The sequence below is a fragment of the Oncorhynchus tshawytscha genome, linkage group LG12, assembly GCF_018296145.1.
Source record: "Oncorhynchus tshawytscha isolate Ot180627B linkage group LG12, Otsh_v2.0, whole genome shotgun sequence".
NCBI lineage: Eukaryota > Metazoa > Chordata > Actinopteri > Salmoniformes > Salmonidae > Oncorhynchus > Oncorhynchus tshawytscha.
This window is the reverse complement of record NC_056440.1, coordinates 35,510,212-35,798,569: the sequence shown is the minus strand read 5'-3', so window position 1 is coordinate 35,798,569 and position 288,358 is coordinate 35,510,212. Positions and strand designations below refer to the sequence as shown.

The following is a 288,358-nucleotide window of genomic DNA, read 5'->3' as shown; positions in this document are numbered from 1 at the left end:
GGGCAACAGTCTGGGTATCCACGATGAAGCCGGTCATCAGGGGCAACAGCGGACGTTGTACCTGACGAGACAAAGGTTCTTCTGGCATGGTCTGGAGTCTGACGTGAGAGAGTACATCAAGAGCTTCAAGGGGTGTGTGTTCAGTAAGGCCCACGAGCAAGAGACCAGACCTCCATTGTAGAACATCATCATGACTGAGCCCCTCGAGTTGGTGTGTGTGGACTTCTGGTCTGCTGAAGACTCCAACATCAAGTCCTTGGATGGTCTGGTCGTTACTGACCATTTTACTAAGATGGCCCATGCCTTGTGTTCGAACCAATCAACTAAAGCAGTGGCCCTTCAGCTGTGGAACAACATCTTCTGTGTGTTTGGTTTTCCTCGTCGTATCCACTCCGACCAAGGGACCAACTTTGAAAGTAAATTGATTGCTGAGTTTTTGAGTGCTGCAGGAGTCCAGAAGTCGCACATGACTCCCTACTATCCGATGGGGAACGGGGGAGTCGAAAGGTTCAACAGAACGCTGGGAAACATGATCAGGGCCTTACCTACGAGAGCGAAGCACAGGTGGCCCCAGAAGTCGTTGACCTTCGCCTACAACTGTACAGTCCATGAAACCGCAGGCCAAGCCCCATTCCAGTTGATGTTTGGGAGAACCTCATGTCTGCCAGTCAACATGCTGTTTGGTACCATGCTGCAAGACTCAGGTTGTAGACTATGACGAGTACATCAAGTCCCTAACGAGAGACCTGAGGGAGGCCATGGAGACAGTACAGATGTCGGCAACCAAACAGCTCAAGAGGCATGCAGGCCTCTACAACAGGAAGATCAGAGGAGCTCCTGTGGAGGTCGGTGATCGGGTACTGCTGGCGAATAAGGGTGAACTTGGAAAGAGGAAGCTGGCTGATCGTTGGGAGAACAACCTCTATATTGTTACGGAGAAGAATAGTGACATCCACATATTCAAGATAACTGGAAGCCTGGAATAATATTATTGAACGCATTAACAGAAATTACCATAACCAAAGTAACAAACATTGTAGATTAGGAATTAATGGTAAATGTACTGCTGGTGATATATGTAATGGGGAATTGATATACACTAACAATCAAACCCAAACAACTCACACAAGGAAGTTATGAAACAATGAATGTGCACAAATTGTCATGAGAGAGCGCATTCTGGAGAGAGAAGTGCATTGTGCATCTGAGCACATGGTCTATCTGACGTCTGCATTGGCCATGCAGCATTTACATTGATATGGCCTTAGCAGAAGTCAGGGCATTCATACTTGTTGCGCTTCCCGGGGCAGTGCAGAGCTGTTGCCAAGGAAGTGAGTTTGTGTTTTCTACCCCCAACCAATCATGTCAATGTGGAGCTATACAGAACCCTCTGCATTGTTACACATTGTGGGAGGCACATGGTGATGCTGTACTGAGCTTGAATTGGCCTCTGCATCCCTCTGAATGCTCTGCAATTGCATCTCATCCTCCAAATGCAGCTTCCGACCATATTTTTGTGAAAGCAGATCGATCTTTTAGTCTAGGCCTCTGCAATGGATTAGTTCCGGAGATGGCCGCATAAAACAATCTTGGCAGACCAATAGCCTAACAACCAAACAATCGACCAGTGGTGGCAGCTGCAGAAAAGTATTTGGGTGTATGAGACTTGGTGTAAAGAGTTACAGGGTGTGCTGACGAGTGGAGTCCAGTCCTTTCAGGCCGTTGGCCTAAGGTAGGACCAGATAGGTTTAAATGGTGGAATAGGGTGGTGTTTTTGTTTATGGGTGTAGAGTTAGATGGCAGCGTATTTAAAACAACAACAAAAAAAGATGTATTTATTTTTTATTATTTTTACTTAACCCCTTTTTCCATGCAAAGTATTACGGGTTCATACCCCAGTCTAGTTGGTGTCAGTAAGGCAACATTTATTGGATGCCAACCGCCGTTAAACCTGATCGAAGACTAATAACTTTGCTAGCTAAAGTCAGTTAGCTAGTGTTCGACTTCATGATGTTTAAAAACGTGTTTCGATTTGGTTGGCTAATTAGGACCGTACATGTCATCCTAACATGGGTTATCACACTGATATTATTCTTACATGACACTGGTAAATTACTCTTTGAGACGAAACAATTTAATTAGCCATTTAGCTAGCAAGCTAACGTTAGCTTGCCAGGCAAGACCGACTGGGAGACTCTGTCACATTATGACAACAATACGAGCTAGTGATAGCTTGCAGGCTAGCCAGCCTTATAACGTTAATTTAGCCAAAGTGAATACAATAGTAATTTTAACAACCTTCCACTTGTTGCTGTGTTGGATTTCTGTGGTGTTTTGGTGAATTTATACCTCGCCTGTTAAGATCTGCAAAGACAAGAGGAGAGTGGAGAGTGTATGCAGCATGTGGTGTTTTCCTTGCTGGTCCTGCTGTCAGTGATGCTGTATTTCACTCTCTCTCTGATGCACCCGGAATTTGTTCACTCTGTGTCAAGTTGAGCAATATCCTCAACCAACCACCCTTCTTATAACATGTATTCCTTTCGGCTATTACATTATCGTTGCCCTTGAATGTGTTAGTGTGCTCAGGGCTCAAGTGAAGAATTGTAGATGATACCTCAAAACCCCACTCCTTGTCTGCGTCGGTGTGGCTCCTTTTTACTAACGAGTAGGACAGCAGGTAGAATACCAATCAATTGCAGTGAGATCATTACTTGGAGAATAACTTACATATTTACATTACCACAATCTTAGATAACAGATTAAATTATATATTGGGTGTGTGTTATGTTGTTGTTAATATGTATGGCTTCTTCTCTCCCCTTGGTCTCAAGCAGCAGCCCATGCGAGCTAAGTACTGCCAGACCTGTAAACACTGTATACGGGGGTTTGACCATCACTGTCCATAGATAGAGAATTGTGTGGGTGAGAGGAACTACCGCAGGTTCATCATCATCTATCTGGCTGTGCAGCTGCTTGCTCTACTCTGGGCCCATCAGATTGCTTGGTGAGTGTGGGTGATTTAAACTGAGATGTAGTTCAAATGTTTTTGGTCCCACATACACAATGGTTCCCTTGTTGTATTATTGCTGTAAATAGAATTTGATGTACTGTTAAATGACAGATGTTTGTCTTTCAGGTCAGGTTTCCATTCAGCCGCCACTTGGAAACTGTGGCTCAGTGTGAATGGGTTTCTGCTGGCGGCGCTGTGTTGTACTTGGTGGTGGTCCTGCTCCTGGGCTGCCCCCTCTATCTGATCTCCATCATCCTTTCACTTCCGGCGCCGACAGAGATGGCCGCGTCGCTTCGCGTTCCTTGGAAACTATGCAGTTTTTTGTTTTTTTACGTGTTATTTCTTACACTAGTACCCCAGGTCATCTTAGGTTTCATTACATACAGCCGAGAAGAACTACTGAATATAAGATCAGCGTCAACTCACCATCAGTACGACCAAGAATATGTTTTTCGCGATGCGGATCCTGTGTTCTGCCTTACAAACAGGACAACGGAGTGGATCCCATGCAGCGACCCGAAAAATCGACTCAGAAAAAGAGGGAAACGAAGCGGTCTTCTGGTCAGACTCCGGAGACGGGCACATCGTGCACCTCTCCCTAGCATTCTTCTCGCCAATGTCCAGTCTCTTGACAACAAGGTTGATGAAATCCGAGCAAGGGTAGCATTCCAGAGGGACATCAGAGACTGCAACGTTCTCTGCTTCACGGAAACATGGCTAACTGGAGAGACGCAATCCGAAGCGGTGCAGCCAGCGGGTTTCTCCACGCATCGCGCCGACAGAAACAAACATCTTTCTGGTAAGAAGAGGGGCGGGGGCGTATGCCTTATGACTAACGTGACATGGTGTGATGAAAGAAACATACAGGAACTCAAATCCTTCTGTTCACCTGATTTAGAATTCCTCACAATCAAATGTAGACCGCATTATCTACCAAGAGAATTCTCTTCGATTATAATCACAGCCATATATATCCCCCCCAAGCAGACACATCGATGGCTCTGAACGAACTTTATTTAACTCTCTGCAAACTGGAAACGATTTATCCGGAGGCTGCATTCATTGTAGCTGGGGATTTTAACAAGGCTAATCTGAAAACAAGACTCCCTAAATTTTATCAGCATATCGATTGAGCAACCAGGGGTGGAAAGACCTTGGATCATTGTTACTCTAACTTCCGCGACGCATATAAGGCCCTGCCCCGCCCCCCTTTCGGAAAAGCTGACCACGACTCCATTTTGTTGATCCCTGCCTACAGACAGAAACTAAAACAAGAAGCTCCCACGCTGAGGTCTGTCCAACGCTGGTCCGACCAAGCTGACTCCACACTCCAAGACTGCTTCCATCACGTGGACTGGGAGATGTTTCGTATTGCGTCAGACAACAATATTGACGAATACGCTGATTCGGTGTGCGAGTTCATTAGAACGTGCGTTGAAGATGTCGTTCCCATAGCAACGATTAAAACATTCCCTAACCAGAAACCTTGGATTGATGGCAGCATTCGTGTGAAACTGAAGGCACGAACCACTGCTTTTAATCAGGGCAAGGTGTCTGGTAACATGGCTGAATACAAACAGTGCAGCTATTCCCTCCGCAAGGCTATCAAACAAGCTAAGCGCCAGTACAGAGACAAAGTAGAATCTCAATTCAACGGCTCAGACACAAGAGGCATGTGGCAGGGTCTACAGTCAATCACGGACTACAGGAAGAAACCCAGCCCAGTCACGGACCAGGATGTCTTGCTCCCAGGCAGACTAAATAACTTTTTTGCCCGCTTTGAGGACAATACAGTGCCACTGACACGGCCTGCAACGAAAACATGCGGTCTCTCCTTCACTGCAGCCGAAGTGAGTAAGACATTTAAACGTGTTAACCCTCGCAAGGCTGCAGGCCCAGACGGCATCCCCAGCCGCGCCCTCAGAGCATGCGCAGACCAGCTGGCCGGTGTGTTTACGGACATATTCAATCAATCCCTATACCAGTCTGCTGTTCCCACATGCTTCAAGAGGGCCACCATTGTTCCTGTTCCCAAGAAGGCTAAGGTAACTGAGCTAAACGACTACCGCCCCGTAGCACTCACATCCGTCATCATGAAGTGCTTTGAGAGACTAGTCAAGGACCATATCACCTCCACCCTACCTGACACCCTAGACCCACTCCAATTTGCTTACCGCCCAAATAGGTCCACAGACGATGCAATCTCAACCACACTGCACACTGCCCTAACCCATCTGGACAAGAGGAATACCTATGTGAGAATGCTGTTCATTGACTATAGCTAGGCATTCAACACCATAGTACCCTCCAAGCTCGTCATCAAGCTCGAGACCCTGGGTCTCGACCCCGCCCTGTGCAACTGGGTTCTGGACTTCCTGACGGGCCGTCCCCAGGTGGTGAGGGTAGGCAACAACATCTCCTCCCCGCTGATCCTCAACACTGGGGCCCCACAAGGGTGCGTTCTGAGCCCTCTGCTGTACTCCCTGTTCACCCACGACTGCGTGGCCATGCACGCCTCCAACTCAATCATCAAGTTTGCGGACGACACAACAGTGGTAGGCTTGATTACCAACAACGACGAGACGGCCTACAGGGAGGAGGTGAGGGCCCTCGGAGTGTGGTGTCAGGAAAATAACCTCACACTCAACGTCAACAAAACTAAGGAGATGATTGTGGACTTCAGGAAACAGCAGAGGGAACACCCCCCATCCACATCGATGGAACAGTAGTGGAGAGGGTAGCAAGTTTTAAGTTCCTCGGCATACACATCACAGACAAACTGAATTGGTCCACTCACACAGACAGCATCGTGAGGAAGGCGCAGCAGCGCCTCTTCAACCTCAGGAGGCTGAAGAAATTCGGCTTGTCACCAAAAGCACTCACAAACTTCTACAGATGCACAATCGAGAGCATCCTGGCGGGCTGTATCACCGCCTGGTATGGCAACTGCACCGCCCTCAACCGTAAGGCTCTCCAGAGGGTAGTGAGGTCTGCACAACGCATCACCCGGGGGCAAACTACCTGCCCTCCAGGACACCTACACCACCCGATGCTACAGGAAGGCCATAAAGATCATCAAGGACATCAACCACCCGAGCCACTGCCTGTTCACCCCGCTGTCATCCAGAAGGCGAGGTCAGTACAGGTGCATCAAAGCTGGGACCGAGAGACTGAAAAACAGCTTCTATCTCAAGGCCATCAGACTGTTAAACAGCCACCACTAACATTGAGTGGCTACTGCCAACACACTGTCAATGACACTGACTCTACTCCAGCCACTTTAATAATGGGAATTGATGGGAAATGATGTAAATATATCACTAGCCACTTTAAACAATGCTACCTTATATAATGTTACTTACCCTACATTATTCATCTCATATGCATACGTAGATACTGTACTCTATATCATCGACTGCATCCTTATGTAATACATGTATCACTAGCCACTTTAACTATGCCACTTGGTTTACATACTCATCTCATATGTATATACTGTACTCGATATCATCTACCGTATCTTGCCTATGCTGCCCCTGTACCATCACTCATTCATATATCCTTATGTACATATTCTTTATCCCCTTACACTGTGTATAAGACAGTAGTTTTTTTTTTGGAATTGTTAGTTAGATTACTTGTTCGTTATTACTGCATTGTCGGAACTAGAAGCACAAGCATTTCGCTACACTCGCATTAACATCTGCTAACCATGTGTATGTGACAAATAAAATTTGATTTTGATTTGATTTGAGAGTTCATGTCCTGCTACCAGATGCACTACAGAGGGAGCCACAATACAGTCTGACCGCTCTACAGACACCATGCCCATACCAGGCTATAGAATTAAGCCAGGGTCGTGGCACCGCTTAGAACTTCCATTCTGCAGTTCTTCATCATTTAGATTTTTAGCCAAGTTGTAGTGTAAAATAGAATTGTCTTATGGTACTGTGGACTTTTTTCATTTTTTTTAACAGTCATATTGAACAAATGATGTACTCTGTTTTTTATGTTGAAATGCTTGATCAATTCTTTGATAAAAACTTTTACACTCAATTGGAAATAATTTATTTATATTTTTGCATTTGACATGGCACCAAACACTAGTGATCACATGAATATGCATTCATTTTATCATTTACATTAATTGATGTGGTAATCCAGACACTCATACGGTAATGCATAATTATTAGCAGCAACTATTGAACTGTTTTTGTCACGCCTGTTTAAAGGAGAGGACCAAGGTGCAGCGTGGTGAGCGTACATTCTCTTTAATTAATCAAAATGACACCGACTAAACAATACCGAACAAACTGAAGCTTAATGCTATGTGCCATCAAACAAAGTTAACTTCCCACAAACACAGGTGGGGAAAAAGGGTACCTAAGTATGGTTCGCAATCAGAGACAACGATAGACAGCTGTCTCTGATTGAGAACCATACCCGGCCAAAACAAAGAAATAGAAAATCATAGAAACACAAAACAGAATGCCCACCCCAACTCACGCCCTGACCAAACCAAAATAGAGACATAAAAAGGATCTCTAAGGTCAGGGCGTGACAGTTTTAGTAGCAAGATAAATATTGTACCATCATAATCAACTGTCAAATAAATTGACTGGTAGGTAGATAAGTTAGTAGCACACCTTGCTGATAGGGAATGACTGGACCCAGGTACATTGGGAAGAAAAAGTATGTGAACCTTTAGAATTACCGGATTTCTGCACCAATTGGTCATAACATTTTATCTGACCTTCATCGAAGTCACAACAATAGACAAACACAGTCTGCTTAAACTAATAACTGTCACGCCCTGGCCTTAGTTATCTTTGTTTTCTTTATTATTTTGGATAGGTCAGGGTGTGACATGGGGGTTTTATGTGTTTTTCTTGTCTAGGGGTTTGTATGTTTATGGGGCTGTTGCATGTCTAGGTAAATTGTTTATCTATGGTTGCCTAGATTGGTTCTCAATTGGAGGCAGCTGTCTATCGTTGTCTCTGATTGGGAACCATATTTAGGCAGCCATATTCTTTGGGTATTTTGTGGGTGATTGTTTCCTGTGTCAGTGTTTGTGCCACACGGGACTGTTTTGTTGCCAGTTCACTTTATTATTTTGTATCTGTGGTCATGTTTAGTTTTTCTTATTAAAAACCATGGACACCTACCATGCTTCGTATTGGTCTGATCCTTGTTTCACTTCTTCAGAGGAAGAGGAGGAAATCTGCCATGACAATAACACACAATTATCATTTTTTATGTCTTTATTGAATACTGCGTAAACATTCACAGTGCAGGTAGGGAAAAGTATGTGAACCCTTGGATTTAATAATAGGTTGACCCTCCTTTGGCAGCAGTAACCTCAACCAAATGTTTTCTGTAGTTGCGGAAAAGACCTGCCCTATGGGCAGGAGAAAATTTGGACCAGTCTTCTTGACAAAACTGTTTCAGTTCCACAATATTCTTGGGATGTCTGGTGTGAACCGCTCACTTGAGGTCATGCCACAGCATCTCAATTGGGTTGAGGTCAGGACTGACTGGGCCACTCCAGAAGGCGTATTTTCTTCTGTTTAACGTATTCTGTTGTTGATTTACTTCTGTCTTTGTTGTTGTCCTGCTGCATCACATAACTTCTGTTGAGGTTCAATTGTCAGACAGATAGCCTTACATTCTCCTGCAAAATGTCTTGATGAACTTGGGAATTCATTTTCCCGTCTGATAGCAAGCTGTCCAGGCCCTAAGGCAGCAAAGCAGCCCCAAACCATGATGCTCCCTCCACCATAGTTTACAGTTGGCATGAGGTTTTGATGTTGGTGTGCTGTGCCTTTTCTCTCCACACATCGTGTTGTGTGTTCCATCCAAACAACACAACTTTAGTTTCATCTGTCCACAGAATATTTAGCCAGTAACGCAGTGGAACATCGAGGTGCTTCAGATGTGCAGCAATGTTTTTTTGGACAGCTGAGGCTTCTTCAATGGTGTCTTCCCATGAACACTATTCTTGTTTAGTGTTTTACGTATTGTAGACTCATCAACAGAGATGTTAGCATCTTCCAGAGATTTCTGTAAGTACTTAGCTGACACTAGGATCCTTCTTAACCTCAATGAGCATTCCGCGCTGTGCTCTTGCAGTCATCTTTGCAGGACAGCCAGTCCTAGGGAGAGTAGCAACAGTGCTGAAATTTCTCCATTTATAGCCATTTGTCTTACAGTGGACTGACTTTTAGAGAATTTTGTAACCCTTTCCAGCTTTATGCAAGGCAACAATTCTTAATCTTAGGTCTTCTGAGATCTCTTTTGTTCGAGGCATGGTTCACATCAGGCAATGCTTCTTGTGAATAGCAAACTCACATTTTATGAGTGTTTTTTATGGGGCAGGGCAGCTCTAACCAAAATCTCCAATCTCGTCTCATTGATTTGACTCCAGGTTAGTTGACTCCTGACTCCAATTATCTTTTGGTCATTAGCCTAGGGGTTTACATACTTTTTCCAACCTACACTGTGAATGTTTAAATGATGTATTCAATATAGACATGAACAATGATAATTGTTTGTGTGTTATTAGTTTAAGCAGACTGTGTTTGTCTATTGTTGTGACTTAGATGAAGATCAGATCAAATTGTATGTAAAATGTATGCAGAAATCTGTCACGACTTCCACAGAAGTCGGTTCCTCTCCTTGTTCTGGCGGTGCTCGGGGTCGAAGTCACCGGCCTTCTAGCCATCGATGCTCCACCTTTCATTTTCCATTCGTTTTTTCTTGTTTTCCCGCACACCTGGTTTACATTCTCTCATCAATCTACGTGTATATTGCCCTCTGTTCTCCCCCATGTCTGTGTGTGTAATTGTTCGTTACATTTATTGTGTGACGCGTCAGACTGTTTTTTTCCAGGTATTGTTTCAACCTGTGGTATTGTATTGTTGTTCATTATTTTTTGTGACCAGTGCGCTTTTCACTTTTGCCTTTGGCTGGAGTGTTGTGATGCTGTTGACCAGTTGCACACACAATCTGACAAAATCCAGCAAATTCCAAAGGGTTCACATACTTTTTCTTGCCACTGTATAAGAACATGCCATTTTTCATCTAAAGATGCAATTTCTTTTTTGAAAAGGACGTATTGTAACAAGAATAAACAGCCTTTTTCATTTGCTCAGTCAAGGCAGTGGGCAAGGCCTCTCACAGTGGAGCATAGAAACAGCAGCGTGTATCTTTCTGATGGGGACAGAGTGGTCCCCATGATAATAGCAAAATAAGCAAAGGCCACAAAGCATGCCAAATTCTGTCCCCATAGACCTCTCATTAAATTCCTTTATGTTTTGTAGATGGCAGCCATTTTCATTTAAGTGAAATCCATTCAAGAGAGCATTACACAGTAGTGTTCATTTTTGGATGTCACTGGGTACTATAAACAATGAAACAGTCATAGAACCAGGGCGTCAGACACATTCATGGCACAACAATACCAGGGTTGCATTCATTTATCCTGCTTATTTGGGTTTGTTGATGTTGACTTTGATGACAATCTGCCTCATCTATGTACCATTGGGGTGTCATACATTCAGTTAATGTCAGTCAAGGTTGTGCTAGGGAACTGTTCATGCAACTGTTTCATGACCTAGATGCAACCCTCTGTCTCTGACTGCTTCATCCATGCAGAGCTGAGAAGTCAGTCTGTGAAAGCATCCTGCTGCTCAGGGGAGAGGCTGCAGGACACGGGAGGAGGTGGCCAGGTCGGCTGGAGAGTCGCTGTCAGAGTTACTGACGTCCACAGACTCCTTGATTTTTGGCAGAAACGGAGGTTTACATTTTTTTGCTAGCAGTGCATCCCAGTCTATAGTCTGTTGGTCAAATAGATACAGTACATATGGGTTAAGTTACAAAATATAAGTTATTCTCCCACAAGCATCTCAAAGATACGCTTGATGCATCTACACTACCGTTCAAAAGTTTGGGGTCAATTAGAAATGTTCTTGTTTTTGAAAGAAAATCATTTTTTGTCCATTAAAATAACATCAAATTGATCAGGAATACAATGTAGACATTGTTAATGTTGTAAATGACTATTGTAGCTGGAAAGGGCAAATTATTAAATGGAATATCTACATAGGAGTACAGAGGCCCATTATCAGCAACCATCACTCCTGTGTTCCAATGGCACGTTGTGTTAGCTAATCTAAGTTTATAATTTTAAAAAGCTAATTGATCATTAGAAAACCATTTTTCAATTATGTTAGCACAGCTGAAAACTGTTGTTCTGATTAATAAAGCAATTAAAAGTGGCTTTCTTTAGACTAGTTGCATATTTGGAGCATCAGCATTTGTGGGTTCTATTATAGGCTCAAAATGGCCAGAAACAAAGAACTTTCTTTGGAAACGCATCAGTCTATTCTTGTTCTGAGAAATGAAGGCTATTCCATGCGAGAAATTGCCAAGAAACTGAAGCTCTTGTACAACGCTGTGTACTACTCCCTTCACAGAAGAGCGCAAACTGGCTCTAACCAGAATAGAAAGAGGAGTGGGAGGCCCCGGTGCACAACTGAGCAAGAGGACAAGTACATTAGCGTGTATAGTTTGAGAAACAGATACCTCACAAGTCCTCAACTGGCAGCTTCATTAAATAGTACCCGTAAAACACCAGTCTCAACGTCAACAGTGAAGACGTAACTCCGGGATGCTCTGTCTGAGGTATGATAAACCATTTTGAACAGTAGTGTATATCTAAAAGCATTGATTGAAAATGACTTGAACTAAACTAGCTTGAAAAATTGCTCGCCCTTGACTTAATTTGCGTCCCCCTCTCCGGCTCCCTGTTTTTTGTCTGTATTCCTCTTAAGAAGCTGCATGTACAGACAGGGTGAGGGTTCAAATCAAACACTGGTATCTTCATAACAAAAAACTCTTTCTGAGCTGTTTGCAAATATATACAAATATGAGAGACCCAATTAGAAGAAAAAGGGGGGTGGTTACCTTTTGAGTGATGGAGATGGAGTCTGGAGAGAGACATCCAGGACAATGAACATTAACTATGCTGTCAAGCACCTCCTCTTCATCTTCTCCTGGGAATGGAGACTGGCAAAAGATTGATAGAGGGAAGGCTTTATTCTGTTTTATGTCCAGTCATTGAAACTATATAACATTACATATTTGTGTATTTGTGGTTATTTATCTGTGTATTTGACGTTCACTATGGTGCATTAAGTTTGTTGGAACCTCTCCAGCGCGCTGACAATAAACAATAAACCATCTTAAATCAATAAACAATTGGTTTAAGATTGACTGAGTGTCCCTATGTAAGAATTTCCACAAAACCTGTCATTCATTTGAATAACATTCCATCAAAGTCTTCTAAAGGACTCTATGCACAAGACTTTACCAAAATTTGACTACCACAGTTTCCTGTTCAGTGGAGCTGGTAGAGGTGTTCACCACTTTTTCTGTCAGAGTAGGAATTTGTGGTGTTTTCTGTGCTGTTGAGATCATGTTGGGGATGCATCTTCCCTGGTCAGTGCTAGACGTTTTAGATGACTGCTCTTCACTTACGTTAAGCGAAAAGAGAAACACAGTGTTGGTCATGTATATAGTCAGGGAAATCATGCAGTGATAATGATATTACATATACCCATAACCAAATATTCTTAGAATATAACACACATAACACACAATAACTGTTTTACAGTTGATGTTCTTAATGCACACGTTGTCTGTATTGTGTTTGCATGGGCAGCACTGTGCTTTCTCTTACCCTGGCAGTAAGGGGGTTAAGAGTGGCCTTATTGGTGGAAAGTGGCAGGTTGACCACAACATCAGAGGAAGTAGACAGACTCAAAGTGGTGAAGGAACTGCATTGAGGCAGGACACTCATCATCAGATGGCCCCATGTGGCAAAGTTCCTGTTCATCTGGGCAACACTTTTCCCTGAGTGGAGGGAAAAGAACACTGAGTTCAATCCATCAACACAATATACTGTACCTATCATCAACAGTAACATGAGTAGGCCTATTCGATCTGTGACTAAAGGGTCAAAGCAGGTGACACAGAGTAACTTTCTCTTTTGAAAAAATGCACCTTTGATTGGTTTGGCGCTCAATCACAGGTTTGACTAAATTAATCTGCAAAGCCACCAGAAAATTAAGTAGTGTGTAACATATGGATATCTGATTGATAGGCCGCGCTGTGGCTATGCCATCTCATATTCGGAACTATAAACAAATCACACCTCAGTGAACAGTGTACCCTGGGGCTCCAGGCACAAACACAGAAAATGTTGTTGGTTGTCCAGGAACTCTTCCAGGCGCAGGTACTTGACTGCACACGTCACCCTCCATTCTTGCCAGAAGACCCCAATCCTCAGCTCCCAAGACTGTGGGGGTCCAAATATGAAATATATGTTTAATCTCCCAACTGAGAATTAATATGACCTTTTACCAATACAGACACATTCAGACTATGTACAACACATTCCATTGAGTTCCCAAACGACCAGGTAGGGGAAGAACAATGGCTCCTCCTGGTGTTCTGTAAAATAACTAGCTCTACTAGTCACCCTTTCCACTTCAATGAGAATATCAATTGCCCACTCTATTGAAACTACTTGCCTGCTCCAGTTGGATGCTGAAGCTTTGTCTCCAGGCCTGCTTGTTCAGGGGTTTCCAGTGGGTGCAACCCACCACTCTGTTATCCAGTTTCAACACTGCACAAATCTCCACTGCCAGACACAAAGTCAGATATTACTGTCCTGTATTTTCTTGACTTCAATAACATGTAGAAGAGCTGGTTCTACAGGGACAGTACTTGGGATATTCAAACACGACAACCACAGCTTCAACAAAGAAGTCACAAGCCCTCTGGACATTTAATACCGTACATACACAGTACACTCCCCGCAAGAGAGGAGGAGGTAGTGGATGTTCAATATAGCAATAAGGATGAGTAGGGCTAAGGTCCTTTATACAGGAACTTACAGAAGAGGTCTTCTGTGTGATCAGGTTGGCTGTCAACTTTGGAATCTGTTGGGCTATCCGGAGCAGATGATGCGCTGGTTATTTGGCCTCGTCCTGGCAAGGATTTCAGCAAGTCCTCACATCCCAGAAGCCTGACCTCAAATGTGCCTGTAAAATGTTACATTTATCAGGAGAACAGACCTTAAAAAAAATATTATCATTCTGCTTTTACCTCAGATCCATAAACATACATAAAATATCTGTAAGGTTTGAAGACAGTGGTTACCTGTTAGGGAGGACGGCTTAAGTAAGGATGAGGAGGTTGAGGAGGAAAGGGAGAAACAACTTTTCATTGTCCCGCGGGGGGAGGGGATCCTGTAGGGAGTCCCTCTTTGGTGACAGGCTCCTGGATGGCTTCCTGAGAGGACTCCCTCAGGCGGTACTCCAGAGAAAGACGCAAAAGAAGGAGTTTCTGAGGCAACTCTTACACACGGAATCGGGCCTCGTAGAGATATACTGTATGCAATTCCTCAAACACACGTAGCATAGAAACAAAAACAAGTGTTCCAATGTAAAAACCAAGAACCTGATAATGTTTTTCCAATCTTAAACAAATTTTACGAAAGGGCCGTTAGTCCCTATGAATTGATATTAATTTTGTACTATTTTCTAATAGAATAGTAAAACAAAAACAAAAAGTGTTTCTAGATATAACCAAGCTAGCCCACCTCAGCCAGGGCCAGTGGGACGTGAGATGGCAGCTCCTCAAGCTCCTTCACCACATCCCTAGCCACCTTCACCACCTCTGTCTCTCTCTGGACATAGTGTTTTAACTCTGCCACATGAATGTCCAGGGGATTGACACCCACTAGGGCACATTTTCCTGGGTCAATGGTGCATGAGAAAACAAGCATAGATTTTTTAAGGTCATATCAGAAAACATACATTGTTAATCTCCAATCAACATTAAATAACCATATACTGAGGAACTGTCTCTCTCACCGTCTCTCTAATAAGAGTACAATCTCCAGAACTTACTACTCAATCAGTGTAAAAATTCCAGAGCCATCATCCTCTAATTCATGGTCCTTCAAGCCGGATTGAGTTAACCACCAGAAGATATAGATCCAACACATAAGAACGCACCTGACCCATCCATGCGGCCCCGTTCACAGAGAATAAGACATCCCCCAGCTCACCTCTGAACATGAATAGAACTGAAGAACCGAGCATCTATGAGTGGGAGGTCTTGCGATTCAGCACAACTTGTAGTCCCTGTTGCGCCATCTATGCTCAGCAAGACACATTCAGGACAACATAGGAGTCAACCAAGAGCTTGTGAATTCCGCCGAGGAGTCATTCTACGTGGATAACTGCCTTTGAAGCATCCCCTCTGCCGATGAAGCAAGAAACATAGTGTTTTTTAAATCCCATTTTCTTCCCACATTCGTGGTATCCAGTTGGTAGTAGTTACAGTCTTGTCTCATCGCTGCAACTCCCGTATGGACTCAGAAGAGGTGAAGGTCGAGAGCCATGCGTTCTCTGAAACACAACCCATCCTAGCCGCACTGCTTCTTGACACAATGCACATCCAACCCGGAAGCCAGCCGCACCAATGTGTCGGAGGAAACACCGTACACCTGGCGACCTGGTCAGCGTGCACTGCATCCAGCCTGCCACAGGAGTCGCTAGTGCGCAATGAGACAAGGATATCCCTGCCGGCCAAACCCTCTGTAACCCGGACGAGACATTTTTGGCCTTGTCCAGGTGGAACTCCCCAGAACTTACGCACCACCATATGCTGACAATCCAAAGTCGACCAGAGACCTCCACATATTCTGTTATGCATCAGAGAGAGGATATGGCTCTGTGTTGCAGAGATTCAGAACCTTAAGGATGTAGCCAACTGGAGGTAGATGGATATCGCAAACAACCTGGCTGTTGACGTCACTCGGGGCAAGATCTTGAAAGAGCTGGTCCAACCACATCAATGGTACCAAGGCCCTGAGTTCCTCCAACAGATCAGTGGCCTTCAATGTCTGTTGCTTCCGACTGATGACAGAAAACTGAAATAATCAGCCTTCTGCGGACATGTCTGTCAGTCCTAGTCCCAGATATCAGCAAGTGATACATGGAAAGACCTCATGAAGGCAACAACTAGATCCCTACACAGCACGACCAATCCACTCTCCAGTTTACCTAGCGAAGCAGCAGACTACATAGAGAATCTCCTCCTGAAGCAAGCTCAGATGGAATAGTTTCCTGAAGAGGTCAAGGCCAACATGTCAAACCGGTCTTCTAACAGTCATCTGGGTCCCTTGTCTCCTGAGTATGATAAGGATTCAGGACTACTTCGAGTTGGCAGTAGACTATGAAGAGCAGAGCACCTAGAGATGGATGCTATGCACCCCATCATCTTGGATCTGCTGACCAAGCTACTCATTCAAGATTTCGACAAGACTCTCCTCCATCCCGGCCCAGAGAGGGTTCTGGCGGAACTGCATCATAGATACTGGATTCTGTGGGGAAGGGAAGCCATCTGGGAGTTTCAGCACACCTGTTTGCAATGCCAAAGATAGCGTGTACCTGAAGTTCCACCTGAAGTTCCACTTAGTGTGTTGTGAATTTTGTTGTATTGTAATGTTTTTAAAATTGCAGAACTGCCTTAATTTTGGCAAAAAGAATAGCTGCTGCCTTGGCTAATGGGGATCCATAGTAAATACAAATACAAATGGCAGACCTACCTCCTGCTCGTCTGCGACTGTACAAGCCACCCGTCTACTGTCCCTGAGTGGATTGTTTCGGAGCATTCAACATAAATATCGGATGACGCAATGAAAGAGATGGGGCATCGTCTACAAAAGTGTTGAGCAGCCGCTGCACCCACCTGGACCTCCTGGAGAGCCTGGATGCCAAGGCCTACCTGATGTCTCTAAGATGCTTCATTGCACATCGAGGCAAGCGTTTTGAGCTTCTTTCGGGCAATGGTATGAACTTCGTTGGAAGAGACCGACAACTGCGTTAGGCCTTCAAAGTGATGGCCCCCCACCTGAAGGAACATCTCCGATGTCGCGGAACCAGATCCCGTCACACAGCCTCCTACAGCCTCCTACTCATGGGACACTATGATGCATCTCTTCCTCGGGTTATGTATGACTCCAGTAACATCCTAGTGAAACGCCGCTGGAGATATAGCCAAGTCCTTGCCGATCACTTTTGGTCCCAGTTCGTTCGCTATTACTTGCCAAGTCTACAGGAAAGACAGAAGTGGAGTAAGGATGGGAAGAAACTTACTGTGGCTCAAGTGGTTCTCATCGTGAACACTCAGCTCCCTCGAGCTCTCTGGTCTGTCGGGAAGGTGACTCAAACTTACCCTGGAGCTGATGGACGTATTAGGACTGCTGCTATCCAGGCCAAGTGTTACACTTACCTACGACCAGTGGCCCGCCTGGTGCAGCTCCCAGCCATCCTCGATTACGATGCAGAAGAACCTGGTCACCTAGAACAGACTTTCTATCTGGTTACAATGTTGTAGCAGACAATTGGGGCGGCTGTGTAAGAAAGCCTGTCCCTTTAAGAACTCAGTGATGACATCAAAGCTATCATAAGCTGGCAGAGTGTTTAGTTCATTACCAAGTGCAGCTCGCCACCTACTGTTGTGAACACAAATCTCCGTTTTGGACATCATTTCCTTTCTGACCAATTTATTCACCACTGTGCGTGAATACAAAACTGTAAGTAAGGTATATGTTTGAATGACAAAGTTGTCAATAACGTTAGTTTAAGTATATTTGCGGCATTATTCCAGCATTATGTATCTCATTTTTATGCAAGCTATCTGGCATTGTTAGCTGGTTAGTCTGATGTTGCTAGCTCCTTGTATTTTAGTTTCAGTCATTGGGTTATTTTATCAGATGAGAGCTATATATCTTGTTTGTTATTGCTAAATGAATGTGGCTTGTCTTAGTATTGTGATGCCATTGTATTCATGTTTATTATTTTCAGACCACTTCTTGTACGGAAAAATGGACAGTTAATTGGATAATCAAAGCTGAGTTACATGGCACAGAATTGCAAACATTGTTAATCTCCAATCAATATTAAAGAACCCTAAACAAAGGGACTGTCTCTCTCACTGTCTCTTTAATAGGAGCACAATCTCCATAAATTCCAGATGCATCATCCTCTAATTCAATGTGTGTGTGTGAACGAACTAAAGCTTTCTGTCCAAGATGGCGTAGCAGTTGGACGTGTGTTTTTGTCTTGTCCCGTCCTGTCCCGTGTAAATATCGTCTTCTTCGTATATATTTCGTATGTATTTTAATCTCACTTTCCATCTACGGACTGAATATACTCTCCTGCAACCCACCTCACCCAATGTGGTATGGTTCTGCTATTTTTACAATATTGAACAGGAACCCCCATCAGAAGCTAGCCAGCTAACTAGCTAGTAGTCAGTTAGCCACTGCTAGCGGTCCTCCCCGTTAACTCAAACATCAGCCAGCCTCAACCCGGTCAATTCCTGCCAGTCTGCACAGCGCAATATCAACCCAGAGCATATCGGGCTGCTTTTTCTCTACCACATCTCCGGATTCCTACCGCAAGCTCTGAACCATTACACCGGATCACAGCAGCTAGCTAGCAGCTAGTGGCTACTCCTGGCTAACGTCTCTGTCCTGAAGCAAGCACCAGTTAGCCTGGAGCTAGCCTGGAGCTAGCCAAAGAGGTTCACCAGCCAATTCTTGGGCCACATTACGTCTTTTGCCAATTGGCCTGGACCCTTTACTGCCGACACGGAGACCCGCCGATCCATCACGACTGCTCTGCCGACGTAACCGTCCGAGGTGGTTTCAACAGGCTCTTCCGTTGTGACGTCGCCGGATGTCCATCTGCTATCCCCGACCCGCTAGCTGTCTGAATCGCCGTGTCTCCAGCTCGCCCATCGTAGCAGCGACTACGGAATTGGCTCCCTGACTCATCTAGTGCTACTCATTGGACGCTATGATCACTCGGCTACACATGCCTCTCCCTAATGTCAATATACCTTGTCTATTGCTGTTTTGGTTAGTGATTATTGTCTTATTTTACTGTAGAGCCACTAGCCCTGCCCAATGTGCCTTAGATACCCCTTTTGTTCCACACCCCACACATGTGGTGACCTCACCTGGCTTAACTGGTGCCTCTAGAGACGAAACCTCTCTCGTCGTCACTCACTGCCTAGGTTATCTCCACTGTACTCACATCCTACCCTACCCTTGTCTGTACATTATGCTTTGAATCTATTATTCCGTGCCCAGAAATCTGTTCCTGTTACTCTCTGTTCAGTACGCACTAGACAACCAGTTCTTATAGCCTTTAGCCGTACCCTTATCCTACTCCTCCTCTGTTCCTCTGGTGATGTAGAGGTTAACCCAGGCCCTGCAGCCCCCAGCACCTCTCTCAACCGTAAAAGCCTTGGTTTTATGCATGCTAACATTAGAAGCCGCCTCCCTAAGTTTGTTTTATTCACTGCTTTAGCACACTCCACCAAACCTGATGTCCTAGCCGTGTCTGAATCATGGCTTACGAAGGCCATCAAAAATCCAGAAATTTCCATCCCTAACTATAACATCTTCTGACAAGATAGAACTGCCAAAGGGGGCGGAGTTGCAATCTACTGCAGAGATATTCTGCAGAGTTCTGTCATACTATCCAGGTCTGTGCCCAAACAATTTGAGCGTCTACTTTTAAAAATCCAGCTTTCCAGAAACAAGTCTCTCACTGTTGCCGCTTGTTATAGACCCTCTTCAGCCTCCCGCCGTGTGCTGGACACCATATGTGAATTGATTGCCTCCCATCTATCTTCAGAGTTTGTACTGTTAGGTAACCTAAAATGGGATATGCTTAACACCTCGGCGGTCCTACAATCTAAGATAGATGCCCTCAATCTCACACAAATTATCAATGAACCTACCAGGTACAACCCTAAAACCGTAACCTCTTAGAAATCATCCTGACCAACTTGCCCTCTAAATACACCTCTGCTGTCTTCAACCAGGATCTCAACGATCACTGCCTCATTGCCTCATTGCCTGCGTGCGTGATGGGTCCCCGGTCAAACGACCACCCCTCACTGTTAAACGCTCCCTAAAACACTTCAGCGAGCAGGCTTTTCTAATCGACCTGGCCCGGGTATCTTGGAAGGATATTGACCTCATCCCGTTGCTCTTTAAATGTGCTTTCCTCGCCATCTTAAATAAGCATGCTCCTTTCAAAAAATGTAGAACTAAGAACAGATACAGCCCTTGGTTCAACCCAGACTTGACTGCCCTTGACCAGCACAAAAACATCCTGTGGCATTCTGCATTAGCATCGAATAGCCACCGCGATATGCAACTTTTCAGGGAAGTCAGGAACCAATATACTCAGTCAGTTAGGAAAGCTAAGGCTAGCTTTTTCAAACAGAAATTTGCATCCTGTAACACTAATTCCAAAACGTTCTGGGACACTAAAATCCATGGAGAATAAGAACACCTCCTCCCAGCTGCCCACTGCCCTGAGGCTAGGAAACTCTGTCGCCACCGATAAATCTACGATAACAAATCATTTCAATAAGCATTTTTCTACGGCTGGCCATGCTTTCCACCTGGCTACCCCTACCCTGGCCAAATCAGCTGGGCTAGATAATCTGGACCCTTTCTTTCTAAAATTATCAGATGAAATTGTTGCAACCCCTATTACTAGCCTGTTTGACCTCTCTTTTGTATCGTCTGAGATCCCCAAAGATTGGAAAGCTGCCGCGGTCATCCCCCTTTTCAAAGGGAGAGACAATCTAGACCCAAACTGTTATAGACCTATATCCATCATGCCCTGCCTTTCAAACATGTCGGAAGCTAAGTTAACAAACAGATCACTGACCATTTTAAATCCCACCGTACCTTCGCTACTATGCAATCTGGTTTCCGAGCTGGTCATGGGTGCACCTCAGCCACGCTTAAGGTCCTAAACGATATCATAACCACCATCGATAAAAGACAGTACTGTGCAGCCGTCTTCATCGACCTGGCTAAGGCTTTCGACTCTGTCAATCACAGCATTCTTATCTGCAGACTCAATAGCCTTGGTTTCTCAAATGACTGCCTTGCCTGGTTCACCAACTACTTCTCAGATAGAGTTCAGTATGTCAAACCGGAGGGCCAGTTGTCCAGAACTCTGGCAGTCTCTATGGGGGTTCCACAGGGTTCAATTCTCGGGCTGACTCTTTTCTCTGTATATACAGTGGGGAGAACAAGTATTTGTTACTCTGCCGATTTTGCAGGTTTTCCTACTTAAAAAGCATGTAGAGGTCTGTCATTTTTTATCATAGGTACACTTCAACTGTGAGAGACGGAATCTAAAACAAAAATCCAGAAAATCACATTGTATGATTTTTAAGTCATTAATTTGCATTTTATTGCATGACAGAAGTATTTGATCACCTACCAACCAGTAAGAATTCCGACTCTCACAGACCTGATAGTTTTTCTTTAAGAAGCCCTCCTGTTCTCCACTCATTACCTGTATAAAAGACACCTGTCCACACACTCAATCAAACAGACTCCAACCTCTCCACAATGGCCAAGACCAGAGAGCTGTGTTAGGACATCAGGGATAAAATTGTAGACCTGCACAAGGCTGGGATGGGCTACAGGACAATAGGCAAGCAGCTTGGTGAGAAGGCAACAACTGTTGGCGCAATTATTAGAAATTGGAATAAGTTCAAGAGGACAGTCAATCACCCTCGGTCTGGGGCTCCATGCAAGATCTCACCTCGTGGGGCATCAATGATCATGAGGAAGGTGAGGGATCAGCCCAGAACTACACGGCAGGACCTGGTCAATGACCTGAAGAGAGCTGGAACCACAGTCTCAAAGAAAACCATTAGTAACACACTACGCCGTCATGGATTAAAATCCTGCAGCGCACGCAAGGTCCCCCTGCTCAAGCCAGCGCATGTCCAGGCCCGTCTGAAGTTTGCCAATGACCATCTGGATGATCCAGAGGAGGAATGGGAGAAGGTCATGTGGTCTGATGAGATGAGCTTTTTGGTCTAAACTCCACTCGCCGTGTTTGGAGGAAGAAGAAGGATGAGTACAACCCCAAGAACACCATCCAAACCGTGAAGCATGGAGGTGGAAACATCATTCTTTGGGGATGCTTTTCTGCAAAGGGGACAGAACGACTGCACCATATTGAGGGGAGGATGGATGGGGCCATGTATCGCGAGATCTTGGCCAACAACCTCCTTCCCTCAGTAAGAGCATTGAAGATGGGTCGTGGCTGGGTCTTCCAGCATGACAATGACCCGAAACACACAGCCAGGGCAACTAAGGAGTGGCTCCGTAAGAAGCATCTCAAGGTCCTGGAGTGGCATAGCCAGTCTCCAGACCTGAACCCAACAGAAAATCTTTGCAGGGAGCTGAAAGTCCGTATTGCCCAGTAACAGCCCCGAAACCTGAAGGATCTGGAGAAGGTCTGTATGGAGGAGTGGGCCAAAATCCCTGCTGCAGTGTGTGTAAACCTGGTCAAGAACTACAGGAAACGTATGATCTCTGTAATTGCAAACAAAGGTTTCTGTACCAAATATTAAGTCCTGCTTTTCTGATGTATCAAATACTTATGTCATGCAATAAAATACAAATGAATTACTTAAAAATCATACAATGTGATTTTCTGGATTTTTGTTTTAGATTCTGTCTTTCACAGTTGAAGTATACCTATGATAAAAAATTACAGACCTCTGAATGATTTGTAAGTAGGAAAACCTGCAAAATCGGCAGTGTATCAAATACTTGTTTTACCCACTGTATTGATGATGTCACTCTTGCTGCTGGTGTTTCTCTGATCCACCTCTACGCAGACAACACCATTCTGTGCACATCTGGCCCTTCTTTGGACACTGTGTTAACAAACCTCCAAAAAAGCTTCGATGCCATACACCACTCCTTCCGTGGCCTCAAACTGCTTTTAAATGATAGTAAAACTAAATTAATGCTCTTCAACTGATTGTTGCTCTCACCCGCCCACCTGACAAGCATCACTACTCTGGACAGTTCTGACTTAGAATATGTGGAAACTACAAATACCTAGGTGTCTGGTTAGACTGTAAACTTTCCTTTCAGACTCACATTCAGCATCTTAAAACGTTTTCGTCTTTTGAGCTTCTAGTCATGAAATCTATGCAGCCTACCCAACCACTTTTTATAGCTACTGTTTACAGGCCTCCTGGGCCATATACAGCGTTCCCTGAATTCCTATCAGACTTTGTAGTCATAATATTCAAATTTTTGGTGACTTTAATATTCACGTGGAAAAGTCCACAGACCCACTCCAAAAGGGTTTCGGAGCCATCATCGACTCAGTGGGTTTTGTCCAACATGTCTCTGGACCTACTCATTGCCACAGTCATACTCTGGACCTAGTTTTGTCCCATGGAATAAATGTTGGGGATTTTTTTCCCTCATAACCCTGGACTATCAAACCACCATTTCATTACGTTTGCAATCGCAACAAATTATCTGCTCAGACCACAACCAAGGAGCATCAAATGTCGTGCCATAAATTCTCAGACAACCCAAAGATTCCTTGATGCCCTTCCAGACTCCCTCTGCCTACCCAAGGACGTCAGAGGACAAAAATCAGTTAATCACCTAACTGAGGAACTCAATTTAACCTTGCGCAATACCCGAGACGCAGTTGCACCCCTAAAAACTAAAAACATTTGTCATAAGAAACTAGCTCCCTGGTATACAGAAAATACCTGAGCTCTGAAGCAAGCTTCCAGACAATTGGAACGGAAATGGCGTCATACCAAACTGGACATCTTTCGACTAGCTTGGAAAGACAGTACCGTGCAGTATCGAAGAGCCCTCACTGCTGCTCGAGCATCCTATTTTTCCAACTTTATTGAGGAAAATAAGAACAATAAAAAAAATACAATGTATTTTTGATACTGTCGCAAACCTAACTAAAAAGCAGCATTCCCCAAGAGAGGATGGCTTTCACTTAAGCAGTAATAAATTCATGAACTTCTTTGAGGAAAAGATCATGATCATTAGAAAGCAAATTATGGACTCCTCTTTAAATCTGCGTATTCCTCCATTGCTCAGTTGTCCTGAGTCTGCACAACTCTGCCAGGACCTAGGATCAAGGGAGACACTCAAGTGTTTTAGTACTTTTTCTCTTGACACAATGATGAAAATAATCATGGCCTCTAAACCTTCAAGCTGCATACTGGACCCTATTCCAACTAAACTACTGAAAGAGCTGCATCCTGTGCTCGGCCCTCCTATGTTGAACATAATAAAAGGCTCTCTATCCATCGGATGTGTACCAAACTCACTAAAAGTGGCAGTAATTAAGCTTCTTGAAAAAGTCAAACCTTGACCCAGAAAAAAAAACTATCTGCCTATATCAAATCTTCCATTCCTCTCTAAAATGTTAGAAAAAGCTGTTGCGCTGCAACTCACTGCCTTCCTGAAGACAAACAATGTATCTGAAATGCTTCAGTCTGGTTTAAGACCCCATCATAGCACTGAGACTGCACTTGTGAAGGTGGTAAATTACCTTTTAATGGCGTCAGACCGAGGCCCTGCATCTGTCCTCGTGCTCCTAGACCTTAGTGCTGCTTTTGATACCATCGATCACCACATTCTTTTGGAGAGATTGGAAACCCAAATTGGTCTACATGGACAAGTTCTGGCCTGGTTTAGATCTTATCTGTCAGAAAGATATCAATTTGTCTCTGTGAATGGTTTGTCCTCTGACAAATCAACTGTAAATTTCGGTGTTCCTCAAGGTTCCGTTTTAGGATCACTATTGTTTTCAATATATATTTTACATCTTGGGGATGTCATTCGAAAACATAATGTTAACTTAATGTTAACTCACTGCTATGCGGATGACACACAGCTGTTCATTTCAATGAAACATGGTGAAGCCCCAAAATTGCCCTCGCTGGAAGCCTGTGTTTCAGACATAAGGAAGTGGATGGCTGCAAACTTTCTACTTTTAAACTCAGACAAAACAGAGATGCTTGTTCTAGGTCCCAAGAAACAAAGAGATCTTCTGTTGAATCTGACAATTAATCTTGATGGTTGTACAGTCGTCTCAAATAAAACTGTGAAGGACCTCGGCGTTACTCTGGACCCTGATCTCTCTTTTGACGAACATATCAAGACTTTCAAGGACAGCTTTTTTCCATCTACATAACATTGAAAAAATCAGAAACTTTCTGTCCAACAATGATGCAGAAACATGTATCCATGCTTTTGTTACTTCTAGGTTAGACTATTGCAATGCTCTACTTTCCGTCTCCCCGGATAAAGCAGTTAATAAACTTCAGTTAGTGCTAAATACGGCTGCTACAATCCTGACTAGAACCAAAAAAATTTGATCATATTACTCCAGTGCTAGCCTCTCTACACTGGCTTCCTGTTAAGGCATGAGCTGATTTCAAGGTTTTACTGCTAACCTACAAAGCATTAAATGGGCTTGCTCCTACCTATCTTTCTGATTTGGTCCTGCCGTACATACCTACACGTACGCTACGGTCACAAGACGCAGGCCTCCTAATTTTCCCTAGAATTTCTAAGAAAACAGCTGGAGGCAGGGCTTTCTCCTATAGAGCTCCATTTTTATGGAATGGCCTGCCTATCCATGTGAGAGACGCAGACTCGGTCTCAACCTTTAAGTCTTTACTGAAGACTCATCTCTTCAGTGGGTCATATGATTGAGTGTAGTCTGGCCCAGGAGTGTGAAGGTGAATGGAAAGGCTCTGGAGCAACGAACCGCCCTTGCTGTCTCTGCCTGGCCAGTTCCCCTCTCTCCACTGGGATTCTCTGCCTCTAACCCTATTACGGGGGCTGAGTTACTGGCTTATTGGTGCTCTTCCATGCCGTCCCTAGGAGGGGTGCGTCAGTTGAGTGGGTTGAGTCGCTGACGTTGTCTTCCTGTCTGGGTTGGCGCCCCCCCCTGAGATCTTTGTGGGCTATACTCAGCCTTGTCTCAGGATGGAAAGTTGGTGGTTGAAGATATCCCTCTAGTGGTGTGGGGGCTGTGCTTTGGCAAAGTGGGTGGGGTTATATCCTGCCTGTTTGGCCCTGTCCGGGGGTATCATCGGATGGGCCACAGTGGCTCCTGACCCCTCCTGTCTCAGCCTCCAGTATTTATGCAGCAGTAGTTTATGTGTCGGGGGGCTCGGGTCAGTCTGTTATATCTGGAGTATTTCTCCTGTCTTATCCGGTGTCCTGTGTGAATTTAAGTATGCTCTCTCTAATTCTCTCTCTCTTTCTTTCTTTCTTTCTTTCTTTCTTTCTTTCTTTCTTTCTCTCTCTCGGCGGACCTGAGCCCTAGGACCATGCCTCAGGACATCCTGGCATGATGACTCCTTGCTGTCCCCAGTCCACCTGGCTGTGCTGCTGCTCCAGTTTCAACTGTTCTGCCTGCGGCTATGGAACCCTGACCTGTTCACCCGACGTGCTACCTGTCCCAGAACTGCTGTTTTCAACTCTCTAGAGACAGCAGGAGGGGTAGAGATACTCTCAATGATCGGCTATGAAAGGCCAACTGACATTTACTCCTGAGGTACTGACTTGTTGCACCCTCGATAACTACTGTGATTATTATTATTTGACCATGCTGGTCATTTATGAACATTTGAACATATTGGCCATGTTCTATTATAATCTCCACAGCCAGAAGAGGACTGGCCACCCCTCATAGCCTGGTTCCTCTCTAGTTTTCTTGCTAGGTTTTGGCCTTTCTAGGGAGTTTTTCCTAGCTACCGTGCTTCTACACCTGCATTGCTTGCTGTTTGGGGTTTTAGGCTGGGTTTCTGTACAGCACTTTGATATATCAGCTGATGTAAGAAGGGCTATATAAATACATTCGATTTGATCTCCAATCCAAAATTAAATCTACAATAGGCTTCCTATTTAGCAACAAAGCCTCTTTCACTCTTGCTGCCAAACATGCCCTTGTAAAACTGACTATCCTACCGATCCTTGACTTCAGCGATGTCATTTATAAAATAGCCTCCAACACTCTGCTCAGCAAACTGGATGTAGTCTATCACAGTGCCATCCGTTTTGTCACCAAAGCCCCATATATTACCCATCACTTCGACCTGTATGCTCTCGTTGGCTGGCCCTCGCTACATATTCGTCACCAAACCCAATGGCTCCAGGTCATCTATAAGTATTTGCTTGGTAAAGCCCCACCTTATCTCAGCTCACTGGTCACCATAACAACACCCACCCGTAGCACGCGCTCCAGCAGGTATATTTCACTTGTCATCACCAAAGCCAACACTTATTTTGGCCGCCTTTCCTTCCAGTTCCTTCCAGTTCTCTTTCCTTCCAGTTCTCAGTTCTCTTTCCTTCCAGTTCTCTGCTGTTCCAATGACTGGAACGAATTGCAAAAATCACTGAAGCTGGAGTCTTATATCTCCCTCTCTAACTTTAAGCATCAGCTGTCAGAGCAGCTTACCTGTGCACAGCCAATCTGTAAATAGCACACCCAACTACCTCCTCCTCATATTGTTATTTATACTCTTGCTCTTTTGCAACCCAGTATCTCTACATGCACATCATCATCTGCACATCTATCACTCCAGTGTTAATGCTAAATTGTAATTATTTTGCCTCTATTGCCTATTTTTTGCCTAACCTCCCTACTCTTCTACATTTGCATAGAACTGTACATAGATTTTTCTATTGTGTTATTGACTGTATGTTTGTTTTTGTGTAACTCTGTGTTATTGTTTTTGTCACACTGCTTTGCTTTATCTTGGCCAGGTCGCAGTTGTAAATGAGAACTTGTTCTCAACTACTTGGTTAAATAAAGGTGAAATAAAAATAAATAAAAAACTGAAAATAACAAATATTTGTTCTGCAATAGTAGTAGCATACCGTCCCTTTGTAGCAGGGTAGGGTTGAGAGGGAAAATGCTATACAGCAAGTAAATTACTATATATATTTAGAGAAGAAACTGTTAGCTCTGATCATGTAAAAAATAATTATGTAAATACATACAAAATGTTACAAAGATGTTGATATTTTTTTGATATGGCCTATTTCAGTCATGGATCAAATCATTCTGCTGGTGTTTTCACACTTATTCACAAGTTTAAAGGTGACATTCTTGAATCCACATCTTCACAAGATGGCAGATGGGTCATAGTAACTGTTTAACTTGACAATGCTATTTTCATCATCTGTAATGTATACGGACATAACTCACTGTCACGTTCTGACCTTAGTTCTTTTGTTATGTCTTTGTTTTAGTATGGTCAGGGCGTGAGTTGGGTGGGTTGTCTATGTTCGTTTTTCTATGATTTGCTATTTCTGTGTTTGGCCTGGTATGGCTGTCAATCGTTGTCCCTGATTGAGAACCATATTTAGGTAGCCTGTTTTCTATTGTGTTTCATGGGTGATTGTTTTCTGTTTTCTGTTGTTGTGGCTGCACCAGCCAGAACTGTTTTCGGTCGTTTCTCTTTGTTATTGCCGTGTTCATTTAATAAATATGGACACATACCACGCTGCACCTTGGTCCTCACCTTCTTCCACCAACAACGGCCGTGACACTCACATGCTCCTAATAAGACCCTTTTTACTCAATTTACCAGGAAAGTGCAGGATTTAAGCAACAAATACTCTGAGGCTTGTCTAATTATTTCAGGGGATTTTAATGAAACACCTGATACATCTGCTGATCGATTCCCTCCTAGAACGATTCAAAACCCTCAACAGTAACATCATCATTACATTATGCAAGGATCTCTGTGTTGAGGATGCCTGGCGTTATTTCAACCCAGATGCTAAGGGTTATACCTGGACCAACAAAACTATGTCACGTAAATCTAGAATAGATTTATTCCTAATTTCTCCTTTTTTGTTACAATTTGTTATAGATGTAGATCATCACTTTTCTGATCATCACTTGATTTCCCTGAATTTACAAGCTACTAAAAAATCAAAAGGTACTTGAGGATATTGGAAATGAAACAACACACTTCTTAAAGATACTGCTCTCATTGAAAACATCATCATTAGCTAAAGAAATTTTTGCAAGAAAAGACTTGGGTCATGGAAGATGGGAATTCTTCAAATATAAAGTCAGAGTGGTAGCCATTAAAAGGGCCAAAGAGCTGATGCAATTAAAGAACCTCAGAGAAAAGGAGATGATGAGCAAGCTTGACAGTTTTCTAAAGAAAGATAATCTATCTGAAGAAGAGGAGTCTGTGTTCAGGTCTTTACAACTAGAATTAGAACAGACTTATACGGATCTGGCAAAGGGCGCCTTTGTAAGGTTAAGAGCAAAATGGATTGAAGAGGGGGAAAGAAACACTAGTTACTTTTTTGCACTTGAAAAGAGAAACTACAACAGAAAATCTATAACTGCACTCAAAATTAACGATGTGTTATGCAAAGATCCCATTACAATATCATAATTTATCAATTCCTTTTATGAAAACCTTTACAGCTCTCAATTTCGGGAAGACGGTTGTGAAAGCTACATTTGCCACATTCAGAATTATGTCCCTGTAATTGAGGATGATTTCCACTCAGTTTGCGATTCACCTGTGTCAATTGAAGAAATTAGAGCGGCTCTGAATTCAATGAAAAAAAGGGAAATCAGCTGGCCCTGATGGCCTGACAGTTGAATTCTATAGACAGTTTTGGGAGTTGCTAGATGACCCGATGTTCAATATGTTTCAAGATTGCATTAAAAATGGGGAAATGGTCTCCACTATGAAAGGGCCTTATTTCATTGCTTCCGAAGCCTGATAAAGACCCTTCTCTCATTGACAATTGGAGACCAATTACTTTATTAAATGTTGATTACAAATGGATTGCTCTGGTTTATGCCAAAAGATTAAAGAAAGGAATAGATACCATTATAAATGAGACTCTAACAGGATTTATGAAGGGCCTTCACATAAGCTCTAACATTTGTTTAGTCTTGGACCTTAAAAATTATTCAGATGCAATTGACTCAGATGCGGTTGTCCCATTTCTGGACTTCTGTAAAGCCTTTGACACAATTGAACATGAATTTCTCTTTAGGTCTCTTAAACTTTTTGGATTTGGTGAAAATTTTATTAAAGTAGTTTGCATGTTTTACAAATATATAAATAGTTCTGTGCTACCAAACCTTAATACTTCCAAAAGATTTAGTATCAACAGAAGTGTACAACAGGGATGCCCAATTTCGCCATTTTTATTCATTTTGGTTGTGGAACTTCTATCTCTAGATATTCTGAATAATGCAAATTTGTATGGCTTAACCATTTTTAACAAAAAAATCTAAATTTCCCAACTGGCTGATGATACTACTCTTTTCTTAAGAGACAAAGACCAGGTCTCACATGCCCTTAATGCTATAACTGCATTTTCTATTGCATCAGGATTAATGCTGAATGTTTCTAAATGTGAAATCTTATGTTTATTTGACTCTGATGATAAAGAAATAGAAAATATTCCTGTAAAGGACTGTGTTAAATATTTAGGAATACATCTGTCAAAAAAACACTTAGTCAGACAACATTTGAATTTCTCTCCTAAAATTAAGAGAACTAAAAATATATTTAATAATTGGCTACAAAGAGATCTTTCTATACTTGGCAGAGTACTTCTGTCCAAGGCAGAAGGACTGTCTCGTTTTGTGTACCCCTCATTATCGTTATGTGTAAATCCAGATACTTGTAAAGAGATCAATAAAACCTTTCTTGACTTCATCTGGAAAAATAAGTCTCACAAACTAAAAAAATCTGTCCTTTCTAACAAAAGAGCTGAAGGCGGTCTAGAAGTGTTGGCTTTGTTGACATAAATAACACTTTCAAGATAAACTGGTTGAAAAAAATGTTTGATCGATACTGATTCAATATGGCATTTCATTCCAAATAATGTGTTTGATAAATTGGGAGGTCTTAAATTTTTACTGAAATGTAATTATATTCCTGAAAGATTACCTGCTAAATTGGCTAGGTTTCACCAACAAGCTTTAATGGCCTGGAAAATATGTTTCCTGCACAATTTTTCCCCTCATAAAGTTATTTTGGGAAATAATTCAGACATAACTGTAAGGAATAAGTCATTGTTCTATCCCAGCTGGCATGAGAGGAATATTGACTTTGTTCTTGATATTTTCGACAACAAGGGTAATATTCTCACATATGAACAATTTATAACATTGAAAGAGTTCCCAATACCTTTCAGAGAGTTTATTTCTGTGATCAAAGCCATTCCCAGTGGTCTAACTACACTTATGAAAACTCATTTTAATTTTGGGAATGATCACAAAGTTTTTCCAGAACTCAGATTGGAAGGTGTGGGCTTACTTGAGAGATCTTGTTGTAATAAATATATAAAACAAATTCTTCATTCACAAAACCAACTTACACCGAGAAGACAGTTTTTCTGGAATATGCTTATTCCTGACATTGTCTGGAAAAATGCATGGTTAAGGCCTTACAAATACTGTATACAATGTTAAGGAAGTGCACTTCAAAATTTGACATAAGATATATCCATGTAATTCTATGATTTCCAAATGTGTGGCTATTGATGATATCCTCGTTTTCTGTGAAAAAGAAGGTGAGAATCTGTCTCACTTGTTCTCTGGATGTAAATTTGTGTCAGAATTTTGGGAAAACCTTGCAAAGTACTTATTTACCATTATGAACACTGCCTATGTTTTTGACATGAAGGATATAATATGTTACTATTGCAATGATAACAAAACCACTGAAATGATTGTGAATTTTTTAAATTCTTGTTGCCAAATACTTTATACACAAACAAAAATTCCAAAATTCTAAACCAAAATTACACATTTTTCTGATTGAATTTAAATATTTTATTAAAACATTAACCCTAGTGAATAACAACAAGAATAACATTTTCCTGAATCATTATAATAAGATCTTTTCAGAGTGAATATAATTGCACTTAAATTGTTTATTTATTTGTATTATTTTATTGATATTTTGAGTATTGTTAATACCTGTGTTTGGTTTGCTAGACATGTTTGATGTATTATGATTTTTTTTTTTTTTTATTAAAGAAAAAAGAAAGGAAAAATTGGGGGGAAAGAAAAAAAATGTTGATATTTTTTTCAACAAAATCCCGCCTTTTTTTAAAGTTAGTGGGTGGATTCAATTATGCTTAGCTGCGGGAGGTGTATGGCCCATGCCATGAACGGGCAACAAGGGTGAGGGAGGAGCGGCATTCTCAAATCGAACAGTAATCTGCGCCACTCGGTCATGTTGTCAACGAGGAGGTTTGTTGCATCGTCCAGAAACATACATGTATTTTACATTGCATATGTTTGCATTTTCAAACTAGTTTTCATTGTGAAAGTAGATAAAAGCGTTATCAAAAGCAATCACCTTTGCATTTGAAAACAGAATCCTACTCCCTACGTCACTTTTGTTTTGAGCCGACCTCGCCTGGGCTTTGAACTAGATGCCTGGTTCCAAAACGAATGCATTCAACTTTCACCCGGTGTAAAACACGCCTGCCCTGTCCAGATTAATCGAATCCCCTTAGTATATGCCAGCCCTGTGTGTGTGACCTCGCCTATCAGAAAGCAACACTAGAATCGAGCAAGTAGACTTGTCCTCGAGAGGCGGAGCCGGGTTGGTTCCATTTGCTGAGGCGCGTTCGTAATGAAAGGGAGCGCGTGAGTGGGCTTGCCTTGAGCTTCGTGGTGTCTGACTTACTCGTTTTTTATTGTGTAGAGGAGGGCTGCACACGTTGTAACGGTACACCGAAATCTTAGGTAGAAATAATAATCTCCTGTTCGGAGAGGACAGAAAAAAACGAATTCAGTGTTCTTTTCCGAAGTCTGTTATTCACAGCCTTCGAAAAACATGTCGGCATCGGCGGCAAAAGTGAGTAAAAAGGAGCTGAACTCAAACTATGACGGCGCGGACGAGACCTCCGGTAAGGAATGGCGGCCTCCAGTTAACCGCCATTTTCACTTTCTTTATTAGTTCTATTGAAATGTACAACTTGAATGCAAATGAGTTCACAACTAGTAATGTGTTGTCCTTGTGCTTTTCAATATGAATCTGCCTGGTTCTGGGTGCAGTCTGTGTTGTCTGCCGTGAGTGCGTAGTTCTAGGTTCTACTACGTTAGACCGGTGATGGAGGCCATGTTAGCTAACTACGTTAGCAACATTTCATAGCTAGCTAACGTTACCTAGCTAATTGTTTAATCAATGAATATCCTGTTCAGTATTTTATTTTGCAAGTCTAGTCCTTGGTACTGTAAAAGCAACTGTACAACCATTGTTATAATAGACAGTGATTTTTTGATTGAGAATTCATGTTTTCTATGTTGACTGAAACACCGTGGCCTTGTTACTTTGTTGTTGTTCATATCCGCCATAAAGCTAGCCAGCGAATGTGATATTTGAAACATGGCTAACTAGCTTAACTTATAGTTAGTGAGCCGTCGTTTTCGAGAAGTAGGCCATTGGAAGAATTATATGCGTTGATTCAACAATGCAGGGTTAGTTATAAACTAATAACTTGTGCATAGTTTCGATACAAAGCAGCTAACGTAAGTCAGTGTTGGGGAATCGAGGCACAGAGTGCAGTGTGCGGACTCCCACATTCAAACCACGCGGCCCTCGCTGTAGCCAGCAGGAAGAACCGCCGTTTACAAGCTGCTCTGAAATTGCTAGTTGCAGAGGTGTTGCTAACACTACGCGCACACATTTCAGTCATGCATGGTAAAAATCATTTGTTGATTATGATTGATGTTTTCGCCCATTTTGCACCCCTTTATTCAGACTACAAATCGTTACCAGCTCACTCCTGCAACGCTTTTGCATCCATGGACCTGAGTGAAGCTTGGGAGTTCAGGGTCAATTTCAAAACAAGAACATTAGCTCGTAACTTTTTTGTTGTTGGCTATAGCTACATCTTTGACTATTGGCAGGTAAATGTGCAGGAACTTGGTAGTTACTATTTAATGTTGACGTATATCACCAATGCACTGCACCGAGAGTCACTACAATATTTTCTGACATTATTGCATTTCTCATTACAGAAAAAGAGCAACAGGAAGCTATTGAACACATTGATGAAGTTCAAAACGAAATTGACAGGTAAGCCATTCAAGTTAGTGTATATCTGTCAGTATTAATCAAATTTGTGTTTAACTGTGTGACAATGTGATTGATATGTTTTTTTTCTGGTGTTAAAAACCCTTGGGTGGGCAGCCTAAGCAAGTTTTTTTTCAAGGTCAGTTTATGTCCAAACTGTCATTTTTTTTAGTGTATGTATATATTAGTGGTCGACCGATTTTATAATTTTTCAACGCAGATACCGATTATTGGAGGACCAAAAAGATGACACCGTAATAATGACAATTACAACAATACTGAATGAACAATGAACACTTATTTTAACTTAATATAATACGTCAATAAAATAAATTTAAACACACAGAAATACAAGCCGTAGGTCATTAATATGGTCAAATCCAGGAAACTATCATTTCGAAAACAAACCGTTTTATTATTTCAGTGAAATATGGACCCATTTCATATTTTATCGAATGGGTGGCAACCCAAAGTCTAAATATTGCTGCTACATTGCACAGCCTTCAATGTTATGTCATAATTCTGGAAAATTAATTACTGTCTTTTTTAGGAAGAAATTGTCACATATACCCTGAATATCCTTGCTCTGAATGCAAGAGAAGTGACACAATTTCCCTAGATAATATTGCCTGCTAACAGGAATTTCTTAATATGCAGGGTTTAAAAAATATACTTCTGTCTATTGATTTTAAGAAAGGCATTGATGGTTATGGTTGGGTATATTTGTGCAAAGATTGCTTTTGTTAAATCATCACCCGTTTGGCAAAGTTGAAGTAGGCTGTGATTCGATGATACATGCACTGCATTGATTATATGCAACGCTGGACAAGCTAGTTAACTACACATGGTTGATGATATTACTAGGTTGACTAGTGATTCTGTGAAGAATTATTTTTTATTTTTTTACAAGATACGTTTAATACTAGCTAGCAGCCACAATGTCCTTTTCATGCTGCACTCGCGTAACAGGTGGTCAGCCTGCCACGCGGTCTCCTCTTGGATTGCAATGTAATCGGCCATGATCAGCGTCCAAAAAGGCACATTACCGATTGTTATGAGAACTTGAAAACGGCCCTAATTAATCAGCCTTGCCGATTTTGAATAAACTCTTTCGGTATAAACTTAAATGACTGAAACCAAATATAAAGTATATAGAAAAGAGAACGGACCTATAATTCATTTAACAGTAATGATTTTGTTACGTTTGAGCAAAATGCATATAGACTTGCAGGAAATTATCTTTAAAACGACTTCACTCAGCTACATGGCAGAACATGTACAATTCCATTTACATTAGCTTTAAAACTACCCCATTTTCTCTCAGCTCCATGGCACAGTGTAAAATTTCAGGATATTTGCGTTAAAACGGCAAACATTTCTCTGCTCCACATAGTAATTTAGTTAATTTCAGGAAATTGACGTAAAATGCTTAAAAAAATTACATGTATACATCACTTTTGGGACAAAAAACACCACCGTAGCCCCTTTTGATCGAGGAAAACCCCTGATATGCATGTACAATCTTCTTCACAGACTGAATGAGCAGGCGAGTGAGGAGATATTGAAGGTAGAACAGAAATACAACAAACTCCGTCAGCCATTCTTTCAGAAGAGGTCAGAACTGATCGCCAAAATCCCCAACTTCTGGGTCACAACATTCGTCAACCATCCGCAAGGTGAGTTTCTTTAGGCGGCTGACATGGGATTTTACCACTGGAACCTAGAATGCTCAGACGTTCTGACTGTTTAAATGTTTCCTCCTACAGTTTCTGCCCTTCTTGGTGAGGAAGATGAGGAGGCACTTCACTATCTGACCAGGGTGGAGGTTACAGAGTTTGAAGATATCAAGTCAGGCTACAGAATAGATTTTGTAAGTGAAGGTTACCATCATATTGCATTCATAGGATATTGCATCAATATGCCATTTATTGGCTTAATTAAATGTATTTATTTTGTCTTCCAGTATTTTGATGAAAACCCGTACTTTGAAAACAAAGTCCTTTCCAAAGAGTTCCACCTGAACGAGAGTGGAGACCCATCATCAAAGTCAACAGAAATAAAATGGAAATCAGGAAAGGTATTTCATATCACCTCTTTTCACATGTATGGAAATATTGGAGATTCTCTAAAGGTGCAATATGCAGAAATCGCTATATTTCCTGGTTGCTAAATAATTTCAGTTCTACACAAGCAATGTGTAGAGAATACCTGTACCATCTAAACCGATGAGAAATATATATTCAGTAACCCAACATTTGCATTTTCAGCAGGTATACATTTAGACTAGCTTTCAATGAGAATGACCGATCAATAACTCACATTTCTATGTGAAATTGGTCTGGTTGCCCAAAAGGTTACATATTGCTGCTTTAAAAGTACAGCATTTGGCAGAAACAAGTAGGGCACTTACACCAATATGTTGACCAGACTTTTTTAACACTGCGTACCTGAAATATGGGGGAGGGGGATATCTCTGCAGTTGCATATAGCAAGATTCTTTTTGGATAATATACATTTTGTCATAAGTATTGATTTCAGGGGAAAGCTATATGTATAAGTCGACTGTGGGTAGCGTTAGCTGACTGTACTTGTGCCAAAACTCTGGTATTTTTGCCTCCCGGGTGGCGCAGTGGTTTAAGGCACTGCATCGTAGTGCTAGTTGTGCCACCAGAGACTCTGGGTTCAAGCCCAGGCTCTGTCGCAACCGGGAGGTCCATGGGGCGACGCACAATTGGCCTAGTGTCGTCCGGGTTAGGGAGGGTTTGGCCGGTAGGGATATCCTTGTCTCATCGCGCACTAGTGACTCCTGTGGCGAGCTGCACGCAGTGCACGCTGACCAGTTCGCCAGGTGTACGGTGTTTCCTCCAACACACTGGCTTCCGGGTTGGAAGCGCGCTGTGTTAAGAAGCAGTGCAGCTTGGTTGGGTTGTGTTTTGGAGGACGCATGACTCTCGGCCTTCGTCTCTCCCGAGCCCGTACGGGAGTTGTAGCAATGAGACAAGACAGTAACTACTAACAATTGGGCAGAAAAAGGAAAACTTTCTTCTTTTTTTTTTACTCTGGTATTTTTAATCATATAGCTAGCTTGTTCTCCATATTTTTAAATAGTGAACCAATATGTTTTTGTCACTTATTAGCCTGACTGATCAAAACTCACTTTCTCGTGCTCCCTCTTCAGCAGACATACAGTGAGCAATATGCTTGGAACATCAAATCGCAATAATATGGCAGTATTTATTCGCAATAAATTTAGTTTCAAAATGCATGTCATATCATGAAGTCCCTTGAAATTCCCAGCCCCAACCTGAATGTTGTACCTCAGTGTTCATAAATCATTTTGGTTTTCATGCCTGGTTGTTGTGGTCAGGATATTTTGCTAGACAATTTTATATATATATATATATATATATATATATATATATATATATATATACTCGCAATAACTGCTTAACACATGCATGTGACAAATACAATTTGAATTGAGCTTATATAAGCTCAATTCAAATTGTATTTGTCACATGCATGTGTTAAGCAGTTATTGCGAGTGTAGTGAAATGCTTGTGCTTCTACTTCCAACAATGCAGCAATATCTAACAAGTAATATCTAACAATTTCACAACAAATACCTAAGTTGGTTTGTTACCCCTGTGACGTCTCTGAAGGACCTGACAAAGCGCTCCAGCCAGACGCAGAATAAAGCCGGCAAGAAGAGGCAGCATGAAGAGCCAGAGAGCTTCTTCACCTGGTTCACTGATCACTCAGATGCTGGGGCAGATGAGCTGGGAGAGGTCATCAAGGATGATATCTGGCCAAACCCCCTGCAGTACTACCTGGTAAGTCTCCAACAGTGGTGTAAAAATACTTACATAGTTTTTTTTGTGGTATCTGTACTTTCCTTTGCTAGTTATATTTTTGACAACTTATACTTCACTACATTCTTAAAGAAAATAATGTACTTTTTATTCCATACATTTTCCCTGACACCCAATGCTTAACAGGACAGAAAAATGGTCCAATTTACACACTTATCAAGAACATGCCTGGTAATCCCTACTGCCTCTGTAAATTATGTGTGAGGGTTGGACTGTGCCCCTGGCTATCTGTACATTTTAAAAACAACAAAATCGTGCTGTTTGCTTTAATATATAGAATTTGAAAAGATTCATACTGAAATATATTTTAACAGTTACATTTACTTTTGATACTTAAGTAGATTTAAAACGAATACTTTTAGACTTTTATTCAAGTAGTATTTTATTGGGTGACTTTTACTAGTCATTTTTTTATGAAGGTATCTTTACTTTTACTCAAGTATGACAGTTGCATACTTTTTCCAACACTGGTCTCCCAGGCCTAGCACACCCTGTTATCGATGTTCTTTTGATTTTGAATAGGACTTGTTACCAGCTCTTTGACTTATGTCCATTGTGCAACTTTATTATTCCTTCTTTGGATGTCATCCAGGAGATTAAGTCTCCTGTGTAGATGAAGAATGTATAGTTAAAATGTTGGCTAATTTGATTGGCAGGTTCCTGACATGGATGATGAGGAAGCAGAAGGTGAAGATGATGATGACGAGGAAGGTCTTGAGGACATTGATGAGGAGGGTGATGAAGATGATGGAGAGGAAGATGAGGATGACGGAGATGATGGGGAGGTATGCCCTAGATAATTGCTTAATTGGCTATATTGAATAGTGTGATTTGTTGTTATGGTGTTGCTGATTTGTTTCCCCCCTTTATTTTGTTTAGGATGATGAAGGAGAAGATGACTAAACCGAAAAATTACATCTACCAATACCCTTTCCTATTTTCACCCAATTTGGTTATCCGCCCATATTTGGGAGCAAGATTTTGTATTTTTATTTTGTGCTTCGGTCGTCTCATTCTGAAGCCTCACTCCTGTCTGTGCCATGTTAAGTTTCTTTGTCTCATCTAAAAACCAATGGCAAATTCCTGCCTTGAATTGTATGTACCACCCCAATTCCCAAATTCATCTGAAGAAAAATAAAAATTCACAAAAAAATAGAATCAGCATGCCATCTTGAGTAGAATTAAATAGCAATTTATATATATAATTTTCTTGCAGTTAAAGGTTGTGATAAATGAATAAAAGCCATGGTGCAGTGACCTAGCGCTAGCAGACCCCTCTATAGTTTTTATAATTTTGTTCAGTTGGCGAGTAGATCCCTGCAAATAATGCCACCCCCCTTATGTGGTTAAAAGTTAACAGAAAATACCAGCTTATTCCCATCACTTGTAATGTTTGGGGTCAATGCTGGGGTAGGGTAAAGGGATATCTTGGGGTGGGTGGGCATTTTGACACCATTACTATCTTTTTTTTTATTGTTTTACAGACATCCATGAGATGTGAAAGTACATTTTTAATAAACAAAACAAAACTTTAAAAAAATGCTTGTAAATTTGGGCCCCCCACTGCTTCATGGAAAACAACCTGTTATCTCATGGAATTTACATCTAATCGCTGTTTTATTTTCCGCTGGGGGGAAATAATCATCTGTTTTAAACTTAAAGGTGTACAACTTGTTTTGTTACAATAAAACTTAATGTGTACACAAATGTGTGTGACTCTTCTAACCAACCATAGTATTCAATTGTAGTGATTTATCTTGAGCCAGCAAACTACATTGATGTTAAATGTCTGGTGGTTATGGCTAAAATGGTGTACTTGTGGTACTGGACCAGTATATTAGTGTTACTGACAGTTTCTTTTATATTTCAGAAGTGTATACGATCACAAGAAATACGACATGCTGTGTTGGTGCCACTTTGTATTATGAAAATGCAAAAGTTAATTGATAGGGCCAGGTATCCTTTTGTAACTTTGAATGCAGGCGTTGTCAATTTCTGAATGATTGGAGTCAGGAAGTGTTGATGGTACAAGGATTTAGCAATCGGTTTAGTTATCAAAGCCCCAAATGTGTGCTCCGATTCCTTAAATTGCTTCTTGGTTAGACTTTGGCCGTTACGAAACAAACAGCATAAGGTAGGTGTATGGCATTGGTGCCTTCAATTTAGAAAACCCTCACTTGGTTGCCAGACACGTTTGATGGATGAGACTAGACACATCAAAATCATATACCGAAACCTATTTAGCTCTCAACCCACCAAGGTGCGTGTGACCGCTGTCCAATATACCAGGTGAAATGTCTCCGCCGAAAGTCATGTCTGTTAGTCCGGAGGTGGTTCGAACCGCTCGACGGGCACTCTTAGTTTCCCTATAACTATTATGTGAGAGGGCGCAAGTCGACAGTGAATAAAGTTGCCAATTATTGTCCGCGGGACCTGCATAACAAGTTTATTTTTTATTTAACCTTTAACTGGAACAAGTCACCGAATCCCTCCGTAACACAGGCTTTGACGAGTATTATCACACACAAATACAGTGAAACAAGTGTTTACAGCCGACGTCCCGACGGTTGTCTCTGCTGGCCAATTTATGCAATGATTACTCTTTCATATGTGTGCAGTCATGCAGATCAGGAACTAGCGAGTTCGGACGAAACAGTTAAGAAAATAAATGGTGCTTGCTTAGGACGTTTACAACCAATTCATATAAAATTCGAAATGTATCCCTCAAATGTGGTTCGTTTGAGTACCCCATGGCCTGGAAAACTACGTCGTGTTTACAAGGATGGTCGAATGAGTTGTCGCGGTCTACAGGCAGGAGATATTTTGCGGTAATTATACGTGTTGCAGAGGATTTCCCGTTGCTAATGGCAACGTGAATTAGAACGTGGGTCCAACGAATGTTCTCCAATCACCAGACCGATATCTTTAGAGATGACCGGTTCCGATCCCGTCGCTAGAGATTTAACAGGTAAACAAATCACTCACTTTTGCCAAACCAGTTTTTATTCATAATCCGGTTATGAATAAAGAACATCTGTGAGATTTAGCTTGCTGGACATGCATGGAGTGATCATGCTCCCGGGTACTGTTATTATCTCAGGTTGTCTTGTGACTTTCTAGCAGCTAGTTGCCCTACTAGTGCAAATTATGTTGTATCGTGTGCTCCAACTCTAGATTAAGTTATTGGTTGAAAACGCGTGTACACCTGAAGAGAAGAGCTGCACTGAAAAGACGCCACAGGTTAGTAAACGTTTAGTCAATAGAGTTATAAACACTGATTCAACCTTTGAAATAAAGTGGGCCTATATCAGTTAAGCCATGACTGCCAATCAAAGAGGTGTACAACATCAAAGGGGATATTGGGCACCTCTGTGCCATGGTCCCCTGGGTGCTGGACCCAGGAAGAACCTCCACTCTGGATGAGACAAGTGGGAGGTCCTGCAAGTAAATGATTTGCTCCTCACAGATACATTTTCATCCAGTGCAATGGACATAGCTTACATTTCACATTTATTAACATACATTATTGCTCACTATTCCCAAAGATATATCACGCACGATATCATTAGATATACTACCAATATTGATTTTCATGACTCTCAGGGGCCTTCATACTGCCTGGAGCAGTTGGCTGACCTGTCTCATGAGGATGAACAAGAGCAGAGGATGCATGGCCAGCGTAAACAAATATGGAAAAAAGATTGGTAGACTCATGATGAATGTTTGATCTCTGAAGAATGAGGTATGCCAGTTGATAATATATAGTGTGTACAATTCAATGTTTGCCCCTTACACAACAAACCCTAGAAGAGGCTATCCCACTATCACAACTTACAGAGCAAAGTTCTCACTTGCAATCAGCAATATCTAGTACCCTCTTGTTTGTTGCATAAATGTGTCGTATAAAGAAAGAAACTGGGCGTGTGTGTGTGTTTCTGTCTACTGGCGCACCAGTCTGAGTATCTTGAGTGCATGCCAGCATGTCATCGACGAGCAGGAGGAGGATCTGCTGGATTCCACCAAAGACCTGGTCCTTGGAAAATGAGATAACATCTTCCTCCAACACTCCCAAAGAAAGAGGTGGGAGACTGGCCACAACAGGTGTGAAGTAATATCATGACATGAGCACTTTTAGTCATCATGCATACGTTTACACACATTCACAAGACAATGTAAAAATGTGTGAGGCAGTTTAGGACTAGCTTGGTTTTAATCTTTCCATTTCATACAGGGCTGAGTCGGGGACTCTACATGGGGAAAGAGACATGCCACTGAGGAAGCTGGTAGAAGCAGAGATTGATGGGGTGGCAGTAGTCACACGGTTGACAGCCCTGAATGAGGCTATGGGTGGTGTGAAAAAGGTGAGCTGCACTCTCTGAGAATTCTTCAGGGAGTGCCATGAACAAGAGGTACTCTCCCCTATACATGGACTTGCTTAGATTGACTAGGTGTCAGTGTCTTTGCAGGGAAATGGAAAATGACAATAAGAATTGTGGTCTTATATTTTGATTGGAAGAACAACAATGATTTAATACTGCAGATAGATTGTAGGTTCTATCATTTTAATTGTTTGCATAATTTCCAATCCCTTATTTGAAATGTTTTCCCTTTATACTTCCCCCCTTCTCTACCATCCCTACCCTAATTGGAGTAAACTAACTGACAACAATACTTTTACTGCTACTTACAGCTATTTCGGTCATATCTACAGTACATGTAGTTAAATCATTAAATATTCAGAATCTCCTCTCTCTTCAAGTGCTGGATTTTCACCCACAATAGCCAATCCACCATTCATTCAGATCTTAACTCCAACCCACCGATGTCCACAGATTAACCCATCTTTCCCAGTATAATGCCATTTTGCTATTTCCTTTTGCAATACATCCCTCCATTTTACTATGATGTCTTACTGGGGTTCCTGAACCTCCCTATTTGTAAAAATGTATACCGATATTGTCTTAAAAATAAATGTTTCACCCAAGAGTATAATGATATTTTCCATAACAATGCAGTGTGCAGGTCAATCTGAACTCTGATATTATGACATAACAACCATTCCTGGACCTGACTCCATAAGCGAGCCACCGATGGACAGTACCAGAAAATATGTTCTATTGTTTCTGTTTCCTTGTGCACAAGGCTGACTGTTCAATGCCCCATATATTGACCATTCTTAAAAAATAACATTTGTATTACTTGATAGACAGAATCATTGAGGACATCAAAGCAGAGGCAAGGCCTACTGGAGAGACTGGCGGACAAAGAAGCTGAAAAAGTGGTGTGTATCCATGACTGAATTTTCCTTTCACTCTGTGTGGTGCATATCCATTGTCATAGATGACATTTCAAATGTTGTTTCTGCTTTTCTGTCTCTCAGCATCTTGCTGCAAAACTCAACAACAAAGGAGATACAGCAGGAGGCACAAAGGAGATACAGGCCCTGCTGGACCAGCTGGAGGAGCTGAAGCAGCAGAGTGAAGAGAACAAAGAGAGTCTGAAGCAGGCAGACCAGACACAGAGGCAGAGAGCAGAGCACAGTGACGATTCAACCAGACAGCTCTCTGCAAAGCTGCTGGAGAAGGTCTGACACACACAGGTCCTCAGGCTACTCTCGGGTTGACATGTGGTGTTTGGATGGAAACAAGGGGGTTGGGTGTGATCCTGTGAATTATATTATATGGGAGGAACACATGTAGATACATTACCAAGTGGTCCAAGTGTCACACTTAACAAGTGGCCCAAGTGTCACACTGCCCTATGTATTTGTGTGCCATCATTCAGGAGACTAAGGTGGCAGAGGCTCTTTTTTCAGCTGAGAGCTGGTATTGCCACCACTCCAAAGAGGTGACTGCAAAGAGGCAGCTTGAAGTGGAAATCACTGTTCTCAACAAGTGTATCTCCTCCTACTGCTCCAGCAGGGCCTGCTGTATCTCCTTTGTGCCTCCTGCTGTATCTTCTTTGTGCCTCCTGTTGTATCTCCTTTGTTGTTGAGTTTTGCAGCAAGATGCTGAGAGCCAGTAATTGTGACTACCATGAGGCATTCAAGACATGTTTCATGTGAATGATTCATAATGGTTTGTCTTTGGAAAATTACCTTGTAATTAAAATTTTTTTAAAAAGAAGTTGTCCAGAACCTTGAAATAAGTGTATTTTGCTGGCATTTCTTCCTTTCTGATTACTGATTATGTGTTTTGTTGTCTGTCTGTGCAGCCAGGTGACTGAGATGACTGCACAGATCAACACTGTGGTGGAGAAAGGCCGTGCTGAGACGGTTGGGCTCCTGATCCGGCCGCACCGCTTCACCTCTGACAACTCCGTCAACAAACTAGAGAACCAGAGACTGAAGGTAAACATGTTTCTCTTTCAGTCATCAAGTGTAATAAACTATAGAATATCAAACCTTGATAAGGACTGAAGATGACAAACCATTCTGTAACTTTGAATGTCAGGTTATTTGTGGATCTTCTTTTTGAGACCACCCTGTCTGCTGCAGAGTAGAACCTGACACAGCCCCAGTCTGAAGCGCAGCAGCTGAAGAGTTCAGTCAAGAAGCTAGAGAGCCAGGTGGAAAACTATAAGAGCAAGGTACAGTTGATCAGCCTATCGGAGTGTCGGCTGTACTTCAATCAAGGTGTTATAATCCAGCTATAATGCTGCATGCTATCCAGTCTGTAGCTAAGATTTTGAATTGATATGTGACAATTGTGCTGCAGGTTCAGAGGGCCCGCTTAGAGTCAGAGGACTACTGCTTAAAGCTGGAGATCTCAGAGACGAATCACAGCACCCAGAAACAGCTTGAGGAGTAGGTCCGGGAGTACAGCATCCTCTCCAAGCAGCTGGAGCAGCCCCTTAAGGCCAGACAGAGACAGGTCTGTCTTACTACTGAACATCACTCAAATACCTGTGCAGTCTTTCAGTTTATGTTTCAGTGTCAAGATTTAAATTTAGCGTTAAAAAAAAAAAAAAAAAGTTCTTTATTAAGTGTCAACTTGATAATTTTGGTTGGACTTCTTCAACTTTTATGTGGATCAGAGCCTACAGCGGGCTTTATTCAAAGAGGTTCAGCCAGGCCAGGGCTCTGGACCTGGAGAGCCAGTTGGGACTCAGTAGGACAGAGCTCAGTCAGTTACGCAGAAGCAAAGAGGATGTGAGTGAGACACTTTAACCCAAAGACCTGGTTTTCTAGAGAGTTATCTATATGTGTTATACATTATACATCCAATATCTAGTAAAATATTTGTTACAACTTTGCAAACAATTGCAATGGACAGGAATACTATTCATACAAACTATAAAATCTAAACACCATAATAAGGAATGATACAACAACTATGATAACTCTGTCAAACTGAACTGATATGATATGGAAGTCCTTCTTTCTTTGCAGATGGAATGAATATTCTGGAATCAGTTGAGGAACCTGAAGGAGAGACTTGAACAATCTGACTCCACAAACCGCAGCCTGCAGAATTATGTTCAGTTTCTCAAAGATTCATATAGTAATGTGTTTGGTGACTCTGTCCGATCAAGCTCTCGACACACACACTCACCAATCGGATTGAATATTCTTAGAATTATATTGTATGAGCTGTATGAGTTCTATTTTTTATATTCAGTTGAAATGTACTGTTTAACAATAACAAATGCTTAAAATGAGAATGGACAGTCTGGTGTGTTTCACAAACAACAAACTCAGAAAATGAAGGAAAAAAATCTAGATAGTTATACACCCAGTATTTAGATGAACATTGTTCACAACATGTTACGATTTTACCCATTATGAGGGCAAAGTAGCTTTGAGGATAAACAGCCTCGACTCGGAACCATAGATTTATCAGAGCCGGAAATGGACCAGGTCGGAGTTTGACATTCAGTGGCACTTATACCGCAATCAGCAGCTAGCCTAATAATCTCTTAAAGTGTTTGTCGTGTGTTTATTTACACGCCAAAATGCCTGCTGAAAGTTTACGATGGGATACATTGGAGGCCTTGAAAAACTCACCAAAGGGAAGACTGAAATACAACCCAGACTGGCTCGAAAAGGGGGAGGTAATGAACGTTATCATGCTAGCTAACGGCTTCACATATATAACGTTAGCTCAAAGGTTCAAAGTTGTTTCGCATGTTCTGCATTCGCTAACTGACAAAAAACAAAGTTACAACATCACCAATATAATTATTAGCCTGCTACCTAGCTGGACCATGGTATGTCTACGATTTCAGAATTCTAGCCAACATTGGACACGTTTTAAATATGCATTTAATTTGATTAGCTATGTGATATAGCCTAACGTTACTGGTATGATCCTTTCTCGTCCCCTGCAGGATATTTTGTCAGGTTGTAATGAAGCTCCTAGTTTGTCCCCACTCTCTGGGCTCATCTTGAAGAGGCTTAACATGAGCCCTCGAGCGCTTCAGAAGACCTGCTCATTGGGCTCTGCTTCCACTGACCCAAGCACAGGCCTGTCTGAGGAGGCCCTAGTCTCCTCAACCAGCCCCTTCCCTTCAGCCAATGCTCAGCCCACTCCCCTCTCTTCTCCACTACTGGTCCCCAGGTTGAAGAAAGACACAGAGCAGGCAAGTCTCTTTCCTGCTTTGTTTATACCATTATGTATTTATTTTACATTAGTATGAACTCACCACATTTGTCTTCATATCAATCCACTGCAGATTGTTGGTGATGAGGACAGTGCCCCAGATGCCAGCAACAATCTCAGTCCAGTCACCAACCCCATTCCTTCTCCCACCATCTCACTGCTGTCTCCCAGGGCAACTCAAATGGAAGGATGTATACGCATTTGTGAGGAGAAACATCGTGCCAAAGCTAAGGTTGCAAAATCTTTTTTCTTTTTTTTCTTAGTTATCTTGTTCATGCATCAACATGGCATAATATATTGAATGCATTAACAGCAATTACCGTAACCAAACCAACATTGTAGATTAGAATGGTAAATGTGATACTGGTGTGCCATCCCCGTGGCCTCCGCAATGTATTAGTCCACTCAGACAAGCGTGCATCAGACAGGTGTCTCGTGTACCATAACAACAAAATATGTACAGTACCCGTCAAAAGTTTATATACACCTACTCCTTCCAGGGTTTTTCTTTATTTTTACTATTTTCTACATTGTAAACTACTACATTGTAGAAAATAGTGAAGACATAAACTATGAAATAACACACATGGAATCATGTAGTATCCAAAAATTGTTAAACAAATCTAAATAGATTTTAGATTATTCTATGTAGCCACTCTTTGCCTTGATGACAGCTTTGCACACTCTTGGCATTCTCTCAACTAGCTTCATGAGGTAGTCACCTGGAATGCATTTCAATTAACAGGTGTGCCTTGTTAAAAATCCATTTGTGGATTTTCTTTCCTTAATGCATTTGAGCCAATCAGTTGTGTTGTGACAAGGTAGGGGTGGTATACAGAAGAGAGCCCTATTTGGTAAAATACCAAGTCCATATTATGGCAAGAACGGCTCAAATAAGAAAAGAGAAATGACAGTCCATTACTTTAAGACATGAAGGTCAGTCAATACGGAACATTTCAGAAAGTTTCTTCAAATGCACTCGCAAAAACCATCAAGCACTCTGATGAAACTGGCTATCATGAGGACCGCCACAGGAAAGGAAGACCCAGAGTTAACTCTGCTGCAGAGGATATGTTCATTAGAGTTACCAGCCTCAGAAATTGCAGCCCAAATAAGTGCTTCACAGAGTTCAAGTAACAAACACTTCTCAAGATCAACTGTTCAGAGGAGACTGTGTGAATCAGGCCTTCATGGTCAAATTGCTGCGAAGAAACCACTACTAAAGGGAACCAATAAGAAGAAGAGACTTGCTTGGACCAAGAAACACAAGCAATAAACTTTGGTCTGATGAGTCCAAATTTGAGAATTCTGGTTCCAACCGCTGTGTCTTTGTGAGACTCAGAGTAGGTGAAGGGATAATCTCTGCATGTGTGGTTCCTATTGTGAAGCATGGAGGAGGTGTGGGAGTGCTTTGCTGGTGACACTGTCAGTGATTTTATTTAGAAATCAAGGCACACTTAACCAGCATGGTTACCACAGTATTCTGCAGGGATACGCCATCCCATCTGGTTTGCGCATAATGGGACGATCATTTGTTTTTCAACAAGACAATGACCCAAAACACACCTCCAGGCCGTGTAAGGGCTATTTGACCAAGAAGGTGACTGATGGAGTGCTGTATCGGATGACCTGGCCTGCACAATCACCCGACCTCAACCCAATTGAGATGGTTTGGGATGAGTTGGAATGCAGAGTGAAGGAAAGGCAGCCAACAAACTACTTCAAGACTGTTGAAGCATTCCAGGTGAAGCTGGTTCAGAGAATGCCAAGAGTGTGCAAAGCTGTCATCAAAGCAAAGGTTCGCTACTTTGAAGAGTTCCCACATGTTTAACACTGTTTTTGATTACTACATGATTCCATATGTATTATTTCATAGTTTTGATGTCTTGACTATTATTATACAATGTAGAAAATAGTACAAATAAAGAAAAACCCTTGAATGAGTAGGTGCGTCCAAACTTTTGACTGGTACTGTATATATGGCATTATGTTAAGCTAGCATTTCATACCTAATCTAGACTCTTGAATGTCCTGGTGCAGATGGAGCTGAGTCTGAGGCAGGAGCTGCAGGAGAAGCTGGTGGCCTCAGTTGCGAGTCGTGAGTCGGAGCAGCTCAAACGCTTTGAGGAGTTGATGGAGCTGAAGCAGAGACAGGAGTACCAGAGTATGAGGGACATGGTGGACAGAGAGTACGCCCTGCTAGTTTTTATCTCTAAAGCATAATCGTCTCCTTTTCACCCACCAATATGCTGCTGTCCCTGTGACAGAATTGAAAATGTGTTAAATGTCAAGAATCTTCATTTGCTGCTTGTCTTTCTCTTGTTTAAAAGAACACAAGAAAGCATTGGGCGCCAAGAAAAGTTGAAAGAAGAGCACAAGAACAGAATAAAGGTATTGAAAGTTTAACCATTGGAATTTCAGAAAGCAAAATGCAAAACAGTTGTATTTAGATACAGGTTGAAAAACCTCCTCCGCCCCTCACAGATCCTGAACCTGCGCCTGCGGGAAGCGGAGCAACAGCGTTTGCGGGAGGCGGAATTTGAGAGGCAGAGACAGGTGGAGGGTAGGGAGAGACTGCGTGCTCTCAATGCCATCCAGGAAGAGATACTTCAACTCAATCAGCTCCTGGAGCCGGCCGCACCCACCCAGTCAGGCCCCTCCCCTGTTCTCACATCCTATAGCACCCGTGCCAACCAGCTATGCTCCCAGGTGTCAGAGGTGGTGCGCATGACAGCGGAGGTCAGTGTGATTCTCTTTATCCCTCATCTATGATTGTCTTTGTCGAAGTAGACCCATGCTATGGGGGAGTGGGGAATAATATCTATTGTTTTCATCCTGTTTATGTCCTTTTTCTGTTCAATATTGGTCAGTCGTTGTGATTGTGATTGTGTAGGGGGAGTTCCCCAGTGTGGAGGACATGACGGTGGCAGAGCGGGCACTGCATGAGATGAGGTCACTGATCCGGGTGATGCAAGAGGCGGCTGCCCAGGCCCAGGAGAAGAGGAAGAAGGAGCAGGAGGAGGAAGAGGAACGCAGGAAGATGGCAATGCTGCAGGCCCAGCAGGAAGAGCAGAAGAAGAGTGCAGCTCTGTCAGCCAAAGAGAAGGCACGGAAAAAGGGTAAGGAGAAGGAGGATAAATGGATGGATGAAAGGATTGTCTTTGTTTGGTTACATAGGGTATGTACAAATGAGTGAAAGGTTAGGTAGTGAACAAGGGGTTTAAAAAGCGCTCTTCTTTCCAAAGGCCTGCAGACCAAAGCTGAGCAGAGCACCCTGAAGTGGTACCAAGAGCTGCAGGACTCTGCTAACCAGTGTGCACAGTCTTTTGAAGGCTTGAACAACACTAAGGATATCCAGGTTGGTTGAAACTGTGCATGGGTGAGGAATGAACTGTGCCATTATAGGAAAATGCAGTTCCCATATTATGATACACCTTCACATTAAAAGCTAAATTACAAACAAATGGCAACATTACCCTTTTGTTCCTATTACCTTTTACATTTGTTTTTCAGACAAAGAAACTAAGAATGGAGCTCCAGAAGGCAGCCACAATCCCTGTCAGCCAGATCTCCAGTATCTCAGGTGCGTCTGGGTTATGGAGAGGGCTCATAGGCTTATAATGACAATCATTTTATCTATGGGAAAGTGAAAGAAGGTGAACATTGCTATAATAATCGTGAGATTGAAATTGCCTGCGCCATGTTTTTCAAATACCCAGGTTCCAAGCTCAGGGAAATATTTGACAAGATTGACAAGCTGTTGTCTGGGAGATCAGTGGTATCCGGAGGGAAGTCTGTCTCCACCTCCCAGCATCCCAACGGCCTGGACTTTGTCAGCTACAAACTGGCCGAGAAGTTTGTGGTGAGTTACATGACCTTGGCTTGAACTGCTGGAGACACAGCACTATTGGTCTGTATTATCTCTTTACAATTCTATACTTCTTCCTAATTGCCTAACTTTTCTGTTACATTTTATACTCCCATAGTCATACAAATAAAAGACTGTAGTGTCTTTTCATAGAGCTCTTAAATGCTTCCTTGTCAATGTGTTTCTCTAGAAACAAGGAGAGGAGGAGGTGGCGTCCCACCACGAGGCAGCCTTCCCCATCGCTGTGGTGGCCTCTGGGGTGTGGGAGCTTCACCCCAAAGTCGGAGACTTCATCCTCGCCCACCTTCATAAGAAATGCCCATACGCCGTGCCCCACTACCCACCTATGAAGGATGGCACATCTGTAGAGGAATATCAGAAGTCAGTGAGGCATCACACTGTTTTGCAATGCATCTGGAACGAACTGTAATGAAACAGAAATTGATGTAATTCCATGACTTTGGGTTGAAAACACCAATGCTGCATTTCAAGTGCGTTGCTTCCACAATCTAAGCAAATGAGGTTAGTTGCTCTGGCTGAAGTGTTGTTCTGTGTCCCACCAGAATCTTAGGCTACCGTGTGGAAGATGGAGGGGTGGAAGCTCAGGACAGCTTTTTGAAGAGGATGTCAGGAATGATCCGCCTCTATGCTGCTATGATACAGCTCAGATGGCCTTATGGCTCCAAGCAAGGGGTATCGACAATCCTACATTGTTTACATAATGAATGCTAATATCACTATGTCAAAGCACTTCACTGACCCCCACCCCCCCAATTGTATACTGTTATTAGGCTGACCTTTTATTATCATTGTGTCCAGCCTGACCCACATGGGCTGAACAACGGCTGGCGCTGGCTGGCTCAGATGCTGAACATGGAGCCCCTGGCAGACGTCACGGCAACACTCCTTTTTGACTTCCTAGAGGTGATGAGTCATCTCTCTGACACCTGTCTCCAAAGACGGTCTCTGGACTAGACATTTTATGCAGGTCACTGATGTCCCCTGTTCTCGGTCTTCCCTTAGGTCTGTGGCAACGCCCTGATGAAGCAGTATCAGGTTCAGTTTTGGAAGCTCATTCTGCTCATCCAAGAGGAATACTTGCCCAGGTACAATCGCCACTCTCAGCAGTTCAGTTTTACATCAGAACAAAATAGTCTGCTGTAACTTTGTGGTACACTCTACCTTGGCCGCTCTGTCAATGCTCAGACTTCATGTTGTCATTTGTCCTTTCTTAGGATTGAAGCTGTCACCAGCCAAGGCCAGGCGGGCTCAGTCACGAGGCTCAAGCAGTTCCTGGAGGTGAGTGTGCTGCAAGGCCAAGTATAGCACAGTATCAAAGGCACCGTTGTTTAACTGACACTGATGCACTGTCTTTAAAACCTACTGAACTCTTAAAATTGGTCAAAAATGATCCTGTGTCTTCTTTTGTCTCCCAACAGAGTTCATTAAGAAGCAGGCAGATCCCTCCCCCCAAAGGCCAGCTGAGCTCCCACTTCTGGAGATCCTGAGTGGGGGATGGGAAAGAAGGTTTTGGACATGATGCATCAGTTGGATTCAAGGCTGCATCACCTCAGTCCACAACTCATAGAATGCACTAGGTAGAGAAGCTCAGTCTTGATGTGAAAGTTATGTTTGCAATGATGCACTATATCCTGATCAATTTGCTTAATAGTATGTATACTTAGTATAGTTGGCTAAAACCAAATTATAACTGGCTTGTATCGTGACTGCAACATGAACCATTTTATCCAATCTTCGTGCTAATCCTACTGCATAGTCATCTGTTGTTTTTCTCCTTGCCCTTATTGAGAACATTATACTATTAGAGTAGTTATGTAGCTTCTTGCTGTACAGTTCAAGGCTTTTTCCCCGATTCACTGTAATGTGCTTAGTTTGCTTTACCAAATTCATATGGTATTACTTATTTTAAACTGAGGGATTTCTTTTGTTTCTATTTGTATTTTTTGTTGACTGCTTTTAGATCTGAGAACTCAATCATGACGTCCCCTATTCAAGTCATTTTGTCAGGGTGGTCATAATGGAATGGAATCCACCAACATATGTTTATAATTTGTACATTGACATGTAATTAGCTGTTTTTATAGTGTGAGGTTTGCATTTACCACTCTGTTAGTGCTGAGCTTGTACCAAACCATTGAGGCTGCGTTCACAGGCAGCTCAATCACAGATCATAATTGGGATGCCTGTCTAAATGCAGTCTGAGTGAAATGAATAATACAGGTGTAACTTGTAAAATAATGTACGGTGTTATGGAATTAAAACTTTTTTTTTATATGTATGCACATTAGACTGGTTAATACATAACAAGTTTGTCCAATGGTAGCTCCCAAATTATTAAACCCATTTCACTTAACACCCTGCATAATTGAGAATACATTTTCTGCTCATGACTGGAACCCTCAAACAACCATCTGAGGTAGAATAAGCAGTCAGGAAGTTAACATCCTGAAACAGGTAGCCATAATAAGATTGAGTATACTTTCCATCAAAGCATTACAAGTGTATTTCCTATTTTCATAACTTATGGAAGATCAAACCTAGAGGGAAAATTTCATGGAGTCATCAAATGTCATGTTAGCTCGTTAAAATAAAACCCAAAATGCTAAGACTGGAGGTAATGTAAATTTAAAACGGCCAATTTGGTTTTACCCATGTCATACACATTGTTCAAATCTGCAGCTTTGACACTGGGGGACACCAGGTAGACGGTAAACAAGTATAAACAGACAGTTTTTTTCAAAGCAAAACAAATCATTGGGTGCATTTTCACAGACAATATATCAAGGTTGGAAGTAGATTTCTGTCAATTGCAGCAGGTGGAGAAGGTCCTTAGGACAATGTTATTGCATTTGTCTTTACTTAACGCAATCACTTTTCCCATCTCATGACATCTACAGATTTAGTCTTAGGGCTGGAAGTATTCAAGTCTCCTAGCGTTGGTCAATGTTTTGAGCAGGATCAGTTGTGGTCTTCATGGCTTTCTCCATGCGTCTGTACCAGCTCTTCACCTTGGTGTTCTCCATCATGTCATTCCAGGCCTCAAGACCCTCCATCACTCTCAGGACCCCATACACTGCCTGCAGAGAGGAGTGTCAAGGACAATCAGCAAAACACACTTTGGCTATTGTAAACAAATAGTCTCATCAGGAAATCTGCATCTTAGACAAAGTAGACAATACAAGTTCTAGAATTCTAAGAATGCTTCACATGATAGATGTGATGCTCTTACCAGGTCAGCCAGATTGGGCTGGTCTCCACCCATGAACAACTTCTTGCCAATGGCCGCCACCCACTCATTGACTGCCTTGTACAGATCCTGTCTCACATCATCCTGCAAGTTGTGTCTGCAGGATAGAGGCATTAAATTTAAACAGCTCATCACTAAGCATTATTGGCTAGTTATATACAGTGGGGCAAAAAAGTATTGTCAGCCACCAATTATGCAAGTTCTCCCACTTAAAAAGATGAGGCCTGTAATTTTCATCATAAGTACACTTCAACTATGACAGACAAAATGAGTAAAAAAAATCCAGAAAATCACATTGTAAGATTTTTAATGAATTTATTTTCAAATTATGGTGGAAAATAAGTATTTGGTCACCTACAAACAAGCAAGATTTCTGGCTCTCAGACCTGTAACTTCTTCTTTAAGAGGCTCCTCTGTCCTCCACTCATTACCTGTATTAATGGCACCTGTTTGAACTTGTTATCAGTATAAAAGACACCTGTCCACAACCTCAAACAGTCACACTCCAAACTCCACTATGGCCAAGACTGTCAAAGGACACCATAAACAAAATTGTAGACCTGCACCAGGCTGGGAAGACTGAATCTGCAATAGGTAAGCAGCTTGGTTTGAAGAAATCAACTGTGGGAGCAATTATTAGGAAATGGAAGACATACAAGACCACTGATAATCTCCCTCAATCTGGGGCTCCATGCAAGATCTCACCCCTTGGGTTCAAAATGATCACAAGAACAGTGAGCAAAAATCCCAGAACCACACGGTGGGACCTAGTGAATGATCTGCAGAGAGCTGGGACCAAATTAACAAAGCCTACCATCAGCAAAGGCATTGAAGATGAAACGTGGCTGGGTCTTTCAGCATGACAATGATCCCAAACACACCGCCCGGGCAACGAAGGAGTGGCTTCGTAAGAAGGATTTCAAGGTCCTGGAGTGGAGACGCCATAGAAAATCTTTGGAGGGAGTTAAAAGTCCATGTTGCCCAGCAACAGCCCCAAAACATCACTGCTCTATAGGAGATCTGCATGGAGGAATGGGCCAAAATACCAGCAACAGTGTGTGTAAACCTTGTGAAGACTTACAGAAACGTTTGACCCCTGTCATTGCCAACAAAGGGTGTATAACAAAGTATTGAGAAACTTTTATTATTGACCAAATACTTATTTTCCACCTGGCGCAGTGGTTAAAGGCGCTGTACTGCAGCGCCAGCGACTCCTGTGGCGGGCCGAGCGCAGTGCGCGCTAACCAAGGTTGCCAGGTGCACGGTGTTTCCTCCGACACATTGGTGCGTCTGGCTTCCGGGTTGGATGCGCGCTGTGTTAAAGAAGCAGTGCGGCTTGGTTGGGTTGTGTATCGGAGGACGCATGACTTTCAACCTTCGTCTCTCCCGAGCCCGTATGGGAGTTGTAGCGATGAGACAAGCTAGTAGCTACTAAAAGCAATTGGATACCATGAAATTGGGGAGAAAATGGGGTTAAAAAAAATAAAAAATAAATCCTACAATGTGATTCTCTGGATTTTTTTTTTCATTTTGTCTGTCATAGTTGATTGAAGTGTTGAAAATTACAGGCCTCATCTTTTTAAGTGGGAGAACTTGCACAATTGGAGGCTGACAAATTACTTTTTTGCCCCACTGTATCAGACAACCACACAAAATGTTTTGTCACCCACATACTTTTCAATATTTTTGAGATGACAGACATGGCAGCTGCTCCAACATACTTTGCAAAGAAGTGCCAAACTTGCCCTCACGGACAACATAGTCAAAGGAGGCCAGGGCCTCTCCAGTCGACCGGTACACGTTGGGCGAGATCAGGTGAACCAGCCAATCATCTGCCCACTTATGCCATTTGATCTCCTCTCTGAAGATGGACAGTGAAGAGAAAGGGACATTTAAGCCTAGATGATGCTTGACAGAATCTATCAAGAGTAGTGATGCACAGTAGGTCTTTAGAGAGGTTTGGACAAATACATTCATTTTCATTAATAACATTGAGAATTGTCATTATGGGCAGCAGTAATTTGGCATCCAATGTGTTCACCTACTTTCTGGAGTCTTTCTCTTTGTACATCATCTGACCTTCAGCTTCATTCACCATTACTTGTTGTTGAACTCTGTCACCTCCTTCCCCTTCTCATTGACCGCTTTCATCTCTGGGTAACAGTGCAGAATCTCTGAGATGGTTTTATCTCTGGAGGAAGAGAGAGAATTCAGAATGCTTAGTTATCATGATCAAGAAGGACCACTTTAAAAAAAAAAAAAAAAAAAAAAAAAAAACTAGAACACTTCTCAGGAGGTAGCTATTTACTTGCTCACCAACTGTGTCTTCAAAGCGCTGATTATTACTGAGGAATCGTTCAGTTGCTGATAGGTCAAGAGCACAGAAGGAGAGCCATCACATGACAAGTTTTCCATCATCCCATAGACACCTGTAACTAATACCAAGCCTAGCCATCAGATCCAACCCACTTGCTTACAGGTGCACTATGGTCGGACAGGCGACCTGTGTAGATTAAGACACTAGAGCCGGTGCGAGATATGTACTCCGAATTGTCCCATTACAGTACCTTGCGAAAGTATTCGGCCCCCTTGAACTTTGCGACCTTTTGCCACATTTCAGGCTTCAAACATAAAGATATAAAACTGTATTTTTTTGTGAAGAATCAACAACAAGTGGGACACAATCATGAAGTGGAACGAAATTTATTGGATATTTCAAACTTTTTTAACAAATCAAAAACTGAAAAATTGGGTGTGCAAAATTATTCAGCCCCCTTAAGTTAATACTTTGTAGCGCCACCTTTTGCTGCGATTACAGCTGTAAGTCGCTTGGGGTATGTCTCTATCAGTTTTGCACATCGAGAGACTGAAATTTTTTCCCATTCCTCCTTACAAAACAGCTCGAGCTCAGTGAGGTTGGATGGAGAGCATTTGTGAACAGCAGTTTTCAGTTCTTTCCACAGATTCTCGATTGGATTCAGGTCTGGACTTTGACTTGGCCATTCTAACACCTGGATATGTTTATTTTTGAACCATTCCATTGTAGATTTTGCTTTATGTTTTGGATCATTGTCTTGTTGGAAAACAAATCTCCGTCCCAGTCTCAGGTCTTTTGCAGACTCCATCAGGTTCTCTACCAGAATGGTCCTGTATTTGGCTCCATCCATCTTCCCATCATTTTTAACCATCTTCCCTGTCCCTGCTGAAGAAAAGCAGGCCCAAACCATGATGCTGCCACCACCATGTTTGACAGTGGGGATGGTGTGTTCAGGGTGATAAGCTGTGTTGCTTTTACGCCAAACATAACGTTTTGCATTGTTGCCAAAAAGTTCAATTTTGGTTTCATCTGACCAGAGCACCTTCTTCCACATGTTTGGTGTGTCTCCCAGGTGGCTTGTGGCAAACTTTAAACAACACTTTTTATGGATATCTTTAGGAAATGGCTTTCTTCTTGCCACTATTCCATAAAGGACAGATTTGTGCAATATACGACTGATTGTTGTCCTATGGACAGAGTCTCCCACCTCAGCTGTAGATCTCTGCAGTTCATCCAGAGTGATCATGGGCCTCTTGGCTGCATCTCTGATCAGTCTTCTCCTTGTATGAGCTGTAAGTTTAGAGGGACGGCCAGGTCTTGGTAGATTTGCAGTGGTCTGATACTCCTTCCATTTCAATATTATCGCTTGCACAGTGCTCCTTGGGATGTTTAAAGCTTGGGAAATCTTTTTGTATCCAAATCCGGCTTTAAACTTCTTCACAACAGTATCTCGGACCTGCCTGGTGTGTTCCTTGTTCTTCATGATGCTCTCTGCGCTTTTAACGGACCTCTGAGACTATCACAGTGCAGGTGCATTTATACTGAGACTTGATTACACACAGGTGGATTGTATTTATCATCATTAGTAATTTATGTCAACATTGGATCATTCAGAGATCCTCACTGAACTTCTGGAGAGAGTTTGCTGCACTGAAAGTAAAGGGGCTGAATAATTTTGCACACCCAATTTTTAAGTTTTTAATTTGTTAAAATGTTTTGAAATATCCAATAAATGTCGTTCCACTTCATGATTGTGTCCCACTTGTTGTTGATTCTTCACAAAAAAATACAGTTTTATATCTTTATGTTTGAAGCCTGAAATGTGGCAAAAGGTCGCAAAGTTCAAGGGGGCCGAATACTTTCGCAAGGCACTGTATCCCCACTGTTACACAGAAGACTGAGCAACTGCTAAAAAACTAGCAGTCGTCCAATCTTCTCTTTGTAACAGTTAGGCTAATGGGACTATTCGGAGAACACACTTCTTATCCCTGGAATGAGGTACGTTTTCCAAGCCAAATATATACAGGAAGCCTGTCTGACCCTAGTGCAGCTGTAAATAAGCGGGTCGGATCTGCTAGCTAATACCAAGCCATGCAGAGTGACTCTGTCCCCCCTTACCACATCATTGTTCACCATTAGGATTGGCATTTTTCTGTAAATTGACCACTTGATTTCCTTCCTCATGACAGGGTTGACCTCCACAATCTCATATGGAAGCCGATGGTAGTCCAGAAGAGCTTGCACTTTACTGCAGAACGTGCAGGTCTTGTACTGGTACAGGGTCAACTTCAGGCCACCATCAGAATAAGCCTGTGGAAGACATACAAGTCAGAAACATTTTATGAACTGCAAAAATATTTTAAAAGGCCAAATTTGGTTGAACGTGGATGTAACATTGGGCAAACTACATGACAAAAGTACACCAGCCAGTAGTTCCGAATGTGGCGATGCGTTCCATCTGATTTATTAGGCAAACCACAGACAGGTTGTCAGCTGAGACAATCCACCTGACATGCTTTGCTTCAGGTAGACTATATGGACATCAATGAAAATACATTTCATAGCTAATATTATTGCCTATTACCTTGGCATCTTCTTCTTCAGCAAGGTGATGTTGGACAGACAACTGTATTGTGTTATACAAGCTAAGTCCCCCTCCAAGCAGGAATGTACACCCCAAGGACACCACCTCCGCGCAGAGGGGTGAAGGGCAGTTTGGATCGGAATCCTGAACCGCCCGTTCCGTGTGCCCTGCTTGATCTATGCAGCGAGACCCTTGGAACCAGAGAGGCAATATTCCCTGCAAGACATGCTGGAGACTCCAAAATGTGCCAGCCGATCTTACCCACAGTTCTCGCGCAGGAAGCTGCCATCTTGATTTTACATAAATTCCCACAATGCAGTGCGTAGGGACCTGTTCAAGAACATAGTATCGATTTGCGATTTGGTGGGGTGTTGGGGTGTTCAAGAGCATCAATGTTTTAGAAGCTTAAGGTCGGGCATTCTGTAAAAAAAAAATGTCTGGCTGCTACCTAAGAGCCGGACAGAAGGCAGAAAATAGATATTTGACGTCGGTAGGCCAGTTGTTATTTTTTTGCCAGTCTCAGTGCACAGCTGTAAATCATTTCCTAACATAAGATAAATGGACAGAATAAATCACTGCGTGATGTTGCTATGTACACCAAAGCAAAATGATAGGATCAGGCATTATATGACCTGTCATTTGTATTTTTTATTTGTTTATTTAACTTCACTTGTATGACTATTTTTGGGGAATGAAGATAGAGGATGAAGCTAGAAATTAAATGCACGAATGCTGCAATTTTACTGTGTAGTTTAGACTAATAGCTGAATAGACGAGTACAGTAACTGTTGTCCTACTACAGTACATGTCATCTCAAGGTGGTGCTGGACTCACCACATTTCCACAAGGATAAACATACACGCTGATTTGATGCACGAGCATCACTGTGGATAATATCGTTATCAAAATGCTGGATGCTGGTGCAGAAGAAAAGAGAATATATCCTGAACATGCACGAGAAGAGATGTTAAGGTCATGAATCTGAGAGGATGATAATGCTGGAAAAACAGCTACAGTTACCTGGGAAACATGTAGTATGTGAGATGCACCTGTCCTGTCACTCTTTTGTAGTGTTGCATAGACCCACAGAATAAATAATACACCATCATGTTATTATATTATATTTTACTTTGGTAGATTATTTTAACCTGAAACCTCACTGGATGAACCCCTGACCTAAATGCATGTGAATAGTAATTTGTCAGCATGCCCATAACCCCCAATATGTTTATGACTTTCTTGGATGTGTGGATAATTCTCCCAATGGTCTACTACGCTGAAGCTGAAACATCATCCCCTCATCATCATTGAATGAGCAAACATCATTATCACATCCATCATTGGAACTGCATCTATTAGTCAGTATCCTTGGATATGGTTTGAATGTGATACACACACACTCTCATTTTTTCTCTCTCTCGCTCGCTCACACACACACACATATACATGTAAATCCATGCACGTGTGCGCATACACAAGCATTCACACACATACACATACACTCATGCATGCACATACAAGCACACGTTTCTGCTTAAAAGATGAAGGGCATGGCGCTGAATATTTAAGTCTCTGTATGTTGTTTCTGGACAGGCTGTGCATTGATAAGAATGATCAATAAACACAATGATATTCTTGGCAAGGAAGTGAAGCTTTCTAGGAAATATGCTTTTTGGATCAGGCCCACTGGCCTTCAGCATCAGAGGGAGGGGGACCTCCCATTGTTAAACACCAAAGTCAGCTCTTGAGCTATCAACAGAGCAATGAAAGCCTACCCCAAAAACAACAAACTCGCTCAAACAGCCGTTAAAATGGGCTTGATCTATATCTTTTCCCCTCTGGCCTTTAATCATCAGAATAAGTTGCAATGTGAGATAACTTACAATATGATGCTTTTGTATGTAACCTTATCTTGCAGGTTGTCATTGTGCCAATGCTATAAAGCAGAGGGGGCTGGTGGGACGAGCTCTGGGAGGACCGGCTCATTGTAATAGCTGGAATGGAATCTTTGGAATGGTACCAGGCACACCAAACACATGTCTGACTCTGTTCAGTTGATTCCATTCCAGCCATTACAATGAGCCCATCTTACTATAGCCCCTCCCAACAGCCTTCTCTGGTATAAAGTCTATACCATTAATACTGTAGAAGCCATTTCAGCCTACTTTTGTGGTTGTTGTCCATTTGTGTATTCCACAAAATTTGTACACTAGAGGGCACTATGTGTTGGATCATTGGTCACAGGTCACATATATATTGGCGCACAGGTGACCAGGAAGTAGGGATGAACAGGTATGGAGAGCATACAGTTCTCACTGTTGACACTATGGAACTAAGATTAGCCTACGTACCTGTAATACAACCTGGTCTCCGGGCAATTTGGCTGCAGAAACCAGGCGGGGTAATAACATCTGCCTGTATGGAATTATTGTTATTTTATCTTTGCTGATAAATGAGCAAAAGACTGTTGCCAATTTCCACTGCTCCAGAGTCCAATGGTGGCAAGCTTTACACCACTCCAGTCGACACTAGGCATTGCGCTTGGTGATCTTAGGCTTGTGTGCGGCGCTTTACAGGCTTCAGCAATCGGCGGTCTCGTTCTCTGATCTAGTGTGGCCTACAACTTTGTGGCTGAGCTGTTGTTGCTCCTTGATGTTTCCAGTTCACAATAACATCACTTACAGTTGACCGTGGCAGTTCTTCTAGGGCAGAAATTTGACGAACTATAACTAGTTGGAAATGTGGCATCCTATGACGGTGCCACGTTGAAAGTCACTGAGTTATTCAGTAATGGGCCTGTCAGCAACAGTTGTGGCTGAAATAACTAATTAAAAATTTGATGTAATAAATGTATCACTAGCCACTTTAAACAATGCCACTTTATATAATACCCTACATCACTCATCTCATATGTATATACTGTACTATCTACTGCATCTTGCCTATGCCGTTTGGCCATCACTCATCCATATATTCATATGTACATATTCTTACTCATTCCTTTACACTTGTGTGTATAGGGTAGTTGTTGTGAAATTGTTTGATTACTTGTTAGATATTACGGCATGGTTGGAACTGGAAGCACAAGCATTTCGCTACACTCGCATTAACATCTGCTAACCATGTGTATGTGACAAATACAATTTGATTTGATTTAACTGAATCCACTAATTTGAAGGGGTGTCCATATACTTTTGTATATATAGTGTATGTTTGATACATACAGTATATATGCATATATGGGCATATACAATATATTCGGAAAGTATTCAGACACCATTCCCTTTTTTCAAATTGTGTTACGTTACAGCCTTATTCTAAAATGGATTTTTTTTAAATTCCCTCATCAATCAATGCACAATACCCCATAATGACAAAGCAAAAACAGGTTTTTATGAAAGTTTGCAAATTTATTTTAAAAAACAAAAAAACAGAAATACCTTATTTACATAAGTATTCAGACCCTTTGCTATGAGATTCGAAATGTATCTCAGGTGCATCCTGTTTCCATTGATAATTCTTCAAATGTTTCTACAAGTTGTGAATCAGAGGGTGATGCCTCTGGAAGTTATACACTGATTGAGTAGGTGAAGTTATGGAGATTGTACTCCTATAAGACTAGAGAGATGGTTAGAGAGACAGGTCCTCAGTTTAGGGTTCTTTAATGTTGATTGGAGATTAACAATGTTTGCAATTCTGTGCCATGTCAATCAGCTGTGATTATCCAATTAACTGTTTATCCATACAAGATGTGGTCTTACTTACAGTTTTGGTGTTCATGCACAGTGATGAATAAATTGGTCAGAAAGGAAATAATGTCCAAAACTGAGATTTGTGTTCACAGCAGTAGGTGGCGAGCTGCACTTGGTAATGAACTAAACACTCTGCCAGTTTGTAATAGCAGTGATGTCATTACTGAGTTCTTAAAGGGACAGGCTTTCTTACACAGCCGCCCCAAATTTCTGCTACGACATTCTAACCAGATGGATAGTCTGTTCTAGGTGACAGGTTTTTCTGCATCATAATCGAGGATGGCTGGGAGCTGCACCATCCGGGCCACTGGTCGTAGGTAAGTCCGACCCTTGACCTGGATAGCAGCAGTCCAAATACTTCCATCAGCTCCGGGGTAAGTATGACTCACCTTCCCGACAGGTCAGAGAGCTCGAGGGAGCTGAGGATCGAGGATGAGAACCACTTGATCCACAGTTAGTTCTCTCCCATCCTTCCTCCACTTCTATCTTTCTTGTAGACTTTGCAAGTAATACCGAACGAACTGGGACCAAAAGAAATTGGCAAGGACATGGCTATGCCTTCAGCAGCGTTTCCCTAGGATGTTACTGGAGTCATACAAAATCTGAGGAGGAGATGCGTTGTAGCGTCCCATTAGTAGGAGGCTCATGTGATGGGATCTGGGTCCGTGATATCGGAGGAGAGGTACCCAAGGGGTTTTGCATTTAAGATTCCCTCCACTTCGGTAAGCACAGTGCGGAGCACGGTTTCAGTGTTGGTCTGTTCCTTGAGTATGACAATCTTCACTGAGTTCACCTCTCTTTCCCACGTTCCAACAAAGTGAGGGCTTGGCGGGTTTAACTGGAATGTTATCCTTTGTTCGGCCAACTGTTCCTTCAGGTGGGGGGCCATCACTTTGAAGGCGGGTGCATTGGGTGCAGCGGCTGCTCAATGCATTTGTAGATGATGCCTCATCTCTTTTCGTTGTGACGTCCGATATCTATTTTCAATGGTCCGAAAACAATTCACTCCGGTAGAGTAAAAGGGTGGCTTGTACAGTTGCAGATGAGCAGAAGGTAAGTTCGCCATCTTTGGAACTTCAGGTTTGGCAATCAATCTTTGCCATTGCAAACAGGTGTTCTGAAACTTCCGGATGGCTTCCCTTCCCCGCAGAATCCAGTATCTATGACTCTGTTTTGCCAGAACCCTCTCTGGGCCGGGATGGAGGAGAGTCTCGTCGAAATCTTGAAGCAAGATTTAGCTTGGTAGCTTGGTCAGCGGATGATTTGGATCCAAGACGATGGGGTGCATAGAATCCATGTCCAGGTGCTCTGCTCTTCGCAGTCTAAAGCCAACTCTAAGGAGTCCCGGATCCTTATCATACTCAGGAGACAAGGGACCCAGACGACTGTTAGAAGGTATAGACCGGTTTGACATGATGGCCTGGACCGAGTGATGTGATCCGCTCTGTGGTTCGCGGTATCCACATGCCTCCAGTTGACTACATCCGTAAGGTTCTGAATCTCTGTAACTCGAGTTCCTACAAAGACCTTGTATCTACAAGATTCTGACTTGAGCCAATGAAGGACTGTGGTGGAATTGGACCAGAGGATCACTTGTCCGATGGGCAGAGTGAGTTCTGCTTGGAGGACACTGACCAGCTGAGCTCCAGTGAATGCAGAACTCAACTCCAAGCGTGGCATCAACAGCTGCTTCTTTGGCGCAATGCGAGACCTGGCCAGAACGAAGTAAACGTTTACCTGCTTCTGGTCATCCACAGTCCACATGTAGGCAACATAGCCATATGCTCTCTCTGACGCATCACCGAATATGCGCAGATCTCTGGTCGACTGTCAGCATATGGTGGTGCGTAAGTTCTGGGGAGTTCCATCTGGACAAGGTCAGGAATGTCTTGTTCCCAGACAAGCCATCTGTCCAGCAGCCTCTGAGGCTGAATGGGGTCATTCCAAGCTATCCCTTCTTTCCACAGGTCCTGGACGAGTACATTGGCTTGGGTTGTGAAAGGCGTGATTTAGCCTAGTGGGTTGTATTGAAGGTTGAGCATGCTGTAGATATTCCTCATTGTAGGTTTGGAGCGCTCCACAGTGCTGTGCTTATCCCAAGGAGCCTCTGAGGCAGTTCCAACATAGCCACAGGGTTGGTTCCTGGAGATCCGTGCTACTTTGTGAAAGCCACAGTTTGCTGCTTTCCGATCTGGCCTCGGGTGGTAGGTGCTTGATGACAGTTGGTACATTGCTAGCCCACTGTCGTATCTCAAAGCCTCCCGTATGGAGCCACTGCCACAGTCCATTAGCAAGGTTTCTTGCTTCATCGGCAGAGGGGATACTTTGAAGGCAGTTGTCCACGTAAAACTTCACAAGCTCTTCATTAGCTCCTATGTTGTCCTGAACATGTTGCTGCAGAGCGTAGATGGCGCAACAGGGACTACAAGTCGTGCTGAATGGCAAGACCTGCCACTCATAGATGCTCGGTTCTTCAGTTCTATGCATGTTCTGCCAGATGAAGAGTAGCACCGGTTTGTCAACTGGTAAGAGGCGAATCTGAGGAAACATGCCTTTGATGTCACCACTTACAGCTATGGCATGTTGACGGACTCTGAGGAGGCCCCGAGCAGGGATGGTCCCAATGTTGGTCCAGGGAACAGGTCATTGAGCGACTGTCCTTTATGCTGGAACGAACAGTTAAACACAATCCTATCCTTTCCATTGTGATGCATAATATGGTGGGGTATAAACCAGGACTCAGCAGATTGTTCAGCTACCTCGGGTGGCACCAGTGACACGTAACCTGCCCTCTGCAGCTTCTTGATCTTTTGGCAGTACACCTTGGGTCTTTGGAGGCTTGGCAGTACAGCTTCCTTTGGAGCATGGAAAGTTGCATCATTGACTCAATGAAGCAAGGGTGTAGCATAGAGCTGACGCCATCAACCTCTATTCTAGAGGTGGACGTCTGGAGAAGGGTCATGGCTTGCTGGTCTTGTTTCGAGCAAGTTGCCAGCTTCTCACTCACATAGGGAAGGGTATTGATCTGCCAAAGTTACTCCACATTTCTGAAGTGCTCGGCAGAAGGCGAGACGGTGGTTGTGAACAGGCACTGTTCAGCTGGTGCTGTGTGTAGTAGGGACCAGCCGAGTTCGGTGTGGATGGCAATGGCTTCACCAGGTGGGCCTGTACACACTGGCTGTATGGGTATCAGGAGGTGAGGCATGTCTGAACCTTTCAGCAGCAGAGGTTGAGCTTGGTCCACCGGTTTCAAAGGCAGCTTACAGAGGTGGTCATATTGCTTTTGGAGAGCTGCTACTGGGCAGGAATGTGTCCGGAAAGGCCTAGGTTGTCTGCGGTGAATGCCTTACATATCTGATAGTACTCGAAAGGTTTGTGCAAGGGAGGACACATCAAAGGTCACTGAGGCACCTTGCAGTTGCACAACATCTTGTCGAACTGTCCTGAGGGTGAGGTTCTCAGGCTCAGAATTGAGGTTTAGTTTTTGAACATCCTGTGGCAGGATGATGCTACGCTATGAGCCATCGTCGAGCATGGCGTATGTCTCCAGGGCTCGGTCTCCATTGTGAAGTAAGACCTTCAAGACCTGCAGCGTTACTTTAGCCGATCAGTTCGGTCTGTCCAGATACACCTTGGTCGTAGGGACACACATTTCTGGTTTTCCTCTATGGTATCATGAAGTATTGTTAGGTGCTGCTCTTTACATGTCTTGCAAGGTCGTCTGAGGGTGCAAGCATCAGCTTTGTGGGATCATCCTCATTTCCAACACCTCTTTCCATCCTTTATCCACTTGACGACCTGTCCTGTGTTCAGCTTCTTGAATTCTTCACATGAGTTGAGAAAGTGTTCTTTATTGTCACAGTAGGGACAGTATGGCTTGGGGTTGGGATCTTCACTTGTGTTGAAAAGGATTGAACCAGATTTCTTCTTCTGTCTCGTTAATGCATGTTGGTCTTTCTTGAATGGGTTAGGCATATCACATTGATAGAGGGCTCTGGCTCTGCTTGATATGTGCTTAGCCTGGGACTGTAACCAGACTGCCAAGTCATGCAAGGTGAACGTCTGGTCAGTGCCGGTCCTAAGGATGCTGCGTTCGAAGCAGTACTCAACGAATTCATCCCGGTAGCTCTGTGGCATCTTTCTCAAGAGCCAGTCAACATGGGATCCACATCTGAGGTCAAAGCCGTTCTGCCACTCAAGGGTGCTGAGCATGCCTACCAGTGAGTGGATAGAAAGGGCAAAGGTGTCAAAGGCTTCTGCATCTCCAAACTTGATGGCTGGGAAGTTTAGGATGGTGGCTAGCTCACACTGGACGAGTGGCGGGGATGACTGTACTTGTCTCAGGTCATGCATGTAGGCCTTAGCGAGCTGGACTTGCACTCTGTAGTTTCAGGTGGGCCAGGAGCACTTGATACTTATACCGCTCATTTAGGTGCCTGTGACTGCTCATCAGGTCATCTAGGGCCATCTTGAGGAGGGCAAAGTCACTCTCTCTATCGCTCTGAAAGTAGGGCAATGACGGCTTCGGCATGCCATATGATGAGGCAATCAGCTGATCCGTGCCAGGTGGCGGAGCAGGCTCCGGGTAGGGTGCCATCTGTCCTGGGGCAGGATATGGTGCTGGATTGGGATAGGGCACACCTAAACTTGGATGGAAGCCTGGCACTGCTGGAACTGGATAAGCTTTGTACCGCAGATAAGTAGGGTTCACCTGGAACAAGGTATGGTGTAAATCCTGGTGCAGGATGTGGCGCAGCGGATGCTGGTCCAGGGTATGGAGCAGGTGCTGAAGGTGCTGTTCCTGGGTACGGAACCACGGGAGCTGGAGCTGGGTTCAGAGCCACAGGAGCTGGAGCTGGGTGCAGAGCCACTGGAGCTGGAGCTGGGTGCCGAACTACAGGAGCTGAAGCTGGGTGCGGAACCGCGGGAGTTGGAGCAGGGTGTGGAACTGCGGGAGCTGGAGCAGGGTGCGGAACCGCTGGAGCTGGACAGGGTGCGGAGCCGCGGGAGCTGGAGCAGAGGGGGGGAACCATGGGAGATGGAGCAAGGTGCTGGACCACGGGAGCTGGAGCAAGGTGCGCGACCACGGGAGCTGGAGGAAGGTGCGCAACCACGGGAGCTGGAACAGGGTGCAGAACCATGGGAGCAGAAGCAGGGTGCGGAACCACGGGAGCTGGAGCAGAGGGGGAGAACCATGGGAGCTGTAGCAGGGGGGGACCACGGGAGCTGGAGCAGGGCGTGGAACCATGGAAGATGTGTTTGGAACCACAGGAGCTGTAGCTGCATGCGGAACCATGGGAGCTGCTGATGAGTGCCTCGGGTAGGCAGGGAGAAGATGGTGTGAATCTTCATAGGCTCCGCCTCTTTCTCCTAGGTTGACATGTTGTGGCTGTGTCTGTGGGATAGATGCAAAGCTGTCACATGATTCATCAGACGGTGCTAGTGAGGGGCTCCTCTGCTCTGAATGAGTCATCTGGGTTCTGGCTACAACACCTTAATATCTTTCTTTTAATTTTTGAACTAGGTAGGCCAGTTGAGAACAAGTTCTCATTTACAACTGCGATCAGTACAAGATAAAACAAAACAGTGCAACAAAAACAACAACACAGAGTTACACATTAACAAACCATAAACAGACCTTTAATGTTTTAAGAAAGGATATGACAAGCTTGGCTAGCTCTAGCTCAGTGGTTCCCAAACTTTTAATAGGTCCGTACTCCTTCAAACATTCAACCTCCAGCTGCACACCCCCTCTAGCACCAGGGTCAGCGCACTCTCAAATGTTGTTTTTTGCCATCATTGTAAGCCTGCCACACACAAACTATATGATACATTTATTCAACATAAGAATGAGTGTGAGTTTTTGTCACAACCCGGCTCTTGGGAAGTGACAAAGGGCTCTTATAGGACCAGGGCATAAATAATAATATAATAATAATGTCACGTTCTGACCCTTATTTCCTTTGTTTTGTATTTATTTAGTATGGTCAGGGCGTGAGTTGGTGTGGGCAGTCTATGTTTGTTTTTCTATGATTTGGGGATTTGTATGTTTCGGGCTAGTATGGTTCTCAATCAGAGGCAGGTGTCATTAGTTGTCTCTGATTGAGAATCATACTTAGGTAGCCTGGGTTTCACTGTTTGTTTGTGGGTGATTGTCTATGTTTATTGCTTGTGTCATCACAGTTCTCATTTCGCGTCACGGTCGTTATTTGTTTATTGTTTTGTTCAGTGTTTTCTTTATTAAATTTCATCATGAACACATACCACGCCGCATTTTGGTCCTCCGATCCTTCTCGCCTCTCCTCTTCAGACGAAGAGGAGGACGCCCGTGACAAATAATCAATAATTTAGCTCTTTATTTAGCCATCTTACATATAAGACATTATTTGTTTATCAGAAATTGGGAATAACTCACCACAGGTTAATGAGAAGGGTGTGCTTGAAAGGATGCACATAACTCTGCTATGTTGGGTTGTATTGGAGAGAGTCTCAGTATTAAATAATTTTCCACACAGTCTGTGCCTGTATTAGTTTTCATGCTAGTGAGGGCCGGGAATCCACTCTCACATACAGTTGAAGTCGGAAGTTTACATATACCTTAGTCAAATACATTTAAACTCAGTTTTCACAATTCCTGACATTTAATCCTAGTAAAAATTCCCTGTCTTAGGTCAGTTAGGATCACCAATTTATTTTAAGAACTTGAAATGTCAGAATAATAGTAGAGAGAATGATTTATTTAAGCTTTTCTTTATTTCATCACATTCCCAGTGGATCAGAAGTTTACATACACTCAATTAGTATTTGGTAGCATTGCCTTTAAATTGTTTAAATTGGGTCAAAAGTTTTGGGTAGCTTTCCACAAGCTTCCCACAATAAGTTGAGTGAATGTTGTCCCATTCCTCTTGACAGAGCTTGTATAACTGAGTCAGGTTTGTAGGCCTCCTTGCTCGCACACACCTTTTCAGTTCTGCCCACAAATGTTCTATAGGATTGGGGTCAGGGCTTTGTGATGGCCACTCCAATACCTTGACTTTGATGTTCTTAAGCCATTTTGCCGCAACTTTGGAAGTATGCTTGGGGTCATTGTCCATTTGGAAGACCCATTTGCGGCTAAGCTTTAACTTCTTGACTGATGTCTTGAGATGTTGCTTCAATATATCCACATCATTTTCCTTCCACATGATGCCAACTATTTTGTGAAGTGCACCAGTCCCTCCTGCAGCAAAGCACCCCAACAACATGATGCTGCCACCCCCGTGCTTCACAGTTGGGATGGTATTCTTCAGCTTGCAAACCTCCTCCTTTTTCCTCCTAACGTAACAATGGTCATTATGGCCAAACAGTTCTATTAATGATTCATCAGACCAGAGGGCATTTCTCCAAAAAGTACGATCTTTGTCCCCTTGTGCAGTTGCAAACCGTAGTATGGCATTTTTATGGCGGTTTTGGAGCAGTGGCTTCTTCCTTGCTGAGCGGCCTTTCAGGTTATGTCGATATAGGACACGTTTTACTGTGGATATAGATACTTTTGTACCTGTTTCCTCCAGCATCTTCACAAGGTCCTTTGCTGTTGTTCTGGGATTGTTTGACACTTTTCTCACCAAAGTACGTTCATCTCTAGGAGAAAACGCATCTAGTTCCTGAGCGGTATGACGGCTGCGTGGTCCCATGGTGTTTATACTTGTGTACTATTGTTTGTACAGATGAACGTGGTACTTTCAGGCATTTGGAAATTGCTCCCAAGGATTAACCAGACTTGTGGAGGTCTACAATTTTTTTTCCTGAGGTCTTGGCTGATTTTCTTTTGATTTTCCAATGATGTCAAGCAAAGAGATTTTCCCATGATGTCAATTAGCCTATCAGAAGCCATGACATCATTTTCAGGAGTTTTCCAAGCTGTTTAAAGGCAAAGTCAACTTAGTGTATGAAAACTTCTGACCCACTGGAATTACAGTGAATACAGTGAATTATAAGGGAAATAATCTCTGTAAACAATTGGTGGAAAAATTACTTGTGTCATGCACAAAGTAGATGTCCTAACCGACTTTCCATAACTATAGTTTGTTAACAAGAAATTTGTGGAGTGGTTAAAAAACAAGTTTTAATGACTCCAACCTAAGTGTATGTAAACTTCCGACTTCAACTGTAGGTACATGGTTGCAAAAGGCATCAGTGTCTTAACAGCTCGATTTTCCAAGGCAGGCTACTCTGGGTACAGCCCTATCCAGAAATCTGGCAGCGGCTTCTGATTAAATTCAATTTTCACAGAACCGCTTGTTGCAATTTTCTTGTTCAGATATCGGTAAGTGGACTGGTAAGTGGACTGGAGGCAGGGCATGAAAGGGATAATGAATCCAGTTGTTTGTGTCGTCCATTTCGGGAAAGTACCTGCGTAATTGCGCACCCAGCTCACTCAGGTGCTTCACCATATCACATTTCACATTGTCCGTAAGCTGGAGTTCATTTGCACACAAACAATCATAGAATGACAGAAAGACCTGTGTGTTGTCCTTGTTAATGCAGACAGAGAAGAGCTCCAACTTCTTAATCACAGCCTCAATGTTGTCCCTCACATTGAATATAGTTGCAGAGTCCCTGTAATCCTAGATTCAGATCATTCAGGCGAGAAAAAACATCACCCAGATAGGCCAGTCATGTGAGAAACTCATCATCATACAAGCGGTCAGACAAGTGAAAATGATGGTCAATAAAGAAAACTTTAAGCTCGTCTCTCAATTAAAAAAAACGTGTCAATACTTTGCCCCTTGATAACCAGCGCACTTCTCTATGTTGTAAAAGCGCTACATGGTCGCTGCCCATATCATTGCATAATGCAGAAAATACACAAGAGTTCAGGGGCCTTGCTTTAGAAAAGTTAACCATTTTCACTGTAGTGTCCAAAACGTCTTTCAAGCTTTCAGGCATTTTCCCTTGGCAGCAAGAGCCTCTCGGTGGATGCTGCTGTGTACCCAACTGGCGTCGGGAGAAACTGCTTGCATGCACATTACCACTCCACTATGTCTCTCTTTCATGGCTTTTGCGCCATCAGTACAGATATCAACACATCTTGACCACCAAAGTCCATTTGGTGTCACAAAGCTGCCCAGTACTTTAAAAATATCCTCTCCTGTTGTCCTGGTTTCCAGTGGTTTGCAGAAGAGGATGTCTTCCTTAATTGCCCCACCATAAACGTAATGGACATATACCAGGAGCTGTGCCAGGCCCGCCACATCAGTTGACTCATCCAGCTATAACGCATAGAATTCTTTGGCTTGTATGCAAAGCAGTAATTGTTTCAAAACATCTCCTGCCATGTCACTGATGCATCGTGAAACAGTGTTGTTTGATGAAGGCCTTGTCTGTGTAGTTTTTCAGTCCTTTTCCCCCAGCATTGTCCCAGCCATATCCGCGGCAGCAGGAAGAATTAAGTCCTCCATAATAGTATGGGGCTTGTCTGTCCTAGCCACTCGGTAGCTCACCATATAAGACGCTTCTAGCCCCTTCTTATTAATGGTATCTGTTGCTTTTATACATGTCTTACTACTCGAAAGTCGTCTTAATTCTAGCTCAAAACCCTCTCGTGGCTTATTTTTCAAATTGGCATGTTTTGTTTCATTTGAATTTTGGCAGTGAAACGAGGCTACTGAGTTGAGAAAAAAACATCCCGGAATTGTATAGCCCTGTTGGAAAATCTAAATGGACTGTTTGAACATGGGAATCACATTTGTATGTGGTGTACCCCCGACGGCATTGCGTGTACCCCTGGCTCACCTTGTTCACCTTTCCTGCATGGTTTGGCTTCTGAGTGTGCTGTGCATCACCCTGTCCTGCCTTTGTAACATACAGGTCCACTTCCTGTAGACAAAGACAGTCTGGCTTCCTGTCCTGGCTGTGGCTCTGAGGCATAGCCTCAGAAAGTAGGGGTGCTGAGGGTGCTGCAGTACCCCTTGATAAATAACAATAAATATATTTATCCACCAAATTAGTGAACTAGGCCTTTATTACTCCTGAATGAGCAGAGAAGAAATGCTTGACAGCAGAGCGAGGAGAAAAATACCCTCCCTGATGACAATCATTTTCCGGTTCCATGACTTGAATGGGATTTGTGCCACAAATGCTAAAACATATCATTTGGAAACAGTGCCAGCCACTGCCAGGTAAACTAAACCAAAGCGTGTATTGCTGTCCTACCTTGTCCATAGACTGATTAAAGGGTAAGGAAACCATTGTGTATTTTTTTATTTGAGTGAACTATCCCTTTAAGCACATGGCATAATGAGTAGGATTCTGTGTTTTCACACGCAGAAGTGATTGCTTTTGATAAAAATGCTTTACCTGCCTTCCCAATAAAAACTAGTTTGAAAATTCAAACACACTCAGTATACAAATCATTAAGAACACTTTCCATGACATAGACTGACCAGGTTAATCCAGGTGAAAGCTATGATCCCTTATTGATGTCACTTGTTAAATCCACATCAATCAGTGAGGATGAAGGGGAGGAGACAGGTTAAATAAGTATTATTAAGCCTTGAGACAATTGAGACATGGATTGTGTATGTGTGCCATTCAGAGAATGAATGGGCAAGACAAAACATTTAAGTACCTTTGAGCGGGGTATGGTAGTAGGTGAAGGGGCACCAATTTGTGTCAAGAACTGCAATGCTGCAGGGTATTTCATGCTCAACTTTTTCCTGTGTGTGTCAAGAATGGTCCACCAACCAAAGGACATCCAGCCACTCTTGACACAGCTGTGGGAAGCATTGGAGTCAACATGGGCCATCATCCCTGTGGAACACTTTCGACAACTTGTAGAGTCCATGCCCCAACGAATAGAGGCTGTTCTGAGGGCAGAAGGGGGGAGTGGGTGCACCTCAATATTAGGAAGGTGTTCCTAGTGTTTGGTATACTATATCCAATGTATATTTTATGGAAAATATATGTTGTATATGTTTCTGGACGATGCACAATGCTGCCTTGATGACAGCATGACCGAGTGGCATGGGTAACTGTTCCATTTGTGAAGGGTGCTCCTCCCTCAGCGCTTTTGCCCGCTCATGTCACGGTTCATAGGCCGGAGTTAGGCATTGGCCACAAGGTTTTGCTCCATGAGGGGAAAGCTTTGCCTTACAGTTTCCATGACAACTGCTCTTCTACAGTAGGCAGGCAATGTGTGTCTCTGCATCTGAAAACAGTTTTCAGTGTCTCAAACCTTATACTATTGAACATGGCACACATACTCTTTTCACTGCCCATCTATCTGTCTACCTATAGCCAATGTTAAATTGCACCACAATACTATCTGCGAATTACGACTTAGTTTACATTTCAAATCTGTCTCTTGGGTCGTTCCACCTCAAAAAGACAAGAGGATTTCAGAGTATTTCGTCACCCACCATCTCAGATTGTTCTGAAATCATTTCTGTTGTTAGAAACAGATAAGATATGCATTCCCGCAACATAATTTTGTTGAAAGACAATCTGACCACTAGAGGGTGCTGTTCCTGCTATTAGTGGGAAAAAGTGTGAAGAATCCCCCCCCCTTCCTCAATGTTAATTCAAGATTGAACCTTCAAATGATTTATAAATGTAGAGTGAAGTGTTAAAGTCAGAACAATGTATTTTCCCAAATACATATCAAAGAAAAATCATCAACAGAGCTGAGGACTACTCATATCTCATTTTATTATTTCACTTTCTTTTCCTTTAGTGCATCTTTTGCAGTGGATCTATTGCAGTGATGTATCTACATCCCAAGTGATGTTGGCGACCAGTTGCAGGGGTCGTTGCATTAATGGTGCAGATGATGCTTGGTTTTGGTACATAACATGTGTCCTTTATGTTTGGCCAAGAAAATGACCTTGCTGGATAACTTGGATGCATGAATTTCAACTTTACGTCCATGTTTTCATCATCCACAGCATCTGCAATTCCAATCCAGTACTCATCATAGCAGCAAACTATAACACAAGAACTCTGCCAGGAACCTGCAACTTCCATCACTTTGTTCCACTCTCCAAAAGCCTCATAGGTGCAAAGAGAGTTTCCAGTGTCACATATTATGCCATTAAGTTTGATATGGTCCTTGGGAAATCCATACATGAGCATACAGTGGTGGATGTGTGAGAATCTTATTTTCTAATCAGACTGATACTGTATAATGGCTGTTGGGGTGAGCTTGGTGTGGGGTGTGGGGGGTCTGTGGGTGGCTCTTGACCATTTATTTGGATTCCTCATGTCTTAATCATTGGTAGGATGAAGTTTGGTACAACTCGGATGTTAGGTACTATATTTATTGAATATTATGTGAATCCTACAAATTAATAGGGCCAATTTGGGTGCAGTCAATTAGCTTAAGATCGAATTATATTTCAACCAAATAATGTTACAGGAATGCTTCTCTTATCTGTTGCTAACTGCAGAAACCATTTCAGAACAATCTGAGATGGTGGGTGTCATGGCTTGCTGAAATGACATGGAATGACCCCCTTCTCACTTCTCTGAATGAGCATTGTACACTACATATTGATGCTTTTGAAACGTATATTTCACAACCGTGAATCCCCCTAGTGAATGATGAAACAGGACGTTAGTCATATTCCAGAATTGTACATTGTACACAAAAGTACCAAGTGTGTATGTGCGGTCTTCAGGGGAGGATTTTTTTTTTCTTCTCACAATCTTGTAAGAAATTACTTTAGGCTTTAGCCATTTGGGGTAAAAGCCGTGTGACCTACATATCATGCCTAAGATTCATTTTAGCTCTGCTGTTAGTTTGAAACCCTAGGGAGCTACTCGAGATGGTAGCTGGGGCATCAACAGAAGCAGTACTTCATGCAGGAAAATGCATGGACTGTGTACACATTGTACCTCTAATGTATGTGGCCAAACAAACACTTCTAATTTTGCCTTGACCACCGCCCACATAGCGACATCCTTTCCGCCTAGAGCAATTTCTCTTGTTTCCCCTGGATGTGTTGTTTATTTAGCACCTCTGGTTACACATAACAATGTAGCTTGGCTTCCTGTGTTAACATTCATTCCACTGCAGCACAGTCAGGGAGTGAGGCAGAGGGAGATGAGCACACCTGCTGCATTTCACATTCGGTTTTTTTCTCTCTGCCTTCTGCATACAGTACTTATTATGCAGGCTGTGGTCAGTGTGAAAGGGTGTGTGAACAACATTACAATGCTACTGAGGAAGAAAAAGCAGCCACTAATGTTGGATAAGCAGCTGAATGATGAGAGGTTCTACCTACATCTGCAGGATGAAATAGATAAAAGCAGAGAGGGCAGCAGCTGACAGCACAGACATTCCCTTGTGAGAAATACTCTGGGAGAATCGCATTTTCTCACTCCTCGCGTCCCCTCTTCTCGCCTCCTTCTCAAAACCTATTGGATGAGAAAGCCAAGGGTCCCGCCCCTCTGACCTTCTCCTCCAATGGGTTTTGAGAAGGAGATGGGGAGAGAATAGAGACGACGCGAGGAGTATACAATTTAGATTCTCTCAACGTAGCGCAGAAAGGAGAGTGAGAGGGGAGGGAGGGAGAGAGAGAGAGAGAAAGGAGGGAGGGAGAGAGAGAGAGAGAGAGAGAGAGGCTAGAAGAAGCAGGTGAGGGAGCCGAGGGGTTTCTCTACCTCTCAGACAGGTTCCTTCAAGTCTTCAGTAGAGGCAGCGGCAGCAACAGTGGAAGTTGTGGTGGTGTTTCTGTTAACAGCAGCCCGGAGTTCCTGTTTGTTTGTGTGTGTCTGTGTGTGTGTGATTGATGCAGAGTGAGCGTTAAAGCTGGAGGGAGTGTAGCGATCTGTTGCTCCGGGAGCATCGGTCGTCTGTTCTCTGTCTCTGGGAGTGCTTTAGCAGCATGGAGACCAAGTCCCTCTTCAGCCTTCACAAAGCCTTGGCTCAGCCAGTCAAGATGTGTATGTTTGACTTCCCTGTCAACATACTGGACGATCTGGTAAGAAAGAGCTCATATGTTGTTATTTGATTCAGTCGCAGTCTTTTTGGCTGTGTGTGTGTATGTGAGAGAAATAGTTTATGGGTGAGAGAGAGGGTGGTGATTCAGAGGAGGATGTGTTTGTCTGTTACAGTATGCTACCACCAGGGTGGTGGTTCAGCTGTTCAGTGTGTCTGGCACACATCCAAGAGCAGAGTTAGGCAACCATTCCCCTGTGGTGTGCGTTTACTTTCATATGTTTTTCTTGTGCATGTTTAGTCATGCCCACTATTGAATGTGGATGTGTTTTTATTGTTTATTACATAGTTATAAATATGGTATTACTTGCTACTTGGTGGTTCATTCTTTTTGTCGGTGTTGGAAATTATTTGGTTTTGCGTTGTTGTTATTCACTGAGTTTGGAAATAGACTGTGACATTGGTCTCTAGTTCCTCCTCACTGTGACAAGTCCATCTCTGTGTGTTTCATTGTGTCAGCTGTTTTCCTCTAGTCGTGCTCTTCTTACTCAAACCCTCTTACACTTGATTATAGAGGAAGTTGCTTTTGTTGTTCCCTATGGTAGCCGCTGGTCTATGATTTATTTCCAATTACATGTTGAACAAATAAGTTGGGAAACAGAATCTTTGCACTAGAGGCATTTCGTAAAACTTTCTGTTCCTGCTGGCAGTCTTGGCCCAAACCCAATCAGAAATACCCTTCTTTTCCCTGCTATTAGATAGGGTGTCTCCTTAAGGTATTGTAAAGCTGCCTCAGAAGGGTTGCATTTCAAATGGTCCTCAGTTAGCTGCAGGGCAGTTGTCAAAACGTTTTTAAATGCTAAGACCTACGAGCTAGGAGTGCCTCAGAATGGGCCTGCAGCTCCTTGAAATAATGGTGAGCAATAAATCCATCCGTTCATAAGACTCTTTCTGTCAGGTAGTTAGGAGGTCTGTGGTTCTCAGAAGTGATTTCACTCTGTTTGAATGGGACGTTTCATAGCCCTTTCCTGCAGTAAATTGCCAGAGTGGCTTCATGGGTCGAATGTTATGAATATTTTAATTAATAAACGTTATTTTTAAAAACACACAAAAAAAGTCTGTGTTGCCCAGCAACAGCCCCAAAACATCACTGCTCTAGAGGAGATCTGCATGGAGGAATGGGCCAAAATACCAGCAACAGTGTGTGAAAACCTTGTGAAGACTTACAGAAAACGTTTGACCTCTGTCATTGCCAACAAAGGGTATATAACAAAGTATTGAGATAAACTTTTGTTATTGTCCAAATACTTATTGTCCACCATAATTTGCAAATAAATTCATAAAAAATCCTACAATGTGATTTTCTGGAATTATTTTTCTCATTTTGTCTGTCATAGTTGAAGTGTACCTATGATGAAAATTACAGGCCTCTCTCATCTTTTTAAGTGGGAGAACTTGCACAATTGATGGCTGACTAAATACTTTTTGCCCCACTGTATATACAGTGCCTTGCGAAAGTATTCGGCCCCCTTGAACTTTGCGACCTTTTGCCACATTTCAGGCTTCAAACATAAAGATATAAAACTGTATTTGTTTGTGAAGAATCAACAACAAGTGGGACACAATCATGAAGTGGAACGACATTTATTGGATATTTCAATTTTTTTTAACAAATCAAAAACTGAATAATTGGGCGTGCAAAATTATTCAGCCCCTTTACTTTCAGTGCAGCAAACTCTCTCCAGAAGTTCAGTGAGGATCTCTGAATGATCCAATGTTGACCTAAATGACTAATGATGATAAATACAATCCACCTGTGTGTAATCAAGTCTCCGTATAAATGCACCTGCACTGTGATAGTCTCAGAGGTCCGTTAAAAGCGCAGAGAGCATCATGAAGAACAAGGAACACACCAGGCAGGTCCGAGATACTGTTGTGAAGAAGTTTAAAGCCGGATTTGGATACAAAAAGATTTCCCAAGCTTTAAACATCCCAAGGAGCACTGTGCAAGCGATAATATTGAAATGGAAGGAGTATCAGACCACTGCAAATCTACCAAGACCTGGCCGTCCCTCTAAACTTTCAGCTCATACAAGGAGAAGACTGATCAGAGATGCAGCCAAGAGGCCCATGATCACTCTGGATGAACTGCAGAGATCTACAGCTGAGGTGGGAGACTCTGTCCATAGGACAACAATATTGCACAAATCTGGCCTTTATGGAAGAGTGGCAAGAAGAAAGCCATTTCTTAAAGATATCCATAAAAAGTGTTGTTTAAAGTTTGCCACAAGCCACCTGGGAGACACACCAAACATGTGGAAGAAGGTGCTCTGGTCAGATGAAACCAAAATTGAACTTTTTGGCAACAATGCAAAACGTTATGTTTGGCGTAAAAGCAACACAGCTCATCACCCTGAACACACCATCCTCACTGTCAAACATGGTGGTGGCAGCATCATGGTTTGGGCCTGCTTTTCTTCAGCAGGGACAGGGCAGATGGTTAAAATTGATGGGAAGATGGATGGAGCCAAATACAGGACCATTCTGGTAGAAAACCTGATGGAGTCTGCAAAAGACCTGAGACTGGGACAGAGATTTGTCTTCCAACAAGACAATGATCCAAAACAAAAAGCAAAATCTACAATGGAATGGTTCAAAAATAAACATATCCAGGTGTTAGAATGGCCAAGTCAAAGTCCAGACCTGAATCCAATCGAGAATCTGTGGAAAGAACTGAAAACTGCTGTTCACAAATGCTCTCCATCCAACCTCACTGAGCTCGAGCTGTTTTGCAAGGAGGAATGGGGAAAAATTTCAGTCTCTCGATGTGCAAAACTGATAGAGACATACCCCAAGCGACTTACAGCTGTAATCGCAGCAAAAGGTGGCGCTACAAAGTATTAACTTAAGGGGGCGGAATAATTTTGCACGCCCAATTTTTCAGTTTTTGATTTGATAAAAAAGTTTGAAATATCCAATAAATGTCGTTCCACTTCATGATTGTGTCCCACTTGTTGTTGATTCTTCACAAAAAAATACAGTTTTATATCTTTATGTTTGAAGCCTGAAATGTGGCAAAAGGTCGCAAAGTTCAAGGGGGCCCGAATACTTTCGCAAGGCACTGTATATATGTTTAATGTAGTTCTGTCCTTGAGCTGTTGTCTACTAATGTTCTGTATTATGTCACGTTTCATGTTTTGTGTGGACCCCAGTGTCACGCCCTGATCTTAGTATTCTTTGTTTTCTTTATTATTTTGGTTAGGTCAGGGTGTGACATGGGTGATATGTGTGTTTTTGTCTCATCTAAGGTGTTTGTACTGTCTAGGGGTTTTGTAGATTTATGGGGTTGTTTCCATCTAGGTGTTTATGTAGGTCTATGGTTGCCTAGATTAGTTCTCAATTAGAGGCAGGTGTTTATCATTGTCTCTGATTGGGAACCATATTTAGGCAGCCATCTTCATTGGGTATTTCGTGGGATATTGTCTATGTTATGTTGCACGTTAGCACATTGTTTATATAGCGGTCACGGTCGTCTTATATCGTTTTGTTGTTTTTGTTTAAGTGTTCTTCGTGTTCTTCATTAAATAAAGAAGAATGTATTCTAACCACGCTGCGCTTTGGTCCACTCCATACGACGATCGTGACAGAATAACCCACCAACCAAGGACCAAGTGGCGTGGTAACGGGCAGCAGCAGCAGCGAACACAAGACTCCTGGACTTGGGAGGAGATATTAGACGGCAAGGGACCATGGGAACAGCTGGATGAATATCGCCATCACAAGGCAGAGCTGGAGGCGGCGAAGGCAGAGAGGCGCTGGTATGAGGAGGCAGCGCGGCTGGAAGCCCGAGAGGCAGCCCCAAAAATGTATTGGGGGGGGTCACACAGGGAGTGTGGCGAAGCCAGGTAGGAGACCTGCGCCAATTTCCTGTGCTTACCGGAGAGAGAGAGGAACCGGGCAGGCACCGTGTTATGCAGTGGAGTGCACTGTGTCCCCGGTGCCTGTGCATAGCCCGGTTCGGTACATTCCAGCTCCTCGTATCAGCCGGGCTAGAGTGGGCATCGAGCCAAGTGCCATGAAGCTGGCTCTACGCATATGGTCTCCAGTGCGTCTCCTCGGGCCGGCATACATGGCACCAGCCTTACGCATGGTGTCCCCGGTTCGCCAGCACAGGCCAGTGCGGGCTATTCCACCTCGCCGCACTGGCCTGGCTACGGGGAGCATACAACCAGGTAAGGTTGGGCAGGCTCGGTGCTCACGAGCTCCAGTGCGCCTGCACGGTCCGGTCTGTCCGGTGCCACCTCCACGTACCAGCCCTCCGGTGGCAGTCCCCCGCACCAGGCTGTCTCTCCGTCTCATCCCTACAGGTGCTCCCGCCTGTCCAGAGCTGCCAGAGCCTTCCTCTTGCCCAGCGCTGCTAGAGTCTCCCGTCTGTCCTGAGCCGCTAGAGTCTCCCGTCTGTCCTGAGCCGCTAGACTCTCCCGTCTGTCCTGAGCCGCTAGACTCTCCCGTCTGTCCTGAGCCGCTAGAGTCTCCCGTCTGTCCTGAGCCACTAGAGTCTCCCGTCTGTCCTGAGCCGCTAGAGTCTCCTGTCTGTCCTGAGCCGCTAGAGTCTCCCGTCTGTTCTGAGCCGCTAGAGTCTCCCGTCTGTCCTGAGCCGCTAGAGTCTCCCGTCTGTCCTGAGCCATCAGTCAGCCAGGAGCTGCCAGAGCCGTCAGTCAGCCAGGACCTGCCAGAGCCGTCAGCCAGCCAGGAGCTGCCAGAGCCGTCAGCCAGCCAGAAGCTGCCAAAGCCGTCAGCCAGCCAGGAGCTGCCAGAGCCGTCAGCCAGCCAGGAGCTGCCAGAGCCGTCAGCCAGCCAGGAGCTGCCAGAGCAGTCAGTCAGTCCGGAGCTGCCCTTCAGTCCGGTGCTGCGCCTCAGTCCGGAGCTGCCCCCCAGTCCGGAGCTGCCCCTCTGTCCGGAGCTACCCTTCAGTCCTGAGCTGCCCTTCAGTCCTGAGCGGCACTTCAGTTCTGAGCTGCCCCTCAGTCCGGAGCTGCCCCTCAGTGCGGAGCTGCCCCTCAGTCCAGAGCTGCCCCTCAGTCCGGAGCCACCCCTCAGTCCAGTGGGACCCTTTAGTAGGGTTGCCAGTCCTAGGTTGGCGGCGTTCCTAGGAGGCCACAAAAGCGGACTAAGACTATGGTGGAGTGGGGTCCACGTCCAGCACCCGAGCCGCCGCCGTGAAAGAGGCCCACCCGGACCCTCCCCTTTAGATTAGGTTTTGCGGCCGGAGTCCGCACCTTTGTGGGGGGGTACTGTCACGCCCTGACCTTAGTATTCTTTGTTTTCTTTATTATTTTGGTTAGGTCAGGGTGTGACATGGGTGATATGTGTGTTTTTGTCTCATCTAGGGTGTTTGTACTGTCTAGGGGTTTTGTAGATTTATGGGGTTGTTTCCATCTAGGTGTTTATGTAGGTCTATGGTTGCCTAGATTAGTTCTCAATTAGAGGCAGGTGTTTATCGTTGTCTCTGATTGGGAACCATATTTAGGCAGCCATCTTCTTTGGGTATTTCATGGGTTATTGTCTATGTTATGTTGCACGTTAGCACATTGTTTATATAGCGGTCACGGTCGTCTTATATCGTTTTGTTGTTTTTGTTTAAGTGTTCTTCATTAAATAAAGAAGAATGTATTCTAACCACGTGTGTGAGGTGTATACTTTTGTTTCAAAGTACATTTGTTTAAGACTACCAAGAAACGCTCTTTGACCCTGATTTAGGCCACTGCAGTAAAAGGTTTTAAGGAGCCAACTCTGTCTGTCAGTGGGATTTTCCTTGGTGACTTTTTTTGTTCAGGTTGTTCGGCTTCTAGATCACATAACGCCCCATAAAACTAGGCTCTTATGTAACCTTTATAAGAGATTGACAACAACGCATGTAACTTATGGTGAACTCATTCACGTGTTTGTCTTGTTGTTGTACTCCACCATAAGGAAGCTGTGCTAGTGTTGGCACTGCTTTTGGTTTGACTGCCTATGCTCACCATGTTTGCTTTCGGTTTACATTTGTCAGTCCATTGGCTGATTAACTGATGAAAATATAGAATGGCCATAATCTATTTTGTTAGGCCTTATATACATTTTTCCTCACAATTTCAGCTGAATAGGAATAACCCTGGGAATGTCAGGGTAACATGATGCCAGTGATTTCATTTTTATTTTCTGTTCAGAGAAATGCAGGGCCTTCAGAAAGTATTCATACCACATTTCTTATTCCACATTTTGTTTCGTTACAATCTGAATTAAAAAAATGGATTAATAATATGTTTTCTCTCTCACCCCTTTACACACACCATAATGACAAAGTGAAAACATGTTTTTAGAAATGTTGCAAATTTGACGGCCTCCCGAGTGGCACGGTGGTCTAAGGCACTGCATCACAGTTGCTAGCTGTGCCACTAGAATCCTGGTTAGAGTCCAGGCCCTGTCGCAGCCTGGCTGCGCCCGGGAGATCCAGGGGACGGCACACAATTGGCCCAGCATTGTCTGGTTAGGGGATGGTTTGGCTGGCAGGGATGTCCTTGTCCCATTGTGCTCTAGAAACTCCTGTGGCGGGCCGGGCGCATGCACGCTGACATGGTCGCCAGGTGTACAGTGTTTCCTCCGACACATTGGTGTGGCTGGCTTCTGGGTTAAACGGGCATTGTGTCAAGAAGCAGTGTGGCTTGGTTGGGTTGTGTTTCGGAGGACACATGGCTCTTGACCTTCTCCTCCTGAGTCTGTACGGGAGTTGCAGCGAAATGTTTTATCCTGAAAAGCTCCCCAGTCCTTAATAATTACAAGCATACCCATAACATAATGCAGCCACCACTATGCTTGAAAATATGGAGAGTGGTTCTCAGGGATGTGTTGTATTGGATTTGTCCCAAACATAACACTTGTATTCAGGACAAAAAGTAAATTGCTTTGCCACATTTTTTGCAGTATTGTCTTGTTGCAAACAGGATGCATGTTTTGGAATCTTTTTTATTCTGTACAGGCTTCTCTCTTTTTACTCTGTCAATTAGGTTAGTTTGTGGAGTAACTACAATGTTGTTGATCCATTCTCAGTTTTCTCCTGTCACAGCCATTAAACTCTGTAACTGTTTTAAAGTCACCATTGGCCTCATGGTAAAATCCCTGAGCAGTTTCCTTCCTCTCCGGCAACTGAGTTAGGGTCTGTATCTTTGTAGTGACTGGGTGTATTGATACACCATCCAAAGTGTAATTAATAACTTCACCATGCACAAAGGGATATTCAATGTCTACTTTTTTTTTTTTTTTTACCAATCTACCAATAGGTGCCCTTCTTTGGAGAGGCATTGGAAAACCTCTCTGGTCTTTATATGTGTGGGGTACAGAGATGAGGTAGTCATTCAAGACATTTCAGATATACATTTTTTATTCATTTGTAAAAAAAATCTGAAAAAAATAATTCCACTTTCACATTATGAGGTAGTGTGTGTAGGCCAGTGACAACACATCTCAATGCAATTACTTTTAAATTCAGGCTGTAACACAACAACATGTGGAAGAAGTCAAAGGGTGTGAATCAATTCTGAAGGCACTGTAAAGTACCGTTTATAGTTGAAATTTGCAATTGAACAATGGGACAGTTTCTTCACTCTTACAAGCTATGAACAGGCTTTTTGGAATCCCTATCACTTTTTAGTAGTTAATATTTTATTGTTCAGTTTCTTGCGTGTTGACACAACTGTTTAAGTAAACACCCACTGGAGTGGGCCTGAGGTGGTTATCCAATCTGTGACTGGGGAGGGGAGAGAAGGGACAGCCGTGCTTTTGGTTCTCTGTCCCGGTCCGGTTTTATTCTCCAGTCTTATTCTTTGGTTCTGAGGGAAGCAGTGATGTGGTGGGCTCAGTGGACCTGTGGACTGCTGAGGGGTGGAGACTTCTGTAGGACTCAGTCTATGTGCCAGGCTGCCTTCATTACTGTGAAACGCAGAGAGGTAGACCGAAAGGTAGGTATCAACTCTGATACACTCAATATTATACCGGAAAAAATGTGAGTTTCTTTGATAAATTATATATGCCTGAGCATGTGCGTGTGTGCATACGGTATGTGTGTGTTCCTCACATTTAGCAGTGGCATATTATCCAATAGCATGCATGGCTTTGTTGTTTCTGTTCTAAGTGTGATATGATCATACTTCTGTATTTTGTTATGGGTTAGTTACAGTTAGTACATGAGCACTTACTGAGAGTAAACCATGTTGGGGTATCTGCCATAGCAGAACAACACTGTTTATTGATTCAAACAGGAAGCCTGACAAATAGAAGAGGGTGGACTGTGGTTCAATCATAGGAGGGCAAAAGGTAGCCAGCTGGTTGCACCTCCATGCTGACAACTCTCCCTACCCCATCCCTTTCACTCTCTCTCTCTTTCTCCTCTCTCTTTCTGTATCTCCTCATCCCATACAGCTGTTCAGGGAGAGATTTGTGAATCTGAATCATAGCAGCACCAGTAATCTCTATCTTGTGCTGCTGAATGAGGGGACATGGGAGAACATGTGGGCTCAGGAATGTATTGGAGAAAACACCCCCTGTTGTTAAAGCAGATGTTTTCACAGTCACACCTGTTTTTCTCTTCTTTCTCGCACTTAGAATAGTGTATGTCGTTGAATATTGTATTTTGCAATGTGTTGTAGTAATGTTTGGTTCTTAAGAGGTTACAATTGTGTTCCAATTCTGGCCAGGAGAGGGAAGTGTCACTCAAGAGAAATACCATCAAAAGTGTCTGTCCAGTCAATGTCGGAGATGACATGAGCACTCATCCACAGAACATACAATTATAAACCATAATGATACAATTCCTTTGACCTGCAAACGTATCATCTTTTTTTTTAGATAACCAGCTGTTTTCAAAAAAGGAGAAAAGTATTGAATGTTACTTGTAGTTGTTGCCTCACCTCAAGATAAAGGAGTCATTGCACAATTGTAAAAATACCCCAGCACTAATTGATGTTGTACTGTTATACTCACCCATTCCCTGGGGGTACATAACGTCTAAAGGATTCACTTGCCTTCAAAATGCTTCACTGACTATGGTCCATTTATTAGATTTATTCTAAGGTTTTGGTGGCCAAAATGCTCTAGTTGTTTTCGATCTTTTATATTTCTACCGAGGTATAATACCCCTGTTGTTGCGCGTTATGGCTACATGCAGTGAATACATTTTAACCGGACGAATGTATCAATATACAATACCTTCTCTGGAGACGGTTTCCACAGCGACATAATAGTAACAACGATTCCCCGAGGGACGGGTACCGTAAGAAAGGTGGAGCTATGAAGCACTTTCCGTAACTGAGTCATGCATTACCAAGTACAGTAGGTCGAGGCGCTTGCCTTTAGTACAGAAGCATACTCTGTCTATGTACGTCCGTTTTTACTGTGTGGGTGGGTCCATGGTAAAAAATAATGTTATTGTAGCCTATCATACGAAGGAACTATGGATGTACGACCAAGATAGGTTGTCACAGCAGCGATTGACTGCCATAATCGTATCCTTTATCAATGGTCCACTTTATGGGGATGTACTCCGATGCGCAAAACATCAAATCAGGATTCCTCGATGAGATGTTTGATGCTGGAACATGGAAGGTGCGAAATATTTGGGATGGGGTAAAGCTGGAGGTTGGCGAGGACGAAAGCCCGGTGGTTCTTCACAGTTTTACCCATTTGGACCCTGACCTACCACTATTTGAGGTAAGCCAGTGCGTAAAGAACTCTACATCAATACCGAATCAGTAATTATAGGCTCGTGGCCTAGAGCTAGTGTCCCTAAACTGAACATTTGGGATGTGGTAGTATCCTATTGATTTTGAGTCTTATCAAAATGTATACAATGTAGGCCTACTGAAGTTCATAGCGATGTTTCACAGTTTTTATATGATTGTTATCATGACATAAGTACTGAGTGTCCTGTACTACCCACATTTCAAAGGAAGATTCAAAAGAGTGGGCTATGTTCCTTCTAACTTAGGCTACTATCTGCTGATGCTCAATACTGGCCTTATAGGCAGATGGGGAACGTGTAAAGAAGTACATATACCTTAGCACATATTATACTATGGGTCTGTACTTTTAACAGTTGTTTTTCACTGAGAGGTTGCCGCAAATAAAGCATTGGGGATGACTAATCAAATTGGTTGGCCTTACATAATGCCTTCTTCGATCAGAGGAGATCAGATGAGGACTAGAGCGTAATAGATACAGTGACTTTGAATGTTGTTAGTTGTTACATCAGATCAAGAATTGGCAGGCAAAACATCTGTAATTCTGGGAAAGTGCGTATACAAACCGTGTGTGTACTTACTGTATGTTACCAGTAACACCACCGTCTGGCATGCATGTTTTTAAATATGTTCAATATCCTTCTGAAGAATAAATGCTGCCTTAAGAGTTTCAACAAGCTTGTGAAACTTAAGGCTGGAACTCAAACGCTCCATTATTATTAAAGACAGTATGTTTCCTTCATTGGCACAAGTGTAGAGGGCAATTCAGTCTCCACTCCTACATGTACTAACTCTCTCTCTCCTATAATCTAATCCTCTCCAGTAACACAATTACCTAATGCTTAATCCCCCTCTTTCATTGGCCTAGGAGCTGCCTCTACAATCACAGCCATTCTTCTCCTTCAGCTGAGTAGGCATGGTGAATGTACAGTATTGGAATTCAATAGTTCAGTTGTGTATAAATAAACTCAGTCCATTGAAATTAATTTGACACTTCAGCCAATGGCTGTTGATTGCTTTCGGCCCCTATAGCCCCTGTAACCCATATGCAGTTATATATCCTTGAGCTGAAATTATGGTGTAGTGAGAGTCTGTAAATAACTCGGGTCTATCTCAGGAGTGCTGTGACACAGGCTTGGCATAAGATTGATACTGTTATGGTCACTCTGTCGTCTGAAATATTACATTACTGATAGTGGTACAACCAAGGGTAGAGACGAGGAGCCACTTTGTCTTGTGGATGATGTCCTCACCCTGTATATGTGTGTCCTTCCTTTGGCCCTTGTCCATTAGCCATGATTCATAGTCATCTAGCCAATGTACTGTTATGATGATAAAGTACTGCACTTTATAGCTAATTGTTTATTTCGGGTTTTGAGTTTATTAGGTCAATCAAAGAGATTAAACTGGTGATACTGGCACAAATTCTCCTTGGTAAAAGATGGCGGACTGTCATTGAAAAGTGTTATTGTTAATCAGGCAATAATTAAAATATGAGGGCTTAAGAATTTAAAGAGTATTTCCACATATGTGGTAATGAACAAATTGGACATATATAACCATTTGTCAAACAAATAAGTCAATAGAAAATCACACTCTCCCTCCGAATAGTTAATTACATACTTTGTTGTTGTTTTGTGTGTGTTTATGTGTGTGTTTGTGTAAATGCTCTACAAATGTCCTTTTTGTTAAGGAGACCATTGTTTGTTGGATCTCATCCTGAGGACTGCAGACTGCAGGCGGAAGTTTGACTGAGTACTGTAATGAGAAACTGTAGGTGGATTTGTAGCTCATTTGAATGGAGACGGAAAGGAAGGGAAAGGGAGAGGAAGAGGGACAGCGAGTGAAAGAGAGGGAGAGTGGCACTGAGGTTCAGGAAGGTGGAATGAAAGAAACAGACAGTGTCTGGAATGTTTAGGCCTGCATCCTGGAAAATAACTTTATTCCAAGTTTTTGAAACTTAATACCAAGTAAGTAGTTTTCTTTGACTTACTTCCAAACATGAATTCCTACTTATGTCCCAAACCGTAGGACACTAATGTTATAGCAAGGATGTGGGCCTTGTTCTGTCTGACTATTCCAAATATCATTTTTGTGGATACAGCTCCTGATATGAATTCACATAGAACAAAGAACATTCTGAACATTCAACTCTCTTGTGCTCACAGGCCCTCTCTTAAAGAACAGCACTCAAAAGAAAACGAGTAAGACAAGCAGATAATGCACAGTCGCATTTTACCTTTGCACACTAAGTTTTGTGTAAATCATAAACTGATGTCAACGGGACATTTTCTGCACCGTTTGTGTAATTTGTGTGTATATTTGTGTTTATAGTTGAGATTTTGCTCTAGAAAAAGTGATCCTAAGCTGTACGTGATCTCATTGGCTTTCAACAGTCATTGTGTGTGAGCGGAAGCTGCTGCCTGTGCTAGAGGGTCACTGTTGGACTGCACTATTGTTTGTGTTGTGTATTTGTTTACTTTATTTCGGAATAGATCTCTTTCTGGTGTGGACTTTCTATGGGTCAGTTCCCTGAACAACTGGAGGAGAGGATGATTATGAAACCAGCTGTGGATTTGCCAACCATTTCCCAATAGCCAACACTATCAACAAACTACCGAAATACAATTATAAAAAGTAGATTGTTATAGCGATGCTATGTGCATTAGCTGTAATAGTGCCATGTGACAATGTGTATTCAGCCACATGTAAAGAACAGATTATCTGCAACTGTTGGCTGAAGGATGGAGGTCTCTATTGGCTCAGAGTCCAAAGATCAATGCTTTGTTTATGTTGTCATTGTGGCTACAGCCTCGCTACATGCTATTCATAAGGTTTCTAAATGACTGAAGCTAACACATCCAGATAGATTTTTTTTATAGATGGAATACATGGTACACACTGTAGGTGAGACCATGAATATGACCACTCATTGTCAGCTTGCATTGACAGAGGAAGTTCCCCATTGATATTTCATTCGGACACAGTCTTGCATAAAAAGCGAGCTTGCAAAACAGAACCCATTCAAATGTTGCAGTTGTCATGGTTACAGTGAGGTTCCTGGCCTGTCAAGTCAAGACTAGTTTTCATTCTTTCATTTTTGATGGACTTTCCAGTTAGAATTCGCTTTCCGATAAACTGATGACTTGTTTAAAAGGAGACTCTTCCCCACGTGAGTTTCATTTCCTTTCTTCCCTATTAGAGATTCACACCACTGTCTAGTATCTAGTCATCATCACACCCTTGTGACAGCAGCACCTGTTTGTCATAATGAGGAAGTTTACTTCTAGAATGCATGGTGCCACTCTATTAGTGTGTGCTCAAGTACAACACTTGATCAAATCAACTCCAGATCCAACACTTAATTCAAAATTAACTCAAGTAGGCCAATCAACACTTGATAAAAAAAATCTGCACTAATCAAATTATCATATGAACGAGTACTCACAGAATAATGAAAATCTGTCAATGAGATGGTGCGTGACAAAGGTCTTCGTGGTTTATTTGAATCTGATGGTGAACAGATGTAGGATCTTAATTTGATCACCTTGTTGCAGGATAACTTTATGGCAATGCAGGACATTTAAAAGGTGTAATGCATTTGAGATTTAAACATGATTCTGAAGTTTGTAATTTCCACTTTGAAATTTCAGGCTTGATTTTTCCTTACAAAACTGTATCAACCCCTACAAAAAATGTCCATTCATTATAATCCACATAATAATGAACATTTCCTGTTGCTAAAGGATTTTTTTCATGCTGTAGCAAACTGGCTCGGATTAAGATCCTACATTTATATATTGTATGTTTGTGATGGTGGCTCTTTTTGTGTTAGAACAACAGAAAGTGGAATTGAGACCCAAGGCACACTACTAGGGCTACCCATGACACCTCTTTCGCTGACTAAGCTATGAGTCAGGCAGAGAGGGAATATGACTGGTTAAGGCTAAATGGGGGAAGCTGTTTTCTCTTACGTATATGTCAGTTTCCTGGCCCTACTTATGCCCTGTTCCTGTGGCTCATTGGGAGTTTCCTCTGGTTTCCATGGTAACCTGGTCTCTGGAGAGTCCCCTGACTTTTCTGCAGTTGTAAATAGGTCCTGTGTGGCACAGCCATACCACAGGCAGCCACAGTTCATCACTGTATACACATACACAGACTACACAAATAGAGTTTTCCACACAAACCTAATCTTATCTAAACCCTTTAATCTACATTTACATTAGGATTATGGTTTCTTTCTCCTTTTCATTCTTTCATTATTCAAGACCTGGTGAATCTGAATAGCACTGATTTGAGGCCTTGCTCCATGAACCTAGAGAGGTTGCCATTATGTTAATTAAGAGCAGGGCTGTGTTCCATTGGGTTTAGATTGATAGGCCAGCAGCATTTCTGTATGGCTCAGATGATAAGGGCTACTCTCACTGACAAGTCCAGTGCTGGTGTGCTCAGCCTCTGCCATACAAGGGAAAGGAGGATACCTAGTCAGTTGTACAACTGAATGCATTCAACTGAAATGTGTCTTCTGCATTTAACACAACCCCTCTGAATCAGAGAGGTATGGAGGGCTGCCTTAATCGACATCTACGTCATCGGCGCCTGGGGAACAGTGGGTTAAGTGCCTTGCTCAGGGGCAGAGCAGCAGATTTATACCTTGTCATCTCGGGGATTCGATCCAGCAAACCTTCGGTTACTGGTCCAGCGCCCTAACCACTAGGCTACAAACATGTAAAAAAAAATATTTGTAACAACACTTCTGTTCAAAAATAGGTTGCATCATTGATAGTATGAATATAGCACTTGAAATGGAAATGCAGCTGCTCCACTCCATGGAAACCAAGCAAAACAGAGCAGCTGTGTGATTGAAGGTGAGAGAGTACAGAGTAGGCTACGACTAACAGCAGATGTCCTGAGGGAGAAGCTGCTGTATACCCAGCTACTGAAAGGTTCTGATGAATAGTGTGTGACAGATACACAAGTAAAGGTATGACTGATGTCTGTGGCATGCTAGATTACTGTACATACCAGTCCCCCATAGAGGTCGGAAGCCAAAAAGTGATTAAACCGATGTTGCTTGGCTATCTGGGCCAAGTGCCTGGGATGCTCACTGTAAAGTCCTGTATTGTAAATGTATTCTGCTACATGTACTGGTTATGTCAGACTGTGTGCGTTTAAATGACCATTACTGTTTACAACATTCTGTGTTGGAGAGCTGGAGAGAAAAAAACGAATGGTGACAACAATCAACAACAGTGAACTGTTTTATGGTCTCTTTCATTGGGCTTCTACACCTGCATTGCTGGCTGTTTGGGCTTTGAGGCTGGGTTTCTATACAGCACTTTGTGACATCAGCTGATGTAAGAAGGGCTTTATAAATACACTTGATTGTTAGTTCCTTGTTTGTAAAGCAGGGCTCTGTTGTTGGGCTGTGTATCTATAGCAACCTCTGTTTGCTGAACAGTATTGTTATTTATGCATAGACCCCAGTGGAGGCTGCTGAGGGGAGGACTGCTCATAATACTGGCAGGAATGGAGTTAATGGAATGGTATCAAACACATCAAACTGGTGGTTTCTATGTGGTTGATGCCATTCCATTGACTCCATTCCAGCCAGTATTATGAGCCGACCTCTCCTCGGCAGCCTCCACTGTGAGTGATAGAGAGATAGAGCAAAGGCCCGATCTCAAACGTTGCTTGTGTATTTCCAACATTTTGCGGTCTTTTTTCCCCCTGTAGAGCTCGACACAGGAGATCGGAGAGGAGGTGGAGGAGGGGGCAGTCTTCACCATCACCCTGAGGAAAGTGCAGCTGCACCAGTCGGCCAGTAAAGGGCAGCGATGGCTGGGGGTGGAGACAGACTCTGCACTCAGCCTGTATGAGACATGTAAAGTACGCACCATTAAGGCTGGTACGCTGGAGAGGCTGGTGGAATACATGGTGTCTGCATTCAGGGGCAAGGACTCCACCTACGTCACCATCTTCCTCTGCACCTACCGCTCCTTCGCCACCACCCAGCAGGTGCTGGGCCTCCTACTCAACAGGTACAGAGACTGTCGGCTATGAAGCTAAAACCACACCTGCAGGTGTACACACAAACACACAAACTAACACAGTGTACGTGTCAGTTCCCTCTGTAGAACGTTGACAGATGTTGTCCTTCATGTCTTAGGTATGCCAAGTTTCAGAACCAGCCTGGTATAGACTTACACAGACACACTCAGGAGGACCACACAGAGATCAGACAGTAAGTGTCTGGGGAGACCAGCGTGTTCAAACAGTTTGATCTTTCAGAATACTAATGTACCACTGGTGCTCTTCCCTCTCTGTCATCTGCACGTCTCCTCATTCCCTGCCTCTTCCCATCCGGGTTGTGTCTTGCAGCAATGTGTCGTCCATCCTGGGGGCGTGGCTGGACCAGTACTCAGAGGACTTCTGGAGTCCTCCACAGTATAGCTGTCTACACCACCTGATGTCCTACCTGCACCAACACTTCCCTGGCTCCGACTTGGAGCGCCGTGCACTCAACCTGCTGGCCCTCTTCCACCGCAGGCATCGGTGTGAGCCGGACCTTAACGGTGAGAGCCAGGATAGGGTTAAACTGGTCTGTGTCTCAGATATATCAGGGATGATGGGGATGCTGATGCTTATTAAGGGCCTGTGGTGAACTGGTAAAATAGACGGTCATTTAGGCAGTCTGATTATTATTATGTTTTCTTTACAGTGGAGCAGGTTGGCTGTCCGTTCGCCACACAGGAAGAGAGTGTCTTTGAGGACGAGCTTCCTGCCCTGAACTTACTGTCCTTTGACCCCATCATGGTTGCTGAGCAGTTCACACTCATGGATGCGGTGAGACATTCCCCTCTTAATTTGAACTTGCTGCTCGAGTTCAAGTTACTTCAATTTCGTCGTCTTTGTGCTCACCCTTACTTACCCTTACCTTCTCTCTCCCTCCCCCTGACATCACCCTGTAGGATCTGTTCAAGAAGGTGGTCCCCTACCACTGCCTGGGGGGCATCTGGTCCCAGCGGGATAAGAAGGGGAAGGAGCACCTGGCCCCCACCATTCGGGCCACTGTGGCCCAGTTCAACAGTGTCACCAACTGTGTCATCACCACCTGCCTCAGCAACCCCTGTCTGAAGCCCACCCAGCGGGCCAGACTGGTGGAGCGCTGGATAGAGGTGGCCAGGGTAAGGCATTAGACCCACTCTCTGGCTCAATCACTCAACAGTTAGTTTCATGTGTAGGTCATTGGTCATGTCTGTTTTTGTCACTCCATGGGTTCTTTCTGCTGTGTTTAGGAATGTCGGATCCTGAAGAACTTCTCATCTCTGAGAGCTATCCTCTCTGCTCTGCAGTGTAACTCTCTTCACCGACTCAAGAAGACCTGGGATGAGGTGTCCAGGTGAGACAGGGGATCAGCGACGGAGGGATAACAGTTGGGTTGGAGGGTGTACTATTAGATTATGAATTGAACCAGGGGGGTTTCATGGTCAAGTTCCCCAACCACCAAAGAAAACATCATTAGTGACATGGGTTTATGGTTGGGTTGATGGTAGAAGTTAAAATGTAATTTATAGTTTTTTTTGCAGTGGTGGTTTAGGTTTGTCTTTGCCACTGAGATATCAGGTTCCTCTTTTGACCTATTTGACTTATTCTGCCAACAGAGAGAATTTCCGCACCTTCCGTGAGCTGTCAGAAATCTTCTCGGATGACAACAACTACTCTCTAAGCCGAGAGCTGCTGGTCAAGGTGGGTCAATGCTCAGAGGGAGAAGCGTGGATGTCGAAACGATTGTGTGCATAAATGACCCAAATGTTACTCAGCACCTAGTAGATCTTTTAGGATAGGGACTGCATAAACAGGATGTGGTTGTGTCAAAAATGGGGGTTGACAACTTAGTAGTTGACAGGAAATGTGGCTGGCTGACCCATTACTGCTTTATTGGCCCTCATCTCTATCTGTACAGCTGGGTCTCCATAGCATCCTGAAAATGAATAGACAAACTAGCTAACACCTTGTCTCCTCTCAGTTGCTAGCTCATTTATCATTCATCATGAGTTGTACAACACTGTATAGAATCTTACCTTGTAGTGTTCCCTCCAAAGTGTATCAGATCCACCAGTGCAAGTATCAGTGTGTTTGTGTTTTGAGAGGACTTGCTATGCCTAACCGCATGCCTGCAGAAGAAGAGCGTGTCACCAGTAGTCGTTCATATTTTACTCTTTCAACACGAGGCTCAGTGCTTCTACCAGGACTAGAGGCAGGTCATATTCTCTTTGATGAAGTTCACAGAGGATTAGATAGCAGACAACAAATTCAGTTATATCTGAATCCTCCAAGAGAAACATATTTAGTCTGCTCACCTGAATACATTCCTACACAAAGAAATAGGACGTGCCCTCGTCGTTGTTATGCCTATTTAGCATAAGTTACTCTTTAACTGCCAGCATATTCTTTCACTGGTGAAATGGGGAAATGACTTTGATGTCATACGAAGAAATTATGATAGGAAAAAGCAGAGTGTTTCTCCAACAGGTATTCCTATCCACATTCCTAGGCTATTAGGCGTGTAAATGAATTGGCCCTAACATTGAAGCCTGGGGTGCTTGTTGACGTACTTGTACATTGGCTGTGAGTTGACAGAGGAAACCTGTGCTTGCTCAGAGGGAATCCCCGCTGACGTCATAGGCAGTTGGCAAGTACAGATAAGAGCACCACCCTAATGAGGCATGAGCCTGTAAGGGATATCCCAAGGCGTTGTCCTGCTTACCTCTGCTCCCACTTACCACTACTACTCTATCTATCTGGGCCAGCCCAACCAGGCCTGTGTAGGATTGCAAGCTCTCATTACCTGGGGTGAAGAATCACTCTGGTTTGCACCATTCACAGAAACATGAGAGTTAACTCGACAGTACCCATACTGCACCCTCTCATATATTTGTGAATTAGTTAAGCCCTGTCCGTCTACTCTTCTGAAATTGAATCATGGCCAATACCAGTTGTGTTTCCCATTTGGTTTTTGCACTGTTCTAGGCAGTTTTGTAAAACCAGATTCTCCTCCCTCTCTCTCTGCAGGAGGGCACCTCCAAATTTGCCACCCTGGAGATGAACCCTAAACGAGCACAGAGGAGACACCAGCAGCAGAGAGACTTGGTGAGTCGAGATGTTTTTTTTAACATGAAATACCAAAGTCAACCACTTTATGCTGTTATTGTGTTCATAGCGCCATCTAGTGGTTAGATGCATGTTATTGCTCCTGTGGTCACTGCTCTCTCTGACTCTGTCTCTGTCCCAGGGGGTGATGCAGGGGACCATTCCTTACCTGGGCACCTTCCTCACTGACCTGGTCATGATGGACACGGCTATGAAAGACTTCACAGAGGTGAGAGTCTACCTATCTCTGGATCCTGTAGCCTCTTCAGTCTACTTGTTAAGTCTCTGTTTATAGCAACATGAATAGTGCCCACATCTAATTGTTCTTTGTTCTCTATTCCAGAGTGGACTTATCAACTTTGAGAAGCGACGAAAGGTAAATTAAATTCATATGTACCTATGATAAATAAGTGTTGGTAAACAGGGAGACGCCCTGGTATTATGGTTGTGGCCCACCAGAGGTGACTGGCAGAGACTCACCTCCCCCCTCTCTCTCTCTCTCTCTCTCTCTCTCTCTCTCTCTCTCTGTCTCTCTCTCTCTCTCTCTCTCTCTGTCTCTCTGTCTCTCTCTCTCGCTCTCTCTCTCTCTCTCTCTCTCTTTGCAGGAGTTTGAGGTGATAGCTCAGATTAAGCTTCTGCAGTTGGCGTCCAACAACTACAGTTTCACCCAGGACAGCATCTTCAGGGATTGGTTCTCAGAAGTGGAGAGACTCAGTGAGACAGAGAGGTGAGGAGAGGCCTAAGGATTTTTATGAAATGTAAAATGAAAAGAATCAAGTCTATATGGTCATACAGTGTTGTCATTTCCATTCCTTTTCTCCACAGCTACACTCTGTCCTGTGAGATTGAACCGCTGTCTGAGTCTGCCAGCAACACTCTCAGAGCCAAGAAGAACGGGGGCATCATGAAACGCTGGAGCGAGTATGTCCCATATAGTATAGACAACTTTTCACACTATCCCTAAATGCACTGAACAAAAATATGAACGCAACATGTAAAGTGTTGGTTCCATGTTTCATGAGCTGAAATAAAAGATGACAGAAATGTTCCATACATGGTAGTGAGCATTTCTCCTTTGCCAAGATCGTCCATCCACCTGACAGGTGTGATATATCAAGAGGCTGATGAAACAACATGATCAGTACACAGGTGCTCCTTGTGCTGTACACAACAAAAGGCCACTCTAAAATGTGCAGTTTTGTCACACAACACAATGCAATGCAATTGGAATGCTGAATGCAGGAATGTCCACCAGAGCTGTTGCCAGATAATTTAATGTTAATTTCTCTACCATAAGCCGCCGTCGTTTTAGAGAATTTTGCAGTTTGTCCAACTGGCCTCACAATGTCCCAGTTCCTCCATGGCCTGCATACTCACCAGACATGTCACCAATTGAGCATGTGTGGGATGCTCTGGATCGACATGTACAACAGCGTGTTCCAGTTCCCGCCAAAATCCAGCAACTTCACATTGCCATTGAAGAGGACTGAGACAACATTCCACAGGCCACAGGCCACAATCAACAGCCTAATCAACTCTCAACTCTAAGAAATGTCACACTGCATGAGGCAAATGGTGGTCACACCAGATACTGACTGGTTTTCTGATCCACGCTCCTACCTTTTTTTTAAGATATCGGTGACTAACAAATATTTTATTCCCAGCTGTGAAATACAGAGATTAGGGCCTAATGAATTTATTTCAATTGACAGATTTGCATGAACTGTAACTCAGTAAAAATCTTTGAAATTGTTGCATGTCGCCTTTATATTTTTGTTCAGTGTAGTTGAAAATTATTATTGACATTTTTAGCATACATCCTTACCTGGTGTTTTCCATTGTGTACAGTCTGATCTTTTTAGAGGTCCGGTTCTTATACGTCTCTGTGTTTTCCTCCAACTCCAGTCGCCAGTTAACTGAGGCCAGCTGCAGCAGTGCAGGAAGCTACCACTCCAAGTCGTTTGACCAGTCCCACTTCAGACTGTACCAGGGAGGGGGAGTTGATAGTGGGGACACCCTCAGCGTCACCTCAGCCGGCTCCAGCGGCTCTGACCTGGAGGATGTCAACTCCAGCTTCCTGTCTGACTCACCGGACGCCCAAGAGAGAAAGGTGAGGAGGCGGACCATGGTCACATGGGGGGGAGGAGAACACTCCCACTAGATGCAGAGGCATTTCATCATGCCGCACACATCCATCTTGATTTTTATTTCTGAGATACTGAAATTACAGCATCACTGCAGCAATTTCAGTCCTGACATCGTCATGTCTTTGAATGAATGTTCTATAATGATTAAGGGCCATGTGAATTGACACTGCCCCATGTACTTACTTTACCGGTCAGACCTTTGGCTAACTGTGGCTGTGATTCCCTCTATAGAGCTCTACATCCTCAGTAAAACATTCAGCGTCTGCTTTGGGGAAAGAGACTGGATCCCAGACTCCACTCAGATCCCAACTTTCTTCTCACGGTTTCTTCTTTCTACCCTTCCACTTTCAGCAACCTTTTCTTTCTAATCCTCACTCTCTCTTCTTTCTACTTTCTAACCTCTCACTCTCACACGAGGGGTTTCTTCTTTCTAATCCTCTCACTCTAACACGGGGTTTCTTCTTTCTAACCCTCTCACTCTAACACGAGGGGGTTTCTTCTTTCTAACCCTCTCACTCTAACACGAGGGGTTTCTTCTTTCTAATCCTCTAACCCTCTCACTCTAACACTAAGGGGGTTTCTTCTTTCTAAACCTCTCACACGAGGGGTTTCTAACCCTCTCACTACTAGGGGGTTTCTTCTTTCTAAACTCTAACACTAGGGGGTTTCTTCTTTCTAACCCTCTCAACACTTCTTTCTAAACCTCTCACTCTAACACTAACACGGGGTTTCTTCTTTCTAACCCTCTCACTCTAACACTAGGGGGTTTCTTCTTTCTAACCCTCACTCTAAACACTAGTTTCTTCTTTCTAACCCTCTCACTCTAACACTAGGGGTTTCTTCTTTCTAACCCTCTCACTCTAACACTTTCTTCTTTCTAACCCTCTCACTCTAACACTAGGGGGTTTCTTCTTTCTAACCCTCTCACTCTAACACTAGTGGGGTTTCTTTCTCAACACTAGGGGGTTTCTTCTTTCTAAACCTCTCACTCTAACACTAGGGGGGTTTCTTCTTTCTAACCCTCTCACTCTAACACTAGTGGGGTTTCTTCTTTCTAACCCTCTCACTCTAACACTGAGGGGTTTCTTCTTTCTAACCCTCTCACTCTAACACGAGGGGGTTTCTTCTTTCTAAACCTCTCACTCTAACACTAGGGGGTTTCTTCTTTCTAACCCTCTCACTCTAACATGAGGGGGTTTCTTCTTTCTAACCCTCTCACTCTAACACTAGGGGGTTTCTTCTTTCTAACCTCTCACTCTAACACTAGTTTTCTAACCCTCTCACTCTAACACTAAACCCTCTCACTCTAACACTAGGGGTTTCTTCGTTCTAACCCTCTCACTCTAACACTAAGGGGGTTTCTTCTTTCTAACCCTCTCACTCTAACACTAGGGGGGTTTCTTCTTTCTAAACCTCTCACTCTAACACTAGGGGGGTTTCTTCTTTCTAACCCTCTCACTCTCACACGAGGGGGTTTCTTCTTTTCTAACCTCCTCATTACCGTCTCATCACAGACATTACTTCTCAGCTTCTCACCCTCATTATCTTTATACTTCCGACTCATACGTTCACATTTCACATTTTATTTGTTTATTGCAGCATGCCACTCTGCAACAGAAGCTTGTTCTGTGGACTGTAAATGGTTGTAATCAATCTCTCTCTCTTTTTCTCTAGTTTTGGGAGTCCACCTCCCTGTCATCTCTAGACACCTCAGGGATGGGTTCCGGTTCAGGCTCCAGCAGTGCTTCGTCCTCCTCGGTGTCCTCCTCCACTCCTCTCCCAGGCGCCTCCCACTCCCACAAGCGCTCAGTCTCAGCCGTATCCTGCTATTCCACCCTTTCCCTGCCCCGCTACAACCAGCAGGTGGATGACTGCTGCATCATCAGAGTCAGCCTGGAGGTGGACAACGGCAACATGTACAAGAGCATCCTGGTAAGACCAAGGAGGAGGAGCAGGAGAGAGTTATTTGATATTGATAGATTCATTTCTTGTGAAATATTTTCCTTGTGGAAAATGTTAATTGTTAGCAGAGGGCGGTTGATTCAATAAACAATATCTGAGCCAGAGAAGAGATTTCAGGCACATCAGTTTTATATGTCAACTAAAAATGTGTTCTTTATCTCCTGGTGCAGGTGACCAGTCAGGACAAGACGCCAGCAGTCATCAGGAAAGCCATGGTGAAACACAACCTGGAGCGAGAGAAAGCTGAGGACTATGAGCTGATGCAGAAAATCTCTGAAGAAAAAGGTAATATGATAATTTACCAAAAATATGTTAAAGGCCCAAAAACTTGATTTCCTGTGCTTTATATTTCCACAATATGAGGTTGGAATAATACTGTGAAATTATGAAAATGATAATAATGCCCATTTAGTGTAAGAGCTGGTTGGAGTTTTGGCCTGCCTGGTGACATCACCAGGGGGTAAATTAGTTAATGGACCAATAAAAAAAGAGTTCCAAACTGCTCTGCCAATAACAGCTGTTTAACTGTTTTCCCCTCCCCACTCAGACCAAGCAGTTACAAGCATTTTGCTACACCCTGCAATAACATCTGCTAAACACGTGTATGTGACCAATAAAATTTGATTTAATCCCTCCCAGACAGTCCTAGCAAAATTCTTCCTTGAGAAATGTCTCTTTGCTAATAAGCTATTTTTGTTTCTCTTTGACCATTTTAATTGAAAACAATAAGGTCCTTAATTGCTATCCCTTCTTAAGAAAAAAAATATACGTTCATAAAATAGTTCGTAAGTGCAATTCCTCAACAATATCTTAAGATTTAATGATTTTCTTACGAACTTCTCAAATATCTTCTTACAAATCTTAAGATGTTTGTTGCTAGGCAACCGATTTAGATTGCGATCTAGCTAGTAATGGCAATTATGTTAGCATATTTCTTACAGAGACTACCTTTCTAAAACATGTTCTTGGGTTTAAAATAATCAATACTGAAACTTTCAGATGAAGTTTGTGAGTGAATGTTAAAGCAATGTTCAATTGCTTTTATGAGTTTAGTTATCTTTCCAATAACTTTATTTTCAAGAATCAAAATGCTTAACTTTTTACTTAAGGAGAAACATAAGAAATAGTGCAAGAAAGTTTCCAATAAATTTTTTGAGGAATTTGCTTAAATTTCTTCTTAAATCTATAGTTAAGGTAAAAATGGCAGTCCCGAAGAACCCGACTCAACCTGCTGAGCTACCGTTCAGGTTACACTTAATTAAAAAATCCTAACTACATTCATTGTAAGTACGATGTCCAGTAGAGGTCAATGTTTGAAAGCAGCTTGGAATCGAAGAATGCATTGGAACCACAGCGAAATCAGTGGGATCTCGCTTTGTGCAACACCGGTTTGAAAAAACACGTAAGATTCATTGTCTTTGATCACGTGATGATGTTACTTTGAAAATAGTGACACAGATAGAACAATGAGACAGATATTTCACTGGATGTATAAATGTGGTAGTGATTGTGGTGAGAGGAACCCCAGTGGCCGGCAGTGGGAGAAGATGGAACGAGATGGATTTTGGAAATTCTGCATTCTGCAAATTTTCTCATCGATGAAACATTTAAACTCAATGCAGTTTTCAATTCCCAAAACAAAAATACGTAACGAACAGAGTGGACTAAGTTTTGTAGACTTTACCCTTTGCCAAAGTTTTTTAAAATTGCGTTGTTTAGGAGTGCAAATGTGAATTGAGTTATTGCACACGCGCACTTCAAAGTAAGCGTTCCCTAACGGAAATATGCAAATGATATTGAGATCAAAATGGCTGCATTGGACCTTTCCATATTTCGTTTTCGCCCATATAATACTTTTCATTATCATTCAAACAGATTGTCATTAATAGTATATCCATTTGTTGTTCTTACCACTGACACTTATCTCCATCCATCTTGTATAGTGTCCTAATTTATGAATTACTTACCTGGAAAACAAATGTTTTTACTAACAATATATACACCTCTCCTCTCACCCTATAGAGCTGCGGATCCCAGACAATGCCAACGTTTTCTATGCCATGAACTCTACTGCCAACTATAACTTCGTGCTGAAGAAACGTACCTCATCCAAGACAGGCCGGGCCAAGAGTGTAGCTAGCTCTACGCTGCCGCGCATGAAGCAGAAGGGCCTGAAAATCGCCAAAGGGATCTTCTGAGGACGAGTGTCCCAGCTCTCTGTCAGTCTGATGGATTAAGGCCCTCTAAATCCACCTACACTAAAGTATCTGAGAACTACACTAGAGATGGAGCCTAGTGAAAAACAAGAACTGTCTGCATGTATCAGAAGCAGGCAGCAAAGCAGGAGATGCAATTACCGGTATCAACACAATTGTGTCCAGACCAGGACTCTCCAGACAAGCCTGAAGAGACTGATGTCTTCTTGGCTCAGGCCTTGATTATTGGGAGCTTAACAATGTGCTGTCCCTAACCCTTCGTGCCTGAGTTTGTGTCAATGGTGTTTCCAGATATTTGGAATATCTGGTCATGTTAAATACTCTCTCTGACTCTGTGATGATAAGAGGGGTGTTAGTAAATATAGTAAAACAGGAGCACAAGGAACGTACAGAAAACTAAAGTGGCCTGGTGTGATTAGATAGAGATGTGCTCCTTTGTAAGTTTGAAGAGTTTACTGCAGATGCTGCCATATTGAATATAGGTTCAAGTCTGTGCCCATTTCAGAGCAAACAATGTGTATAGTGTACACTCTATTAAGAGCAGCCAAGAGACACATCTTGTTATATTCAATTATAACCACTACAAGAAAGAAGGATGTAGCAATGGAGCTCAATATGCTCAAAATAAACATTAGAAAGATTACAGAGAGTTAGGTGTAAAATAAGAGAAAAACGTGATAGAGATACAGTATTATGGTATTTAAGAAATACCCCAACTTCACAGCATAATATCAGCATTACTTTACAATGGACCTTTATGTTTGACGATGTTCCCATTACAGTTAGGCTATTGCTTTAGTTGTTTTTGCCACCATTTCCTTTGCTATGGGGCTGCTGCTAAATGTACATTTTCTAAAGGTCAATAATTCACCTTCATTTAAAAAAAAACTTTTTGGGGGGGTGAGGACAGGCATGACTTTGGGACTTTCATACGACTGCATGTTATTGAGTATCACTGAGTGATTCAGGGGCTCAGAGGACAGCATTTCATACCACCCTGTCCCTACTGGACTATCTCTGTATGGAAAACAAGGGTTTACATCCCAGTACTGACAGTGGGATAGTGGTATCATGTATAATCTGTAACTGCCTGATGATTCCCCTTATGGCTGTCTAATCATGCAAGAGGAGTTAACAATCCTCGCCTCAAAAGAAAGCAGTGCATCAAACCCCAAAGCTTCTTCTTACTTACAAGCAGACAACAGTGAGAGGAATGACACCAACTCTGAAATTATTACAAGCATGCCAGTGGTCTTTTCATGTCATGGAATAGACGACCAAAAAGTTGTGATTTCACTGACATTACATGCCTTTATTGCTCAGTGCTGTATGCTGGTCCCAACCCCTTCAGTTGCTTTTTAAATGTGTGCCCTTTCCTTGATGACCATGGTAGGACCATAGAGATGAGTAATAGCAGCATGGTAGAGACTCCCCCGTGATTTTAAGAGTTCTTTTTGGGGGGACATACATAGCATAATGATTGGTTATCTCTTCTGGGCTGTGTCACTGAGGGTATTCAATTAACGCTCCGGACTTCCCCGGGTGAACTGGGTTAGCTTTAATTGCATTAGTTTTGTAACCGGGTTGCCTCCTAGGAGTGAGCCATGTACCCCGTTTTGGCCGATGGCGAAGTTAGCTCTAAACAAAAGTGACGTAGGTTAAGCACATGGTTTAATGACTAGGATTCTGTGTTTTCACATGCAGAAGTGATTGCTTTTGATTTTAAAAAAGGCGTTAACTGCCTTCTCAATGAAAACTAATTAGAAGATTCAAACATATTTTATGGAAAAAGAGATGTATGTTTCTGAACGATTCATGATGCTGCCTTGTTGACAACATGACCGAGCGGCACAAATTACAATTCGATTTGAGAAGGGTACTCCTCCCTCACCGCTTTGGCCCATTTACGTCATGGGCCATAGCCTGGTGCACTTAATCGAACTCCCTCACTGTGATTTGCCCCCTTACACTGTGATTGGGACTTTGCCGATTGCTCCGATTGGCTCTCTTCTATGCAGAGCACTGTGAACACACATTCTCTCTCTGTCTCTCTCTCCATTACGACACAAGTAAATGGGGAAAACTCAACCCTGACGGAGAATAGATAGAGGTCCATGTGGTGGTAGAAAATATTTCAGGCCATGGAGAAAGGTGGCTGGTTTACCCCTTCCTATATGTACCAAAGAGATGAGTAGAGTGGGTGAGGGAGGGAGGGAGGGAGGGAGGGAGGGAGGGAGGGAGGGAGGGAGGGAGGGAGGGAGGGAGGGAGGGAGGGAGGGAGGGAGGGAGGGAGGGAGGACGAGTGGTCTGTTACTCTCAAAATACAATGTTTGTTTCATTTCTCTATCACTTGCTTTTTCTCGGGGAGATTGCCATTTCTGAGTGTTATTTTCTGAACACTACAACAACATTCTAAGAACCTCAGATACACTGTTCAAGCCTAGGTGGCAGTGTGGTTATTACTGGTTACCCTTGGAGAAAATGAACCACTTAGCAACAGGAACTAATTTGACTCTTGACATTTGAAATGGTTCAGTATGTTTTATGCTTTACCTAACTGTGTGTTTACTACCACTTGACTGATCACTGATTGTTTTGTGGTGTTATTCATCATTTACTGGAGTCTGCTTTGCTTTACCTGGAATGACTGGTCCTACTCTGCATATTACTTTGGCAGTATCTGTTGCCATTGCCATTATCATAGGGTTAAAAACCTTTATATGTATTTGCAGTGTCTTGTCTCATGAAAATATTGAGATGTCATAGAATTGTCTTTGTTTATATATTTGTTGACCTGGCATTATTTATTGGTTTGTACAGAGATTTTGCTATGCATTGTACATTATTTCCTCTTACGTAATTATAGATTCATATATATACTCATGTATATACAAATAAACACTTATGTTTACAAAAGTCAATACTCACTAATTTCACTCGTTGTTTTGGTGTAATTTAGTTCAATCAGGTGAGACGATGGCTCCTTCCTTTGCAGATGTGATAGTAATGCTCACCCCTGGTATAAACGGATCAACAGTTTGATACCCTCATACAGCATACACAATAAATTACAACAATTGAAGAATATTCACAGGAAAACATCTATGATGAACATGGGCTACAGTATATTATCCCTGGGATTTCCCTACTCCATTGAAGTTGAATTTGCAATGATTCAGTTAAGGGTTAGGGGTTAAGGGTTAAGGGTAGAGACGTCCCAAGGATCCGTATCCAGGGGGGACCCTAAGAGAGCGCTTGTTTGAAATTGAAAAGTGTTGCGGTAGCTTCTGATAAAGAATAACATGGGATCCCGAGGGGTTTGTGCTGATTGTACAAAGATTGTGACAGACGGTTAAATGGTGTCCCTTGAGAAGGCAAGAACAAGATGTATGTCAGAACAAGATGTATGTCAGGGGAAGTGCAGTATTATCATAAGGAGACATATACTTGGAATACGGAGGAGGAATGCAGGGGAAAAGAGAGGCAGAGGAGGTCTAAGAGAGAGAGGGAGGAAGATGGTGAGCTTGAGTCGGTTAAAAAATGGTAGAAAAAAGGGAGATGGTTTGTTGAAGAAGAATGGTAGAAAGTGTAAGCAGAGTGAGCTGAAGACAGGAGGAGAAATGGAAGTGAATGAGGGCGAAGTATTGGAGGTGGTAGGTGTGGTTAAGTTCTCGGAGCCCTGAGTTTTCTCCTCATTCCCAGTATAAGGCGCTCGTAGATTCAGGCTCAGCTGGGAACTTTATTGACAGATCATTTGCCTATAGTTTAGGGATCCCTATTGTTCCAGTGGATATGCCATTCCCAGTTCACACCCTAGATAGTCAACCATTAGGGTCAGGGCTAATTAGGGAGGCCACCGCTCCACTGGGCATGGTGACGCAGGAGGATCACAAGGAGAGAATCAGTCTCTTCCTTATTGATTCTCCTGCGTTTCCCATGGTGCTGGGCCTACCCTGATTGGCCTGTCATGACCCCACTATTTCGTGGCAACAGAGGGCTCTGTTTAGGGGTTTCCGTCGGTGCGACTACGGTGGAAAGTCCAGACCAGGTCTCCACCGTGCACATCCCCTCTGAATATGACGATTTGGCTATCGCCTTCTGCAAAAAGAAGGCGACTCAATTACCACCCCATCGACGGGGGAGATTGTGCGATAAATCTCCTGGTAGACGCAGCACTTCCCAGGAGTCAAGTGTATCCCCTGTCGCAAGAGGAGACGGCGGCTATGGAAACATATGTCTCCGAATCCCTGGGGCAGGGGTACATTCGGCCCTCCACATCACCTGCCTCTTCAAGTTTATTTTTTGCGAAGAAGAAGAATGGAGGTCGGTGCCCAGGGCGGCAGGGTAGCCTAGTGGTTAGAGCGTTGGACTAGTAACCGAAAGGTTGCAAGTTCAAATCCCCGCAGCTGACAAGGTACAAATCTGTCGTTCTGCCCCTGAACAGGCAGTTAACCCACTGTTCCTAGGCCGTCATTGAAAATAAGAATTTGTTCTTCTAGTAAAATAAAGGTAAAAGAAAAAAATGTAAATAAAAAAAATTGACTATCAAGACATCAACCAGATCACGGTGAGGTACAGTTACCTGCTACCTCTCATAGCCAGTGCGATTGAGTCAATGCACGGGGCGTGCTTCTTCACAATATTGGATCTCAGGAGCGCTTACAACCTGGTGCATATCTGGGAGGGAGATGAGTGGAAGACTTTCAGTACCACCTCAGGGCACTATGAGTACCTTGTCATGCCATACGGGTTGATGAATGTTCCATCAGTCTTCCAGGCCTTTGTAGACAAGATTTTCAGGGACCTGCACGGGCAGGGTGTAGTGGTGTATATTGATGACATCCTGATATACTCCGCTACACGCGCCGAGCATGTGTCCCTGGTGCGCAGGGTGCTTGGTCGACTGTTGGAGCATGACCTGTACGTTAAGGCTGAGAAATGTCTGTTCTTCCAACAGTCCGTCTCCTTCCTAGGGTACCGCATTTCCACTTCAGGGGTGGAGATAGAGAGTGACAGCATTTTAGCCGTGCGTAATTGGCCGACTCCCACCACGGTAAAGGAAGTGTAGCGGTTTCTAGGGTTTGCCAACTAATACCAGAGGTTTATCTGGGGCTTTGGTCAGGTAGCGGCTCCCATTACCTCACTGCTGAAGGCGGGACCGGTGCAGTTGCAGTGGTCGGCTGAGGCGGACAAGTCCTGACAAGTTCTTCTAAGTCCTGTCATCTCATCCCTTTGCCCTTTGCCCTACAGACTGCAGAGGCCTTGTTTACCCACATCTTCCGGCACTACGGGGTGCGTGAGGATATAGTATCTGCTCAGGGTCCCCAGTTCACGTCGAGGGTCTGGAGGGCGTTCATGGAACGTCTGGGGGTCTCGGTTAGCCTTACCTCAGGTTATCACCCTGAGATTAATGGGCAGGTGGAGAGAGTTAACCAGGATGTGGGTAGGTTTCTGAGGTCCTATTTTTCGTGCCCTGGGCAGAGATGGCCCAGAACTCGCTCCGCAACTCCTCCACTAACCTCTCCCCTTTCCAGTGTGTATTGGGGTATCAGCCGGTTCTGGCTCCTTTGCATCAGAGTCAGACCGAGGCTCCTGCGGTGGACGACTGGTTCTGGCGCGCGGAGGAAACATGGGACGCCACCCATGTTCACCTTCAGCGCGCCGTGCTGCGCCACAAAGTTGGCGTAGACCGCCACCGCAGTGAGGCCCCGGTCTGGCTCTCGACCCGAAACCTGCCCCTCTGCCTGCCCTATCGTAAGCTGGGTCCGTAGTTTATGGGGCCATTTAAAGTTCTGAGGAGAGTAAACAAGGTTTGTTACAGGTTACAGCTTCCCCCCGATTATAGCATTAACCTCTCGTTCCATGTGTCTTTCCTCAGGCCGGTGGTGGCTGGCCCGCTCCAGGAGTCTAAGGTGCGGGAGGTTACTCCCCCCCTCTGGACATCGAGGGGGCACCGGCATACTCCGTTCGTTCCATAATGGAATCGAGACGTCGGGCCAGGGGCCTTCAGTACCTCGTGGACTGGGAGGGGTATGGTCCGGAGGATAGATGCTGGGTTCCAGTGGAGGATGTGTTGGATCCTTCAATGCTGCGAGAGTTCCACCGCTTCCATCCGGATCGCCCTGCGCCTCGTCCTCCGGGCCCAGAGGCTGGTGTCGACGCGCAGCTGGAGCCACGCTTCAAGGGGTGGGGTACTGTCACGACTTCGGCCGAAGTTGATGCCGCTCCTTGTTCGGGTGGTGTTCGGCGGTCGACGTCACCAGTCTTCTAGCCATCGACGATCCATTTGTCATTTTCCATTTGTTTTGTCTCGTTTTTCCACACACCTGGTTTTCATTTCCCAACATTTCCCAACCATTTTGTCCAAGACAACATTTCTTTCCTCTTTCATTTAATGGCGTGACCCCATTGGATATTATGTCACACTGAATGACAATACACAACAGGCAGTCAAATTTTACTGTTTTAACATAGTGACACTTTCTGAAGTTTCTTACCACTGTAAAAATGCTTCTAAACATCAGTTCTGAACATCAGTAATGGATCATCATGAAATAATTTGAAGTGTACTTATTGCAATTACAGGGACTCGAAAGTCCTGCATAGTTACTTTTCATCATTTCCTCCCGAAATCGGGAGTGGATCATTTGCTTGCCTGCTGCCTTCCTTGGATGTGGTAGCCGTTTCTCAGGCTCCCTCTCCTGAATCAAACCCTGATTCCTTGTTTCCAGTGGTAACCATGGTAGGCACAGAAACTACCATAAAAAGTTGATAGGTCAGACATTCGAATGAGACTCCAGGGCCACAAAGGGTCACCAAAAGCGTCCAGGGCACCCGACAGCACTCCGTATGGGTTTTGGGTCTGATAAATGCACCTGTCCCCAGAGATCAGAACTTGTTTGCATATCTTAGCACTAGAATTGCCAGTAATCCAAGTAACATTGGAGTGATAAATGGAACAATAACTGATTTAATGAACCATTCACCATTTCAATGTACCGGCCATGAGTAATTGCTTAATCTTTGGGACAAGAATATCAACCACGTAGGGGGGTCTCCAAAAGAGGCACGGCTGATGGGGGCCCTCCCAGGGTGGATCACGTATGCCAATCGGTCAGGAGTGAAACTGGTAGGACAGACAGAGGGACCAATGTGATTGATGGTCTAATGCAGGGAGTGAGAACCAGGAATGGGAGCACCGCAGCCAGCCCCCAATATCTGCCTGCACCATCCCTAGGGACAAGTAAATTAACAAGACCCTCCCCAGAGGGCAGAGACAGACCCAGAGGTTGCTAGAGCTATGTTCACCTGCTAAAAGTGTGAAACCATGCATGGGAGAATGAATACATAAATATTGCACTCAAAATCACTTAAATTAATCAAAATTGCAACAGGATACAAAAAGGTCTAACGCGAATACGTCTTAAAAGGTAATTATAGAAGTTTATTAAAACTTCTTCGGGATCAGTGTCCCTTCCACGGGATGGTTGACCTAACGTAGTCTAATGCGATTAGCATGAGGTTGTAAGTAACAAGAACATTTCCAAGGACATAAACATATCTGATATTGGCAGCAAGCTTAAATTCTTGTTAATCTAACGGCACTGTCCAATTTACAGTAGCTATTACAGTGAAATAATATCATCCTATTGTTTGAGGAGAGTGCACAATTAGGAATATAAAAATATAAAATATATAATATAAAAAACTTTATTTTGTACCATCATCTTTGAACTGCACCAGCCCAGGTGTATATTTTAGCCACTTGATCGCAGTAGTGTATGTGCAAAGTTTTAGACTGATCCAATGAACCATTGTATTTCTGTTTAAAAAATTGTATCAAGACTGCCCAAATATGCCTAATTTGTTTATTAATAGGTTAATGGGATGTACCATATTCATATCACACCAAGGGAAAAAAGGCCCAGCCAATCAGAATGAGTTTTTGCCCACAAAAGTTCTTTATTACAGACAGAAATACTCCTCAGCACCCAGCATCCCCCAACTCCCCCTCCCTCAGACAATCCCGCAGGTGAAGAAGCCAGATATGGAGGTCCTAGGCTTGCGTGGTTACACGTGGTCTGCGGTTGTGAGGCCGGTTGGACGTACTGCCAAATCCTCTAAAACAACATTGCAGTCAGCATACCAATTGCAAAACTTGAGACATCTGTGTCATTGCACATTTTAGAGGGTACCTGTATAATGTATAATGCAGTTTAATCAGCTTATTGATATGCCACACCTTTCAGGTGGATGGATTATCTTGGCAAAGCAAAAATGCTCACTAACAGGGATGTAAACAAATTTGTGCACAACATTTTTGAGAAATAAGCTTTTTGTGAGTATGGAACATTTCTGGGATCTTTAAGTTCAACTCATGAAACATGGGACACTTTACATGTTTCATTTCATATTCATCCATCTATCTATTTATCTATCTGATTCATAAAAATGGACAATGTACTCAGGCTGAAATATTTTATTTGTACCAAAACACAGTACAGAATTCATATATTTGTATTTACATAGTAAATGTGACATTTGAGTAGAAAAACATGTTAATATGTAATTAGAACCGATATAATGGCTCTTTTAATTAAAGATCAATTATGTCCTGAAATACTTCTGAGCTCTATAGTCAACACTCGAAATGTTAGAAGAGACAGACTAAAAACAAGTTATCCACCAGGCTGCAGCTATTGGCTGTCAAACACAAAATATCACAAATACATACACTACCAGTCAAAAGTTTTAGAACACCTACTCTTTATTTTTACTATTTTGTACATGGTAGAATAATAGTGAAGACATCAAAAATGTCCAAAAAACGAACCAAAAAAGTGTTAAACAAATCTAAATATATATTTATGATGTGGAAACTCCTTCAAGACTGTTGGAAAATAATTCCAGGTGAAGCTTGTTGAGAGAATGCCAAGAGTGTGCAAAGTTGTCATCAAGGCAAAGAGTGGCTATTTGAAGAATCTCAAATATAAAAGATATTTTGATTTGTTTAACACTTTTTTGGTTACTACATGATTCCATACAGTGTGTGCTATTTCATGGTTTTGATGTCTTCACTATTATTCTACAGTGTAGAAAATAGTCTAAATAAATAAAAAAACCCTTGAATGAGGTGTTCTAGGTGTAGGTGTTCTAAAACTTTAGACCGGTAGTGTATTTTACAGTAAAGCAGATATATCAGTGTCCTGCACTGACAAACTGCAGTCATCCAAAAAGTAACTTATCCTCATGGCTTAGATTCACATAATGCAGCACCAAGTTCACCCCATCCCTTTGCACTGACTGAGAGCACCATGGATGGAACATTATTGAATGAAGTATATTAATCTTAGAGAGAAATGAAATGTGACGAGATAATGTACTTGATGTCATACATATAAGACTGTGAGTAAGTGTTCATAACATTTGAGAACAAAAGGTGTCCCTGATTGTCAGTGATTAACAGATTTAGCACCTTAATTGCAGTGCTTTAGACATATTTCCCTTTAAGAATAAAGCAAACATGTTTATGATGCAACATCTCTGGAGTAAATTATACATCATAATATAGTTAAAAAGAACCTCCTGCAATTGGTTGATACTGGACTGTAGATGGCACTGTACTGTCAGCACATGGTCTTGAACATCGCAACTTCTGACCATAGAACCGAACCCAGTAACAAATAAATACAAGTACATAGCTGCACATGAAGTCCAAACTCTGAGGAAACATTTGAATTTGTGTTTCCCTGAGAAGAAAAAAAGGATCTAGTCCGTTCAAAGTGTTAAGATCATGATTAAACAAAAACATATTTGAGGAAGAACACACATTTTTTGGAACTCACTCAAGTAAAAGAAATAAAGTCTCTTTCTAAATAGTTTGTTTCTTCAACATTTGGAAGAAGATGAAGAAGCCTCTGTCGATGCAATGGTCTTGTTCCCAAAAAATGCACAACATTACAATGTTGTATTTGAAGACCATCAGTACGAGAGCATAGTTGGACTAAACCTGGACTTGGGTTTGATCTTGAGACAGCGGCATCACTTAATACTGATTATTCATGCATTTAGGCAGCCAAAGAAGTCCATTCCAATATAGCGAGGATACCCCTGTAGTAAATTCATCTCCACAGGATCAAACTTCCAGTACTGCCTCCCTCGGATAAAGTGGGCATAGCCTGTCAATAATTTAAAAAAATGTATTACACTCGTGGGAATTGGCCTATAAGGACTGGGCTACATTGAAATGTTTCTTACAGAAAACATATGCATAACCATGGTAGCAATTAAAAGGGAACCGTTTGGAGATTATGGAATAATGATTAGACTAAAGGTGAGGACACAACAGTTCACTTGACACAAGACTGAATCCAAACATTACCCTGATTTTGATTGATTTTCTGTGCATTTTACATTTACTGTACTCTTCGCTGCATTTATTGCTAAAGAAATCTGAAAATATCCTGGATACATTCAGTAACATGCTAAGAATATTCCTGAAAATGTGGGGTAGGTGAAATATAAGACAAAAAAATGACAAGGGTTTGAGTGAGAGGACTAACTGGTGTCTCCAAGTGGAGACAGTTCCCAAGTAATGTACTTTTATGACTCAAAGAAGATTCTTCAACTTATTTTATCTCTCCTAGCTGTGCCGTTGAGGAACTAGAGCAAGCAGACTTGTATTTGTTTTGTTTGGATCACAGCCCTGCATCCCTGCCTTTCCATAATTACTGTTGTTGTTTACGCAATACAAAAACGGTCCATTATAAATGACAATCTAGGTCAGGTGGGCATAATTTGAAAGTTGGTTCTATTGCCAACATCACTAGCTAAATTATCAAGTACGATCTTACAGTGTTAGACTTTCACAAGGCAGTTCAGAGAAACGGATAGTAATTTTAGTGATCAGAGAATGGAGTCATGAGTGCATTCAGATGAGTGGTCCACAGCTCATTTTCTACACAATAGAGAAACACAGAAACACATTCTGTTCTGAACAACTCAGGGTATGACGCCATGTCATCTTGTAACTGTACATCAAACATAGTGATGTTTGCACACTCGACATCCCAACTGACACTTGTCAATATTCCAACAATCTAAATCTTGTTACAAGCACGTAAGTTCAGAATTCCAACTGTATATTACATGAGTGTTATGATATGGAAATGTGAAGTGCACATTTGGACTCACAGGGGTTTGGCTTGCTTGTATAACATCCAAGTGGTATTTATTATAATCCTCAACGTCTCATCTTTCAAAATACACAGAGCACTCGTAATTTACAGCATTTCTCAAACAACAAACATTTAGCTAAAGTTGCACAATTAGCGGGAGGGATGGATGTCGCGCGGTGCTCAAGTTCAGAGCGGCTGTCGGTCAAAACCCATACAGCTCTGTGAGGCAGAGACCCTGGGCTCTGACATCATGCATAGCATGTTACAGTACAGGCACTGCGTTCCAATTAAGGTGCTTATCCTTAGCAGAATCTGCTATTTTCAACCCGTGTATGTACGGGTCTGAGTGAAAAGCACTACTCAATACAATCCAATAATTATTCTATCATGATCATCATCTATTCATCATCATCATCATCTAACATTTCAGTGTAGGACTCACCTCAAAACTGAAAGCTGATTGGGTGATTCATTCATAAGATATATTACCGTATTGGTCCTTGAAGGCTGCGTCTACATCACTGGGGATGCCGCTCCAGTCCTGCATGTTGCGAGGGTAGACAGAGTGGACGCGGTTCTCCTTGGGGCTGAACCTCCAGTAGCTGCCTGACTTGAAGAAGTAGGTGTTGTAACTGCTGTCCTGGCCCCAGAGCAGGGCTGCCTGGATGTGGGAGACTGACAGGCCGAGCCTCCGCACAGGTTCTGGCCCTGTGATCTGTCTCTCTGCATCAAACACCCAGTAGCTTTGACCTTTGAGAGAGAGAGAGAGAGAACTTCATACAGTTGATGCCACTGCTGTGGCCCTGCAAAGATCTGGGCTTTCATAGTTTACATAACTATTGGCTATTCAACACTCTTGTCACTCTTGACATGCCCTACTTAAGGTTGCTGAATTTGGTCTTGGAAGAACACTTTTCTGGGCAACCAAAAAAGGCATAACGCTATAAAGCAGTCATTTTACTGCTTGTCTGCCTACATGTATATTTACCTGTCTGTTTTCAACTTGGGGCTTATCTATACTCATAAGACATGACTAACCACAGCACAGACAGCGAACATCTCTGTCACACACCTTGAAAGAACCAGATACTCCCTGATTGGTCTTCAAAGGCAGCATCAATGCTCTCTGGAATCCCCCTCCAATGGCGGGACGCCAGCGCGGGGTAGCCCGCCTCCAGCCGCCCCTCCCGAATGCGCCACACATAGCTTGATTTAAAGAAAAACAGCTCCCCGCGGATCATAGACACAGCATCAAAGTCTGTCTGGCAGACATCAGGCTGGAGACAGAAAGAGGATCAATAGTGCATCTCCATACTGTCATATTATGTGTATTCTTGTGTGGCTAGTATCTTAGTTGTATTTTATGTCTTATGTTATTATTATTTGCCTGTGTAACACCTCAAAACATATGAATGGCAAGATGTAACACTCACGATACTACTAATGATCTCATTGGTCTCTGTGGTGATTTGTGGCGGTGGTGATAGTGATAGTGGAGATGGGGGCGGGATATGTGGACGATGGCCGTACAGGTATTGGATCCCCAGCTTGTCATCCTCGCTCAGCTCCAGGGGATAGGAGAAGCTGTAATAAGGGGACATCACTGCACCCGGTTCCCGGGAGTGCTGCAGGCCCAGAACATGCCCAAACTCATGAGCAGCCACTTGGAGGAGGTCTGTGCCTGCAGTGGAATCAGGGAGAGGGTCACACCTACGGGGATACACAGTACAACCACAGAGCTGACAACTACTTCCTGTCTGTACTAATTTTACATAGAGCTCTATGTAAATCAACTCTTCATAATTCTTGCATGTTCCCTGCCAAGCAAACACTCACCCATGTAGTTGCCAAGGGTCCATGCTTCATCATAGTCAAAATGGATGTCGCCCTCCCTGTGGGTCTGGGGGAAGAAGGCATGGGCTAGAATGCCCCCAGGCCCGTCAAAGGGCAGGTTATCTCCATGCCAGTACCTACAGTAGAGCTCCATATCAGGAAAGGGACTTAGTAACTCAGTAACTTGAAATTGAACATTTGAATACACATACTGTACTGACATTTGAATACACTTACTGTACCACATTCATACCTGGTGAAGTCAATGACAATGTCAGCCTTTCCACTGCTGACCTCAGTGAAGGTGAGGGGTGTGACCTCACTCCACACTCTCAGTGCTTCCTGCAGGACACGCCGAACCTTGTCCTCACTCATCTGCCAGGGGAAGCGAACCACTCTGAGGAAGGAACAGATATAGATATATACATCAGAGACTGTAAACTCCACACACCATCATCTGTAGAAACACACCATAGACCACCAGCCTTGTTACATATCTATAACCTCCCTCTCATCAGTCAATCACGTATAAATAAACATTTTTAAAAACTGCCCCGTCGCATACATCGACGTCTTGCTCCCAGACAAATTAAACAACTTCTTTGCTCGCTTTGAGGATAATACGGTGCCACTGACACGGCCCGCTACCAAACTAGTGGGCTCTCCTTCTCCATGGCAAACGTGAGTAAAACATTTAAACGTGTTAACCCTCGAAAGGTTGCCGGCCCAGACGGCATCCCTAGCCGCGTCCTCAGAGCATGTGCAGACCAGCTGACTGGTGTGTTTACGGACATATTCAATCAATCCCTATCCCAGTCTGTTGTCCCCATATGCTTCAAGATGGCCACCATTGTTCCTGTTCCCAAGAAAGCTAAGGTAACTGAACTAAATGACTATCGCCCCGTTGCACTCACTTCTGTCATCATGAAGTGCTTTCAAAGACTCGTCAAGGATCATATCACCTCCAACCTACCTGATACCCTAGACCCACTCCAATTTGCTTACCGCCCCAATAGGTCCACTGACGATGCAATCGCCATCACACTGCCCTAACCCATCTGGACAAGAGGAGTACCTATGTAAGAATGCTGTTCATTGACTACAGCTCAGCATTTAACACCATAGTCCACTCCAAACTTGTCATTAAGCTCGAGACCCTGGGTCTCGACCCCGCCCTGTGCAATTGGGTCCTGGACTTTCTGACGGGCCGCCTCCAGGTGGTGATGGTAGGAAACAACATCTCCACCCCACTGATCCTCAACACTGGGGCCCCACAAGGGTGCGTTCTCAGCCCTCTCCTGTACTCCCTGTTCACTCATGACTGCGTGGCCATGCACGCTTCCAACTCAATTATCAAGTTTGCAGACGACACTACAGTGGTAGGCTTGATTACCAACAATGACGAGACGGCCTACAGGGAGGAGGTGAGGGCACTCGGAGTGTGGTGTCAGGAAAATAACCTCTCACTCATCATCAACAAAACAAAGGAAATGTTTGTAGACTTCAGGAAACAGCAGAGGGAGCACCCCCCCCTATCCATATCGACGGGACAGTAGTGGAGAAGATGGAAAGTTTTAAGTTCCTCGGCGTACACATCATGGACAAACTGAAACGCAACAGCGCCTCTTCAACCTCAGGAGGCTGAAGAAGTTTGGCTTGTCATCTAAAACACTCACAAATGTTTACAGACGCACAATCGAGAGCATCCTGTCGGGCTGTATCACCACCTGGTACGGCAACTGCACAGCCCACAACCACAAGGCTCTCTAGAGGGTAGTGTGGTCTGCACAACGCATCACCGGGGGCAAGCTATCTGCCCTACAGAACATCTACAACACCCGATGTTACAGGAAGGCCAAAAAGATGATCAAGGACAACAACCACCCGAGCCACTGCCTGTTCACCCCGCTGTCATCCAGAAGGTGAGGTCAGCACAGGTGCATCAAAGCTGGGACCGAGAGACTGGAAAACAGCTTCTATCTCAAGGCCATCAGACTGTTAAACAGCCATCACTAACATAGAGAGGCTGCTGCCAACATACAGACTCAAATCTCTGGCCACTTAAATAAATTGACTTAATAAAGGTATCACTAGTCACTTTAAATAACACCACTTTAATCATGTTTACATATCCTAGATTATTCATCTCATATGTATATACTGTATTCCATACCATCTACTGCATCTCACCTATGCCGCACGGCCATCGCTCATCCATATATTTATATGTACATATTCTTATTCATTCCTTTACACTTGTGTGTATAAGGTAGTTGTTGTGAATTTGTTAAGATTACTTGTTAGATATTACTGCATGGTAGGAACTAGAAGCACAAGCATTTCGCTACACTCGCATTAACATCTGCTAACCATGTGTATGTGACCAATACAATTTGATTTGATTTGATATCTAACCATCAAATCAACAGAGAGGTGTGCTGTTACATAGACCCGCAGGCTCTGTAAGATAATTGTGTTTAACAGTCCTCTTCCTTCACCTTTACATGAGCTGTCTCAGGTAAAACCACCCAGGATGACTATTACATTAAAACAAAGAAACTCTTTAGAGAGCTTATCTCAACAATTAAAATTAAATTAGGGAATCATCAAAGAAGTGTATTCATATCAAATGCATGCCTAAGTGGACTATCCAAACTATTTATTTTATTTTTATTTCACCTTTATTTAACCAGGTAGGCTAGTTGAGAACAAGTTCTCATTTTCAACTGCGACCCTGGCCAAGATAAAGCATAGCAGTGTGAACAGACAACAACACAAAGTTACACATGGAGTAAACAATAAACAAGTCAATAACACACTAGAAAAAATAAGAAAAAACTAAAGCCCTTGGCAAACCCAGTGATTCCACTGTCCTAAGTATGAGGGCTCCCAATGTAACACTGCCATGACACAGGTGAGCCCTACTCCTATCCCTGGGCACATTGAGACAACTGTATTGCTCAACTCCAGCAGTCTCATTTTCCCATCATGGCTTGCCTTCTACTCCTCTCTGAGGGGCTCTTTAGATACCATGCATTATGATTGGGGCGGCAGGGTAGCCTAGTGGTTAAAGTGGTGGACTTGTAACCGGAAGGTTCCAAGTTCAAACCCACGAGCTGATAAGGTACAAATCTGTCGTTCTGCCCCTGAACAAGGCAGTTAACCCACTGTTCCTAGGCCATCGTTGAAAATAAGAATTTGTTCTTAACTGACTTGCCTGGTTAAATAAAGGTAAAAAATAAAATAAAGAACAGCCACAATGAGAGGAACCAGAGGACACAGACAGAGAGTCAGCTGACAGAGGGCCCAGCCCAGACACTCCATGCCGTGAGTCTCCGGAGGAGGCAAAGAAATAACATCATAGGTTCCTTCTTTTCAGAGACACACTTTGTTTTTGAGGCAAACGGGGTGAGAGTGCACCTCCTACTTGCCTTGTTGAGTTAGAATATAAGAGCTATGACCAAAACAGGGGACTTAAAAAATAAACAAATGATGGATAGAGTAACACTGGATTCTGGGCATACTGTACCTTTATAACCAGTTGTACTGGCAACTATCCACCAAAACATGTCATATATAAAATTATATTTCCTTGGTTGGGTCCACGTCCATCTCTAAATGCATACAAGCCGTTCAACAGTGTGGTTATACTATGATAATAATAATATCTCCTTACTTGTAGGTGAGGTCAGTCTTCTCCAAGCGCCCCCCGAACAGGACAAAGCGTTTCTGTCTTTGTGTCCCCCTGTAGAGGACATCTTTCAGCATGGGGTAGTCAGGGACCCCACAGCGGGGGCGGTTAGACACCTCAGTGCTGTTAGTTACCAGGGCTGCTCTTATAGGGTCTCCTCTGGTCAAGGCTGTGTCTTTGAGTGTGTCCTGAGGATGGGCTCTTCCTCTCTTCTTCAGGTTGTGGAGATCAGACCTCTGGAGCCATTCCTTTGAAAAAGCAGGAACATGAGCAGCATTTATTAGAAAAATCATTTAAAAATCATTGGAGAACACCAGATTTGGTAGAAATATATATCCAAGTGCATGACTTTTTATTATAATCCATGCATACATTGACATTGGAGCGGCAGGTAGCCTAGTGGTTAGAGCGTTGGACTAGTAACCGAAAGGTTGCAAGATTGAATCCCCGAGCTGACAAGGTAAAAATCTGTCATTCTGCCCATGAACAAGGCAGTTAACCCACTGTTCCTAGGCCGTCATTGAAAATAAGAATTTGTTCATAACTGACTTGCCTAGTTAAATAACGGTAAAATATCAAATAAAAACATTGCCTAAACATGATTCCTGTAAATATTTCTGAAGGTGGGAGTATGAGAGGTCAAAAATAACTGAAAATCTTGTGGGCTTGGAGCTTACTGTACTGTCAGTTATCATTACACATAGGAACTAGTTCAGTAAATATCCCCCTGCAGAACCCAGAGGAAATGGCTAAGCTCATTAACTCATACCTCGAGCGTAAATTACAAAAAGGAGGAATTCTGTCAGGCACAGCATCTCCATGGCTTTTTGAAGTTGTACAATTGCAGGCCGTTTACAGCTCCTGCAGCATTGCAATTCAGGAGCCATTGTGGTGAATTCAGGATCAAAAAAGTGTTTACAGTACATTTCCTCTGACACTGCTACTGTAAACTGTACTACTGCTACTGTACTGGCATGGCAGCCATTTTACAAAATGGCTACTGTCAGTAATACAATGTTAAGAGTTTTGGAGGACTTTATTTGAGATAAACACAAGTTTGACACATGTACCCTGAAACAATTTAAAAACGAAGCCCGCACAGATTTGACCTCTGGGGGTCGTGGCAGTCAACTTATGAAATGGATGCAGATGGTAATACAATTTACATTTCAGAAGGCCTATTTTGAGATTTACACATAAAATTTGGCACAGAGGTAGATTGAGGTATGCTGAAAAGATTAAGATATGGAGCCACAATCATTTTACTAAAAGGCTGCAGACTGTGCCACTATTTTACAAACCTTTAATCTACAAAAGGTAATTGCATATACTAAGTCCTATTTCTGGGCTTTACTTCTTGCTCTGGATATCCTCAAAACCAAAATGTTTAACAGTCACACGCAGCATATTACAACGAGTACAGAATGAAACACAGCAGTCATGTAGGTCTTTTTTTTAAATTAGTGTAGCGGAGATGAGGTAGAATGTGTGAGGTACTGAATTCAGCTTAAAATCACCCTAGGACAAGCACAGAATATTTATTTTGGTTCTGACATTTGGTTCTGGAGGTGGAGACTGGGGTTCACATCCTACCAGGTACATAAGCATGTAAACAAATGTCTACTAAAGCTACTTTGCGATGCCCATATCAGAAGCAAATTCAGATGGCTGCCTTGGCCCCTTTGGGCCAAATCTGTTGTGGCTCCATAGATATATCTTGTCAAGGTACATAAATCTACCTCTGTGCCAAATTTGGTGTGTTTACAAAATAAATTGTTTAGAATTGTAACATTGTATTACCAACAGTGGCCATTTTGTAAGATGGCCACCACGGCCCACAGGGGACAAATCTGTGGTGGCTCCATATCTTAATCTTTTCAGGCTACACAAATCTACCTCTGTGTCAAATGTGGTGTGCTTGCCTCAATATAGTCCTTCTGAATATTGAAATAGTATTACCCTTTGCGGCCATTTAGAAAAATGGCTGCCACTCCCCCCCATGTGCCAAATCTGGGGTGGCTTCATATCTAAATATTTTCAGGGTCTATAAATCTACCTATGTGCAAAATGTTGAGCTTTTATCACAAAATGTGCATAGCTGCCCCACTATAACGGGAACAATGCCCAGCAGGATTTGTGGAATGTGCTCCAGACCTCAAAACGAGAGGGCCTTACCCTGAGTTATGCGCCCCTAAACAAGGGGAGGAACACTATGCAGAACTCTCAGTCTTTCACCTGCATTTCACTTTGTAGAGTTTGCAAACTGGAATTCAACTCAATATATGGATGTTAGGGTTGCTCTCTAATCTAGTTTGGTGATAAGACATATATATACCCAACAGCATGCGAAAGGAAGTGTGGGTTATCTACAGTACGTTGTAAATCATGGCTAACAGGCAGTAGAAGTGTGCACTCAACATGTTTTAAAGAGAGAAATGATAAGAGAAATGAGTGTTGTTGACAAGTTATCCCCCCTAATCAATCAAATGAACCAGTCTAGCCTCTGAGGTGAGAGAAAGCGCAGCTCCTCCCCTCAGATTCCTAACAGGGTAAAGGTAAAAGTTCACTTCCATGGTGTCACGGGTTGAACCGGAAACTTTGCCTTTATTTACATTTACAGCATGTATTGTATATGGTGTTCTGTGTGTATACCCATTGAGTGTACAGGCTGGACACATATGTAATTATGTACATATGTAGTGTATACCCAGTACACAGTGGTGTTGTGCTTTCACTGCTTTGGCTGCCACTCAGTCAGTCCATCATCTTCTGTTCTGCTGACTATGCAAATAGCCCATTTTTGAAGTAGTACACCCCGAAAGTGGGTGATTCAGGCTTTTTTATCATTGTGTATGTGAACCAACGTGTTTTAGGAGGGGGATTCATTACATGTATGGACACGTCTAGCTTCTGGTAACAGTGATGACAAGATCTCTGAGCCAATGCAGTGGAGGGGATCTGTCAGAGAGGTATTCAAAAAGCACAACTCAACATGTCTGTACAAGACGCCTCTGAAAAGTTTCTCTCTCTATACTAAAGCCCTGACATTATAACATGTGGACATTCTGTCAGATCTCACGATGTCTTGTAAGAACTTAGAAGGAGGATACTAAAACCCGTTCCTATTAGAACAATACTAGAGGGTATTTTCTGCAAACTGAGAAACTTGGTAAGCATTCTGGAGTGAATCTAGTTATGAACAGAGAAGCTGGTCTTCTTGAGTGAATGTTTACATGCGAAATCAGATGTGGTCTGGATTTGGAGAGTGCATATATACCGCTGAGCAAATAAAGACAAACTATTTCCCTATAACAGGAAAGAGGGTTAAACCCATGAGGTGAGAGATCGATGCACCACTATCAACACATGCCTTGGTATCTGCCTCCTTATCCTCCTTAATCCAATACATCAGCCCCAATCAGTAACACCAGGCAATGGAAGATATATTACAAATTCCCTGGGTACTTACTGTGCTCGCTTATCTTTCCTGGCAAACAAACTTCCTCGTGCTGAGCTGAGAATCAAGGGGATGATGCGACTCTCACCTTGCATGAACTGATCGTATTCATTTTCTCATTTTTTTATGGTCCTCAGGAACCCTCCTCTGTTTTGCAGATGCTTTACAGAAACCAATCACCTTTCAAGAGGGAGGGCTTTTCAAAGCGTTCTAACTTGACATTTCATTGGAGCCTTCCAGTGATGTGGAGCTGCTGTAGCCTAATTCAACAGGTGGATGCTATTTAACTGAGGCTAGTAATCTCTCTGGTCTCACAGTGTCTAGCAGTCAATTTGGCCAGAGGACAGAACTAATGGAGCAAAACAAGAAGAAAAACCAAGGGACGTGGGTTTTATTCACAAAGCCATATCCAAACAGTGAGCCCATCGTGTTCCCTTCCCTCCATTTTCCCTGAGAGAGCAAGCAGGCACTGTGTTTCCTGACCCAGATGCCACAAACAGAGAAACGTGTCTGTGCTTGTATAATCACCCACTCTTTTGTCAACAATGGGAAACAAATTGACAAGACTACAGATTTTCAGTTCAGTTACCAACTAGACTATCAACTTAATTTCATTTGAAATGATGTGTAAACAACACTGATTCAAACAGTGTGCGCCCAGTGGGATAACATTGAATTACTATTTGTTTGTGTTGCCATCGCAGGTGCAAGTCATTTCAGTAAAAGGAAGAGAGTAGAAACTAAACTAACAACTTTTCCTCCATTCCATTGAGGAGACGTTTACCATACTTCATGCTTTATACAGTAGGTTTACAGTACCTCAAACACTCTCAAATTGATGTCACATTTCTTTTTTCAGTTTTCATCTTAAAGTACCTGATAATCTCTGTAATTGAGGCAGTAGGCTAATATTGCAACTTATCAGCAATATCTCTTTATCCTCTCATTCATGGGGTTGTTGACAAAATATATTTATAGCCCAGTTATTATAATTCCTGTCTTGCAGAGACAAGAACTCAATTACCTTCTCTATTGATCACATGCCCAGGACTTTCAGTTGTGCCATGGTAGCCAAGGTTGAAAATACAATCCTTCTTAATGTCAGTGTCAATGTTGTGGCAGCGGCTTTGTGGAATTTCTAAATGAAACATTTCTTAGACTATGTATTCGACTGAGACATCTTTTTGTTTAGGATTAATGATCCAGTGTTTAAATCTTATGTTGTGATTTACTCCTGTCATGTATTGGTCATCATTGAAAGATATTACACTTTGTCCACTGGGCAGGCGCATCATCTTAGCACTAGGTATTGACATAGATCCCTTCTAATAATATTGAACATAACATCTACATTATTTGTTTGCCCGATTGGTTTTAAACATTTAGCAGGTTGGTATCTGTCAACCAGGGTTCAGCACAATCATAACTGCAAGCAAACTGTAGTGTAGGTATCGCACACTGATCATTCGGGAAGAAAAAAAGAAGGAAAAAAAGATTTTCCCCCACTGCAGTGAAAATCTGAACTGGAAAACTGGGAATGACAACTAACCAAACTTTTCTGCACTCTCATGTGTGCATGATTTGAAATAGCAGGTGATTTTGAAATGCACGGATAGTGGTTAACTTGCAATACCGATGAAACTTCCAGTAATTACTATCAAGTTCATTTTGACTGTTGAGAGATATTATCAAACAAAGAAAATGTATAAAACTCAAGTATACTGCACTCACCGGCGCCGCTTGGTACCTACTTCCTTCTGGCACTGGCGAACAATGCATGCTTCGGAGGCACTGCAGCGTAAAGACGCAGGGTAGAAGGATAGAAGTCAGCATCATCATCATCTTCTTCTTCTGGACCGGTGGACGCAGAGTGCACCGGCAGTAATCTTCTCTGCTCTCTCTAATGCCAAAGAGTGACTGCGCAGCGTCTTGGGGACTCTTATATAGGTTCTGATTCTTTGTTCTCTTACTTCAAATACAATTTTTATAGCCTCGAGTGGTACCACCCGCTACCACGTGACATTTAACCCATTTTGTGCTGCGCTAACATTGATTCAAAACATGATCTACCTGCAATAACCAGAATAGGAAACGAATGCATTTTGTCTTTTGGAAAAACAACATATGTGAAACTCAAATTTAATTTATTCTTCAACAATAAATACTTTAAAAATGCTATTGAAGTTTGTTATTTATATTTGGTTCGATATTCATTGGCCAAGGTTTAGCTATTCGCGCAGGCAACTGATAATGGCACATATAGGCTACACCCATTTCGTTTGCAGCAAGCGGTGTAATTGTTTCCATATAACATATAACCATTTGTGTTTTTGATGTGAAAATAATGCGTCACAACAACCCTCTTTCCCCAAACGTTGCCCTAGGACTGGTGCCCATCTCCAAGTGGGCACCAGTCCCACCAGCCACAAAAAAGCTGCAACACCCGCAGCAAGGCATTCCCTGAAACTCCATTTAAGTTAATTTCAGTAATTGTGGGCATTAAATAACAGGATTGAGGAATTGAACATTGCCAGTCTATTTAATTACTGACAGACGTTACGTTAGGTACAGGGAAAATGCCATAATAAATCCCGTTTGCCTGAAAGAGAATCACAACCCACAAACCACAGAAAGATATTATAGAGGTGTGTGTGTGTGTGTATGCATGTGTGAATGATTTAGAAATTGCGGTAACACTCTTATGTAGGTAGATGTCATAACCAGCCATAAAATAACGCAATATATGTCACAGCAGGTCTAAATATATGTGTCATGACAGTGTTATGACTATATTATAACAGGTTGTGACAAGTTACGTCAGCTGTTATGACATATTATTACATGGTTATGACTGTGTCATAACGTGTTACGACGCTGGGTGTCAAGTAAAGTGTTCCCGAAATTACTGACTAGCTAAAGCTTTTCAAGGACTGAGAGGCTTGAGTGGACATTCGACAAGAACATGACCTTCTAGGGAATATATTTCCAAGAATCCAGTGCTGTGCCCACCATAGCAGCGGGAAGTAGTTTGGGTGGGGATGCTGCAATTCTTTTTTGCAGATGTGTGGGGGGTGCAACAAATTGTCCAGAGCTGAAGATATATATCCGTCCCTAATACAGGACTAGTAAAGGCCCAGTGTACTACTTTTTTGAAAAATCTTTAAACTCCATGTTTTTAAGTGTTTACCAGCATTTGTAACTTGAGTGTGACAATTATCTGTGCAAAACAATTAATCTGCTAAAACTTGTAGAATATAAAAAATACTTGCTTGATATATGCTTTCCAGTTTCTTGAAATACTTTGGAACTTATCCACATCGATGGAACAGTAGTGGAGAGGGTAGCAAGTTTTAAGTTCCTCGGCATACACATCACAGACAAACTGAATTGGTCCACTCACACAGACAGCATCGTGAAGAAGGCGCAGCAGCGCCTCTTCAACCTCAGGAGGCTGAAGAAATTTGGCTTGTCACCAAAAGCACTCACAAACTTCTACAGATGCACAATCGAGAGCATCCTGGCGGGCTGTATCACCGCCTGGTACGGCAACTGCTCCGCCCTCAACCGTAATGCTCTCCAGAGGGTAGTGAGGTCTGCACAACGCATCACCGGGGGCAAACTACCTGCCCTCCAGGACACCTACACCACCCGATGTTACAGGAAGGCCATAAAGATCATCAAGGACATCAACCACCCGAGCCACTGCATGTTCACCCCGCTATCATCCAGAAGGCGAGGTCAGTACAGGTGCATCAAAGCTGGGACCGAGAGACTGAAAAGCAGCTTCTATCTCAAGGCCATCAGACTGTTAAACAGCCACCACTAACATTGAGTGGCTGCTGCCAACACACTGACACTGACACTGACTCAACTCCAGCCACTTTAATAATGGGAATTGATGGGAAATGATGTAAATATATCACTAGCCACTTTAAACAATGCTACCCTATATAATGTTACTTACCCTACATTATTCATCTCATATGCATACGTATATACTGTACTCTATATCATCGACTGCATCCTTATGTAATACATGTATCACTAGCCACTTTAACTATGCCACTTTGTTTACATACTCATCTCATATGTCTATACTGTACTCGATACCATCTACTGTATCTTGCCTATGCTGCTCTGTACCATCACTCATTCATATATCCTTATGTACATATTCTTTATCCCCTTACACTGTGTATAAGACAGTAGTTTTGGAATTGTTAGTTAGATTACTTGTTGGTTATTACTGCATTGTCGGAACTAGAAGCACAAGCATTTCGCTACACTCGCATTAACATCTGCTAACCATGTGTATGTGACAAATAAAATTTGATTTGAACTTATTTATATGTGAAAACTGAAAGGATCTATTAATTCCTTCTCAGTAGATGCTCTTACCCAGAGGAATTTACAGTAGTGAGTGCATATATTTTCAAACTATCTCATACTGGTCTCTGTTGGGAATTGAACCCACGACCCTAGTATTGTAAGTGTCATGCTCTACCAACTAAGCCACATCATATCATCACAAACTACTTGATGTCTCAGTTTACTCAATTACAGCCAATGTACAATACAGAACATTTCCATTAAGTGGTTTGTATTTTGCACAAAAAGTGGTTGTATTCCATGTTACTTGATCAAGAAAAATATTGAATTTGATGTAGATGTTTTGTGTTTTTGCCCTTAACTTTGCACCTTTAGATGTAAATGTTTGACGACAGGGTTTTGTTCTTACTGGATTATTTTAGAATGACAATAGCAGAGAAAGTGACAGGGCGAGATACTGTTCTTAATTATACAACTACCTTTTTTTGCCAAAGCGGAGATGCTGAAGAAAAGGTTTTGCCCGCCCTACAGCCGTCTATATTTGTTTTATTATTAGTATTTTTCAAGTGGTGCAACAGCACCCTCAGCACCCTTACTTCCTGTGGCTTTGGTGCCCACCCTTACGTCCTGTGGCTTTGGTGCCCACCCTACTTCTTGCTTACAGTTTATAACCCTGTCACTACAAGGTAACTCTCATGAACCAGGGCCAGAGTGGCTGATGAACACTGAACTCAGCGTCCCTCTCACCCACCTCATCCCTCCTACCTTATTTGGCCCCCTATTGGTCAGACAGATAAATTATGAGGTGAATACCTTTGTGCAGATGAAGTAATCTTAAAGACTAGTGCAAACTTGATGCTCCATTACAGCACATAAAATACCCTTATTTGTTGTTGTTGTAGTGTTTTGCCCTTGAACCCTAAAACAAAGCTGTTTCCAATGTATTATGAATCGAAGCTACTCTATGTCTGTTTATCAGTTGCACAGATTATATCATGTTGAAGATTATATAATGTTGAATGGGACTGATTTCCTTTGTTGTTGCCAATGATTTTGACTCTGCACATTTGTCTCTGAACTGTGTGCAGCAAAGCTCTCTAGTGAGATCATTCTCTGAGTGGGGGTGAAATGGCTATTAAAGCTTGGCTGCATTAGGCCTCTCTGCCTCAGTCTGTCTCAAATGGCAGACCCCGGCGTGATGTCTTCGGGCCCTTGTAATCCCTTTATCAACAAAGGATTTCTGTTTCCTCTCACCTGTGAGCAACACTGGGACAATCACATTGCTCTTTACAGAGAGGGACAGCTATACATCCTATATATATACTGTGTATATATATCTCCCTGAAAATAACCTGTCAGGAATGGTCAATTCCAACAACCAATGTGTGGTTGTCCAGCAACCAGCCCTAAGAAACAAATTTTCACATGTTCAGTTATGTTATGGTTGGTGTCAGTACCCTTTGTTAAAACAAAGACCATGTGTCATCTTAAATGCAAACCAGACCATGGATTATATGGGCCTGATTCAGATTTAGGAAATGAAACCTTTCCTACGCACTTCTCAGTAGCTGGTATTCAGACTTAACTTATAAAGGTGTGTAATGGGCTTTGCAGACATGGTTCCCTTGTGCACTCCAAATAAATGTAATTATACGGCTGGAAACCCTCCCACTTGTTTGCCAAAAGATTTTCTCACTGAATTTTCAGTCAATAGGGTTTTCAATACATTTATCGTAAGCCATCCCTTTAAATACAGTGTACCTTTTAGTTAGAATTTTTTCGACAGACTAAATAGAATATATTGGGGTTCAGAATATTAGGGATCAATGAAAGAAAGCCATCTAAATATATGTTTATTTGTCTCCGTTTCAGCACCAATCGGTAGATTTAAAAATAGTCATATCTTGTAGGTTATTTAGGGTTATGAAAGTATTTATGAATCATAAAAAACAGGTTTGGAGAGCCTTTATGCATGAAAGAAAGTAAACAGTGGTTTGATTCCTCCTGAAAATTGCCACATTCAGTTCTTTTAACTCATGGTCATGTTGGAAAACTAGTGTACATAGAATTACAATAGGGAGAATAGTGTACAACAGTAGGCTGTACCCTCGTCTATTGCCTGCACTAACCATGACACTGTGTGATGACACAGCCAGGTATTGCACCATGCGTCAAGTTCAAGCTGTTAAGAATTGGTCTGCACTCCGCTCCATAATGAATTAAATATATTTAAAAATATATATTATCAACTGTTACTAATGATCCTCATCAACAACCACATGGCTGTGACAGCGTTTACATAGGAAGCAAATTAAGTTAAATTAAAGAATGTAATTAAACGGAATGATAATGTAGTCTATACCAACTGAAGGGAACTAACAGTAAATTGACAGTTGAATATGTGTTATTATTAGACATTCGAGAGTGCTCATCCCTACAAGTTAAAAGGCAGTATAATTTAAATTCTGCATAATGGCACAGCATTTCATAAACTTTATTGTGGGAAAGTTGATATGTTGATATGCTTCCGTTTGCTGTTAAACGACTGGTTTCACATTCATCTCCAGCAATTATAAGGTCAAATATATCTAAAACAAGTGTCATTTACACTGAGTGTATTAAACATTATGGATACCTTCCTAATATTAAGTTGCACCCCCTCCTTTTGCCCTCAGAACAGCCTCCAATGCTTTCCACAGTCGTGTCAAGTTGGCTGGATGTCCTTTGGGTGGTGGACCATTCTTGATACACATAGGAAGCTGTTGAACGTGAAAAACCCAGCAGCGTTGCAGTTCTTGACACAAACCGGTGTTCCTGGCACTGACTACCATACCCCGTTTCAAAGGCACTTAAATACAGAAAAGTGTATAAGAAGGGAATTACGTTCCATATAACTGTGCTTAACTCGGGTCAGAATCGGGCCCTATTTGTATCCAATCTCCAACAGCCTGGTCTCATAGGCTGGCCATAGCAGGGTCGTGAAAATTGGGAGAAACATTATCCTTCTTTCTCTCCCCATGAGTGACCTGGCTTGACCTCCTGTGAGACTTACAACAACAAAGGAATGAGGTGGTAGTTTGGTTGGTTCCCTTACTGAGGCTGAAGGAAGATCAAACCATGATGTAGTATGGTAGTGATTTTATTTGTAATGATGTCATGTACAGCTTTCGTGATCAGTTCATTCTTTCTTCAAAGCTATTTTTGTTCACAACTCAGTTTCGTCCTGTTTTCAAAGCAAGATACACACTGATTCTCTAATCATTACATAATAATGATACATTGGGCAAAGGTGTGCATGTAGAGTGAAAGGGGGGAAAAAAACATCTGAAACATGGGCAAAGGTCTATGGCAGGTGTTGCAGAGACCCCTGCTGCACAAGAATGACAATATTCAAATAAAATAAAATCTACATTTATTGGTCACATACACATGGTTAGCAGATGTTAATGCGAGTCTAGCGAAATGCTTGTGCTTCTAGTTCTGACAGTGCAGTAATATCTAACTGTAATGAACAACTGTAAGAGACATAGTGCTGGTTTCAAGCACAGGGCGCATCAGGTGTTTATTTGTAAAGGACCACAGGAGGGAAGCAGGTAGCTGGGTCCAGGGGCAGGCAGAATGTCATACACAGGGGGTCCAAAAAGGCAACAGTACAGGCAGGGAAAGGGCTAATAACATCATCTGGGAGATCAGGCAATAGCTTGATAACAGGAAATCCGATAGGCTAAAGTACAGGCAGGGAATAGGCAAAAGGCATCGCTAGTGAGACAGACAAAAACTATCATACACGGGAGGATTAAATTAAGGGGAAAAAACAGAGCTCTGAATAGAAGTGTCACAAAACAAACAATACCTCACAATGATGGGGTGCAAAGAACTGAACTAAATAGTGTGTGATAATGACATACAGGTACACACAAATGTACTGAACCTCATAGATTTGACATATTTTACAAACATTTTCGCAGTGCTAGAGGCATTACTACAGACACGGGTTCATTCCCAGACTGTGACACAACCGGCCATGGCCGGGAGTCTTACAGAACAGCACACAATTTGCCCAGCGTCATCTGGGTTAGGGGAGTGTTTGACCGGGGGGGGTTTACTTGGCTCATCGCGCCCTAGCAACTCCTTGTGGTGGGCCTGTAGCCTGCAGGCTGACCCTGGTCGCCAGTTGAACGGTGTTTCTTCCGACACATTGGTGCGGCTGGCTTCCGGGTATTATTATATTATTGATCAATTGACTATGACTTTTTAAATCACCCAGCAGTGCTATTTGCAGAGGGGGACATAACGTGGCAGGCGGTCTGGGGGCCTTCCCATTTTTGGGGACATTTAAAGCACATTTCCTGCATTTCTACATAATCTAATATGACCCATGGTCCTTCTAGCCATCTTTAGAACAACAAAAAGCAAGCAAAAATGCCCACAGTCAAGCTAGGTAAGAGATGATTAAATATGTTTAAGTGATTGATAAGACTGAACCAGATCCATGATAATTCAATAATCAATATTGTGTTGCACCTTTAACCAATAGCCTAACAAATGAACAACTCTTACAAATAAAGTACAAAGACAACTTTTGATTGTCTTTAAGACTATATCAAATTTCAGCCAGAACACCCAGCCAACCCAAGCTGCCTACATGCCCAACCCCCACCAGTCAAGTCAATAACTCAACTCTCTCCCCAATTTCCTTCCCATTTTTTAAAATGTAATTCAAGGAAAAGGTTTGGAAAACAAAAGATGAATGAAAACACACATACCCCTATCCATTAACACACAGAAATAGTACACCCTCCATATAATTAATATCGTAGGCCTAATAGTCCTGTAGAGCTTTTTACTTGCACACAATACAGCTGGAACACCCCGTCCTGCCCCTAGGTGTCCACGTCCCTGTAGTGCCCCAACCAATCACACCCCACTCAGCTTTAGGATCTTAGTAAGTAAGCATTTCATGGTAAGGTCTACTACACCTGTTGTATTCGGCGCATGTGACCATTTTTTACATTTGATTTAGTGAAACATTCATTATTGGTTTCAGGTGTGTTAGGCCAGAGTGACAACAGTACAGCAGATCCCCAGGGCCAGGACTGAGCAGCCCAGCAGCTAGGGATTGCCTAAATCTCCCCTGATGTGGGTAGGTTTTCAAAACAGACTCCTTTTGTCATACAGTAGTCCATAAAATACCTTATGAAAGTTGAACAGTATACCTTTAATCTTAAAACAAATGTAGTGATACAGTACATAACTCAACATTTATTCCATACATTGTGGGAGGATAACCAAATGCAATGCATTTATTAGCCACTATAAATGCTAGGTTACACAGTTTCTTCTGATATAATGTGAGTTGTATCAGTCAGTAGGTCAATGTAGCGTTATTGATCTGTCAGTTTCCCTAGTTAATTCTCTACTTTTCACACTGACACTGTAATAAACAGCATCAACATGTATCAACATTTCCAAGCAAACAAAAACAGAGAAGGGAGAATCTGTAGACATGCTGAGATAACAGAACATGCTATTTGCCAGAATTCAGCCAGCCTTCACAAGACCACAACACATGCACATATGTCCCCTTTTGTGCTTTACACCTCCAGCAGAATAATACCATTTTTTGAGTGCATGATATTCAGTTTCACTGGCATATATAGTATGTTATATGGATGGTCTTTATGGCTGAGATGATATGAACATGACTGGGCATTCAAACATATCTGTATCCATTCATCATCATCAGTAGTGTCTCCCAGGTCTTCCTCACATTTGTGTTTGACATGTTTTGTATCATCAGGAAAAGCATCTATCAACCCTTAATACAGTTTGGAAATCAACTTTGGAGGTTTGTCAGACTGCCTTAAAATAGCATCTGGCTTGTCCAGTGTTTGCTGCACAGAGAGAATAAAGTGTTGTATCTGCAAAAATCCACCTCACCTCTGTCACAGACTGGTCTTCCCTGCCTGCCTGACTCTGCTGAGGCCCCTGTCACCAGCTGATCCTCCTACAATGAGGCATGACAAATAATTACCTTGGTGTACAAACTAGAAGAAATGGTTCAATAATTGAAATGAACATTATTCCCAGATCCAAGACTGTAGCTTTAAATTTAGCCTGCTGTCATGTAGCTACTGTAGGTCTACCCATCAATTCAAGATGGAACTTTGTATCATTCACTGAATATACTGCGAAATTCACCTGAGCTCCATAGACTGGTCTTCCCTAGCTGTCTGACCCTGCTGGGACCCCTGTCACCGTGTGATCCTGCTAAGACATGATGAGCATAGTGTTGGACCTGCTGGTCCCGACAGAGATTATGGCTCGTTTGGCATTTTTCATACTACAGGCGGGATGCAGGCCTTAATCAGACGACAGACGACTTTGGGATGAAACTATTTTTGTTGTCCCACAGATTATTTGAAACTGTCCTCTTTCTGCTTTGTAAGCGTTAGCCTACCTATTGTATTAAAATTACATATTTTTCGTATTATTCACACACTCAGAATTCACTGCTTCAACTTCAGTAGCCTACCTCTCCTAGTTAGGCGCCTAGTATGTGTGTTCTTGTTGAAATAGAGTAAGCGATGAAATTAACTTAAATATGATTAGACTAGGGGCCTCCCGGGTGGCGCTGTACTGCAGCGCCAGCTGTGCCACCAGAGACTCTGGGTTTGCGCCCAGGCTCTGTCGTAACCGGCCGCGACCCGGGAGGTCCGTGGGGCAACGCACAATTGGCCTAGCGTCGTCCGGGTTAGGGAGGGTTTGGCCGGTAGGGAAATCCTTGCCTCATCGCGCACCAGCGACTCCTGTGGCAGGCCTGGCACAGTGCGCGCTAACCAAGGTTGCCAGGTGCATGGTGTTTCCTCCGACACATTGGTGCGGCTGGCTTCCGGGTTGGATGGTACTGTGTTAAGAAGCAGTGCAGCTTGGTTGGGTTGTGTATCAGAGGACGCATGACTTTCGAGCCCGTATGGGAGTTGTAGCGATGAGACAAGATAGTAGCTACTAAACAATTGGATACCACGAAATTGGGGAGAAAAAGGGGTCAAATTTAAAATAAAATATAAAAAATATGATTAGACTGTAGTTTACTAGTGTCTGTAAATAAACATTGATAATGAAAAGAAGTGGAAGGCATTCAACCAACGTGAGTCGGAGTGCAATCAAATGTTTTTATTGTGGTTGAAAAGGAAAACGCACAATAGGTTAGGCTGCTATGCTGAGTGAGCTTTGTGCCTTTTCAATTTCGATAAGTATGGATTACCCATTTATTTGTCTCTGCCTGTAAACAGTCCTCCTAAAAGGTAGGCTATATCCTATAGGATTATGCAAAAATGTAGCAAGTGACACTGCTGCTTCCAGTTCAGTAGCCATACCTGCGAAATCAGGTGTGCGTGTGGTCTCAATTAAATATCTTTCCAAGGAAATGTACTTCCTAAAATGGCCTGTGATTAGGCTATAATTTACTACATTGCCTAGAAATAGGCCTAAATATTGATCAACCATATTTCTCAGTCTGAAACTCTTCCCACTCCTTAAAGGTAGGCTATAAAAATAGCTCAAGAGGAAGTGCAAGTCTCTCCTACTCTGCTTGCTTCAATCTACATCTAGCATATTGGCTGATATAGCTCAGTAATACAGATGGCCTAATTTAAGTCAGAATCTCTGGTAACTTAACCTGTTTCTTAAGGTATTGTTTCACATTTGATATTGCCTATAGGGCGCAAAATTGCTGGGACCATGGCTGGCAAGTGAGCTGCGTTACATATGCCTAAAATAACATTGTGGGATTAAGAAATTGGTCCTGCACAGACCACTTCTGTGCACCACGATGGTGAAGACTCTAATGTTAGAGCTGTTTATTACTGTGTCAGTGTGAAAAGTAGGGAATTAACTAGGGAAACTGACAGATCAATAACGCTACATTGACATACTGACTAATACAACTCACATTGTCTAGTTTGATTGAGGCAAAAATAATAGTTTATGTAAGCCAATTTTTGGTGCTCTCTCTCTAATGGTACACCAACGCTTGGTGAAAGCTTGCCAAGTTAATTTACTTCTGAAATGTGACAAAACAAAGGCTACAAAACATGTCCATACAAACAACTGCTGTTAGATAGTAATAATAGCCACCTCATATCGCTATCTGACAGATAACTAGAGGCTGGAGCTGACCTGGCTGTGTGGTAGCTACTCACTAGTGTAGATTATTCATTCACTTCAGCAGAGAGGGGATGAAACATTAGCCAGCGTTACATGTCAGTTACAATATTAGCTCAGCACTGCGAATAAACACTAGTTTAGTTTTTTTCTGTTAAAGAGCAGTTACCTTGACAGCTACGTCAGTCAACTAAAGATTAGCCCGTTTCTGTTCCTTTCACAACTATGTGAAAGAGCGCAAGGCGTACGCTGAACTATGCTCAACTCCCCCTCCCCCTCCGCCTCCCCCTCCCCGTGCTGGTCCAGCCAGACTTCCGGGAGGCTTTGCCTTCACACAGCCTATCAACCCACTCTGTGGTCTCCACATGGTCCTAAAACCAGTCGGCTAAAACACTCCAAAAAGCCTACCTGACCGCTCGGAGGCGTCTACCCACCGTTGCCTTCTTTTCTATCACATTCCAATGATAATACCAGTGGACAAAATTTAAATTTCAGAATGTTGGGGAGACATCCCCCCTTCCCCAGTGAAAGTTGTGCCCCTGCCCAGATACAATGAAACCCTTCATAAGGATATGACCCTTTGATATGCAAATACTGATAGTGTCAGAAATCTTAATTTAATATCCTTTACCTCTTTTAATGTTCTTACCGGTATAGCCCAAGGCCTACATCATTAGTCAATATGAATATATTATTATTCATGTACTTTTCAAGCAATTTATTGTCAAATCATTTCAAAGTAGCAAATAACATAAAACAATCGACAAAGACGACTTTGTTTTCAGCTTTGGCTGCTCAGTAGGGATGTGCATGCACACTGCCTCCACAACAACGATGACTGGACCAGTCTTGAATTTCACAGACGTAGAATATTGTCCGGTCAATGGAACTGCAACAGCTGCAAGCTGACCCAGAGGAAGGAGAAGAAAGAACCAAGTATGAGTCAGAAGAGATCCTTTCTCTCAGTCAGACTAATCCAAAATGCCTTGTAAACTGCTAAATCTATGTGAGTATGAAACACATAAACTGGTCCGAATACAAAGTGTAAGGCTGGGATCGCTGAAATGGACATTTAACGGAGTCATATTGATGTTCATCTGGTGAGTAGGCTATTCTGCAGAAGGACTCATCTTGCGGTAATAACGGTAATAGACTACGAACGCCCACTCGCCTTGACTGATCAAGAATGTGTGCATAAAAATAAAGTATGAATGTTTAATATAATGATTATATTCTAAAATAATTATGTATTACTTGCATCAACTGTATCTCTTGTAACCATGCCAATGGTATTTTAAAACGATTAGGGATATCTATCAAAGTAGGCTAACTTACTCCAATTTGCAACATACCATGATCAAATATTGTTTTATTTTGTAGCATTATGATGCTCTGGAACAAGGAGTACCAAGAACACGACTATGTGGTCAGCTCTGTTACCGCTAAGGTCAAGGGAGTGGCCTTAACCAGTTTACCAGATGTTGGTGATATAGTATGGGACGTTGTGGATTACAGTGGGCCATCACAGGTGTGTGTGTGTATGTGTATGTGTGTGTGTGTGTGTGTGTTTATGTGTGTGTGAGATAGTGAGAGAATATTGTTGTTTTATTGTTGTATATTATACACATATTACATTTGTAATATACATGCAAATATTTTTACATTGGTTCTGACTTTCTATACATTTGTTTGACTTTCTGTTTAAGGGAAAGAATTCATTTTTCGTGGTGACCAATGTCATTGTTACAAAAAAACAAAGGCAAGGAAAATGCCCTGAGGTAGAGTGCCAGTAGGACATCCAATTACTGTACAGTCTAAGGTCTTATATCATTTCTATTTGATGACTAGAACACACTAATCTCCTAGGAATGTTTATATTACAGGTCCCTCCGTATGGAAAAGTGTGTCGGACAGACGAGGACTGTGTAAAGGGATTCTGGAATCAGCACAGTCACGGTACAACTACAACTGTCTAGAACTTCTCCCATTATCCATCTCTTCTGTTTGTGTCATCTCTATCTGGTGATACCATTTGTTCTTGCATGGAGGGGAGGAATTTGTCCCCAGTGTGTTAAGGTTTCAGACGGTCAGCTCCGCTCTGTGCTCTTTACTATTTGCAGATACATTATGGTTATATACATTTATACAGTGGTAGTAAACATGTAGACACATGATAATAGAACATCTAAGATAATAGTTGGTATTGTTTGTCATGTGACCCATACAATAATTCAAATGTTGCTTTCCATTTCAGGGGTTCAGACAGGTGCATGTGTGAAGTTTGATGTGACACGGAAAACATGTGAGGTGTCTGCGTGGTGCCCCATAGAGTCCAAGAAAAAGCCCCCCAAGTAAATAAGCTCACTATTATTGTTATTGTTGTTCTCAGCATCAGTATGCATTTATGTGTGCCTGTCCTCTTACTCGCATCAAATTCAGTGTGATTTGACATGTGGTCTCTGCAGAGGTTAGTTACTCAGTAAATAATGTTATCTTCTCTTCTACATAGACCACTGCCTGACAGCTATATTTATACTTTAGTTCCTCTAAAGTGGAGGAAGCTCACTTGTTAGTGCTGCATGCGTATATAGTCCAATATGCCAAGGAACATTGTTTCACAGTAGTTTAACAGAAACTTTTAAATGAAAATGAAACCGTCCGCTGTAAGAAAATATTGTTTTCACAACTTTGCTTCAATAATACAATTGATGACTCCTCTGACGTCTAGGCCTGCTCTCTTGGCATCAGCTGAGAACTTTACAGTCCTCATCAAAAACAACATCAGATTCCCAAACTTTAATTTCATGAGGTGAGACTTTCCAATTCAATATGAATTAATTGCGCTTTTTAGTTTGCACACAACAGTTCTCAAGTATATTATAATTAGAGTAACCTTCACCACCTTTACAGATGTGGGATCTTAATTTGAGGACATTTAAAACTTTTAGTATATTTGGGGTTTAAAACATTTTAAAGGCTTCTAAAGTTTGTATTTTCCACTTAGAAATTTCAGACATGATTTTCCCTTCAGAATTTTTTTATAAAAAATGTCCATCAATTGTAATCCATATAATAATTCAAACTTCCTGTTTCTGCAGGATTATTTTCCTGCTGTAGCTAACTGGCTCAAACTAAGATCATTAATCTGTACATACTCTGAGAGCATAAAAAACGATTCAATTAATTCATAAAAATATGGAAAACAATCACATTCTTCAATTTAGTGAAAGTGGATCTAACTGATGCGTTTTTGTCTTACAGAAGGAACATCCTCCCTGAGATGACGGAAAGCTACCTGAAGCGTTGCCAGTTTAACAGGCATACAGACTCCTCGTGCCCCATCTTCCGTCTGGGGGACATTGTAAAGGAGGCTAAAGAGAACTTCTCAGAGATGGCAGTTGAGGTGGGCTGCTTTGTTAGATGGAGTTTCTCAAACAACCACAAACTTTCACATAAACTAACTATATGACCCTCAATTATGTATGTCCCTCACTGTTGTCTGTATCTATTTTGGCACTGCACATAATGTTGGACATATTTGATTACGTAATGAATTACAGAATTATGGTTTGGATTCAATCCGTATCCGCGTAAAAATGTTAAGGTGATTTCCGATTTGGTATTTTATTAGGATCCCCATTAGCTGTTGCAAAAGCAGCAGCTAATCTTCCTGGGGTCCACACAAAACATGAAACATAATACAGAATGAGATAATACAGAATATCATTAGACAAGAACAGCTCAAGGCAGACAGAACTACATACATTTTGAGGAACATGTAGCCTACATATCAATGCATACACACAAACAATCTAGGTCAAATAGGGGAGAGGCGTTGTGCCGTGAGGTGTTGCTTTATCTGTTTTTTAAAACTAGGTTTTCTGTTTATTTGAGCAATATGAGATGGAAGGAAGTTCCATGCAATAAGGGCTCTATATCAGACTGTACGTTTTCTTGAATTTGTTCTAAATTTGGGGACTATGAAAAGACCCCTGGTGGCATATCTGGTGGGGTAAGTTCGTGTGTCGGAGCTGTGTGTAAATTGACTATGCAAACAATTTGGGATTTTCAACACATTAATGTTTCTTATCAAAAGAAGAAGTGATGCAGTCAGTCTTTCCTCAACTCTTAGCCAAGAGAGACTGGCAGCATAGTATTTATATCAGCCCTCTGATTACAATTAAGAGCAAAACGTGCAGCTCTGTTCTTGGCCAGCTGCAGCTAAACTAGGTCTTTCCTTGCAGCACTGGACCACACGACTGGACAATAATCAAGATTAGACAAAGCTAGAGCCTGCAGAACTTGCTTTTTGGAGTGTGGTGTCAAAAATTGAGCCGACATGTGCAGCGTGTACCGTGAGTGCAGTGCAGTCTCCGCAAACACGGGAACTTTGCCTTTACATTTAAATGAAGATATAACGTGGATGTTCCGCGATACTTCGGCGATACGGATTGAATCTAGCCCTAAATCACCTTAGTTACGTCAGACTACATGATTGTCAGGTTGATATAAAACACGTTTAGTAGATCATATCCACCATGCTCTCTCATCAAAGGGTGGCGTCATTGGGATCCAAATTAAGTGGGATTGTAACCTGGATGGGTTCTTGCGGAACTGTCTGCCCAAATACTCCTTCCGCCGGCTGGATGAGAAGGAAAGCAATAGAACACTGTACCCTGGTCTCAACTTCAGGTAATTGTGACAGGCCTTGTTCTTGAGGCCAACGGTCATGTCATAGGTCATACATGGTCAGTTGACCCATGTCAAATTATGGAAAGCTGTCAATCAATACTGCTATAGACATTTGTAATTGTATATATCAATGCAATCCAGATATTACATTGTTTAACCTACTACTTGTGTTGGCAGGTTTGCCAGATATCAGACAGAGAAAGATGTTGAGGAGAGAACCCTGTTTAAAGCATTTGGGATCAGGTTTGATGTCATGGTGTTTGGAGAGGTTTGTATGACTGAGTAAGTCTCATCATTTAAACCTGCAACAATGATGATGGTAATCTTGTGAATGTTGTTATTTTGTCATTTTTCTACCCCCTTTTTCTCCTTAATTTTGATCTTGTCTCATCGTTGCAACTCCCCAACGGGCTGGGGAGGTGAAGGTTAAGTCATGCATCCTCCAAAACATGACCCGCCAAACCTCGCTTCTTAACACCCACCCGCTTAACCCGGAAGCCAACCGCACCAATGTGTCGGAGGAAACACTGTTCAACTGACGACTGCTTTCAGCCTGCAGGCACCACAAGGAGTCTCTAGAGCGCGATGAGCCAAGCAAAGTCCCCCCGGGCCAAACCCTCCCCTAGCCCAGACGGCGCTGGGCCAATTGTGCGTCACCCTATGGGACTCCCGGTCACGGGAGGTTGTGATACAGCCCGGGATTGAACCTGAGCTGTATCTCTTAGTAGGCGTACATTTATTTTTCTAATTCATGAAAATCTGAAAAATACAAATGGTAATTTATATAATGTGTTCTTTTAAGGCAGGAAAATTCAGCATAATCCAACTGATCATATTTATTGGATCAACTCTATCATATTATACACTGGTGAGTGTTATTCAGTCTTTTTTATTCAACTTGTTTCAAATGCAAAACTAATAACAGGGAAAGTAAAGGACAATGATTGTGATTTTTCGTAGACCACTGTATTTATCGACTGGCTCATTGGGACCAGTTGTTACTCTAAAGAAGCCAGACAGAACTACTCCGAGAAGAAAGTTGAATCTGTTGAGGACAGAAAGCAGGTAGGAGTGGGATGTAGGAGTGGGATGGCATTCCCCACTGAGGATTATACAAACCCACAGCAAGATTGTCATTCTCATTGGCTGAATTGTTTGATGTAAATATGTGGTGAGACACTGAACAATGAGACAATTCTTCTTCTATGTTCCAGTGCATTCTCTGTGTCTCGTTTGTGGACGAGAACCATATAAGAGTGGTGAAGAAATCACATAAGAAAAGTTTACAAGAAGTGAAGCCCATCTCTGTTCACCCATGCAAGGTTAGCATAACTGTGTTTTCCCCAATGTAGTGCAATTCTCACCCCGATACAATAGATAAAGATGTCACTTTTAATCTCACTTTCTTATCCTCCTCTTTGTCTTTTATACAGTAAGTCTGTATGGTAATACATACATATTGTATCAGTGCATATGACTAATTTGATGTGTACTGCACACTTGTTGCCAGGACGACACAGGGCACCTGAGTGCCATGGTTGGTGTATTGCAGAAAGGCAACAACATCATAGACAAGCCATCCCAGGTTCTCCCCCGAGCCAACCGTCCAGCCTGGTGTCTGTGTGGCTGCTGTCTCCCTTCCACCCATCCCCAGGAGCAGCTGTGCTGCAGGCAGAGCATTGGCCGCTGCATTACCACCTCCTCCCTGTTTGAACAGCTGGTGCTGAGTCGGCCCTTGTTGGAGGCAGTGTTGCTGTACAGGGAGCCTCTCTCTGACCTGACCGAGGGGGAGCAACGGATCGCCGCCCTTCGCAACTGCTCCTACAGACAGTACATCAGCTGGAGAATTGGGGCCCCACCCAGAGAAAGTATACCTGTCATGCCCAGTTGTAGTGTGTGGAGAATCAGAGAGGAGTACCCCAGCCAAGAAGGAGAGTACACTGTCTGAGGCCCAGGAGAACTACCTCTCCCCAGTCCAGCCCTGACACACAGCTTTAGGGACGAGGAAGAGTCAGTGTTCTAGAAAGCTCCATCAGAGATTGGTTCTCATCATGTAGTGACTGTACAACGCATTTGTACTGGTGTATTGATCTAATCTTCCATTCAGCATTAAGGTTAACATCTTCAACCGGAACATTGTCTTGTAGATATTGTGTCCATCCATCTCACTGTCTAGGGACCATCAATAATGAAGAGGGAAATAACGTAATAGACTTTATCTTAGATGAGACTGTACTGGAGCTAACTGGAGGTGGGAACTGCTTTATCTTTTCTTTGACTGTCTACTTACATTTAGATTGGAACATATGTTTTTTACCATGTGCAATAAATGTAACTTTGAAAATATTGTTGACTTGATAACATAATTTCACAACTTCGCTAGTTCTTGTGTGCATACAGTAATATTTTCATTCATCCATTGGAGTGGATGAACAGCAGTTTTATTATGCCACTTGTCAGATAGGGTATATTTGCCAACTGAGCCAGGGTCCGTTGTAATTTTCATACTAGCCATTAAAATGATTAGACTATTATCTCAGCAGGCTGTGACACCTCTTTACCTCTTTAATCACTCCCATTGCTAGTTTTCTACAGTGTAACCATAACTGAGAAGATGGGCGGCTGTAGCTCTCAGAGCTGCCACCGCTGTTTCTTTGAATATGAAACAGAAAGAATGATTGTGGTAAAGAGCAAAGTAGTGGGATCCGTCTTCAGATTAATCCAGTTTTTGATCCTCTTTTATGTGATTGGGTAAGTTGGGATTCAATTATTCTGTTTCTGACATTAAAAAGCTGGTGTTCCAGTACATTTAGTCAGAGTGGATGTGTGAATGTATCACTTTGTTTCTACACCTGTGTCCCCTTGTCTCCTGTCTGACCTGCTACACTATAGGTATGTCTGTGTGGTGCAAAAGTCCTACCAGGAAACAGACTCAGTGATCAGTTCTGTCACAACCAAGGTGAAGGGCACTGGCTTCACCAACACCTCAGATCTGGGTGGCCGTGTGTGGGATGTGGCTGATTACAACATCCCCCCTCAGGTAGAGTGGTGGAAAAAGTACCCAGTTGTCATACTTGAGTAAAAGTAAAGATACCTTAATAGAAAATGACTCAAGTAAAAGTGAAAGTCACCAAGTAAAATACTACTTGAGTAAGTCTAAAAGTATTTGGTTTTAAATAAACTTAAGTATCAAAAATAAAATAAAATAATTTATAACGGATTTCAAATTCCTTATATTAAGCAAACCAGATGGCACCATATTATTGTTTTTTAATTTCCGGAAAACCAGGGGCACACTCCAACACTTAGACTTAATTTACAAACGGAGCATGTGTGTTTCCTGAGTCTGTCAGATCAGAGGCAGTTGGGTTGATAAGTGTGTGAATTTGACTATTTTCCTGTCCTGCTAAGCATTCAAAATGTAACAAGTACTTTTGGGTGTCAGGGAAAATGTATGGAGTAAAAAGTAAATTATTTTCTTCATGAATGTAGTGAAGTAAAAGTTGTCAAAAATATAAATAGTAAAGTACAGGTACCCTAAAAAAACAAACAATGTAAGTAGCACTTTAAAGTATTTTTACATAAGTACTTTACACCCCTGCTCAGGTAGAATCCTATACTCTATACACTTTATCTGCAGTGTATTACTTTTTTGTCCGTTTGAGTTCAGATTGTGTTGGTAACTGTTTTTGTATAGAAAGATATTTTTTTCTCAGAAAATGTCTTCTGTCTGGCAGGGTGAGAGTTCTTTCTTTGTGTTGACCAACATGATTGTCACCCCCAATCAAACTCAATCGACCTGTCCCGAGGTAAGTTGCTGATTTCTCCTTTAAAATACATTGAAATCTGTAAGTCTATATTGTAAAATGTATTTATTGTTTGAATTAAACACTACTGAAAATGTCCAGTGAAATGTTAAGTTGGACTGTATTTATACTAAAATACATTGACTTAGAAGATATGCATTATACAACCATTATTTCAATGGTAATCAAAAGTATTTGAATGATAGTGAAATGTGATCCTGTATCTTCTTAAGCTCCCAAACCAATCCACCATTTGCATGTCAGACAGTGACTGCTTAGAGGGATCCAATGATGTTCGTGGAAACGGTAGGTCTTCATGCCTTGCTGATGAGTCCTTGTAAAATTGTTAAGGGCAGAAACCAGCAGGGAGATGGCTGAAACATTCATAAGAAAATCTAAATCTACTGCTCCAGATAAAATTGTCCTGAAATTCAGTCATATTTTCAGAATCATCCTGCAACATATTTGATTAACTAAAGAGCAATGTTTTCTAATCGTATTACTCTGTTAAAAAAAGGAATCCAGACAGGGCTATGCATGAACTATTCAGAGACTGTCAAAACATGTGAAGTGCTATCTTGGTGTCCTCTTGAAATAGACATCAACTTACCCGAGTAAGTAAGAACAAATTATAATGTGATTCATGAGGGTATGCTCATTGGGGCAAGGTATTATAAGTGGAACACATTTTGTATCATAGACATGCACTGCTGGTTGCAGCAGAGGACTTCACGGTGCTAATCAAAAACAGTGTGACATACCCCAAATTCAACTTTCACAAGTGAGTCATGTTAATTTGTCCGGCACCGAACTTAAACATGAAAAGGAATAAAGGCAGGACAACTGCTTGAGAGTTTTACTTCATTCTGTAGAATAATATTTTCTCTTTGGTCTCTTGCAGAAGAAACATTTTGCCTGATGTTAACTCCTCCTATCTGAAACAATGTGAATTCAATCGCAAAACAGACCCTGACTGTCCCATCTTCCGCCTTAAAGACATGGTCTCTGAAGCTGAGGAGGACTTTCAGACCATGGCAACCAGGGTATAAAATTTAGCTCTACACTCTCCTCTTTTAGGTCCCTTACAAGCCTCGATTCTGCATAAGTCCATACTAGATTTTCTTGTAGTTATTCTTAATGCCGTGTTTAGTGTGTGTTGCAATTGAATGGGCTTTAATCATCCTTGTTCATCAGGCCACATTTTGGCAGTAGTGTCACTCATTGGTCTATCAAATTACACATTTAAATAGATGAATTTGAGATGAGACTATATGGTTGTGTTTGTTCAGGGTGGTGTTCTTGGGATTATGATTGACTGGAACTGTGACCTGGACTGGCCTGAACATTACTGTGGCCCTAAGTACTCCTTCCGCAGGCTAGACAACAAAATCCCTGAAAACAACGTGGCCCCTGGATACAACTTCAGGTGAAATCAATGAACCTGTGGACACAATACTGTCATAGAGTATAAATAAAGCTTTTAAAACAAGACTTACTTCCACAGGTTTGCCAAGTACTACAAAACCACAGATGGTAGGGAAACAAGAACCTTGATCAAAGCATATGGAATCCGATTTGATGTCATTGTTTTTGGAACGGTGAGACTCAACATACAAAAAAAGAATTGATTCTTAAAACCAAAGGAGTAGAATACTTCATTTTGACAATGTATGAGCTTTATGTTCACAAGATGGTAAAGGCAACAATTGAGACCACCACAATAAGGGTTTCAAGGTCAAATGACAAATCGGCCTACCTTCCTCTACTGTTCTATCTTTACAGGCAGGTAAATTCAACATGGTTCCGACCATAGTGAATGTAGGTGCAGCGCTAACGTTTCTCTCTTTGGTAAGTTCTGTTAAGTGGAGCCATCTCCAAAACACTCATTATTTGTAAACAAACATTCATTATTAGTACCATAAAGCATTTTTTCTAAGAAATGTTAGCCTGTTAATACAGTTTAATTGAGTTGTCATTTACAGTTTGAAATAGTCATGCAAGTGTGTGCCCTTAGGTGAATGCAGTTTGTAGCTGGTTTCTCCTGACATGCACAAAGAGAAGAGACTACTACAGCAAACACAAATTCACATATCTGGATAACACTGATGACAATGCTGGTGAACCTGTGAGTTACTGACTTCTCAAGCTTATTCCACTATATACAGGACCAGATTAATTATCAGGGAATACTTACAAAAATAACCATCACTATTCTTTGCTTAACAACCGCAACTTGACTGTTCATCAACTTTTTCATTATGCAGATTTGGCTTAAATTAGTTATATAAATCATGTATTATTAATCTGACAAATTCTTATTTGTCTGTACAGCTGGGAGAAACAACGTATGGGACCCAGTAGATCCTGCACAGAGAAGTAGTCATTTCATATTGTGGGGGAATGTTGAAGCCATCTTTTGTCCAGACCTCTAGCCATCTCCAGCCCCTGCCCCCTAAACATCATACATGGGGCATGTACTGATATTTCCTAATATTCCAGATTAAGCCTCGTCAACTGTGAAGTGTATAATCTGTTATAAGATACCTTAAAACAAGGTACAAATAAATAGTAAGAAAATAATTTTAATATGGAAATTGTCATTTCACATAATTGATCACAAAAGAATAATAAACAAGTTACAATATAGAAAGTAGAAAATATATATTTTTAGACTATCGCCTTTTCTGGAAAATATGTCCTCTTCCCATCCCTCCACGTCCTCGACTCCTGGCAGCCACTGTGAAAGAGGAGACAAAGCAAATAGTTTGTCTATAAAAACATACAGTACCAGTCAAAAGTTGACACCTACTCATTCAAGGGTTTTTCTTTATTTTTTACTATTTTCTACATTGCAGAATAATTGTGAAGACATCAAAACTATGAAATAACACATATGGAATCATGTAGTAACCAAAAAAGTGTTAAACAAATCAAAATATATTTTAGATTCTTCAAAATAGCCACCCTTTGCCTTGATGACGGCTTTGCACACTCTTGGCATTCTCTCAACCAGCTTAAGTTTTGTAAGCTAGGCTACCTATGTAATTTATTAGTTTAGTTTCATATGTTGCTGTCCAGCGGTTCTGAATTTGTGATGCACCCGACTGTCCACATTTTTCTGTGCAATAGAATTTTACATTTGAAAAGTGTGTGTACTAGGCTATTTAATGTACATGACCAGTTTGTCTTCAGTCTATCCCAGTTTAAAATGGGATAGATGGGCTATGGTATAGGTTGAATGTGATAGTCTGCCTCAACCAGCCCGAGTAGGCCTATGACTCCATTTCTATTCTATTCAGAGTTTAGAGAAATTAATAGAATTAGAAATGATTTATTATCAGGCTGATTAACTTCTCTGGGATATGTGGGACGGTAGTGTCGTGTCTTTACTATCATTAAATGACAACTTAGTTTTTATCAACGATTCTCTGTAATTAGTATTACGCGATCAAACTGATTAATCATGTAACTGTAATTAACTAGGAAGCCGGGGCACCAAGGAAAATATTCCGATTACAAAGTTATCATTTCCCAATATAACCTTTCAGATATTTTCATATCTGATCAATAGTCTTCTGATTAATTAATTATTTATTTTACCTCACGTTAGTCACATTCCAAATGTCGTAAATTGTTGGTTATCTGCACGAACTCAGTCTTCACTATGAGTCATCCATACATCAATTGTCTTAAATCATTTATTTATTACTAACTAAGTAATTCACAGAAATGTATAAACAAACAAGGTAAATATGGTTACAAGAAATGATAGGGGAATGTGCCCTAGTGGGCTAAACCGGCATCGCGGCTTGTTAGAAGTGTGTGTGGGGGGGGTGTCGACTAAGAAGTCACTACAGAGTTGATAATTATAACAATTGAAATGCTAATCCTTTGCACATGAACACTCACTCATTCGGGAACAATTGCAATCAATATATATATTTACGCCCAGTGTGTCGTCTTGATCGCTGTTGAAAATATTGTTTCTTTTGTAGAATTGTCCGTCTCTCTCTCTGTCGTGATTATAGTGGATAGTTCAGAGTGACATTCATTCATGTTGTTGTAGAATGGATGTTTCGGCGGTTGTCGTTCTTCGCGTTCAATGATACCGAATTCCTAGCTGCAGACTAGTAATTAATATCAAAGACTTGTTCTTATTCTGTCGGTATCGATAGTCTAAGAGTTTAACCACATGGTATGGTTAAAAGATTCAGCAATGGTCTGCAACCTTTGTCCTCCCATGATTGAGAGAAACATGGTCTACTTAGAATTTCTCAAAGTTGGGTTTTATTCGGAATTGCAGAAAAGGGGCTGTCCTAGGATGCCTGACCCTAACTGGGCTCATGGGCGGTCCTCTGATTTAGTTCAACTCAAAAGGGAATGGGAGTTTCCTTCATTAAACAGTCCGAAATCACATTGTAAAATTGTGTAAACAGTATCATCCTCACTCATCTTATACAACAATTAGATGTAAACATCATATCTGAGGCTATTATATAAACAGCGTTATGGTAATGTGGCCGCACCATCTCCCATGAGCTTCCCCAAGTTGTAACAAACGGACCAGTTCGTAGCTTAATTCTTCACCGATCTTTTATACCTTCTCCGGAACATGAAATTTGTTCGGACCTCAAGTTGTGTGAGGTGGAAGAAATTCCTTTGTTCTCTATGAAAATTCAATCACTTATACTGTGTCCATGAGGAGATAATCTCTTTGAGGAAATTACGACCTCACTGACCACAGCAGCCTGGTTGAAGGAGCAGAGAGAGGGGGATGGTGCTTGCTGTACCCAAAGAGGGCAACGTCATGACAGTAGCGTCCCACCTAACCAACAGCCAGTGAAAGTGCAGGGTGCCAAATTCAAAACAGAAATTCCTCAAGCATACAAGTATTATATACCATTTTAAAGATACATTTCTTGTTAATCCAGCCACAGTGTCTGATTTCAAAAAGGCTTTACAGCGAAATCACACCAAACGATTATGTTAGGTAAGCACCTAGTCACAGAAAAACACAGCCATTTTTCCAGCCAAAGAGAGGAGTCACAAAAAGCAGAAAGAGATAAAATCACTAACCTTTGATGATCTTCATCAGATGACACTCATAGGACTTCATGTTAGACAATACATGTATGTTTTGTTCGATAAAGTTCATATTTACAGTGGGGCAGAAAAGTATTTAGTCAGCCAACAATTGTGCAAGTTCTCCCACTTAAAAAGATGAGAGAGGCCTGTAATTTTCATCATAGGTACACTTCAACTATGACAGACAAAATGAGAAGAAAAAAAAATCCAGAAAATCACATTGTAGGATTTTTTATGAATTTATTTGCAAATTATGGTGGAAAATAAGTATTTGGTCAATAACAAAAGTTTATATCAATACTTTGTTATATACCCTTTGTTGGCAATGACAGAGGTCAAATGTTTTTTGTAAGTCTTCACAAGGTTTTCACACACTGTTGCTGGATATTTTGGCCCATTCCTCCATTCCTTTTTTTTCTTCTCATTTTGTCTGTCATAGTTGAAGTGTACCTATGATGAAAATTACAGGCCTCATCTTTTTAAGTGGGAGAACTTGCACAATTGGTGGGTGATTAAATACTTTTTTGCCCCACTGTATATCCAAAAATCTGAGTTTACATTGGCGTGTTATGTTCAGTAGTTCCAAAACATCCGGTGATTTTGCAGAGAGCCACATCAATTTACAGAAATACTCATCATAAATGTTGATGGAAATACAAGTGTAATACATAGAACTTTAGATAAACGTCTCCTTAATACCCCTTCCAGCTTTATGCAAGTCAACAAGTCTTAATCTTAGGTCATCTGAGTTATCTTTTGATCAAGGCATGGTTCACATCAGGCAATGCTTCTTGTGAGTGTTTTTTTATGGGGCAGGGCAGCTCCTAACCAAAATGTCTCCTTGATTTGACTCCAGGTTAGTTGACTCCTGACTTCAATTAGCTTTTGGAGAAATCATTAGCCTAAGGGTTCACATACTTTTTCCAACCTACACTGTGAATGTTTAAATTATGTATTTAATATAGACAAGAAAAATACAATTTGTGTTAGTTTAAGCATGCTGTTTGTCTTGTGAATTTTAGATGAAGATCAGATCAAATGTATGCAGTAATTCAGGTAATTCCAAAGGGTTCACATTTTTCTTGCCACTGTTCATCACGTTAACTTCCTTGGGACTGGGGGGCAGTATTGAGTAGCCTGGATAAAAAGGTGCCCAGAGTAAACTGCCTGCTACTCAGCCATAAAAGCTAGAATATGCATATAATTAGTAGATTTGGATAGAAAACACTGAAGTTTCTAAAACTGTTTGAATAATGTCTGAGTAGAACAGAACTCATTTGGCAGGCAAAAACCTAAGAAATCCAACCAGGAGTGAAGTGGAAAATATGAGGTTTGTAGTTTTTCAACTCATTGCCTATCGAATGTACAGTGTCTATGGGGTCATATTGCACTTCCTAAGGCTTCCACTAGATGGCAACAGTCCACAGTGTTGGACAGAACAGAACCTTGTTTGAGGCTTTTACTGTGAAGTGGGGGCGAATGAGAGGGGATTGAGTCAGGGCTCTGGCAGAGTGGCATTAGCTGACCAAGCGCGTTCACGTGAGAGTTAGCTTGCGTTCCATTGCAATTGGAATTCTCCGGTTGGAACATTATTGAAGATTTATGATAAAAACAACTTAAATATTGATTCTATACTTCATTTGACATGTTTCTACGAACTGTAATATAACTTTTCGCCTGAACGTTCGCTTGGACTTGCCTGCGCATGGTGAGTTTGGATTGTGTACTAAACACGCAAACAAAAAGGAGGTATTTGGACATAAATGATGGACTTTATCGAACAAATCAAACATTTGTGGAACTGGGATTCCTGGGAGTGCATTCTGATGAAGATCAAAGGTAAGTGAATATTTATAATGCTATTTCTGACTTCTGTTGACTGCACAACATGGCGGTTATCTGTTTGGCTGTTTTGTTGTCTGAGCGCTGTACTCAGATTATTGCATGGTGTGCTTTTTCGGTAAAGCTTTTTTTAAATATGACACAGCGGTTGCATTACACAGTGTCTCTAAAAGTCAGTCCACGGTAAGACAAATTGTCTATAAATGGAGACATTTCAGCACTGTTGCTATCCCCGAGTGGCCGTCCTGCAAAGACGACTGCAAGAGCACAGCGCAGAATGCTCAATGAGGTTAAGAAGAATCCTAGAGTGTCAGCTAAAGACTTAAAGAAATCTACAATACGTAAAACACTAAACAAGAATGGTGTTCATGGGAGGACACCATGGAAGAAGCCACTGCTGTCCAAAAAAAACATTGCTGCATGTCTGAAGTTCACAAAAGAGCACCTGGATGTTCCACTGCGCTACTGGCAAAATATTCTGTGGACAGATGAAACTAAAGTTGTGTTGTTTGGAAGGAACACACAACACTGTGTGAAAAAAAAGGCACAGCAGACCAACATCAAAACCTCATCCCAACTGTAAACTATGGTGGAGGGAGCATCATGGTTTGGGGCTGCTTTGCTGCCTCAGGGCCTGGACAGCTTGCTATCATCAACGGAAAAATTCATTCCCAAGTTTATCAAGACATTTTGCAGGAGAATGTAAGGCTATCTGTCCGCCAATTGAAGCTCAGAAGTAAGGTGATGCAACAGGACAACAACCCAAAAGACATACGTAAATCAACAACAGAATGGCTTCAACAGAAGAAAATACACTTTCTGGAGTTGCCCAGTCAATCCTGACCTCAAGCTGATTGAGATGCTGTGGCATGATCAAGTGAGCAGTTCACACCAGACATCACAAGGATATTATGGAACTCAAACAGTTTGGAAAGAGGAATGGTCCAAAATTCCTCCTGACCATTGTGCAGGTCTGATCCACAACTACAGAAAACGTTTGGTTGAGGTTATTGCTGCCAGAGTGTCAACCTGTTATTAAATCCAAGGGTTGAGATACTTTTTCCAACCTGCACTGTGAATTTTTACACAGTGTGTTCAATAAAGACATGACAAATATTCATTGTGTGATTAGTTTAAGCAGACTGTGTTTGTCTATTGTTGTGACTTCAGATCAGATCAAATTTTATGCAGAAATCCAGGTAATTCTAAAGGGTTCATATACTTTGTCTTCCCACTGTATGTCTGTTGAATCTGAAAAAAAATCATCCCACACTCAACCCTGCTCCACATTCTCACCCAGGATCTGCTACTACGTCGTGGCAGTGACAATGCATACTTTTTACTAAATGGTACGACCTAAATAGTATGAGACAATGAGTAGCCTACATAGTATGCAGTTTAAGTATGGAGCATGCTAGTATGGGTAATCTTAAAAGGCCAATGACTAACAAGGACTTGGCATGATGGCACTAACAGACTGGCACCCAGGCTAGTAGGATAGCAAGGTGGGTCTGATTAGGGCCAGAATGTAATGTAAATCTGTACCTTGTGCTTTGAGAATGGCAGCTTTGCCTCTTCCTGCTCCAGCTCCCTGGTTCTTGTTCTTCATACTCTTTAGCATGGGTGCGTTCTTCAGCATGTCAGGGAGAATGAGGAATCGGATCTTGCTGCCTCGGATGTACACCTGCTCCAGCTGGGCTACACGGCCGTCTCTGTGGGTCACTGTGATGTTGGCCATCTGGAAGAGGCAGAATGTGTAATAAGAAATACATCACATCTAGATAAGGACAGGAGGTAGGTAGGTTGTGGAGGACTACTTTATGTGTTGCTGAGGAACCCTCAACTCCTTTCTCTTATATGCAGGAGGGTTTTGATGACTGGTCGTGGGATTTGCTAGCAACAACATTGAGTCACCATCAGTCGATTCTTGTAAAAATGTCAATTCTGAAAACGCTTCTCGTTTTTCAAGCAAAGGACTTTTACGGGAGTATGCGAGCACGCTCATTCGGTTAGCCGAGCTCGGCTAGGCATACTTAAGCATGACACCGGAATAAGGTCAGGGGTTACGGTTAGGGTAGGGACATCAAGGTACCCGGACAGCACAGACCAATTGAATCTCAGCTTACCTAATATGTAGTATGAGCAACGAGGGGAAAAAGGTTGGTGGCTGTATTCGCTAAAAGATTTTATAGCAGTATGAATTCAGCCTCCGGTGGAAGCGCCACAGTTGTAGCGTTTTCAGAATTTCATTTTTTTACAAGAATCGAGATGAGATGGTGACTCAATGTTGTTGCTAGCAAATCCCATGACCAGTCATCAAAATTCAACTTCGCCTTGATATAAGGGAACAGAGTTGAGGGTTCCTCAGCTACTTTATGGGGGACTCAGGGATCACAGAGGCTGATTTGCTACTCTTTATTTTACTGATGTAGCTGGCAAGGTAACTACCATTTTACTTAAAAGAAAAAAAGTATTTAATTCCCAGTGCCGAATTAGTAGTGTAACTGACACGTAATGTAAGCTAATGCAGTACATGTTTCAACCACTCGACTGAAGTTCTGTCTGAAGTGAATGAACTAGTTAGCTACCACTGCCAGTTCAGCTCTAGACTAGCTATCAGTTTGATGAAATAATTAAGACACACAAATGACTAGAGGAAGTCTGACCACAATTGATTTGATTGTGCCGCCTGGCTCAGACTTGCCGTGCTGTGTTAAAAAGACAGAGGCTGGTTTACCAAAATCAAAATCCCTAATTTGTTTAGGAAAAACATTCCCTATTGCCTCAACATTTGCTCTTTGTATGGGACACATATGCTTCGCATACACCTGACCAATTGGGCCTGACCTATATCATAACACGTGACAGCAAAATGGATGGCGAGGACGTGACAAATAAACTTGAAAACAGGGAAATGTTTACTGACTGCTCAGGAGGTAAAGGGGAAGTCAGATATTTGGAATAAATTTGTCTAGTTCTGGAAAATACTGGAGATAAAGAAAAGGTATGGAGCAAGCGCTGCATGCATTTTAGGCCTGTGTGTGTGTGTGTGTGTGTGTGTGTCAAACAGGTGCTTTTAGATTACAATCATTTTTATGACCATTTGGAATCATTTATAAGCTTACCAGAGAGTAATGTTGTTTTGGTTGTAAAGCCTTTATTACAGCAAAGACATTAAAAGTTGCATTCATTCTAGAATGCAAATTCCGAAATTGAAAAGTTTAGGTCTATTTATTGTTTAGGCTAAGTATTCAATTGTCGCTTTATTTTATTTTAAAACTAAAATGCTTGATTACATTTCACATCATGAATGACTCATATGCTGTGTGATGACGAATAAATGATTGATTGATACAGTAGCCTATATAAGTGTTAACATATAGGTCTAAGTAAGTTACGGTATTAAGACTAAACAGGGTGCGCTCCTAGGCCTACAGCTCCATGGTGGTCATACAAGGCTTCTATACTAAGCCTACTAATGATAATGACATTACCTATTATAATAACAACAATGATAAAGGAGGGTTATTATTAGAAATATTATTTTTATGACAATTTGGAACAGTGTAAGCAACACTATATGAATTACAAATAAGAACAGAGGCTGGTCTAACGGGGGAAAAAAGTGTAAAGCCTTTATTACAGCATAGCAAAGATTAAAAACAGACGAATTTGTGAAATTGTTGCATGAGGCTTGGTGCTCACGGAATCAGTAGGCTATCAACCAAAACACTCAAAACAGGCAACAGAAGCAGGATCACTATTAAAAGGACAGTTTAAAAGGACATTAGAAGAGACTTGCTTGGGCCAAGAAACACGAGCAATGGACATTAGACCGGTGGAAATCTGTCCTTCGGTCGGACGAGTCCAAATTGAAGATTTTCGGTTCCAACTGCCGTGTCGTTGTGAGATACAAAGTAGGTGAGTGGATGATCTCCGCATGTGTGGTTCGCAAAAATCTAATAAAATTTTATTGGTCACATACACGTGTTAACCAGATGTTATTGCAGGTATAGCGAAATACTTGCGCTTCTAGCTCCGACAGCGCAGTAATATCTAACAGTTTCACAACATATACCCAAAATATATGTAAATCTAAGTAAGGAATGGATTAAGAATATATATATATATACACACACACACACACACACACACACACACACACACACACACGTCAGAGCAGCATTGGACTAAGATACAGTGGCATATACAGTGGGGCAAAAAAGTATTTAGTCAGCCACCAATTGTGCAAGTTCTCCCACTTAAAAAGATGAGAGAGGCCTGTAATTTTCATCATAGGTACACTTCAACTATGACAGACAAAATGAGAACAAAAAAATCCAGAAAATCACATTGTAGGATTTCTAATGAATTTATTTGCAAATTATGGTGGAAAATAAGTATTTGGTCACCTACAAACAAGCAAGATGTCTGGCTCTCACAGACCTGTAACTTCTTTTTTAAGAGGCTCCTCTGTCCTCCACACGTTACCTGTATTAATGGCACCTGTTTGAACTTGTTATCAGTATAAAAGACACCTGTCCACAACCTCAAATATGTATGTCCAATATGAAAAAATATTGTATTTAAAATGATTTGGCATTCTTTAAGGGCTCCACAATGAGCAGTGACGCTCCTCTGGGTGTAAACCTGAAGTTCTCCTGAGTAAAATAGACACCCCCCTTATACTGCAACACAACGTAGAGAAATTGTGTATGGTGCAATAAATTACAAGAGTACATACAAAAAAATAAACATTGTTGACAGTCTTGAAAAAATAAGAAATAAATAAAACACATATCTCATTTAAATACTTTAATTATTATTTATATCATAACTAGTATAACATTTATAGATAACTGTGCACATTTTCCATCGTTTTCGCCTAATTATTAATTTACAAAGCGGAACTGTTATGCTGAAGAGTCCAAAAATCCTTGACCCAGAAGAACTTAGTTATTCTTGCACTCTTCAGTGGTGTTTCGTTTGTAGTTTTCTCTGAATATAACCATATGGCTAGTTAGCTTACTAGCTAGCTGAACAGAACTGTCTGTGTACACTAGAAACCATTCCTCAACAGTTCACATACGTCAAAGCTGTAGCTCCCACTTTGAAGGATCTAACAGTTAACTTAGTGAGCGAATCGACCATCAAGTCGACCTACCAGATGTAATTAATGCTAACTTTATCTGTTAGGGTAAGCTAATTTCGTTGTTAGCTAGGCAGTCCAGGCCAACACCCTCATGAGGCAATCCAACACCGGGGAATTAGCTAGCTACCATCTGTAAACAAGTCTGACTAACTTGGGTTTTGCATCTAGCAGCAAAGAACAATCCAACAGAATGTCAGGTAAATGTAGTTGTGTTCTAGCTAGAGAGTGGTTTTGAAATGTAGAGTTTGGTAGTTGACCCCACTTAATTTAGCTAACGTTAGCTAGCTAGGCACCAATGTAAACAGTGGAGCAAAAGCACCCATCCATTTCATGACATTGTCACATGTGAATACTACTTGCTTTCTATATCAGTGGTGCTAAAGGAATTTACAATCCACGAGAAAAACATTAATTAACTAGCTAGCTAGTTTTGTAAACATGATTTGAATTCATTTAGAGAAGCTTGCCAGAACAGCAAGTAACAGACAGATTTAGGCCCAGGTGAGGACCAGTATCTATGATTGTGTACTTCTTTGCATCAGCCTCATATCTTGTTTTTGACAGGTGATGCCATTCTGCTGAATGTACCTGTCATTCGGCAGCTGTACCACTGGGACTGTGGATTAGCCTGCGCAAGAATGGTTTTGAAGTACGGGAACATTTTGTCATATACTTTACATACACGGTACACAGACTTGCATGTGTCGGCATTTTAACTACAGTAGATACAGAAAATTGTGACGCTGAAGACCTCATCATGCAAGTGTCACTTTTTGTCCATGATTTGGCAGGTACCTCCACCCTGTGAGTGATGAGGAGTTTCAGGGTGCTTGCTGGGAGCTGAAGCTGACGGAGAGCGTGTGGACAATTGACTTGGCCTACCTCATGTGCCAGCTGGGGGTCAGGTACCGCTTCTGCACTCAGACACTGGGTGTTGACAAGGGCTTCAGGAATCAGGTAACGAGGCAACACTTTGTAGACCATCACAAGAAGTACAACAGTTATAATGTATAAGTATATTTCATTGTCATGTACCCATTAAAAGGAGACCATTGCGCTCTTCCGGAAGTTTGGTTGGTGCATAGAACCTGTGATTTCACACTCAAAAAGATGTCGCATAGCTTTTTTTTCATTGCATCAGGGATAATGTACACAGATGTTTCGGCTTTGCAGCATTCTTCAGTGTGTAGAAGGCGGCTGCTAAAATGTCCCTGATGAAATTAGTGAAATAAATAAAACGATTCTAAAAATGAAGTAAGCTTTATGCAACATCTTTTTGAGTGCGGACCCATCACACCTTTTTTGATGTAGCCCACCAAAACAAATATCCTTAATTAATTAACCTGAGACTCTTATCATGTGTTTGTTCCTTTCATCTTTTTCCAGTCCTTCTACAAAAAGCATTTTGACACTGAGGAAGACAGAGTGAACAAACTCTTCCTTAAGGCTGAGAGCAAGAATGTCGTGGTGAAACAATGGTTAATTAACTTTGTGAAGAATAAAGACAAATTGTTCCAAAACTACCAGCTTGTCTGGTTAGTAATAGTTGTTTTCCAGACCTAGAGAGAGAATAACTAACAGATCCTAACTTTCTCCCTTTTTCAATGTCACCTGTAGCTCTGTGACAATTCAGGAAATCCAGGAACATGTTGACCTGAGCCATGTGGCCATAGTGCTGGTCAACGCTGTGGTTCTGGTGTGTGAACTCTGCTCTTCGCCTGTCAAGTACTGCTGTTTCCTGCCTGTGGGCCAGAAGTGCTTCTGCAGGAAGCCAGAATACCAGGGTCACTTCGTGGTGGTGTGTGGCTTCAACCGGAGCAGCGGCTGCATCTTCTACAACAACCCTGCCTACTCAGACCGTGAGTGGTCCCTCTACACATCTCTAACAGTTAACAGGGCCACTGACATACCAGACCCATATATCATTAAGTATAAGTGTGGAATAAATCACATTGTATTTTGGACATTGAAGTTCTACATTTAAACACTTCTTAATAAATTGCACAATAACATTAACACCTGACCCCTGCATGGTGCATTGCATGAACATGTAACCAGAGGGTGAAAGGTTGACCATGTTCTTGGCAGTAAGCACAGGGAAATTGAATAAGAGTGAAAATATCACATTGACAGAAAGCCTTTGGTTGTTTTACTTGCAGGCGTGTGTTGCACCAGCATTAGTAACTTTGAAGAGGCTCGAATGAGCTACGGGACAGATGAGGATATTCTGTTCATCTTCAAGGAGAGCTGATGGTGGCGGTGCAGATGACGATGCAGATGGTCTCCACATCATCATAGCGTCCCATCCTCACTATGATGACACAACAGTGTGTCTACAGGTCCCTGAACAGGGACTGCTGGTTCCAGCTCTGGCCCAGTGTTGTAGATGGGCCTGGGCTGTCCACTCCAGTGCTAACATGGCTGATTGCTCACAGAACATACAACACCACTCCAACGTCACCACACATAGCCCATGCTAGTCGTCAGTGTCTAAAGGAATAACAGCTGAAGAGATCAACAAAGCAAGTGTGTTTTTTATGTTGGTTGGGAGACGAGCAGATAGATGAAATAGAATAAATGAATTTTGACAGTGTCCCCTTTTGTTTAGTTTTAGTTGATTCTACCAATTGACATTGTGAAATATTTAGCAGTGCAAGCCTATTAATCCTATTCCTAATGCTGAGTGGACAAAATGCCAATGACACTCAAGTTGTTTCTAAACTTGGAGACAAGGGCAAAACAATGCACATACGAGGGCTTACGGCAACATGATGCTTTCTTAATGGTTTATTCTGGTGTCATGTATTTGTCATGCAAGTCTGATGGGCCATGTATAGCTGCTTTCCTCCCCTAAGACTAGCCTAGTCTTATTTTATTAATAGTTTGATTTGTATTAATTGTATTGATTAAGGATCCTCATCAGCTGCTCAGCTACTCCTCCTGGGGTCCAGCAACATTAAGGCAGTTATATGACGTTTAAAACAGTACATGACATTGGATTTCATAACACTTTGCCCAATACATATAGTGTTCCCTCAGGCCACTACTCCACTATCACATATTTACAATACAATATCCATGTGTACGTGTGTGTAGAGTGTGTATGTGTGTGTGTCTCTTCACAGTCCCCGCTGTTCCATAAGGTGTATTTTTATCTGTTTTTTAAAATCTGATTCTACTGCTTGCATCAGTTACCTGATGTGGAATTCCATGTTGCCAGGGCTCTACATAGTACTGTGCTCCTCCCATAGTCTGTTCTTGACTTGGGGAACGCGAAGAGACCTTTGGTGGCATGTCTGTTTGTTAAACTTAACTTATTATTTAGAATTTGCTAATAACAGGGAATAGAGGGAGAAATAGTTTTTGAAGGACTCAGGTAATTAATGTTCATGAAGTCTGATGTGTTGTACTACAATGGCAAACCCATTTCACAAACTCATTTTCTTAATTCAAAACGCCTCGACCAATAGCCTTTTTATGGAACCAAATCTGCCCGGCAGGCTTAGATGTCGGCAATCGGAACATCATGTTCAACCTCAGCCAGCTGCTTTGAACAGACTTTGCTCTTGTTGTGTACACCAGTTAATCAGTTAACTTCGTTTTCATCGGAAGGTCCCTTTTCAGGGTTGCACTACATGCCTCAATCTCCATGCTCTTTAAGTTAGAATAAAAGAGAGAATGGAGACAGTGTAAAGTCTGAAATACTCAGTACGGGGTATGGATGCTTTGTAGGTTTTTCTTCAGTGTATGACTTAACGCTACAGTAAGGTTTTAAAGGATTTTGATATAAGATGTTTTCTGTTGAAAACCGCAATCAAGTAGAGACAACACATAGAATGACACCTTTATTTAATTCTCATTCAACATTTATTTTTACATTTTGGTATCATGGATGATATTGCACTATGGTATTTGTACCAGCCATATTTATGTATTATTTAATTAATATTTTAACATAAGATATTTTCCCAATCTACTAATTGGGTGGGAAGACAATTTATTCCTGGTTGTGTATTTGTTGTCTATTAAAATGGCAAACCTTTTTTTTTTACAATTCCAATTACGTTCTGTAATCAATAAAATAATTTTAACAAATGGCTGGCTTTAATTGGTCTGTTCATACTCTTGATGGCACTAGACATGTCTGCCTCAACAGTGACTTCATGTCTACAGTGCAGCCCGTCTCCATGTAGAGGTCCCTTCAGAACGCATGGATCTTCTACTCCTTGATAATGTTGGGTTTGAAGTCCTGCTTGGTGGCCCTGGTGAGCTCCTCTGCATAATCTTCATACCTCCCAGTCATCTGCAAATAGTTACAGTGCAAACTACTTCATGCAAATGTAATAGATGAGGGTCGTGTTATCGCCTAACTGAAAGCTAGAAAGGTAGACCAGATAGTGATGTCTGTTAGGCAAACATGCATTTCCAATAAGGATGCAATGAACTGCTATTACTACCAAAAACATGAGCTGAAATCATGTAAATGATGGCCCACGGTATGTACAATTCTTGTGAAATAAGGTTCTCATGAAAGTAGTTCACCTTAAAACTCCATTTATCACTGATTTGCCTGGATAGGTTGAGGTCCATTTCGGTCACAAGGAGTCCGTCACGGGTTCTGGACAGGCCTGGTGAGCGGCTGCCATCCGGAGCAGCCACATAGCTTGACCCATAGAAGTACCCGAAATCTTGGTGAGCTATAAAAGAACAAAGACAGAACTCTGGTTGACAATGAGCTTTTCAATAAAACTGGTCAGAGGAATCCCAACTGAATGACAGATGGCTCTTGTCTACCTGGTCAGATTTCACCTACGTGTAACAAGAGTAGGGCAGGACTGCATCTTCAAACTGACACTTTATACATGGGTAATGAAGTCTTTGGATATAAGTGTGGATATAATGTTCAGAAACATGACACTTGTTGACTTGGCTGCTTTCCCCAGGCCTGTTCTGAGTGTCAACAGCAAACAGACACTTTGCTTTGGGGTATGGCTCATACAGTGAGGACCAAAAGTATTTGGACAGTGACACATTTGTTGTTTTGGCTCTGTACTCCAGCACTTTGGATGATACAATGAATATGAGGTTAACGTGCAGACTGTCAGCTTTAATTTGAGGGTATTTTCCTCCATATCGGGTGAACCGTTTAGAAATTACAGCACTCTTTGTACATAGTCCTCCCATTTTAGGGAACCAAAAGTATTTGGGCAAATTCACTTACACAAAGTATACAAAACATTAAGAAAACCGTCTCTTTCCAAGACAGACTGACCAGGTGAATCAGTCTTGATGTAATTTGTTAAATCCACTTCAAATCAGTGTAGATGAAGGGGAGGAGACAGGTTAAAGAAGTATTTCTAAGCCTTGAGACATGGATTGTGTGCCATTCAGAGGGTGAATGGGCAAGAGAAAATATTTAAGTGCCTTTGAATGGGGTATTGTAGTAGGTGCCAGGCACACTGGTTTGTGTCGAGAACTGCAACGCTGCTGGGTTTTTCACACTCAACAGTTTCCTGTGTGAATCAAGAATGGTCTTAATGGGAAACAGACGCATCACAAATCCTCAACTGGCAGCTTCATTAAATAGTACCAGAAAAACACTAGTCTCAATGGCAATAGTGAAGAGGCAACTCTGGGATGCTAGCCTTCTAGGCAGAGTTGGAAAGAAAAAGCCATATCTCAGACTGGCCAATAAAAATAAAAGATTAAGATGGGCAAAATAACAGACACTGGAAAGAGGAACTCTGCCTAGAAGGCCAGCATCCCGGAGTTGCCTCTTCACTGTTGACGTTGAGACTGGTGTTTTGCGGGTACTATTTAATGAAGCAGCCAGTTGAGGACATGTGAGGCATCTGTTTCTCAAACGAGACACTCTAATGTACTTGTCCTCTTGATCAGTTTTGCCCCCGGGGCCTCCCACTCCTCTTTCTTTTCTGGTTAGAGCCAGTTTGCGCTGTTCTGGCAAGGGAGTAGTACACAGTGTTGTACGAGATCTTCCGTTTCTTGGCAATTTCTCGCATGGAGTAGCCTTCATTTCTCTGAACAAGAATAGACTGACGAGTTTCAGAAGAAAGTTATTTGTTTCTGTCCATTTTGAGACTGTAATCGAACCCACAAATGCTGATGCTCCAAATACTCAACTAGTCTAAAGAAGTCCAGTTTTATTGCTTCTTTAATCAGCACAACAGTTTTCAGCTGTACTAACATTATTGCAAAAGTGTTTTCTAATGATCAATTAGCCTTTTAAAATTATAAACTTGGATTAGCTAACACAACGTGCCATTGGAACACAGGAGTGATGGTTGCTGATAATGGGCCTCTGTACGCCTATGTAGATATTCCATAAACAAATGAGGCATTTCCAGCTCCAATAGTCATTTACAACATTAACAATGTAGTCCTGATCATTTGATGTTATGTTAATGGACAAAAAATGTGCTTTTCTTTCAAAAACAAGGACATTCCTACGTGACCCCAACGGTAGTGTACATCCATGTAAAATTCTTGACAGAAAGATGCAGCGGTGAGTTGAAATAGAGATATGCATATGACTATATTTTGTCACAGACAGGATAAGGCAGGAGAGGACAAAGTAATATGCATGATATTACGCTGTCCTAAAAAAAGACAAAGATTCATACCTTTTTTTCCATCCCCAGAGGTGAACTCATTGTTAAAGTGCTCCTACGTAAAACAAGAGATATCCTTGTCAGAAAGAGAATCATTATGGCACATACATAATGTAATTTACACCAGCTGTGAAGTCTAGCAGTGGCATATATGGCTATACACAATAGAAGGAATACCTTACTGTAGATAATTGGCCTATGGAGGCAGTAGGGGGCAGCATAAAAAAGATGTTACAATGCCTCTAGGACTTGGCTCAATAATAGGTGGTTGTAATAGAGAAAGATGTGCAACAAAATAATCCTGTCTTTGGTGGTACTTACTGTCCCAACACGGTTGATTCCACAGGTGAAGCAGTGGTTTGCTATAGCTGCATTCCTAGCCTCGATTGACCACATGGGCTCACTGAGTCCTCCAACAGTTGCAGAGGGGTTGAAGATGATCTCTGCTCCATTCATGCTGTACATGAACCAGTTGAGAGGGTGATGGCGCCCATAGCAGATGTTCACAGCAATCTTTCCAAACTGGGTCTGAAACACTTTGTGGCCAGTGTTTCCCTCCATGTAATATGTGGACTGAGTTAGAGAGGGAAGAAAAATATGTCAAAGCAAAAGTCTGTGCATATCTGCATCGAGTACAGTATATCTTCCATAAAAACATGTAAGAGGTGAGCATAACAAGGTCACATGTAAGGAAATATAGAAACAAAATACAAAAATTAAAGAAGGTTCAAATAAATTCTCATAGAAATACATTAGACCTGTAGAGGTTAAGGAAATTGTTGATACTGTAGGTGTCAGTGTAGGACAATAAACATGAGCAATGAACATGTCATACATGCCATGTCATCTGCATGAGTATGCAGAATCCATTGACCTGTAAATAGGTTTAGTGGATGACATGACTTATTGAAAATTGCCCGAAATGAGCGTGCACCCATGTCTTCCTAGATACACCATTGTGGGAGCTGGACATTAGGACTTACTGTTTGATAAACAAATAGGACACGATTTGATTCATATGTACACGGTGATCTGCTCAGAACTTGTTGTACACTTACAGTGCATTCGGAAAGTATTCAGACCCTTTGACTTTTTCCACATTTGGTTACGTTACAGCCGTACTCTAAAATGGATTAAATAAATAAAAAATCCTCAGCAATCTACACCCCATAATGAAAAAGTGAAAACAGGTTTTTAGATTTTTTTGCAAAAAAAACAACTGAAATACATTATTTACATAAGTATTCAGACCCTTTGCTATGAGACTCGAAATTGAGCTAAAATCAAAATCAAATCAAATTTATTTGTCACATACACATGGATAGCAGATGTTAATGTGAGTGTAGCGAAACGCTTGTGCTTCTAGTTCTGACAATGTAGTAATAACCAACGAGTAATCTAACCTAACAATTCCAAAACTACTACCTTATACACACTAGTGTAAAGGGATAAAGAATATGTACATAAAGATATATGAATGAGTGATGGTACAGAACAGCATAGGCAAGATGCAGTAGATGGTACAGTACAGTATATACATACGAGATGAGTAATGTAGGGTATGTAAACAAAGTGGCATAGTTTAAAGTGGCTAGTGATACATGTATTACATAAAGATGCAGTAGATGATATAGAGTACAGTATATACATATACATATGAGATGAGTAATGTAGGGTATGTAAACATTATATTAAGTAGCATTGTTTAAAGTGGCTAGTGATATATTTTACATCAATTTCCATCAATTCCCATTATTAAAGTGGCTGGAGTTGAGTCAGTGTGTTGGCAGCAGCTCAGATGCATCCTGTTTCCATTGATCATCCTTCAGATGTTTCTACAACTTCACTGGAGTCCCCCTGTGGTAAATTCAATTGATTGGACATGATTGAAAAGGCACACATCTGTCTATATAAGGTCCCACAGTTGACAGTGCATGTCAGAGCAAAAACTAAGCCATGAGGTCGAAGGAATTGTCCATAGAGCGCAGAGACAGGATTGTGTCGAGGCACAGATCTGGGGAAGGGTACCAAAAATTGTCTGCAGTATTGAAGGTCCCCAAGAACACAGTGGCCTCCATCATTCTTAAATGGAAGAAGTTTGGAACCACCAAAATTCTTCCTAGAGCAGGCCGCCCGGCCAAACTGAGTAATCAGGGGAGAAGGGTCTTGGTCAGGGAGGTGACCAAGATCCTGATTGTCACTCTGACAGAGCTCCAGTTCATCTGTGGAGATGGGAGAACCTTCCAGAAGGACAACAATCTCTGCAGCACTCAACCAATCAGGCCTTTACAGTAGAGTGGCCAGGCGGAAGCCACTCCTCAGAAAAAGGCACATGACAGCCTTTAGAGCCTTTAGAGTTTTCCAAAAGGCCTCTAAAGACTCTCAGACCATGAGAAACAAGATTCTCTGGTCTGATGAAACCAAAATGTAACTCTTTGGCTTGAATGCCAAGTGTCAAGTCTGGAGGAAACCTGGCACAGTCCCTACGGTGAAGCATGGTGTTGGCAGCATCATGCTGTGGGGATGTTTTACAGAGGAATAGACTGGGAGACTAGTCAGGATCGAGGGAAAGATGAACAGAGCAAAGTACAGAAAGATCCTTGATTAAAACCTGCTCCAAAGCGCTCAGGACCTCAGACTGGGGCGAAGGTTCACCTTCCAACAGGACAACAACCCTAAGCACACAGCCAAGACAACGCAGGAGTGACTTCCAGTCTCTGAATGTCCTTGAATGGCCCAGCCAGAACCCGGACTTGAACCCGAGCGAACATCTCTGGAGAGACCTGAAAATAGCTGTGCAGCAACACTCCCCATCCAACCTTACAGAGCTTGAAAGGATCTGCAGAGAGGAATGGGAGAAACTCCACAAATACAGGTGTGTCAAGCTTGTAGCATCATACCGGAGAAGACTCGAGGTTGTAATCGCTGCCAAAGGTGCATCAACAAAGTACTGAGTAAAGGGTCTGTTTTTGCTTTGTCAATAGAGGGTATTGTGTGTAGATTGATGAGGGGAAAAAATATTTTAATCCATTTTAGAATAAGGCTGTAACATAACAAATTGTGGAAAAAGTAAAGGGGTCTGAATACTTTCTGAAGGCACTGTACGTGTACATAACCTTTCAGACATAGAAAGCTCAGCATGTACTGCACGGCAAGTATGGCAGTAAAGTAGGGTAGGAGGTGTGCTGTCCACACATGCAAGAGCCCTCTCTGAACCCTGTAATTGAACTAATGCCAGTGTGCTTTCACTGTTAAATTCCTTGAGGCTCACTGGAAAACCATATTCTGTGAAAGAAGGAACCAGTTCCCTTGTTCATGGATAGGTTGTGGACAGAGGCACAGACCACCATGGGAAGAATCCATAGGGCCAGCTGTGAGACATACAGTACTGTATACTGGGTGTTTTGTCACTTTGTGACAAATTGGGCTGTATACATACAATTGTTTATTGATTGTTTGATCGCTGATAAAAAAAAAGATTGATTAGTGTACTGACCTCGTTGAAGTCTCCCACTCGGGGAATGTGATTCTTCCTGGTTTTACCCAGCACGCTGCCCGAGTTAGAGACCACTACTGCCGTGTTCCACAGAACGTTGTGTACCTCCTCTCGCTCCAAAATGGGCGATATCACTACCATATTGTATTTCTTTGCCAGCTAAAGACAAACGAGAGCAGTTTTAGACATGGGTCATCGTACAAAGACACAAGGCTGGAATTGCCCATCTTTATCAGCACACATACAGTATGTGTACATACAGGGATGTATTGTGGACAACAACGCACTGCTACATGCTGGAATGCTCATCTCCGATGGGAGCTGGTGTTTGTTTACATGTTTTAGTCCCCAAGCTGAGCATGAATTCCCGCTGCAAACATTTATTATTCAATATTATTACTCAATATTATTAGCTTGCGAACTAACCTACAGTACAACCACTCTGTTTCTTAAAACAGTATACATTCAACAATTAGGCCTATATAAATGTTGTAGAATGTGCCTTGTAATTAATCATAATGGAACATTATTTCACATGCTAAATAATACACTAAGGAGCAATGCCAATCTCCAATCTATGCAATGACATTATTTAACTGTTTCATATCTGTTAGTTGCTGTAAAAGGAATTTGTAAAACTTCAGTGTAGGTGTGCATACTTACTAACCATACTATTAAATGGCTACTACTCTGACTGTTCTCAGAGTATGAGTCACTAGCAGTGTTGCATTAGACATCTCACCTCACCTCACCTCACCTCTCACCTCTTGGCAGAAGCGGGTAGTGTATCCTTCTTCTGCAGACTCAGCAAATTCTGTCCACGGTTCTTTCTCCCGGGTACAGAAAGCAAAGGGCATAGCTGTGGTGGGGAACAAAGCAGGATCATCTCTAAAAACTCAAGGCAGTAAGAGTAAGGCAAGAGAGCAGTTAAACATCACTTTGGGTGCATATCATAAGTACATCTCTCAGAGGACAGAAAATATGCTCAAACTATTTGTCACATGATCCTTCTTTACACCATGAGAAGCATTTTGGTGCAAACTTCTGTGTACGCTTATCAATGCCGTAAATAGTTGTGGGAATGGGGGTCACCTCCCTTGCGGGACACTTTGGGGTGAGTTTAGTATGTTTCTATACTGGGAGACTCTAAGGAACCAGAGTAATGCACTCCTCATTCACAACACATCAAAATGCCATTCAGGAGCCAAAACAAATAGGACAACAGAGTTTGGTGTGCTGCTGACGTCCCTATGACCAATTAAGGACAAATGAACCTACTGCCGTATACCCAGATCCTATCACCTTGGCTAATCCAATATCACCCTGTTATAATTTCTACAGTTACTGTAAAGTGAACAAGCACAATTTGTATCCTATTTAAAGTGGAATTACCGTATTCTCTGTAACAAATTGCACAAAGAAAAGTTTTGGGAAAGCATTGATAAGCTTTAATAGGCTACATTTAGTTATGTCACTCACTCCAGGCCTCCTGAAAGCAGACAATGTTGACCCCACACATGGCCGCCACATCCACCATCTCACCAATCCTTTTGTGGAGCGCTGTGATCTGGGCAGAGGGATAAACACAGGGATCAGTCACCAAGCCTCATGCATCTTCTCAACACTGCTCATAGCAAGGACTTGAAAGTGCAATTGTAAATTCACATGCATATATAATGAGAAGGAAGAGAGAAAGCCATAGCTTTAAACAATATTGTAGTAGGCTTTGGTTGGTAAAATAAATGGAATCCAAGTAGTCATTCTTCTCTAACCTGATCCAGGACAGGGGCATCAGTGGGCAGGACAATGCGGTTTTGAATGAGGCCCACCCGGACAGTTCTCGGGGCCCTGAGCTGCTCCGTGGAAGCTTCAAACATGTACCCCTGAAGCTCAAAGTCCCTCTCCAAAGCTATCTCCATTGCACATGCTGGTAGAACCAACTTCCTGCAAGAGATTGTCAAATGTGCTGTAAACCTTTTAGTTTCAAGGAGGAAATAAATCAATATGTGGAGGGCCAGAAGGTCAGACAACCCTAATTACCCAGACAAAAATTAAATCATTGACTCTCATCTGAGTTCACAGACCCTCAGCAACACATGTACTGCTAGTAAAACCTACAAACAAGTGCATTTGTGTGTGATTGTAATAACAGTTGGCTAACTAACAAAATACCAAAACATTGATTTTGATTTAACTATCCCTTTAATTTGGCCACGGCTGCCAGGGTGTAACAGACATATACTCAGTGAAAGGCTCAATACTGCCCCCATCTACAGGAACAAATACAATGGAGGTTGAAAGGACACCTACTGGTCAAAGTCCACTTGATTGTAAATCATTAACTCACTATGCAGAACACCATAGTGAAAAGGAATCATTGGATAGGAAAAATAAAGACAGCAATATTTTCCTGTATGTTTCACTTTATATTAGCAGTGTCAAAATGTGGCCATACATACTGTCCAAGTAGTTATGAAACTTGATCTATTTTCTCTGTTAGCCTACTATCCAGCAGATCTGACCCGCTTGCTTACAGCTGCACCAGGGTTGGACAGGCTTCCACTGTAGATTAAGACGCCATAGGAGCCAGTGCGAGATATGAGATATGGCTCAGAAAACATACCTCAATCCAGGGATGAGAAATGCATTGCACTCAATGATTTATACATACAATAGATGACTGATAGGTGGTGCTGTGTTGAAGCCACCGTGTGTCCATCTCGGCACCTCAACCATTGTAAAAAAATGTTTTGGACGCTAATAGAAATGCATTTATTAATGTCTCTATTTGTTTTGTATTATGTATGTATTATTTTAAAGACACCTTAATGTATGCTTTTAAAATATATTATGTGATCTAAAAATACATTCATTCCATTCATCAACTCAAATTGCTCCTTTTGTAATGACCACCCAGAAACAGTGTTGAATCTTTTTTGGCATTGTATGCTTGTAAGAAAACTGTGGCAAGACATCAGTAGGTTTATAATTGAACACATTTATGAAGATTTTACACTATTGTGGAGAGATGTACTGTTTGAAAAACATTAAAATATATATATATACACTTCCTTTAAAGTTACTAATGTTATTGTCCCAACTACAATAAATAAATACTTAAATACATGCAATTTTGTCAATTTAAATACTGTAAAAAGTCCTATGGAGGACTTCTACTGGGGAGTGTCACAAAGGAGCTGATTGGCTGACACTGTCATTCCAAAATTATTGCTTTGGCTTCTGCTACCTAGTATGAGGACAAAAAGGAAATCTATCTTAACATTAATAAATGTGAACTCATAGCTGTCAAAGATTGTGTGACACCTTCATATTATGGTATTCCAGTAAAAGAAGAACTTACATATTTAGGCATAACCATTACAAAGGATCAGAAGTCTAGAGGCTTACTCAATTTTAACCCTCTTATTAAAAAAAAAACAGAAGCTAAATCAATGGCTACAGAGAGACTTATCTTTAAAAGGTAGACTTCTAATAACCAAGGCCGAAGGTATCTCTAGACTAACATATGGTGCTCTATCTTTATATCTTGACAGTAAAATAAGCAAGGAGATAGACCAGATGCTTTTCAACTTTCTCTGGAGAAACCGTACCCATTACATTAGGAAAACTGTTGTAATGAACACTTATGAGAATGGTGGACTGAAATTTCTGGACTTTACTACTTTAAATAATACTTTTAAGATCAATTGGATAAAACAATTCCTAAGAAGACCCAATTTTATTCCTCATCATGTCTTCTCTACTTTTGGTGGCCTTAACTTCCTGTTGTTTTGCAATTATAATATTGACAAAGTTCTGCCAACCACTATATGAAGAAGTTTAAGGAAAACATCAACTCAAATTGCTCCTTTTGTAATGACCACCCAGAAACAGTGTTGCATTTTTTTGGGCATTGTATGCATGTAAGAAAACTGTGGCAAGACATCAGTATGTTTATAATTGAACACATTTATGAAGATTTTACACTATTGTGGAGAGATGTACTGTTTGGATTCTTTACATACAATAGAAATAAGCTGAAACATTTTTATGTAATTAATTTCATTATTCTTTTGGCCAAATTTTATATACACAAATGTAAATTTACAAACAGAAAACCACATTTTCGTACCCTACAAAAAGAAATTGAACTGTAATTTAAGACGGTTAAATGCTCTACTAACAAAAAAGCTGTTAGAATTGTAAGTATATGCATGTCCCTTAAGATCCTTGTGTAATTGTAATGTGATATTGTACCCCCTAGCTCGATTGTCCATTGTTTGTAATCTATGTATGCTTGTGTTCCCTCATGTGCTTTATGTATTGACTTGTTGTTAATAAAAAAATGAAAAAAAATAATAATAAAGTTTAAAAAATCAAAGGACGAAAAGGAAAGTTTTCTGGAAAAAAATAGCGGTCTTTCAATCCTTTCGATGTAAATTGGGATAAATTGACGATTCGGAGTACAGTGTCTTTCTCATCACTGGATTGAGGTACATTTTCCGAGTCATATCTCGTGCCGGCTCGGTGTTGTCTTAATCTGTACAGGAATACTGTCTGACCTAGTGCAGCTATAAACAAACGGTTCGGATCTGCTGGCTAGTAACCTACAGACAGGATTTTTTTAACCCGGATCATGTTGCGTGCAGAATTCGACAACAACTCACTTGGTTTCTTTTCCAAACAAGATTCGTTTAACTTCTTTCAATTCCTCATCTGGAATATGTTTCTCCAATGTCTTCTCCAGAGATTCAAACGCAGACCCCGACATTTTGAGGCTCCTTCTGTATACTGTCCAAGCCTTGTGAGTGTGTTTGTGAATCCGATAGCCTAGTAAACCCACCCCTTCGACTATTGGGCAAAATCTACATGCGGACATGCAACCAGCCCGATTCCATCACATTTCTCATCGTCAAAAGTCATGGTCAGCACTACAGGAAGTGTGTTTTTGACAGGTCACAGGTGTAGTGTCGGACTAGGGTAAATCTACTGTGTCTACAAATGTACTGAACAAAAATATAAACACAACATGAAACAATTTCAAAGATTTTATTGAATTACAGTTTATGTAAGGAAATCAGTCAAGTGAAATAAATTCATTAGGCCTTAATCTGTGGATCAAATGACTAGGAATACGGATACATATTGCAACGACCCTGGGTTTATACGCGCGGATATCGATATTGACTCTTCCGCTTGAGCATGCTTTTGGGACTGAACCGATAGCGCGCTGGACTTCGGGCTAGAAGATCGAGGGTTCGAGGCCTGCTCCCTGCCTTTTTCATAACAATATGTTGGCCAGAGATACATTTTTTTTTAAACATAGGGGCGTGGATCAGTATCTGGTGACCACCGTTTGCCTCTTGCAGCGCGACACATCTATTTCACGTAGAGTCGATCAAGCTGTTGATTGTGGTCTGTTGACCTACTCATCTTCAATGAAATGCTTACTTACAAGCCCTTAACCAACCAGTTTTAAGAAAATATTTACTAAACAAACAAGTATATATATAGGCTATACAGGGGGTACTGGTACGGAGTCAATGTATGGGAGTACAGGTCAGTCGAGGTAATTTGTACATGTAGGTAGTGACTATGCATAGATAATAATCAGCGAGTAGCAGCAGTGTAAAAAGGGGGGTCAATGCAAATAGTCTGGGTGGAGATTTGATTAATTGTTCAGCAGTCATGGCTTGGGGGAAGATGCTGTTAATGAGATGCTGTTAAGATGCTGTTAATGCTCTTACACGTCAACACAGAGCATCCCAAACATACTCAAGGGGTGACATGTCTGGTGAGTATGCAGGCCATGGAAGAACTGGGACATTTTCAGATTCCAGGAATTGTGTACAGATCCTAGCAACATGGGGCCGTGCATTATCATGCTGAATCTTGAGGTGATGGCAGCGGATGAATGTCACAACAATGGGCTCGTCATGGCATTCAAATTGCCATAGATAAAATGCAATTGTGTTCGTTGTCTGTAGCTTATGCCTGCCCATACCATAACCCCACCGACACCATGGGGCACTCTGTTCACAACGTTGACATCAGTAAACCGCTCGCCCACACAGCACCAAGCACGTGGTCTGCGGTTGTGAGGCTGGTTGGACTTACTGCTAAATTCTCTAAATTGGCTTTTGGTACAGATATGAACATTAAATTATCTGGCAACAGCTCTGGTGGGCATTCCTGTAGTCAGCACACCAATTGCACTCTCCTTCAAAACTTTAGACATCTGTACAAAACTGTACATTTTAGTGCTCTTTTATTATCCCCAGCACAAGGTGCATCTGTGTAATGATCACACTGTTTAATCAGCTTCTTGATATGCCACGTCTTGAAGGTAATAAGCGTTTTGTACATATGGAACATTTCTGGGATCTTTTATTTCAACTCATGAAATATGGGACCAACATTTATATTGTTGTTAAGTACATATATAGGCTACCTTTATTAGTTGTTCAACTAATCATTTAATTTAAACATTATTAATTGTTGTGAATACATGGATAAGTAGGCTCAGGCTACATTTATATGCCTTTAATAAGTTCAATGGTCCATGTAGTCTAATTCTCACATTAGACTGCAGTTTACACAGGCAGTCCAATTCTGAACTTTTTCCATTAATTGGTATTTTGACCAATCAGATCAGCTCTTTTACATATAATTGGGCTGCCTGTGTTAACTCAGACAAATAATCCTAGATTAGTAAAAAAACAATTCTGGGCCAATACCAGCTTCTAGTACACACAGGAGACAAGCTACATGCAAGTGCCATTCTTACTTTTACCAGGGTGTTGTGTCTTTGGCTATGCCGGATTAAGTGATATGACATGGTATTCTATAAAATCCTTTCTCTGTAATTAATTTTACCTGATTGAGCTAATCACGTAAATGTAATTAACTAGAAAGTCGGGGCACCACAAAATAATATTTATAGAGCTGTTATCTTCCGAATAAACTCTTAAAGACCTAGTAATATTTTACATCAATAGCAGTCAATATTAATTGTCACCTTATTTCAGTCTCATCTGAAAGTTGTAAATTCTTGGATATCTTCACAAACCCTGGCTAACAAGTTGAATCAGCAATACAAAATTGGGTTTAATTATTTATTTACTAAAAACCTAATTAATCACACAGAATTACAAATACACAGAATGAATCATACCTTGATTACAAATTATGTCATAAAGGAAAACGTCCCTAGCGGACGGAACAGATATGACAGCTGGTTACACAAAGAAAATGGGGGTTGGGTTTGAGTGAAAGAGCAGGAAGACTGAAGAACAAAGGGAGAAGCGATGTCTCTATCGTAAATACAGGATCTTATGCATTCTAAATTACCGCCCATTTGGAAAAGGAAAACATAATTAATATTTACTCTGAGCTGCGCTTCAATAGGTTGGTGGTAGATGGAAGGTCGAGTTGCCCAAGAGTTCTTCCATCCTTTGAAGAGTGTCTATGGTGTTGAACGGGAAACGTTGTAGTGTCGTCGTTGTGTGGTAGATGGGATACTCTGTCTGTCCTCTCCTAGCCCACGTTTACAGCGGCCGCTGCTAACTCAACGGCTAGGAGGTATCACTTCTGTAGCGAATAAGAGTTCAAAGTTCATACCATTCACAACCAAAGCTCACGCTGAGGTTGGCTTCATCCTATAGTTATTATCTGAATCCTTCTGACATCGGATCGTCCTAATGTACCCAGAAGAGGAGGTTACATTATCGTCAAGGGCTTTTATATAGTGGAGGGAGAAGGGTGTGTTTCATAGTTTAAAGCCCATGTCTAACCCATGCCTAACCTTATGAAAATCCAAATCTCTCATTTGGAAGCTAAAATGACATTTTAATCTTTTCACCAATAATTTTATATTTAAACATTTGAATTGCACAACAATTCCATGTGAATCTGATAACTTTAATGTGTAGACTTTCCCAGATACAGTTTAGGTCGTCCTGTCATCAGTCATAATGTCTCAGATGACAACTGAACTGACATCATATTCATTATGTACCAATGCATATTTTCAACTGGTTCTATTACTGAAATATAGTTCCTTTCCCTCCACTTGTTTGATGTTCCCAGACTCTCTGTTTAACAAAGGCTATTCAAGAGTCCCTCTGTAGAGTCAAGAGAGGGGAAGGGAGAAAGGTATTTATGGGGGGGGTCATAAACCTTACCCACAGGCCAACGTCATGACAAGGGATATATGGGAATGTTAATTTATCAACCTAAATTTACCAAAGTAAAAAATAATTGGAGTGAAGAGAACCACAGCACCAACACAATTACATGTTTGTGGTCCACAGCTTTCTATACATGCATGTCCATCACCATCTTTTTCAGCCTTCCTCCTCTCCTTTCTTCATATCTTTAAGTCTTCCAGGATGGCTCTTCTTGTTTCCAGCAGTGGGCTTGCGCCGGATCTGATTGACAGAACCTTTCCTTGAGGGACCACCCTTTTTTTCCTGCTCCTTACATGGGTTGGACAGCTTCTTTAGGACCTCTGAGGTAGAAACATTTACAAAAGTAACATACATAAGTATAGACAGTTAATACATATTAAGATACATATAAACCACCACATATTAACCATCCTAATCATACAGTCTTAAATCAGGCTTGATGTGGGTTTGCTTAAGGCTAGTGTACTGCACATGTACAGTAACTAGGCAACAAAGTCACGTTACAGGTATTGTCCCATTAGGAGGCCACAAAGAATTACTTTAGACCACGCTCAGTGCCGGCACTGAATAAAGCCATGCAGTGGTTTCAGTCGGGTACATTTGCCTCAGTGCTGTGGATGTTTTTTTCATTACCTGCTAACTCGGGATGGCTCTTGTCAAGGTCATTTAGGAGTGGCACATACTTCTGCCCTTCAGTCCCATCACCTCCTGGGGGAAATATGAAGTGAATTAAAGTTGACCAGTTTCATTACTGTAAAGTAACTTGAGTAATAATGACATTAACTTCAGCCATGTTAAGGCCAGGCACCACAGGCTAATAGAGATTTTTTTCTTCCTTTACTCTCATCAGATTTAACCTTTACCAGTTGAAAGTATACATAAATACAATATATTATTTTATTACAATATGTGCTAATTTGCATATTCCAATAATCCGTTTTTAAACACATTGCTTCAAAGCAGAATGTTTTTTAAATGTTTTATTGTGATATGACACTCAATAGTCAGACTTTTACAGATCATTTTATAAAAATATTGTTATTTCATGGAATTATTTAAAAAACACTATTCACATGTATGACGGATGCATATTTTGCATATATTTACACATATAATGACACTTAAAATCAAAACAACACAAGATGTAAAATAAAAGTCTGACTAAAAGTCTACCCGAGTGGCACAACAGGTCTAAGGCACTGCATCTCAGTGCTAGAGGTGTCACTACAGACCCTGGTTTGATCTCGGGCTGTATCACAACCAGTCGTGATCGGGCAGGGCACAATTGGCCCAGTTAGTGGAGGGTTGGCCCGGGGTATGGCGTCATTGTAAAATAGAAATTTGTTAACTGACTTGCCTAGTTAAATAAAGATAAAAAAATAAGACCTAAGAACCTGTGTGTGGAATAACGTGGAATAATGTGAATGTACGTCGTTTGAAGACTGAGAAAAATGAATTGGAGCACAGGGAACATGATATGATAAAGGTAGGCTAATGCAATTAAAATGTACTTTCCATAAATATTATCATTCATGTCACATTAATTACACTTTTATTCATATATCACTTCTAAACTGACAAATAAACATGAGCTATACCTTTTAATAATACATTAGCACGTTTAATACATTTCTTTCAAGGAATAGTGCATATGCTTTAAATACTGGTCTGATGGGCAAATATGCACTTTTGGGCAAATTCTCATGTCACTTTGCCCAATGTGTCACATACAAGGATTTTGTATGGCTGTTGAAATGTGCAGAACAGTAATCACCTATGCCTGCCCCATATGTAAGGCCCTCTTTGAGTTGTTGCTGGTGATGCTTTACTTTCTTGACTGTGTCATGGGATCTGCACCTATGCTTGACACACTCCATTGAAGCATCATCATCTCTCACAACTCCTCTCTGATTGCTCAAGTGTCACCAAAGGGCTGTCAAGCCACAATTTGTCCATCAGATTTGATATAGCAGTGCTTCCCTCATTGAACGTTGCTACTGCCATACTGGCTGTTGCGTCAATGCAGCTTTTGCCCACAAAGACAGTTTTGGGGCACTGCGACCATATTACAGAATTCAGACAGTCATTTACATTCTGGGTTCCTCCATGATATATATCCTTTTGAGGAGGTCATTTAAAAATAAAAATCACCTTTATTTAATCAGGTAGGCCAGATAGAGAACAAGTTCTCATTTAAAACTGCGACCTGGCCAAGATAAAGCAAAGCACTGCGACACAAACAACACAGAGTTACACATGGAATAAACAAATGTACAGTCAATAACACAATAGAAAAGTCTATATACAGTGTGTGTAAATGAGGTAAGATTAGGGAGGTAAGGCAATAAATAGGCCGTAGTATCAAAGTAATTACAACCTAGCAATTAAACACTGTAGTGATAGATGTGCAGAAGATGAATGTGCAATTAGAGCTACTGGGGTGCAAAGGAACAAAATAAATAAATAACATTATGGGGATGAGGTAGTTGGATGGGCTATGTACAGGTGCAATGATCTGTAAGCTGCTCTGACAGCTGATGCTTAAAGTTAGCGAGGGAGATATGAGTCTCCAGCTTCAGTGATTTTTGCAATTCGTTCCCGCAGAGAACTGTAAGGAAAGGCAGGCCAAAGGAGGCCAAAGGCCAAAGGAGGAATTGGCTTTGGGGGTGATCAGTGAAATATACCTGCTGGAGCGTGTGCTACGGCTGGGTGCTGCTATGGTGACCAGTGAGCTGAGATAAGGCGGGGCTTTACCCAGCAAAGACCTATAGATGATCTGGAGCCAGTGGGTTTGGCGAAGAATATGAAGCGAGGGCCAGCCAACAAGAGCATACAGGTCGCAGTGGTGGGTAGTATATGGGGCTTTGGTGACAAAACTGATGGCACTGTGATAGACTGCATCCAATTTTCTGAGTGTTGGAGGCTCTTTTGTAAATGACATCGCAGAAGTCAAGGATCGGTAGGATAGTCAGTTTAACGAGGGTATGTTTGGCAGCATGAGTGAAGGATGCTTTGTTGTGAAATAGGAAGCCTATTCTAGATTTAATTTTGGATTGGAGATGCTTAATGTGAGACTGGAAGGAGAGTTTACAGTCTAACCAGACACCTAGGTATTTGTAGATATTCTAAGAACCATCCAGAGTAGTGATGCTGGACGGGCGGGCAGGTGCGGGCAGCGATCGGTTGATGCATTTAGTTTTACTTGCATTTAAGAGCAGTTGGAGGCCACAGAAGGAGAGTTGTATGGCATTCAAGCTCGTCTGGAGGTTAGTTAACACAGTGTTCAAAGAAGGGCCAAAAGTATACAGAATGGTGTCGTCTGCATAGAGGTGGATCAGAGAATCACCAGCAGCAAGAGCCACATCATTTATGTATACAAAGAAAATAATTAGGCTGAGAATTGAACCCTGTGGCTCCCTCATGGAGACGGCCACAGGTCCGGACAACAGGCCCTCCGATTTGACACACTGAGCTCTATCTGAGAAGTAGTTGGTGAACCAGGCGAGGGAGTCATTTGAGAAACCAAGGCTGTTGAGTCTGCCAATAAGTATGTTAACTTGGCTTTCGAAGACCTTAGAAAGGCAGGGTAGGATAGATATAGGTCTGTAACAGTTTGGGTCTAGAGTGTCTCCCCCTTTGAAGAGGGGGATGACCGCGGCAGCTTTCCGATATTTGGGGATCTCAGACGATACGAAAGAGAGGGTGAACAGGCTAGTAATAGAGGTTGCAACAATGGCGGTGGATAATTTTAGAACGAGAGGGTTGCCTAGCCCAGCTGATTTGTAGGGGTCCAGATTGTCTAGCCCAGCTGATTTGTAGGGGTCCAGATTGCCTAGCCCAGCTGATTTGTAGGGGTCCAGATTGCCTAGCCCAGCTGATTTGTAGGGGTCCAGATTGCCTAGCCCAGCTGATTTGTAGGGGTCCAGATTGCCTAGCCCAGCTGATTTGTAGGGGTCCAGATTTTGCATCTCTTTCAGAACATCATCTATCTGGATTTGGGTGAAGGAGAAATGGGGGAGGCTTGGGCAAGTTGCTGTGGTGGGTGCAGAGCTGTTGACCAGGTTAGGGGTAGCCAGGTGGAAAACATGGCCAGCTGTAGAAAAACGCTTATTGAAATTCCCAATTATCGTGGATTTATCAGTGGTTACAGTGTTTCCTAGCCTCAGTGCAGTGGGCAGCTGGGAGGAGGTGCTCTTATTCTCCATGGACTTTACAATGTCCCAGAACTTTTTGGAGTTTGTGCTACAGGATGCACATTTCTATTGAAAAAGCTAGCCTTTGCTTCCCTAACTGCCTGAGTATATTGGTTTCTAACTTCCCTGAAAAGTTGCATATCGCAGGGGCTATTCGATGCTAATGCAGTACGCCACAGGATGTTTTTGTGCTGGTCAAGGGCAGTCAATGTTACGGTTTTCTAGGTGTGAAGGAGAGTCGGACCAAACTGCAGTGTGTAGATTGCGATCCATGTTTAATGAACAACGTACAACACAAATCAAATAACAAACACTAACAAAAACAATGAACGTAACGAAAACCGAAACAGCCTATACTGGTGCAAACTAACATAGAGGACACTAAGGACAATCACCCACACCAAACTCAAAGAATATGGCTGCCTAAATATGGTTCCCAATCAGAGACAACGATAAACGCCTGCCTCTGATTGAGAACCACTTCAGACAGGCATAGACTTATCTAGAACACCCCACTAGCTACAATCCCCCATATATACACACCACATACAAAAACCCATGCCACACCCTGGCCTGACCAAATAAATAAAGATAAACACAAAATACTTCGACCAGGGCGTGACAGTCAGGTCTGGAGTGAACCAAGGGCTATATCTGTTTGTGGTTCTAAATGTTTTTGAAAGGGGCATGGTGAGGAAAGTACTTTTAAAGAATAACCAGGCATTTTAAAGAATAAACCGCCCCCCCTTCTAATTTCCTTAATTTTGTGGCTAGAGTCAAGTACTTTCTGTGACACACATCAGAGTGTGGGGGGTTCTGGCATGTGGGAGCTTTTCAGCACAACACCGGAAAACAATATTTTGCATGATATATGATTCAACATGGAAAGTTTTAAAATTAGAGGTAGAAGTTCTACATGAAAAATGCTAACGAGAACGACATTTATGGCAGGTGTAATTGACGGAGTTGAGATAAAATTATACAAATCAAGTATTTATATACATTATTGCCGATTTATTTGTAGTTGCAAATGTTCCAAAAATCTGAAAATGTACAAATGCAAATAAAATCACAATTTTTGCTTGTGGTGCCTGGCCTTATCAACCTATCTATAACATATTAGTAGGCCTAGTAATCGTGTGTAGAGCAGGCAATGTGAGAAACCACTCTTTGATCCCATGGGCTCTTTAGACATACACAGCCTAGTGCCTTTATTATATTTGGAGAGACTCACTGCAGATGCGTATGAGAACGTAGCTGTGCCTCTCCTTCATCAGACTGCTGGCCTGCTCCATGCTCTTCTCCTTTACACTCAAGTTCACCAGCTCCCCTGTCCTGTCCATCAGGTCCACATAGTCTGTAGAGTACATCTGTAATGTGACATTTACACTGGGCTCTCTCAGTCTATTACATTTTCACTTATTGGTATTTACTCAGTCAGGAAACAATCTGGCCGGCTGTTTCTGGCCGGCTGTTCCTATAATTTCCAGTCATTGGCAGAGATACCATGTGCATACAACCTCACACGGAAATGTACTGTATAATATATATGCAATGTAGTATTTGTATCATGCTTTCAGACTCTTATCTTTTTTAAAATAATTTTTAAAATATTTTGTTTTATGTGTAATGCAATTGCCTTTATGTGTTTGGACCCCAGGAAGAGTAGCTTGATGGGGATCCCTAATAAATAAAAATACAAACACTATCAGGTGCTTCTGAGGTTAAATAAAGAATCTAATACAACAAATCGGAAGTTCTACTGTAAAATATTCTGCACTGTGGGAGAAGTTCGGAACTGCACCTTGAGAATCCAGATAACATCTCTCCTTCAAACTGTGGATGAAGTCTATCACCCTGCAGTTCAGGTTAAACAGTTCTGTTTGGCCCTCTTTCAAAATAAGAAAAGAGAAGTATGTTTGTACATTTCCTATAACATTGTATTACATTCATATAACATTGTACATCACAAAATTACATCTAATGTTTAAATGTGTTGTTCTCAAATGATCTGTTTATATCTCCATAGGTCTCCGAAGGTTTCATTAGAGGTCAGCTGTTGGCCTCCATAGAGATGATGGAATTATACTCCATCATGATGATGATATAGCACTGTCTTTCACTTACCTCCAAACTGCACGGTGACAAACATTTCACCTTGTCTCTACACAAAACACTTCAGACCAGACCACTAAAGCCACCTCCCATAATGTTGCTACAAGTATCTGAAGCACTCACCTCTTCCATAGAGCCAAAGGAGTGATGAGTTTGGGCTTAGCACACAGTGCCACAATAGTAAAAAAAAAAAAAAATCTATGTTGTTGACTACTGTCATACTTAGTGACTAAGCTTCTGCACTGAGGAGGCCATTGTGAATGGCTTCTGCAGTTTCTCTGAGTAAACCAACAGTTGACAGGATACGTTATCCATTTGGCATTTTTTAGCCAGACCTGTAAACAGTTTTGAACTGTTGCAGAGCCAGCAAAAATGTTTGTCTTATACACACATCGAAAGCACATTCCCCCTGGTTGATAACCCATCTGACCCCCCCTCGTCTCTCCTCTCCTTTCAATGGAAGAGAAGACAGAACCTTTTATGTGAGGGAAGTGTTCTTGTTTGTTTCCATGGAGTCAACACACAGACACATAAGTCCTCTGGCTTTTACTGCTACTTGTTAAACACGGAGGTCTGACTTAGATACTGTGGGGGATGACTTAGCGGGTTTATTGTCAGCCGACCACTAACTGGGATTAGACTGACCATTACCCATAGAGGCAATGCTACTCTACTATCTAGTGAATTATAATGACAAGACAGTTGTTACCATAAGCATCATCACAACAAATCTAAGAGAGAAATGACTTGTCTTTTGCTTGGAAACGTTAGGATCAGGGATCTGAGCTTTTCCTCTTATTTCACAATACCACACATGTTGTATTTAATACATTTCGCACATTTCGCAGTTAACACCATAACAATGACCAGTACAGGAGATCATCTGAGGACCTCAGTCCATTCATGGCACGTCCTGCTGACTTGTATGCTACATCAAATCAAATTGTGTTTGTTACATGTTTCGTAAACAACAGGTGTAGAATAACAGTGAAATTATTACTTACAGCCACTCCCAACAATAAATATAGAAAAACATTTTTTTTTTAATTGAAAAATAGCAGGAGGGATAAATACACAATGAGTAATGATAACTTGGCTATATACACAGGGTACCAGTACCGAGTGGATGTGCAGGGGTGCGAGGTAATTGAGGTAGATATGTCCATATAGGTAGGGATAAAGTGACTAGGCAACAGGACAGATAATAAACAGTAACAGCAGCGTACGTGATGAGTTAAGAGTTAGTGCGAAAAGGGTCATGATTAAACCATCAACACTGAACTATCAATCAACTCTTTCCCATTGTATGACCATGAAGAGAATGTGCGTTGTTACTGCTCAAATTACACTGTCAATCAGATGAGACAAGAGTACCAGACCATCTAACACTTGATAGATTGTACATGCCAGTGACTGAGGCACTATAGAGCCACTCAGTGAGAGAATTAGATTAGCCTTGTTCCGTGAGCACCATTTTTCATGGCCAAATGTACAGTAAACCATGTACAGTATCAGGATCACTGAGTCATGACAGGAAGGAAGCTATGTCTGTAACATTAGGTGGTTGCTACTTAAAGTCCCCAGGACATTCACAGTATTAGGCAAGACTGCCTTCTCTTCTTGTGCACCAGATGTATGGAATAATCAAGAATCCATGTTTCATCTAGATATCTTACTGCTACTGAATGCATTTCAAATATTGATGGGAGACTCTGTTACGGAGGAGTGCACATGCTTTTTTTTAGGCTGGATCATGTTGTTGATCCCATTGGGACTTTGGGTATCAATGGGCTTTTCCTGGTTAAATAAAGGTTAAACAAACATTTTTAAAATGACCCTCCAGTCATTTGAGGATGGCATTGTTAAACACGTAAGTGGTGAGTGAAAGAGATATCGGCCAGAATGGCCACTTCTAAAAACGTGAGTTGTGGAAGTCTTATTTAGTCATGTCAGAAAGGGGGTGAGAGTCAGGATGTTGTTGTGTAGAAAACACCAGTCAATTATGCTGGTAACATCTTTTTTTTAAAACACTACAATGTAATTTCAGGAAGCCCCTGGGAGGACATTAAAAGGAGAATGCCCTGTGCCCCGTAACCTGGAATCATCCGGGAATTTGGATAAAAGCTGGGAAAGCTGTAGAAATCAGAGGAGCTCACAGTTTGTAAAAGGGGACATAAATCCCATGGCCCATCTGGTCTGGTCTGGTCTGCCCCCTCCACAGACTGACCAGCCCTCTTATGGAGCTTCACTTCCCTTTGTCCAAAACTCCTCCCTTCTGGGAGCAAAGCCACGGTGAGCCCTGGAGCTTTCTCTGCACTTATTAATTCATGTTTGGGAAAACTGTACGGTACTTGTAATACTTAAACAGTTCAACATGGAAACAAAAAAACAGATTTACTTAAAAAATATATTTATTTTTGGACAGGAGGTATTGCTGCATGCATTGCATCCGAAATGTGAGAATGCACAGAATGCCATAGATATGTAACACTTGCGAGAGAGTCATTTTAGTGAAAAATATAAGGTGTATGTCATTATTTATTTGTACCATTTAATTGTCTGTGATATCTGAAGGATCTGCACAGGTTCGTGCTACTGACAGTTAGACAAGTTGAACGAAGTGTAATGTAGAGAAAGTGACAGTTAGACAAGTTGAAAGAAGTGTAATGTAGAGAAAGTGACAGTTAGACAAGTTGAACGAAGTGTAATGTAGAGAAAGTGCACAGTGGTAGATTAGTAGATCCTCCTCAAAATAGTTTAAAACCATTATCATTGAAAAACTCTTAGCGAGGCAGATTTAAGCTTTGATGCATTCATACATTTGCAAGATCATAAACCTGAACGTCTAAAGGAAATGCACTCTCATCACGTCCATCTATCTGGGACACAAACATGCTAAATCAATGAAGTAGTACGGTTCCCTTATCACACGCTTGAAACATCCCTGCCATCCCCATATACACAAGAGTAATCCAATCACGTCGATGTTATTTCTTTAGGGCAAAGAACAAGAGCCAATTGTGAAGCTTCAGATCTAAGCACCACATGACGTCGCAGACCAAGAGAATAAACATCACAAACAGAATCACATTGAACCATTCAAGTCACATTTCTGCTATAAATAACTACAACAATTTTTTGCTTCAAGAAGCTGAAAGGTCCAATTGAAATGGTGCATATACAGTTTGTTTTGTATGGCTGCCTTTGTGTAGAAGCTCGGCTCCACTATTAGAATCCCTGCTGATAGAATGCCTCCATTAGGCCATCTAGATAACATGCGATACATCCAAACTCTGATCCTCAGCTTGTGAGCCTGCCTACCCAGTAATCTACCATTACACTCAGAGCTCACTCCCCAAAAATAAGAGCATCTGAGTAATTTCACACAGAAGGCCAGGTGTTATGGGATCCTTAGTAGATGTCTGGCACCAATTCTGTATCCATCAGGACACCCCGGAAAGCTTGGTGAAGCAGGTTTTATGTTTATAGAACAGTGATTTGACCTGGACAGGGGAGAGATCCTGCCTGTCCTTTACCTCTTCCATCTCCGGTCCTTTAGGAGACTGCTGGTGGTCCCCATACTGCAGGGGATGACATAAGGGTTGTGTCTGGGTCTGTATGAGAGGCTGTGGCAGAGGGGGGCTCACATTGTGATTGTGGAAACTAATCACAGAAAGAGGGTGGTTGTGAATGGGCGCTGAGGTCAGAACGGCCCCTGCAGGTGTGACATGGCTCTCACAGCTACAGGTGTTGTGCTCGGTGTGGAGGTCGAAGCTGAGGCAGTTGGCCTTAACCCTCACTGAGCCACAGACCTTGTTGTGGGTGGTGGTGCGAGTGCTGCCGCCACTCTCAAACAGCTGCCGGCGGTGGAGGCCCAGGAAGTGGCGGCGGATGATCCTCCTGAAGGTGTGACGGAACTCCCGGATGCGGTATGCATAGATGAAGGGGTTGACCACAGAGTTGCCGTGGGACAGGATGATGGCCACGTATATTATCCAGAGGGGTGGGCGGGCACACTGAGGGCAGAACAGGGTGAAGCAGTTGATGATGTGCAGCGGCAGCCAGCAGATGGCAAACAGGCCCACGATGATGGCCAGCGACTTGGCCGCCTGGACCTCCTTCTGCAGGGTGGAGTGGGACTTCCCCCCGTGGACAGCCTTCAGTTCTATGAGCTTCAGCTGATGCCGAGCTGCCATGAAGATCTGCAGGTAGATGACCAGCATGAGCAGCAGAGGCATCAGCACACAGGCGAAGAAGTTAAAGTAGACCATGTAGTCCATGACAACCACCTCTTCAAACAGACACTCCATCAGGCCTGGGGAACAGGTGCTGTTGGGGCGCTCAGTGGACTTGTTCCAGCCCAACATCGGGGTCAGGCCGATGATGATGGACAGCACCCAGCAGACAGCAATGATCCCCTTGGCACGCTGGCCTGTCACCAGGCTATTGTACCTGTGGGAACAAAAAAGATATGGACTCTGTTAGTAAGACACACAATCTCTGGGGGTTTTTCCCTCTCCAATTGGTAGTTATAGTCTTGTCCCATCGCTGCAACTCCCCTACGGACTCGGAAGAGGCGAAGGTCGAGAGCCATGCGAAACACAAGCCGCGTTGCTTCTTGACACAATGCTCGATTAACCCGGAAGCCAGCCGCACCAATGTGTCGGAGGTAACACCGTCGAGCTGGCGACCGAGGTCAGCCGGCAGGCGCCCGGCCCGCCACAAGGAGTCACTAGAGAGCAATGGGACAAGGAAATCTCAGCTGGCCAAACCATCTCCAAACCCGGACAACACTGGGCCAATTGTGTGCCGCCTCATGGGTCTCCCGGTTACGGCTGGCTGTGACACAGCCTGGGATCGAACCCGGGTCTGTAGTGATGCCTCAAGCCTTAGACCACTGCGCCACTCTGGAGGCAAACATGCTCTGTTGCTTGGGGAGCATGAGTTGTCTCTCTGGAGGGTTAGATTCTCCCAGAGGTTAAGGGATAGTGAGTTAAATATTAAACATTATAATAGGCATATCATTCACACACTCTTTCTTTATGGGAAAACATCTCATTTAAGTAATAAAATAGATGCTTAAAAACAAAATGTTAGCATTTGGAAGGAACGTCTATTTTGAGTGTGTCTGTCAGTCAGTGTGAGAGAGCAGCTAAGCTATTTGGCCTATTTCTGCCACATTCTCAAGATGTTAAAGTTCAAAGGTTAGCTATGAGAGATACAGGAACACAGCCCTAAACTCAGAACAACAAACTATCTTGGATGCAATACGTCTGCACACACTATCAAAAACGTGTATAAGTAATTACTGATTATTAATCAATTTTAAGGCATAATGTCATTTATATTTGTTTACAGGGGAAAATAAACAAGTTGTCTAAACGGCTAACGTTTTTGACATGTGTATAGTTCTGAAGAGGGGTCATGGTCTGTATAAACTCGTAGTCAAAGGAGATTCCACTTATATCTGGATCCACTGAGGAAATCAAAAAAGCTCATCTGGCCATTTGGGCTAAAGATTTCAAGTTCATTCAAAAATAGCACGATCCTCTGCTGCTCTATTCTGAAAATAACTCTCACAGGTTTTAAGATTTACTTTAGATTTTTTTGTTGCTATTTGCTACTGGCAAAACTACACAATGTACCTGAAACCCGGGTATGCAAAAATCAATCAATAACCCTATACAACCTCATAGGGTACATTGAAAATCTTTACAAAGTCTAATGTCTAACCACTTTGTCCGTAATTGGGTCTGAAATCTCAGAGAGGAAAACAGCATGACGGCAGCAACATGTTAGCACATTCTCTGTTATGTTCATACAATGTTGAACTGACCTGAGCGGTATCGTGATGGCGATGTAACGGTCTATGGCGATGGCCAGCAGGCTGAAGATGGAGCTCTGGGTGAGCACCAGCACAAAGCAAGCAATGAAGAGGCAGCCATAGAAGTTGGAGCAGAAGCCAGTGCTAATGACGATGGCGAAGGGGATACCCAGCACTCCCACAGCAATGTCTGCCACCGCCAGGGACACCACAAAGAAGTTGGTGATGTTCTGCAGGTTGCTGTTGAGGCAGACGGCCCAGCAGACCAGCACATTGCCCAGCACGGATAGTATGGCGATCAGCAGTTCCAGCACAATGTAGATGACAGAGGAAGCATCGTTCAGCATGGTGAGAGGAGCAGCGAGGTCACTGAGGAGGAAGGAGGACCACTCTCCTCAAGGTCCATAGCTGCAGGCTGGTAGCGGTGGCCTCACCCTGTAGGGCTTAACTCACTGCCTGGGACTATGGCTGAGCTCTCCAAACACAGAGACCACTTCACCTTAAAGCCTCTTAGAAGTCCCACAGTTGGTGGTCAGAGAAGCAGTCCAACCTTCTGTTATCTTATCTGTTGTCCTGTCTGGTGCTCTCCTCTCAAGTTCTTCCCCTCACTGTTGCACAATTTAGCATGAAACTCCAATGGGGCTGAGACTGAGCCAGGAAGCGATCACAAGTGTCATACCGCTGCAGATAAAGGGAAGAAAGAGTGAATAAAGTGGAAGTGCTGAATGCCAAAACAGGAAATGATTGCAGAAAATACCAATGAATATTACAATGATAATTTCCATCAAATATTAACCACGTTTGAAGTCAAACAATAAATATGACGGTGTATTATCTGACATGATACACTGGAATTTCCAATGTAGCAAGTAAAATACACTGTAAAGTAACAATTTCAGTGTTTACTTTACATTAACTGTACTGTATTCCCCATAAAACTGCTGTTCATCATCATTCATACTCGATCGAAAACCAACATCAAGATCTGAAATAGTCACCCCAGTAAAGTACCTGGGCAACTGCAGTGTTCATGTTAACACATGATAACTGGCTTCCCACCAATTCTTCTTTACCCCATTAACAACAGTCATTGAACTGTAAACCAGGGGTCAGGGGAAATGTAACCAGCGTCAGAATGACACGATGGTGTTATGGAGCTACTATCCCAGTGAGTTAAATGTCAGCTGTACCAGAGTGAGGAAACAATATGCTTCAGGGACCGGAATGTTCTATATGTCCCCATGAGATTGCCCAACCCCTGCCTGATAAGGGGAGAGGAGTCTTGAGGACGTCCAGAGAAATATTCACTTAATGAGGTTATGAGAACACCAAACTAATCATTTTGATTTTGTTAGATGGGTGTCGTCATGCTCAAGACAAAAAGAAAGGAAAAACAATTCAAGTAGTGCAGTGTGTGATTTGAGAATACAGCAGGCATAATATACACTCGACAATTGTTTTAAATTAGGTCTAATTTGTCAATCAACTGAGGTCACTGTGCAACACTGAATTCCCTGGAATTGTATGTGAGAGTGAAGAGGTTTCCAAGCTCCTTCCGTACAGAACTCTCATCATGTTTATGGAGGAGAATTCCCACGGTGAAGCCAAGGATGTTTTTGAAGGTTACTCATTGTTTCAGGAGATAGCAGCTGTGCTGGAACTGAAAGGCTTTTTTGCTCTCAGAAACATTTCCCTTTTGGTGGGACTGAGGTTTTTCTCCCGACCGATCTCAGTCACTGTATACATTTTCATACTGTTTTAACTTTATCACACACATACAGTATAAGGTGCAAAAATAGGCGGTTGCAAACTGTATGTATGTAGTCATAGAGTAGTACTCTGTAGGAAAACCCCTTTGACAATGCAGAAAGCCTCATATGGCTACATGAGAAAGGAAGAGGCATAATTATGTTCACCATCACACAGACCTAATCACAAGTGAAGATGCAAAGAGGTACATTTAATATAGAGGTTACAACTGAATTAGAAGTGATATCTCAATGTGAACCGTGTGTCTGTGACCCTGTCCCAGTCACCTTACAACAGCTAGGTAATAACACGGTATTTCAGTTGTCCTCTTTGACAGCACTTGAGGGGCATGAATAGTCAATCATGTTAAATGCATTTATATTCCATCCTGAAATGTTTGTCAACAGTTGTAGCCAACAAGAGTTCTGAGAGTATTCTGCTCAACAGTGGGTCCTGGTGGTTGGATGTAAACCAAAGGGATGTATTCGAAGTGCATTGATATCTCAATTGAAAGGTACTGTATGTTTCAGATTGACACAAATGTAAAGGAATTCAAATAATGTCCATGAATAGAAACCAACTGAGCATACAGGGCCTTAATAAATGCACACAAACAGCTTAATGTATAACTGTTTGCCCAGAAAACACTTTAGTAGATTACCTGGAAAAGTAAAATCATTGTGGTAAAACCTGCTACATCCTGTTCACATGTGGAAACCTATACCTGGCAAACCCATAAACATTATCCTTACCAGAAAGTGACAGTATTATTCCCTAGCTCTCTCGTCTCCCTCCTGTAACTCCCTATCAAAAAAGGGAGTAGACCAGAACATACAACGGAATTTGTGTAAATACAATGTCTAGAAATCGATAAAGTAATTCCAAACACTCCCCAAATTGTACCGAGCACAATTGTCCATAAAAGAAACTTGGCATAGGCTACTTTCCAGTTTCTGTATACCTGGCTGAAAATTATTTTGATCGCATCAGGATCAATAACTGTTGTGTAAACTTTCAAAATATTTAATTAGGCTATTCATGAATTGGATTTAAATAAAATACTCTAAATAGAAATACAAACCCTTGGACTTCTATCTAATGCTATTCTAATCCTATTTTCAATTTCTAAAAAACGTACCTTTTCAATATATCCATCGACGTGTCTTATTCCAAATGAATCACAACCTAATCGAAATAGTTTGCATCATGCCAATAAACATCGCTCGAATAAAATAATTCACAATATAGGCCTACGTTTTAAGTGGCGTAAAATAGAACGCGCGTTGTAAAGGATCATAGCTGGGGAACGTAATCTGATAGGCAATTTGTGCGCTCCCGCTGTTTGACTACTGATGCTTAAACCGATTCTCCTCGGTTCAATATCGCACAGGCGGACCAGACTGACACGTGACCCCAGCAGCACAACATAGGATAATAGTCAAATGCTTTTGGGAATTTGGGCAGAAAAAGTTGACATCAATCAACTGAGGCCAAGAGGACAATCTCGGAGTTTATTTCAATAAGATTTATTTTTCACAAAAGCATGTGTAAGGTGTCAATTCACGCTGTTATTTGAGATTTTCTGAGATTAGCCTATTCAATAAATTAATTATGAAACGTTGAAGAAAAACATAACTGTTCCAATAAATGTTTAAGAAAAAAGGGAATTGTACAGTGCATGTTCTAAATTTAAATGTGCGGGTTAATGGCGCTCATGCAGCATTTGCAGTGATACGGCCTCTGCATTCATACTTCTTGCGCTAAGGCAGAGCTGTTGAGCAGAACTGTTGTGATGGAAGTTGTCAACGAAGTGAGTTTGTGTTTATACAGGACCTGCTGCTCCCACCTACCGTCAACCAACCATGTCAATGTAGACCTATAAGGTGCCTCCGCATTGTTACAACATTTGGGAGGCGCATGGCAATTCGGTATGGAGCTCAATTTGGCCTCTGCATGCATCCAGAGGCTCTGCGTAACACATAAGGAGTCTCCTACCACATTTTCAGATCAAGCATAAATTGACTTTTAGGGTAGGGGTGCAGGCCTTCACTTCATCACATATAGTCTGGCGTTGTAGACGGGTTAAAGCCAATTTATGCTTGATCTGAAAATGTGGTTGGAGGCTCCATCTCAATGTAAATGCTGTATGGCCACTGCAGAAAAACATATTTACCATGCATTGCCTTAAATTAGCAACTGGGGGTGAGTTCAGGTGAACAAAAACTGACCCCCACATCCCTAACATAGGAAGAAAAAAAAAGAAAACATTTTGGGCTGATTTGTTATTCAGAATAAAACACATGGAAGGGAATGCATTGTGATTGAGCTCTTCATCTGGTATACACTGTAAAACCTATCTTCCCCTCTGCTAATATTTGTCATGTTAGCAATAGACTTTACAGGCTATGGACTTCATCTTTGACATTTGAACAGATATTATCCCAAGACTTGGGAATGAGATCACTGGCTAAAGTTCACATTCGATTGTGCGTATTGGAAATATTCAGGTCTTAAATCAGAATATTTTTTCATCTCCATATTATCCTCTTCACTTGGGTTGTATTGTGTGCAAACTAAAATAATACACCATTACTGGGGGGGGGGTCTTTACAATTAAATATAAATGTTTCTTTGTTAAACCTTCAAATCATCATCTGTTCAACAGTTACCAAACAGTTCATAGAGAAACAGCTTATTCAGGTGAATCTGGGTATTCTCACATCATTCCACTTAATAAAAATACAGAAATACTCCTGAGCAGCATGCCAATTGCATCCTCCCTCAAATCTTTGACATCTGTGGCATTGTGTTGTGTGACAACGGCACATTTTAGAGTGGCCTTTATTGTCCCCAGCCCAAGGCGCACCTGTGTAATGATTATGCTGTTTAATCTGCTTCTTGATATGCCACACCTGTCAGGCGGATGGATTAGTTTGGCACAGGATAAATGCTCACTAACAGGAATGTAAACAAATTTGTGCACAACAATTAAGAGAAATAAGCTTTTGGTGCATATGGAACATTTCTGGGATCTTTTATTTCAGCTCATGAAAAATGGGACCAACACTTTACATGTTGTGTTTATATTTTTGTTCAGTGTATATCGCTCCTTATCAGAACAAAGGCTGCTGCTGTATTCCAAATACCACAAGCTAGCGGACTGAATTAAACACTTCATTCATCACAATCTAATTTGATCTAAATGATCCCAGTAGTTTTAATATGCCCTAGCCCTACAGAGTAGAGTTAATATTAGTGTTGCCTGTTTCACAAGCGAGGAATGTTTTTTGTTTATCAGTGCCTTCATTAACTTTAAACCAGTAATCTGATAATACATTCAGCGCAACAGTTAAATCAGCCTCTTACTCTATAAAAAGGGGGATATGACTGAATTAACCACATGGCAAATTAATTTATGCCTTCACAAAACATAACACATTCCTGTTGTAATGATTCTTTAATATTACTGGTCTGCAAAACAAAACAATATAAATACAGATAAGCCTTTAATTTTTTAAACCGAATTGTTGATTATCATAATGTGCATTTGGCTTACTTCCCTACACCATACTCTTGATATTATCATTACCCAATCAACAGGATACATTTTCATTCAAGAAACTCCATTGGAAATTAATATTGTGGCAATCATGACTTAGAGACAGAATGAGACAAAAGGAAACATGGGTCTCTTGGCCTCCTTATTACCAAGTAAAACTCTGGCAAGAATGACATACATTTGTAGGCAAAAGGCACCATTAATAAGAACCAAAAGAAAGCAGCTTAGAAAAACCTCAACCTTTCAAGTAAACAGAATGAACCTCTAACGGACCCGTAAAAATAAAAATATACTTTAAAGTTCTTTTCACATTTTTTTGTGAAGTAGTGTAGAAAGAAACGGAAGAAAATGCAGAGCGAAATACAGAAGCCATGGAAAATATGAGCAACTTATTGAATGAAATCAAGCAAAATCAGACCAATGTTCTTCAGTGGTGAATGATATGTCAAGATGGTATCATCCTGATATTTTAACACATTGTATTATCTAATAGGTCAACTACATTCTGTCTACACTGTACAGTTGAATAGAATGTTAGGGCAAGGTTTCAGTCCTCATAGATCACAACATGAAGGACCACTTATCAATACCAATGTCCATTGGAACATGATCAAGAGATTCCATTTTTAACACTTGGCAAGAAATAGCTTCACATAATAGAATAATTGCAGACCAACTAGTGTTTGGATCCAATGCAAATCAAATTTAAGACAGGGTTGCAGTATAGCAATGGGAATCATAAATAGGCGAGTTAGCGTTGACATACTGTGCTCACTGTTCAATAGTAAATACCGTACATGATAATGATAATAATAACAGTCACAGCACATGCGCTCTCACAAATGAGTGTTTATCCATACAATAGACCACCAACACAACATTTAACCGCCCAGTCTTACTCTCCAACCACACTGATCGACACAAAAAAAACGAGCAATTGTGTTTCAAGTTGTGCTTTGTCAAACACCATGCAGTGCACCTGTACAGCTGGTGGGAAGGTGGCTTGGCAAGCAGACAGGCGCAAATGTGCTTTTAAATATATTCAGAAAAATGTTGTCCTTACAAAGTTATGGTCACATGCGAGTGTGTTAGATCATAGACGTAAGGGGGCCTAAGCCTAAAATGGTACACCAACGAGGGAGTATCAATTGCATACTGTACCATTCTAAAATGATACAGGAGTGTGGTTGGGACCACATGAAAGGCAAATCGTCATCATACATTATGAGTTTAGGAGAGACATCAGTGCAGCAGTGTGATGAAAAGTCATAGATTCACATTATATGAAGTTTACATTAACATTTGTAACACTTGCATCACTACACTCCGAGGTGGATTAAACCATGCTAATTAACCCACACAAACTTCAATAAGCAGAGGCTCAATAACATAACACAGTCATTCTTCATTCCAATATCTTTCTTGGTGACTATGTAAACTACATAGAATTGATTTACACATGATTAGTGTTAGTACAGCTTTATCAATAAAGTCAATTGGGTGGCAAGTGATAACACGAAGAAAGCTCAAATATAAAATGTACCATTGAGTTCCTTGTGCATCTCTTGTAGTTAGTATTCCCCCCCATGTTAAATGTTACTAGCAAGATGGAGTATATCAAGTCACAGAGTTAGGTTACACACACAATAACTTAGTCATCGTTGAGCTCAGAGTGTCTAATAACACACAAATCTTACAGTTCAAGACAACTGGACTGTGACCAATCTTGGGAGTTTCAGTCTGCTGTTGGTGGAAGTAATGTGTCAAAACGAACAATGTGTTAATACATTTGGCTCCAGCAGCAAAACGGATGCGTTCTGCATCTGAAAAAAACTCTTCCCCTATCATGATTGATGACAACAACAAGAGAACATCCAACCCTGAGACTCAACATGCTGGGGAAACATTTACCACAAACAAATCACCAAGAGCTAGGACTTTTTTGGAAGTCTAGCCCTTGACTTCACATAGATAGGACACTTGAGCAAGTTACTTTTTTGGTTCAGGATTAAGACAGTTCTATTTGAGAAAACCATCACTGAGAGACATTGTGTTGGTTCTGTATAGCCTATTGTTTTCTATGAGTTGGTCTCTGTTAGCAAAACAAATTATGTTAACGTAGCAATGATCACTCTCCTAAAAATAGTCCAAAAGCACATCAAATTGTAACTTGAATCTTACAGGTGACCAAGAGAGCACCTGACAGCTTTTCCCTTATGATGTAGCTAGTGTTCATAGAACTGCAGAATCACTTCTAAAAAGCTTCACTTAGATTCCTCCAAAGCTGCTTTGAAAGCATGGAGCATTGAAACGTTTCATTTGAGCCATTTTTGCTCCAACCGTCTCTTAGTAAACCTCCAGCGATGTAAATCAAACAGGCACTTAATCCATAACAGAAGAGGCCCCTTCAAAGTGTTCAATGGGTCAGGAAGACAATGGAGCAAAACATGCCTTGGCTGATTTCCATAGAAAATTTGTCCCATGATTCCTAGGGTGGACACACTGCACACTGGGTATGGTTTGGCTTAAACATTTGGGATAACCACTTGGTTAGAAGAATCAAAGCCAGGTGCAAGGCACAAAGGCTGGGATAGTCTGTAGCATGTTCCCCAACTCTGGTCAAGGAGAGTAGAGCTAGTAGATCTGCAGGCTCTTATCGTAGATCTGCAGGCTCTTATCGTAGCTCAGATCATACTGGTTTAACCAGACAATCTGCACTGAGGATCACCTCAAATGGGTTATCCAGTAATGGATAAGAGTAAAAATAGCATCCCAAACAGAGCAGGCCCTGAACAGGTGCTTGAAGAGCCCTTAGGCTATGTTCATCACACTAAACGTGTCAGTGAAAAATGTTCATCATAGAAATATCCATGATTAGCTTTAGGAAGTCAACTTTAGGAAGTCAACAGTGAGCTTATTTCTACGTTTCTTATGGTGACTCAAACTAGAAGGCGTCTAGACGAGAGACAGAACGGCCGGTGTGCGGCATGGCTGGGTGTTGGGGTGAAGGGTGGCTCAGTGAAGTGAGGCATAACAGCTGAGTTGAATGTCGAGTTGAAGTGTTGGAGGTGCGCTAAGGTCAGAGGAGCTAGCAGGCTGGACTGCAGGTTGTGCTTGCCATGTTGGGTGGAGAGATCACATCAGGTCTCAAAGTACTTGTAGATGGCTGTGACATAGGTCATCACACTCTGCCAGTCTGGTCTCTCAGTACTAGCCATCTCATTGAGGTCCTGCAAAACAGAGAATGAGACCAGGTTGAATAAACAGGGTCTTTGTTATTAAGATACATCATGCCTAGAAAAAAGGCTGTGCCATTTGTTCATCTTTGTATTATATACACACATATATATATATATATATATATATATATATATATACACACATATATATATATATATATATATATATATATATATATATATATACACACACACACAGTGGGGCAAAAAGTATTTAGTCAGCCACTAATATTTAGTCAGGCCTGTAATTTTCATCATATATATACTAATTGTGCAAGTTCTCCCACTTAAAAGATGAGAGGCCTGTAATTTTCATAGGTACACTTCAACTATGACAGACAAAATGAGAAAAAAATCCAGAAAATCACATTGTATGATTTTTAATGAATTTATTTGCAAATTATGGTGGAAAATAAGTATTTGGTCACCTACAAACAAGCAAGATTTCTGGCTCTCACAGACCTGTAACTTCTTCTTTAAGAGGCTCCTCTGTCCTCCACTCGTTACCTGTATTAATGGCACCTGTTTGAACTTGTTATCAGTATAAAAGACACCTGTCCACAACTTCAAACAGTCACACTCCAAACTCCACTATGGCCAAGACCAAAGAGCTGTCAAAGGACACCAGAAACAGAATTGTAGACCTGCACCAGGCTGGGAAGACTGAATCTGCAATAGGTAAGAGCTTGGTTTGAAGAAATCAACTGTGGGAGCAATTATTAGGAAATGGAAGACGTACAAGACCACTGATAATCTCCCTCGATCTGGGGCTCCACGCAAGATCTCACCCCGTGGGGTCAAAATGATCACAAGAACGGTGAGCAAAAATCACAGAACCACACGGGGACCTAGTGAATGACCTGCAGAGAGCTGGGACCAAAGTAACAAAGCCTACCATCAGTAACACACTACGTCGCCAGGGACTCAAATCCTGCAGTGCCAGACGTGTCCCCCTGCTTAAGCCAGTACATGTCCAGGCCCGTCTGAAGTTTGCTAGAGAGCATTTGGATGATCCAGAAGAAGATTGGGAGAATGTCATATGGTCAGATGAAACCAAAATATAACTTTTTGGTAAAAACTCAACTCGTCGTGTTTGGAGGACAAAGAATGCTGAGTTGCATCCAAAGAACACCATACCTACTGTGAAGCATGGGGGTGGAAACATCATGCTTTGGGGCTGTTCTTCTGCAAAGGGACCAGGACGACTGATCCGTGTAAAGGAAAGAATGAATGGGGCCACGTATCGTGAGATTTTGAGTGAAAACCTCCTTCCAGCAATCAGAAAGGGCATTGAAGATGAAACATGGTTGGGTCTTTCAGCATGACAATGATCCCAAATACACTGCCTGGGCAACGAAGGAGTGGCTTCGTAAGAAGCATTTCAAAGTCCTGGAGTGGCCTAGCCAGTCTCTAGATCTCAACCCCCAAAAAAATCTTTGGAGGGAGTTGAAAGTCCGTGTTGCCCAGCAACAGCCCCAAAACATCACTGCTCTAGAGGAGATCTGCATGGAGGAATGGGCCAAAATACCAGCAACAGTGTGTGAAAACCTTGTGAAGACTTACAGAAAACGTTTGACCTCTGTCATTGCCAACAAAGGGTATATAACAAAGTATTGAGATAAACTTTTGTTATTGACCAAATACTTATTTTCCACCATAATTTGCAAATAGATTCATTAAAAATCCTACAATGTGATTTTCTGGATTTCTTTTCTTCTCATTTTGTCTGTCATAGTTGAAGTGTACCTATGATGAAAATTACCAGCCTCTCTCATCTTTTTAAGTGGGAGAACTTGCACAATTGGTGGCTGACTAAATACTTTTTTGCCCCACTGTATGTATGTACAGTGCCTTGCGAAAGTATTCGGCCCCCTTGAACTTTGCGACCTTTTGCCACATTTCAGGCTTCAAACATAAAGATATAAAACTGTATTTTTTTGTGAAGAATCAACAACAAGTGGGACACAATCATGAAGTGGAACGACATTTATTGGATATTTCAAACTGTTTTAACAAATCAAACTGAAAAATTGGGCGTGCAAAATTATTCAGCCCCCTTAAGTTAATACTTTGTAGCGCCACCTTTTGCTGCGATTACAGCTGTAAGTCGCTTGGGGTATGTCTCTATCAGTTTTGCACATTGAGAGACTGAAATTTTTTCCCATTCCTCCTTGCAAAACAGCTCGAGCTCAGTGAGGTTGGAGAGCATTTGTGAACAGCAGTTTTCAGTTCTTTCCACAGATTCTCGATTGGATTCAGGTCTGGACTTTGACTTGGCCATTCTAACACCTGGATATGTTTATTTTTGAACCATTCCATTGTAGATTTTGCTTTATGTTTTGGATCATTGTCTTGTTGGAAAACAAATCTCCGTCCCAGTCTCAGGTCTTTTGCAGACTCCATCAGGTCTTCTTCCAGAATGGTCCTGTATTTAGCTCCATCCATCTTCCCATCAATTTTAACCATCTTCCCTGTCCCTGCTGAAGAAAAGCAGGCCCAAACCATGATGCTGCCACCACCATGTTTGACAGTGGGGATGGTGTGTTCAGGGTGATGCGCTGTGTTGCTTTTACGCCAAACATAACGTTTTGCATTGTTGTCAAAAAGTTCAATTTTGGTTTCATCTGACCAGAGCACCTTCTTCCACATGTTTGGTGTGTCTCCCAGGTGGCTTGTGGCAAACTTTAAATGACACTTTATGGATATCTTTAAGAAATGGCTTTCTTCTTGCCACTCTTCCATAAAGGCCAGATTTGTGCAATATACGACTGATTGTTGTCCTATGGACAGAGTCTCCCACCTCAGCTGTAGATCTCTGCAGTTCATCCAGTGATCATGGGCCTCTTGGCTGCATCTCTGATCAGTCTTCTCCTTGTATGAGCTGAAAGTTTAGAGGGACGGCCAGGTCTTGGTAGATTTGCAGTGGTCTGATACTCCTTCCATTTCAATATTATCGCTTGCACAGTGCTCCTTGGGATGTTTAAAGCTTGGGAAATTTTTTGTATCCAAATCCGGCTTTAAACTTCTTCACAACAGTATCTCGGACCTGCCTGGTGTGTTCCTTGTTCTTCATGATGCTCTCTGCGCTTTTAACGGACCTCTGAGACTATCACAGTGCAGGTGCATTTATACGGAGACTTGATTACACACAGGTGGATTGTATTTATCATCATTAGTCATTTAGGTCAACATTGGATCATTCAGAGATCCTCACTGAACTTCTGGAGAGAGTTTGCTGCACTGAAAGTAAAGGGGCTGAATAATTTTGCACGCCCAATTTTTCAGTTTTTGATTTGTTAAAAAAGTTTGAAATATCCAATAAATGTCGTTCCACTTCATGATTGTGTCCTACTTGTTGTTGATTCTTCACAAAAAATACAGTTTTATATCTTTATGTTTGAAGCCTGAAATGTGGCAAAAGGTAGCAAAGTTCAAGGGGTATGTATGTATGTATGTAATATGTATGTATGTTGTATGTAAGGCACTGTATGTATGTATGTATGTATGTATGTATGTATGTATGTATGTATGTATGTATGTATGTATGTATGTATATATATATATATATATTACATATATATATATATATATATATATATATTACACATACACACACACATAGATTGAGAGATGTTGGTAAAACAAAAAAAAACTTGAAATAACATGCTGTTTGTCTAGGTCGGATTTCCACAGCTTGACTAGAATTAACTGTGAAGGTCAGAAATGTGCTCTTGTGGCATAAATTCAGAAAATTAATGCTTGTGTTTTCCATTTCTAGAATCTAACTGAACTCGTACAACAAATCTGTCAGTTTACAACTCACACAGAGCCAGCTTTATACCTAGCTATGGGTACCAGCGATATACGGTGCATTCGAAAAGCATTCAGACCCCTTGAATTTGTTCCCCATCTATTCTAAAATAGTTTCAATCATTTTTTCCCCCCTCAACAATCTACACCCCCATAACGACAAAACAAAAACTTGTATTTAGAAAATGTGTCCAATGTAAAGAAATAAATAAAACTGAAATATCACATTTCCATAAGTATTCAGACCCTTTACTCAGTACTTTGTTGAAGCACCTTTGGCAGCGATTACAGCCGTGAGTCTTCTTGGTTATGACGCTACAAGCTTGGCACACCTGTATGTGTGGAGTTTCTCCCATTCTTCTCTGCAGATCCTCTCAAGTGCTGTCAGGTTGGATGGGGAACGTCGCTGCATGTTCGATCAGGTTCAAGTCCAGACTTTAGCTGGGACACTCAAGGACATTCAGAGACTGGCCACTCTACCATAAAGGCCTAATTGGTAGAGTGCTACAGAGATGGTTTTCTCCCATTTCCACAGAGGAACTCTGGAGCTCTGTCAGAATGAACATTGGGTTCTTGGTTACCTCCCCGACCAAGCCTTCTACCCCGATTGCTCAGTTTGGTCGGGCGGCCAGCTCTAGGAAGTCTTGGTGGTTCCAAACTTGGAAATTTAAGAATGATGGAGACCACTGCGTTCTTGGGGACCTGTCTCAGAGCTCTACGGACAATTCCTTCAACCTCATGGCTTGGTTTTTGCTTCATCTTTGAGATGTTTCTACAACTTGATGCACCTGAGCTTATGGGGTATTGTGTGTGGATTGACGAGGAAAACATTTGACTTAATCCATTTTAGAATAAGGCTGTAACGTAACAAAATGTGGAAAAGGGGAAGGGGTCTGAATACTTCTTGAATGCACATTCATGTGAGGACTTATTTTGTGAAAATGACTAAAATAGCTTTCCAGGTGATGCTATGAAACTTCACCTACAAGTCTGCACATATGCACAATGAAAGCAGTATTTCATCTAAAATATTTATCTTCTCTACAGAAGTCTGCCTATAAGAGCCTGTGAGAACAGTCATCAGTTCCACACAAAAAAATACCATCCTCAATATGCAATACATTAGCAGGTCATAACTCACCACCATGCCAGCGCCAGTGTGGTGATTTTTAAGGTGAAATTACTTTGAAAGATTCTCTAGAAAAACTGGATTTCTAAGCATGTCAGATATATGTTTAATATGTTCATGTGAAAAACACCTCTGTTATTCACAGTTCAGTTCATCTTTCACTTGAATCTTACCAGAGTGGACTTGATCCCCACACTCTCTGCAGCCTGGAAGGCTAGTGTGAAATTACGCCTCTAAAGATCGGGAGACAAAAACACACAATCACACACTATAAAGCTCCCTGATGACAGATTGAAACAACTGTAAAAGATTAAACAATATATTCTAAAATCTGCATTAAAAACAATGTGCATTTTCCCACCAGAGATGTTTCCATCAAACTGACTTGTTGCAGATAAAAGGCTGTGCTTGATGATGCTGTGCAGATAAAAATGACGTTTGCAGTTAAGTTCCCATGTACCCAATAAAAAAACGTTAAGTTATATGGGTTTCCATTGCAATTTAAACCACGTAAACTTGCATAATCTGGTTTTGGCACATGCTCTCTAGACTTCGCTGATAAAGTGGACAGGGGGGTGACTATATGATGGGATATGGATGAGCGCAATCTCATTTTATTTGATAATTGGCAGCCAAGAACCGATGATCATGTCACCAGAATTCTAAATAATAGCCTACCCTCGATATTGAGCCTATTGGGAATTAGCATGAATATAACTTATTTCATCTGTCTATAAGCATTTAATGCTTTTCCCAGTTGTGGTGGTAGGCCCATATCATTTAGTGACTCCAAGTTCACTTCAATATGATGGTTATCAAGTCAATATTTGGCATTTCCACCGACGTTTCTCAAATAATTATACTCACACAAAAAGATCCCACCATGTCGAACAAACCAATCATCTGTCGAAAATGTATGAAATTGTACCGACTTCCTGCTTCCACGAGCCCTGTCATGACTTTTTCTGATCAGGCAATTATTCCACATGTAATGGTTGGATAGAAACCTGGTTACAATTCTATGATATATTGTTACTTATCATCACTACAGTAGGAAATCGGCTTGCCTTTTCCTGGCTGGTGAGCTCCTGGTAGGGGATGTGAGCAGGCAGGTAGGTGTGGAGCACAGCGCAGAACGCAAGGCCGTCATTCCAGCTGCTGCTGAAGTTTGTTATGTCAATGTTCTGCCAGAAAGAGGGGAAACATTTGTTATTGTATTGCAAAGGTACAGTGTAAAAACATGTAGGGTTCAGAAGTGTATTGTATTGATAATCCAATAGATACTGGGTCCCAGACATCGGTCCTAAACGCACCTCGTTGGGCCTCCTGAGTGCCACAGCGGTCTAAGGCACGGCATCGCAGTGCTAGAGGCGTCACTACAGATCCGGGTTCGAGACCAGGCTGTGTCGCACACGGCCACGACCGGGAGACCCATGAGGTGGCGCACAACTGGACCAGCATCGTCTGGTTTAGGGGAGGGTGGCGGGCCAGGCACATGCTCGCTGACATGGTCGACAGTTGGATGGTGTTCACTCCGACACATTGGTGCGGGTGGCTTCCAGGTTAAGCGACCAGTGTGTCAAGAAGCTGTGCGGCTTGACATGGTCAAGTTTCGGAGAATGCACAGCTCTCGACCGTTGCCTCTACAGAGTCCATAAGGGAGTTGCAGCGATGGGACAAGACTGGAACTACCAATTGGATATAATAATTTTAAAAACATAATAAAACCACCTTGTTGTTTCATCTTCCTACTAGTTTCAAGTTTTATTAGTCGTATGTACGGGATACACAGTATGTACGGGATACAAAGTATGTATGGGATACACATAGTATACACTTTCCAACCAAATGCTTACTTGCAGGTTCCTTCTCCATAATGCAACAATCAGAAATAATAAAAGATAAGAACACAAACAAAGTAAAGTATCCTTCCTGTTAGGCCCTGTCCGGGGGTATCATCGGATGGGGCCACAGTGTCTCCTGACCCCTCCTGTCTCAGCCTCCAGTATTTATGCTGCAGTAGTTTATGTGTTCGGGGGCTAGGGTCAGTTTGTTATATCTGGAGTACTTCTCCTGTCTTATCCAGTGTCCTGTGTGAATTTAAGTATGCTCTCTAATTCTCTCTTTCTTTCTCTCTCTCGGAGGACCTGAGCCCTAGGACCATGCCTCAGGACTACCTGGCATGATGACACCTTGCTGTCCCCAGTCCACCTGGCCGTGCTGCTGCTCCAGTTTCAACTGTTCTGCCTGCGGCTATGGAATCCTGACCTGTTCACCGGACGTGCTACCTGTACCAGACCTGCTTTTTTCAAATCTCTAGAGACAGCAGGAGTGGTAGAGATACTCTTAATGATTGGCTATGAAAAGCCAACTGACATTTACTCCTGAGGTGCTGACTTGCTGCACCCTTGACAACTACTGTGATTATTATTATTTGACCATGCTGGTAATTTAAGAACATTTGAACATCTTGACCATGTTCTGTTATAATCTCCACCCGGCACAGCCAGAAGAGGACTGGCCACCCCTCATAGCCTGGTTCCTCTCTAGGTTTCTTCCTAGGTTTTGGCCTTTCTAGGGAGTTTTTCCTAGACACCGTGCTTCTACACTCGCATTGCTTGTTGTTTGGGGTTTTAGGCTGGGTTTCTGTACAGCACTTTGAGATATCAGCTGATGTACAAAGGGCTATATAAATACATTTGATTTAAAATGGCTCAGTAGAATAGAAAACATTTGAGCATAATTATATTACAGGAAGGCACCATTTATAGTCTGTTATTTAGAAGTGTTTTGCCAAGGGGAGACTTGGGGGCAAATGTTAAAATTGTTCAGCCATTTAACAATCCTAATAAGAGTCTGGTAGCAGCAGTTGAGATGTGTGTGTAGCATGAATGTACACTGAGTATACCAAAGTACACAAAGAATGTACACTGAGTATACCCCCCCACACATTTTGCCCTCAAGAAGAGCCTCAATTCGTCATGGCATGGACTCTACAAGGTGTCAAAAGCGTTCCACAGGGATGCTGGCCCATGTTGACTCCAATGCTTTCCACATTTGTATCAAATTGTCTGGATGTCCTTAGGGTGGTGGATCATTCTTGATACACACGGGAAACTGTTGAGTATAAAAAACCCAGCAGCGCTGCATTTCTTGACACAAACCGGTGCGCCTGGTACAAGCATGTGGTCAGTCCAGTTCAAGTGTTCAGCAGTCTGATGGCTTGTAGTTAGAAACTGTATCTGAGCCTGTTGGTATCAGACCTAATGCTCCGATACCGTCTGCTCGACGCTAAGCAAGTGAACAGCTCATGGCTGGGGTGTGTGGGGTCCTTGATGATGCTGCAGGCCTTTCTCAGGCTGAATTTCGAGTACATGTCCTGGATGGGTGGAAGTACGGTCTCAGTGATGTGCTGGGCCGTCTTCACCAGCCGCTGGAGGGCCTTGCGGTCGTGGATGTAGCATTTCATGTACCAGGCCGTGATGCAACTGGTCAGGACGCTCTCGATGGTGCAGCGATAGTATTTGGAGAGGACCCGGGGTGGCATGACGAATTTCGTTCAGCCATCTTAGGAAGTAGAGACGCTGTTGCGTCCTCTTGACAAGAGTGGTGGTGTTGTTGGTCCACGTCAAGTCCTCTGTGATATGGACTCAGAAGAACTTCAAACTGCTTACTCTCTTGACTGCAGTCCCGTTGATGTGGACCGGGCCATGTTCCCTCCTCTGCTTCCTGAGGTCAACAATCAACTCCTTTGTTTTACTGACGGTTGAGGGAGAGGTTGTTGTGGCCATACTGTCAGAAATAAACTGGCTTGTTTTCCTCACGAACAAACACTGTTTTATCAGAATGACCAAGTTTCTCTGAAGGAAGAGGTCATAAAGATTGAGTGGAGTATGATGTGTCTACTCAGATTCATTTGACAGGAGGATCTCGTAACACCACATCGTAATCCTGGCAGGATTGCTTACTCAGCAAGAGCAACATTTCAAACAACAGAAGACCCCCCCTAAAAAACAAAGCTGGTTTGTTTCCATCCCACTATAGTGTGAATCCCCAATGTATTGAATCTCATTGCCCTCCTCTCAGCCAGGGCAATTCACAGCTTTTCTGACAGGCAGTTGGCACGACATGTGTAACATTTGGAGCACTTCCTGGAGAACCATGACGACCAGTCACTCTCTGCACTAGGACGAAGACCATAAAAAAAGGCTGTTTCAATATGACAGAGTGGGTCTTAAAAACGTGTCCTAAATAGCAAATTCAACCAATAAATAAAGTTTTCAAAGTAGCCAAATGTTTATTCCCTTTGTGGATGACGTTTGAAGCTGTTCCCAGGCACTGTTGGTCCAGTCACATGCTTTAGAGTGGGAGAGGAAACATAAGGACAACACAATAAAACTGACAACAGTCCTCATGACAACGTCTACAATAGTTTACGACTTGAGAGGGGAGCATAAAGGATGCGCTGACGTAGGTGTCGGAGAGGGGCTTTTAAAAAACAATTAACTGAACTAGACCTCTGAAGGAATAACGGACATTCTGACAAAGTTATTGAATTAGATTGTCACTCCAGATAGTTGAGCTTATAAAAACCCCCACCAGAGTCTCACTATTGAGAAAATAAATCCTCATCAACAGAGAGCGACCCGAGAGGTGAAATGACCTGACTGGTCTGTTCTGACTGAACAACATATACCTGGTAACCCTCAGTCTTCTTCTGGCACCACTTGAGCAGTGCGTTCCTCTTGGACCCCCCATACTCCCGGGCCAGCGCTGAGAGGGGGTCCTTCCGCTCCTCTCTGAACACACCACGTTGGAGAGGACAGAGAATCATTTGAATTAACACACATATTCAGACTCCATTGACCAGCTAGTCCACAAAGCCCATTTGGTATAGTCAAAATATTGTTTAAAACATAAAAAGGACTTAGTGGATTAGTATGTATCGTATCAAAGGCATGGAGCTGATGAGGGTTTTACCGGAGGCGGCTGCGTGCGGTGGGGGTGACAGAGGCGGTGGGGGAGGACAGGGAGGAAGCAGAGGCCATGGCCATCAGAGAGGAGGAGCCACCTTCAGGTGCAGAGATGTCCCTCTTCATCTCCTCACTGCTCCTGCGGGACACTGGCCACCACACAAACAGACAGAGATACAGGGTGAGTGACCCGTCTTCACTGCCAGCGACAACATACGTTCCCAAATGTTTATTTATTTAAATTTTTTATTTTTTATAAATGTCGTTGAATTCTTTCTCAAAATGCATTTAATTTTACTGGCAACCATTTAAAAGAATTATAGATCTATTTCAAGGCCTATTCATATGTCCATGATTTGTGATACCTGAGATGGCCATGGCCTTTGATGAGTCCATGTTGGACACCCTCTGGAGAGCAGAGGCAGGGCGGCTAGCAGAGGAGCCCCTGAGAAGATGCTCTGCTGTGGAGGGAAGAGGATAGTGACAGGATGAAACACACAAACATTATGACAACCCCACAACCAAAGTGAGGAAACAGAAACATTGCATTGAAATAAAGTGACTTCATATTCCCTTCAAAATGTTAGTTTAAGCAAGAGGGATTTTTTTCTTCCTCTTATACTCAAGGGATCAAAGTAACATTCCAGGCCCTGGAACTGTCAAGTACCATCGAATGAGGTTAAAAAACAACAGGGACATTTAACTAAACATCGGAGGGCATGACCATTATAGCACGTTCACATTCCAGGCCCTGGAACTCACTAGAATATGTATGACAACATTTATGGGGGAGGCCAGTCACTGGGACACCACACTTTCTATGGTGTTTTATTAAACCCACACATCAAAGTCAAGTGAAGCTCTGCTGACTCCATGCTCGCCTCCTTAGTGGCTAAAGACACCCATCCCACTGCTTTGGGCGCAAAGCACCACCAAACTTAAAAATGACAAATATATCCACATACTGTATTGCCCAACACAGACAGACTTAATACTAGGAGGAGCTAAGATGTCTAATATGAAATTGTGTTATATCTGCAGCCATTTTCCTCCTTTATGAGTGACTGTGATGGAGTACTCCTCTCTCATTTTATTCACGAGGGACGGAATGAGATCCAGATATGAAGCTCTGCTGTCAGTGTTGGTGTTTCTGCGGACATACCTGGCATGCTGATGTCTGCGTAGCTGGGCCTTTTGTCACTCAGAGAGGAGAGGGGTTTGGGTGCAGAGATGGACCCAGTTATGGAGTGTCTCTGAAATAGACCAACAATCATTGGATTAAAACTCGCTCACATACATACAAAAATCAGGGATTTTCGGCCATTGTAATACTTGGGCAGTCAGTCTAAGCATTTTTTCAGGTTACCTAAGTCAAATAGTGTAATTTTTTAAATTACAAATAATAAAGGGCTAGAAAGCAGATATAAAGTATATAGAAAAGATAATGAACCTATATTTAAAAATAATATAATGTTTGAGAAAAATATTATATAAAAGCCAGACAATCAGGGAGAATTGAGTATTCAATTTGTTATTATTTTTGAGTAAAAGAACACAGCATTGCCATGGCAAAATGCATAGAATTTTAGCAAAATAGCTTTAAAACCAAAATGTTATTTTAGCGCCATGACAGAATATGTAGAATCACAGGAAATTAGGTTTAAAGCTGCAGCATTTTTCTCACAGCTCCATGGAGAAATATTGTAGAATTGCAGGAAAATGGAGCAAAAATGCAAACACTTTCTCTACACCGACAAGATGGGGGCCTCTAAAATGTAGCCGCTCTGATGAGCCGACCATGCTCATTGCCACGCCCACCACATAAACCCCTTTTTTACCCAAAAACCTCCTGAAAATGTCTTCACAATTCCTATAGAAGTAGCCTACTATGTGTAATTTCTGAAAAAAATGCCCAGGTCGAGGAGGCCATTCTGACCGCAGCACCAGCAGCCAGGCATTGGCAATAATCTTGTGACTGCAGAGGAGGATAGATGAGAAAAAGCAGGACAGAAGACTTGCAACCTGTCTAGGAAAAAGAAAAACCAATCTCTCCCTGAACTTTGCCCCTTTCATATGAGAAGATCTGATACTCTGCTTAAATAATGTATATAAAATATCCAATGCTCAGATTTGCCCCTCTGTCCACAGTATTACATGGAATGACTGAATTTGTCCTTATACTCTATTGCAGTGGTATTCAAACGTTTTCAGCAGGGACACCATTTTCTTTGGACAGAATTTCTGGGGACCCCATTGTTTCTCCAAGTTCTCTCGCAAACTCACCCCACATCTAATGACAACTTTTTTTTACAACAAATAACCTTCAAATCATTGCATTTTCATCCCTTATCAAAATTAAAAGAAACCAATAAATACATTTAGCAAAATTGTATTTTTCAAATGATCTTTCTCAAATGTATATTGTCCCATACAATAATTTGCACCCGTAACCTTCCAGCTTTGTAGGCTAACTTTCCTTACTATCTTACAGTACTAGCTTACAGCTGAAGCTTACATCAATTCACTACACTTTTACTAATATGATAATATGCAACACCATAAGGAAAAATATTGCTGATTTTAAAGCTGATTGTCACCAAAAACTTCATTCATTCACTTAATCTACCACGCCCAATCCCAAATGGACCCCCAAATCGAACACCCTATTCACTCGTGGAGATCTGAGAGGATTTGATTGGTATAAGCAATACAGTGAAATGTCCACCTAGCCTAGGTGGAACTATTACCATATTGCTTACACCGGTCAAATCCTTTCAGATCTCCACGAGTATATAGGGTGTAGGGCTTAGGGGTCCATTTGGGATTCGGACAAGATCATCTTTGCTCGAGCCTCGAACTGAGTGTTTGTGTGAATCAAATCACATTTTATTTGTCATATGCTTCGTAAACAACAAGTGTAGACTAACAGTGAAATGCTTACGTCATGGGCCTTAAAGAGAGAGCGCACACTTATATAAGAATATACTGCTTCTTCTATGCAAATGTTGTTGATCAGTACAATAAAATAAGTCCCAAATGGAAGGGAAACAGATTGTTTTTAATCTGTAGCCACATGAAATCAGCCAAAATAAGATCAATAACTCCATGCATGCACACAATCCTATTGAATATGTATTCACCTGTATAGTAAAATAGGCCTAGACTACATCTTGATTTACCTAGATTATCAATAGACTAGAGATTTAACATTCAAATAAATGATTACCATTATGTTGTTATGTAGTTAGATTGGTAAAGAACTAAGTCAAATTGATTGTATGATTATATAATTGATTCATTAATGATTTTAATGTTATTTTTTTATTCGTTTTTTTAAATAGAACATTTCAAATGATATTTAACTCAAACGATCTGTCTGGATCAAGTGCCACTCTACGACATTGGCTAATACGATTAATTTCCCCCACCGTGGTATCGAGTATCGTGATACAAAACTTAGAATCGGTATCTAAGTCAAGATTCTGTTATCGTGACTACACTACATTGCAGGTTCATGAAAAATGTGTTAGAGGCAAACAGCTGACATGTTTGAAAAAACGTGTGAGAGTTTAAAACATGAGAAAGAATCTTTGCGTCATATGGATCATTTGGATGCACTGACTAAGTCACTATGGATAAGAGCATCTGCTAAATTACCAAAATGTAAATTAAGGGAAAGTGAGATAACGGAATTAGAGCTATGGGACATATTCTCAAACAACTCAATCTCTCATGGTCTGTGTATGAGGCAAGCCCTGAGACTGTCAACTGTGACAAAGTGCCAGAGGAAGAGGAGGAAGTGATATCTGTGGAGTAATGAAGGTCTATAAACACTGTGAATATAGGACAGCTCTTGACCCGATGGTCACAATAACTCTTTCACTACTGCACCACTCCCTGACCTAGTCAGCACAGACAACAATTCCTTGCCATACTGCTCTGGCAGTTCTAAAACACACCATTTGATCTAGACCTTGATAAATACAGGGCATTCGGAAAGTATTCAGACCCCTTGACCTTTTCCACATTTTGTTACGTTACAGCCTTATTCTAAAATGGATTCAATTCTTGTTGTTTTCTTTCTCATCAATCTACACAAAATACCCCATAATGACAAAGCAAAAACAGGTTTATATACATTTTTGCAAATTTCTTAAAAACAAACAACTGAAATACCACATTTACATAAGCAGTGATTACCGCCTCAAGTCTTCTTGGCTACAATCTTGGCACACCTGTATTTGAGGAGTTTCTCCCATTCTTCTCTGCAGATCCTCTCAAACTTGGTTAGGGAGCATCGCTGCACAGCTATTTTCAGGTCTCTCCAGAGATGTTCGATCGGGATCAAGTCCGGGCCACTCAAGAACATTCAGAGACTTGTCCCGAAGCCACTCATGTGTTGTCTTGGTGTGTGCTTAGGGTTTTTGTCCTGTTGGAAGGTGAACCTTCTCCCAAGTCTGAGGTCCTGAGCAGGTTTTCATCAAGGATCTCTCTGTACTTTGCTCCATTCATCTTTCCCTCAATCCTGACTAGTCTCCCAGTCCCTGCCGCTGAAAAACATCCCCACAGCTTGATGCGGTCACCACCATGCTTCACCGTAGGGATGGTGCCAGGTTACCTCCAGATGTGACACTTGGCATTCAGGCAATCTTGGTTTCATCAGACAAGAGAATCTTGTTTCTCATGGTCAGAGTCCTTTAGGTGCCTTTTGGCAACTCCAAGGTGGCTGTCATGTGCCTTTTACTGAGGAGTGGCTTCCGTCTGGCCACTCTACCATAAAGGCCTGATTGGTGGGATGCTGCAGAGATGGTTGTTCTTCTGGAAGGTTCTCCTATCTCCACAGAGGAACTCTGGAGCTCTGTCAGAGTGACCATCGGGTTCTTGGTCACCTCCCAGAACAAGGCCCTCCTCCCCCGATTGTTCAGTTTGGCCGGGCGGCAATCTCTAGGAAGAGTCTTGGTGGTTCTAAACTTCTTCCATTTAAGAATGATGGAGGCCACAATGTTTTTGGGGATCTTCAATGCTGCTGCAGACATATTTTGGTACCCTTCCGCAGATCTGTGCCTCGACACAATCCTGTCTCAGAGCTCTATGGACAATTCCTTTGACTTGGTTTTTGCTCTGACATGCACTATCAACTGTGGGACAATATATAGACAGGTTTATGCCTTTCCAATCAAGTTGTAGAAACATCTGAAGGATGATCAATGGAAACATGATGAACCTGAGCTCAATTTCGAGTCTCATAGCAAAGGGTCTGAATACTTGTGTAAATTTTTTTTTTTTTTTTTTTAAACTGTTTTCGCTTTGTCATTATGGGGTATTGTGTGTAGATTGATGAGGGAAAAAACAATTTAATACATTTTAGAATAAGGCTGTAACGTAACAAAATGTGGAAAAAGTGAAGGGGTCTGAATACTTTCCGAATGCACTGCAGCTATGTGTGAATGACTGGTCTAGTGTAAGCCAGGATTTTATTGTGTGCTTGACCTGATGCCTACACTTAGAGCTTGCCATGCAAACAAACACACTGGAATGGGTTCCAGGTGGCATACCTGTATGGGTGAGATGGCGGCTGCAGGAGGGGTCTTCATGGGGCTGGGGCTTAGGGGAGTGCGTGGTAATGTGGCAGCGGGTGCTGTTGGAGCAGCAGGGGCAGTGGTCGTGGGGACTGGGCCTGTTGTGAACAGAAATCAGTCACATCGAACAGTAATACTACTACAATGGATTAGTAGCAGTGTTACTGCTATGCTTATTACTAGGAATATACAGGTGAAATGAGAATAAAAGTACAAAAAAGTGGTCCATATCTTACACTCGCAGGTTGGGGTACCTTGTGAGGAGGCATTGTCAAAGCTCTTGATGAGGGTTTTGACTGTTGGAGAGGGCTCAGAGGAGGTAGAGGAGCGACGGCTCAGGCCCATGCCCTGCCTCAGTACAGCCAGATCCCTCTCCACTGCATTCATGTAGTTATACACCCTGCCCCTCTCCTCATCCTGCCTAAGGAGACAAACACCAACACACTCAATACATATCTAGGCATATCAGGTCCCACCTCACCCATTTCATGTGGATGCAAATACAGACCACCACATCCAGCTTCATCAATGTGGCAATCACTATTAACCCAACCCCGCACACATACAGTACCAGTCAAAAGTTTGGACACACCTACTCATTCAAGTGTTTCTTTATTTTTACTATTTTCTACATTGTAGAATAATAGTGAAGACATCAAAACTATGAAATAACGAATATGGAATCATATAGTAACCAAAAACGTGTTACACAAATCAAAATATATTTTAGATTTGAGATTCTTCTAAGTAGCCACCCACTCTGTGAAGCATTTATTTGGGCTGCAATCTGAGGTGCAGTTAACTCTAATGAACTTATCCTCTGCAGCAGAGGTAACTCTGGGTCTTCCTTTCCTGTGGCAGTCCTCATGCGAGCTAGTTTCATCATAGCGCTTGATGGTTTTTGCGACTGCACTTGAAGAAACGGTCAACGTTTTGACATTTTCCAGATAGACTGACCTTCATGTCTTAAATTATGGACTGTCTCTTCTCTTTTCTTATTTGAGCTGTTTTTGCCATAATATGGACTTGGTCTTTTACCAAATAGGGCTATCTTCCCGCATACCACCCCTACCTTGTCACAACACAAATGATTGGCTCAAACGCATTAAGGAAAGAAATTCCATAAATTAATTGAACACACATTGAGCACACATGTTAATTGAAATCCATTCCAGGTGACTACCTCATGAAGCTGGTTGAGGGAATGCCAAGAGTGTGCAAAGCTGTCTTTTTGTTTTGGTTACTACATGATTCCATACATGTTATTTTATAGTTTTGATGTCTTCACTATTATTCTACAATGTGGAAAATAGCAAGAATAAAGAAAAACCATAGAATGAGGAGGTGTGTCCAAACTTTTGACTAGTACTGTACATCTCCCCGATATGATCACAAGACAGCTGGCCACATGACACTTGGAATCAAGCACAGCGTGTTTCTCAGTGTCTCTTACTTGCGGTTCTTGACTTCGTCCAGCTCCTTGCCAAGCTTCTCGTTCTTCTCCTGGGCCTCGCGGAGACGGTGCCGCATATCCCCAATCTCCTCCTGTGCTTCCGACTTGATGTCATTAGCGATGACCACGGCCGTCTGCAGATCAGCCTGGAACTGACGCCACTCTGCCGATTCTTCCTGAACAGACAAACACACGCGTGCGCACATACACACAGAGCAACATCATTTCAATCACTGAGCCGGGAATGATAAAGCTAATAAGAAAATTTGTGAAAGATAATATCATCATATTGCTTTCGAGTGGATTCCAGTTGTAACTATGGTTTGGACCAAACCAAACCATAGTGCTGCTGTGCTTGACCATGTCAGTGACCTCTGGTCCTCACATGGCCCTGTCCACTGGCCCACTCACCCTCAGCCTCCGGTGCAGAATCTTAATCTCCCGCTCCATGTCACGCTTCTGGTCCTGCAGTTTTTTAACAGAGTCTGAGGGAGGAAGCAGACATGGCTGAGTTCATGTGAACGGGCCACAGGATATATTCACACACAGCGCAGGAAGAAAATCTGCTTTCAAACAATTCAAGAGCTGATAGAGACACTGACCTTAGCAGCACCAACTTATGAAACTAGAGGTTAGGGTTAATTATTGTGTAATTCAGTCTATGAAGTAAACTTGAATCCCATTGAAGCCAATAGCAATATAGCTAGACGTCAAGGAGTCTAAAAGGCAAAACATGATTGACTTTATCTACCAAGCGTATCAGAGTTAACATTTTCTGTTAAATAACAAGTTCATACAGTGTCTTCAGAAAGTATTCACAAGCCTAAATAAATTCAAGAGTAAAAATGCGCTTAACAAGTCACATAATAAATTGCATGAACTCTGTGTGAAATAGTGTTTAAAATGAATTTTGAATGACTACCTCATCTCTGTAACCCACACATACAGATAATTGTAAGGTCCCTCAATCGAACAGTGGATTTCAAGCACAGAGTCAACCACAAAGATCAGGGAGGGTTTCCAATGCCTCGCAAAGACGGGTACCTATTGGTAGATGGCAATTTTTTTTTTTTAAAAGCAGACATTGAATATCCATTTGATCATGGTGAAGTTATTATTTACACTTTGGGTGGTGTATCAATACACCCAGTCACTAAAAGAGATACAGGCATCCATCCTAACTCAGTTGCCGAAGAGGAAGGAAACCGCTCAAGGGTTTCACCCTGAGGACAATGGCGACTTAAAAACAGTTACATAGTTGAACGGCTGTGATAGCAGAAAACTGAGGATGGATCAACAACATTGTAGTTACTCCACAATACTAACCTAAATGACAGAGTGAAAAGAAGGAACAGAATAAAAATACAGAATAAAAATATTTAAAAACATGCATCCTGTTTGCAATAAGCCACTAAAGTAAAACTGCAAAAAAAATGGCAAAGCCGTGACCTTCATGTCCTGAATTTAAAGTGTTATGTTTGGGGCAAATCCAACACAACACATCACGGAGTACCATTCTTCATATTTTCAGGCATGGTGGTGGCTGCATCATGTTATGGGTATGCTTGTCATTGGGAAAAGACTTGGGAGTTTTTTAGAATAAAAAGAAACAGAATAGCGCTAAACCCAGGCAAACTCCTAGAGGAAAACCTGGTTCAGTCTGCTTCCCAACAGACACTAGGAGACAAATTCATGGCAAGACTTCAAAATGGCTTTCTAGAAATGGTCATCAACCAACTTGACAGAGCTTGATGATTTTTTTAAAGAATAATGTGCAAATATTGTACAATCCAGGTGTGCAAACCTCTTAAGAGACTTACCCAGAAAGACTCACAGCTGTAATCGCTGCCAAAGGTGATTCTAACATGTATTGACTCTTATGTAAATTAGATATATTTCATTTTCAATAAATGTGCTAAAATAAGAAATAAAATTTAAAAATCAATGTTTATACTTTGTCATTATGAGGTATTGTGTGTAGATGGGTGAGAAACATTTATTGAATCCATTTTGAATTCAGGCTGTAATGCAACAAAATGTGGAATAAATCAAGGGGTATGAATACTGAGTGACTTATGAACACACAAATCAACAAAGTTCATTACTTAGTCCTATTCTATTATCAACTAAATAGGCTAATGCATGGCTGGCTACTACTGCCTGTATTTATTCCAGACACAGATTTAGATGAAGGTAGGCTAATTCACTTGCCCCATATATTGTTTCCCTTTTGAGAGGAGCAAAACCTCTCCCCCAACACTTATGCCACAACATTTGTACAATCAAAATAAACTAATCTACATTTGTACTTTAATTTATTTATGATCGGTAAACATGCCTGGGAAAGAATAAATAATAATTGCAAGAACCATGGGCTTGGATCACAAAAGACATTCTGTGAAAACATCTGCGTGTGTCTGCCTGGGGAAATGTGGTCCCGCAAAGCCAGGGTTGTGGGTTTTTGGTACCCAAGGGGGACCAGTACGAAAATGTATGCACTCACTACTGTATGTGGCTCTGAATAAGAGTGTCTGCTAAATGACTAAAATGTCAAATGAAATGACAGCAGACGGAGAGCAGCTTGTTCTAATCCAATCGTTTTAGGAGGCTCAACTGAAACGAAGCAAGTTTCTTTACAGACAGAAATACTAGTCAATAGTTGTTTGGCGCACACAGTGCTTCACACTGTTTGAGTGAAAGAGAGATGCGTGCTGGCAGCTGAAAATAACTTTTACAGATCACAGATCATTAAAAAAAGATAGACTTGTCATAATCGTATTCGGAAAATTCTCCATATCCATTACAATACTTGTTTTGTCCAAGTACTCGGCACACTCCTACTGTACTGTTCACACTTTCCTCTGGCTGCAAGAAGCCTGACACAGCTCTACACAGCCACCATGTGGCACTGGCCAAAGGTGGAAAATGCACAGTGGGTTTCCAGTGTTATGTCTTATGTGTAGAACCAGGGGCTTCATTCGTAACCGTTGCAGAAATTTCACACAAAATGTCTGAAAAGCAAAATGTCTGAAAAACTTGCCGCACACCATAGTATTCGAATGTTTCCCGTTACGAATCAGAACTGTCGTAAAAGAAACTGTGCGTCCGTGAATGAGCATTAAAACTCCACCTGGAAAACGGCCTCTATTCACCTTTTATGGTGACAATAAAACCCTTTATTTGCTGTATAATTTGAAAACTATTGGAATTAGGTCAACGTAGTTTTTATAAGAAAGAGAAATGGCAATTTAGATCATATTTCTGTAGAGGTGTGGGCAGAATGTTTGAATATTGTGCAGTGACTTTTTCAAACTAAACATGCATGCTATGCTGCCTATATAGTGAGTGCCTGTCTGCAAATTCTGCAAGATTGGTTGCATATTCAAAACAATTAGGCTAAATGCTACAGCCCACATTTCTATGCAAAATACACGTTGTTGTTCAATATTTAGTTTATCAATAGATTATTGTCAGTGTTGGAGAGTAGTAAACTACATGAAGTTCAACTAGTAATTTAACCACATTTTGCAGTAGCTTGGTGGTAGTGGAACTAAATTTCAATCAGGTAGTGTTAACAGAAGTTAATCATGTTTTTGCCATGTAGTGGTGGAGCTAACTACTGGAACTACACACTACTCTTTTTACAAAAATAAAATATGGGTAAAATGGGCAATCATTTTCTTTCTTTTTCAGCATCAGACCTGCCTAACTCACCTGAAACCTTGTTTTTGTGATTAATATAATAAAATGACACATTCTGTTAACACTTGACTACAGAGTGATCTCACCTTGCAATTTGTCATCTATGACATTTCAGATTTACATATGATCATTTTTCACAAAGTAGTTTTGATGTCGTGAACTAATTGTTTTAAGTAACTTTAGTTAAGTAAACTATAGTTTTTAAAGGGTAGCTTTACTTTAGCTTAACTTCATCAAGTGTGAAGTAATGGTAGCTCGGTAAACTATATTTTCAGAGTTCAACAATGTTTGTGCATCGACTTTTCCTCCTACCTAAATATGATAGACAGCCTGCGAATTCTAAAACATATTTTTTTTTAAATTTAAATACAGTACTTAAGGTAGCATACATAGGCCTTCTGCAACGTAAAATATCAACTGTTCACCTAAATTCAACTGTAGGTCTATATTATAAACCGCGCTGCATATGGGATGGCAAAACCTGAAATACATATAGTCTATCTATTTATTAGGCCCATGAGAGATGAGCACGGTCATTTGTTGTATGACTACTTTGGGAATATGAACCAATCATGTCCAGAAAAGGAATTTATTCTAAAACGGTTATGAAAATAAATTGGAAAAAGATTCCCGTTGTCTAATTATTTTAGACTCTAAAAATAAAAACATATTTTCACTCTAACAACTGCATTCTTGTTAATATGTTTTCCTGTTTTTTTTGTTGTTGTTGCATAAAATACTTACTTGCCAGCTTGCAATACAATATTTTGACCAGTAGATGTGCGTACGCATGGTCTAATGCTTCGAACACACAGACAGCATTACTGCGCAAAACAGTATGCAGCATCATCTAGATATGTGTGCAACAAAAGTTAAACATTCACCTTCTGCTCCCATTTCTGTCCAGCCGTCTACGCATACAGTTTGACACATGCGGTCGATAAATCCAACGCACCACAACACACCGAACGCACTGCCTCTGCAACACAATGCTGCAAGGCAAACGCAGCAATTTCAATGGAAATTCATGTCATTCTGGTGTACCAAAATGCAATGACGCTGTCGGTGTGATCGAAGCGTAAAGTTTGCGGGGAGGTGAGCACATTCTCTCGTCAAGTATAAATGTCAACTTTAGCGTGAGACAGCTTATGTTAATTACAAAACATTTCATACGATTCCTGCCTGCAGCATCATTAGTGGACAATGTTGGAATTACCGGTAAAAGCACAGTGCCTCAAAAAGTGCCCTAAAAATCCTGAACTTGATCCTGGCATCGATCTATGATGCTGTGACATGTTTTCCCCCTTGGCCACAGCCCACTCACTCTCTAGGTCTGTGATGATGAGGTTGTCGTGGAGTTTTACAGCTCGGTGCTGCTCCACCTCGTCCTCCAGCTCAAAGATGGTCTCCTTCATGTCCCCGATCTCAGTCTCCTTCTCCTGCAGCTCCCCGCGCTGCTTCTCCAGCCCACGCTTCTGCTCTGCCATTTGCTTCTGCTCCTGCTCCTGGATGTCCCGGTACTCCCGATCCAGCTGCACACACCACCAGGGGAATCAATCACTATCGCATTCATAAACTAAATGGCCCAAATGAATGCTCATTCTTCTTTTCAGTGGTGAGGGTACGTATAAAGCAGACACATGCATTTCTATGAAAATCTTTTAAGGTGGTATGGAGGAAAGTGGACTTTCGTGAACTTTTCCACAAGTTGAATACAGGAGACAGAAGCAGTCTCGCAACTTTGATGGTGAACCTATGCAAACTATCAAAAGGGTGGGATCAGGGATCAAATGTACTACCTCTGTAGGATGGTGTGTGCGTGGTAGACTCACCTTACTGAGGGTGTCCTGCAGTCTGGTGACATCAGTGCGGGCGTGGCTCAGCTCCTCCTGCAGTTTGGCAGCCCTGGCCTCCGCCGCCTCCTTGTCCAGCCGAACCCCCTCCAGCAGCTGGCAGATGTCACTTTTGTCTCCAGAGTTGTGGATGGAGTAGAGCTCAGCCACCTTCTGCCTCTCCTGGTCCAGCTGGGCCCTGCAGCGGCTCAGCTCTACCTGCTCACAGCTTACCGCTGCCTTGTACTCCTCCAGCGCTGCCACCATGGCCCCCCGGTCCTGCCTCTCAGACTCCATGATGTGCTCCATGTGGTGGTTCCTCTCCTTCAGAGCCCCAATTACCTCCTGGGCCTCAGTGTTGTCCTGCTCCGCCATCTTCAGCGTGTTGCTGAGGTGCTGCTGCACTCCCAGCAGCTGCTCCCTCTCGAAACGGGCGTTGTCGGCCAGGTCCACGTAGCGCTGCTCCAGCTCCATGTAGCGGCCGCTCTTGATGTCCTCCTCCAGGACGTAGGACACGTGGTGATCGTCCAGCAGAGAGCGGAAGTACTCAATCTGCCGGCCATAGTGCTCCAACTTGTCGCTCTGCTGGCACAGGGAGTCCATGAGGATTACCTTCTCTTCCCCTAGCCTCTCGTTCTCTCCGTTCAGCTCCTGGGTGATCTGCTGCAGGTCAGCAAGCTCATGTAGTGTGGCCTGCAGCTCCTCGGCCGTGCTGTGCTGATTCTCCTCCATCTGGTGAATGCGCTCCGTCAGGCAGGCAACAGACACCTCGCTGGCGTTGCCGCTGCTGCCCCGGTGTGAGCGCTCTCGCCTGGGCACGCTCTCCGACTCGGAGGAGGACGAGGCTCCGGAGGGGGCGTCCAGGGCATCGTCGCTGGAGGTGACGCCCTGGTAGACCTCGCTGGACTCACTGTCCAGGTTGTCCACTGAACCACTGTGCTGCTGGGCCGTCAGCAGGTCCTCCAAGGAGCCAGGGGCAGAGCCTTCCACAGAGGAGGTGAGGGTACCAGTGCCCCCGCCATCACTGTGCCCGCTGCTGACTGCCAGGTCTGGGCTCAGGGAGGGGTAGCTGAAGAACTTGTCAGAGCCATCCAGCCTCTGCTCCAGGGAGAAGCCCAGCGCGTTGAGCCGGTCCTTCAGCATGCGGTTCTCACTCTTCAACAGGTTCAGCTCCTCACGAATGGCATGGTTCTGCTCCTGCAGGAGAAGCAGTGTGGACTCCACATCCGCTGCTGTGATGGCTGACACCTCCCTCTCCTGGGGCTTCTCCTCCTCCCCTCCTCCTCCTCCTCCTCCCTCCTCCTCTGTGGGAGCCTCCTCCCCTCCCAGGCCCAGCTGGGCCCTCATGTCCCTCAGCTCGCTGCGCAGGTGCAGGATCTCCAAGTCTTTGCTCTTGGCCAAACCCAGCAGGTCTTTCACCTTGGTCTCCAGGGCCACCTTGACACTGATCTGGCTGTCTGATTTAGACTTGTTCATGCGGCCCTCTGACTCTGCCAGCTGCTGGGTGCGAGAGCGCTTTCCCTGGGCCACATCCTCCTGCCCCGTCCCTGACAATGACTGCTTCTTACTAGCCGATGTTCTGGACGTTCGCAGACGGTCCCTTGACGAGTTGGGCTCCTTGGAGGTAGAGGACGTCACACGTTTGGCTGAAGAACCGTGTAAAGAGAGACAGAGCCCAGCAAGCATGAAATGCAGAGTAATAATAAGTACGATGAAAATAGCATCAGTCATTAGAGGCTAGTCAGCTAACATAAAGATATAAACAGATTTACCTGAGCTAGTCTTTGGTTTACTGTCTGGGTTACCACTGTTGGTCCCTGTGGAGGCAGTCCTCTTGTTCTTGGTCACAGTGCTGGTCATAGCTGGAGTGCCCCCTGTCATTACTGCTAGCAGATCATCATTGCTTTTAACCTGGAGAACAAATCACATGGAAAAACAATCACACGAAAACAATTACTTTAATGCCCACTAATCCAGTCAGCAGGCAGAATAATAACATAGGATTGTTCGGTACCATGATAAACATGTACAAATGGGTGTTGGCAAAGTAGGCCATTGTATATAATTTTGAATTTGATAGAAGTCTACTTGGCTTAGTGACAAGATGTGTAGAGGGATAGAAGTGTACCTTTGACAGAGGTGCCGTTGTGGTGGTCTTGGCTGCAGCCTTGCTTGTGATTCCTGTAGCAGCGCCTTCAGTCTTCCCCCTCTCTCCACTCTGAGCCTTACTCACCACCGGCCTGCCTGTCTTCTTCATACTGGGCTCTCTGATGCCCAAACATTTACACATCAATCTGGATACACACAGGGAGAAAGGACAACATATTAATGGAAGGACTCACTTCAACTACATGCTCATTTGACTTCATCTCTCTTCATCCCAGTGTCAGATTTCCTGACTGTCATCAGCTTTACCAGATGGCAGTCATAGGCTGGTTAGGGTTCAACTGGGGTTGTTCTCTGCCCAAAGTTCCTACTGTCACTAATAAAGATTTAATACACAATCCATGTGTATTAGTTCACGTGTCTCACCCAGGTGCATGGACAACTTGCCTTGCTGTCCAGATGAGCAAGGTAGGGAAAATATTTGGGGCTTTATCTATGACAGCAGAGGTTATAAAACAGCGTTATAGGACAAAATATTTTTTTGTAACTTTTAGGGCATACCAAGAAGTTAAGAAATATTCTATTTGTTGAATACAGGACATTTTTACTTTTTGTCTACAAGGAATAATTGTGCAATAAATCGCAAGAGTAAATCATAATTGCAAGAGCCTGAAAATAAACCAATTTGCAGAGTAATGGCTTTCCAAAGGGCTCGGCCAGACTACGGTTCTCAGAGATGTAGGCATAGTTGAAATTCTATACTGCTGGAGACGGGACAGGGAGGGGCAGATCTCAGTAATATCCCTCAGCTGAGTGACATTAGTGGTGCTGTTCTCCCCTGCGATTCCTATGATCTGTAACCCAACCTGCTGGCCATACTATCCCGCACAGCATATGTGACAATTAAACCAAGCAGGCTTTCTGGATCTCTTAATGCCTGCTGTCAAGCTGGGTGCAGGTGGATGTACCAACGCCCTCCCTGGATGGCCATCATTGTTTAATCAAGTAAGCAGACAAAGTTGAGTAAATATTACTTGTTTCTTTTCTAAACATAAATTATATAGGGAGTATTTCTGTCTACATAGAATAATCAGTGCCTGTGATAACATTTTAATATTAATAATAATTAATAAATTCAGATATGCAGCCAAAACCCTTCCACTTGTCTTTCTACTTTAAACAATCCGTCAAAAAGAGGTGCAAAAAAGGGAACACGCAGTCTGGTCCGTTTGGGTCTTTCTGCACTCTGCTGGAGTTATGAGATCTTTCCAGAGCTTTTTAACAGCTCCCAGTTGTCCTCTCTCGCCTCTCATTTATGGCAGAGCAGCAGCGGGCTTGTGCTCCTTAGGAGTAAACTCTGCCTAATGTCTCTCAGCTGCGTGTGTTGAAGCCCCGTGATTCCTGTGGTTGGAAGGTGCTTGTGTATTCAGACCCCCATTGAAATATGCCTAGCAGTGTACACATTCTTGAACAGCCAGAGGGTAAGAGACAGAACAGATAGCGAATGTTGAAATAACAATGAAATGCAATACACTAACATACACCCTTATTGGCAGTGGAATATTGATGTAAAACGTGGCATTGGAACATTCCTGTAGAGTTGCACCTTTAATGTAAAACAAAACAGACAGAGGGACATCTTGCAACAGAAGAGTGTTCTACTGTAGCCTACACTCCCCAGTCAGGTGTGTGTGTTCACACCCTTGCTGACCTCTGTTTGGATTGTGCAGGACATGTTGCCAGCTACTGACATGGGCTCTCAACACACAGCCTGGGTATAGCTTCCTGTAGCTCAGATGTGGGTCAAAGATCACCCAAACACACAACCTGGAAGGCTGCCCTTTTCTTTGGCTATGAATGAATGGGATTGAGTGAGAGAGGCTGCGGGTATAGCCTAGACTTTCAGTCTATTCATAGAGTAACAAGACAGAATGCCTTCCGTAGACTGTCAGGTTCAGGTGTGCAGTAATACTTCAATGGCTTTCTTATAGTCAAAAATTAGTAATGCATCTCAGCATACTCAAAGAAGAAATAAAGGCCTTGGTCTTATGCAAAATGCACTGTGTGCAAATGGGTTACAGAAAGTGAAAGGACACGACAATCCCAGCTATGCATTCATGGGTGGGTAAAGGGTTGGTCATGATGATTGGGCTAGTGTTTCTATTTGATTACAACAATGTCAGGCTAATTGATGCATGGAACCCTTGGATTCAATCCAAGGCTGACCCGGAGGACAACTATGCAGTCAGTGTCAACTTGTTGCTTATGAAACAAAACCATTAAAAGCAGGAAAAAAGGGAGCAAGAGAGAGCGAGCAAGAGTCTTAGTGAGTTAGGCCTACTGCAAACGGCCTCTCCCTCCTCTTCCTTATTCAGTGCTTTGACTGTGGGCGTTACTTCTCTTCCATAACATCTGCTTCTGTGATGGCGTCTGAGAAAATCCTACAAGGATGAACATGTGCAAGGACAAGTAGACACCAGTGTGATTCAGACAGAGCAGACAGTGTAACCTCTGAACTCTTCAGTCTAAAACATCCATCATAGCCGAAGACCCAGTCCTCCTAACAGATCCAACCAAGCCATCCTTCATGTACCTTATTATGATATACCAGTGTTTCCCAATCCTTTGGGTCCCCAGGACCAGGATGGAGAAACACTGAGCTATGCAGTGCATACAACACAAAACACATGGCTAGGACAATCTTTTTCAGAGCTAAGGGGACATCACAGTGTGAGGTGAACAACTCCGGCTTCTTTCAAAAGTAGGATCAGACAATGCACAATCACACACGCACAAACGGGTGCTTAGGTAACCTCCAGCTCTAGGAACATTTCCAAGAACTGAAGAATTTTCACTTTGGGACATTTTTCCAAAAGGAAGGATTCAGAGACAAGGAGGAGTAGCTGAATTCCTATTGCATAAGTCACATTCCCTGGACAGGACTGTACAGCTTTTTCAGGAAAATAAAGAATAGTCCGGAGAAATATATGCTCACTTTGAATTCTTCTACTGTTTAATGAGAAGTGTGTGTTTCATATTTTCAAAATAAAGTAGCTATATGGGCTTTAGAGAGACCTCTAAGTTGCATGTGTAAAAAAGAGTGACATGCTTCAGGCCCAGGGAATCACAAACATAAATAATGTAGCTAGATAGTCTGATTTATTAGGCAACTTGTCATAGCTATGATACCAATTAATGGTATACAGTCAAACAAAGCACTGCAAAAACTTGGAAAGTTTCTTCACCAGCCAGAATGTTTAATCAAACTAAATGTGAACTTACTCTGCCGATTGTCTGTGCGACTGGTCGAAATTTGAGACAAAATATCCAGACTTTTAGAGTGCCGGTACTGCCGTTGAACTTTCTATCACCTGGCATAGGCCCAAAACCATGTCAACACCTGCAAGACTTCGGTTAGTATACTAAGTGAATATTATCATTCTTTAGTCTCAAGTTTCGACCAGCTGAAGGACCAACCCCACATACAATTATACTTGAACTTACTCAATTGTATTCAACATCTGTGACAGACAAGGGATGTTTAGGATTTTACTATGTACATTTGCGTGGGTATGCTGCACATGCAATGGAAAGCATCACCACAATCAGGACTACAAGTTAATTACCGCTATGACATTTGACATAGCTAGCTAGCTTACCAGAAGATTATGACCCTACCGTTATGCTTGTTTACTGGGGTCGGAACACAATCATGGTTACATTAAGACACTGTGTAGCCGGCGCAAGATACGGGTCGGAAAACGTACCTCTATAGTGTACAACAGACTGATACGCATAAAACCTAGCAGTGAAACAGGGAAATGGTTCCAATCATTTTTCCACCATTAATTTTAGAAACACTTAAAAATAAGGGCTTTGTTTTGTGTAAGCTTACCCTGGCGTGATGTTTTGATAACTATGTAAATCTCTCTCGGACAAGGTGACTTATCAATATATTCGACTGTATTTACACCCAAAAATGAAATACTAAATCAGCTGCTAATGTGGCTTTCATGATCTGAACGAAACTGCCAAATCGTGATAAAGGTAAGAATCTCTGAATTAACTATCTAATGTTAGCTAAATGTAGTAATGAATAAATGGCAACATTTCTTTCAAATTGACACAATACCTGCTATCAAATGTGTCAGCTAGAGATGGTGTGCTTGCAGGGATTGCATGACTTCTATTACCATTTTCAAATCAGAGTAAATAGAGCCGAATATATTGATAAGTCACCTTGTCCGAGAGAGATTTAATATGGTTATCAAAATGGCACGCCAGGATAAGCCCACGAAAAACAGCCCTTATTTTATGTTTCTCTAAAATCCACTATGGGAAAAATGAATGGTAGAAAAATGATTGGAACCATTTCCCTGTGTGACTGCTAGGTTTTATGGGTATTATGACACCTCCACTGTGGGGCTACAGTGAGGGAAAAAAAAGTATTTGATCTCCTGCTGATTTTGTACTTTTGCCCACTGACAAAGAAATTATCCATCTATAATTTTAATGGTAGGTTTATTTGAACAGTGAGAGACAGAATAACAACAAAACCCAGAAAAACGCATGTCAAAAAATGTTAAATTGATTTGCATTTTAATGAGGGAAATAAGTATTTGACCCCCTCTCAATCAGAAAGATTGCTGGCTCCCTGGTGTCTTTTATACAGGTAACGAGCTGAGATTAGGAGCACACTCTTAAAGGGAGTGCTCCTAATCTCAGTTTGTTACCTGTATAAAAGACACCTGTCCACAGAATCAATCAATTAGATTCCAAACTCTCCACCATGGCCAAGACCAAAGAGCTCTCCAAGGATGTCAGAGACAAGATTGTAGACCTACACAAGGCTGGAATGGGCTACAAGACCATCGCCAATCAGCTTGGTGAGAAGGTGACAACAGTTGGTGCGATTATTCGCAAATGTAAGAAACACAAAAGAACTGTCAATCTCCCTCGACCTGAGGCTCCATGCAAGATCTCACCTCGTGGAGTTGCAATGATCATGAGAACATTGAGGAATCAGCCCAGAACTACACGGGAGGATCTTGTCAATGATCTCAAGGCAGCTGGGACCATAGTTTCCAAGAAAACAATTGGTAACACACTACGCCGTGAAGGACTGAAATCCTGCAGCGCCCGCAAGGTCCCCCTGCTCAAGAAAGCACATATACATGCCCGTTGCCAATGAACATCTGAATGATTCAGAGTACAACTGGGTGAAAGTGTTGTGGTCAGATGAGACCAAAATGGTGCTCTTTGGCATCAACTCAACTCACTGTGTTTGGAGGAGAAGGAATGCTGCCTATGACCCCAAGAAAACCATCCCCGTCAAACATGGAGGTGGAAACATTATGCTTTGGGGGTGTTTTTCTGCTAAGGGAACAGGACAACTTCACCGCATCAAAGGGACGATGGATGGGGCTATGTACTGTCAAATCTTGGGTGAGAACCTCCTTCCCTCAGCCAGGGCATTGAAAATGGGTCGTGGATGAGTATTCCAGCATGACAATGACCCAAAACTCACGCGTAGCCAGTCTCCAGACCTTAATCCCATAGAAAATCTGTGGAGGGAGCTGAAGGTTCGAGTTGCCAAACATCAGCCTTGAAACCTTAATGACTTGGAGAAGATCTGCAAAGAGGAGTGGGACAAAATCCCTCCTGAGATGTGTGCAAACCTGGTGGCCAACTACAAGAAACGTCTGACCTCTGATTGCCAACAAGGGTTTTGCCACCAAGTACTAAGTTATGTTTTGCAGAGGGGTCAAATACTTATTTCCCTCATTACAATGCAAATCAATTTATAACATTTTATGTGTTTTTCTGGATTTTTTTGTTATCCTGTCTCACTGTTCAAATAAACCTACCATTAAAATTAGAGACTGATAATTTCTATGTCAGTGGGCAAACGAACAACATCAGCAGGGGATCAAATAGTTTTTTCCCTCACTGTATATGCAGGGATGGGATATGCCACCTTACTCCATCGAGAAGATTGAAATACTGCTAGTTTTCCCAGAAAACTGCCATTTTCGTCCCCATGCTAGCGTTGAACAACAAAGGAGCTGATTGGCTGACACTGCCATTCCAAAATGGCCATGTTAACTACTGATAGCTAGCATGAGGGCAAAAAGGGCAGTTTTCTGAGAAAACTAGCCGTATTTAAACTTTATCAGTGTCTTAGTGTGGATAAAGGCATATCCCATCCCTGCATTGAGATATTTTCTGATCTATATCTGGCGCGCGCCTTCCAATGTCTTAATATAACTATGATTGTGTTCAGACCCCAGTGTAAACAAGCGTAATGGTGGGGTCGGGATCTTCTGGCACCTAACTATGAGCTTTGGCTATATGACCAGTTGACAGAATATGTCACCCCACTTGCCCTTTTAGTTACCATTAGCTAAATAGAATAACTTACTATTTAGTAGTAGCTAAATAGATTGCTGCCAACATTTTCATCCAGCCAATCATGAGAAGTTGTCAGCTAACGTTAAGTTAGCTAGTTACCGTCGCTAGCTAGCTAACTGTGTCAAACTATTCAGCTAACTTCGTTTTTTATAGTCTGAGCCTGGCTACTATAACTAGCCTAAAAACGACTAAATTGAATGTTCCAGGAGACGTGAAAGTTGCAAGCTTTTCCAGAAATACATTAGCTAAGAAATGATTAGATAAAATATGCATTTTCACATAACTACAGTAGCTAGCTAGTTTTCTAGCCTAGCTTAGCTTGATATTGATAACGACGTTACTAACGCTAGCTAAAATTCATACCGTGGCTTCTTCTATTTGATCCTTGAAGAGTGAAAATTAATAAGGGTTTGCGAATACATCTTAAGACAGCTTTGTAGCTGAGACAGATACTGGAGGTTATTCCAATTCGGTCCATCTGACACGATGCTTTTCAGTTGTCAATGCAGCGAACAGTAGCCAGATTATTGCCTCCCAGAGCCTTGCCCTGGATTTGGACCGCATCCTTCATAGATGTATTTTTCAACAAGATCGGCATGCTCATTCTAGCCCATCTACATCTAGAGCCCAGCTCTATATGAATAAAGAACATATTATTTTATATATATATATATATATATATATATTATTTATATATTATTATATATATATATAAGTGTAGAAAATAACTAAAATCTTATTCTACTGACAACAATAATCATGTTAAATACTCTTAAATTGTGTTATCAGATTGCAGAGAATCAAGATAAAAAATACAAAGCACATGCGAATCAACTCTTTATTGTAGCTACATAAATTAGACTTTCTTGGGATAATGACTACAACTGTCTGAAATGAAAAAATGTAAATTAAGTGATTGCTGATAGACTACAAACAGTCTGTTAGCCTAACAGTTTCATATGTGCTAATGGTATCATATCTTAACATCTTAATTCAGATATCTGTAAACATTTGGAATTATTTTCATTTTGCAAGCACAGATACATTTAAGGGCTTTCAAAGTTACAGCTCACCAGGCAGAGAACAATAAACCCTTTATATATTTAGCTAGAAACAAAATAACACAACAGAAGACAATGGTGCCCTTCACAATGCCCATTATTTGTTTTCATACCCAGGAGATTTGGATATTAGTGGATCACTACCAAGGTAGGCTACCACTAAAATTGAATAAAGAGCCAAAGCTTATCAGTGGTATTCCTGTCTAATTTCCACGTGACAGCACTGAATAGTCTTTGATTTTAACCCATCTGAAAAAGAAAGAAAAAAACTAAATTCCTCCAGTAAAGGGGTGGTGTGTTCAGACGAATGATCTCTAATTGAATAAGATCAAAATATAAATTCTTAAGGAAAATGTAGGACTGTCATAATTGTACTTAAACGTTTCAGCCTACTACTTAATGCTGCTGGTCTTACAACATAGATTTAGCAGTATCCAGCTTTCAGGTCCCTATAAGCTAATGAACAAAAAACACGATTCTGAGATATGGTTGAGGTCCACTGTTTAACTAAGTACAACCTCCCAGAAATCTTTTAACATAAACTCACAAACAGCAGTTATTTGAAGAGAAAAGTATTACAAAACACATTTAAGTCAACATGCCTGCATGTTAAATATACCTACATAAGTTTGATCAGTCTCACATTCCTTACTAAATAAAGAGAGCATATGCATAAACACCTGGTAACTGTGTTGGAATACACATTTTCCTACAATGGGCTTCAGCAGGGAAAAGATTGGAGATTGTAACCCTCACTTGTGCCAACAATGTACAAAACAGGCCTTATGCCACAATAAGAACTGTAACCATCTTACCATTTTGATAATTGTGCTCATCAGTGCCTCTAAAATTAGTTGATTGTCAGATAGGTAAAAGATTTTGACACACTATCTGGAAGTGCTCAGCACACTTAATGTGAGGGATCATGGAGATGACAATTTGCCTCACTTCATCTGGTAACAATATTTTTTCAATTAAAAACCAAATAAAGGAATGGTCTGTTCTTTGACCATATTAAATGGCTTTTTGTGTTTGAAGTAAGACAGTTTTAAGGTCAGCAAGATAAGGATGATCATAATCATAAAGTACTGTATTTGATCCAATCTGAAATGTGCTGTTGACTCCCTCTGGTGGGCCATATAGAGCAGGTGCCCTGTAATCCAGCCAGTGTTCATTAGCTCCAGCAGCCAACAATTTACCATGGAAGGCATACTTTTGTCCACTTCTTCCTCCCTCCGTTTTTCACAGATGGAAATGTCCATGCTCTCACTATACTTCAGTGGAGAAGAGGATGCTTTGACGTTTGCTGTCCGGCGTTGGGATGCTCTGAAGCTGAAGGAAATACAGTAGGACCTGTACCTAGAGACAGAAGGGGAAGCGGGAAAGATCAAAGGAAACGGATTATTAGAACCATAGAACATCATTTTGGGCTCCATGAATACCTCTGAATCTACCTCTGCAACAAAATCAACATTGACGTTCCAAAATACACAGGTCTCCACAGATTTCCTCCACAGATTTGGGCAGTACCTGTGACATAACCTCCAGTGACCAGTTGTCATTCATAGTGATGGGTTGCGTGGCATTGGCTGGGATCTTGCTGTCTTTCTCAGATGGGCGGAGCAGGGTTGGACCAAAGACCGTGGCCAGGTTGTGAAAAGACATCTTATTAACGCTCTCATTATCAGCAATCCTGTAAGAACACAGAGGATGTCATAAGTGTACGATTGTGGGATGCCGAGAACAAGGAAGGAGAAATTAGCAACAGGTTTAGAAATGACAGATCTGTGACTGTATTAGTGCTGAGAGATTAGTGCTTTTTGAGGTCGGTTCGGTTTCGGGTTCAATTATTTCTCTCTCATGTGGGATATATGGTTTGTGCGTATCTAAGCTAATGTAGCAGGCGTAAAAGTGTATCAGACCAGAGATCTGTATATAATGACAAGATGCTCACGTCTCTGCCCTAACAATGGGAGTCGTTGTCCCAAAGGCGGGAAGGCAGGCGAGAAGTCCAAAATAAACCCATCAAAACGCATTGGGCTTATTTTGGGCATATGTTGGCGAGAGTGGAACTTCTTGCTTTGCCTCTTCCTCTCTGATCCATTTGAGATCGTAGTTAATTATCCCCGTTTCTGCTCTGAACTAGGTTTAATATTTGCTTAATGAAAACAACAACTCCCTTCAGCCTAGCGTCCCAAATAGTTCTTGAATTGATTTATTTCATGAATGATTTGATTTCTCTCTAGAGAAACGTGTGTTGGGCCACAAAAAAACTAAAACTAAATGGAATTCAAGTAAATGAACCGACATCGGTCAATTAGTTGTTTAATAACCCCAAAAAATAAAAGGATTGGTTAATCACTCAGCACTAGACTGTATTAATGTGACAGGATCAAACATGATGTCACTGTGGGGAGTATACCTCTTCAGGTGATCCAGCAGGAAGAGGAAGGTGACCAGGTTGGGTTCTGGGAGTGACAGCAGCAGGTGCAGCATACAGCTCTCCTTAGCCACACTGTCTGACAGGGCTGCAAGAGGACACAATTGTTTTAGTATTTTTAATACTACCTGATTGATGTTTAATGGTTTGCTAAATGTCACTCTTATGTTGTATTCACTACGATGAGACTAAAGGCCATAGTAAGCTTTTTTGAGGTCACAAGGAGAGACTGACCGATGCCTCCAGCGAAGTTGGGGTACAGGTCATCTGTGAAAAGAGGTTCCGGCAGCTCACGGAAATACAGCTTCAGCGTTCCAGCAATGGCATTCACATCCATCTCACTCATCATCACCGACACATCCTTATTGTCTGTCAATCACAGGAAGGGAATGAACGATAAACTGGGGGAACAGTAAGTCGCAAGCCGGTATGAATAATAGTGATACATTCCTTGTATAGCATGATGTATTATTTGCTAAGGAAGAGATCCAAGGTCGGTGTACTCACTGGCATCAAATGCAGCCTTCAGGGCCTGGATGTCTGTAGCCACCCCTGAGACCCGGTAGATTCCTACCTCCTCCATGCCCCGGCGCTCAATCTCCTCTACACACTGCTTCACGATGAGGGGCACCTTAGACCGCTCCCGTCTGTCGAGGTCAAACACACACACACACCTGGTTACACTTAATGCAGGATTAAAATTGGATTAATGCAGGAAACAAAAGAAGTCTAGTTGCTTTACACTAATGACTCAAAATACCTGTGACTGCAAAACTGGGTGTCTCATTTCTTACTTATGTACACACCTGGTGTTTGTTTTATTGTGGTAGTGCATAAACTGAACACAATAATATTTTTCAATTTTGATATGTAATACCTGTTCCCAAGTATGAATAAATTACCCATATTTTCTTTCTACTTTCGGAGTAAAGCAAACACTGAGAAAGACCTCCATCCTGCAAGTATTGCATCTTTAGCACTATAAAAGGTTTCTCAAATAGACCATGCCCATAAGGGGCTTTAGTTATTTTTACAAACGATCATGAGAGACTTATGGTCCCTGTGAAAATCCCAAACAAGGCATGTCTTTGACAGTTATTCCTGACCCTCCACTGTTGCTTTTGGATTAAAGTGAAGGAGGTAGGAGGAGGTATCCCATCCATTTGACAATATTAAGTCTGATCTGTGCTGGTCATAGAAATGTGGCATGCATTACATGAGGCTAGTCCTTCATGACAGGCTTAAAGGGATACTTCGGGATTTTGGCAATCGAGCCCTTTATCTACTTCCATATAGAGTCAGATGAACTCATGGATACCATTTGTATGTCTCTACATCCAGTACGAAGCAAGTTTGAGGTAATTTCGCACGCCAATGTCGCAATGACTAGAAGTATATGGTATCTACTAGCATAGACTTCCAGGCATTGCGCTAATGCTAGTTAGCAACTGACGTCAGACTGCACGCAGAGACATAAAAATGGTTTCATTGCCAAAATCCTGAAGTATGATTTGGATCTGGGTGCGGAGGTTATACAGAGGCTAACAAACACACATTATTCACTCACTTGGTTACAACACTGATTTTCACTCCAAACACGCCTGACTGTTTCCGCGAGGGCATTCTCTTCAGACTGAACTCTCTGCTGGTGAACTTCATTGACAGCTTCACCTCAATCTTTACCAAGTGAAGTTAAGAATTAGCCAGGAGTCAGTGAAATTAAGAGTTTGGCATGTATCCTGATCCACACAGTAGACTTTAATATAGGGGCATACTTCATATTGAAGTCTGTATTACACAGTAACTATCAGTGGAAAAACCCATGTAATTACCATGTTATATACATAACTTATTTAACAATGCTTACACTGGCCACTGGAGTAATGCCAATGTAAAGTTCTGCCAAAAGAGTGCTTTTGCTAAACAAGAAAAGCAAGGCAGTGTGGTTTCAGAAAGCTTTGTGAAAAACAGTGATAATTGTTTAAATTTAGGCTGGTAATACGTACCCCGTTCATGGTGATGACTGTTCTTTGCCAGTCTTTGGTTTGTAGCGTCTGAGGATCCAGCTGGAAAATATGGAGACATCTATCAATCAGAGCAATCATCTAACCCAGTAAAGACGAACTTCTCTGATAGACAGTGTGTGGACAACACGATGGCGTGGTAGGACTGATGCAGTCTTTATTCGCAGTACAGACATGTTATAGTACTCTAGTAATGAAATTCAATCCATTATTAAGAAACAATGAAATATTTAAACCTCTCAAAATCCTGCTTTGTATGAATGTTTAGCACAGTTAGCCTCTTGATCCTTTCCAATTAATCTAAAGCACAATCTAAAAATAAACCTTCAATAAAACTATTCGATTGGAAAGTGTATAATTTCACTGAAGAAAAGCAAAAAATGTACGAAATGATGGATTCAAAGAGAAAAGATGGTTATTTTGTCTTTCTCCCCAATCAGCAAGCCTGGGCCTTAAGTAACAATTACCATTCACTTGGCCTTATCCTCACATAAACTTCACATGGTTGGGTAGTGTCAACTCATGTCACTGATCTATTTTAATCATGTGACTAATACCAAGTTGCCAACAAGCACGAGTATTGTGATAGATAATGCTAACATGACAGATGTCCTCTCACCTTAGGGACCAACATATAGATACTCAATCTAATTCCAAAAATAATTTTCATTTTGTTCTGTGAACATCAATTTCTTCTTACAAAATGCAGTGGATTTATCAAAAGAAAATAGCATTACATATTAAGTATGAGAATACTGTACAACACATTCAAGGATACTTAACGGATATGCTCTGTGGTTGAGTGACTCATTGTGAGCGTACAGAACAGGGCTGCAGGCAGCTGAGAGAAAATGGAGGAAAACTAAACTTCCGGAGGACCTATCATCCTTTCACTCACTCCCCTCTACCTTCTCTTCTACTGTATCCGCTGCAAAATGCACTTTCTACAACTCTGCATTTCCAGCTTCTGCTTCTAACCCTAGGAAACTCTATTCTACCTTCTCCTCCCGCCTTAATCCTCCACCCCTCCCCCACCATCCTCCCTCTCACCGGACAAATGTGTCAACCACTTTGAGAAGAAGGTTGACGACATCTGCTACTCATTCACTCAGCCCATTGTGTCCACTGGTCTCACTCACATGCCTTGAGCTCTTTATCCCCCCTCTCTCCAGACAAAATCCTGCAACTAGTGAAGTCTGGCCGCCCAACAACCTGACCACTCGATCCCTTGCCCTCCTCACGTCTCTCATCCCTGACCATTGGATGCGTCCCCTCTGACTTCAAAATGGCTGGAATCTCTCCCCTCCTCACGAAACCAACACTCAACTCATCAGACATTAAAAACTATAAACCTGTATCCCCTCTTTCTTTTCTTTCCAAAACACTTAGGCGTGCTCTCCCTGATCAACTTTCTCTCTCAGATCAATCTTATTGACCCTAACCAATCAGGCTTCAAGACAGGTCACTCAATCAAGACGGCTCTTCTCTGGGTCACGGAGGCTCTCAGCACTGCCAATGCGGACTCTCTCTCCTCTGTTCTCATCCTCCTAGATCTATCCGCTGCCTTCGGCACCGTGAATCATCAAACCTCCTCTCCACCCTCTCAGGGCTCAGCGTCTCAGACTCTGCACACTCTTGGATTGCATCCTACCTGGTAGACAGCTCCTACCAGGTGACATAGAGAGGATCTGTGTCTGCATCACATACTCCCACTACTGGTGTCCCCCAGGGCTCAGTTCTAGGCCCTCTTCTCTTCTCTCTATACACCAAGTTATCCAGCTCCTTCATATCCTCACATGATCTTGCTTATCATTGCTATGCGGATGACACTCAACTACTTTTCTCCTACCCCCCCTTCCTTCTGACACCCAGTTCCCGACACGCATCTCTGCGTGCCTGGCAGATATCGCAGATGTCAGCCCACCACCTAAAGCTCAACCTCAACAAGGAGCTGCTCTACCTCCCGGGGAAGGCCTGCCCGCTCAAAGACCTCTCCAACATGGTTGACAACTCCACAGTGTCGCCCTCCCAGAGTGCAAAGAACCTTGGCTTGACCCTGTACAACACCCTGTCGTTCTCTGCAAACAAAAGCAGTGACTCGCTCCTGCAGGTTCATGCGCTACAATATCCGTAGAGTATGACCCTACCTCAGACAGGAAGCGGCGCAGGTCCTAATCCAGGCACTTGTCCTCTCCCGTCTGGACTACTACAACTCGATGTTGGCTGGGCTCCCCCCTTGTGCCATCAAACCCCTGCAACTTATCAAGAACGCTGCAGCCTGCATGGTTATCAACCTTCCCAAGTTCACTCATGTCACCCCGCTCAGCCACACACTCCATTGGCTTTCAGTCAAAGCTTGTATCCACAACAAGACCATGGTGCTTAACTACGGAACAGCAATAGAAACTGCCCCTCCCTACCTTCAGACTATGCTCAAACCCTACACCCCAACCCGAGCTCTTCTCTGTCCTGACACCCCAATGAAGGAACCAGCTTCCCCTTGAAGCTAGGACAGCAGAGTCCTCACCTCAAACTTGACTGATAGCTACTTTGAGGAAAAATGTACTTTATGCCTGTGATATGCAGTTGTCCCACCTAGCTATCTTAAGATGAATGCACTAACTGTAAGTCACTCTGGATAAGAGTGTCTGCTAAATTACTAAAATGTAAATGATATACATTGCCTAGTGAAAGTCTACACACACCTTGTACAGTTGTCACATTTTTCTGGCTTAAAATGAAATCTAAAAAGGGATTCAATTGGATTTTCTTCCTATTGATCTACACAACGTACTTCACATTTTCAAGTTATAGAACATTTTCCAAATTAATTAAAAAAACAAACATTTTGATTGAGTATGACTTCACACCCCAAAGTAAATACTTAGTGAAAGCACCTCAGGCAGAATAATATTCTACCAACTTTGCACAACTCTTAGGGCAACATATGTGCATTGTTTTTGTCAATTGCTATAGCTCAGTCAATTTTGTTGGGAATCATTGATCTATAGGAATATTCAAACATTGTCGCAGATTTAAGTCAAGACTGAGACTGGACCACTCAACACCACTTTGAAAGCCATTCTGGTGTGTCTTTGGCATTAAAATTAGTATTATTGTTCTGCAGAAAAATACAAATCCCAGGGTTATCTATTCAGAAGTTTGAGGCAGGTTTTCCTCTAATATTTATTTAGGTTTTCCTCTCATTTATTTAGGTTTTCCTCTCATATTTATTTTGATCTTAACAAACTCCCTAGGCCTAGTCCCTGCTGGTAACAAGCATACCCATAACATGATGCTGTCACCCCAATACTTAAATACAGAAGATCAACAACAAATTCATGAATTTCAGGCCCTAAATTAAATCTTCAGGTTTGGATCAAATCCAACACAACACAGAGGGGAACGTTCTGTATTTTCAAGTATTGTGGTGGCAGCATCATGTTATTGGTATGCTTGCCACCGGCACAGACTGGGGAGTTTGTCAGGAGCACAATAAATATGAAAGGGGCAAAGCCTAGGTAAAAAGTCACTGGAAAACCTGCCTCTGTCACCTGAATACCTAACCCAGGGATAGATTTTTTTAGAGGAACAATTACACATATTTTCTGCCAAAGACGCACCTGAATGGCTTTCCAAGTTGTGGAGAGTGAGTGGTCCAGCCTCACGCCTGACTTAAATCTGCTTGAAAATTAGACATGAAATTAGACATTGAATATTGATGTACACCAATTGGTTCCCAATAAAATGCACAGAGCTTGAGTAATTTTGACTAACACAGTGGATATATGTTGTCCTAAGAGTTGTGCAAAGCTGGTAGAATCTTATTCACAATGATTCACAGCAGCAATGGCTGCTGGAGGTTCTCCCACCAAGTATTAAATCACTTTGAATATGTAAAGTAGGTTGTGTGGATCGGTGGGGGTGGGGGATCAATTTAATCTCTTTTTGGTTTTAATTTTATTAAAAGGCAGCAAAATGTGACAACTGTGCAAGGGGTGTGTAGACTTTCACTAGCGACTGTACAACGAAGGATAAAAAAAAAAATACAATACCCTCTCTGTTCCGAAGCACAGACCATCCATGATAAGAAATATAGCTCATTCTCTCTCCTATTTGTGCTGTCTTTACCTTCTGTCTGAGCAGAGTGCTGTGGACCCTGCCCCACAGCCGTGCCCCTGTGCCTGGGGGCTTCCTGGGACCTGTGCCCCTCATCCTCCAGGGAACAGCTGCTGGTGAACTGACTGCTGGTCTGATCCAGTATCAGCTCTTCATCACAGATCTCACCCATACTCTTCTACTTAAGACTCAGTATCTCACTCTCTACTTTCACTAGCTAATGTACGGTTCAAAACAATGGGACAAACAAAACAAGGCAGCAGTCCAGAAAATATTGTATTGTCTCAAAGAATCCAGAGACCACTATAGTCCTTTAATAGTCCAGTAGTCCCCCGGAAAATGTCTGGGTGTCCCATCAACTTCTTAACCCCGTCATGCCATCAATCCTTGCACACCAGATGAACAAAAACAATGGGAACAAAGGCAGCCCCACGACCACGCTGCCTCCCTGTTGTCCCAGTTCCTAGATGGATCTGTGGATTAACTCCTGAGAGTCCCCTCCTCCCCTGACTATGGCCACATGCTGGCAGCTGCTCAGAGGTTATGAGGACTATAGGGGGGTATGCAGCCCCAGGTATACACAGGTAGCTTCCTACAGCGTCCTCATGGATCACCAGTTGGTAGATCTGTTTTGGTTCTAGTGACCCTGGCTCCTCCTGACTTCACCGGACCCTTTTTCCTCTCAACCAAACCCCCCCCGCATCTGATCTGTCTCTTTTTAATCCCCAAACATTTCGGAACACATGCACACACAACGTTCAGACTGCCTCTCCAATCAGCACTTATCTCAAATTCCACAAACAGATCAGACCCAGGCCAGAGGGTCATCACACCCAACTTAATGGATGTGACGGACCACGTTGGCTGTGGATTGTCCAAAAGAGACAACACATACAGTAGATTGCCTATTCAATAAACATCCAATGTTAACCCTTCACTAACGAGACCAAGAAGGATCGCTCTCTGTCTCCCCCTTCCACTGGTTGGATCTGTGCCAGGGGCTACATTTGGTCTGCTCGTTTCCCTTCCCAACTGTAATCCCCCCTCTGTCACACTCACAACACCCTATCACCAGTCAGGGTGAGGTGACCCAGCAGCGACCCCACAGCCCTTTTCCGCACCACAGAAACACACATGGTGGGATTACCTGCAACATTGCAGCTATTGGGGATGGCATACAAGATATGTCATTTTCACCAGCTATGATATCAATATATACTGTATATTCATATAAGAATATGTATATATGAATAGCATGTAAATAGTATTTTTTGTGTCTTTCCTTTATTTAACTTTTTTTTGTGTGAATTGTATGTAATATCTTATGTTGTTATGGTCTATAACTGTTCTGTACTTTGTCATGTATTTGTACATTGTATGTGGACCCCAGGATGAGTAGCTGCTGCATGTGCAGTAGCTTATGGGGATCCTAATAAACTAAACCATCTATTTCATTAAGCTATGTCACTGTTGCCTGGTGTGACAGGAACACAAAAATGTGCTTCATACCCTCACTCCATACCTGTATCTGTCCTTTGGCCATGATCCTGTCAGTGTTCTCTCCGTCCTCCCTGTTTTGCTTGGCTTTGTTGTAGCACTTCTCATAACACAGCAACCTTAGAGTCTGAGATCCCTCCAGCTCAATCTCAAACTCCTGCAGGGAAACCGTGCAAAACCAGGTAAGAGATAATCTAGCAGATCAGGCTGAATAATAGACACCAGGAAGTTGTGTTCTGAGTGCTAACGGATACATGGCATCCTCACCTCGTTCCAGTTGGGTTCTGTGGAGTCTCTGTACACACGTGTCTTGGCTTTGTTCACAAAGTAGCCAAAGGAATCCACCTCCAGAGTGCAGTAGAGATCTGTGTGGAAGAAGAGCCAGTTACAATGGCTGATAGGGATACTTAGCTACGGAATCACAGTAGGACTGTCCTGTATGTACTTTACGCTACACTGTTAAACCATACTTTCTGACAATCTCCACCATGGAACTTGCCATGTGCTCTGAATCTGTTACGTTTTAAGGGAAATAGTTCCCGTCCAGAGGAAGATTACATTTGGATTAACAGGTCGGAGTTTGTATAAGATAAGAGATTTTTTAATATATAAAAATATATATATTCAATGACGGCCTAGGAACAGTGGGTTAACTGCCTGTTCAGGGGCAGAACGATAAGATTTGTACCATGTCAACTCGGGGCAACCTTCCGGTTACTAGTCCAACGCTCTAACCACTAGGCTACCCTGCCGCCCCAGATGCTGTATGCATGTGAGCTGTACGCCTGACTGTATTTAGGACAAAGTGTGAAACGACAGGGGTTTTCTATCCAGACCGACCGTGGCTGGAGCACAGTGTTCCTCGTTAATCCTGCGAGTTCTGACTTTACGTCAGCAGCCGCTCCACATGGGAATGCCTGCAGACTAGCAGGTGACAACCGGACTGGAGGGGACTGACAACGGAATGGAAGGGCGGCCTTGGCAATACTCATTTCCTGGGAATCAGGGTAGGACACCAACAATATGGAAAACATAAGCTGAGCGACTTACTCAAACTCTGTTTGAGTCCTGATGCAGAATGAACAATGACATTCAGAAAACCATAGAGTCCAGAGGATTCGTCTTCTAAAGAGAGGAGAGTGAATAGTCAGGAGTTGTTTCATCAAAAACAATATTAATAAACAACTCCCTCTCTTATTATAAGTTACATTACTGAACAGCCTTCCATTCTTACTAATACTGTATCCGTTTCGTGTCAATGGCTTACCTTCTTTATTCATGGTCATTGGTATAGTATGGACCGTCTGAAGCTTCACACATGAGTTGGTGAGCATCTGCAGCTCCAGGGAGGTCAGAGAGAAGCTTTTGAAACCTGCAGGCGAAAATGGAGTTTAGCGAGAGACTGACAGCCACCGTCAGCTCAGTCAAGGGACTGTAGCAACCATAGCTTATGGTTGCAGAGAACACTCACACTTCTTCTGTTGCTCGCGGATGATCTCCCTCCACTCCGCACGCTCATAATCAGAGGAGATCAGGAATGTGAAGCCCTGAAACAGACAGAGCTCAGAAACATGTAGCCCCACAGTAGACCTGTTGGAAATACTGTACCACATCTCTACACCTGTAGGGGGCACCAGATCCTAGACCAAAATATTTCACAGTACAAACAGTAGGGTGTGTAGTTAGATATGACCTTGCAGGACCATAGGTGCAGAGAGAGAGAGAAAACAGTCCGTGGCTGGCTCACCTTGCCGTTCCTGTTGGCCACTCTGAAGGCCATGCTGGGGGACATAAGCAGCAGCAGAGACTCCTGCTCCGACAGTTTCTTCTTAAAACGCTCTATTGCTTTCCCTCCTTTAGTGGTTCTCTGCACATACACATACAGGAGAACAGCACTCAGACACTTGTTGCTGTATCAACACACGGCCTCTGTCATTGCTGGCTCCTCTTATGAAGCCACGATCTGGTCAAGGGTTCCAATATTACTCAAATAAAGTGATTTTCTCCCTTTCTGATGTCTGCGGTCACCTTTTCTCTCTGTATCTCGTTCTTGATCTGTGAGATCCTGATCTTCATGCTGTCAATCTCCTCTTCCTGGACCTGGGGGATGGGCGTGGCCTCAGAGTCCTCGATGGTCTGGAAGGTGAGGTCTGACAGCGGAATGTACCACTTGCAGTCATACTGCTGGCCTTTCCTGGAGATAAACACACACACACACACACACACACACACACACACACACACAAATGATCAAACAACAGACACAGGTAAGGAACACCACATAGACATGAGATGGTTTGTGTACCATCTAGTCCATCAGTAAAGCTACACTCACCCTGCAGTCTGTTTCTTCAGCTTGGCACATAGTAGTAAGTCTGTGAAGAGGAAGACGTGGCGTAGCTTTCTAGATCCCTCCACCAGTTCCACCATGAAGCAGTCCCTCATCAGCTGACGGTTCTACAGGGGCAAACAGTGAATCACACATTCATTGAATTAAAAAAAAATATATATATATTTGCTAGAATTTGTTACCATACCGTCACAGAGTGAAAAGCCGTTTTCCAGTAAATTCCCTGTCAAGCTGCTTTTTACAATGACTCTCTCTAGATCACGAGGGTCCTAGACCTAGAGGATGTTTCCTGGTGCTTATGCCAGTTGGCAAAACAAACCAAACTACATGCCAGAATCATTTTTCACATTAAAATAAGGATTCAATATCAATGTCATCCTACGGTAGAGATTAAATGATAGAGCAATTAATGTACCCTATGTTCACCATCACACGACACATGGTATCAACATGTAATTATGGCCGCCAGGTGGAACTACGATCTGATGAATGTGGCATGATTGGCTCTCGACGGGACTCAAGAGAAGAATCTCCAAAATGACTACTTGCACTGAACAGTAACATAATATTTAAGCAATGATCTGAGCTGACAGTCTGTTGGTTCTGCAAAATAACTAACTTCTAGTGGCTGCTGGGATGAGTATATTCTCTTCTTGTCACAAGGAAAGAACAGAACCGCCGAAAATCTTTGTCTTCAAACAAAGTTGAGACCTGGTTGTAAAACGTGTAAATTAAGGGCCGTTAGGTTAATCAGTGGCTTTGTTATCAAAGAGCCTGCGTTTACAGGAATAGATCCTAATTCCAGAGGGGTATACCACAAAGCAGGATCAATTATAGTTAGCCAGCTAACTTTGATAAACAACCAGAAATAACTGTTGATTTTCTGATACGTTTTAGGTTGTTGAGTCAATTAGACCATGACCACTTCCCCCCCAAAAATAAAAAAAAGAAGTTATTTCAGAACATTTGGGGAAGTTATCTGACTAAATCCTTGACCCTGCTTTGTAGTATACCCCTCGGAACTTCCTATAATCCTGCGTGGTTGGCCATTCCAGTTGGCGGTTGGTGAGTGCTGCAGTGACATCTGCTGTTCCTTTGGCCAGAGCGTGGCTGTGGACGCATGGACTGTTTATACTGACCGTATACACGTCGGGCTAAACGCTACATATATTTATCATATCCACATGAGACTCGACCAACCCATCCAAACCACATTTCAGCAAAAACAAGGAAGACTCCACCAGGGAGGGTCCTTAATGGATTCATGGTCACATTATTGACATTGGTTACTTTCTGACATAGTCATCCTCCATTTTGAGATATCTGCTGACAAAATTGGTAAGAGAGGCCCAACTAAACTGAACCCTGGATTTCAATCACCACAGTAAGTATATACTTTTAGCTAGTCACAAGTACTACATTTATTTTGTCTTTAGCATATACCGGCCTATGAATTGTGGAATACTACAAAAGAGCAGTAATATTTGTCTGAGTTCCAGTCTCACGTTAACTTATGATAAGATGTCTGATGGTCATAGTGGGGCAGGTTTCCAGTAATAAAATAGGAAGTTCAGCAGGGGTGAGGGTAACCAGTGCGTGCGTCCACGCGGAAGGGTGGACAGATGCCTGATAAGACGTGCTTACAGGTCATTTCTGGGAAACAGACTTCAGAGACGGGGACCGGAGGATGGGAGTGGGGGAACCAGGACAGGGATGTAGGCGGTGCGATGGGCTTTCCTGGTCAGAACCGTGGAGACCGTTGCCCTCCCGGTTTATACTACTTTATCATGAGTTTCCTCTACACTCCACTTCCTCCACTAATAAACCAGACACACAGAGATGACTCAGCAGGAATCTGACTAACAACACAGTTTTATTAGAGTTTCCAGACACAATGTTCTCATGGCTTTTCAATGTTTATACTACTTTTTCAGGAACTGAGAAGCACTGATTGGCTAATTTACAGTAACTCTTAGATGCTTAATTTATGGCTATTAACCGGTGTTGATGATTCCTTATCTTGAAACGAGCTGTGTAATAGGACACTATTTTGTTGACGGGAATTTTCAATGTGACATCAAAGTGGCAGAATGAAATGAAGCCAAGTAGGAAAGCAATATAAGGGAGTGCCAGAGAGTCACAGGTCCGGGTCTGGGTGTCAGACTCCGTGCTAGAGGTTTTTTCAGATCCACCAAAACGCAAAGAGTGGGTCCAGGTCCAAAATTCTAACTTTTCCCTCAGGTCTGGGTCGGGTCCTGTTTGGATTGTCATCAGGTCTATGTAACTACAGCTGATAGACCCGAGTAAACCCAACCACGGCTCTGCATAGCAAATTTATTTTACGCTAATAAGGTGAATTTCTTTACTTATAGAAGGCCTAGCCAACCTATTCGTTAACCAGAAAAGCAACTTGGCTGTTAAAAAAAGAAAGTAACTCGGGTCCGGTCTAGACCCAGACCTGTTAGGGTACGGGTTGAGACTAGGTCGGTTGTCGGGTTTGACTGTTCTCAGGTCCGGGTCCCCCTTTAAAAAAATGTGCGGGTCTGTTTGGGTCCAGGTCCAACTTTTTGGACCCGAGAAGACCTCTACTCTATGCTTCTATTTGCCTACTTGTCAAACCACTGGATGTGTCCTTGGCAGGGAAAACAACCGGCCTATGTCTAGGGAGGGAACAAACTGTACCCCTCCTACTTAATACATCTTTCTCTATTGCAGACTTTGTGTCAGAAATACATCTACAAGCTGTACTGCCGTCAGTCTAACCATAATAGCAAGTGTAAACACATTGAGTGAGTGAATGAACAATGTAAATCTAGTTTGGAAAGAAAACATGTTCTCATTAGGCCGTGAAGCCATAGAAAAAGCTAATCCGTGGAGAGATGCATACACACAGCATGTCACCTTGTGATGTCGCAGCCTTTTACACTGACTGACCTCTCCCTTCTTCACTGTCATGGACTGCCTGCGTGGGGTGATCTCCTCATTAATGCTGGAGAGGAAGTTCTGGGAGATTCTCAGGGCGTCCTGCAGCAGTGGATAGTCTGGGTGGCTGGAGGGGGTGTGTTTTAACAGGTCCTGAGAGAGGGAGAGAGAGAAAGAAGAGAGCGAGAGGGGGGGGGGATTCATCTAAATTCAATTATGATGACTTATTCTAATGGATGTGAAGAAGCATTGTTTCCATATAAAAAAAATCTAAAATTCAGGACCGAAGGGGAAAAATGTCCAGTGTTGATTTGACTTACATGCAGAACCAGGGTGCTGCGGGTGACTCTGTCCACTGGTTTGTAAAGCAGAGCTGAGGGGGAAAGGTTCATAAAGTGCATAAGGCCCAAGGCAGGACAAGGCAAAGCAGAACTAACAGCATAGGACACATTGAGGCTGAGGGTCAAATTCAATATGCTTAAGCATGTACCACTCTTACTGAAATTAATTAAATTAACTACAGGGTTGAATTATTCATTGTCTTGAACTATTGATATTTAAAATGTAAGGTTTAGTTCATTTGACCCGGAATAGTACAAAATAATTAAAATCGCACTTACTTTCCAGTGAATTTTTGGCCTGGTCTTTGCATTCCTTGGAACTTCTGACCTTAAGATTCTGAGACCACATCAGGAATTGAGAAAGTCATACAAGTGTGTCCAAGAACAACATTTCAACACAGCACGGTAACACAATTTCATTACCCATAACAACAGCATGTGTTCTAACAGAAACATCACCCATGTAAAAGCTCACCATAATGGTGACAGTTAAGAATGCCCAGTCACCACTTCCCAAAATAGCCCTCCCTCCTATCCTGCTGTGTGTGGTGCAATACCTACCTCACATATTTCAGCAAACTGTACGTTGGCCTGGCAGCACTTGTCTGCCGTCTCCACAGCAACCTTGTAGTTATCCACAAATGCCCTGTACACCCCCAGCTGGCTAGCCTTTTGTGGAGAGAGACAATAGAGAGTAGATAAGATGTAGCATGTGGTAGTTAACCTGCTGTTGATTCATGATTCTACTCGCGATACTAGTTTGGTTTCTTTCTCCCGTCTCAACGTGCTGCATATAGGGATCAGATGAGATGAGAGTTTAATAGAAACAGCATTTTAAAAATTAAAATAACATGCATCCTATCAGTCTTCAACAAGTTATCCGTTTTGTGCGTCTGTGTGCTTTTGTTTCATGCGTCTCCATTTTTCTCCACCATCACACTGAGGCAGCTCTTCGCAGGCAGGAGCCTCAGTGTTTTGCCCTGCTTTACTGGCTGTCATGTGGTAAAGCCAGGCTTTTATCTGTGCGGGAGATGTCTCCAGGCAGTCTGCTCACGTGGAGCCAGCATCCACTGCACATTACAGCCAGTCTAACTCCCACTTTTTACTCCTTAAATCTCTTCCTTCAGTATTATTACAATGATCAAGTGAAGTTTACAGGGGAGTTATGATGCATTTTGTCTAAAAGTGGCTGACTGTGACTGGATTAGGGCTGCGTCGGTCATGACATTTTGTCAGCCGATAACTGTCATGCAAACAACTGCCGGTCTAATGGTAATTGACCTTTAATGAACATAAACACGCTTAGCATCTCCAGGCTTCCGCACATTGTCGACAAGCTACTGATGCAGACCTTTGGAGCATGTACATTTGAAAAAGTCTAATAAATCCATTTAATATACACCGTCACAATAAATCAATTGTTTATTTTAGGCAGGTCTAAAGAAACATTATGATACAAAGAAAATGTAGCCTATTTCATTAGAACCGAATAGCATATTCTGAGTCTCCATTATGTTATGCTCTGATCTGGCTATGCCATATGGCTGTGGACTACACTAGTTCATTTAGCAGACAAGATTTGCTTAGAATTCCTGTGGCATTATTTGATATTATTTTATAGTAAGCTGAATAAAATTGAAAGGATATTTTTCCCCAAACCATTTCCGAGGAAGTGTGAATATGCGACTATTCTGTGTTGAGCATTTAACAAAGTGATCATTTGAAACAGGTCCTCCTATATGCTTAATTTAGAGTTATTTATGCAACTTTAGTTGTGATACACTACGTTTTGTTTTTTAATACATTCTAAGGCTGCATGATGCAATTAATGTTGATTTGAAAAAGGTTGCATGAAAAGGCATGAGACCTGCACGGTTTCTTGTGCAGGCTGCACACACTTCATCAGTCTCTCATTCACAATTTGACAAGTACTTGATAATGTTCTCACCCATCAGTCAATTGGTTGAGAGAATGCCAAGAGTGTGCAAAGCTGTCATCAAGGCAAAGGGTGGGAACTTTGATGAAACTCAAATATATTTTGATTTGTTGAACACTTTTTGGGTTACTACATGATTCCATGTGTGTTATTTCATAGTTTGGATGTCTTCACTATTATTTTACAGTGTAGAAAACAGTCAAATAAAGACAAACCCTGGGAAGAGTAGGTGTGTCCAAACTTTTGACTGGTACTGTATGTGCCAGGTAGGCTACACCGGTTGTAAAGTGGATGAATATGCTTACATTTCAAGGATTTAGCAATAAATATAGCATCAAAAGAAAGGTGGGATCCTCTTTTAAATTGTGGCTAGTCTAAACTCTGTTCTCACACGCGATTGCGAAATGACTGGGCTTTCTAAGAACAGATGTTTCTCTAGGCTCTGTAGGATACGGCCTCCGTAAGCTACGGGCCACTTTGCATGCCTAGACTGCACGCGCTGGGCATCATTCACAACGGATAATATTCTCACCCATCAGACTATTCTCAATTTAATCTTGTCTTTACTAGATACTAGATAATATATGTGTGGAATTAATTTTGATTTAGAATGGAACATTATCATGCACCTGCTGGAACAGGGGCAGAAAAAAAATCATCTGTATGTAGTGGAATAGTGAATAGAGGACAACACTTTCCCCGCGGTTTATTTTCATGCCAGCCAGGTAGGCTACTTCGGTTGTAAAGCGAAGCAATGTGCTTAATATTAGGAAAGTTGAGAAATAGATATAGTAGGCCTAGCCTATAGATAGCTGATGGCCTCTATTAAAAAGAGGATCCCATCAAAACTATGTTGTTTTCTCACGCAATTGCATAGCATAGGCTATAAGAATGTTGCGCAACATGGGCTTACAGGAACACTTTTAATTCCATGCAACAAGCAGCTATTGAGGAGCTGTATCTCACTGCCAACTGGTGATCCTATTCTGCTCAAACTCTGAAAGCCAGGGATCTCATGACTAGATTCCTGATTGTATTTGCATGGATGTCAGAGTGATTAGAGAAACAATAGAGCCCTGAGTACCAGGCCACGTTTGGTAGGATACAACCATCAGTGGCATCAGAAAGCAGTTTTGGAGAAGCCTAGACACATGGAATTTGTCTTCAGTCATGACTCGTGACTGCCAGTATGGTGTTCATACAGTCACCATAACAGCCCTAGACTGGAGACATATCAGCTTACTCAGAGCACAATGCTGTTTACGGCTGTGGAAGTTTATTCTCATGTTTTTGGAGTACTGAACAGAAGCCCCTCGGAAGAACACAAAAAGAACCACAACAGTATTTCCTAAGTCTTTACACAACAATAATATTGCACACCAGTTTCTGGAAGAGATCGCCCACACACTGGTTGTGGCTCCACTCCTGAACTCTGGGAAGCAGGGCATCGTAGAAGTCCTTGTGGATCTCATGGAGCTCTGTCACCTTGAAGAAGATGGTCTCTATCTGCTGAATGGTCAGCATTGGCTGGGAGGTGGTGGCCGCTGCCCTCAGAGGCTTCATGGGCTGGGACAATCAATGTAAGACAAAGCATTACTGTGTGTGTGTGTGTGTGTGTGTGTGTGTGTATGTACGCGCGCACACACACAGATGGGTCTCTGTGTGTCTATCCAACATGTTCAATAGTGAGGTGTGCCATATTCAATTAGTTGAGTGATTACTTATGGCCTAGGATTTAACAGCAGCAGCACAGCTCAAAGTCCTCAGTCTCTCACCAGTAAGATAGCCCCCAGGTGGCTGAGATACATCTCCTCACTGGCTAAGATCCCTGACAGAACCCATTTCCGCATCTCCAACTCTTTCTCCTGATCCAGCTCTGTCTGTGTGAGAATGAGAGAGAGAGACAGTGAATTAGAGAGAGAGAGACAGACCGACCAACAGGGTTTTCACTTCTATCAGGCTCATCTTGGGATTCTAATTCGAACCGGAACAGATCTTCCCAAATCCCTGTGATTGTTCAAGGAGACCGTCCTCTCTAGGGAACCCAACACATTCAATGAAAACCTGTGGGAGATGTAGAAAGCAGAGGCCAGGGTCAAAGATCTATTGTAATTGTGTAGAGAAACAATTGTTTTCCTAGCCTAGGATGAGACCTGTAGCTCTAGATGGGTCAAAGGCATCAGTCAGTTAGGTTTCTGACAGTCTGTCGATATGGCTCTCGTGCATAGAGAGCAGAGCAGGAATTAATAGCTCTGACAATTCCACAGCCTGAAGACGAAGGGGGGCACAAGAGAGCCCCCCCCCCCGAATTTAACCTTTGAAGATCAGAGAGTGGAGCACATCAGAGGATGACGACCCAGGGGACACCGGAGATTGGCTAGGTACAGTACACTAAGGGTGGTTGAGATTTATAGGGTGAGTGAAAGTGTGGTTGGAAAGAGCAGAACATCTCTCTATTAAATACACGCAGAGCCCAGGGCACACTTAGAAAGGTGGAAGCAGTGCTAAAGGATGGGAGCATTAACAGATTGCTGCACTGAATGGAAAATCCGAGACCGGAGCTTTAAAATGTAGGAAATGAAGCGTGTGGTAGTAGGACTGGTGATAACATTACAGACAAGGCGAACTCCAGGGAGCCAGATGAGTGCGTGTCCCGGCTGCTGCGACTCTTGGAGCGGAGGCGAGGTGAGGAGGAGGGCGAGGTGCTGAAAGGCTGGAGGTCATGGTGCTGCTGGTGCTCCTCTGTCTGCTCCAGATATCCATAGGAAGGAGGGGTCCCACTGTAGGGGGCTTCTGGGATAATGACACACAGATGGAAGGGGGTTAGGTGGGGGATTTGAAAATATATCTGTTTCAATAACCATTTTCATGGCAGCAAGGCATATCAGGCAGTGGCACAGTGGGAATCTCTCTCGTTGACCACATCACCTCACAGGCAAGAAAAGCGCTCTTCTCATCTAAAAACACCACAGATGCCACTGAACAGACAGTGGAAGGAAGTTAGGAAGGGTTGACCATTTATCACCCTCTCAAACATTTTAATCATAATCCTTTGTTAAGAAGAGAACATTATGCAGACACAAAAATAACCAAAATAGGTTTCACATCATACAAACACAAGGGCTTAAAAAAGTTATTCATCTGTATAGCAAATGGTATTATCTGGAAGCTACTGTATATTCAATATATTTATAAAAAGGCCCACAGGCTGAAAATACAGCTGTATCATTCAACCTCTAGCGTGCTCTATTCCAATACACTCAATTCCAATATAGTCCATGTCTCTGTGCTTTAAATCCCCTCTGACCTTCAGCAGGCAGTGTGCAGCTCTGCCAAATCTACCACAGAGACTGTGCCAGACACACAGTCAGTTCCACAGCAGAGGATAAACCAGGAGAACTGCAGCGAAAATACTGACTCACTTGTGTGGTTCGGGATAATCATTCATGTCAATCCCTCTACTCCGAGTAGGCTACACAAACTACTGTAACTGTACAGACATGCCAGTAGTTCAACTGGACAGGGGCTTAACCATAGTAATTCTTTATTTACATATCAACTCAATGGATTGCAAAAAAAAAAAATACTCTAAGAGGAATTCCTTCTTATTGATCACTCAGTGGTCAGAATCAAACCAGTAATCTGTGGAACAGATAATTGGGTCAATGGGACTTTGTCCGCCCATTATTATCTCTTCTCCTCTCCACCATGTCTAATTGTGGCTGTGTGGTGTTTCTAGTTCCTTCTGAGTGAATACATTCAAGGTGTAGGGAAGTGGCTATGGCTACAGTAGACCTCTCCGTTTGTAGAGCAGACAGAGGGAGGACTAATCTTAGCTCTTCCTATTCTTTTTGGTTCGTAAGTGTTGGCAACCGACCAGAAACACCCCCTCTTATTCATAATCACAGCAGAAGTGGACATTCTGTGAGGAAGTGTATGCAGACACAATGCAACACAGTGGTCTATGTTGGTGTTATAGCTGCTGTTGTGTAGATTACTCATCTAGAATTGCATAAAGTAGTGCTCAATCCCTGTTATTCATACCTGGACTCACCAACAATGTATATCATCTTTGGCAGTTTCTGTGTGGGAGATACAAGCTGTGGTTTGTTTGTCTGTAAGGCCTCAGTGTTGAAAAAGCAGGACACTGACAGAACCTACTGTAATTTCAGAAGAGGATACACAGAGATAACTAGCTCACCACTGCTAGAAAACAGGAAAAAGGAATCCGGAAGCATGGCGGGCAGAACAAACCCAGCCGTGTGAAGTGTCTGGGGCCTGGCCGAGTCAGGCTGACAATGTGACACCCAGATACAATGACAGCCTGAACAAACACACTGCGCCCTGCAGAGAGAAACCACTGTGTTTACTCTGGAGGAGCAGGCCACTGCAGGGCATGACAGGCCAGGGGAATATAGGGGAAGCCAATGTGAAAGGCCAAACTGTGTGTGTCTGTCAGATTATACAACAGCAGTGACAATGGGTGAAAAACACTTCCTCTCACACAGATACAGAGGCCTGGAAATCACTGTCAATGGACACATACTAACCCATCATTCAGACAAAAATACATTTCAGTAAAATTGGCATATTTATCGGTTTATTTGGATCCCCATTAGCGGTTGCAGAAGCTACTCTTCCTGGGGTCCACAAAAAACACCAAACATGACAAGTAACAAAACACAGATAGACAAGGACAGTCACACAGATTTAAAATACAACCATATACAAACAATACATGTATATAAACAATACAACAAAATGATGTGCTTGTTAGAGTTCGCCGTTCCATGAGATGTTGTTCAATCCGTCTTTTAAAAGGTCATTTTGCTGTTTTCTTGAGTTTTGGAAGGGAGTTCCACGCGATCATGGCTCTGTATAATACTGTGCGTTGCTGTGAATTCATTTTGGACTTGGGGACTGTGAAGAGACCCCTGGTGGCATGTCTTGTGGGGTATGTTTGGGTGTCTGAGCTGAAAGTTATTTGATTTTGCAGACAAAACGGGAATTTTCATCACAGTAATACTTCTCATAAAAACGAGAAGAGAAGCAGTTACTCTCTTCATCAACCCCCAAGCAGGAAAGACTGGCATGCACGTGGTCGATGTTAGTTCTGTATGTGCATTTCAGGGCAAGGCGTACAACTCTATTTTGAGCCAGCTGCTGCAGCTTTGCTAGGTCTTTCTTTGCTGCACTAGACCATATTACCAGACAGTAATCAAGACGGGACCAGACCAGAGCCGAACAAATAGTACAGTTGATTTGTCAAAAACGCAAAACATTTTTACGACAGCCATACCCCTCCCCACCTTCACAACAACTTTGTCAATATGACTCGATCATGATAATAGACCATCCAATGTTATCATCCATTAAAACATGTCTTAAAAATATTATTTCTTACTTATGAACTAATATGAAATAAAATATTGTTCTTTTTTAATGGAATTACACAGAGACAGTTATGTACATGGCCCTGGAATCACCATACTTAAAAAGAAATGCAGATTTGTTTTCCATGGGAGCGTGAAAAAGCAGGCAAACATCCTAACATTGAGTGAAGAGGATTTCACAATAGGCTAGATCCTCAATCAAGCTTAGTTCTCGGACTACAAGGCCTGTTGCTAAGGAAATGTCCAGGCAGGTCTGTCCGGAATGTTGAGCAATTCATCAACTTCAAAGCGGAAACAGACATTCTGCACAAGGTCAAATGTTCACACAAACACCCCCCTCCTCCCACACACACATTTAGATTCATATTAAATATAATATAATCAACTCTAGGATGGCTGTCCCTGAACCAACCCTGTAAGTTATCTAATGCTTTTACTTTTTCACTTTAAAACATTGACCAAAGAAGCTCAGCTACAGCTCTGTGGGACAAACAAAGAGCAAATGCAATTTTCCTGTTTCCACTGTGCAGTAACAGAGTCATTGAGAAGATGGCTTTACTCTCAAACACTGTGGGTGGATGGTGGTAGAAGGAATCTGACCGTCTCCCCTCAACTAACCTCAAAAGGGTTATAAATCGTGCAATTCAGGCTGTATCACGACAAAATGTGAAGGGGTGTGAATACTTTCTGAGGGTACTGTAGCAGCTGAGGAACAGAGGAAAACATTTATCTGGACTTTTAGTAGAGAATGCTGCAGAATTTAGATTCTTTCAGCATTATCGAATTTGCCTCTGGTTTACTAAACACAAAAGATCAGCACAAAGTTCATCAGGCTTAGAAGATCTTTTCCTGTATCTGGAAATGGTGTTTGTTTAGTGCACAAGTTTGTAATTACAGAGGGAGCCACTAAACATAGCTATGGCTACCTGCTATACATAACAGGTTATAACGCTCTCAAATCCCTGTCTAGAGAGAATAACCTTGGCATGGTCACCATGCACTCGGTCCCTGTAGATAAAACTAAATCGGAAAACCTCTGAAAACCTCTGTTTTGTGGAGAACGATAACAGCAGGGTTGGGGTCAATTCCATTTTATATTCCAATCAAATCAAAAAGTTAACCTAACTCCGATTCAAATTCTTCCTAGTTGAAAAGAATTGTGTATTTCTGGAATTGACTGGAATTGGCCCTAACCCTGCATCAAGGATATATACACATATACCTACTCCATATGTACACTGAATGTACAAAACATTAGGAATACCTACTCTTTCCATGACATACAATGCCTTCAGAAAGTATGGACTTTATCTACATTTTGTTGTGTTACAGCCTGAATTTTAAATCTATTAAATTGAGATTGTTTTGTCACTGGCCTACACACAATACCCCATAATGTCAAAGTGGAATTATTTTTTTAGAAATGTTTATAAATACATTTAAAAAATGCTGAAATGTCTTGAGTCAACAAGTATTCAATAAAAATTCAACCCCTTGGTTATGGTTAGCCTACATATGTTCAGGTGTAAAAATTTGCTTAACAAATTTCACATGTCACATAAAATGCTGCATGGACTCACTCTGTTTGCAATAATAGTGTTTAACATGATTTTTGAATGACTACCTCATCTCTGTAACCCACACATACAGATAATTGTAAGGTCCCTCAGCCAAGCAATCAACTTCAAACACAGATTCAACCACAAAGACCAGGGAGGTTTTCCAATGCCTCTCAAAGAAGGGCACCTATTGGTAGATGGGTAAAAAAATACATTAAAAAAAATAAGCAGACATTGAATATCCCTTTGAGCATGATGAAGTTACTAACAACACTTTGGACGGTATATCAATACACCCAGTCACTACAAAGATACAGGTGTCCTTCCTAACTCAGTTGCCGGAGAGGAAGGAAACCGCTGAGGTATTTCACCATGAGGCCAATGGGGACTTTAAAACAGTTACAGAGTTTAATGGCTGTGATTGGAGAAAACTGAGGATGGATCAACATTGTAATTACTCCACAATACTAGCCTAATTGACAGAGTGAAAAGAATGAAGCCTGTACAGACTAAAAAAATATTCCAAAACATGCATCCTGTTTGTAACAAGGCACTAAAGTAATACTGCAGAAAATGTGGGAAAGCAATTAACTTTTTGTCCTGAATACAAAGTGTTATGTTTGGGGCAAATCCAATACAACACATTACTGAGTACCACTCTCCATATTGTCAAACATAGTGGTGGCTGCATCATGTTTTGGGTATGCTTGTAATCGATAAGGACTGGGGAGTTTTTCAGGATAGAAATAAATTGAATTGAGCTTAGCATGGGAAAAATCCTAGAGGAAAACATGGTTCAGTACACTTTCCACCAGACAGTGGGAGATGAATTCACCTTTCAGCAGGACAATAGCCTAAAACACGGCCAAATATACACTAGAGTTGCTTATCAAGTGGCCGAGTTGAAGTTGACTTAAATCTAATGGCAAGACCTGAAAATGGTTGTCTAGAGAACCAATGACAGAGCTTGAAGAATTTTTAAAATGATAAAATGAGCAAATATTGTACAATCCAAGTGTGGAAAGCTCTTTGAGACATACCCAGAAAGACTCTGTAATCTCTGCCAAAGGTGATTCTAACATGTATTGACTCAGGGGTGTGAATAGTTATGTAAATAAGATTTACATTTTCAATCAATTAATAAAAATGTTTAAAACATGTCTTCACTTTGTCATTATGGGGTATTGTGTGTAGATTGGTGAGAAAAATGTATTTAATCAATTTTGAATTCAGGCTCAAACACAACCAAATGTGGAATAAGTCAAAGGGTATGAATACTTTGTGAAGACACTGTAGACTGACCATGTGAATCCAGATGAAAGCTTTGATCCCTTATTGATGTCACTTGTTAAATCCACTAAAGAAGGATTTTTAAGCCTTGAGACAATTGAAACATGGATTGTTTATGTGTGCCATTCAGAGGGTGAATGGGCAAGACAACATTTTTAAGTGCCTTTTAACAGGGTATGGTAGTAGGTGCCAGGTGCATTGGTTTGAGTATGTCAAGAACTGCAACGCTGCTGGGTTTTTCACACTCAACAGTTTCCCGCGTGTATCAAGAATGGTTCACCATCCAAAGGACATCCAGCCAACTTGACAAAACTGTAGGAAGCATTGGAGTCAACATGGGCCAGCATCCCTGTGGAATGCTTGACACCTTGTAGAGTCCATGCCCCAATGAATTGAGGCTGTTCTGTGGGCAAACAGGGGTGCAATTCAATATTAGGAAGGTGGACCTAATGTTTTGTACACTTAGTCTAAATAAACTCGGCAAAAAAATAAAATGTCCTCTCACTGTCAACTGCGTTTAGGTGTAAATGTGTAAATGTCTTAACATGTGTAAATATTTGAATGAACATAACAAGATTCAACAACTGAGACAACTGAACAAGTTCCACAGACATGTGACTAACAGAAAGGGAATAATGTGTCCCTGAACAAGTGGAGGGTCAAAATCAAAAGTAACAGTCAGGATCTGGTGTGGCCACCAGCTGCATTAAGAACTGCAGTGCATCTCTTCCTCATGGACTGCACCAGATTTGCCAGTTCTTGCTGTGAGATGTTACCCCACTCTTCCACCAAGGCGCCTACAAGTTCCCAGACATTTCTGTGGGGGGGAATGGCCCTAGCCCTCACCCTCCGATCCAACAGGTCCCAGACGTGCTCAATTGGATTGAGATCCGGGCTCTTCGCTGGCCATGGCAGAACATTCCTGTCTTGCAGGAAATCAGCCATACTGCTCGTTCTGTGTGTGGTGGCATTGTCATGCTGGAGGGTCATGTCAGGATGAGCCTGCAAGAAGGGTAAAACATGAGGGAGGAGAATGTCTTCCCTGTAACGCACAGCGTTGAGATTGCCTGCAATGACAACAAGCTCACTCCGATGATGCTGTGACACACCGCCCCAGACCATGACAGACCCTCCACCTCAATCCCGCTCCAGAGTACAGTCCTCGTTGTAACGCTCATTCCTTCGACGATAAACCCCTGGTGAGACAAAACCGTGACTCATCAGTGAAGAGCACTTTTTGCCAGTCCTGTCTGGGCCAGGAACGGTGGGTTTGTGCCCATAGGCAATGTTGTTGCCAGTGATGTGTGGTGAGGACCTGCCTTACAACAGGTCTTCAAGCCCTCAGTCCAGCCTCCCTCAGCCGATTGCGGCCAGTCTGAGCACTGATGGAGGGATTGTGTATCCATCCTGTATCTGTCCCGCAGGTGTGATGTTCAGATGTACCGATTATGTGCAGGTGTTGTTACACGTGGTCTGCCACTGTACGGACGATCAGCTGTCCGTCCTTTCTCCCTGTAGCGCGGTCTTAGGCATTACACAGTACGGATATTGCAATTTATTGCCCTGGCCACATCTGCAGTCCTCATGCCTCATTGCAGCATGCCTAAGGCACGTTCACACAGATGACCCGGGACCCTGGGCACCTTTCAATTGGTGTTTTTCAGAGTCAGTAGAAAGGCCTCTTTAGTGTCCTAAGTTCTCATAACTGTGACCTTAATTGCCTACCGTCTGTAAGCTGTTAGTGTCTTAACGACCGTTCCACAGGTGCATGTTCATTAATTGTTTATGGTTCATTGAACAAGCATGGGAAACAGTGTTTAAACCCTTTACAAATTAAGATCTGTGAAGTTATTTGGATTTTTAGGAATTATCTTTGAAAGACAGGGTCCTGAAAAAGGGACATTTTTTGTTGTTGCTGAGTTTAGATGAACGGACTATGATCCAGAGGTGGAATGACGTGTTACCAAGATACATCCACAGAATTGTAAACACAGCAATTCAACATCACAACTCTACCTACATGTACATATTACCTCAACTAACCTGTGCTCCCCGCTCATTGACTCTGTACCGGTACAGCCTGTATATAGCCTCACTACTGTTATTTTACTGCTGCTCTTTAATTATTTGTTCTTTTTTACTTAACACCTATTTTTCTTAAAACGGCATTGTTGGTTAAGGGTTTGTAAGGAAGCATTACACTGTAAGGTCTACACCTGTGTATTCGGTGCATGTGACAATTACAATCTGATCACAACAGATGTGACCTTGCTTACAGGGCAGGGTTCACACAGTCCGTTTCAGTGGAATACAGGATATCCTTTACATATGAATGCACTCCTAAAAAAATGTAAAATACTTGTCTTGAAGGATAGTTTCCAGGCCATTGTCTTTCTCCTTTGGATTAAGACGGAGAACTTGATTGTGTTGATGCTGAATGGTGTTGCTTTTAGAGTCTCCGTGTGATGCATGCATCAAAGCACTGTCACACTTCACTGCATTGGCTAGAGGACATTAAATATTTCTATGGAAAGAAAGATGAACTGGTCAGCAGTTCTCAAAATAACTTAAGGTGGGAAATGGTCCAGAGAGTGACCAGAGTGACAGCCTGTAGAGACCCTGCTTGACCCATCTCACACTAACCGTGATGGGACGCAATGAACAAAACAGGTCCACCAATTGAAAAATGAGCCACAAATGTTCATCAATTCTCCACAGACAGGGCTAATACAGTATTCCCTTTAAGACTGATTATTTGAGACATTATGGTCCAGGAATTATAACTTCAGTATTGCATGTATCACAATGAGTCTCTCTGTCGCCTCAGACTGCACATTTATAGATTAGAGGAGATATGGCACTTATATATATATATATAAAACAGTGAAGATGCCAATGTGTGATGTTGTTAAGAGGTTTGGCCACTTTCTGCCTCCACTAATGGATTTTCATCCTGATTGTGTGGTCACTGGGGAGACAGCTGTCAGCTAACAGGGAGGATACGGGTGTGATAATGCCTTTTACCATCAAAACGGGTATGACTACTAGAGCTCTACTCGCTAAATATAAAAAGACAGAAAACTATAATGGTGTACTGGTTTATCAATAACAAGCCAATTGACTAATCCTCAGCCTACAAACAGTTGCACTTCAAACACACTACTGCAAAGGAATATTTACGTCCCTCACAGCTAACCCAGGAAGGACTGGGCTGGGTAGACCTTTCAGTACTGCAATCACATCACATCAACACATCTGGTTTCTCTCTGAGCGTTACCCATCAGGTTGAAAAGAACCAGGCCTGAAAATGTGGCATTTGCGAAGGAGCTGGGGCACACCGGCCCTGGAAGAAGCTGACTGGGTGTTTTGGCGATCAGCAGAGCGTGAGCCAACCAAATACCAGCACATTCTGGCACATCTGAAGTACTTTGTTGAAATGGGAGGGAGGTCGACCACAGGCCCAGTAGAAGTAGTGAGGCCCACCTGCGCTCTGCTCAGATCTGTTATGGGACAGCCTAAAATTAGCGCCAGCCATTGAACAGTGTAGGTCAGAACTCAGCAGCCCAGCCCAGCACACCTACTAATCAGTGTGTTGAAATAGCTCAGGATGGTCACAGTAATGCTCTGTGTAACAGAATATCAAGGCGCAATAATTGTTCCAATCTGTGACCTACAGGATGCACGCACACACACACACTGATACACTGAAGGTGTGATACTAGCTAAAAAAAAGAAGGCACAAATGTGTTTTCCCCTAATAAACTCGTCAAAAAAAGAAACGTCCTCTCACTGTCAACTGCGTTTATTTTCAGCAAACTTAACATGTGTAAATATTGGTACGAACAAAACAAGATTCAACAAGAGACCTAAATTGAACAAGTTCCACAGACATGTGACTAACAGAAATAGAATAATGTGTCCCTGAACAAAGGGGGGGTAGAAAAATCAAAAGTAACAGTCAGGATCTGGTGTGGCCACCAGCTGCATTAAGTACTGCAGTGAATCTCCTCCTCATGGACTGCACCAGATTTCAACTTAGTGTATGTAAACTTCTGACTCACTGGAATTTTGATACAGTGAATTATAAGTGAAAAAATCTGTCTGTAAACAATTGTTGGAAAAATGTGTTGTGTCATGCACAAAGTAGATGTCCTAACCGACTTGCCAGAATTATAGTTTGTTAACAAGAAATTTGTGGAGTGGTTTAAAAACAAGTTTACTTGACTCCAACCTAAGTGTATGTAAAATTCCGACTTCAACTGTATCTCTAGTCAGTCCACAGTAATACAAATGGTCTATTAATGGAGAAATTTCAGCACTGTTGCTACTCTCTCTAGGACTGGCCGTCCTGCAAAGATGACTGCAAGAGCACAGCGCAGAATGCTCAATGAGGTTAAGAAGGATCCTAGTGTCAGCTAAATACTTACAGAAATCTCTGGAAGATGCTAACATCTCTTTTGACCACAATATGTCCACAATATGTAAAACACCAAACAAGAAGGGTGTTCATGGGAGGACACAATGGAAGAAGCTCCTGCTATCCAAAAAAACATTACTGCATGTCTGAAGTTCACAAAAGAGCACCTGGATGTTCCACAGCGCTACTAGCAAAATATTATGTAGACCGATTAAACTAAAGTTGTGTTGTTTGGATGGAACACACAACACTAAGTATGGAGAAAAAAAAAGGTACAGCACACCAACATCAAAACCTCATCCCAACTGTAAACTATGGTGGAGGGAGCCTCATGGTTTGTGGCTGCTTTGCTGCCTCAGGGCCTGGAAAGCTTGCCATCATCGACGTAAAAATGAATTCCCAAGTTTATCAAGACATTTTGCAGGAGAATGTAAGGCTGTCTGCCAATTGAAGCTCAACAGAAGTTAGGTGATGCAACACGGCAACAACCCAAAAGGCAGAAGTAAATCAACAACAGAATGGCTTGAACAGAAGAAAAACTATCCTTCTGGTGTGGCCCAGTCAGTGCTGACCTCAACCCAATTTGAGAAGCTGTGGCATGACCTCAAGTGACCAGTCCACACCAGACATCCCAAGAATATTGCTGAACTGAAACAGTTTTCCTCCTGATCATTGTGCAGGTCTGATCTGCAACTACAGAAAACAGAGGTTCAGAGTTAGTTTTGATATTTCAACCTGCATGTCCTGATCGCGTCTGGTGTGGATGGACAAAATCAACGAGCTCATTGTAAAACTGAGGGAGCACAAGTTTCAATTGAGGGGGTTAGGCCCCCTTTTGCCCCCTCGTGGAGCCGGGTATGGTCTGCCAGAAGCAATAGCCACAAACTAATTACTGTCTAACAAGCCCCAGGGGTCAGGCTGTTTGTGGAGAGGTAAGCTCATCCAGCACTTTACATTTCATTAGCGGTGTTCCCCCTACACCCCACAAGCAGCTGAGACATTCCATAAACACTTGGCTTGCCAGCCAGCAGCACAGAGGGCCCTTTGAGTAGGACCTGGGAGTGGAGCTAAGACCAAGGGGACCAGAGGGGCGAAACAGAGCACAAGAGAGGATTAGAGCGAAGAGGGAAGCCTGGAGCGAGGGACAAAAGCTCAAACAGTTCTCATGCCTTTCTACCATTATCTTTAAGAAAATACCTGGATATGGAAAACAGCCTGGGGTGACACCAGTACTTTCAAACCTGGATGTAGTAGGCCGACTGCACTTAAAATAATGTAAAGGACTGTCCATGTTCTGTTAGATCTGAAAGTATTTCAAGGTTGAGAGTTGAAATCGTGCCAAGTAGGCTACTGCCCAACCATTTACCACTATGCTGGTGTAACTTGAACCGGGTCTGCTCATTTGAGAGATTAATGATGTGTTTGTCCCTGTGCTCCCTCTGACTGCAGCTGGCAGGGCCCTGCTGCTCTGATCCCCTGCCAGCTCTCCAGGAACACTCCCACTGCACCATTTTCCCAAGTTAACCACCTGGGAGGACAGGTGACAGAAAACACAGAGCTCACTCACGGTGCACAAGAGCGCTGTCCCTTTTCTGTGCTGGCCCCACAGACACAAGTCTTGAATGTAAACTCAAAAGGGGAGGGAGTGGCCCATTTTTTTGCTTCCTTAACCATATAAAGCTGAGAATGTTGACGTTCAGGTAGAAAAACCAGCCTGTGTGAACTTCATCAGGAGCTCTGAAAGATTAATGATTGGACCGTTAACCTGGAGGGTGGGCCACCATCATCTCTCTACCTCCTGCTGTGATTACAAATACAGCCCTGGACTGACACCAGACACCCAGAAAGATAGGATCACTACAAGACAGACTGAGTGAAAGCTTCACAGACCTATCTAATTGATACTAAGCAGAGGCTACTCTTGGCCTGGCAGAGGTTCACTCAAACTGAAGACATTCTAACAACACAAGCCCCAGTAGCCCATCTTATAATGTACTCATCATTAGCCGTAAGACATTTCTGTGAGCCATACAGTAGGAAAAAGCTCTGGCCACTGGCATGTCTGTCAATGTCATAGTGATAATTAACTATGGCAAAGCAGACACATCATAGAAGTGGCCTCATTTAAGCCACACAGCTAATCAGCAGCTCTATTCACAGCCAGGACTGACAATTGGCCTAGATATCCACAAACGAGGAGAATGTGCTCATTCTCTTATTCCTGTGCTATTCTAGGAATAAGAGACCTTAGAGATGTGACCATTTTAGACGGTCTGTTTTCCCATGATTACAAGCAAGAGGTAAACCAGGGTTGGTGGAGTCAGTGTGGCAAGGACTGAGGCCCATTTATGCTAGTCAGTACTGTACCCAATGCCAGGGCTGACCTTTTTCAGGCAGAGCCAGCCACCATGCCAGGTAGTAAAACACTAGGAGGGCTGCAGGGTGCCTGTCAAGGCCACGATGTGTTTGACAGTTTCGCCGCTCATGCAGTCACAAAGAAATGCCCCCCACTCCCCAAAGAAACAACATTGGAGTTGTATTTTCTTCTTAAAATGTAGCAATGGCTTAGTGCAACTTAAATGAATTCAAATGAAGCCACTGCCATTTGAAAGGGACATATAAAACCTCTGCACAACACTGTATACATTTGTAACAGCAGCATCCCTTCCTCTGCATTTATATTGTAGGTATCCAATCACTGGACAGTTTATTAGGTACACCCCATTAGCGAAAATGGATCGCTCCTACAGACAGTGAGTTACGTGGCCGTATCTTGCTATATAAAGCAGGCGGACAGGCATGCAGCCACTGTTCGATTGAACTTTATAATGGGCAAAATAAGTGATCTAAGCGACTTTGAGTGTGCTATAGTCGTTGGTGCCAGGCGCGCCGGATCCATTATCTCATAATCAGCCACCTGGGCTTTTCACGTACAACAGTGTCGAGGGTTTACAGAGAATGGTGCGACAAGCAAAGAACATCCAATCAGCGGCAGCCCTGTGGGCAAAAAGGTCGAAGGAGAATGGCAAGAATCGTGCAAGTTAACAAGCGGGCTAAAAACAGACAAATAACGGCACAGTACGACAGTGGTGTGCAGAACAACATCCTTGTGACGGATGTGCTATCGCAGCAGACAACCACATCGGGTTCCACTCCTATCAGCTAAAAACAAGAAGAAGCAGCTCCAGTGGGCACACGGTCAGCGACACTGGACAATGGTGTGGAAAAACATTGGCTGGAACATGACAGCGAGTTCAGTTAACTTTAACTTCTGTGCAGTCCCCAGACCTCAACACAATAGAGCATCTCCCAGTACTAGATGGGTGTACCTAATAAACTGGCCCAGTAAGTGTATACAAAACATTAAGAACACCTGCTCTTTCCACAGACTGACCAGGTGAATCCAGGTGAAAGCTATGATCCCTTATTGATGTCACTTGTTAAATCCATTTCAAATCAGTGTAGATGAAGGGAAAGAGACAGGTTAAAGAAGGATTTTTAAGCCTCGAGACAGACATGGATTGGGTATGAATGGGCAAAACAAAATATTGAAGTGCCTTTTAATGGGGTATGGTCGTAGGTGCCAGGCTCACCGGTGTGTGACAAGAACTGCAACGCTGCTGGGGTTTTCACGCTCAACAGCTTCCTGTGTGTATCAAGAATGGTCCACCACCTAAAGGACATCCAGCCAACACGACACAAATTTGGGAAGTATTGGAGTCAACATGGGCCAGCATCAGTGGAGGCTCCTCAGAGGAGGAAGGGGAGGACCATCCTCCTCAGTGAATTTCATAAAAATAGTTTAACATTAAAAATGTTATCCTTATATATACAGTGGGGCAAAAAAGTATTTAGTCAGCCACCAATTCTGCAAGTTCTCCCACTTAAAAAGATGAGGCCTGTAATTTTCATCATAGGTACACTTCAACTATGACAGACAAAATGAGGAAAAAAAATCCAGAAAATCACATTGAAGGATTTTTTATGAATTTATTTGCAAATTATGGTGGAAAATAAGTATTTGGCCAATAACAAAAGTTTATCTCAATACTTTGTTATATACCCTTTGTTGGCAATGACAGAGGTCAAACGTTTTCTGTAAGTCTTCACAAGGTTTTCACACACTGTTGCTGGTATTTTGGCCCATTCCTCCATGCAGATCTCCTCTAGAGCAGTGATTTTTGGGGGCTGTTGCTGGGCAACACGGACTTTCAACTCCCTCCAAAGATTTTCTATGGGGTTGAGATCTGGAGACTGGCTAGGCCACTCCAGGACCTTGAAATGCTTCTTACGAAGCCACTCCTTCGTTGCCCGGGCGGTGTGTTTGGGATCAATGTCATGCTGAAAGACCCAGCCATGTTTCATCTTCAATGCCCTTGCTGGAAGGAGGTTTTCACTCAAAATCTCACGATACATGGCCCCATTCATTCTTTCCTTTACACGGATCAGTCGTCCTGGTCCCTTTGCAGAAAAACAGCCCCAAAGCATGATGTTTCCATCCCCATGCTTCACAGTAGGTATGGTGTTCTTTGGATGCAACTCAGCATTCTTTGTCCAAACACGACGAGTTGAGTTTTTACCAAAAAGTTATATTTTGGTTTCATCTGACCATATGACATTCTCCCAATCTTCTTCTGGATCATCCAAATGCTCTCTAGCAAACTTCAGACGGGCCTGGACATGTACTGGCTTAAGCAGGGGGACACGTCTGGCACTGCAGGATTTGAGTCCCTGGCGGCGTAGTGTATTACTGATGGTAGGCTTTGTTACTTTGGTCCCAGCTCTCTGCAGGTCATTCACTAGGTCCCCCCGTGTGGTTCTGGGATTCTTGCTCACCGTTCTTGTGATCATTTTGACCCCACGGGGTGAGATCTTGCATGGAGCCCCAGCTCGAGGGAGATTATCAGTGGTCTTGTATGTCTTCCATTTCCTAATAATTGCTCCCACAGTTGATTTCTTCAAACCAAGCTGCTTACCTATTGCAGATTCAGTCTTCCCAGCCTGGTGCAGGTCTACAATTTTGTTTATGGTGTCCTTTGACAGTCTTGGCCATAGTGGAGTTTGGAGTGTGACTGTTTGAGGTTGTGGACAGGTGTCTTTTATACTGATAACAAGTTCAAACAGGTGCCATTAATACAGGTAACGAGTGGAGGACAGAGGAGCCTCTTAAAGAAGAAGTTACAGGTCTGTGAGAGCCAGAAATCTTGCTTGTTTGTAGGTGACCAAATACTTATTTTCCACCATAATTTCATTCAATTCATTAAAAATCCTACAATGTGATTTTCTGGATTTATTATCTCATTTTGTCTGTCATAGTTGAAGTGTACCTATGATGAAAATTACAGGCCTCTCATCTTTTCAAGTGGGAGAACTTGCAATTGGTGGCTGACTAAATACTTTTTTGCCCCACTGTATGTGTATATATATATATATATATATATATATATATATATATATATATATATATATATATATATATATATTCACCATACACTATTTTGCAATGTCTGCAGTAGCCTCAACAGCACTCTGTAGGGTAGTACCATGGTGTAGCCGGAGGACAACTAGCTTTCATCCTCCTCCGGGTACATTGACTTCAATATAAAACCTAGAAGGCTCTTAGTTCTCACCCCCTTCCATTGACTTACAAAGTAATTATTATACCTTCCGGAGGATGTCCTCCAACCTATCAGAGCTCTTGCAACATGAACTGACATGTTGTCCACCCAATCAAAAGTTCTGAGAATTAATCTAGTACTGAAAGCATAACAGTTTTGAACAAATGAATTTCTTCCCAAATTAAGGACAAGCGAGACAGAGGGAGAGAGAGTGAGCTAGCTATATTTGGTTGTATTTTATTTTTGTAACTTTCACTTAGCTAACTGAACGCAGCTAGCTAGTTTAGCCTACTCAAACAACTGGCTCAAGACAGAAAGGGATGTTATGTTAGCTAACTGACTATAGCTATCCAACACTGAATCTCTTCCAAGTCACGGTAAGCTTTTGGTTTTAATAATTTATTACCATCGGGGCCCGCTGCTGTAACGGGCTAAACTGCTTGCTGACTGTATTGCATGATTGTTTACTAACGTGTTAGTTCTAGTAGCTATGTTGACTATGAGGTGACAACAACAAGCTGTGCGCAGCGGTTAGCAGTCATGATATGAAGGTTTGTCTTTGAAAGGTTATTTCACCTGGTCACAGACAGCGGATGTGTTATACACTGAAGTCTACAAGTGAAGAGAAAAAGTGAGAGGAAGAGAAGGTGTACAGTGCCTTGCGAAATTATTCGGCCCCCTTGAACTTTGCGACCTTTTGCCACATTTCAGGCTTCAAACATAAAGATATAAAACTGTATTTTTTTGTTAAGAATCAACAACAAGTGGGACACAATCATGAAGTGGAACGACATTTATTGGATATTTCAAACTTTTTTAACAAATCAAAAACTGAAAAATTGGGCGTGCAAAATTATTCAGCCCCTTTACTTTCAGTGCAGCAAACTCTCTCCAGAAGTTCAGTGAGGATCTCTGAATGATCCAATGTTGACCTAAATGACTAATGATGATAAATACAATCCACCTGTTTGTAATCAAGTCTCCGTATAAATGCACCTCCACTGTGATAGTCTCAGAGGTCCGTTAAAAGCGCAGAGAGCATCATGAAGAACAAGGAACACACCAGGCAGGTCCGAGATACTGTTGTGAAGAAGTTTAAAGCCGGATTTGGATACAAAAAGATTTCCCAAGCTTTAAACATCCCAAGGAGCACTGTGCAAGCGATAATATTGAAATGGAAGGAGTATCAGACCACTGCAAATCTACCAAGACCTGGCCGTCCCTCTAAACTTTCAGCTCATACAAGGAGAAGACTGATCAGAGATGCAGCCAAGAAGCCCATGATCACTCTGGATGAACTGCAGAGATCTACAGCTGAGGTGGGAGACTGTCCAAATCTGGCCTTTATGGAAGTGGCAAGAAGAAAGCCATTTCTTAAAGATATCCATAAAAAGTGTTGTTTAACGTTTGCCACAAGCCACCTGGGAGACACACCAAACATGTGGAAGAAGGTGCTCTGGTCAGATGAAACCAAAATTGAACTTTTTGACAACAATGCAAAACGTTATGTTTGGCGTAAAAGCAACACAGCGCATCACCCTGAACACACCATCCCCACTGTCAAACATGGTGGTGGCAGCATCATGGTTTGGGCCTGCTTTTCTTCAGCAGGGACAGGGAAGATGGTTAAAATTGATGGGAAGATGGATGGAGCCAAATACAGGACCATTCTGGAAGAAAACCTGATGGAGTCTGCAAAAGACCTGAGACTGGGACGGAGATTTGTCTTCCAACAAGACAATGACCCAAAACATAAAGTAAAATCTACAATGGAATGGTTCAAAAATAAACATATCCAGGTGTTAGAATGGCCAAGTCAAAGTCCAGACCTGAATCCAATCGAGAATCTGTGGAAAGAACTGAAAACTGCTGTTCACAAATGCTCTCCATCCAACCTCACTGAGCTCGAGCTGTTTTGCAAGGAGGAATGGGAAAACATTTCAGTCTCTCGATGTGCAAAACTGAGACATACCCCAAGCGACTTACAGCTGTAATCGCAGCAAAAGGTGGCGCTACAAAGTATTAACTTAAGGGGGCTGAATAATTTTGCACGCCCAATTTCTCAGTTTTTGATTTGTTGAAAAAGTTTGAAATATCCAATAAATGTCGTTCCACTTCATGATTGTGTCCCACTTGTTGTTGATTCTTCACAAAAAAATACAGTTTTATATCTTTATGTTTGAAGCCTGAAATGTGGCAAAAGGTCGCAAAGTTCAAGGGGGCCGAATACTTTCGCAAGGCACTGTAGTAGAGGTCGACCGATTATGATTTTCCAACGCCGATACCGATTATTGGAGTACCAAAAAAGCCGATACTGTTTAATCGGCCGATTTAAAAAACAATTAAAAAATGTATTTGTAATAATGACAATTACAACAATACTGAATGAACACTTATTTTAAATTAATATAATACATCAATAAAATAAATTTAGCCGCAAGTAGATAATGAAACATGTTCAATTTGGTTTAAATAATGTAAAAACAAAGTGTTGGAGAAGAACGTAAAAGTGCCATATGTGCTATGTAAGAAAGCTAACGTTTCAGTTCCTTGCTCAGAACATGAGAACATATGAAAGCTGGTGGTTCCTTTTAACAGGAGTCTTCAATATTCCCAGGTAAGAAGTTTAGGTTGTAGTTATTATAGGACTATTTCCCTCTATACAATTTGTATTTCATTAACCTTTGACTATTGGATGTTCTTATAGGCACTTTAGTATTGCCAGTGTAACAGTATAGCTTCCGTCCCCCTCCTCGCTCCTCCCTGGGCTCGAACCAGCAACACAACGACAACAGCCACCACATCGAAGCAGCGTTACCCATGCAGAGCAAGGGAAACAACCACCTCAAGGCTCAGAGCGAGTGAAGTTTGAAACGCTATTAGCGCGTGCTAACTAGCCAGCCATTTCACTTCCGTTACACCAGCCTCATCTCGGGAGTTGATAGGTTTGAAGTCATAAACAGCGCAATGCTTGAAGCACAAAGAAGAGCTACTGGCAAAACGCACAAAAGTGCTGTTTGAATGAATGTTTACACGCCTGCTTCTGCCTACCACTGCTCAGTCAGATACTTGTATGCTCAGTCAGAATATATGCAACACAGGACACGCTAGATAATATCTAGTAATATCATCAACCATGTGTAGTTAACTAGTGATTATGATTGATTGTTTTTTATAAGATAAGTTTAATGCTAGCTAGCAACTTACCTTGGCTTACTGCATTTGCGTAACAGGCAGTCTCCTTGTGGAGTGCAACGAGAGAGAGGCAGGTTGTTATTGCGTTGGACTAGTTAACTGTAAGGTTGCAAATTTGGATCCCCCGAGCTGACAAGTTGAAAATCTGTCTTTCTGCCCCTGAACGAGGCAGTTAACCCACCGTTCCTAGGCCGTCATTGAAAATAAGAATGTGTTCTTAACTGACTTGCCTAGTTAAATAAAGATTAAATAAAAGGTGTAAAAAAATAAATACATAAATAAAATAAATATATATATATATTTTTTTTAAATCGGCGCCCAAAAATACCAATTTCCGATTGTTATGAAAACTTGAAATCGGCCCTAAATTAAATCGGCCATGCCTATTAATCGGTCGACCACTAGCGTGTAGATAGTCGCAAGAAGGAATTATATATGCAAGAAGCAAAGTGATCATGCTGTTTTTATATTGCTGCTATGAAAGTGAACTGTGTTTGTGTGTGATCAGGGGTGTGTTCATTCCACCCATTCTGTTGAATTCTTTTATTTTTATAGGGTTATAGTAACCTCGTGATGGGCACAGGAAAACGTGAGTATCATGTAGTAGCCTAAACCGATCAAGGTTACATTGAGCTGGGTGAATGGAATATGAATGACAGTCATCCAATATGCTCTAATAGTAATAAGGCAATGCTCATTCATTCATTTTTAAAAGCACCGCCCGCCACTGGCCAGCATACCTTGTAGAGTCCATGCCCCAACGAACTGAGGCTGTTCTGAGGGCAAAAAGAGGGGGGGTGCAACTCAATATTAGGATGGTGTTCCGAATGTTTGGTATAGTCAGTGTATGTCTGTAAATTGTATATCCTCACTGTAAATCAGCTTTACATTTACTGTATTTATATTATTTATGCTGGCTTTGTGTCTGCATATTGTCTATGGCTGGCATCACCTATTCACCAAGTCAAATTCCAGGTATGTGCAAATGTACTTGGCAAATAAAGTCAATCTGATTCTTGTAAAGCTAAATAGTCACCAGAACACTTATGTAACTGGAGCACAGTGGCCCTTTATAACATTGACATTATAAGCTAGCTTTACTCAGCAGATTAAATGGATTTTACTGAATGTTGCAATGAGTTTTAAAACAAAAAGAAAAACAGATTTTCCCATATTCACTCAAAATCTCTGACCAAAATAGAGAATAGTGGATTGTCATGCTCGCCTCAAAACCACTGCTTACCACAGCACTGATCCAGCAATGTGCGCAATAGCCCTAATGTTCTTACGACATCAGAAAATAAATCCAGATTTCCATTAATCCACAAAGCCCGGTTTACATGAAGTGATCCTGCAGCAGGACCGTTACCTCAGCAACACGGCCATTTAGACCACCACTCCAGGGCCAGGCTCAGCAGCATTGTTTCGGCTGAACATTTAACCAGCAAGCTGCAGCAATCACAGTAAGCTAACTGTCCAGTTTACTAAGGCTTCAGTCTAAACATGCGTCTTTGTATCGGATAGCCCGTTTCCCCATTTCCTACAGGTCAAGCAGCATTGGTAAATGGGTGTTATTGTGAAGAAACAATAATGTGGTGAGACAATGTAGAAAACAACCCATGATAGTGTTATTGTAATATCAAAAAGCTCAATATTTGACCACAAGTCAAAAGGAATCTGTATTTCTGTCAGAAGAGCCAAACACTGGCTTACTGTTCTCAGACAATTTGCTTGTTCATTGCATGTTTGGTTTAAAATGCTTTCTAGCCTAACACCTTACATAACAGCCTGTTCTCAACAATTGCTACTGAAAATCTGCTCCAAACAGCATGTATTTTTTTGTAATAACGTCAAACAATGTGTTCTGGCTCTTCTCATATGAATTAGCATAGCTTTTAGTTGTTGAGCCTAGCAACGAATGACCCTGTCTGATTCACTACAACAGACCGACCGTCTGTTAAGACTTCAGTGAAATCATGTAATATGTGGCATTGAGTCGCCCCTTTTCACTTAGACATGTATTTCTTTAATTTAATCACCATCATAGACAAATCATACAGCCTCTGATGTATTAAAGCTTTCATAAATATTTTGCATGGGAACTCACTCTCTTCTCTGTCCTTGGCAGCACCTAGTAAGACCACCCCATCCCACTTAACATTGCTACATTGTTGCAGTGTCAATACATACTCTGCATGAGTGATTCTCCTATTGTGTTCACACATCACAACAGGAAACACTGAGGCCTGAGATTTTGATGGGAAGCCATGTGACACACTTTGAGCCCTTCGTCCTCTTTTTAGTGAGAGTTATCAGCCCTTTTCCTCCCCACCCCCAACAAAGAGCCTCCCTAAATTCATCACGCTACACAAGCCCCTTTAAGTTAATTACTTCTAGCCAAGGACAACAACGCTGATATGTGCTGACACAAAAACACTCTGGGTGGACAGGGCCGAGTGACTGGGCAGCCTGAGGGCACGCACTGTCTCAATCAGGGCATGTCCACAAGAGCACTAGGCCACTCAATAGGAGAGCAGAAGGGGGGGGGCATGTTTACAAAGTGAAAAGAAAACAGTCGTACAATCTACAAAGAACCATACAAGCACTAGGGTGCTTTGCAATGGTTGGGCTGTGCTAATGGTTTAATGTATTCATATGGAAAACTTCTTGGCAGATGCATGGTACACTAGATCTAAATAATTCCTTCCTTTCCTTCGACATGTTGCAGGTGCACATACACTGTAAGCACATCCGCGCTTGAGGAGGGGTCTAGGTTAGGGCAAGTACAGGCACCTCTAATAAACATGAAACGGCAGTGGTTATTGAGCCCTAGGGTACATTAACAATTCTTGTGCTTTTATATAGTGTCTCATCAAATGGAAATTAAAACAGAGGATAGAAAATATCTTGATTACAAAAGGACAGAGACTATGTCCTTGCAGACCTACCCAGATCTCCATGGAGACTGTTGTCATGCGAGGTCCTACTAGACGTAGTGGAGGTCCCATCGTCGGGCCAGATCTGACCTGTTTTACGGACACCCACGATGGAGGCCTCGGACACCAACACCTGCTGCTTCAGACGTTTCTGAGACAAAGGGGTGGGTGGGCTGCTGCTGTCAAAGGACTGCTGGGAAATCTGGGACGGAGAGCGGCTCTTCGGTCTGTACATATGATAGGTTGTGGGACTTGGGGACACGTGACTTGACTGGCCAGAGGAGAAGTCCTCCTCGCTGGATGTCAGGTTCTCATTGGAGCTGCAGTCTGGGGTGTAGCCGCCCCCAACTTCGTCAAAACTCCCCGGTGAGTAGGAGCGCCTTGGCCAGGTGAGGTGGGAGTCCTCCTCCACACTGTGGTCCCTGATGTGGATGATCCTCCCCTCCCCCATCATCCCCCCAACATACACACTGGTGTAGGGCTGACAGTCTGCCGGTTGTCTCCCCCCATTGGAACGGCTCACACTGTCCTTGAAGAAATGTGGGTTCACCTCTGCTGCATCATCATACAGCCCATTGTAGCCACAGCCGCCCTCGGTGGATCTGCCTCGGAGGACAGATTTGCGGATCTCCCCCGTCACAGTGGATAGGTTCCCGGGCAGGGAGTGCAGGGACCTATTCCGCTCCATTTGCATGGCCTGGCAGCCCAGGCTGCTGATCTTGTCTGAGACCTCCCTGTCATTGACCTTCACGAGGCCTCTCTCATGGTGGTACTCCATGTTCACGTAGAAGGGTCTCTCTGTCCCACCAACCCCTTTCCCATCTCCTGCCATGTGAGAGTTGGCTCTCTTGATGTGCTCAAAGTTGGACCTCAGTGCTGCTACTGAGCCCATGCCTACCCTGTCCAGATGTGTGTCTGGAGGACCCGCTGTCGACCTCTGTTTGGAGGGAGACACCCCATCCACCTCTCCCTCTGGATACTGTTTACACCCTGTGTCAACTGCATCTCCTGGCTGCTCCTCCAATGAAGGCTCATCTAAGTGGGATCTCTGGGTGTCTGAAACACTGGATTGGTCTCCAATATTCATTAGGGACATCCTCTTGATGCCCCATCTCTGCCCATCATATGCCTTCCTCTCCTTGGCCAGTAACGTCTGCAGGTAGATCATCCGAAAGCGCTCCTTGTTCACCTCCAACTCCAGCTGCCTGATAGATGCCTTGCATTTCTCCAGCTCCTGCTCAACATCCCCCAATGATTTCAGCTCCATGTTTGGGGGATTTGACTCCGGGAACTGGGCTTTCCAAGCCTCCACAAAACCCACTGGTTCAACCATGTTTTTAATATAACTTAGTTCACTGAGAATAGAGTAGAAACTTCTACTAAAATTTCTACTCAACGATATGATTAGTTTCCAATCAAAATAATTTCTAAAGTATGACTTATAATGGCCATTAGAAGCTATTTCCACACTTCACTGACTGAATACAGTTTTCAGAAGACTCGTGCACATTTTTTCTTATGGTTCTAACGTTAGTTATCAACATGATATCAGCTCGCATAGTAGAGAATGCCATGAGGACTGAGAATGACGACCCAGTTCAGATACCTGCAACAACAAAAACATAAAGAAAATGTCCTTATCTTCTGTAAGTAATGTCAGTAGACAATGATCCTTCATTCATCGTAAAAGCAGCAGCACTGTGCTATATCCAGACGTTCCATCCAATGATTTAGTGAAAGCCCAATAACACTTTTACATTTCCACTGTAATTCCTGTTTTTCGTGTTAATTCGTTACTCCGCATCTAATTGAAAGTTAGTTCGAATGTTCTCTCGTTAACCTTAGATCCACCACACATGATATACACTTCGTTGGATCGCACGCTACAGTTACTGTGTTTTGCTCATTTTATTTAGGTTGAGTTAGTGCTGAAAAGAGAGGGAGGGACTTTGATGTGATTGAGGGTCTGTCCAGTTTTAAAGACACAGGCACGTCGACAAAACAAGAAATCCAAGCTGAAGAAAACCTGATAATGATATGGTCTATATTATGTAAGTAATAATGTAGACTAATCTATTGCCATTTTGTAAGATTAAAAACAGACATGTTTTATTACGGTATATATACCGTCTGAAATATCGATATTTGTCTCCATCTAATGGTACAAAAGATAAATCCAGACAGACAAGAACCTGTGTACAACTCTGCGTGTGCGCTGGTGGCAGAGTCTGCGCAGCTTGTCCCACTCTCTCTTCAGAGAGAAAGAGGCGAAGCGAGATTTTTAAATGTAACTAGGCAAGTCAGTTAAGAACAAATTATTTTTTACAAAGAGGGCCTATGAACAGTGGGTTAACTTGCCTTGTTCAGGTGCAGAACGACAGATTTTTACATTGTCAGCCCTGGGATTCAATCTAGCAACCTTTCGGTTACTGGCCCAACGCGCTAACTAATAGGCTACCTTTTTCTCCGCCAAATTATCTGTTAAACGTAACACGACCACGAAAGACATTTTTTTATGGAGGCCAGTGAAAGATTGTCAATTTGGCCATGAAAAACTTGAAATGCTAATTTGTTACGTGGGGCTTATTTGATCAATAGACATTTCGACAACTTTGATATTGGAGTTGTGCCTGTTGTCATAGAGGACTCATGATATATACGATTTTATTATGGACATTGCCATTGAGGCCTTCCACCATTTTAAAGTAGTCAACTGGGCGAGGATTCCTATGAGTTGGGAGCAATCAGCCAATGAAGAAGAAGAAATTGACTACTTTAAAATGGAGATAGTCTCAATGGCGCTGCCCTTGCTGTCACAGACACAGATTGGCCCTTTATTCAAACGTGTATCTGCCCTCTCATTGGCTAGAATGGTCCCACCTGATCTCACCTCCCACCTGACTTCCATGTGAAACTAGAGACATTAAGGTTTTATTTATTTATTTTTATTTAACCTTTATTTAACTAGGCAAATCAGTTAAGAACAAATTCTTATTTACAATGACAGCCAAACCCAGACAACGATGGACCAATTGGGTGCCACCCTATGGGACTCCCAATCACAGCCAGTTGTGATACAGCCTGGAATCGAACCAGGGTCTGTAGTGACACCTCTAGCACTGAGATGGATGCAGTGCCTTAAACCACTGCGCCACTCGGGTGCCCATGAGTCACATGATCATACAGATTTTTTTTTTCAAATTAAAAGTCCCTCTGAAAAATGTTTACTTGGATTATATATATTTTTAAATCACAAAAAAAAAAATTGTTTAAAGTTAAAAAACATTTATTGAAAATAACAACAATATATTAGAGAAATCAATGAGCTATTTACTATATGACCCAAACAACTATTTTTTTCTTAAAGTCCCTTTAAAAGCCAATAACAACACAATACCAACACTGTTGCTGGAAGTATTAGTCTTTTTTAACTGCTAACAGAACAGGATTTAATCATGTTTAGAAGAGAACATTTTCAAATGGACCCTATCCAGGAGTAACCTTTGGATGAGGCCACAGGGCTAGGCTCAGTCTGGCTTATCTGGTATATTGTGTGATCTTATGCATTCTCTCTGTAATTTGGCTGTCTGTCTCTCTCTTTCTCTCTTATCTCTCGGGTTACCTTGTCCCGGACCAGCTGTTTCTACCCCCCTTCTCTCTCTCTCTCTCTCTCTTGCTTGCTATCTATCTATCTCCCCCATCTCTGTCTCACTATCCTCTCTGTCTCTCTCGCTATCTATCTCCCTCCCCCATCTCTGTCTCACTCTCCTCTCTCTCGCTCTCACTCTCACTCTCCTCTGTCTGTCTGTCTCTCTCTCTCCCAGGCAGGGGAGTCTGTCCTCAGTGTTCTGGCAGGTTGTATGATGGTTAGGAAGCTGTCAGAGATGGAGAGTGAGACGTAGACAAACTGAAATGGTCCACCCACACAGACAGTGTGATGAAGGCAGCACAACAGCGCCTCTTCAACCTCAGGAGGCTGAAGAAATGTGGCTTGTCACCCAAAACCCTGACAAACATTTACAGATGCGCAATCGAGAGCATCATGTCGGGCTGTATCACAGCATGGTACGGCAACTGCACCGCCCTCAACCACAAAGCTCTCCAGAGGGTGGTAAGGTCTGCACAACGCATCACAGTGGGCAAGCTACCTGCCCTCCATAACACCTACGGCACCCGATGTCACAGGAAGGCCAAAAGGATCATCAGGGACAACATCCACCGAGCCACTGCCTGTTCGCACCGCTATCATCCAGAAGGCGAGGTCAGTACAGGTGCATCAAAGCTGGGACAAAGAGACTGAAAAGCAGCTTCTATCTCAAGGCCATCAGACTGCTAAACAGCAATCACTAACTCAGAGAGGCTGCTGCCTACATTGAGACCCAACCACTGGCCACTTTAATAAATGGATCAGTCACTTTAAACAATGGCACTTTAAATAATGCCACTTTAATAATGTTTACATATCTTACATTACTCAAATCATATGTATATACTGTATTTATAGCATCTATTGCACCTATGCCGCTTGGCCATTGCTCTTCCATATATTTATATGTAAATATTCTCATTCACCCCTTTAGATTTGTGTGTATTAGGTAGTTGTTGGGGAATTGTTAGATTACTTGTTAGATTTTACTGCACTGTCGCAACTAGAAGCACACGCATTTCACTACACTCACTTTAACATCTGCTAACCATGTGTATGTGACCAATAAAATTTGATTTGATTTGACATAGTGGAACATGCTGTTTCAACATACACATCCAGGCATTGCAAACCGACTCTTATATTTGTGTAATTGCTGAACCATGATTTTGTTTGTCTTCTCTGTGTCCCTCTGTCATCCAGTCTGACATGTTGCGCTCACTATCCACCACAAGATCCACAGTCAGCACGGAGGACTTGTTCAAGATCAGGGAGTTCACAAAGAACTTTGGACAGGAGGGCCGAGAGGTCCTGGTCAGTCGGGGCTTTACTACTCCTTACCCTGTCTCTCCGTACAAGCCCCATTCGTACGACCTCCTGTCAAATAGTAGCTACAGCATTACGACGCTACAAATTTGGTGCTGTTTGACTAACCTGAATTGGTATGAATGATTGAGAATTTTAACTTCATTCATATTATTTCCCTCTGATCATACACTATTGGACAGTCCTGAAGACTGAAAGACTGTATTTCTTTCATTGTCATCCTGCACTTTTACAGTGAGTACAGAGCTCATCATTGAGTGGGGGAGGTGTTTACATTTCAGTATTTCTCTAAATTTTTTCTGTGATTTTCAGTAGAAGAGCCTTTACTATTTCTGGATTTGAACATTGGAAATAATAGTTCCACAACAGACACTATCATATTGTTCCAATACTGTATTTGAAGTGATTTTTGGTGCCATTTAGCCCCATTCAGCAATATGGAGTGCTTCAAATTCAAATACTTCCGGTGCCATCGGGAGTTTTCCATAGGAAAGCGCTATCACTATCTACTGGTTTTAATGTCTATGTTATTACATTCTAATGGTGGTCCTGTAGAGCATGAAGCTTGTAGGGCCAGGGTTGTGGGTTCGATTCCTAGGGCCACCCATACGTAAAATGTATGCAGAAATGACTGTAAGTCGCTTTGGATAAAAGCATCTGTTAAATGGCATATATTATTATTACATTGTTAAAACAACAGACAAAATAACAGGTCTTTTGGTTTTTCAAATTAATATTTGTGTGGAAACATCAATTGGAAAGGCAGTACATGTATCTGTTTAATTATTACCTGATTCAGAAGTTGTGGACCGAAATGTGGGTAGAAATAAATAAGATGTAGTCTGTATTAACCAGTGATCTACTATAATACAGGGTCTAATGTAAAGTTAAAATAAAAATAATGACAAGTACATTTTACATTTTTTAATTCAGGTTTCATTAAGTCAGGTTAACTTGGTTTTGTGTAACAGCATTGAGATCCCCTCTGGGACCAAAACTGACTTCAGTATTATTGAAACAATATACCCTCAACTATACAGAGACACAGCAATACTATTGTGCAAACCATATTGGAACAATAGGATAGTGTCTGTTGTGGAACTATTATTTACAATGTTCAAATCCAGAAATATAAAAGGGCTCTTCTAATGAAAATTACAGAAAAAATTAGTCCTATATGGAAAACTCAAGAAGCCAGAAGTATTTGAATTTGAAGCACCCCATATTACTGAATGGGGCTAAATGGTACCAGAAATCGCTAAGGATCATGGTGAAAATGGCCAGAACTAGCAAAGCATCATGGTCAATGTTGTCATTTTCATCCTGCCAAAGAGAGCCAACCTTAATGTCTATGGCACAGGCCCCCAGTGTCTTAGAAAGCCTAAATCAAATCCAAATAAAATGTTTTTGGTCAAGTACAACTCAATATTAGGAAGGTGTTCCTAATGTTTGTATACTCAGTGTACTGTATATGTACAGTATTTGACGGTGTGTATAGACAGTATGGAGTGTATATGAATAGAAAAGGTGTGTACAGCAGTAGTTGTATACTAGAATACAGTATATACATATGAAGTGGGTAAAACTGTATGTAAACATTATTAAAGTGACAAGTGTTCAATGACAATGTACATGGGGCAGCAGTCTCTAAGGTGCAGGATGAGTACAGGGTGGAAGCTGGCTAGTAACAGTGACTAAAGTTCAGGGCAGGGTACTGGGCGAAGGCCGGCTAGTGGTGACTATTTAACAGTCTGATGGCTTGGACATGGAAGCTGTTTTTTATTTTCTCGGTCCCCAGCTTTGATGCACCTGCACAGTCTCTGCCATCTAGATGATGACACAAACCTACCAGAAGAGCTAAATGACTTTTATGCTCGCTTCGAAGCAAGTAACACTGAAACATGCATGAGAGCACCAGCTGTTCTGGATGACTGTGTGATCATGCACTCACGTCTGTAGCCATGAAGTGCTTTGAAAGGCTGATCATGGCTCACATCAGCACCATTATCCCAGAAACCCTAGACCCACTCCAATTTGCATACCGTCCCAACAGATCCACAGATGATGCAATCTCTATTGCACTCAACATTGCCCTTTCCCACCTAGACAAAAGGAACACCTATGTGAGAATGCTATTCATTGACTACAGCTCAGCGTTCAACACCATAGTGCCCTCAAAGCTCATCACTAAGCTAAGGACCCTGGGACTAAACACCTCCCTCTGCAACTGGATTCTGGACTTTCTGCCGGGCCGCCCCCAGGAGGTAAGAGTAGGTAACAACACATCCGCCACGCTGATCCTCAACACGGGGGCCCCTCAGGGGTGCGTGCTCAGTCCCCTCCTGTACTCCCTGTTCACTCATGACTGCATGGCCAGACACGACTTCAACACCATCATCAAGTTTGCCAAGGACACAACAGTGGTAGGCCTGATTACAGACAACGACGAGACAGCCTGTAGGGAGGAGGTCAGTGACCTGGCCGTGTGGTGCCAGGACAACAACCTCTCCCTCAATATGATCAAGACAAAGGAGATGATTGTGGACTACAGGAAAAGAAGGACCGAGCACGCACCCATTCTCATCGACGGGGCTGTAGGGCTGTAGTGGAAGTTCCTTGGTGTCCACTTCACCAACAAACTATCATGGTCCAAACACACTAAGACAGTTGTGAAGAAGGCACAACAAACCTATTCCCCCTCAGGAGACTGAAAAGATTTGGCATGGGTCTTCAGATCCTCAAAAGGTTCTGTAGCTGCACCATCAAGAGCATGGTTACACTGGTTACATCACAGCCTGGTATGGCAACTGCTCGGCCTCCGACCGCAAGGCACTACAGAGGGTAGTGCATACGGCCCAGTACATCACCGGGGCCAAGCTTCCTGTCATCCAGGACCTCTATACCAGGCGGTGTCAGAGGAAGGCCCTAAAAATTGTCAAAGACTCCAGCCACCCTAGCCATAGACTGTTCTCTCTGCTACTGCACGGCAAGCGGTACCGGAATGCCAAGTCTAAGTCCAAAAGGCTTCTTAACAGCTTCTACCCCCAAGCCATAAGACTCCTGAACACCTAATGAAATGGCTACCCAGACTTTTTGTATTGCCCCCCCCCTTTTTTACACCGCTGCTACTCTCTGTTGTTATCATCTATGCATTGTCACTTTAATAACTCTAACTCTACCTATATGTACATATTACCTCAACTAACCGGTGCCCCCACACATTGACTCTGTACCGGTACCCTCCCCTGTATATAGTCTCGCTATTGTTATTTTACTACTGCTCTTTAATTACTTGTTACATTTATTATATATTCTTATCCATATTTTTTTTAACCGCATTGCTGGTTAGGGGCTCGTAAGTAATAATTTCACTGTAAGGTCTACACCCGTTGTATTCGGCGCATGTGACTAATACAATTTTATTTGATTTAATACACTGGGTGCTGTAGATGTCCTGGAGGGCAGGGAGTGGGACCCCGGTGATGCGTTGGGCTGACCGCACCACCCTCTGGAGAGCCCTGTGGTTGAGGATGGTACATTTGCCAGGAGGTGATACAGCCCGACAGGATGCTCTCAATGGTGCATCTGTAGAAATTTGTGAGAGTCTTATGGGCCAAGCCGAAATTATGATCGCCAGAATGGCCGCACCCCACAAAATTGAAGGCTGTTTTGGGCTCTAAAATTAGTATATAATGATCAAGTTCGCTCCCCATGTTGAATGATTTTAAAGTTCGCTACAAATCGCGATACTTAATTAAATAGTGATCCACTCGAACTACTGCATTTGTTGTCACACAGGACCACGTGCTGACACAGACCAATTCGCTCCCCATGTTGAATGATTTTAAAGTTCGCTACAAATCGCGATACTTAATTAAATAGTGATCCACTCGAACTACTGCATTTGTTGTCACACAGGACCACGTGCTGACACAGACCAATCATGGGCCGACAGGTTACGAGGAGGCTCATGCCTTCATGCAGGCTCTTTGCAGGTGCACCTAAACGGACTCTCTCAGGCAGGATGAAAACTACAACATCATGATCCTTTGTTAGTTATGGCCACTTTCACCATGATCCTTGGCATTTTTTTGGAACCACGCAGGCCCATTCAACAATATGGCATGCTTCAAATTCAAATACTTCCAGCTTCATCCGCCATCGCGAGTTTTTCTTAAAAATACCTGGATGATGTCGCGTTACAGCATCTCATGGTGGACTAACTGGGAACTCTGAAAAATACGAGGTCAATTCATGTCAGTGATCTTCAGGTCGGAAAGTCAGAGCTCTAGAAAGAGGCCTGAGTTCCAGAGTTGGAATTCCGAGTTGGATGACCTGCACTGAATTCGGAAGTCCGAGATTTCCAAGTTCCCAATTGTTTTGAACTCGACAGCTATCTACTGGTTTTAATGTCTAGAAAGATTTGTATAACTAAACAAATATAGACCATAGTCTGTCCTATCAAATCGGAACAAATGAGTCATAGTGGGCAGAACAAGCAAGATGGGCAGAGCCACGCACGAACTAGCAAGATCCTATTATCGCGCTCTAACCAACATTTGCATTTTTCCGACAGAGAACGCCAACTCTGAAGTGCGTGTGCAAAAACTTAATTTTCCTTTGTAAGCCTTAAACAATGCAGTTTTGTAAACATTTGGCATAGGGTAAAGTCTACAAAACGTACTCCACTCTGTTCGTAACAGATTCTAGTTTTGGGAACAGAAAACTGTGTTGAGAAATTAATGTTTAATCGATGAGAAAATTAGCAAAATGTCGGCCAAAATCAATCTTCTCCGGCCACTGGGCTTCCTATCAATACTACATTTGATAGTGAGTGGAAACGTTAAGCGGATGCTTCACATTTATACATCGTGTGAAATATCTGTCTCATTGTTATATCTGTGATGTATCTCCGACTTCATTTGTTCAAGACAATTGGCCACTCTGAAAAAAACGAGCTCCGACTGGGATTCTACATTTTTAGAACGGTCATCTAACTCAGAATTCCAAGTCAGGACTCTTTCTAGAGCTCCGATTTTCCGACACGGAGCTCACTGGTGTCATGATTTTAGCTCGTTTTTCCCTCCGAGTTCCCAGTTTTCTTTAAAGCACCATTAGGCATGAGCGCACGAGCCTCCATGTCTGAAGGCCCGTGATTGGTGTATGTCAGCATAAGCTAATTTTAGATCCCAAAACGGCTGTCCAAAATAAATGGATTTGGCCGTTCTGGCGATCGTAATTTACATAGGCTTTCTAGGGCAGACCAGGGCTTTTGGCACCGCAAGGTTGCTACGCAGTAACCGACAAGCAGAGTTCCTGACTTCACGCCTCACACCGGACACTGGGGGACTTTGTAATACGTGTTTGTAACAGTCGATAACAGTGAGAATAACCGTTTATAGCAGTGTAATAACTGTTTATAACCATGTACAGCACATCTACCAATGCACGGATGCGTGTCAAGAGCATAAGTTTTGTTTCAAAATCCTCAGACCCCTGGCGGGGAGCAGCATGGGGACAGTACTATCTAGTTGAATGGAAATTAAACTATTATTCCAGATATTATTTAATGAAGAATATTTACATTTCAATCAAGAATTCCTTTTTAACTAATTTATATTTAACATTATTGTTTAAAACACATTTCGATGTCCCGTTATTAAAACATTTACTGATTATATCTTTTATTTAATTTACCCACCTTGGCAGACCACTAGAACTAAAAAATAAGCTTCAATCCGTCCTATGAAAAGGGTAGGGTAAAATCAGAGAAACAGAACGCATCTTGCAACAGGCAAAATACACTATAATATCTGATATTGTGGTCAAGTAAGAGGATAACTTTTATTTTGAAGCTATTGCCATTGTTAGAGCATTCACTCGACTATCTTGTCAAACAATCTTTGCCCTCTTGAACAAGCTGAAAGACTTCCTGTTAGCAACCAGCTCGAGTACGTTTGTGCCTGGTAACCAAAACGGATACGAATGGTCTTGTTTAAAAATAAAAATAAACGAATGGTCTTGTTTTGCTGACTGTGAACGTTGTTATGGTGTTTAAAACGAGTATTTCTAGAAATAAACAAGGGGAAAAGCCAGCTGGCCACTTTGTGCATACGAACTCTCTTGTTAGCGTGTAGCTAGCTATGCTTCAAGCTATTCACCTAACGTTTTATAACAGTATCTAGCTAAATAGCTAACTTTACAGTACGTAGCAAGCTAACGTAATGCTAGTTTTGATTCTGTATTTTTGCTAATCCTCTTGACTAGCTAACATTATCTAAAATGATTTACCCCCTGCTTTAACGTTAGCTGACCAGTTGATTTTAAGATGAGCAAGCAACTTACATTTATTGTTGAGCACCTGAATAAAGACCCCTTCAAGAAAAACGTTAACCTCATCACCTTCGACTCACTGGAGCCAATGCAACTGCTGGAGATTCTCAATGATGTTCTGGCTGAAATTTACACTAAGGTAAGATAATGTAAACAACAACCTCATACTTTTGATCATGAGTTGTCCCAGTTGATATTATGTCTCAAATGTAATGTTGATGATGACACCTACCCCATTTTGAGCCCCATTATTATTGTGTTTCCAATTATCAGTCAGTCACCTAAAGTGTGTGTAAAATGTGTGAATGAATTGTAAATCATATTTTATTCATTTCAATAAGCTATTGATATCCATGAAGAAATGCCTGACCAAACAGCAAAGAGAATGTTCACTTTGCTAGGGATGTTGAAATACAAACCACCTGGGAATATGTCTGATCTGTAAGTATTCTTGACAGACAACTTACAAAATCAAAGCAGATTTCAGCAGTAGAACCAATGACTGAATAGAACACTGAGAGTGTTTGCTTCTCACTGTCCTCTTTCTTCAGACAGGAGCAGTTTCAGACAGGGCCTGGTGACCTGTGATTCACCCTATCCTTCACTGGTTGCTGCAGAGGATCACAGAGCTGAAGAAGAGAGCTTACCTGGCTCGCTTCCTGGTTAAGCTGGAGGTGCCTGCAGAGTTCCTGCAGGGTGGTGTCATCACTGACACCCGTCACCAGGTTTGTTTAACACTGACTTCAAGGTGCAAGCATAACATGGGATAATGGGAACTTGGGATAATGGGAACTTGGGATAATGACTCCTCCTCTCGCTAGACTAGAGAGATCACATTATGATGCCATGATTAAAAACTTTATTTTATTATTTTTAAGTTCACTGTTGGTCAGAAAGATGTGATGGAATGCACAACTAAGATATGATTAATCATTGCATAGTGTTTGATCTGTTGTTTTTGTAGTATGAAGAACTAATGGAACGATTCAAGACCTACCATAAGGAGTGTGAGCAACTGAAGAGCTCTGGCTTTTCCACTGCAGAGATCTGTGGAAAAGTGTGACACCTTTTCAACCTTAGAACATTGGTGCTATGGAAGAGGAGAAGGACCAGCTGATCAAGTGAGTGGAGTTGCTGAAGAAGAGGGTAAGACAGACAATCTGTTTGAGGAAGCCCACCCTGTCCTAATGCCTGAAACTCACAGGGACTCACAGAGGAATGAAAACATGACCTCTTATACACGCCAACGGATTCCTTTTTGTAATGAGACTAGACAGGCATCTGAGAGGCTCACGGCATCACCCTTTTCCAGGGTAGAATAGTAATAGAGTGCTATTTTAGTGGACCATAATTTAAGGCCATGCCAGAAGGGAAACTGAGGTCAGAGGTAGTGGCTCCCGGCTGTTGTGTGAGGTGAAACTCAATCTCAGGTGCCGAAACAGTATCACAGTTGTTTTCTGTGTCCACTAGGTGGAGTCAGGGTTCAACCACCAGCAGATGCTGGAACTGGCCAGACAACTACTTGTGGAACAGGAGAGAGAAGAGTCTCTGGCTCAGCAGAAGAACCAACTAATGATATGGCATGTCCAACTTTCCAATTTACAGGCTTTGTAACCCATATTTTCAACTTTGCTGCATACAGTGTACACAAACTCAGCAAAAAAAGAAATGTCCTCTCACAGTCAAATGTGTTTATTTTCAGCAAACTTAACGTGTAAATATTTGTATGAACATAACAAGATTCAACAACTGAGACATAAACTGAACAAGTTCCACAAACATGTGACTAATAGAAATTGAATAATGTGTCCCTGAACAAAGGGGGGGGGGGTCAAAATCAAAAGTAACAGTCAGGATCTGGTGTGGCCACCAGCTGCATTAAGTACTGCAGTGCATCTCCTCATGGACTGCACCAGATTTGACAGTTCTTGCTGTGAGATGTTGCCCCACTCTTCCACCAAGGCACTTGCAAGTTCCCAGACATTTCTGGGTGGAATGGCCCTAGCCCTCACCCTCCGATCCAACAGGTCCCAGACGTGCTCAATGGGATTGAGATCCGGGCTCGTCGCTGGCCATGGCAGAACACTGACATTCCTGTCTTACAGGAAATCACACACAGAACGAGCAGTATGGCTGGTGGCATTGTCATGCTGGAGGATCATGTCAGGATGAGCCTGCAGGAAGGGTACCACATGAGGGAGGAGGATGTCTTCCCTGTAAAGCACAGCGTTGAGATTGCTTGCAATGACAACAAGCTCAGTCCGATGATGCTGTGACACACCGCTGCAGACCATGATGGACTCTGCACCTCCAAATCGATCCCGCTCCAGAGTACAGGCCTCTGTGTAACACTCATTCCAGGGGTGATGCTCGCGAATCCGACCATCACACCTGGTGAGACAAAACCGCGACTCGTCAGTGAAGAGCCGGTGATGGGATGTGTGGTGAGGATCTTACAGCAGCTCTACAAGCCCTCAGTCCAGCCTCTCTCAGCCTATTATGGCCAGTCTGAGCACTGATGGAGGGATTGTGCTTTCCTGGCGTAACTCGGGTAGTTTTTGCCATCCTGTACCTGTCCTGCAGGTGTGATGTTCGGATGTACCGATCCTGTGCAGGTGTTGTTACACGTGGTCCGCCACTGCGAGGACGATCAGCTGTCCATCTTGTCTCCCTGTAGAGCTGTCTTAGGCTTCTCACAGTACGGACATTGCAATTTATTGCCCTGGCCACATCTACAGTCCTCATGCCTCCTTGCAGCATGCCTAAGGCATGTTCACGCAGATGAGCAGGGACCCTGGGCATCTTTCTTTTGTTGTTTTTCAGAGTCAGTAGAAAGGCCTCTTTAGTGTCCTAAGTTCTCATAACTGTAACCTTAATTGCCTACCTTCTGTAAGCTGTTAGTGTCTTAATGACCGTTCCACAGGTGCATGTTCATTAATTGTTTATGGTTCATTGAACAAGCATGGGAAACAGTGTTTAAACCATTACAATGAAGATCTGTGAAGTTATTTGGATTTTTACAAATTATCTTTGAAAGACAGGGTCCTGAAAAAGGAACGTTGACATATTATCAAAGATTTTTGTCAATTAAATATTCCAAATTCACCTACAAGTAGATTTATAAGCATGATGTTGGTTTCTTTTAAAATGCTGATAATGTGTGTTGTCATTTGGATATGTCCAGCTTTTCCAGGCAGAGCAGAGACTGCAGAGATCTCAGCAGTAGCTGAAGAACCTGCGGCAGGCAACAGCAGTAGATTCCAAGCCAGAGAGTGAGTAGGTGTGTTCTACATCACCCTCCACACCACAGATGGTTGAAAAGGTTGAAAGGTCAAGGACACGACAGATTAGGCTGAATCTCTGTTAATTGATTATGTCGCGGTTGTCGTAAGAACGGGACCAAGGCGCAGCGGATATTGAGTTCCACATATTTATTCCAAAATTGAAACATAAGCCAAAACAATAAACCAAATAGACAAACAACGGAATGTGACTACATGGTGCACATGCACAAACACAAAATAATATCCCACAAACACAGGTGGGAAAAATATCTACTTAAATATGATCCCCAATTATAGACAACGAATACCAGCTGCCTCTAATTGGGAATCATACAAAACACCAACATAGAAAACATAAAATAGAACACAACATATAAATATTAAACCAGAATACCCCCTAGTCATGCCCTGACCTCCTACACCATACAGAAACAAGGGCTCTCTATGGTCAGGACGTGACAGATTCACATCTATTAAGGCCCCATAATCATCTAGTGTTGGTCTCTTCACAATCACACAGGAGATTTGCACATTTATAGTTTCCAAAATGACCAAAGTAACGACAGACAGACATGAAAGCTTTTGTGAGTGTCACACCAACAAAGCATTTGCAATACAATGACTCAAAATACCACATATCAAATGATGTGACCCTCTTGTAAAGGTTTTCAGTCTCATGTAGGTCTACTGTGTGTCAGTTAAACAGCAGCATGGAAGAACACTAGATAGAGTGCATTTTGAAAGTATTCAGACCCCTTCCCTTTTTCCACATTTTGTTACGTTACAGCCTTATTCTAAAATGGATGAAAATATTTTTTCCCCTCATCAATCTACACACAATACCCCATAAAGACAAAGAGAAAACAGTTTTTGCAAATGTATAAAAACAGAAATAGCCTATTTACATAAATATTCAGACCCTTTGATATGTGACTCAAAATTGAGCTCAGGTGCATCCTGTTTCCATTGATTATCCTTGATCAACTTGATTGGAGTCCACCTGTGGTAAATTCAATTGATTGGACATGATTTGGAAAGGCACACCTGTCTATATAAGGTCCCACAGTTGACAGTGCATGTCAGAGCAAAAACCAAGCCATGAGGTCAAAGGAATTGTCCGTAGAGCTCAGAGACAGGATTGTGTCGAGGCACTGATCTGGGGAAGTGTATTATCAAATGTCTGAGGCATTGAAAGTCCCCAAGAACACATTGGCCTCTCATTCATAAATGGAATAAGTTTGGAACCACCGAGACAATTCCTAGAGCTGGCCGCCCGGCCAAACTGAGCAATCGGGGGAGAAGGGCCTTGGTCAGGGAGGTGACCAAGAACCCGGTGGTCACTCTGACAGAGTTTCAGAGTTCTTCTATGGAGATGGGAGAAACTTCCAAAAGGACAACCATCTCTGCAGCACTCCACCAATTAGGCATTTATGGTAGAGTGGCCAGATGGAAGCCACTCCTCAGTAAAAGGCACATAACAGCCCGCTTGGATTTTGCCAAAAGGCACCTAAAGACACTCAGACCATGAGAAACAAGATTCTCTGGTCTGATGAAACCAAGATTTAACTCTTTGGCCTGAATGCCAAGTGACACATTTGGAGGAAACCTGGCACCATCGCTACGGTGAAGCATGGCGGTGGCGGCATCATGCTTTGGGGATGTTTCTCAGCGGCAGGGAATGGGAGACTAGTCAGGATCGAGGGAAAGATGAACGTAGCAAAGTACAGAGAGATCCTTGATGAAAACCTGCTCCAGAGCCCTCAGGACCTCAGACTGGGGCGAAGGTTCACCTTCCAACAGGACAATGACCCTAAGCACACAGCCAAGACAACGTAGCAGTGCGTTCGGGTCAACTCTCTGAATGTCCTTGAGTGGCCCTGCCAGAGCCTGGACTTGAATCCCATCAAACATCTCTGGAGAGACCTGAAAATAACTGTGCAGCGACGCTCCCCATCAAACCTGACAGAGCTTGAGGATCTGAAGAGAAGAATAGGAGAAACTCCGCAGACACAAGTGTGCCAAGCTTGTAGCGTCATACCCAAGACTTAAATCTGTAATCGTTGCCAAAGGTGCTTCAACAAAGTACTGAGTGAAGTGTCTGAATACTTATGTAAATGTACTATTTCTGTTTTTTATAATTTAGCAAAAATTTCAGTAGCACTGTTTTTGATTTGTCATTATGGGGTATTGTGTGTAGATTGATGAGGAAAAACATATATTGAATCAATTTTAGAATAAGGGTGTAACGTAACAATGTGGAAAAAGTCAAGGGGTCTGAATGCTTTCCGAACGCACTGTATGTTGAGGTTATGCTCCTGCGTTGATGAATTAAAACAATGTTTTGCATACGCTCTCTTGATTTTGTTTAATGTTAATTCTTGTGATGAGCAGATGTGCTCAACTCAAGATCAGCATATTACCCTTCTTTTCTTCTATGAGCGGGTGTGCCTCATTGTGTTTCAAAGACTTTCAGAATGATGTAGCCTGATCAAATATCTGTTACTGTCGGTTACTGTCTCTGTTACTGTCTATGTTACTGTCTCCGGCTTAATGAAGAGGCTTGAAGAGGAGATCAAGTTCAACTCCTAAATGGTGTCTGACAAACTGCCCAAGGAGCTGGAGAGTAAGAGGCGGATGGTGCAGTACCTGCAGAAGGTGGTGTCGAAGCCAGACATGGGCCAAGCTGAGTTTAGGGAACTAGAGGACAAGGTGAGCTATCTACCTACCTGGGTAATTAAGCTATAAGAGCCTTGTCAATTTGGTTCAAGAATGACTGACAGTAACCAAACAGGTTGTTTCTGACAAATTGAAAGTTTGAGTCTGACTGTTCCCCACTTTGTCCAGAATCGAGAGAACACCATTGAAATAAATCTGCTGATTGAGAAAAGAATGATGAGAAATGACCCCATGGATGATAAACTGTCTCTTCAGGCAGCAGGTGATTTGTTTCTCCTTGTCTCACATTCTCTAAACATACAGTACATTTATATGACATAACACCAGCAATTACATTGGATGAAGGTTATGTCCATTTCAGAATGCCATTCCCTGTCATTGATACTAAATCACACAAGTCTTTGTCAGTTATATGAATCTGTATGCGCTGGCTGTCTGTGTGTTGTTAAGCGTTTGCTAGCTCTTTGAACTTGTTAGGATGATTGATGTTGTCTGATGAAGGGAGGCGGCTTTATTTATCATCAAAAGGTTTATTCAGGTTATCATATTGATATTTTAATATTTTTTTGTCTCTTTTAGGTGAGAACAGCCAAGCACGAGACCTGGAGGGAGACGGGGTAGCTAACCACCTCTCACAGCTCAGTACTCTGGTCTGAACATCATCATCATCCACACCAATAGTAATCCCCTTCCTAACCATTGGAACAGAGTCGGAGCCTTTTTCGATGGGGAGTGATGTATCGTCATTGTCCAGCAAAAAGACTGCTACCCTTATACAATCCACAGGAGGTTGGTGGCACCTTAATTGGGGAGGACGGGCTCATGTAATGGCTGGAGCGGAGTGAGTTGAATTGTATCAAACATGGTTTCTATGTGTTTAATTCCATTCGCTCCGTTTCAGCCATTATGAGCTGTCCTCTCACCAGCCTCCACTGATACCATCTGCTCTGTATTCGCACGTTACGTTGTACATCTGCTCACCACTCAAAACTGAACATCACTATCCAAACTCTCTGAGGATAAAGCAAAATGCATCAGAGATGATATGTTTTCCATCTTTAGGGGTAGATTGATTAAACATTCTACTGTTTGCTTACGTCAAACTTTGTTGATAAGAGTGAAGCACGGTAGAGTTGTGTGCCGCACTGAACGTGAGATGCTATTTCTGCTCTTATGTAAACAGAGAGGGGCTTACTGGCTAAAGCTACTTATCCCTTTCCCCTCACTCTCCCACATTCCCATGCAAGGTTAAAAATAGACCACAGCATGGACTACCTAGAACCAGGACAGTATTGAACAAACTGTCTGAAATGTTAACTGTTTTCAAATCTCTTCTAAATTAATTCCGCAAAACACAAACCATTGCAGTGTGAATCCTTCAACTAAATGTAACTCGATGGCTGATATTTTATCCCAATCGAAACAAACTGACACAAGCTTTGACGCTATGTTTGGTTAGATCCCTCTGAACCACTGGCAGAGAGTGGACTCTCAAATTTGAGTGGCTTTTTAGCCTCTGCAACACAGTGCCAGGAGCCATCACTCCTGTGTCAACACACCCTGTGCATGGCTGTATAAGTTCAAGGATGATAAGGAAAAACGACCACTCTTCACATCTCAAACTATGCCTGTTCCTGTTTTCAGAGCAACCTTTGGCCATAAGTAGGTCTATATAGTTGGTGGTCGCTGTTGGATAAAAGGCACGTACTGCATCCATATGTTCATGTCTGACTGTTTTGTGAGCAGGAGTTCCACACGCAGTGAGATCATGGTGCTGAGACAGGCTGGCGAGGCACATAAGCTGCCTGTCTGAAATAGCAGCCACTTCCTCCCTGCTCTCCCCGATGCCCTGTTCATGTGGGTGGTTTCATCTGCTCCCCTGGATAATAAGTGAGTGTGTTTTGATGGGAAAGGGAACTCTAAACCTACTTCTTCTCAGTGTGGTAAAACAGTAGGTGAGAACAAGAAGGGTTTCTGTGGTAAATGGAAAGGACTTATCAGTCTCTCCTGGAGTCATGGGTCATGGTGGAAATGATCACCTTATCAGAGGTATTTTCCATTCTGAGCGTGCGTGTAATCACATGTCACCCAGCAGCTGCAGGAGGGCGTCTGTATTATGCCCCTGTGTGCCCATCCTTAGCTTGGTTTTGGTCCACCATGTGTCTGGTGTTCCATCATCCATTGCTTGGCTCTCTGTTCACTTACACCCCAAATTCCCCCAACATAAATAACAGATGTGTTTGCTCAATCTGGAAAGGTTATTCACCCTGCCGAAATAGATTTCACATACACTGTAGGCTACTGCTATTTATAAATATGCACAGTGCGTACCATGTTTAATTATCTACTATCTCATTGTGCTGCATTTTCAAAAACGATCCTCTGTCATGATAAATAGTTCAAGCCCTTCAAAGTACTGGCTAATTTAGTAGCAGTTGTTCTGGGGACCCATTGTATGTGACGAGAGAATGCTATGCAGCATTCTTCTGCCTGCTAATTCCCTCTCAACCTTGTCTGCCCTTGATGTCCTGAAATAAAACAAACCATATATTCGAAGTGACGTAACATTCTGTGATTTCTGGGGTTCTCCAGAATGAACAACAGCTATAAATGTTGACATGCACAGGATTCTCATCGTACCCCTACAGAGAAGGGGGCCAATGTTTGTGTTTGCCACGGGTCATGTCTGTCTTGGTAGGAATTGGAGAGGATGACCTTGCTTCAAGATGTGGTTGTTTGTGTGTATCTGGGAAGAAAGAGAACATGTCAGTCTCATTTTCAGACACAAAAAAATGCAATGTTATTGTCATTACTATTAGTAAATCCCTTTCTCTTAGCATATTTTTTTCATGACAGTCTCTCTCGGTTCTTCTCAGTTCAATCGTTTTGTTGGGAAACTGCGCAGCAAGGGGACAGTGTTCAAGAAGAAGAGGCAGGAGATTACTGAGCTGAGCACGGGATCCTGCAGCGGACAGAGGAGATCCTAAAACAGAGGCGTGAGGTCAGCCAACAGCAACTGGTAATGCACCTCACCAATCCCCTTTCACAGCTATCAGCTATGGGCAGCTATCCACCCTACCTGCTTTCCTCCATACCATATCAGCCCTCTTATAGTGCTGCACGTGCCTTTCCATCCTGCCAATGTTGATGTAAATTGCATTAAAAGTGAAGTGACATAACCTTCCTGGAAATGATTTCACACCTCAAAACCCTCCCACCTCCTGACTTGCTAAAAGCCTGGCTGACGCAGGGAGGGCTGGGCTGCT

The 288,358-nt window shown here is 42.3% G+C and overlaps 13 protein-coding genes, 1 long non-coding RNA gene and 3 pseudogenes across 27 annotated transcripts; 9 read left to right on the top strand and 8 right to left on the bottom strand.

Moving 5' to 3' along the window:
• Positions 1-2,010: 2,010 nt before the first annotated feature.
• On the top strand, positions 2,011-10,669 carry LOC112264099 (annotated as a pseudogene).
• Positions 10,670-32,608: 21,939 nt separating this feature from the next.
• seta (SET nuclear proto-oncogene a) lies at positions 32,609-39,656 on the top strand. Its single transcript, XM_024439046.2, has 8 exons — positions 32,609-32,912; positions 34,027-34,084; positions 35,615-35,757; positions 35,848-35,951; positions 36,045-36,158; positions 37,744-37,914; positions 38,610-38,738; positions 38,833-39,656. The coding sequence occupies exons 1-8, from the start codon at positions 32,840-32,842 to the stop codon at positions 38,854-38,856; spliced, it is 816 nt and encodes a 271-aa protein (XP_024294814.1). The 5' UTR covers positions 32,609-32,839; the 3' UTR covers positions 38,857-39,656.
• Positions 39,657-44,424: 4,768 nt separating this feature from the next.
• gle1 (GLE1 RNA export mediator) lies at positions 44,425-52,724 on the top strand. The gene is made up of 19 exons (XM_024439044.2): positions 44,425-44,541; positions 44,670-44,825; positions 44,989-45,103; positions 45,344-46,005; positions 46,282-46,533; positions 46,627-46,785; positions 48,594-48,742; positions 48,884-48,944; positions 49,038-49,292; positions 49,447-49,672; positions 49,799-49,911; positions 50,067-50,136; positions 50,273-50,415; positions 50,612-50,802; positions 50,985-51,114; positions 51,241-51,345; positions 51,445-51,527; positions 51,657-51,720; positions 51,861-52,724. Exons 4-19 carry the CDS (start codon positions 45,907-45,909, stop codon positions 51,927-51,929), a joined length of 2,169 nt encoding a protein of 722 aa, XP_024294812.1. The 5' UTR covers positions 44,425-44,541; positions 44,670-44,825; positions 44,989-45,103; positions 45,344-45,906; the 3' UTR covers positions 51,930-52,724.
• A 254-nt stretch (positions 52,725-52,978) lies between these two features.
• LOC112263067 lies at positions 52,979-58,898 on the bottom strand (annotated as a pseudogene).
• Positions 58,899-75,881: 16,983 nt separating this feature from the next.
• Positions 75,882-103,716, top strand: LOC112263063 (ral guanine nucleotide dissociation stimulator). 3 transcript variants are annotated; one of them, XM_042294875.1, is made up of 17 exons: positions 75,882-76,303; positions 91,770-92,074; positions 92,203-92,277; positions 92,415-92,608; positions 92,755-92,879; positions 93,005-93,220; positions 93,332-93,435; positions 93,698-93,782; positions 95,109-95,186; positions 95,329-95,415; positions 95,530-95,562; positions 95,792-95,913; positions 96,012-96,107; positions 97,092-97,296; positions 99,008-99,265; positions 99,466-99,580; positions 101,318-103,716. In XM_042294875.1, exons 1-17 carry the CDS (start codon positions 76,208-76,210, stop codon positions 101,491-101,493), a joined length of 2,370 nt encoding a protein of 789 aa, XP_042150809.1. In that variant the 5' UTR covers positions 75,882-76,207; the 3' UTR covers positions 101,494-103,716. The 3 variants fall into 3 exon arrangements, with proteins under 3 accessions (XP_042150809.1, XP_042150808.1, XP_042150807.1); XM_042294874.1 differs by lacking the exon at positions 75,882-76,303 and adding an exon at positions 84,144-84,257; XM_042294873.1 differs by lacking the exon at positions 75,882-76,303 and adding an exon at positions 85,796-86,004.
• Positions 103,717-110,563: 6,847 nt separating this feature from the next.
• Positions 110,564-123,648, bottom strand: mmp11a (matrix metallopeptidase 11a). 2 transcript variants are annotated; one of them, XM_024439040.2, is made up of 8 exons: positions 123,401-123,648; positions 118,198-118,460; positions 114,775-114,918; positions 114,525-114,658; positions 114,122-114,369; positions 113,761-113,965; positions 113,178-113,438; positions 110,564-111,689 (listed from the first exon to the last, which is right to left on the bottom strand). In XM_024439040.2, exons 1-8 carry the CDS (start codon positions 123,509-123,511, stop codon positions 111,571-111,573), a joined length of 1,485 nt encoding a protein of 494 aa, XP_024294808.1. In that variant the 5' UTR covers positions 123,512-123,648; the 3' UTR covers positions 110,564-111,570. The 2 variants fall into 2 exon arrangements, with proteins under 2 accessions (XP_024294808.1, XP_042187589.1); XM_042331655.1 differs by lacking the exon at positions 123,401-123,648 and adding an exon at positions 121,682-122,098 and having other exon boundaries at positions 110,565-111,689.
• An 11,312-nt stretch (positions 123,649-134,960) lies between these two features.
• p2rx7 (purinergic receptor P2X, ligand-gated ion channel, 7) lies at positions 134,961-141,202 on the top strand. 2 transcript variants are annotated; one of them, XM_024439036.2, is made up of 13 exons: positions 134,961-135,170; positions 135,545-135,692; positions 135,871-135,942; positions 136,048-136,120; positions 136,419-136,515; positions 136,893-136,973; positions 137,426-137,567; positions 138,720-138,856; positions 139,034-139,124; positions 139,659-139,724; positions 139,817-139,921; positions 140,071-140,178; positions 140,367-141,202. In XM_024439036.2, the coding sequence occupies exons 2-13, from the start codon at positions 135,549-135,551 to the stop codon at positions 140,802-140,804; spliced, it is 1,554 nt and encodes a 517-aa protein (XP_024294804.1). In that variant the 5' UTR covers positions 134,961-135,170; positions 135,545-135,548; the 3' UTR covers positions 140,805-141,202. The 2 variants fall into 2 exon arrangements, with proteins under 2 accessions (XP_024294804.1, XP_024294802.1); XM_024439034.2 differs by having other exon boundaries at positions 134,963-135,264.
• Positions 141,203-141,284: 82 nt separating this feature from the next.
• On the top strand, positions 141,285-145,207 carry LOC112263060 (P2X purinoceptor 4-like). Its single transcript, XM_024439037.2, has 12 exons — positions 141,285-141,607; positions 141,749-141,896; positions 142,594-142,665; positions 142,896-142,968; positions 143,180-143,276; positions 143,363-143,443; positions 143,564-143,705; positions 143,952-144,088; positions 144,167-144,260; positions 144,445-144,510; positions 144,677-144,787; positions 144,994-145,207. Exons 1-12 carry the CDS (start codon positions 141,471-141,473, stop codon positions 145,021-145,023), a joined length of 1,188 nt encoding a protein of 395 aa, XP_024294805.1. The 5' UTR covers positions 141,285-141,470; the 3' UTR covers positions 145,024-145,207.
• A 21-nt stretch (positions 145,208-145,228) lies between these two features.
• Positions 145,229-151,923, bottom strand: LOC112263061 (small nuclear ribonucleoprotein Sm D3-like). 2 transcript variants are annotated; one of them, XM_024439039.2, is made up of 3 exons: positions 151,716-151,923; positions 151,135-151,327; positions 145,229-145,399 (listed from the first exon to the last, which is right to left on the bottom strand). In XM_024439039.2, exons 2-3 carry the CDS (start codon positions 151,325-151,327, stop codon positions 145,335-145,337), a joined length of 258 nt encoding a protein of 85 aa, XP_024294807.1. In that variant the 5' UTR covers positions 151,716-151,923; the 3' UTR covers positions 145,229-145,334. The 2 variants fall into 2 exon arrangements, with proteins under 2 accessions (XP_024294807.1, XP_024294806.1); XM_024439038.2 differs by lacking the exon at positions 151,716-151,923 and adding an exon at positions 151,407-151,692.
• gucd1 (guanylyl cyclase domain containing 1) lies at positions 151,893-158,838 on the top strand. Of its 4 annotated transcripts, none has more exons than XM_042331654.1 (6): positions 151,893-152,029; positions 155,306-155,390; positions 155,533-155,698; positions 156,128-156,219; positions 156,359-156,600; positions 156,901-158,838. In XM_042331654.1, exons 2-6 carry the CDS (start codon positions 155,380-155,382, stop codon positions 156,990-156,992), a joined length of 603 nt encoding a protein of 200 aa, XP_042187588.1. In that variant the 5' UTR covers positions 151,893-152,029; positions 155,306-155,379; the 3' UTR covers positions 156,993-158,838. The 4 variants fall into 4 exon arrangements, with proteins under 4 accessions (XP_042187588.1, XP_024294799.1, XP_024294801.1 ...); XM_024439031.2 differs by lacking the exon at positions 151,893-152,029 and adding an exon at positions 154,566-154,938; XM_024439033.2 differs by lacking the exon at positions 151,893-152,029 and adding an exon at positions 154,567-154,758.
• upb1 (ureidopropionase, beta) lies at positions 158,754-169,778 on the bottom strand. 2 transcript variants are annotated; one of them, XM_024439029.2, is made up of 9 exons: positions 169,534-169,778; positions 166,639-166,810; positions 166,346-166,433; positions 165,619-165,725; positions 164,867-165,025; positions 161,692-161,943; positions 161,383-161,425; positions 159,284-159,438; positions 158,754-159,044 (listed from the first exon to the last, which is right to left on the bottom strand). In XM_024439029.2, the coding sequence occupies exons 1-9, from the start codon at positions 169,743-169,745 to the stop codon at positions 158,961-158,963; spliced, it is 1,272 nt and encodes a 423-aa protein (XP_024294797.1). In that variant the 5' UTR covers positions 169,746-169,778; the 3' UTR covers positions 158,754-158,960. The 2 variants fall into 2 exon arrangements, with proteins under 2 accessions (XP_024294797.1, XP_024294798.1); XM_024439030.2 differs by having other exon boundaries at positions 165,631-165,725; positions 169,534-169,776.
• A 3,286-nt stretch (positions 169,779-173,064) lies between these two features.
• On the bottom strand, positions 173,065-178,679 carry LOC112264005 (uncharacterized protein C22orf15). The gene is made up of 3 exons (XM_024440618.2): positions 178,483-178,679; positions 173,689-173,763; positions 173,065-173,375 (listed from the first exon to the last, which is right to left on the bottom strand). Exons 1-3 carry the CDS (start codon positions 178,616-178,618, stop codon positions 173,212-173,214), a joined length of 375 nt encoding a protein of 124 aa, XP_024296386.1. The 5' UTR covers positions 178,619-178,679; the 3' UTR covers positions 173,065-173,211.
• Positions 178,680-181,756: 3,077 nt separating this feature from the next.
• On the bottom strand, positions 181,757-188,273 carry LOC112263055 (adenosine receptor A2b). Its single transcript, XM_024439028.2, has 3 exons — positions 188,075-188,273; positions 185,200-185,868; positions 181,757-183,815 (listed from the first exon to the last, which is right to left on the bottom strand). The coding sequence occupies exons 2-3, from the start codon at positions 185,532-185,534 to the stop codon at positions 182,807-182,809; spliced, it is 1,344 nt and encodes a 447-aa protein (XP_024294796.1). The 5' UTR covers positions 185,535-185,868; positions 188,075-188,273; the 3' UTR covers positions 181,757-182,806.
• A 2,105-nt stretch (positions 188,274-190,378) lies between these two features.
• On the bottom strand, positions 190,379-225,309 carry specc1la (sperm antigen with calponin homology and coiled-coil domains 1-like a). 4 transcript variants are annotated; one of them, XM_024439026.2, is made up of 16 exons: positions 225,093-225,309; positions 218,341-218,506; positions 217,985-218,123; positions 216,213-217,858; positions 215,705-215,912; positions 211,090-211,163; positions 210,679-210,854; positions 209,480-209,646; positions 209,202-209,323; positions 204,809-204,899; positions 204,012-204,107; positions 203,654-203,795; positions 203,370-203,472; positions 199,741-199,857; positions 198,847-198,906; positions 190,379-193,725 (listed from the first exon to the last, which is right to left on the bottom strand). In XM_024439026.2, exons 2-16 carry the CDS (start codon positions 218,500-218,502, stop codon positions 193,636-193,638), a joined length of 3,393 nt encoding a protein of 1,130 aa, XP_024294794.1. In that variant the 5' UTR covers positions 218,503-218,506; positions 225,093-225,309; the 3' UTR covers positions 190,379-193,635. The 4 variants fall into 4 exon arrangements, with proteins under 4 accessions (XP_024294794.1, XP_024294793.1, XP_042187587.1 ...); XM_024439025.2 differs by having other exon boundaries at positions 209,462-209,646; positions 225,093-225,308; XM_042331653.1 differs by having other exon boundaries at positions 204,012-204,104; positions 209,462-209,646; positions 225,093-225,308.
• Positions 225,310-225,553: 244 nt separating this feature from the next.
• si:dkey-91m11.5 (PH_BCR_vertebrate and RhoGAP_Bcr domain-containing protein) lies at positions 225,554-269,759 on the bottom strand. Of its 2 annotated transcripts, none has more exons than XM_024439024.2 (23): positions 267,840-269,759; positions 246,034-246,209; positions 245,195-245,299; positions 244,800-244,985; positions 242,045-242,152; positions 241,763-241,820; positions 241,463-241,515; positions 241,155-241,295; positions 238,206-238,327; positions 237,899-238,064; positions 237,618-237,737; positions 237,342-237,417; positions 237,138-237,242; positions 236,921-236,995; positions 236,138-236,235; positions 235,896-236,027; positions 230,237-230,296; positions 229,798-229,907; positions 228,738-228,877; positions 228,465-228,599; positions 228,213-228,318; positions 227,321-227,483; positions 225,554-227,149 (listed from the first exon to the last, which is right to left on the bottom strand). In XM_024439024.2, the coding sequence occupies exons 1-23, from the start codon at positions 269,158-269,160 to the stop codon at positions 227,060-227,062; spliced, it is 3,846 nt and encodes a 1,281-aa protein (XP_024294792.1). In that variant the 5' UTR covers positions 269,161-269,759; the 3' UTR covers positions 225,554-227,059. The 2 variants fall into 2 exon arrangements, with proteins under 2 accessions (XP_024294792.1, XP_024294791.1); XM_024439023.2 differs by having other exon boundaries at positions 246,034-246,212; positions 267,840-269,758.
• An 8,631-nt stretch (positions 269,760-278,390) lies between these two features.
• Positions 278,391-280,708, top strand: LOC112263052. Its single transcript, XR_002955442.2, has 5 exons — positions 278,391-279,271; positions 279,474-279,573; positions 279,684-279,857; positions 280,097-280,253; positions 280,603-280,708. It is a non-coding gene; the product is annotated as an uncharacterized LOC112263052 (long non-coding RNA).
• Positions 280,709-284,966: 4,258 nt separating this feature from the next.
• Positions 284,967-288,358, top strand: part of LOC112264098 — a 16,740-nt pseudogene continuing 13,348 nt past the window's right edge.

What these genes read in the sequence shown, in the direction of transcription:
- seta (XM_024439046.2), top strand. Translation starts at nt 32,840, where the DNA reads ATGTCGGCATCGGCGGCAAAAGTGAGTAAAAAGGAGCTGAACTCAAAC. An exon ending in CAGGCTACAGAATAGATTTT is followed by an intron (nt 35,952 to 36,044) that starts GTAAGTGAAGGT and finishes TTTGTCTTCCAG; the next exon opens with TATTTTGATGAAAACCCGTA. An exon ending in ATGACGGAGATGATGGGGAG is followed by an intron (nt 38,739 to 38,832) that starts GTATGCCCTAGA and finishes TATTTTGTTTAG; the next exon opens with GATGATGAAGGAGAAGATGA.
- gle1 (XM_024439044.2), top strand. Translation starts at nt 45,907, where the DNA reads ATGCCTGCTGAAAGTTTACGATGGGATACATTGGAGGCCTTGAAAAAC. An exon ending in ACAACACTAAGGATATCCAG is followed by an intron (nt 49,912 to 50,066) that starts GTTGGTTGAAAC and finishes TTTGTTTTTCAG; the next exon opens with ACAAAGAAACTAAGAATGGA. An exon ending in TCTGTAGAGGAATATCAGAA is followed by an intron (nt 50,803 to 50,984) that starts GTCAGTGAGGCA and finishes GTGTCCCACCAG; the next exon opens with AATCTTAGGCTACCGTGTGG.
- LOC112263063 (XM_042294873.1), top strand. Translation starts at nt 85,813, where the DNA reads ATGGTCCACTTTATGGGGATGTACTCCGATGCGCAAAACATCAAATCA. An exon ending in ACCTGGGATGAGGTGTCCAG is followed by an intron (nt 93,436 to 93,697) that starts GTGAGACAGGGG and finishes TTCTGCCAACAG; the next exon opens with AGAGAATTTCCGCACCTTCC. An exon ending in ACCAGCAGCAGAGAGACTTG is followed by an intron (nt 95,187 to 95,328) that starts GTGAGTCGAGAT and finishes TCTCTGTCCCAG; the next exon opens with GGGGTGATGCAGGGGACCAT.
- mmp11a (XM_024439040.2), bottom strand. Translation starts at nt 123,511, where the DNA reads ATGATGATGATGCTGACTTCTATCCTTCTACCCTGCGTCTTTACGCTG. An exon ending in AAGACTGACCTCACCTACAA is followed by an intron (nt 114,919 to 118,197) that starts GTAAGGAGATAT and finishes TTCCTTCCTCAG; the next exon opens with AGTGGTTCGCTTCCCCTGGC. An exon ending in GAGTATCTGGTTCTTTCAAG is followed by an intron (nt 113,439 to 113,760) that starts GTGTGTGACAGA and finishes TCTCTCTCAAAG; the next exon opens with GTCAAAGCTACTGGGTGTTT.
- p2rx7 (XM_024439034.2), top strand. Translation starts at nt 135,146, where the DNA reads ATGCCTTGTAAACTGCTAAATCTATGTGAGTATGAAACACATAAACTG. An exon ending in CTGGAATCAGCACAGTCACG is followed by an intron (nt 136,121 to 136,418) that starts GTACAACTACAA and finishes TTTCCATTTCAG; the next exon opens with GGGTTCAGACAGGTGCATGT. An exon ending in CTGTTGAGGACAGAAAGCAG is followed by an intron (nt 139,922 to 140,070) that starts GTAGGAGTGGGA and finishes TCTATGTTCCAG; the next exon opens with TGCATTCTCTGTGTCTCGTT.
- LOC112263060 (XM_024439037.2), top strand. Translation starts at nt 141,471, where the DNA reads ATGGGCGGCTGTAGCTCTCAGAGCTGCCACCGCTGTTTCTTTGAATAT. An exon ending in ATTACAACATCCCCCCTCAG is followed by an intron (nt 141,897 to 142,593) that starts GTAGAGTGGTGG and finishes TCTGTCTGGCAG; the next exon opens with GGTGAGAGTTCTTTCTTTGT. An exon ending in CCCAAATTCAACTTTCACAA is followed by an intron (nt 143,444 to 143,563) that starts GTGAGTCATGTT and finishes GGTCTCTTGCAG; the next exon opens with AAGAAACATTTTGCCTGATG.
- LOC112263061 (XM_024439039.2), bottom strand. Translation starts at nt 151,327, where the DNA reads ATGGCCAACATCACAGTGACCCACAGAGACGGCCGTGTAGCCCAGCTG. An exon ending in TGCCATTCTCAAAGCACAAG is followed by an intron (nt 145,400 to 151,134) that starts GTACAGATTTAC and finishes CCTCTTTCACAG; the next exon opens with TGGCTGCCAGGAGTCGAGGA.
- gucd1 (XM_024439031.2), top strand. An exon ending in ACAAGGGCTTCAGGAATCAG is followed by an intron (nt 155,699 to 156,127) that starts GTAACGAGGCAA and finishes ATCTTTTTCCAG; the next exon opens with TCCTTCTACAAAAAGCATTT. An exon ending in CAACCCTGCCTACTCAGACC is followed by an intron (nt 156,601 to 156,900) that starts GTGAGTGGTCCC and finishes TTTTACTTGCAG; the next exon opens with GCGTGTGTTGCACCAGCATT.
- upb1 (XM_024439029.2), bottom strand. Translation starts at nt 169,745, where the DNA reads ATGTCCGCATGTAGATTTTGCCCAATAGTCGAAGGGGTGGGTTTACTA. An exon ending in ATGCCCCTGTCCTGGATCAG is followed by an intron (nt 166,434 to 166,638) that starts GTTAGAGAAGAA and finishes CCCTCTGCCCAG; the next exon opens with ATCACAGCGCTCCACAAAAG. An exon ending in CTCTGGGGATGGAAAAAAAG is followed by an intron (nt 159,439 to 161,382) that starts GTATGAATCTTT and finishes GTTCTTTTATAG; the next exon opens with CTCACCAAGATTTCGGGTAC.
- LOC112264005 (XM_024440618.2), bottom strand. Translation starts at nt 178,618, where the DNA reads ATGTACTCTACAGACTATGTGGACCTGATGGACAGGACAGGGGAGCTG. An exon ending in CGTTCTCATACGCATCTGCA is followed by an intron (nt 173,764 to 178,482) that starts GTGAGTCTCTCC and finishes TATTTCCCCCAG; the next exon opens with GAGGTGATGGGACTGAAGGG. An exon ending in GAGCCATCCCGAGTTAGCAG is followed by an intron (nt 173,376 to 173,688) that starts GTAATGAAAAAA and finishes TTTCTACCTCAG; the next exon opens with AGGTCCTAAAGAAGCTGTCC.
- LOC112263055 (XM_024439028.2), bottom strand. Translation starts at nt 185,534, where the DNA reads ATGCTGAACGATGCTTCCTCTGTCATCTACATTGTGCTGGAACTGCTG. An exon ending in GCCATCACGATACCGCTCAG is followed by an intron (nt 183,816 to 185,199) that starts GTCAGTTCAACA and finishes TTGTTCCCACAG; the next exon opens with GTACAATAGCCTGGTGACAG.
- specc1la (XM_024439025.2), bottom strand. Translation starts at nt 218,502, where the DNA reads ATGTGTAAATGTTTGGGCATCAGAGAGCCCAGTATGAAGAAGACAGGC. An exon ending in AAAGGCCATGGCCATCTCAG is followed by an intron (nt 203,796 to 204,011) that starts GTATCACAAATC and finishes TGTGGTGGCCAG; the next exon opens with TGTCCCGCAGGAGCAGTGAG. An exon ending in TGGGGATCAAGTCCACTCTG is followed by an intron (nt 193,726 to 198,846) that starts GTAAGATTCAAG and finishes TCTGTTTTGCAG; the next exon opens with GACCTCAATGAGATGGCTAG.
- si:dkey-91m11.5 (XM_024439023.2), bottom strand. Translation starts at nt 269,160, where the DNA reads ATGGTTGAACCAGTGGGTTTTGTGGAGGCTTGGAAAGCCCAGTTCCCG. An exon ending in CCCTGGAGTTCGCCTTGTCT is followed by an intron (nt 245,300 to 246,033) that starts GTAATGTTATCA and finishes ATTCTCACACAG; the next exon opens with ACAGAGCTGGATCAGGAGAA. An exon ending in CAACTTCGCTGGAGGCATCG is followed by an intron (nt 228,319 to 228,464) that starts GTCAGTCTCTCC and finishes GTCCTCTTGCAG; the next exon opens with CCCTGTCAGACAGTGTGGCT.